Source organism: Bacillus rossius, chromosome 13 (genome assembly GCF_032445375.1).
Source record: "Bacillus rossius redtenbacheri isolate Brsri chromosome 13, Brsri_v3, whole genome shotgun sequence".
NCBI lineage: Eukaryota > Metazoa > Arthropoda > Insecta > Phasmatodea > Bacillidae > Bacillus > Bacillus rossius.
Window position 1 is genome coordinate 28,458,120 of NC_086340.1, and position 288,358 is coordinate 28,746,477.

Consider the following 288,358-nt stretch of genomic DNA (forward strand, 5'->3'; position numbering starts at 1 on the left):
TGGTGAGTATACAACATACAAGCACCAATCCAGCGATGACTTATGTCAGTTAAAACCCTAGTGCTAAACGAATTTCCACGCCCCCCATTCCCCCCGCACCCTTGAGAATCCTACAGATTGGCGCCCTTGATTTCTACACTTGAATGACAGATGCGTTGGTAATAAAACGGCTGGCGCGGGGTCCTGCCATGACAACGGCCCTATAGGTTGCCCAGGCCTGGAGCCACTCCTGTTCATAAGGAACCATTAGGTTCAATGGTTTCGATTATGCCTCTCGTCACGAGTGAAAACACAACTACACCCGCCGTTATTTTGCCGATGAAATTGGTAGGAAAGTAGACTTGAGCACACACCTATCTGCTTAACATTTGTGATATGACTAGGGGCAGGCATTTTTCGCGAATAAATCTGAACGCCTATTAGACTGCAACAAGGTATATACCCGCAACAGCGGTTTCTTCCTTGTGATTGGCGGCCGTCTGCGAGAGACGTCGTTGCCTTGTTTGACCGAGCCACTCAGGACGCGTTTGCTTCCGCACCTAATTACTGTGATTGGTGTTCCAACAGTAGACACGTACCTGAAATAAACTCACCCAATAAAAAAACATAGACGATGCTACAGTGTTTTAACTTATAACCAGTCTCGTTATCGTTTCGCGAAATATGCATGGCCCTAGATATGACCATTGGACTGCAGTACTCTTGACACGCCATTGACGAACCGAGCCAGTTTCACACCAGGAGAGGAAGTGGTTACCCAATCACGTCTAACACGCCGAAGGATAACGTTTCAACCCATTTTTTATTCTTAAATGGTTTGAATATATCGTCGATGTTCCACCAAAAGTTACCAAGTCAAAAAAGAGCGACAACTGAACAATTTGTCTTCATAAATTTTTTTTCAAACCATATTTAAGCTGTAGAAACTTGGTCGGAATAACGACATTTTAAATCCTTTTCTACTGATTAAGATACTGACTTGGACATTATTTTTAGGGATATAGTTCTGCGCTCTATTAGGCAGATAGTAATTTCATTTAATTTTTGCCAAATTTTGACTTGGTTACTTTTGGCAATATACCGACAATATACCTAACTTTATATATATATTTCTTGTGTGCGTGTGTATGTCACTGAACTCCTCCTAGACGGCTGGACCGATTTGGATGAAATTTTTTGTGTGAGTTCACGTGGATTTGAGAACGGTTTAGATTCACAATTGGATATTTTATCTCGATTCTGAGTTAAGAAAAAACTAAAAAAATGTAATGTGTGTCATAGATATACAAACTGTTAGTGTCATTCCTCTATGTCTGCCGAGCAATAGCTTTCAAGCCATTACGTTACGTTTTGCTATTGTAAGGAACTAAGTAGAGAGTAAGAAAAAAAAATCTCTTGACAGTTTGTAGTGTCGCCATATTTGTTTCAATTTTCAATACCGTTTTTGTGTATTACAATTTAAATTGCAGAAAAAAAATCATGTTTCATAGACACATAAATAGTGAGTGTGTCATTTCTCTATGTCCACGAGGTCTCGCCGCGTTATTTTCTCCTTGGGGCGAACCCGTCCGCTTGATTAAATAAACAGGTTTTTATCGTTGAATGATTTCATGATATATTTCATGAAAATCTGCTCTCATAAAAAAGTTAGTTTTATAGACATTCAATAGGTCTCTCTATCTCTCTCTCTCTCTCTGAAGATCAATCTATGAATCGTTACAAATTTATTTCCTTTATTTTTTTTAGTTTGATTTGATACAACATGATTTCACTAAAAATCAATTTCTACCCCTTCCTATTTTCATTTCCACATTACGAAGTTTCACTTCTTCCACGCGGAGGGACTCCACGCAATATTTTTGCATGCAATTAAAAACTATTTTTTAATGATGCCAAAGAAGTATAACTTCACATGCGCGTACCTAAGTACACGCACCCATTTTTTAAATTTAATTTCTTCTATATATATTTTTCCTCCCTACCTAGGGCACTCATAATACTTTAAATTTCACGTGTATGTTTACAATGTCATTCGAGTTGTACAATTTTTTTTTTTGTCAAATTGGTCATTATTTATACTTTGTTTCATTTTGGAAACATACGTATTTTAGGTATTATGACAAATAAAAAAAATTAGTTTAATATTATGTAAGTACATAAATTCTTAAACTTATAAATTTCTTCGAAATTTATTCATAGGTAGGTAGGGCCTACTAATATTTTCTATTTGTCAATATTGGTTTTTTTGTTACATTACTTACTTATTTGCAAGGAGTTTGGTTTAGCGTTTATAATTAGAGACCTGAAAAATTCGCGGGTTCATTAGGTGCTATGCTAAAATTCAAATAATTATACGTTTGTGCTGCTTCTGCCATTGGTCCACTGTTAATCTGGAGGACTGAGGGCCAATTAGAGACCCTCACTCATAGAAGTGTCGAATAACAGGCCACCCAGTCGTGACGAATCACAAGTCAGCAGCCAATGAACAGTTGTAAATTGCCCGAGTGTGGAAAGGATATTGGAGTCTATCCTAAAGGTCATTGAACCCGCGAATTTTTCCGGTCTCTATTTATAATGTATCTGCTGAGCGTCAAGAGTCTTAGGGCTGCTGAGACCGAAGACCAGAAATATTTATCAATTATGTAATATATTGTTGAAAAATTTGAATTTAACTATTTCAGGAAAGTTGATTTTTTTTATTAATTAGAATAGTTACGTGTAATTGCCATCTTCCTTTATTTCATATTAAACATTATGTTTGGTTGAGTGTGAGATAATTTTATTTATGTATGTTTTAATTTCAATTAATTTCTTATATATATATTCTTACCTACCTACTTCTATTAAATTTCAGGCGGATGTTAACATTGTCATTCCAGTTGTATAATTTTTTGTCAAATTAGTTGTTATTTATACTTTTTGTTTCATTTTGGACTATGTTTTTTATACTTAATTCAATGATTTGTGGTGTGTACAGGGAGTGATGTCTCTATTAATTTCTATACTCCTTTGTATAAGCGGAATATTGCCACCACAGTTTTACATATAAAGAAATCCTACAAATGTTTTAAACATTATGACAAATAAATATAGTTTCACAAACATCCTTAGTTTTTTTTTTTGGTGTGTATAGTTTGAAGTTTAATATTATTTATGTACGTAAATTCTTAAACATAGAGTTATTTATTAATTTATTTTCATAATTATTAATAGGTAGGTAATAAGCTTTCTATTTGTCAATATTGTTATTATGGTAGATAGGAGTACAGTAAATGCCTACATTTTTATATTCCTTTATATCTCTTTCGATTTGGAGTGTTTCCGAGCCATTCGGGGTCATCAACGTCAATCCCCCCCCCCTCCCCCAGGTGGTTAAAGCCCCAAAATTTCGAAAGTTTAAAAAATTTGAAAAATATATCTCTTTCGATTTTAAGTGTTTACGAGCCATTCAGGGTCCTCGAACCCTCCGCCCCCTACTGGGAACAAAGCCCCAAAATTTCGACAAATTCAGGAATTTCAAATATCTATTTTTTCGAGATGGAGTGTTCCAAACCATTCGAGGTCCTGAACATCCACTTTCCGCAAAAGTGAAAGCCCTAAAATTTCGAAATATAAGAATATATATAAATCTGATGTTGGCATGTATGTCGTCGATAAACTCTTACACCGTTTGACCGATCGCCATGAAAGTTGGCACATCGAAGTGTTTTTATCATGGAGAAGGTTTTTATGCTAACAATTTTTTTTGTAACTCGCCGCTAGATGGCGCTGTAGCGCATCAACTTCTAAACCTTTCAACCGATCGCCATGGGTAAACAGAAAACCATAGGTCACAGATACACAAACAGTAATTATGTGTCATTTCTTAATGTCCACCACACTGGACATATCGCTATCCATTTTGCTGTAACTCGCGGACAATATATCACCCGGTGTTCAGCCCGGGCAAAGCCGGGTACTGCAGCTAGTATAATATAATATACTAGCTGGAGTATACGTGCATTGCTACGGCAGTCCTTAGGCAGAACACTTTCGCACCACTCTGCGCCACAATCTTTGCAAAGCCTTTGCCATGGAGACGAAGAAAGCATAAAAGAATGCAGTGGTAAAATTTAATAAAATAAATTATAAAATTCTGTTTTAAGGGACGGTTTCCTCGAAATTTCACATTGACAGTGACTTTCCTCGTGTTTAGTAGGTCGATTGTACCAAAATTTTAACTCACTCGAATGAAAGATGCGTGAACGCATAGAAAACACAAAAGAACACACTGTCATATATATATATATATTAGCTGCAGTACCCGGCGTTTCCCGGGCTGAACACAGGGTGATATATTGTCCGCGAGTTAAAGCAAAATGGCGCTGTATGACAGTGTGGTTGACATAGAATAATGATACACAATTGCTATTTGTATGTCTATGACAAATGATTTTCCGTTTACCCATGGCAATCGATTGAACAGTTTATAAGTTGATTCGTAGCAGTGCCATCTAGTGGCGAGTTACAAAAAAATGGAAAGCATAAAAACCTTCTCCTAAAAAAAGCACTTCGATGTGCAAACTTTCATGGAGATCGGTCTTACGGTGTCGAAGTTTATCAAAGTCATTCATACATACATACCAACATCCAATTTTATATATACGGTCTGGAAATATTTCTGGTTTTAATGAACTCATGGATAGATCCTAAAATATTCTTTGGAAATGCTCATTGGCTACACATTGAAATTGTTTTCAATTCATCAGAGTCCTACAGTAGTCCACTCGCATGAGCAGCATGAAAGGTAAATGTGTTTTGATCCTAGCGTATCTCGAAAACGAATTCGCGAAATGTTTCCGGTCTCTACCAATGAGACGTCATCGCATGCCCGTTTAAGCAAATGAAATAACAATCTGTGGATCTGGGAAATCACGTACATAGGTTTGTTAGCATTCAGCGAACAATTCTAGCAAAGCATATGATCAGAAACAATAGACGAGCACGGCTGGTAGGGAGTACACATCGTGTGCCAACGAACTGATTTTCCCGTTCGTTGGGAAGGGGGACGTCGACAGAGAGACAAAACAACAAAACCGGCGACGAAGCGCGTGCGAAACGAGCCAATGAGATAGTCGGAGGTGAGCATCATTATCTTCGCCGTCATTCGCCGCGTTGCTGAAGCGATGCTTGAGCCCCCGGCTTCAAAAGGTAGCCGGTGCCAATCGCGAGAGAGAGAGAGAAAAAGGGGGGGGGGGGGGGCTATTATTCCACGTGGGGTCGTTAGTACGCGCTGTCGCGATATCAAGAGAGAGAGAGAGAGAGAGAGAGAGAGAGGGAGAGAGATACGATAATGCGCTGGTGACTTCGAAGCGGAGTGGGTTTTTTTTTGTTTTCGGGCCTCATCGGAGAAGGGCCGGACCAGAGCCTCCGGAAGGCCGTGAGGGGTGGAAATTGAGGGGTGGATAGGGGTGGATGTGTGCTGGCGGTGAAATGTGGTTTGTCAGGGGCAAGGGAAGGGAGGGTTTGCACAGCTGCAGTAGAGTAAGGACTCTGAGGTATGCGCGGATATGAGGCCATGGTACGGGGTGCTGGTGACGTATTCGCCGCTGAGGGGAGGGAGGAGGGATAGACGTTGATAACGTGTGCGTGCGTGTGCGTGTGCGTGTGTGTCCCGCGCGGGTTTCCATGTTTATTACGGCGTCCATAAACTGTGCCTCAACTCCCCCTCCCTCTTCATCCACTATCCCAACTGCCACGCTTAACTGTTTCAGCCCCGCAATGGTTTGAATTTCTGTCTCAGGTACCTTCACATACTAGGCCTACACAGTGTAACAGTTCCTACCGTTACCCTTTTAGCTAACTGTCACCTGTGCACTAAATCCGTTTAGGTATTTCAATGAACTTTGTGTACATTAACGTATCATACATCACAAAATTTAATCTACTTTAATCATCTTTAAATCTTAATTTTAACAACTAAATACGTCTCTTTTTAAATGTATTTATTCATAAAAACTAAATGCAGAAGATATTTTGTATGTCATTCAGGTAATTTCTATAAATATTACGTGTAGTTTGTACACACGCATTTTTTGAGGGAAAATATTGTCTGTTTGTGTGTCTAGTTGGCTGATTGTTATGTCTGTTACATCTACAATACGACAAAATATCTCGAATAAGAGCGAAAAAAAGACAATAATTAGAACACTGCATGTATAACAGACTGGTTTTCTTAATATTGATACGTTGAAAGGAGTACGTCTTATAATAGATACCATATGCGATACGATTTTAAACGGGTTATAAAACTCGGAAACTGGTTGTTCATTATATTGTTTTAAGATTTTTTGTTGCAGAACGTTTGATTTTAAAGGCATTCAATAAATTGCTGAGAATAATTTTGTTTTTAACAGCGTGATTTACCATGTATTTAATAGTTTAAAAAAAAGATTGTAATGGTAATCAGTAGATGCTCTTTTGTTTGTTACCAAAGAATTGAGATTAGAAAAAGTAAGTATAACGCAGATTTTTGAAACTTGGAAGAAGATTTAAATAAAATTTTTAATTTATGAGTTGGCGAAATCATAAAATCATTCAAATAACAAAATCTTCACCTAAAGCAACATTTCTTAGATATTGTGTGATGATAATATTTTAAAAAATGGGAGTTTCAAAAATCACTGAAGACATTCTGATTAATCAAGTAGGTAAACAACAAACAAAATTCTTAAACCAACATTCACTTATAATTTTTACCACGCTTTTATAAGCTTGACCTGTATGTGTGAATGGACTAGGTAATAAAATATTTCCATTATTTTTTACCCACTTTTCGACGTCCGAATGTGTTGAAATTTTGCATATGTAGGTACTTATAAAGAACCTCTGACAATAAAATATTTTGATAACTCAAGACTTTAGTGTTAAGGGTGAGTTGGGAGTGGGGGATGTTGTCAGAGGATAGAAAAAAACACTAATATCGAGCTACGGTTAATGGCCATAATTTTTGTGTATCCATGAGGTCGGAACATGGTGAGAATTTCCCCCGGGGTTGACTGAGCCTTTTGTGGGGGATGAGGGGGGGGGGGTTAAAGACCCAACATTTTTAAAACTTTATAAATCAATACTTTTTAGTTTTGGAGTGTAAAAAAAAGGTCGGGTTATGTTGGAAAATGTGCCCGGGGTTCGACTTTCTCCATCTCGGAGGGGAGAGAGGTTAATGACCCTAAATTTCGAAAAATTAAACATTTTATTCTCTTTTTATTTGGCGTGTTTCCAATACAATTAGTTCTAGTTATGGTAGAAAATGTGCCGGAGGAGGTGTTAAAGCTCCAAAATATTTAACGCTCCCGCAATCCGCCCCGGAGGCTGATTTTAGGAAAACCATGTCCTTAGTTAATGTGTTATATAAACACACTATAGAAGCACAAGACTAGATTGTTGATGCTACAAGAAATTTAGGTAATAAGAGTGTGGATTATGTGATACACGATTATGTAAATAAAACAGGGGTAGCCTACTTCGGAGATAAAGTAAAGTTAAGGTCATATATTGAGGTGGGAAGAGGTTTTGTAAATGGCAATATGGGTACTATATTATCTGAAATTATCCGACCACTCTTCCGGCGTAATCTAGCGCACATTCCATCAGACCGTGTTGATTTCGGTCCAGGTGATTTACATACAATTAAACCAGTAGCCATATAGTTACCAGCGAAATACAGCTATGATACTGCTAAATGGCAAATGTTACCATTAATACTGATTTGGGCATCTACCATGCATAACTTGCAAGGCTGCACTGTAGATCATGCAGATGTTTATTTTGAATCGCGTCTCTTTGCTGCCGGACAGGCTTATGTAGATCTTAGTCGCGTGAAGTCACTGGATGGTCTCCTTGCAGAAGAACTTGAATGCTCTAAGATAACAAGAAAAGTTCCATGTAATGTTGACGCATTAGCTGAAATGTCTATATTACGTGATTTTAATGACTAATTTTAAGTTAATTGTAACAAATAAAGACTTTAGTCACTCACATTTAGTATTTTTAATTTCTTTAAATTATTCATTTTCAATATTTTTATATTATTTTGAGATTAAAAATAATAAAACAAATATATAGTTGAAAGAAAATTCCGCTTTTATAGTTGAATGAACTAAAAAAAAAATTAAAATTAAATTTTAGTTTTTCATTCAACAGTTAAACAATGCACCAAATCTCTGTATAACTAAAGGTGTGGGGTCTTTATGTCATTAGACTTAAATGTTTTCCCAGTAATAAGAATATGATTTGTAATAGATTTTCTATCACTTTATTTAGGATATAACCAAAACAACATTTTTTGACGTGACAACGTCTAATAAATCGATGAACACCGGCTGCACGCACGAAAAAGTGTCCCGTTACGCTCATTGTACGCTTGCGCCGTATCTATCTCTCTTCCACTCGATTGGAATAACCACAGATTTGACTTTTTCGAGGCACATTAAACTTGAAACACTCCCAATCGTTTCTTACTTTTGCTATCATCGTCCTATCCTTAACAGAATAACACAGATTGGAAGAAGTTAAATAGCAAACATGTATAAAAGTTATAGTTAAAATAATCTCTCCGTTAAAGTAATAAACATATTTTAATTAATGAGTGCATATAAAAGTAAATTAATCAATTAAATTGTAGATTTCATTTCACTCCTTTGTATCCATACAAAATAGTGATAATTTAATAAAAATGATTCAATTTTATTCATAAAAGTATGCAATTATTTCATTAATGATTTGTTATGACGTTGTCACGTTAAACTATCGTCCGTAAACCGACTTTACAGACAACCAATTATTAGGGTATAGTCTTTACAAAAATGACCATGTGACCTTAATAACAATAATGAACTTAAGATTAGAAATGGAGTGCTGGATATGATTTGTCTTAAATTTTTTATCGCTATTTTTAGGATATAGTTATTCGAAAATGAAAGAAGATATCACCCCAGGTTTTTAGTTATACAGAGTTGTGGTGCGTAGTTTGGCTGTTGGACAAAAAACTTAAATTTAAAATTAATTTTTTAATTTTTAGTTTATTCTACGATAAAATCAGGTTTTATCATTATATATATAAAACAGTAACTTAGTTGTTTATAAAAAGTTGAAAATTTATTAATTATTATCCCGTTGGAATAATTTTCTGTGTTATACAGACATTTTTTTAAAAAAAACTGAATACAGTGAACTTTTATTTTAAAATTATTCCTTCCCGTAGTATATAACAATATTTATAACTTAAGTTTGACATAAACGTCAAAATTGGCTGCGTTCCTGGCTAACGCTTATCTAATTATTACATATATAACTAAATACCCAACACGCGGTGCATACGTGCGTTCAAAATATGTTATAACATAATATATTTTATAAATCTTATTTACTTACATATATTGCATACCTCGCAAGTGAAAATGTGATTTCATACAAATTTTCTGCTGTTATTAAGCCATTATAACCACACACTATTAGTCAAATAAATATAAATTTCAAGGCAATATATGAAAAAGATTTATTGGAACTAAACATTGATTTATACATTTAAATTTTAAGTGAAACGTAGAAGAAAACTTTTAGTGTTAAATAATGTGTTTCGGCCAATCTATTGCTAGCTGGTATTTGACAAGCACACAGTTACAGCGAATTGTGGTCCTATCGTCAATTCAATGCTTGCGGTCTAACTGGTGACGAGTGCCTACTAATAAAGAACGTTTATGAAAAAATTTAAAACTTCACAAATTGTTTTATCAAAACGACATTAAGTTTATTTACTGTAATTTAAAATATAAGTATATTTAATAATATTCTCGATGTTACGTAGTAAAATAAAGGCGAAGAATAAAAAAACTGAAACTGTAAGTCGCTCAAACCTATAGAAGTGAAAAATTAATGTTATTTTTATGCGATAGTGTATAATGCAAATATGTATAGACTTGAAAGACCCTTGTTATTGGAAGCGCGATTTGTTGTAGACTACACGCTTTGAAGGATTAGGAGCCAATGACAAACACGTTAATAACGTCTGCCCTAATTACGTGCGACTTGGTGATAATTTTAGGTGTGGCGGCAACCAATGAGAATAAAGGTACGTTGCAGTCTAGCATGACGTCATAAAATAACACGATTTTTTCAGGCCTATACAATCACTTTTTTTATAGCCAGTTAGGCTTTTCGTTTCGTCTAGCAGAACAAAAGTATACGCATAAACAATTGAAAGGTGGTATAAAACATTCCTTTAAGCTTTTCCTCACGCGCCATGAGGAAGTTTTTATTTTCTCGTCATCAATATTATTTAATGGCTAAAACTGAAATTTTAACTCAATGCGCCAGTTAAATTTGGTGTTCTGTCAAAAATATTTTCAAAAGTTATTTGCTTAATGTTGAAATTCGGGCAAGTGGTGATAATAACAAACACCTGCGTGACTTTTTACACCCAAGATATAACACTATGTGAATATCTGTTGACGTTACTTGTGACGGATCAACAAATGCAAAGGATCTGTTGTGTTAAAATTTAAGTTTTAGTACTTAAATAATAGTATTGACTAGAGACCGGAAAAATTCGCGGAATCATTTCACGATAGGATATAATTATATATATGTATATATATATATATATATATATATATATAACTTTGTGCTGATTCTGCAATTGGCTCACAGATCGTCTGAGGATCTTTGGGGCCAATCACAAGCCCTCAACCAAACGATGGACGAATCACAGACTGCACAGTTGACTCGTTCTCACAGGCGAGCAGCCCACGACCACGCGGTATTTGCGCGAGGGTTCAGTGAACCGCGGGTTCCATCCTTGAGGTCAATGAACCCGTGAATTTTTCGAGTCCTTAGTAAAGACAAGATGATAAAAAAAAAAACCTCCGACTCCGTTAACGCGTAGTCCCGCGACCCTCTTCCTTAAGCAGTTGCAAGATGCCTTTTAAATTTTCTTTCTCCTCCCACCCCCATGCACCACGCCGACAATATATATAAAAAAAGAAAACAAAATGCGAACGCTTACGAGCTAAGTGTTCTCGCGGGTCGCGCGCTCCTTCGAAGGGAAGCAACCTCTGTGCAGTGAGCCTTGTGGGGGGAGGGGGGTTGGGGCAATCTCCCCCCCGGGCGCTTGAGTGCCGGGGCGAGTAATGAATTCCGCCCTTCTTTTGTCTCTTGAGCGGCGCCGCGGACGGTCCGCCATTTGTTTGCGCCATTTTTCCCTTTCGCTTTTATATTTTTATTTTGTTTTTATTTTTTCCTGCGTCGCGGGTTTGAGAACTCGCAGGATGAAAACAAACACAATGATAAGATCACGCTGAAGATGTTAGATATCATCTTTTATTTTGCGATGCATATTGCGAAATATTTCTGTATCAATCTATTATTTACTCTCATGTAAAAAAAAAATGTAAAACAGGATTACATTTATGTTTTTTTTACGAAATACAGTCTCTTTGAAATTTTTTTTTTTAGTGTAAGATAACTCACTCTAAATTACGATAACAATATTACTTTAAAAACTAAATGTAGCCAACGGTATATCTATCTGGAGTTATGTAGATTTTATAATGCTCAGAGAAATTTTAGAATTGGTCAATATTGTTTCGAGTCTACCCGTTACAAACACACACACACACACACACACACACACCCTTTATAATATTATTATCGATTAAAAGACACACGCAAATTTGTTGCTAGACTGCAGTCACAGTGTGCCCTTTTTTGGTTACACATGACTTGGAGTTACAGTATTTACAAGTTGTTTATTGATATTGAATTATTCAAGTCGTGCTGCCAAAACAAAAAGAGATTAAATGTTGAAATGTCAGATAACATTGATACGTGTATGTAACAGTTAGTAGTTCTGTAGGTAAGTATATACCCAGAAATTTCGTGAATTTTTTGTGTTATCAGTTAGACTGCAAACGTATTTTACTTTGCATGACAAGGCCTCAATCGTTCCTCCACTCTTCTCATACCAGTTAGCAGTAGAGAGATTTATCCACATCGATTCACTCAAAAGGGAAGTGTATGAGGGTAAAGTAAAAATAGGACTGTGAATTTATGGCTGACACCAAATACATTCGAAAAAACTTCCGGGTCTCTGAAGAAAAGCAATACTCATACACACATAATTTTGTGCTGTTTCTGCCTTTACCTCATAGTTTATCTGGAGGTCTCTGGGATAATCAGAAACCCTCAACCTATAGATCAACAGCTGATACGTTCTTACGTGTGAGTAGCCATTTACAGTGTGGTATTTGCGTGAGTGTGCAGAGAACTGTGGAGTCTATCCTGGAGGTAATTTAAGACGCAATTTTTTTTCAGTCTCTGGTGATTGACCTACGAAGTGTGATGAATTTGTATTGGAGCAACTGCTGACGATAAATATATTTGAAGTAATAATACCGATAGCCTGATCCGTTGAGACAGCCAGTGTCAAGTTTGAACAAGTTGTAACTTGTCAGCCGGCTTCCAGAGCCGGAAGAGTGAGGTCGTGTTTATCGGGTCTGTAGCGCATCATGGTTGGAGACACGGAGTCGTCCGGCCTCAGGGTAGAATTCCAACTAATATGTGTGCTTTACCCATGTTTTCTTTTCCAGTGGTTTATTTCGTAGTGAAAATATAGTCATCCTTGTGAATTGGCACTACTTACTTCTCTCCTAGCTGTGCATCTTTGAATCACTGTCGTAGAAGGGCGTGAGGGCTTGCATCCTTAAATGCGACTTAATGAATGCGAGAAATATCATTTATCTCTAATCATGGATTTAAAACAATGCACTTGCTTGCGAAACGGACACCAGGAACACGGCATCCTCCTCCATCAAACGCGCCGCACCACACCTCGCTTCTGATCCACGTGTTTTGGGCTGAAAAAAATCCACATACAGAAACGCTTCCAATCATGGAGTAAATATTGGGATAAGTGCGCATCGCTAGCCAAGGAGAGAATTTTGATGGACACTAGTTCAAAATTTGATGTAAGCTTATTACTTTGTTCGTAATAAAAAAGTGACTTTTATTTTTATCACACTTCGTACAGCGCTCTCAATACGCCAATGACGATTTCGTAATTAGTTTTAAACAATGAGAAGTGGTTGTTCAAACACGTGTAACATGGCAAAAAATGAGTCCTTGTAATCCACTTATTATTTTTTTAAAGGCTTTATTATATACCTATAAACAAGTTAGGCGTTGCCTGGAGTGGGATGAAGCGAAAATATAGTCGTGACTTTACAAATAAATGAAGTGTCATATGTTTTAACATATAATCTGAACGAACATAAAACACTGGCTTTATTATTTATATTAATAGGACTAGACATGGATAAATGGCATTATTGCTTTTAAGCAGATATAACTGCAAAATTTTACACGTTTCAATATTGTCTGTAATGATCATTTGATCATTCTATTTTGCCGCACGACTTGAATAATTCAATACCAATAAAAAGCTTGTAAATAACGTAACTGCAAGTCATAAGTAACCAAACATAAGGCACAGTTTGATAGCAACCAAGCAACAAATTTGCACGTGTCTTTTGGTCTGTACTAAGATTAAAAGAGAGACAGAGCGTGTGTGTTTATTTGTTTGTTACGTGTAAACTCGAAACCTACTTGACCAATTTTAAAATTTCTCTCACTGTTATAAAGCTAAATATAGACAAAGCCTCTATTTAGTCCTAAAAGTAATTATGTTTTCGTCACTTAGAGCAATATTTTTAGTTTAAAAAATTAGGTTATCCCTTGGCGTACGCTGAATAAATATTACAGATACAAAAATTTTTAACAATTCGCTTTACGGTTGATGGAAAATCTATATCGCCAACAATGAGTACTAGAGACTTTATTTCATTAAACACGTAACCTAAACGTAACTCTTTTCCCCATTTTATTTATATGGCCGTAAATAATAAATAAATACTGGATAACTACGTTAATTAATTTTACGGCAGGTTAGAATAAATGCGCGTTTACCTTCATGCTACTTCTGTGATCTGAAGGACCCTGAGACAATGGATAACCCTCAACAAACGATACATCGAATCACAAGCATCTCAGGTAAAAGCTTTCACGAACCAGTAGCCAATGAGCAGGTAACATTTCCCCGAGTTCGTGCTGTGGTGTGAGGTCTATCCTACTACTTATTTGTCCAGTCCCAAGTATTGGCCCGCTTGCTTGTGCTAAAAACGTTATCGTGGCGCATGGTACAGGGGGGTGTTATAAATGTACTGATACCACGGCAACCATTGTGCGACACACGATGAACCGATAAGTCCTTCGAACAAGATGAGTGTGCCGGAAGATGAAATATATGTTGTTTCTTTTTCTTCTTCTTCCCCCTTACTTTTCCACGAATCAGCGGGACAGCGGGCGTCGTGTAGAAAAGAAGGAAAAATACGTTTGTCGATAGGAACGGCACATCTGACGAATACATAGGGCCTACCCGGTCGGCGAGGTCCTCTTCCGCACAAATTGGCAAGAGAAACAACTGCCTCGCGCGGTACGGAGCGGATACGAAGTAAGAGCCGGGCCCAGCAATGGACCTCTCGAACCGCTACGTTGTTTTCTTTCCTCCTCTGCACCCCCCACCAACAACCATCATTCTTCCACGCCTCTTCTCAGCTTTTGAAGGAAAATATCCCTCGCGTACACTGATAAAAAAAATTCAATCTTAATTTGCAAACAGTAGTGGTTAAAAAATCATCCCACGATCTTCGAGAATTCACGGGTGTTTATGTCTACGCTGTTAGAAATTGCATATAATTAAAGTTTTATTTTTCTACGAAGAATTCACTTTAAATACGCGAAGACTTCTTCGTAATTTCAAATAACTGGTTCTGCTTAGAAAATAGTGCTAAGTTCTGTTCTTCGGTATAGACATGGTAAATTCACACGTGGAAAAGAATAAGTGTGTTTGTGCAGTCGTCTCTGCCAGATATTGAATGTTTTGCCTATATAATTAGACTATTATTGTTGGTCCATTTTCTAAGTAAGTTAACTTCTAACACGTAAATTTAGGAAGATAACGATAAATTTGCGAAGATCCCTGAATAATTCGTAACCAGGGTTTTTTTTCGTAAATTTAAGGTGAAATATTTTACTGTGCAGGAACCTTGCATAGATCGCGTGATATTCTGGTGATGTAGGTAAGAATTGACACACGTGTCCATAATCAAGACGATAGCTGGTGTCCGTTTTTTTTTTTTTTACTTATTTCAGTTCCTCTTCTTGTCGCGCGTGATGTGTAGAGACCCCGAAATTTCGCGGATAAACTTGGTGACAGTCTAAAACTTACAGTGCTCACAACACTGTACCATCATATTTTCCCAATTAGCTGATTTATAATGTAGAACCTCCCCTTCTTTTGAGTGGGTCTATGTGATTAGGCCACTCTATAGCTGGCTGGCAGCTGACTGGTCCTTAGTCGCAGAAGGAAGTGGCAGAACAACTGTGAACCTATCAGTAGGGACCGGAAAAATTCGTGGTTTCGATGGCCTTCATGATAGACTGCACATTCCCCTGTACACTTGGGCAAATAATGCAAGTTCGTTGGCTGCCGACTTGTAAGTCATCTTGGCTGGTTTGTCTGTGATTCGAACCTTCTTTGGTTGAGGGTTTGTAATTGGTTGAGATTCGTCCAGATGAACAGTAAGCCAATAGCAAAATCATCTAAGAGGTATATTTATTTTAATTTTATCCTATCGCCAATGAAACCACGAAGTTTTCTGGTCTCTACCTATCATCAAAGCTAGGCTAAGGTATACATGTTTGCAGTCTAACTAGTGGCAAAAAAAAATTCGTGTAATATTCTCGTCTCTCTAGAAATATGACTTTTTAAAGATTTTTTTAAAATTTCTTTATTGCGTGTAATAATTCCTGTTCTCCAGTGACAAGGATTATATAAACATTGTAAAAGTATTTAGTCTTAGCTGTCACCTATCAATAACGCGAAATTCGCAAGTCTAAATACATCGTACTAAGCTTGCTTGCTTTCAATATTCATTGTCAAAAATTTTCACTTAAAATTTCACGGAGAACGCTGGTTACAAATTCTCCAAGTATTTTCGTAAATTCACAGTTATATTCGTTATTTTACGAAAATTTACTTTCTTTGAATGTGAAAATGTGAACCGACAATACTAATATTATTGCATTAACGTGTTTAAATTAACGCGTTGAGTCTACAGCCAAAAATTTATTTACAAAGATCGTCTTGTTTTGCTTTAAAATAAAAACGGAACGCAGAACATAGAAGTTGGAATTGAGAGCAATAAACACGAATGTAAGGTTATCCGGAACTGTGAAGAATTGTTTATTTGATATGCATCATGAATGATCCGTAAATTTACTGTAATTTTTGTCAATGTACATACGCCTGAACAATGCCACAAATAATTTTTTTTTGTAAGTGCAAAAAAAAACTTCCGCCCTGCTGGCTTTATGGACTCATAACGCAAGGCCGCGGGTGTTATTTTTTATGTGGCGTCTTAAGACGTGCGTGCAACCTCCCTCCCACCCCTTACCGCTCCGAAGATGCCTGAGAACTTCCTCGCTGCACGGACTCCCGAATGGAATATTCATACGACGTGTAGCGTGACCAGTTTTCATCAGCCAGAGAGGATTCTTGGCCCGGCGTACGGTCGACGCATCGATACTGTCTGTCCGTCCGGGAGTCCGGCCCGCCGCGCCGCGGCGAACACGCCAGGGCGAGGCTCCGCGAACACTCCCCGCGGGGTCAGTGACCTCTTAATAGAGACCGGAAAAATTCGCGGAGTCATTTCGCTACATGCTGAAACGCAAACAATTGCACCTTTACGCAACATCTGCTTTTGGTTCGCTGTTAACCTGGAGGACTGTGGGCCAGTCACAGACCCTCAGTCGAAGCAGTATCGAATCACACGAGTCTTCCGATTCAGAAGCCTCACAAGTCAGCAGCCAATGATCAGGTGACGTTTGCCCGAGTGTGCAGAGGATCGTGTAGTCTATCCTGGTGGTCATTGAACCCGCGAATTCTCTCAGTCCCTACCTCTTAAGATTGACGGCACAATCCTCTTTGTACTCGGGAGAACAGCCGAGTCGTCACCCACTACTGACTCTGGTAGACCCTGTAAGCGGGGACGCTTACGGTTCGATACTTCTCTTTTTTGGATGGTTCGTGAAGTCATACTTGTTTAGGCGAGTTATGAAATAAATAAAAATTAAAGCGAATTTTTATATGATGAGCGCGAAACATTCAAATTTTTTATTCACAGGATTAAAAAAAAAGCTAAATGAAAAAAAAATTGTGCTTTTAAATCTAATCATTTAGTAATTTATATTGAATACTGGTCAAATTAGATAAAAAAACATTTATTTATTACGAATATTATTGACAGATATTGTGTTAGAAACTTTTTACAGTATATTTTAATGTGTATTTATGTAAGTGAGATTATTCTATCGTGGGTATAAGTTATTTGCTTTGTAAATTATTATTTATAAATAAATTAAATTAATAAATTAGACTAAAGATTCAACATATTTAATAATTAATTTTCATTATCAATTTAAATTCATCTCGATTATTTTACTAAATTAAATATTTCATTTTATACACGTTGTTTATACAAATATTGAATACCGATACATTTTTTAAATTGATTTAATTTATAATCTATCAGCAATAAGCGATCAGAATGGCTCGCGAAAAATATATTACCATACTGGTGGCAATATGTATACACTATTAATTTATTACAATTTCCTGGACATACGACATTGCAGTTTGGCACTGTTTTTTATGGGAAAAATTCACAAATGTAAAAATAAGAAATAAATATTGGAAAAAAAATTTTAAAAAATTAATTATTAAATTTTAATAAAAAAATGTACCTCTGCCATTTCGAAAATTGATTGCCATCTTAAAAATACTTAATTATTAACCGATTTTGAGGAACATTTAAAGTTAATAAACAAATAATTTGATTTAATTTTAATAAAAAAAAAGGAATAACGACATGGAGACATCGGTTCGAAGCCGACGAAGACAAAATAAAAATTCCTCCACGGAATCCACCGGCAGACTGCCCTTCCGCCACTAATGCCAAGGCAGATATTACGTCAGTCAGTATGACGTAATGGATGCCATATTGGGTCCGTAATCTTGTTTTCGTCTGTTGGCGGTCGCCAACTCGGATCTGACATATTTTTTCGTCCGCTAGAGGGCACTGCTGTCATATAGTTTAATGTTTGTCCTCCATAGTGCAGAGTTTGGTCAAAAATGAAAGAATTTAACGTTTACGTTCAAGCCAGGTCAAAGGTCAAGGTCAAGGTCAAAGATACCCCCAGAGGCTTATTGGAGGCTTTTTCACGGGGGTTTTAATCCTGTTTGGGGACAATTCGAGTTTTTGAATTTTTTCTGGAGTAAAAACGGGAATTTGTTTCATAAAAAAGGGAATTTTTCTCTCGAAATAGGGACATTTCTAGGACTTTTGAGGAAATCTGACACCAAAATGGCCACCGTGATGTCAGAGGTCGGTTGGTCACTGACCCCATCCACAATACACACCCTGGACCCTGTGCCAGAACATACCACTGTATACTACTCACGACGTGTACTTGAAAGCCACAACAAGGCTAGTGAGTGATAAATCGCAGCCCATCTCACCACTACATCCAAACCTTTCCCGATGGTGGTAAAAATTTTGCAGCATTTTAATGAAGGCTTAATGTTATTATGGGTGATGCAATATCAGCTGTTACCACACCTGCTATTTAAACTGTGTGATAAGCCACGTCACATATGGCTACTTCTGAATGCCCATATGCCAGTGTGTTTGTGTTAGTAGTAATGTAACATTTCTAAATAGACGTGTACAAATTTTAACTATATATTTACATTTTCCTTGAAACCTATTCCTGCATCTCCCACTGCTCCAGGCAATACAAAAGTTATTGAATAATAATATTTTCAACAGCTTCATATGACTTGGTAACGACAGAAGTCTTAATATGTATATTAATATTTTTTTAAATAATAATAACGGGTATACTAATATTTATAGATATTTATGAAACAGTTAAAACATGTAAATACAATTTTGAGTGGTCTGTTCAAGATAACAATTTATATTTTTTCATCGCTGTGTTGGAATCGTTCCCGTATTTGAAATTTTAATGTAGACTTCGTGTTAAAAACCGTGAACTAATGCCCAGGATTGGCAGTTTTTTTTAAAATGCACAAAATTATAAAGCTGTGAACAAACCGGTTTAATTTTTTTAAGTAATACTTCTTTAGTTGTGTTAAATATGAAATTATAGTATGAATCGAACTACCAGGGCACCGTGCAAAGAGAATACAAACTCTGCAATTAAGTTTACTTCAGGTTTATAATTAATTTGCTAGCCAAGATAAATTTTTTTAGAACATACGTGACACTAATGATATTTTACACTTGATTTTTTTATAAATATTTTAAATGATAAGCGCTGCGCCATGATACCTATAAACTTTAGTTGAATTTTCAAACCAAAGATTGCTTTCTAAAAGTAACACGTGTTTTGTTATCGCTGGCTAATTATTCGTAATAATAATTGCCCATGTAATATAATTGGTATTATCTTAGTTGCCAGGAAATAAAACAAAGTAAAACAACGTGCACTCGTGTAGCTTACAATATATTTTCGTTTTGTGTTATTTAATCGTGCCAAAGAAATACAAGTGCTAACTGCCATGTTTTATTTCCACGCATATTTACTGTCTAACTGACTGGCAATCTCGTGCAAAGTTACGTTTCCTTTGTAAAATTTCCAAACAATTTTATTATTACTGTTATTAAAAAATTAATGACATCTTAAAAAAATACTAGTATTAACCTGCGCGAAAACTAAATATTCGATACCATATCTACAATACTATTCGAGGGATTGGAAACTTTCAGACAAGCCGCATTACTGTGATGTCATACTGAGACTTAACCTCCGTTTTTACCTATCACTAGGGACCGGTAAAATTCGCGGGTTCAATGACCTTTAGGATGAACTTTGTAGTTCTACGTACACTCGGTCGAATGTCACCCTCTCATTGGCTGCTGTCTTGTGGAGGTGTCCCAACGTAGCGGCCTGTGGTTCGATACAGCTTCGGTGGAGTGTTTCTCACTGGCCCAGAGTCGTCCAGGTGAGTTGTGAGCCAATAGCGGAGGCAGCACTGAGGTATAACTATTTTAATTTCAGGCTGTCGTGAAATGAATCCGCGAATTTTTCCGGTCTCTACCCATCACGGGCTCCGCCCACGCCGGTCAAACGGGGCCGATTCAACAGCACGGCTACAAGCAGGCCGTCGCTCACTGCTAGTCGCGTTGACTAGGAGAGGGGGGTGGAAGATGGGTGGAAAGGCGCACCTGTCGCTAGTACACGGCCCGGCAACATGCCGTGAACTCCCTTCCGCCAACAACAACCACCCTTGTCGTCAACCCTCCAAGCCCCTGCCCCCCCACCCACACCCCCGGGGACTATTACACCGGCCCGCCGCAGCTGCGGCCTCCGACGGCAAACACCAACACCAACACCAACTCGAGAGCTTCCGGCGTTAACTTACCCGCCTCCCCTCCCTTCACCACGCACTAGAGCCCAAACACCGCGCCAGCACCATGTTAACTACCCCCTGTAAACCTGAAACCAGTGCCGGCGGGCTAGCGCCCCCGATCACATTCATTAGCACGCGCAAACACGGATTCGTCTTGAGGGAGAGCCACATAGATGTATACACGGCGCACATTTCACTGTCGGGGCCTCTGGTTCCCTTTGTGTCGGCACCGGAACCCACGCGTGATCATTAGTAGAGACAGGAAAAAATTCGCGAATTCATTTCGCGATAGGCTAAAATACAAATGGTTATGCCTCAGTGCTGCCTCTGCTATTGGCTCACAACTCACCTGGATGACTCTGGGCCAATGAGAAACACCCAACCGAAGCTGTATCGAATCACAGGCTGCTACGTTGGAACGTCTCACAAGACAGCAGCCAATGAGTGGGTGACATTTGACCGAGTGTACGTAGAACTATGGAGTTCATCCTACAGGTCATTGAACCTGCGAATTTTTCCGGTCCCTAATCATCAGACGCCCGGTGTCAGCATGAAATCCACACTCCTTAAGTAAGTAGTACACATTTACGGTTTCTGCAGCAATCTAAGAATTACAAGAAATTTCATGTATTTGAGTTTGATCTTTCCGAATTTTTAACCAATTCTAAAGTGCTTCTTTTACACCCCTTCCCAGTTTTTGGCATCCAATTTCAAACTAATTTAATAAACGTTCAATAAAATTTCACGAATCCAACGAAATTTGTTGAATTTTCACTCAGAAATTCAGATTTTATTCACCCCCAATATATTTACCAAAAGTGGCAAAAATGACTGAAAAATCAAGAACCTCAAGAAATTTATCAAAGGAAGTATAAGGTCAACGCATTCATCAAAAGTGAACTGGCGAGTTAATTTTTTTTTGAAAGTAAATTTACTTGAGTACTATTCAACTCATGAAAATCACCAGTAAGCATTTTAAAATATATATGATTCATTCCATAATATCAACCAACACAACAATATAAAACATAGACACATTCTTCAAAATTTTTACTCAATCCTAAATCATTTTATTTGAATTGAGAACAATTTAAAATGAACAATATTTTCACTTTTGTTCTTTTTTTATGACTGAGAGTTTTTGATTTTATAATTACATAGTCTCTATGTTTCTTAATTCTTAAAGTTATAAAGTTTTCTCAATTTTTTTACATTACAAAAATTTAATTTAAAAATGAAATAGTAACACAAATAATATTATGATTGATATAACAGTAAGAAAATAAATATTCAAAATTAAAAACACTTAGACTTGGATTCCACATAATGTTTAGCTATCTTATTTTAGACACCAAGTTCTCAATTTAATCAAATTAAGAAAGTTATTAATTTTATGTAATTATACATATTCCTATTGCATTCATCAACTCATCATTATAACTAGATAGATTATTTTTTAGGTTTTTAAAAGATGAAATATTGCCTGTGTTAACATAAAAAGGCTTACTATAATCTAATTTTTTTAGCATCGAAAATATCATTTAAATTATCATCAGGTAAAATTGTATTATCTGTAATTATATCATACATAAATATAAAGAAAATTAAGCTTTTATCGAAGTTAAATGTATTATTACATTTTAACCACAGTGCTAGTAAATGAATTATATGAATTTTTTTATTGCATACAATTCATTAAGTTCAAATTAACCATTGTTTAATAATAATTCAATTTTTTTTTGTTTTAGTAGGATTCGATGAAATGTCTAAATTAACAATACCGCTTTCACTATCATTCATTATATTTGGTAATTCATTAAAAATATAAAACCTATAAAAACTTAATTTATATATTTTACATAATTTGCGATTTCATTTTTTCGGCCTTCCTCTCTTAGCGAGTAACCACCATCTGAATCAGGCTTTTCACTGCATTAAGGTATACATTCTATTGTTAAATTATATCATTTTTGTTCTTCTGATTTTTTTTTTGATTTTTAAAATTTTTTTTTTGCGAATAAATTTTAAATAGCTGTTGTTTCCATAAACTAAAGCACTAACAGATCCAAGAAGAGGTATTAATAATGGCAAAAAAAAAACCTCCATCATGAGCATATAAACCACTTCAATCGTCAAATATTTTTTGAGAATTTTATTTGAGTAAATTAAAAATAATATTAATCGAAATTCCTTCCCTCCTATCAGTTTTATATTTTTTTTTCTCTCGAGTAGTTTTTCTGTTTACAATTTATAAATATATAATATTGTGAGTTCATTTAAGGGCCCATCAAAAGTTATGTTTTTTATCTTCATTAATGTAGAATAAAAATAATAACTAAAAATATGTATACCCTATAGTGATTTTCATAAAATGTTGACACGGCTGCAGCAGAATACTTTTTACCAAAAAATTTACCAATTTTATCTAATATAATTTTATTAGGTTCTATTTATAAAATTGTATAATCACCGTGTCAAGATTCTAAATATTTATGGTCTTTTTATGCAATGTTATGAACTTTTTATCATTAATAACATTCATTAATTCATTAATGAACCATTATAATTTTTAGTTCAAATTTGTAAATTTACCACAATAATTATAACTCGGCAAATGTAATTCGGTCATATTTAAATTGTATCAAACCAAATTATCAATCATTTACCATGATATTAAGAATTCCAAAATGATTCTAGAATAACATTTAAATGTCGTGTACGATATGATAGATATTCCTTTCGGATCGTTCACAACAAATTCAGTAAACATACTGTTTCACTTATTCATATTTGTGATACGTATTTGTGATCCAATCATCAGAGCAATGCAAAAATATAAAGTTTTGCAGTCTAACTGATGACTTGAACAATCCGAAAAATTTCCTGTTTTCTAGCTAGAGATGCAATTATTGCGGCGTTAATTTTATTCCAAACTACTATGAAAAATCATGCCTTTTTATAGCAATCATTCGTATAGAGGCTGATCACATCATTTGGTGTGTTACACGTATTTAAGTACCCAATTATTCTTGTTGTTAATCAGGGTTGTAATGAGCGTGTCAAAATCTATTTAATCCAATAATCAAACTGAAGAGAATGTATATGTAGGGACCGGAAAAATTCGCGAGTTCAATGACCGCTAGGATGAACTCCACAGCTCTATGTATACTCGGTCAAATGTCACCCACTCATTGGCTGCTGTCGTGTGAGACGCCCCAACGTAGTAGCCTGTGATTCGTTACAGATTTGGTTGAGTGTTTCCTATTGGCCTAGAGTCCTGAAGATGAGTTGTGAGCCAATGGCAGAAGCAGCATTGGTGTATAACTGTTTGAATTTTAGCATATCGCGAATTGAATCCGCGATTTTTTCAGGTCTCTACGTATACGTTTTTAAAGTTTTGAATTTATAAAAAATTCGTGGCTCTATTGATGATGCTTGAAGATGGCCACAAAAACGTCGGGCACATAGATATTTCAACAGACTTCAAACCAATCCAAAAGAATAGAATTGTTTCAAAATAAAATTGTAATTTTGTTTATTGTGGGTAAGGTTAGTTTGATCAGCAAACTCACAATTTTTTGCAAGCTGTCTTCACGTGCCTGCTGTTGGTAAAAAAAAAAACATTCTGCATAATCAACTGCTACAGTGCGCCACTTTCCCTTAGGCGTAGTTTCACAAAAACAAATGTGGTGTGTTGTAGTTGTTTACTGTTAGCATATCGTGCCTTGCCCTGTACGTGCATTTCACCGCTCGTCTATTTACCCCCTCCCCCCATAACCCACAACTTTCCCAACCACCCCGAAACCCAGGCTGCTGCATGTATAACATTTGCATATCTGCGACGTTCTTGGGGATGAGAAATGCTCCATAACGCCGATTTACATCCTGCTACCCACACTGACATAAACTCAACTGGTCGGCGCTCACTACGATTACGTAACGCAAGCGTATCCCGGATGTAAAATGGGTCACACTGCCCGCATCAAACTGGACTTGGTTCTCCAACGTTTGGCGGTACGTTATGCCACTAGGCCCAACTTCACCATTCTTTACTCTGCCAAACATTCCCGCTAATGTTACTTAACTTAGGAACTAATAAGTAGGAACATTAATAATTATCACCATTGATGGAGAGTTGAAAAATTCACGGATTCTTTTATGATTAGCTAAATATTAAAAAATTAAGTTCATGTATTTTTCGAGAAAATATTTTGATAATTACTCAGAGTTAAATCAGTGTAACATTAACTGTGTTTCATATTTGGGTGAGTTCAAGTCTACCGTTAGAACACCAATCACAGATAATTGCGGAAGCCAACGCATCCTGACTCGGTCAAATAAAGCAGTGGGCATGTATTGTAGACGGCCGCCAATTACGTGGAAGAAACAGCTGGTGCGGGCATAATATGTTGCAGTCTATTGTGTGTTAAGATTTTTTTTTCGTGCAAAATTCCTGCTTCTATAAATACTAAAAGCTTGGTTATCTGTCTGCTATTGGCTTAGAATTTTGATAGGGAACTTGGAGATATGCCCAAGCTAAAAAAATAATAATGTAACAAACCACAGGCTACCCAGGTAAGACGTCTCACAAGTCATAAATCAATCAAAAGGTCACTTTTGCTCGATTATGCAGAGGACTCTTGATTATAGACTAGAGGTCATTGATCCTGCCAGTTTTATTCTATTCTACAAATAATTTGCAACAAACTAAACTGCAAACATTTACATATTTTAGTACCCTCTGTGATTAGTTATTGGAAAATTTAACACTTCTTGAAGGACTAGAGGCCAATAACAAACCAAATGTTGTCTAATCACGATAGCAGGTACGAGAGGGCAGAATTCAATCACACATGCCTGATATTGCAAAAGGATGTGGAATTCACGCTGATGGTGTAAAATAACGCAGAATTTGAAGTTATCGCTAAAGGACCGGAAATTTCAAGGATGCATTTGGTGTCAGGCTAAAATTAACAGTCCTGTGTATAATGTACTTTCATGTGCTTCTCCACTGGCTTATTTTTTAGTGTAGAACCTCGCCTACTTTTGAGTGGATCTATGTGATTCGGCCACTCTACTGCTAGCTGGTAGTTGAACAGCCCACAGTCGTATAGGGAGTGTTCAAGAAATTGTGATCCCATCATCAGAGCTATGCAAAGATAGAGATTATTACAGTCTGACTGGTGAACAAAATAATCCGCATATTTCCAAGTATATAAATAGAGCTAATATTATTTTGAGAATTAATTTCACTTCAAGCTAAAATTCGCTGACGAAAATGAAGCCTTTTTAGAATACTCGACAGTCAAAAACAAGGTCATATCCTTTGACGGGTTACACAGTATCGGGTGACCACTTCTTCTTGTTTATAACTGGCTCAGGGTCTTCAAAATCACTGCCGTCTAACTACCAACGCGAAGCATGTGTTCATGTGTCTACTTTGATACCCACTGAATTTGTGAAATAATAGTGTCCGATAGGTTGGTGTTACTGCAGAATTGGCAGTCCTTATCTTCTGCACGTGGCTACGGCCGATTGAGATCTCAAGGTTGCCCTCAGCGACGCAGAGTGAATTAAAACATAATCTGTGGCAGAAGTAAAAGATAACAGTGGTGGTTGATGTCCAAATGGATCGTGCACCCATTACGAAATTACATACTGTGTATATATTTTCCACGTGATTATATAGTTCTGGGTACTAAGATAACCTTAGCATAAACTACTCGTTTTTTTTTATTTCGTGCCATTTATTTATAATTCATAACTTACGTTTTGCTCCAGTTTTTGGAAAATCAAATAGTCTTTTTCAATCCATCTAAATATTAGGGTGCTAAACGTACTTTTACGTTGACACACAATTTATTTTTGTTTCGCAATAAAAATGTGTTTGGAAAAATATTTTTCTTTAATGAACCATGACATAAACGAATCGGTTATGTGCCACATAAGACCCTTAGCAAAAAAATATATAATTGTAAAAAATATTATTTTCAATTATAAATTAATGACGTTGCTCTTCAGTGTATAATTTTTACAAAAATGTTGAAAAAACAATTTTTTTTTCATAGATTAGATAACAACAAAGTTTTAATAAAATAGCTACTAACATAAAATATTAAACTAAAAAATCCTTCTTGTTTAGTTTAAGCTACGTTTAATTAAATTTATATATAGAAATAAAAACAACATAAAAAATATATATGTACTGTTTTTCTCGTGTGCTTTTAGTAGGAACCGGAACAATTTGGGTATTTATTTTACGATAGGTTGGAATGCAAACAGTTTACCTTTTTTATGCTATTTTAACTAAGCCACAGTTAATTTGAAGGACTCCGAGTCAATTAATAACTCTCAACAAAATATGTAACAAATTGCAGCCATCCCATTAAATATATCTAAAAAGTAAGTATCCAATAAGCAGATGAAGATTTTCCTAGTAGGTAGAGGATTTTGGAGACCATCCTAGAGGTTATTGAAACAGGATTTTTTTTTCCAGTTCCTAATTAATATGATTCAGAACAAAAACCGTATTAAAATAATCTTGTTATTAATTAGCATTTTATGCCTTGAATTTCACGTGTTATTATAAAAAATTACTTATTACTTTATTGTACGCTTATTTAAAAAAAACTCTCTTATACACAGAGTTATTATATTTATAAATTTGTATGCTTGAATAGAATAAAACATGACATACATATGAGAGATTAATTAATCATGTAAGGTGTACGGTAATAAACGTGACATTTCATAATAAATAAATTGAAGTTGATTTATTGGATGAAATTTGTTTGCTTTACGTTAGTAATATTTAAATTAAATGAGCGTGCTGTTTCATCTGCTGATAGCACATTTCACGCTCTGGTTATCAAAGTGATCAACGGTTCCTGAAAATTATCATCGGATTGGCTTGGTTAGCATTCCAAAAATCTCATTTTCACAAACAAACAAAAAAACCGCAAAACCATTATATTATGTAGTATTTCCATTAAAGAATTTTTTGAAGCATACATTTTTGAACCTGATAACTCATCGTATTGGCACACGATTGTAATTTTTTTTTATTCAACCGTGTAAAAATATTTGCGTGTGACCGAAAAATAAACAGTGTAATAAGGCTGATGCTTTGAGGTACACTGCTAAATCGACTTAGCGAATTGATAACAGGTACTACTACGAAATGATTTTGGAAACATGGAGTTAACGAATGTGGCTGAATCCTCGAGCTACTGCAGTTACTGTATTTCCATATTTCTTGTTTACTCTAGTGACAGCTATCTCACTCTATCTTGTTGTCATGCATGTATGTAATATGTTTGCCCCTATCCCTCTCTTTATATTCTTTTGACATATTGTGGTATTTAAGGACATGTACTTTTCACGAAAAGATTTAGAGATAAGCTGAGAGCGAAAACACTGTAGCATCGTCCGAGTTTCGTAATTGGTAGAGATCGGAAAAAAAAAATTCGCTGTTTCATTTTGCGATAGTCTAGAATACAAATGCATTTCACTTTTTCCTGATTCATTATTGGACTAAAGTTTATCTGAAGGACTCTGAACCAATGAAAATCCCTCAAAAAAAGAAGTGCAGATAGAGGCATTTATTTTTCGTGGAAAGATTTCGAGGTTAGCTGAAAGTTAATACATTGTAGCATCGTCTGTTTTGTGATTGGGTGAGTTTCTTTCATGTGCATGTCTACTGTTAGCACACCAATCGCAGTAACCCAGCGTGGAAGCAAACGCGTCCCTAGTGGCTCGCTCAAATATGGCACTAGACTTCTCTTGCAGACGGCCGCCAATCACAAGGAAGAAACCGCTGGCGTGGGCATACCATATTGCATTCTAATTGGATTTCATATTTATTTGGGAGGTAGCCTACCTCTAGTGATATTATTTCTTGGTCATGGCGTAAGGGAATAGTGGAATTGTTTATAGTTCTTTATGTACAGCATTTTCATTTAAACACCATGCTTTTGTTATTATAATAACTTTCTTAAAATCGTTCTAAACGATATAATTACAGAAAGATTTGATAGGCTCTGAAGGTGAATAAAGTACTAACAACGTTGCCAGTAGATGAAGAAAGCATTAACAATGCAAAAGCCGTTGTCAAGAGAAAATGTGATTGGAAAATGTAAAAAAAAAAATATTAATTTAAATTTTGAAAATATTTGTTAAATTTCATACGACTTCCCCTAGGATATTCTATACATTTAACGATTCTAAGCTTTTATGTCTTCGCGCTGCGTGAACGAGAGACGGATAGACAAACTCTCTATTTTAATATTCTACATTTTATACGAAGTTTGATTTTGACACACAAAAATCGATTAGCAACGAATATTAACATTATTAATCATAACCATGAAATATTCCAATTAGAATGCTCGTCCTTTTTGAAAGTCGTGCTTTGCATTGCATTTACCGTGCACATTTCATTAAAACATTTTCAAAACAAAATGTTGCAGTGCTTATATTTTCCCGCGTGTCGGAAAAAAAATAGATTTTATAAAAATTTTCATCGTTCAGCGTGAAGCGAGCTTGACACGACGATATACGACGGGACTAATTTTTACTCGCATTTGGCAGCACATCTCTCAGTTACCTTTCACCGCGTTTTAATAGGCTGACACGACGTTTGAATTGTTGCGCCGTTAACACAGTTACAGGCGCCGCCTTCAACGCTAGTATGTTTTACTCATCAGAGTTTTTTTATTTCCCATGTTGGCAGCTCAATGTTTACACGCTTTTCTGACAGTTTTATTTGACAGGAGATATTTCTGGGTGAAAAAAAAAACCGCTTTTCGTCACAGGACAGCATGGTGGGGAGTAGATGCGTAAAGCCTCGTTTGTAAACGTGTGTTGTTTAGCGGGAATTTTCTCTTTAAATTTTTTTTAAATATGTCACATAAACTTACACTTTTAATATTTAACTTATAATAAGGCATTTATTATCATTAAAACTATTTTTTGGAACATTAGGCTACACAGTTTTTCAGCTGCTGACATTTTCTTTTAATTGATTTTTTAAATTTATATATATATAATATTCTTTACCTAAGCGTTTATCATGACCAAACAATGTCTTGAAAAATTATCGGGTGGTGAACACAGTACAAAATTGCTTTGTATTTCATAAAGCAAACTGGTCTTCCTTCGTGCCAGTTGTTGTAATATTTCCGATCCAATCACAATCTGACTGAATATTAGCAAAAAAATATGCATTACTCTGATAAAGGAACAGTGATAAGGTTCTGGACATGCCTAGCCAATTAAAATCAACTATACTTAAAAATATATGATATAGTGTATTTGGATATTTTTAAGAAATTATGCTGACAATATTTATGGCATATTTGTTTCATTAAGATTTTGTTAGTTATATATTTAAACATGTTCTGCAGTAATACTTTTAATCTTCAGTGTTAGATAAAGTTAATTTTTTACTTTTTTTGGAATACAATAAGTTTCTGAGTTTCACCGTATCTATATAAATAAATCTGCGTAGAATTTGTCACACGCTGTACAGTGGTAACGCAGCAATGAGAGATATTTTAAAAATTTGGCATATTACTTAAAAATTAAAATAAGTAACATTAAAAATTTGTGTTATTCAAATGTGCTCTTCACTACACACTGTACAGTTATGATAATGCAAGAAGAAATTATTATTCAGTGGAGAGAAAAAAAACTTTTAAAATTAGTCTAAGCGGATATAAACAAAATTAATTTAAAGTAAGTTTTTTTTGCTAGTTAAACCATTTTATTGAAAAATAACAATATGTAAGATATCCTCTGTTTTAAGTTACCAAATGCTTTTAACAACAGCAAATTATTGGACCTTTTCAATCAATAATGCAATTCAAATAAACGAAAAAATACTTCACTGTTCTATGTTACTATATTTTCGTAGAAGTTACCCTGGGTTACAACTTCCGAGGTAAACATACACGTTGAAGAAGGGCGTAATTGCCGCAGACTCAAAAACGTGATTGAATTTTGTTTCATATAACAAGATAATTATACTAATTTGACTTTCAGAACCGAGTTGCGTCACAAAAATACTGTTTTCCAACGTTTCGCTCTGAAATAAGCTTCACAAAAACCATTCTTGTAAATGAAAATTATAGAAGGAAGAGAACCTTGTGTCTGAAATTTTTTGAAGATACTGGATTACCAATAACTAGGTGGCAGGCATTTTTCGCGAATAAATCCGAACGCCTATTAAACTCCAACAAAGTATACCCTAACCAGCGGTTTATTCCTTGTTATTGGCGGCCGTCTGCGAGACAAATCATCGCCTAATTTGAACGAGCCACTCCTTGCTGAATTACTTAGATTGGTGCAGTAACAATCGACATGTACCTGGAAGAAACTCACCCAATCACGAAACACAGACGATGCTAGAGTGTTTTAACTTTCATCTAGTCTTGGAATCTTTTCGCGAAATATGCATTTTAACGACAGTGACATTGTGCTAATGGATAGTATAATTACAGTACTAGTCATTTACTAAACAATTATTTTTCTAATATCGAGTGACGTCATAGGGAGAACAATTTTTTAGTTGCCAGTCACTATTTACATCATTATACTATGCTATAAAAAGCAAAAAAATTGAAAATTAAAAACGTTGAAAATTGATATGACCTATAGCTAGAGACAGGAATAATTCGCAGGTTCAGTGACCTCCAGGATAGACTCCACGGTCCTGTATACACTAACGCAAATATCACACGCTCATTGGCTACTCACACGCGAGAACGTATCAACTGGGTAACTTGTGACTTGTCAATCTACTGTTCGAGGGAAACTGATTGGCACAGAGACTCCCAAACTAATCGCAGGAGCAGCACAAAGTCATATAGGTTTGTATTACAGCCTATCGCGAAATGAATTAATTTTTTCGGTCTCCGGACTATTTTTTTTAACTAAGATGGCGTCTTTTGGCTCCCATCTCTCCCCCTTGAGTACGTAACCGTGGCGCCTAACTGCCACGATCAATGGGCAGGGTATTTATAGCTCTAATTGGCCTTCTGCTTCCGCCAACCAGGGAACAATAGCAAATCCCGTAATGAAGTCGACGTGCGCCGTTGGTCCTGTGAATACTGAGTGAGATAACACCGCTCCCTGCTGCTAACCTTCTTTTCCTTTTTTTTGTTCCTTCTATCCACTCTGTTTCCTTCTTCCCTTGGTTCCTTCCTTGGTTCCCCAAGCGTTTGATTCCCTTCCTTTGGAAGCAATCCAACTGCCGCCCTGCCCTAGCTTCCGTGCGGCACGGAGATTGATGTAGAGAGAATACAATTAACCTTACACTGTTAAAATACACGGGCTTTTCAACAAGGCTTCCTTCTTAGTTCCTGATACTTTATCTTCGCAGTGCTTTATCTTCGTATTGTATTTTTCGCGTAAAGATTTCGAGGTAGGCTAAAAGTTAAAAACACTGAAGCAGTGAGTGTGTTTCGTGATTGGGTGAGTTTCTTTAAGGAATGTGTCTACTGTCCGCACACCAATCACAGTAATCCAGCGCGGTAGCTTCTCTTGCAGTCGGCCCGCCAAACACAAGGGAGAAACCGCTGGTGCGTGAATACCGCATTGCAGTCTAGCGATCGTTCAGACCTTTTCGCGAAAAATACCTGCCCCTAACTATAAGCAAGATTTCGAATTCTAAACTGCGTTTAAGAAAGAACATTTTTGTTGTAGACTAAACCAGGTTTTAATAAAATATTTTATTTTAACAGTGTGCCATAATTAGTTTGTGATGATATTCAGTCATTATAAATACACATATATAATTTCTAACTAGGGGTTTTTCGTAAAATTAAGGTTATAAATTTTAACACTCTAGCATAGAATGCCTAACCGAGCAAAAATGTAATGTGAATTTTGATTCTTGGCGTTCAGTAATACATAAAGCCAAAAACGTTATAAGAATTACCTGCTATAGTAGACCAATTTAGATTAGCTTTGACAAAAAAAGTGTAATTTACTTAAAAAATTAATTTTAGTATTTCTTATACAACCTTAAAATTTTTAATACCTTCCTCCGAAAAAAATATAAAATATATGTATATAATTATTTTCTACATTTGACTTAATTACAAATGTTTGAATAAGGAGAATTCACCATCTTTCAAAACAAAACAAAATCTTATAATTTTATTGATAATGTGTAATTAACATAGTCTTAACATTTTATAGGCGTTTTTGCGTAAAGATTGAATGTAAAATACGTTTCGATTTATAGATTTCAAAAAAATAAATTGAAAAAGTTACTAAACTATTTTCTAGACTTTCATATTTAAAAGGTTTTATATAATCACAAAATACTAATAATTTAACGGAAATATTTGCTAATTTATTCTGCGGTAGGTTAGAATACAAATTTATTTACCTACGTGATGCTCCAGTGATTGGACTACAATTTATCTGAAGGACTCTGAGGCAATGAAAAACTTTCAACAAAAGAAATAAGGTAGGGCACACACACACAAACACACACACTTATCTCAGTTAACGGGACACACGAGTCAGTAGCAAATGAGAAGGTAGCATATACTGTAGTTTATAGAGGATTGTGGAGTGTATCCTAGAACTCAATGATGCAGAATTTTTTTTATTCCTTATGGATAGTGAGTTAATTATTTAAGAATAAAATATTTATTCCTATTTTGTAAATAATTTTACCGAGTTTGGAAACGCATGTTTTATTTTAAAAATGCCTGAAAATATAATTAATTAATTAAATAATTCCAATCAAACGAACTTCAATACTATAAAATATTTTTGTTGAAATGAAAAATCAAACCCAGAAGATAATTGAGCTTTAATTCCGCAATGTTTTAGCTGTTTTTTTTTTGTTTAAACCAACAGTGATATTTTTAATACGCTTCTGGATAATAAACCGCACAAATATGGTGGCCTTCACACACAGATTTCGATTTCAGGAGCTGGTAGTAATACAATTAGCAAGCCTTTGAAACGACACGATTAGAGTGTTTTTGTGGTCGATTTAGTGCCCATAGGGTGGTTTATTTACGCGGTGTATTGGGGCTTAGTACGCCAGCCGCCGTAATAATTTGTGCTCCCCTTCTGTCCCCTGTGTTGATTGGTCCATGAATAGTAGGGACTATCGTAAAAATCTTCAATTGCTTTGGAAATGACAGCAATGCTGCATTGTCGGGATTAAATTTGAATGCACGAATGAATTAGGTCTTTAACGTCTCGTCCACGTTGGGGAGTTCATTAATGACGATGAGTAGGCACCCGTATATTTCACGTTTAATTTGGCGTTAATATAAAATTCACAGTCCTATGTACACTCTGACTTTACACGCTTCCCTATAGGCTGATTTCTAGGGGCATGCATAGAGACCTGCAAAATTTGCGGATTCATTCGGTGATAGGCTAGAATTCAAACACATATACCTCTTAGATAATTTTGAGATTGGCTTACTGTTCATCTGGACGAATCTCAACCAGTTATAAACCCTCAACCAAAGAAGGATCGAATCACAGACCAACCAGCTGAGACAACATACAAGTCGGCAGCCAATGAACTTGCGTTATTGGCCCAAGTGTACAGGGGTATGTGCAGTCTATCCTGAAGACCATCGAAACCGCGAATTTTGCAGGTCTCTAGGCATGAATGATTCCGAGACTAACTGAAAGTCAAAACACTGTAGCATCGTCTGTGTTTCGTGGTTTCGTGATTGGGTGAGTTTCTTTCAGTTACATGTCAATTGTTACAACACCAATCACAGCGATTCAGTGCGGAAGCAAACGCGTCCTGAGTGGTTCGGTAAAATAAGGCAACGACTTCCCTCGCAGAAGGCCACCAATTACAAGGAAGAAACCGCTGCTGCAGGTATACCTTGGTACAGTATAATAGCGGCTCAGAGTGAGTTATTCGCGAAAAATGCCAGCCCCTACTGATTTCTTACCGTGGTTACTACTTTCTGTTGAATAGGTCTCTTTATTGATAGCAAGGGACTGGAAAATATTCGCGTTTTCAATTACATATAGGATAGACTCCACAGATCTATACGTACGTGGGTAAATATCACCTGCTCATCGGCTGCTAACTCATGACACCTGTTAACCCGGATGCTTGTGATTCGATACTTAGTTTTTTGAGGGTTTTTCGTAGTCTCATAGTCCTTCGGGTAAATTTTGGCCCAATCAAAAAAGGAGCATGAATGTCAAAGAGTTTGAATTCTAGCCTATCGCGAAATGAATCCTGTCTCAACTTATACTGGATGGTTTTCTTGCCTACAGCTGAAGAGGGGAGAGGTGGAGAAAGTGTGAACTTACCATCAAAGCAACGCAGATTTTGCAGTCTAACTGGTGACCAAAATAATCCGTGAAATTTCCGGATCTCTAATGATGAAGAATGATGAGGTGAAACTGGAGCGTTAGAAGAACGGCTGATTGATAGAGACCGGAAAAATTCGCGGTTTCATTTTGCGATAGGCTATACTCCAAATGCGTTTAACATTTTGCTGCTTCAAAATTTTACCATCATTTACCTGAAGGACTCTTGGGCCAATGAATAACCGTCGACGAAAGACGTTTCAAATCACAAGCCTTCTAGTTGATAGTTCTCACGCGTCAGTAGCAAATGAGCAGGTGTGATTTTTCCGACTACGTATAGGATCGGGGAGTCTATCCTGAAGGTCATTGAAACAGCGAATTTTTCCAGTCCCTACTGATTGAAGACTAATTAAAAAAATAACACCAGCTCACGGCAACGTCCGACACGTTCTCCAGTTGCGGAATAATATAAATATATGGGGTTAGACCTGTCAAGAATCTAACCCGTATCATATTAATGGGAGGCGAGGGATGGCACTACTCATTCTTAGAGAACAGGAAAAATTCGGGTTTTCATTTCGCGATAGGTTAGAATCCAAACTCGTTCACATTCATTCTGCTTTAGTGATTTGGCCAAAATTCACCAAAAGGACTTTGAGCCAGTGAAAAACTCCTGGGCAAAAAAAGAATCAAATCAAAACAGTTCCTGTTAACAGGTGTCATGTTTTAGTAGCCAAGGAGTATGTGTTATTTATCCAAGTACGTATAGGACCATGGAATCATCGAAAACGTGAATTTTTCCAGTTCCTACTCACTTGCAGTTAATTATACCCAAAGTTTACGCTAAAAAGTGATTGTAATTAAAAATATCTGATGTTTTAACTATAAATTATAATTATTGGGCAAAAGGTTTAAATTATTCTTTCACGTCAGTATACGAAATCGGTGTTTGGAGGATAAAAAGTAAAAAATTACCGTGTAATTTAATTCACAGGTAGATGATGAGTCTGAGCTAGTAAGGATACCTTCTACCAGAAGAACTGTTTTGAATCTATGTGATTTAAGACTGATTGCGACACGTACCCGCTAATTTCTCCGGTCTCTATCTATGACCAGTGTGACTTGAACTGTCTTTTTTTTTTAAATAACCATGTTAGAGAGTCTTTTAGCAGTCGTCAGAGTTGTGTAAGTATCCAACCTTGGTTACGAAAAAATTTTGAACACAAAATATAATGTAGGATATCTTTAAAATCATTCCGAACGTGATATATATACGTCATCTAAATTTCTTGACGTAGTTTCCGCACACGTCGCTAGAATTCGTTGTCGGAGCAGCATTCTGTTTGCAGAGCGAAAAAAAAAAAACCTTGAAATAATACCGAATCCCGGATTTGGATCTGATTTTCAACAAGAAGTTCATCGAACAGTTAAAAATATATAGTTTGTGTTCGGGTTTGTGGACTCTGGTCCCGAGGTTCCCACGAGATTGCTCCTGCATGTGTACATGTGCGCGTGTGTGTGTGTGTTCCCGCCAGCCGGTCGGCATCTACGCCAAGAAGTACGAGTGGGCGGGCCGCCGGGAGCTGGGCGACTGCGGGCTGTGGGTGCGCGCCGCCACGCTCGACTTCGACGACGGCGAGTGGGAGTGCCAGGTGACGGCGTCCGAGTTCACGACCCAGGACGCGCTCACCTCCAGCCCGGCGCGGCTCGTCGTGCGCGGTGAGTGGACGACCCCTCTCCTACCCCTCCCTTACCCCTCTCCAACCCCTCCCTTATCCCTCCCGTACCCCTCCCGTACCCCTCCCTTACCCCTCTCCTACCACTCCCTTACCCCTTCCTTACCCCTCTCCTACCCCTTTCCTACCCCTCTCCTACCCCTCCCTTACCCCTCCATTACCCCTCTCCTACCCCTCCCTTTCCCCTCTCGTACCCCTCTCGTACCCCTCCCTTACCACTCTCCTACCCCTCCCTTATCCCTCCAGTACCCCTCCCTTACCCCTCTCCTACCACTCCCTTACCCCTTCCTTACCCCTCTCCTACCCCTCTCCTACCCCTCCCCTTCCCCTCCCCTACCCCTCTCCTACCCCCCTACCCCTCTCGTCCCCCTCTCCTACCCCTCCCTTACCCCTCCCTTACCCCTCCCTTACCACTCCTCCAACCAACAACCACAAGAACCCCTGACCCGAACAATCCACCCACACACGAGATGTGATCGAAAAACATGGTGAATGAATCTTCACAGCAGCAACTGACTGCCCACGCTACACCTGCAGGAGTGTCTTTAAAAGAACGTCCCAGTTTCAATGGTATATTATAAACAGTTTAATTTAGACTAATATAAAACTAATCATAAATTAAATTGAAAGTTAACCAAAATAAATTTCCTTTAAAACAAGTTTAATATGTGCTTCGTTAGTTATTCGGCATGCATCCAACCTTAAGCTACATTCACCCCCACACTATGGTCAACGTGTCCGGAGTAATGGAAGCAATCGCCTCTTCAATTCTGTGTCTCATCTCCGGGTCCGCCTGAACGTAAAGCTTTAAAGTAAGAAAAAAAATTCATCGCATGGCGTTATGTCAGGTGAACGTGGAGACCAGATGAAAAGAATGATCTCTGTCGTCTCGAATTGCCTATGCCATAGGCGAATGTGTTTTTTTTTCTACATGGGAGATCTGAATTAAACTTTAAAATAAACGCACGTAAAATTGAAATTACGGATTCTTCTTATCAAATTGTGGAGAACAAAACTCTTTACGTTCAGGGCCGCCATTTTGTGTAGGCGGTGCTGTAAACGATAAACAAACACAGCAGTATTCGCGCATGCACTTATCTAAATCTGCCTGAATTAAACTTTAATTGTGCCTTTGAACCAACACTCTACAACGCTAACATTTGATACTGTTAAAATTTATGACTGGGACAGTCTTTTATGGACATGCTGTATTTGAAGTAATAAGCCCGATAGCCTGATCGATCCAGATAGTCAGTGTAAGGTTTGAACCAGTTGTAACTTGTCCTTTGGCTCCCAGAGCCGGAAGAGTGAGGTCTTGTTTTCTGTGTCTTTTCTTGGAAAGTGTTAACATGTGTCTTGTTATAAACATTGAATTTTCAAAATCTTGAAAACTCCAGGAAATTTAGTATCTAAGAAGGTAAACTCTCACAAAGACAGAAAAGTTTTTTTTGTACAAAATGTTTCTAACTCGTAAAAGTGTTTACCGATGCCTTTTCTCCGTCTCATGTGGTGGTATATATATATATATTTTTATAAATATATGTTTTGTCCTGACTGTAGCCAGAGTCAAATGAATACTTCATTGGTTTTTTTTTGTTTGAAAGTGCTGAGCACTTCTGGCTGTGTACCCTTACTTTTATTTTAATACTTCACGAACCTGCGACTTCACGTGAAGTGAAAAATGTCAAATTTAAAAATATAAAATTCGAAACATTACATTATCAGAAAAAAAAAACATTCATTATACAGCATGCGAACGGATAGTAGTAGAAAGCTGCGATTTTCACTGTTACATTTTTCTCATTGCAATTTTCTCTTTCACTGTAAGTGATTGTATAGAGGTCCATTGTTTCTGTACGTTCTTAACACGTTTTGTTACCACGATAAATTTTGGTGCCGTTCTGTGAAATGTTGCTATATCAAGAATATCCTTGCAGATCGTTGCTAACAACTGCGCTGGTTATAATGCTTGCAGCACACATGTTAAGGTTAAAACATTTTGTACCATTTCCACTCAACACTATCCCAGAACGAACGAGTGGACCTCTTAATACGTCATCTGAAATTCAAATGAGCTCGAGTGAGTTTCAAAAACACGCTGTATCTATCTTTTCCCGGTTGGAGCGTGTTGTCACTCGCAGAGACACAGAAAATAAACCTAATGACATATGTTGGAGTGCCTTGATGTCCATTGAAAATGTTAATTTGGTTCTGGAATATTTTAAACTTGTTGACAAGTTGAATCCTGCTCTACACAAATAAAGGTCATCTAAAACAAGTGAGTAGTATAACATAGCCGGTCCGGAAACAGGCCTCAGGCGGTGGATTGAGATTGTCGGTCCGCCATCTTGGATTTGTGACGTCACGGCGGCAAAAATTCCTCAAAATTCCTCAAAAATGACTCAAAATGACTCAAAAATTCCCGTTTTAAGAAAAAATTTCCCTTTTTCGAGGGAAAAATTCCCGTTTCGAGGGAAAATTTCCCGATTTAGTCCTTAAAAATCCCAACGGCTAGAAATGTCCTGATAGAGGCTTAAGCATCCTTAACTCAAGCCTCAGTTAAGCCTCTATCAGGATGTGACCTTGACCTTTGACCTTGACCCCTACGGTCATCTTGGATCCACCATCTTGGATGACGTCATTTCGTTTTCTCGAACATTCCGGCATTGTGTTATCGGCCATTTTGAATTATGACGTCACCGTTGCAATTTCCGTTACGGCCGCCATCTTTAAATTTATTATCCGATTTTAATGAAAAAAATTAAAAAATTATAAAAAAAATTAAATAATAAAAAATTTAATAAAATATTTAAAAAACAAACATTTACGACACGGAGCTCGGAGTCCGCGGTTCAAACCCGACGAGCGCAAAAAAAATAAAAATGGTGACCGATCCTTCCCCCGCGGTGGCTGCAGGCATACTGACTCCCTCCACTTTTTTTTCAAAGCATATATATATATCGTCAGGTAGTATGACGTCATGGCCGCCATCTTGTCCTCGTCTGCTGGAAGCCATCATCAGTGTATCGTCGGCGAGAGTGCGCTGACGCCATGTTGGTTTAATTCTTATCCGCTAGAGTCCAGTAATCATTTATTATTGCTGTGACACTCGACATCTTGTCATTTGGCCGCCATCTTGAAAATCCATAATTATTTAGCTAGAAATTCGGGAAAAATTCCAAAATTCATTAAATAAATTTGATATCTATATACTGCTCGATTAGGTCGACTAAGGTCCTTGGTACGATCTAGGACGATGCAAAAAAATTAAATATAACATCAATTTAACACAATAGTAACAGGTTCGAGGAATTAAACACCACAATTTCTTTTACAAACATAATATTTATTACATAATTTCTATTCTACTACAGGATCACTTACGAAAGCCAGCAATCTTATAATCATTTAGTTCCGCAGCGGTGTGAAATGACTAATTCTTAGCTCCAATCGGTTTATACTAGACAGAGTCCAGCCAGAATCTTTACAGACATAGTCCACCTCTTCTTGACAGAGTTTCTGGATACCGTTTTTAACAGTTTGCTTCACATCGTTAGAACTGTAAATTACTGCAGCCGATGTCTTGAATGCACACTTCTTCACTTTGTCATCGAACGGATATGGCTTTCCATATATACAGTCCAACCACAAGTTATATTTCAAAGGTCCGTTTGTTGCTACATCATCAGTAAGCTGATTGATTATCTTCTGTCTGATATCGTCAAGAAAATTACAAATGTCCTTCGACTCACCGAACGTATTTAGATAATAGTAGTCTTTCAATGTTCCACGAAATGCAGACTGCGTCAAGTAGAAGCCATTATCGTTCACTTGTAATGCGCCGAACACAGTCTTAGGTTTATTTTCCTGTTCAGACGTCATACCAATCGGTTGCTGCACATCGGTTTTCTTGCTTGTACGCTCACGAGCCTTCAACCTAAACCGAGGAGTCGAAATTTCTGCAGGTAGTTCAGCAGTAGGCACACGGACTTCACCTTTACAGTTTTTCGCATGTCGTCGCAAATTATCAATTCTAGTAAACCATTCATGACACTCATCACATCGAAACTTCATGCGAGATGGATTCTTCATGCATTTGCTCCGCTCATGTCTTCGTGCATCATGAGCAAATGCGAACGACGTATCACAGTAGCTGCAAGGATACCGTGGTGATGAAGACGAACCTTTCAGACCCGATCCAGATACTGACGTTGCCGCAGTTGCACCATCTCCAGGCATACTCTTATGAACATCAATGCATCGTTGTTGCGCCGAAACCTTTACTTTCTGCCGAACAGCAGGACCTTTGCATGCCTTCATGTGCGTTTTCATATTATTTTTTCTAGCAAACTGCTTATGACATTTCTCACAAACAAACATTTTACGATATAGGTTCTTGGCACATTCTCTATTCTCATGTCGTCGAGCATTGCTGTTGTTTGAGAAAATCTTGTCGCAGTAACAGCACCGATGTTCGTTAGTTGTTGTCGATTCGGCATCCATTAAAGTCTCTATTGATGGCGAACCAGCGTTCGCCGAGTTTCCCTGTGCAGCCAGCACTAGAGGCATTAAAGTCTCTTCAGCTGGCATTACCACGTCTGTTGAATTCTCCTCCAGTGTTGACATCGACGTTGCCAACGGGATCTGCTCCACCATCGTCGACGCTGACGTCAAGGTTCCCGCAGTCGATGGTACAACCTCCATCGAGTTCGTCGTTAAAGTCGATAAAGATCCCATCTAGTTCGCAAGAACAGGTAATTACGTGATTAATGCACCAGAAGAAACAAACTAGGTGATCCTTACACCGACGACGTCAGTAACAAACTAAGCATCCTGTTGTCTAGAGCTCGCTTATATACATGCACCGTATGGAATAATACGCTAGTCAAATCAAGAACCATTTTCAATAATACTAGAGTCAAAACAACATTAAAAATAGAAGGACTATCAACGAAAAGGCAGCACATTTGGAAGCACCGACAACAAAAAGGCAGCACATTTGGAAGCACCGACAACGAAAAGGCAGCACATTTGGAAGCACCGACAACGAAAAGTCAGCACATTTGGAAGCACCGACAACGAAAAGGCAGCACATTTGGAAGCACCGACAACGAAAAGGCAGCACATTTGGAAGCACCGACAACGAAAAGACAGCACATTTGGAAATACCGACAACGAAAAGGCAGCACATTTGGAAGCACCGACAACGAAAAGGCAGCACATTTGGAAGCACCGACAACGAAAAGGCAGCACATTTGGAAGCACCGCCAACGAAAAGGCAGCACATTTTGGATGCACCATCGAATAAGGAAGCACCGACAACGAAAAGGCAGCACATTTGGAAGCACCGACAACGTAAAGGCAGCACATTTGGAAGCACCGACAACGTAAAGACAGCACATTTGGAAGCACCGACAACGTAAAGGCAGCACATTTGGAAGCACAGACAACGAAAAGGCAGCACATTTGGAAGCACCGACAACGAAAAGGCAGCACATTTGGAAGCACCGACAACGAAAAGGCAGCACATTTGGAAGCACCGACAACGAAAAGGCAGCACATTTGGAAGCACCGACAACGAAAAGACAGCACATTTGGAAGCACCGACAACGAAAAGGCAGCACATTTGGAAGCACCGACAACGAAAAGGCAGCACATTTGGAAGCACCGACAACGAAAAGGCAGCACATTTGGAAGCACCGCCAACGAAAAGGCAGCACATTTAGGATGCACCATCGAATAAGGAAGCACCGACAACGAAAAGGCAGCACATTTGGAAGCACCGACAACGTAAAGGCAGCACATTTGGAAGCACCGACAACGTAAAGACAGCACATTTGGAAGCACCGACAACGTAAAGGCAGCACATTTGGAAGCACCGACAACGAAAAGGCAGCACATTTGGAAGCACCGACAACGAAAAGGCAGCACATTTGGAAGCACCGACAACGAAAAGGCAGCACATCTGGAAGCACCGACAACGTAAAGGCAACACATTTGGAAGCACCGCCAACGAAAAGGCAGCACATTTTGGATGCATCATCGAATAAGGAAGCACATTTGGAAGCACCGCCAACGAAAAGGCAGCACATTTTGGATGCACCATCGAATAAGGAAGCACCGACAACGAAAAGGCAGCACATTTGGAAGCACCGACAACGAAAAGGCAGCACATTTGGAAGCACCGACAACATAAAGGCAGCACATTTGGAAGCACCGACAACGTAAAGGCAGCACATTTGGAAGCACCGACAACGTAAAGGCAGCACATTTGGAAGCACCGACAACGAAAGGCAGCACATTTGGAAGCACCGCCAACGAAAAGCCAGCACATTTTGGATGCATCATCGAATAAGGAAGCACATTTGGAAGCTCCATCAACTAAAAAAGGCAAAAAGGAAGCACAAGTTACAAGATCTAAGTCTTAGTAAGAAATCATAATACAAGAAATAAAAACATTACATTCTTATAATTTAAATTATTTATTTTATTGCTTTACATTATACAAATGCAAGTAAAACAAGTCATTATTGTATGTAGCCAGCATTCCTCAGTTCCTTGAGTATGAAGGATATTTCTTTGATGCACGAATAGTTTCCTGCACAAAGCGAACCATGTAGAAGTCTTAGCCGGTCAACCAATATGTTTGGATCTTTCCATGATGTGTAATCATTCTCTTCTACCACCATCTTCCTTGCACCTTTATAATAAATATTATGATCTCTGGTGTCTTCCGTTTTACCACCAACCTCAGGGTAACTTTCATGTTTGAGACGGTGATCATCACAAGCTTGATCAGATTTATTTAATATATCACGTCGTTTCCATCGTTTCGGTCTCAGGACACCGCCACATTCTTCGATCTTGGCAGCTTTAGGTGCTTCATCATAGTCTATGTCTTTGTCAACAGCCTCAGAGTCACTGTAACAATCACCGTAGAAGGAATCGTCTTCACCCAATTTACCGTAATAATTCGATGTTGATGATGTTGAGGTGTCTTCATCGTCTTCATGCTTCCTTTTTAGGAGTCCATAATTTTTACAAAGTAGGAAAGATCTACTTGAATTCGGCTGGAATATATTCTCACTTTTCACGTTAAGGATTCTTCCATTGTCTTCATTCTTCCGTAAATCATCAACCTTCTTCAATTTAAGTTCTTTGTCGAGATCAGAAGATCCAAGAAAATTATTGTTGTAATGCAGATCACTCTTCCTTAGGCTAGTAGATTCATCGTTGTCCTCTAGCTTGTACGCAGGCTTGGCACTACAAGTTCTGCCATGTCTTTTTAGGCTCTCTCTCCGTGTAAACGACTTGCTACATCGAACACAACTTATCATATTGCGCAGTGGATTTTTAACACAGTCATTCTTCTCGTGTTGTCTTTTATTCTTTCTCAAGATAAACTCTTTACTGCAAAACTTACACCTATGTTCTTTCGATACAGCGTCAGATCCCAAATCGGAATTCATATTAGTTACTGAGACTAATGCCAGATACCAATTGAGTGTTTTAAATTAGATTCAATACTTAAATAGAAATTTTTTCATATTTCATCAGCGAGAATTAATATATCTCATGCATAAATACTTTAAGCATGTAGTTCTGCTTTTAAACAACAGATGTCGCCACATGTTGCTTGCAGGTAAATAATATTTAGTTCTTTTATGCGGGATGCGGGATGCTCACTAACGATCGCAAAAGAAGGATGGCTTCGCTAGACTCCAAGGAAAAAGAAGTTCGTCTTGCATGTTGGTGCTCCACAGATGTCTCATGGCGTAATATTAATTTGACTGAGTAATGATATTTGTTAATTCCACCTGATAAAAATATTGCAAGTTTTGTTTTAGTAGCAAAAATTATCGAATTAAATGTAACTACAAATAAAATGACATGTCTCATTAGACCAAAAAAAATCCATGCAGAGAGCGGTTTCTCAGAATAGTCAGAAACACTTGAAGAAACCACAGGAATGATTGCAAGAACACGGGAAAAACCATCAAAATATTGTCAAGAATAATCAGGAGCACACTGAGAAAACCACCATAATATTAACAATTATAATCAGAAGCACACGGAGAAAACCATCATAATATTGACCAGATTAATCGGAAGCACACAGAGAAAACCACCACATGTTTTCTTTGATATCATAAAATTACAAGAAAAAATATTTAAATATAAAAATAAATTAATAAAAATAAAAAATAAAAAAAAAGCATAAATTTCTGGCTTGTACAAGAGCTCTATCTTTGCTCAACAATGATAAGTTTACAAGCTAGCAGAAACTGTTTATGCATTTTTTTTAATTTTTTTATTTTTTTATTAATTTTTTTTATATTTAAATATTTTTTCTTGTAATTATATGATATCAAAGAAAACATGTGGTGGTTTTCTCTGTGTGCTTCCGATTAATCTGGTCAATATTATGATGGTTTTCTCCGTGTGCTTCCGATTATAATTGTTAATATTATGGTGGTTTTCTCAATGTGCTCCTGATTATTCTTGACAATATTTTGATGGTTTTTCCCGTGTTCTTGCAATCATTCCTGTGGTTTCTTCAAGTGTTTCTGACTATTCTGAGAAACCGCTCTCTGCATGGATTTTTTTTGGTCTAATGAGACATGTCATTTTATTTGGAATTACATTTAATTCGATAATTTCTGCTACTAAAACAAAACTTGCAATATTTTTATCAGGTGGAATTAACAAATATCATTACTCAGTCAAATTAATATTACGCCATGAGACATCTGTGGAGCACCAACAGGCAAGACGAACTTCCTTTTCCTTGGAGTCTAGCGAAGCCATCCTTCTTTTGCGATCGTTAGTGAGCATCCCGCATCTTGCATAAAAGAACTAAATATTATTTACCTGCAAGCAACATGTGGCGACATCTGTTGTTGAAAAGCAGAACTACATGCTTAAAGTACTTTTGCATGAGATATATTAATTCTCGCTGATGAAATATGAAAAAATTTCTATTTAAGTATTGAATCTAATTTAAAACACTCAATTGGTATCTGGCATTAGTCTCAATAACTAATATGAATTCCGATTTGGGATCTGACGCTGTATCGAAAGAACATAGGTGTAAGTTTTGCAGTAAAGAGTTTATCTTGAGAAAGAATAAAAGACAACACGAGAAGAATGACTGTGTTAAAAATCCACTGTGCAATATGATAAGTTGTGTTCGATGTAGCAAGTCGTTTACACGGAGAGAGAGCCTAAAAAGACATGGCAGAACTTGTAGCGCCAAGCCTGCGTACAAGCTAGAGGACAACGATGAATCTACTAGCCTAAGGAAGAGTGATCTGCATTACAACAATAATTTTCTTGGATCTTCTGATCTCGACAAAGAACTTAAATTGAAGAAGGTTGATGATTTACGGAAGAATGAAGACAATGGAAGAATCCTTAACGTGAAAAGTGAGAATATATTCCAGCCGAATTCAAGTAGATCTTTCCTACTTTGTAAAAATTATGGACTCCTAAAAAGGAAGCATGAAGACGATGAAGACACTTCAACATCATCAACATCGAATTATTACGGTAAATTGGGTGAAGACGATTCCTTCTACGGTGATTGTTACAGTGACTCTGAGGCTGTTGACAAAGACATAGACTATGATGAAGCACCTAAAGCTGCCAAGATCGAAGAATGTGGCGGTGTCCTGAGACCGAAACGATGGAAACGACGTGATATATTAAATAAATCTGATCAAGCTTGTGATGATCACCGTCTCAAACATGAAAGTTACCCTGAGGTTGGTGGTAAAACGGAAGACACCAGAGATCGTAATATTTATTATAAAGGTGCAAGGAAGATGGTGGTAGAAGAGAATGATTACACATCATGGAAAGATCCAAACATATTGGTTGACCGGCTAAGACTTCTACATGGTTCGCTTTGTGCAGGAAACTATTCGTGCATCAAAGAAATATCCTTCATACTCAAGGAACTGAGGAATGCTGGCTACATACAATAATGACTTGTTTTACTTGCATTTGTATAATGTAAAGCAATAAAATAAATAATTTAAATTATAAGAATGTAATGTTTTTATTTCTTGTATTATGATTTCTTACTAAGACTTAGGTCTTGTAACTTGTGCTTCCTTTTTGCCTTTTTTAGTTGATGGAGCTTCCAAATGTGCTTCCTTATTCGATGATGCATCCAAAATGTGCTGGCTTTTCGTTGGCGGTGCTTCCAAATGTGCTGCCTTTCGTTGTCGGTGCTTCCAAATGTGCTGCCTTTACGTTGTCGGTGCTTCCAAATGTGCTGCCTTTACGTTGTCGGTGCTTCCAAATGTGCTGCCTTTACGTTGTCGGTGCTTCCAAATGTGCTGCCTTTTCGTTGTCGGTGCTTCCAAATGTGCTGCCTTTTCGTTGTCGGTGCTTCCTTATTCGATGGTGCATGCAAAATGTGCTGCCTTTTCGTTGGCGGTGCTTCCAAATGTGTTGCCTTTACGTTGTCGGTGCTTTCAGATGTGCTGCCTTTTCGTTGTCGGTGCTTCCAAATGTGCTGCCTTTTCGTTGTCGGTGCTTCCAAATGTGCTGCCTTTTCGTTGTCGGTGCTTCCAAATGTGCTGCCTTTACGTTGTCGGTGCTTCCAAATGTGCTGTCTTTACGTTGTCGGTGCTTCCAAATGTGCTGCCTTTACGTTGTCGGTGCTTCCAAATGTGCTGCCTTTTCGTTGTCGGTGCTTCCTTATTCGATGGTGCATCCAAAATGTGCTGCCTTTTCGTTGGCGGTGCTTCCAAATGTGCTGCCTTTTCGTTGTCGGTGCTTCCAAATGTGCTGCCTTTTCGTTGTCGGTACTTCCAAATGTGCTGCCTTTTCGTTGTCGGTGCTTCCAAATGTGCTGTCTTTTCGTTGTCGGTGCTTCCAAATGTGCTGCCTTTTCGTTGTCGGTGCTTCCAAATGTGCTGCCTTTTCGTTGTCGGTGCTTCCAAATGTGCTGCCTTTTCGTTGTCGGTGCTTCCAAATGTGCTGCCTTTTCGTTGTCGGTGCTTCCAAATGTGCTGCCTTTTCGTTGTCGGTGCTTCCAAATGTGCTGCCTTTTCGTTGTCGGTGCTTCCAAATGTGCTGCCTTTTCGTTGATGGTCCTTCTATTTTTAATGTTGTTTTGACTCTAGTATTATTGTAAATGGTTCTTGATTTGACTAGCGTATTATTCCATACGGTGCATGTATATAAGTGTGTCCTAGACAGCAGGTCGCTCAGTTTGTTACTGACGTCGTTGGTGTAAGGATCACCTAGTTTGTTTCTTCTGGTGCATTAATCACGTAATTAACTGTTCTTGCGAACTCGATGGCATCTTTATCGACTTTAACGACGAACTCGATGGAGGTTGTACCATCGACTGCGGGAACCTTGACGTCAGCGTCGACGATGGTGGAGCAGATCCCGTTGGCAACGTCGATGTCAACACTGGAGGAGACTTCAACAGACGTGGTACCGCCAGCTGAAGAGACTTTAATGCTTCTAGTGCTGGCTGCACAGGGAAACTCGGCGAACGCTGGTTCGCCATCAATGGAGACTTCAATGGATGCCGAATCGACAACAACTAACGAACATCGGTGCTGTTACTGCGACAAGATTTTCTCAAACAACAGCAATGCTCGACGACATGAGAATAGAGAATGTGCCAAGAACCTATATCGTAAAATGTTTGTTTGTGAGAAATGTCATAAGCAGTTTGCTAGAAAAGATAATATGAAAACGCACATGAAGGCATGCAAAGGTCCTGCTGTTCGGCAGAAAGTAAAGGTTTTGGCGCAACAACGATGCATTGATGTTCATAAGAGTATGCCTGGAGATGGTGCAACTGCGGCAACGTCAGTATCTGGATCGGGTCTGAAAGGTTCGTCTTCATCACCACGGTATCCTTGCAGCTACTGTGATACGTCGTTCGAATTTGCTAATGATGCACGAAGACATGAGCGGAGCAAATGCATGAAGAATCCATCTCGCATGAAGTTTCGATGTGATGAGTGTCATGAATGGTTTACTAGAATTGATAATTTGCGACGACATGCGAAAAACTGTAAAGGTGAAGTCCGTGTGCCTACTGCTGAACTACCTGCAGAAATTTCGACTCCTCGGTTTAGGTTGAAGGCTCGTGAGCGTACAAGCAAGAAAACCGATGTGCAGCAACCGATTGGTATGACGTCTGAACAGGAAAATAAACCTAAGACTGTGTTCGGCGCATTACAAGTGAACGATAATGGCTTCTACTTGACGCAGTCTGCATTTCGTGGAACATTGAAAGACTACTATTATCTAAATACGTTCGGTGAGTCGAAGGACATTTGTAATTTTCTTGACGATATCAGACAGAAGATAATCAATCAGCTTACTGATGATGTAGCAACAAACGGACCTTTGAAATATAACTTGTGGTTGGACTGTATATATGGAAAGCCATATCCGTTCGATGACAAAGTGAAGAAGTGTGCATTCAAGACATCGGCTGCAGTAATTTACAGTTCTAACGATGTGAAGCAAACTGTTAAAAACGGTATCCAGAAACTCTGTCAAGAAGAGGTGGACTATGTCTGTAAAGGTTCTGGCTGGACTCTGTCTAGTATAAACCGATTGGAGCTAAGAATTAGTCATTTCACAACGCTGCGGAACTAAATGATTATAAGATTGCTGGCTTTCGCAAATGATCCTGTAGTAGAATAGAAATTATGTAATAAATATTATGTTTGTAAAAGAACTTGTGGTGTTTAATTCCTCGAACCTGTTACTATTGTGTTAAATTGATGTTATATTTAATTTTTTTGCATCGTCATAGATCGTACCAAGGACCTTAGTCGACCTAATCGAGCAGTATATAGATATCAAATTTATTTAATGAATTTTGGAATTTTTCCCGAATTTCTAGCTAAATAATTATGGATTTTCAAGATGGCGGCCAAATGACAAGATGTCGGGTGTCACAACAATAATAAATGATTACTGCACTCTAGCGGATAATAATTAAACTAACATGGCGTCAGCGCACTCTCGCCGACGATACACTGATGATGGCTTCCAGCAGACGAGGACAAGATGGCGGCCATGACGTCATACTACCTGACGATATATATATATGCTTTGAAAAAAAAGTGGAGGGAGTCAGTATGCCTGCAGCCACCGCGGGGGAAGGATCGGTCACCATTTCTATTTTTTTTGCACTCGTCTGGTTTGAACCGCGGACTCCGAGCTCCGTGTCGTAAATGTTTGTTTTTTAAATATTTTATTAAATTTTTTATTATTTAATTTTTTTATAATTTTTAAATTTTTTTCATTAAAATCGGATAATAAATTTAAAGATGGCGGCCGTAACGGAAATTGCAACGGTGACGTCATAATTCAAAATGGCCGATAACACAATGCCGGAATGTTCGAGAAAACAAAATGACGTCATCCAAGATGGTGGATCCAAGATGACCGTAGGGGTCAAGGTCAAAGGTCAAGGTCACATCCTGATAGAGGCTTAACTGAGGCTTGAGTTAAGGATGCTTAAGCCTCTATCAGGACATTTCTAGCCGTTGGGATTTTTAAGGACTAAATCGGGAAATTTTCCCTCGAAACGGGAATTTTTCCCTCGAAAAAGGGAAATTTTTTCTTAAAACGGGAATTTTTGAGTCATTTTGAGTCATTTTTGAGGAATTTTGAGGAATTTTTGCCGCCGTGACGTCACAAATCCAAGATGGCGGACCGACAATCTCAATCCACCGCCTGAGTCCTGTTTCCGGACCGGCTATGTTATACTACTCAAGTGCTCAATGTCTAGGGACTGGAAAAATTCGCAATTTTGACATACTGCAGGACAGACTTCAAAATACTCTATATACTTGGACAAATGCCACTTGCGTATTGCCTATTGACTTGTGAGACCTACCCACAAGGATGCTAGTGATTCGATAATTATTTTATTGAGGGTTCTTTATTGACTCAGATGAGTCCTTCAGATAAACTGTTTTCCAATCACTGAAGCAGTTTGATGGTAAACACGTTTTGATTTTAGCCTATCACAAAATGAATCCTCGAATTTTTCTGGTCTCTATCAATGTCATCCTTGCACACACACGAGCTACAGTGATACACGTTTTCTATTTTTTTAATGAATCTTTCACGTCAGTATACGAGAATATTGTTACACGAATTGGCTTATCTTCATGTCACAGATTTCATTTGCTTCTCCTACTTTATAATCTGAAGATCCATGACACAAACCCTCATTGAGTATACCACTTGTCAAGTTAGAGGTAATTATGAGTAGCCTTAGCTCATTTAAAACAGCTATTAATTGTATTGCTGTGTCTCGTTCACACGCCGCATTTACCTTATTGATATTTATCGTGCAGAAATTAAACTCGCAAAAGGATTTTACCAGCATCGAATTCTAGGTAAATTAGACCAACCAGACCATGTAGAAAATGGTCGACACATGGCACCACAAACAGCACCAAGTTCGTAAATTAAATTTACTAACCAGCATTGGCTAATTTATACTTGCAGAGTCATTGATTAGTATAAATGTTCGTTGAAATACATTTATCTTTAGCTGGATGAATCTGTATATGGTATATCATCGCCATCTACTCATTGTAGAATGACTCGAATGGCAAAAACTTACAGTTTTCGTTGCATCGGTGAAATAAAAAAAAATTGTGGCAAGCAATTTTACGAGAATAACTCGCCAGTTGAAAAAAAAAAAACTTGTTACAACAAACAGTAACTGGGAACCATGTCACAGCAGACCAGGAACAGTATGGGAAAACTAGTTTCTTCGTCACCAGTAACTTTCCCATTCGACATGGGGATCAGTGAAGGAATCTCACTGAATTGCTCCAAGATGACATAAAAATATTTGTGCCAGAGAAGTTTCGCCGATATCACTCGTAGATAACTGGATGACGATTTGTAGCCACCCACAATACATCGTAGTATTTCGCTGCATTGCTCAACTGCCTTGTTTCACTACTGCACATTTCCCTCGCGCTACATTTACGAGCAACGACTTTTTGAAATTGAAACTTTCAAAGCACTTTCTTTCGTTCTCTCATGCCCGCAGTTCATCGACGACTCTCTCACAACACCAAGAATCAACCTCCCTCAGTTGTTATCACACGAGCACCACTACCAACCTCCTAACATCACAAGATCGCAAAACCCGAGCCTGGCCGAAGTGAGCCGAACACGCCCGACCATGCTCACAGACCCACGCGCTGTCAACACAGAGCGGCGCCAGGCAGACCACACACAACTAAATAAACTACCGACAGATAGCGCGCATGCGCAGCATCCACGCTGGCCCGACATGGCGCATCCAAAATCCACAAAAAAATGTGGCACTCACAATAGGAGTATCACACTATGATAATTGAATCTACAATAACGGGCCAGTCAACTTGCAGCTAGCAGAAGAGAGACCGAATCACATCGACCTACTCAGAAAATTGGAACACATATTATGGTACAGTATACACCACACGACTTTCAATGTAAGCCTGACGCCGAATGATTCGTAAAAATTCCGGGTATCTAACATATGTTGGATGATGGCTTCGTTAAGCTTGCTTAAAATTGCTTTAGAGGTTGTTTAAATAATCATTTTACTTTTATATTTTGTTTTTACAAATAGTGTAATCAATAAAATAGATGTTTTAAATAGGTATGAAAAACTTAGATTTTGTTTTCCAAAAGCCCAAAATTTTTTATTGAATTTAGAATAATATTTTTGTGAAAAAGAAACATTAAAAACTAAAGAAATTTTGTGGCAAAGGATGCATACGAATGGTTTATTGAAAACAGTAAGCCTCACAATTACTTGTTATAAGTTCATGCATGAATTGAAAACTTAATTAATTTTTAAATATTTTTTTTCATCGAAACGATGAAAACACACTTCTTGAATTATTGAAGCCGTTCATAAATATTTGACCTGAACGATATTTTGAATTTATAACACACTAGCTGATGCACCCACGCTTCTCTTCGGAAGTCTACTGGCAGAACACTCTCGCGCCGCTCATTATATAAACATGCTCCTCCTCTTGGGTACGCCACTGCCAAGCCTCAAATGGAAGAATGTCAAACAATGCAATGCCCGTTGTCATGGATACGCAGAAGGCATCAACAATGCAAAAACCCGTTGCCACGAATACAAATATAGCTTTTATACATATATATATAATTATAATTATTATTCTATAACTCTCGCACCACCTATTTTACGTTGACGCTACTTCGACAGAAACTTTCGCGAAAGTGCCAACGACATCTCCACAAAGTTTCAACTCAGTCGGTTGAACGATCTGCGAATGCATAGAAGACGAACACACAAACGCACGAACAATAATTTTTATATTTACATGTAATGAGATAAATACAGTACAAAACCGAAATAAATTTGGTAACAACCTCTTTAATAAACACTACGATGACAAATAACTTGGCTAAGCTCGCTCTAGCTTTGTTCGTTAACGTTCCGGCAATTTGTTCTTTTTCCCCTCGCTACATATTTTACTTTCTCCTATCAAAGCTCCCATATCTTTAGCACGAGAGGGCTATGCAAATCCTTGTTCAAATTCTTATGCGGGACAGTATTTCAGCAATACTTTTCTGGAAGGACAAAGTCGTTATTTTGAAATCTTAAAATTACCACACAGAGAGAAAAAAAAGGGGTTGTCTGTAAAGTCGGTTTACGGACGATAATTTTACGTTATTACGTCATAAGAAAACATTGATGAAAAAATGGATAATTTTTAATTTTCAAATATTATTTATATTTTTGCAAATTTAATTTAAATAATTTGTTTAAATATAAACACAAACAATTCGTTATAGAAATAAACTGAAATCAAATCAATGTCAATAAATTGTTAATTTGAAATGACGAAATTATTATAAATCAAATTTTTTAAATTGCTGCTTTTAAAAAGCCCGCCTTAACCTGTTTGATATTATAGAAGATTTTTTTGCATTGTGGTTGGCCGGTTCTTGCACGCTTGGCTCAGGCGGAACGTGAATGAGTCATGCTTTTTCGTGCGTGCAGCCGGCGTTCATCGATTTATAAGACGTTATCACGTCAAAAAAGTCAGTCCTTTTAAAAAAGATTTCTGTGGAAACCAGTTGCCAAGAAACAGTTTGTAATACCACAATAAATTATTGTAAATTTTTACAACAAATGGCTATAGTTGGGTCAGGCATTTTTCGCGAAAAAAAAAATCTTTTCACCTACTAGACTGCAACAAGGTATATCCGCACCAGAGTCTTCTTCCTTGTCATTGGCGGCCATCTGCGAGAGACTTCGTTGCCTTGTTTGACCGAGCCACTCAGGACGCGTTCGCTTCCGCACTGAATTACTGTGATTGGTGTTCTAACAATCGACATGTAACTCACCCAATCACGAAACACAGACGATGACACAGTATTTTAACTCTCAGATGGTCTTGGAATCATTTCGCGAAACATGTATGCCCTTAGCTATGGTTATTTCAGCATATATGAAATACGTTTTTCGAGATGAAGTCTTCTGAAAATTGACGCATAATTTTATTTTTTTATCGATGTTTTAATTCAAGCAATTTTTTTAAAAAGAAAAGATATTTCAATATTTTTTTAAAAAAATTTACTTTATTTTGTTAGTTTTCGAAAGCTATTTAGGGAACTTTTACAAATTTATTTTACTGGACCAACACAAACCATCAATTTCAGGGTAAGAATTGAAACCCGGTATTATTGCGAACACAATTTTGTGGTGATACAGTGGTTTTCATGTAAATGTAAACATTTACTAATATATTTAATTTTACATGAATTTTTCTGTCCCATTTAAAAAAAAATCACAGAGCAGACATATGTATATTTTTCATTTTTTTTCCATTATCAGAGTGGAAATTATATTCGTGTACAGTTTCAGGACAATGCCACTTTCCGATTGGCCACTATCACATCGTACCCTTATCGTGAATTGGGCAACAAATTTTTGCCTGTTTTGTATTGGCCTTTAGTCATTAAGGGAGTTTCAAATAACCTTTGATATAAAGACTGATCTAGATAAAATGTATGGGACATTATAGTCCAATATGTTGCCAAATTATAAAAAAAACGTGAATTTGGAAGTTCTCAGCATTGGCCGTTTAAAATACGTTAAACTGGGTATTTGTATTTGCGTCACAAGATGAGTTACCACCTACGTAATAAAATGATTGCTCATTACATAAATTTGATTTGGAGGTGTTGGATATTTTGTAAGTTGGCGGATGTTACTGCTTCGTAAATTAAGACCTCACAAAAAAATGTACTACTCTTAAGTCATGTATTCGATACTTTCAAAAGAAGTTAAAATTATTTCCTAAAAACATAATAAATAATTAAGCATATCAAAGTCATTTGTGAATCACTGTCAAATATAATTGTATCCGGTTAAAACACATATATTTTAGCCGAATAAACTTTTATCAATTTTCATAGACAAGTCAGCATTTCTATTTAAAAATAATTTTTTTTACATAAAAAATTTCTACCTGCGCATGTTATTTTATTCGCTAAATACTTCAGTTGTATGTTAACTGGGGTATAAAGGGAATTTAGCTAATTCTTAATATATAAAATTATCTCGTTAACGAAATAATATTCTGGAACATTTTATGTTAAATTCTAATTTTCAATAAAAAAACACCAATAAAAATACCCATAAAATCTTTAGGGAATTTATCAGCACTGCAATGGCTAATTTATTTTATGACCTGCTGGTGTCAACAAAAGTAATTAATTGTCTGATTTGAAAGAAAGTTTAAATAAAACCCATAACTGTCTGCACCAGTATAATATAGTTCACATTTCTACGAAATCAAACTGTCAAAACAACAAAATTATCTGTCAGCTTGTATTGAGAATGTTTTACTTTTATTTTCAATTACACTAGCTCAAATTTTATATTAAAAAAATTAAAATGGCTTAGGAGATTAATTTGCTAAATGAAATTTTTCTCCTGAATAAATTTATGCTACCTTTCTGGAAACATTCGTTTCATTTCAGAAAAATAATAATGATTTATGACATTTTTTTTTTAAATCAAGAAAGAATATGTAGGGTATTCACAGGATATTTTCGATTCAAAATGAATTTCGTCATGTGAATAGGTTTGTAAGGGTTTTTGATTTTGTTTCAAGACATTAAATAATGTATTTCCGCATGAACGTGAGAAATAGGCATTGGCGAATTTCCGGTGTACATGTCACGTAATCCCGAGGATGTAACATGTCGTTGCGAGCCATTTGCTTGGAAGATGCTCAGACGGAACGTTATTGAAAGTGTTTGGTGATGGACGACCGAGTTGAAAAGGACTGCTGGGGGTTTTTCGTAACAGCGGGTCGAAGGGTCGGTTTTGGCAGTTGATTGAAACTTCTCGCATTTCGGGAACCCATTTAGCTGTCTCTCTCTCTCTCTCTCTTTCTCTCCTCTCTCCGCAGCACGGAGTAAAGTGCTACTTTATGGCGGATAACGCAGAGCTGTTTGTCGGATGATATACTGCTTGCCGAGGGTAAATATTTGTGTCCCGAGAGCGATTAGTTATAGTTCGTCGGTCGTCCGAGCGCTCTGGTCGTCGGGGGAATTTATCGCCCACGCATCTCGCGACAGGGCCAAACGTCTCTCCGTGCTTCACTTCATCAAATCTCATTTTTTTTCCCCTCTCCGTCGATGATGTACTCGTGCGTATTAGGCTTTGATTCAGTGGAATGGAATCAAACGTCCGAACAGTTCCGCACAATTCTTAAAGTTACACCACTCGCTCATGCAATTTGGCGGTCGTAAATTAAAAAAAAAATTATTTTGCAAGAATTATATACTTTTTTTTACGATCCAAGAATATTTTAAAATCCAACATTAGCATTTAGTTAAGAAATCCTAAGATACACGAACGCAAATTATTTGAGCGTTTGACTCCATTTATGTGAATCATATGTTTCTCTATTAAGGTCCAGAACTAAACAATATTGAAAAGAAAAACTTTTTCACAAATACTTTGAGCTTGCAACTTCAAAGATATCATACTCACCTAACATTTATAGAATTCTTAAATTTTAATGTGAGTTAGTTTTAATTACATGCAAACAATAAAACTGTATCGATGAGATACCAAAATAAGACGTCATGTGGCCATATGCGGAAACAGCAGGCTGAAGAGAGAAAGCCACTAGTTGAGATTACAATATAATAGCTTGGTGGTTACGTTGAATCACATTAAAAACGAGAAGCTTAAATAAAGAAGAGCTGTTTAAGAAAGCAGTTTTTTATTTCCGAATAAATTAAAAAATATATATATATACAATTTTTTATTGCAATGTTCTGAGGGCCTATAAAAATTAAATAATAATATTTTTTTTCGTAAACATTGTAACTTTATAGGTTTGCGAGCATATATTATAAAACTTTAAGTGAAAGTGAACATTTTTGTTTGTTGTGCAATTAATCAACATTATTGGAATGAACAAGATTTAAAATAGTGTTCAAAGAATAGTTGAGATTCTTTGCGGAATAAATATAAATCTTATTTTCCAAATAATCTAGAGCATATAACGCACATAATTTGTTTTACCAACTTTATAGTATTGAATGGAAATATAATGGAATTAATTTTTAACTTTGAATATTATATTAATTCATTGAAAATTATAGTAAAGTAATTACAAAATAAAATTAGTCAATTCAGACCTCACGCAATAATTTTGTGGTGAAATATAGTTTTGTGATTTCCTCGATGTGACATATTTATGACATAAAAATATTTCTGTCACTAAAAAGGATTTGTAAGGACTTCAAAGTTATTCCGTTTTCACTGCTAAATTTTAAGTGTAGTGTTTGCAATTTAAGTATAGGTTCTGTATTTTAAGTATAGGGTCTGTATTTTTAAGTGACTACCAAACGTTTTTTTTTTAGTAAGAACCCTTTTGGCTTAGTTCCACCCTAATGATCATGATTGAATTCTCATGTTTTTTTTTAATTCCTACAGAATTCTTTTTGCTGTATAAGATTACAATTTGCTATTCATCGTTAATATTTGTTATATACGTATTTGTTATATACGTTATCTATTTTTTTTCCGGCTGATATTTATCAAACAAAATATTTGTTAACTAAAAGCTTTGTGTTCGCGAACTAAATGTTCATTTTCTGAGTTTCCATTGCTAGGAAAAACCTAATTGGGAGTAACACCTTCATTTTTAAATTATTTTTTTTTGACGTGTGCAACCCCCAATTATTTAATGAAATAATTTTGATAGAGTTATAAAATTCGCTGTGACTGTAGAACTGCATTCCGTTAAACATAATCCAGGTGAAAAGTATTATACCTGAAATACCTTCCTTTTCCTTATTATTTACAATTAAAATTTTGTTCATCCCCAACTTCAAAGACGTACACCAGCCCTGGGACTCACTCTAGACCATACGTCATACATATATTTTTAATTAATCTTGTTGAGATGAACCAGCAGCCGAAGTTTTTGGATTGAATTCAGACTCATTCTGTATCCATAAAATTCAAACATGGTGTGTGATGCGGAGCGTCCTAACTCAAAATGGTGCCTCCTCTCACTTCGCACACACACACTCTCTCTCTGGTTCACTCTAGTTCACTATCCAGTGTGTTCGGACGTACAACTACGGCTGTGCCCTGGCGCATTGGACGTTAACGCATTCTGGCGTATTTCACGGGAAGCACTACGACTAGAGGAGCAAGGTTTTAACGAATTCATTCGGAAGCAAAATGATTGATTCAGATTCAGTAAAATGATTGGACCATTTTTTTTTGACGCGCCTGGACTATCCCGGACGAATAACAAACTGGGGTATACTTTAATAATTAATCGTCCATAGTTAAACTGCAAACATCAGTAACTTAGCATTGCTTTGATAATAGGTTCACGACTGTGTGTCCGACAACTACCAGCTCACAGTCTAGAGACGAAACGAGAAGGGAGGTTCTACATAAGAAATCAGCCAATAGTGTTCGCAATAATACTGGGTTCAGATTCTTACTTGAAGATTTGTGCTTTACGTTGTCTGAGTACCTTCAAAAGTTGAAGTTATTTGTAGGACCTTTCCCTGATTATCTTTCTAGTATAAGATGCGCACATTAATAAATATAATGACACAAAATACAACACTAATATATAATATTCTATTATATTTTCCAATAGGGTAGACAGGGGCAATCCCGATCACTTTAAATTGTGTTGTGAAAATAAATTGTTGAAAATAAGATTAGGTTAATGAAAATACATGAGCATAAACTTCAATATGTATACTTAATATACCTTGAATGAAAAAGGTAATTAATGGCACATATAAATTTACCAAAAAAATATTCTTTTAAAGGTGATATCACAGGATTCACAAAACAAGTTGGGTAATTGCGATCACACACGGGGTAAATCCGATCATAGTGGGGCAATCATGATCACACACATTTACCGCATCTGAATTGTTTCTTTCCTTTGGCACCCACACAGATTTCATGATACCAGCTTCTACATTTCTGGTACTTGATCCAGTCCCCTCTGTTGGCAGACTGGCTCCATCTTCTGTTGCAAAATCCACATGGTGCGTCACTCGAATTTTTCATGATGAGGATTTATTCTCCACTAGAGTTCATTTAATTTTCTGCAAACAGTCTTCGTCTCTTCACTATGCAATCTATCTGTTTCTTTTTTAATGTGGCAATTTTAACTTTTTCTGCTGTTGCCTTGATGTTTCCATCCGATGTCAGATGTCGAGATTTCTGCTTTCTGGTTTGTTTCGGTGCATTCCTATTTGTAGATGATTTGTTTGGGGTTGGAATGACGTCATTAAATCCAATGAGTTTCTGTTCACTGGGAGACTTGGACGTAGAAGCTGATATGGACATGGTGGATGAAGCTTGGGAACTGGAGCAAACTGTGTGTATGGACGGGGAATGTTGGCTGTGTGACTTATTTTGAACATGATAAAGAGAAACATCAGATGAAGGACCTGAAGTTTGCATGGTGGATGATTTTGTTGATGTAGAAGGAGATTCAGCTCGGAAAGCTACAGATGGTAGAAATTTATCCATCGAGATAGCCTTAGGGTTAAATGGGTAGAGACCAGTACACTGAAACCCTTTAGTAGCATTCCCATGGGATGCAGCTTTGTTCCACGCAGCTGTGAAAATCTTTCCAAAGTCAGACTTGGTGATCGATTGTGTTGGGTTGTTGTGAAAGAATGTGGTTGCTTCTTGATGGTAGAAAGTTTTTAATGGTTTGAATAGTGTGCGATCTAGAGGCTGAAGGACATGAGTGGTATGAGGTGGTAAACAGAGAAGTTCAATTTCATTTTCTCTGCAGTACCTAGTTCAGGCATTTAAGCGAACAATGTGATGCGTGTCCATCCAAAATAAGAAGGCATTTCCCTGGGAGTCTGTGCTTTTGAAAATGTTGCAACCATCTGAGAAATAGGTCCTCATTTATATATACAGATTCAGACATTGCTGCTACAGATCCAGATGGCAAATTAGCACAGTATTACTCTCGATACCGCACACCCTTGAAAATCATGAATGGTGGTATGTACACCCCACTAGCACTGAAACAAGCTACTACTGACACATTTTCCCCACGTTCTACACTTGTCAATTTAATTACTTCTCTTTGGCCTTTTTCACAAATGATTTTTGATGGCTAATTGTTTAAAGGAAATCCAGACTCATCAACATTATAAATTCTCTCTGGCTTCTCCCTGAGTTCTAATTCATTCGTCAAATCACCAAAGAGGTCATAAAAGTCATTAAATTCTTTTTCATCCATGGAAGCTGCCCTCATTTTTGACAAACCTTCCGGTTTCCTCAAAGAGAGTTGAGGATGTCTGGCCATGAACTTGCCAAGCCAATCTTTACCAGCCAATTTTTCGGTATTGCTCCATTGAATTTTTAGATCCTTCTTTTCAGAATACATGTATGCTGCATTTCTTACCTGAATTGTGGTCAAACCAAAGCCTCTTTTCGACAGGTTGAGCAGTCTGTCACACAGTTCATCTTCCTCCTCAGCATTTAGTACAGGTGGGTGACCAACTTTATGTTTGCACTCTTTCCCTTTGTCTCCTAATAACTGCTGTAGTTTTATTTTTTGTATCCTGTTCTGAAGTGTGGTGAATGGCACCTGATGTAAGTTAGCAGCTGCTCTGATGGTTGTTTCTCCATGGAGGACACTGCTGATAGCATTTGACATAGACTCCTCGGACCACTGAAGAGTGGTGTTCTTTCTTTTGTAGTTTCTGACCATCTGAAATTCACAACCATAGTACATATTAGTGTTGATTTACATTTGAGATGTTTTAAATGCATGTAACACTTCAGTAAAATACATAAAAATGTTTATCTCGGTTATAACTTGGGTAGTGTGGAATTCTGTTATCGTCTCGTATTTCAGAAAGGATTTGGAGATTAAATAAATTATTAATAACAATATTAGATTTCAGTATCAAGATGTTTAAGAAAATCCGTAATTAACTAAACTTTGTTGCGAGAAATCTTATGCTGCTATGGTCCCCGAAGACCCATTTCGAAAGTTGTTAGATTTCAGCACACAGCGGCTGGTACTAAGAACCAGTAAAATTTGTGGATGGCAAACACTCTGACAGTATTTAAACAATGGTCATATTTCAAGGTACAAATTTGACACTTTTTCGTTTTATATATGTCAAGTTGGTAATGCCTTTATTTTATGGCATCGAGATGAAAAAATGTGTGCGAGTTATTTAAAGTGTGGCCAACACGGAGTGCGACCAGCCAACTCTTTCTTGAGTAATATAGGGTGTGACCCGCCAAGCATCGGCAGTGAAACCAATCACCGCAACGGAATGTGCGGTAGTCGAAAAGATAAACATCAGTATCTACAAACTGGCGACAGCTAGGTCTCTAACTGTCCCCTCAGCTATCCTTGAAAATTAAGATAATACTTTTTTCTGTCAGCTACGTGCACCGTGACAATAGAGCAGTGTCGAGTAATCGGTTTTAAGATTAGTTGATAAATACGATACTTTCTGTGCTGTATTCTCTAGAGCAATAAATTATTTCCTGTGATCGAAATAGCCCCAATAGCGTGATCGGAATTGCCCCATTTTGTCGACTTTTACCTTTGCCGTCCAAACTGTAAGAGGAAACTGGTTTTTATCAGAACTGATACAAGGATATTGTTTTCCAGTAAATATGCTACGTGAAGAAACCAAAGTACTAAAAGATATCTCGTTTCTGTAATTGTAGCTTCTTATTTTGGAACGTTAGGTTTTATATAGAGTGATAAAAATGCATGGCGTGACTTACCTTGGTGTTGAATCGCTTCCTTACACACAGCAAAGTTTTGAATAACAACGGAAATTTTTTTACCACGTGAACACCAACACTCCCAGCTTGCGACTGATGGGATGATATTGTTTCCTTTCGGCTTATGACTTGCTGTGTTGCCAATTCTCTTATTATGATCGGATTTACCCCGTGATCAGAATAGCCCCGCTCTACCCTATTTAAAAATAATGTTGTTACGAACGCGAGAGACCAGACCACGATGCCAGGTTCAGAGCTGGCTGGCGGCCCCGCACGGTCACTGACGTCATGCGCCTTGTCACGTGCAGTTCACTGACGCATGTCACGCACTCCTGGCCGGATTACAAGGGTCGTGGCCACCCCCTCCCCCCATCTCTCTCCACTACACCGCACTGTTATATATCGCTGAGCGGCCGTAGGAATTTCGCGGGCCACCGCGTGGAGTGACGTGAATCAGCGCCACCTTTCTGGACTTTTCGAACTTTGGGGCCGGCCTGGGAGGACCCGACACGCCATAGCCGCTCTCGTCGGTTCTGGAAAGACGACCCACTAGTACTTAAGCAGCGACGCCGGCCTCCGTGGAAGTTCCGGGTGAGTTCCGAGAGTTCCGAGAGTTCCGCGATTGAAGGGAAGTGCGACATCGGCGAAGAGGGTGAGAGACCCCCCTCGAGAGTGGCACGACGCGGAGCGACGGAATCGAGAGAGTGCGACTGAGTGGCGCGAGACTGTGTGTGTGGACAGGTGCCTGGTAAGGGAGAGCCTGGCTCCGGTGAGGAGTGCGAACTGTGGAACTTGACAGACATTGAGTGAATTGCGAATAAACATTTTTAGGTTCCAGTGACTGGTGATTGGACATGTTTAAAGTAATATTGTTTATTAGTAATGTAAATATTAATACTTAATAAAACTTAGTTGGGCTATCCCTTATGAACCCAGTTCTCCCCAAATTAGTTCGTAACAATAAGCTTGGATGAAACATCAATTAATATATTAAATTATACGCCACTTTTTTGTAAAAAAATACTCAGTATTATAATGAAAAACAAATTTCATACCTGCAAAAATTACCATAGCTATGTGATGAAAAAAGTTACAATATCTTTATTGAATTATTAGAAAATATTTCTTGGCAACTGGTTTCCAAAGGACTCTTTTGTAAATGTACATAATATGTGCGTATGGCTGAGAATTCCATTCCATCACAAAAGGAATCCGCGTACGTGGTGGGCTTTCATTTATTTGCCTCGCTCTGAAGGAAAAAACTCAAATGTAAAACAACATGTGACTAACTCATGCACGACCCAAAGAGAAGGTAAAATATGGACGCAGTGTACTGTAACAGTGGTACAGAGTGCTGAAACTATCCCTTTAAACATTTATTTACGTTTTTATTGTTGTTGCTACGATACCTGACGTAACTATATGAGTTGTTTACATGTTTGAAAATTATATTGTGAGGCCCAACGTTGGGCGCCATTCTTTAGTAGAATCGATTTATTTGTAAAACGATTTTTTCTCTCTCTGTCTCTGCTACTTTATCCAAACACTTGGCTATGTGTACACAGATTCAAAAAGTGATGTTAAATAAATAAAATACTATACGTACCTACACTTTTGTAATGGTAGTAGTGAAAAAACAAAATATTTCATTCTTTCTTTACTCTCTCTGTAAAGACTGTACAGGATAGCTTACACAATTAAAACACACATAAAAATGAATAAAAATGGCTAAATATATTACTAAAAATACTATTAAGGCAGACAATAGACCACTGCAACACTATTTCGAAATAAAACCGAATGTTTAAACATTATTATAAAAAGTTGCCACATATATTGGATACAATCCCTACAAATTTAAATATTTTTTTTCAAAAATATGGTAAAGATATATTAAACTTTTTTTTAGTTCTCAGAGAACATTTAAAATTGTATTTCGGCAAAATATTGTTGATAAAGCGATTAAATTATGTTACGAAGAACCTTTTAACGTGGTTATGTCATTATGACTGCATATTTTTGCGTTATAATTGAACCATGAAAAACAGTTAAAAGGTTTGTAATTTAGGAGTTTCATTTCTAGGTCTCACACTAACATATTTTTCACACAAATACTGCGGTAAATAATACATGAAAACTGCGTGGCGTCTGTTAATTATGACCTAACGACTTTCCAATATGGCCTACCTGGTTGCAGCATACCTGGACGGTTTTCTGTTTCACACGCAATTTGTTTATTAGCGCGAATCACGTGAAACCTATACGTGCACTTTGTTAACGACACTGTTCAGCGCCGACACAAATATTTGCCCGCACACGCAAAATTACTATTGTTTTAGGGCTTCCGTAAGGAGATACCAAAGGAAAACTACTTTCACAAGCGCCTGAACAAAACTTTCTTTTTTCCATTACCCAGCATCCCTCGCGCCTGGCGCTCAGCTTGAGGCGCCGCCAAAACCTCGCCCAACCACAGGGCGCTGTCCAGGAAATAATTAAAAAAAAAAAAATAACGACATTAAACGACCTGAAAAATTAAATAAATAGTTGATTAAATAAAAAGTAAATTGGAAACGTCTGGAAATGAGCCTGAAATAGTGTTCAAATCACAAAACTGTTTTAGGAAAGAATGTTTTCATACATGTAAACAAATCAAACAATTACGTTAGGTATCGCAGCAACGGCTATAAAAACGTAAATAACTTTTTAAAGGCACAGTTTCAGCGCTCTATACTATTGTTATAGTACAGCGACAATGCTGTTAAAATTTTCCTCTTACATTTACGAAGAATACTGGTTACAAATTATCCATGGATCTTTATAAATTTATCGTTATCTTTGTGAATTTACTGATACAAAGTTCAATTACTTTGAACATGAACCGACAAGATTTAAAAAAAATGTTCAAATCTGAGACACATGCAAAAAAAAACATCTTTTTCTTTTCCGCACGTGTGTTTACCCTATTTGTACTAAAAAAAAAAGGTTTTGGAATTTGAAATACGCCGTAGTTACTTTGAAGATTCAGTAATCTGAAATTACGAAGAGCTTTTATTTTATTTGATGTGAATTCTTCGTTCAAATGTCCCTAAATTTGCTGTTTTTTCTAACTGTTATCTAAACAAATTATCTCTGCTATATCACACGTGTTGGGAGTCTAACCGGGCAATGGAAAATAACGTGAGTTGTGGAGGTCTCCAAATGCTAGACTGCATTGCACTTGACACGCACTTGAACACTCCACCCAGTTATAAACCAGCGGAAGAAGTGGTCAGCCAGTCACGTTTAACCCACCAAAATGTATGTTGAGATCGTTATCGTCAAAAGAGTTACAAACATGTGTTTCATAAAAATACATTTCGAAATTAGCTTTTGTTTAAACACACTAGAATCTTCTGTGCTGGTTAATTTTCTCGAGTTTATTCGCGTTGCACGTGAATCTCAGAAATTCTGTGCGGAAGCAAACGCGTCCTGAATGGCTCAGCCAAAAAAAAAAAAAAAAAGGCAATGTCTTCTCCAGCAGGATGTCACCAATTACAGCAAAGAAACCGCTGGGCAGTTATGCCTTGTTTCAGTCCCGCCAAGTATACATCCCCGTCCCAATTATCTTTCTAAGAAATGGCTGGATGATTATTTATTGTGAATTTGAGCCTAGATTGGAGTGAAATAAATTTGCCCAATATTCTTGTCTATAGTTAGATGTTTGAAAATTTCGTAGAATCATTTGGTCGCAAGCTAAAATGAAAAAAAAATTCTTCATCTTGCGGTGTGTTAATTATTAGACATGCCCTTCTACGACAGTACATGCCCAGCTAGGAGAGAAGTAAGCGAATCAGATAGTGCTAATAAACAAGACCAAAATGTTTCTCGCGTAGAAATAAACTAATGGTAATGCAAACTTTGGTAGGGCAAACATAAGGCGTTTAATTTTGCCCCACGCATAATCAAATAACGAAATTTCTGGGTCTCTAGATATAAACTATTAGATTTTACAGTAGCTTTACGTACTTTTAAACGAAGAATTCACCCCAAATGAACACGGAGTTCTTCGTAATTTATATAACTGAATCTTCGTAAAAGCTAGGCTGTATTTTGACTTTAAATTTCTGTTTTTAGAATAAACACACTGGTAGAAGAAATAAAAGTTTATTTTAAGCAGGAGTCTTTGCCAGTTTCTGAGTGTTTTGACAGTTTATCAAAATTATGTTCATGGATTCATCTTCAAAGCCAACTAACTTAGTACCGGAAAACTGACGAAGATAATGGTAAATTTACGAAGATTTCTGTATTATTTGTAACCAGCATCACATAAGGTGAAAAATTTTAACAGTGTATAGTTAGGGACAGGAATTTTTCACGAATAAATCCGAACTCCTATTAAACTGCAACAAAGTATATACGCTCACCAGTGGTTTCTTCCACGTGATTTGCGGCCGTCTGCGAGAGAAGTCGTCACCTTGTTTGACCGAGCCACTCAGGACGCGTTTGCTTCCGCACTGAATTACAGTGATTGGTCCAGTGACAATCGACATGCACCTGGAAGAAACTCACCCAGTCACGTAATACAGACGATGCTAGAGCGTTTTTAACTTTCAGCTAGTCTCGGAATCTTTTCGCGAAATATGCATGCCCCTTATGTAAGGACACCTGTATTTCGCGAATACATTTCGTGTCAAGGTATTTCATAAAATACTGTAGCTTTTCTCCTGTGGTTATTGGCCGAGGTCGATGAGAGGTGTCGTCCCGCTCTTGTCGGGGCTAATGAGAATGTGGTCACCGTACTGCTGCACCCTCACAATTTGCCGTGACTCTTAGAAAAAGCTACAGTGTTTTTGAAATACCTTGACATGAAATGAAATCGCGAAATAGAGGTGTTCCTACCCATATGTAGAGACCGGAAAACATTTGTGTTTTCATTTCGCGATATGCTAGAATACAAAAGTGCTTAACGTTTTGCTGCTTCAATATTGGACTCTGAGCCAATGAATAACCGTCAACGAAGGAAGTTTCAAATCACAAGCCTTTCAGTTGACAGTTCTCACGCGTCAGTAGCCAATGAGCAGATTTGATTTTTTCGAGTATATGTAGGATCGTGGAGTCTATCCTAGAGGTCATTCAAACTGCGAATTTTTCCAGTCCCTACCCATATGTATAGGGACACGAAAAATTCGCGGGTTCACCGACCTCTAGGATCGACTCAAAAGTCCTTCACATATTCGGGACAATGACAACTGTTCATTGGCTGCTGACTCGTGAGACGTCTCAACTAGGTTGTCCGTAATTCGGCACTTTCTTGGTTGGGGGTTTCCCATTGGCTCACAGTTCCCCAGATAAAAGGTGGGCCGATCGCAGAAGCGGTACCTAGGTATACTTTCTAGGATGTTGGCTTATCTCGTAATGAATCCGAGAATTTTTCCGTTCTCTACATGTGTATGGTCAGTGCATGAAAGCTGCCGGCATCGCCATCGGCGAAACTGCAGTTCCTACAGCGCGGTATTTCCGCGCTGCGGTCAGAGTTTCTCAGACGTCTGCTGAGTGACTCCTAAGTTTTACCGCCGCTCGCGACGACTCCTAATTGTTTCCCCCGGCTTAAAGGGGCACTTCCTCGCGCCCCATAAACACGCCCTTTGAGAGCCCCGGGGCGCGAGCTGAGTAATTGGATCTCGCAATCTCCGAGAGATGAAAGAGAAGAAGAAAACAGGCGACGTGTCGAGCAAAGCGTCGGTGGAAGAAGCTGTAGCTAGAGACAGGAATAAAAAGAAATCGTGGTTTCATTTCGTAATAAAGTAGATAACAACTGCTTTTAACATTTTTTTTTCCTGCTTCAATGATTGGGCCACAGTATGTCTGAAGGACTCTGAGAAAAATAATAACCCTAAACGTAAAAAGTATCGAATTACAAACATCGCAAATTAACAGGTCTCTCGAGTCAGTAGCCAATGAACAGATGTGATTTTCCTTAGTACGTATACAGGATTGTGCAGTCCATCCTAAAGGTCCCTGAAACAATGAATTTTTACAGTCCCTTTTATTAAAAGAACAGGAAATTTTGCAGATCAATTTTATATCAAGATAAAATTCACAGTCCTATTTATACTCTCCCCTCGTATGCTTTCACATTGGCTGATTAATTAATTTTAAACCTCACCTTATTTTGAGTTGGTTTACGTAATTATACAGCTATATGATTTTTGACTGGCCCCATAGTCGTAGAGGGGAGGGGTAGATAAATTGTGAACAAACCATCAAGGCAATGTAAAGTTATAAAAGTTTGCAGTCTACCTTACGACCAAAATATCCACGAAACATTCCGAGGTATCTGCTGATTAACAAAATCAGAGAAAAAACAAATAACAAACGTTGACTTCTTATACGTTTGATATAAGAAGTAGGATTATGTATGTGGGTGTATAGGGTTTTTAGTCCGAACAAAGTATTTGAATCAGTAAGCGTTGATTCAAACTCAAGCCACATTGTGACATGACAATGCCACCCAATACAGAAAAAAAAAATGTCCGTACTTTTAGAAAAGATTTCTTTGTAAAGCAGTTGCCGAGAAATAGTTTGTATTACTACAAGAAAGATATTGTAACCTTGAACAACAAATGACTATGGTTATTTTTGCATATATGAAATAAGGTTTTCGAGATAAGACTATTTCCTGCGAAAATTGGTCATATTTTACATTTTAATTGATTAGTTTTCTAACCTTGGAAAAGATAATCGAATATTTAATAATTTGAATTAATTTTGTTTTATCATGCTAATTAATGTGTGCAGTTAATACTGGAATGTTATTTAGGGATTGGTTTACAATAATTTCAACCGTGTAAGAATCCGAACCCAGTATTACTGCGAACACTATTTTGTAGTGGTAGAGTTGTTTTCCTGTAAATATTCAAATGTATAAATATCGGTAATTTTGCATGAATATTTCAGTTACATTTACAAAAATAATTTACATTGTAAGAACATAAGTATCTACCAGGGTCGGGAATACGTACTGAGATAGAAATCGGATTGGTTAAGTTAGCCAAAAAATCCTCCCACCCCCCACCATCGCATAGCGTTAAAATATTTTATCTAAATTTACTGAGAACAATAGTTAAAACATATCTGGTCATCATAGCAAATTTACTTAAATCTTTGTGAAATAAGATTTATTGTTTTGGCTTTCATTGATCAATTATTTTCAAAAATAATATCACAGTATTATTAATAACCCTTTAAAAACTTTACTGCATGTATAGTTAACGCACTATCACCATTATTATTATCTTCCACGAGCATATGTTAATATCGCAAAACAGAACTCGGAAGTTAATATCAAGCGTAGCTTTTACGAAGAACAGTTACATGTTACTACTACGGAATATCAGTTTATTTTATGTGAATTATACTTTGAAACTTCCATTAATTAACTGTTATTTATAGCAGTGTTGCTTACACCACCAATTAATGATGTATTACATTATCTTGTAAAAGTGTGTGCTACAACGTCAATCTTTCTTCAGCATTAACAGATTTATGAATGTAGAACAGTATGTACGTGGATGAATAAACACCGTAATGTTAAAATGAATGAGTAATGATTAGGGCCATGCATATTTCGCTTAAATATAACGAGACTAGTTATAAGTTAAAACACTGCAGCATCGTCTATTTTTCGTGATTGGGTGAGTTTACTTCAGGTACACGTCGATTGTTAGCACACCAATCACATTGATTGAGTGCGGAAGCAAACGCGTCCTGAGTGGCTCGCTCAAACAAGGCAGCGACATCTCTAGCAGACGTCCGCCAATCACAAGAAAGAAACCGCTGGTGCGGGTATACCTTGTTTCAGTCTAATAGGCGTTCAGATTTATTCGCGAAAGTTGCCTGCTCCTAGTAATGATTGTTTATTATAATTTAATCTTTGTTATTAATATGTGTTAACGGTTTTATTTTTATTTGTGAATTCCTTTAGTTTATTCGCATGATTGCAGTTCGTTGTTTTATCGGAGATGTACAAGAAGCTTACTTACTGATGAATACTGACCCAACCACTTTGTAGTATATTTGACCGCCAGACTGCCTTTCAGACATCTGCGGCGTTTATTACCCTTGAGTGATAGGACCGTTGTTATTTTGGCAAGCCCTAAAACTCCTCGAACCAGTCGTAAACACTTAGAGGCCCTTATATTTCGTGGGTTCATTTGGTCTCACACTAATATTCACAATCATATGTAGAGACCTGCAAAATTCGCGGTTTCGATGGCCTTCAGGATAGACTGCACATACCCCTGTACACTCGGGCAAATAACGCAAGTTCATTGGCTGCCGACTTGTAAGTCATCTCAGCTGGTTTGTCTATGATTCGATCCTTATTTGGTTGAGGGTTTATAACTGGTTAAGATTCGTCCAGATGAACAGTAAGACAATAGCAAAATTATCTAAGAGCTATGTGTGTTTGAAGTTTAGCCTATCACCGAATGAATCCGTGAATTTTGCAGTTCTCTAGTCATATGTACACTGCGCCACTATAAGCTTCCCTTATTGTCTGGTTTCCCACTGTAGATCCTTCCCTTATATCGAAACGACTACGTGATTCTGTCTCTCTACTGCTGGCAGGTAGCTGACTGGCCAACAGTACACAATCGTAGAGGGGATTGGCGAAAATATTGTGAAAATATAGTAAAAAAAATTCCCAAGGCAGAGATGATTGAAGTCTGGCAGATGACCAATGTTTTAGAGCAAGCTAGTGAAACTTTATGAACACCATTTCATATCTTTTTAGTACAAGCCTATACGGTCTCGCTAGCTATATCGGCAAAATTTATATTTACATTTAAACCGGCAAATACACTTTATTGTTTTCCACTTATATTCTTTAAAATGTAAAAAAAATCTTTTGTAAACAATTTTTTTGAACATTTTTATTTTTTCAAAATGTTTTTACCCAACCTAATATAGGCCTACTGGGAGAAAATGATACTGAAATAAGCCAAATTATTTAGTATTTCCAAAGTTATTGATACTTAAAAATGCATCTTTTAATAATCATTATCGAAAATTAAAAAAAAAAATTATATCTTGAAAACGAAATGCCTTATCGTAATGATCTGCACTATTCACAAAATATTCATGAAATTGTACCTAAAGAAATAAAAACTAGGATCATTTTATTTTAAATAAGCCTGTGTTCTTAATCTTTCGTTAGGCTCTGTATAAAGCAAATGCTTTAACATGCTTACAGATTGGAAGAATTCGTGGTGCCATTTTCGTGATAGGCTAGAATACAAATGCGTTTAAAATTTGCTGCTTCAGTATTGGACCACAGTTTACCTGAGGGACTCTGAGCCAATTGATAACCCGCAACGGAAGTATTATCGAATCACAGGCCTATCAGTGAACAGTTCTCACGAATCAGTAACCAATGAGCAGGTGTAATTTTCCCAAATACAAATAGATCCGTGCAGTTTATCGTAGAGGCCTTGAAAGCGAATTTTTTTTTCAGTCTCTAAACGTACGGCCATTAGTGTATACAGATTCTCTTTAATACACGTGTGCCAGAGCAATGAATTTAATAAAAATTTAATGATCATTGTGTTCGTAAACATATTATAAAATATTTTAGAGATTAATTTTCTTACAATAATCTTTAAAGTATGCGAACAATAATTTTACCAAGGTGCCAGTATAGCTATCCTTCTAAAAAATTGGTTGTCTGTAAAGTCGGTTTACGGACGATAGTTTAACGTGACAACGCCATAACAAAACATTGATGAAATTATTGCATACTTTTATGAATAAAATTCAATAATTTTTATTGAACTATCACTATTTTTTATGGATACAAAGAAGGAGTGAAATGAAATCAACAATTTAATTGATAAATTTACTTTTATTTGCACTCATTAATTCAAATATGTTTATTACTTTAACGAAGATATTATTTTAACTATAACTTTTATACATGTTTGCTATTTAACTTCTTCCAATCTGTGTTATTCTGTTAAGGATAGGACGGTGATAGGAAAAGTAGGAAACGAATGGGAGTGTTTCAAGTTTAATGTGCCTCGAAAAAGTCAAATCGATGGTTGTTCCAATCGAGTGGAAGAGAGATCGATGCGACGCAAGCGTACAATGAGCGTAACGGACACAGCGTAACGGGAGACAGCGTAACGGGAGACAGCGTAACGGGACACTTTTTCGTGCGTGCAGCCGGCGTTCATCGATTTATTAGACGTTGTCACGTCAAAAAAAATTCTGACACGTATTTCAGTAAGGTCGCGCATGCGAAACGATGGAAATAGAAGATCGCTCTAATCGTAAAATCTGTTGCGTCCGCAAATTTGGCTGCGCTAACGGCACATTTTTCGAAAATGGTTGATTATAAAAGAACATTATATTCGTATCGCGTCCATTGCCTCAGGCAAGCACGCCACGAGGGATTGCGACAGCCAATGAAATTTGACTCTTCTTCGATAATGCGAGGGTTAGTGAAGTGTAGCTTGGAGGCCACATATGCGGCGAAATAATATACTGTCAAAATTATTATTTTTTTCTAATTTTTTTTACAAGAAACAACCTTTTAAAATCAGTGGCCAACGATAAAACTTGTAAAACTGCAAGGCAGAGCTTTGTAAAATTGAAAATGGTACAAAACTCTGCTTTGCAATTTCAAAAGTTATATCCCAAGGCCCATCGTAGTAAAAGTACAAAAACATTTATACAGTGTAGAGTATTCTGATTAAATAGTTAGTAAGAAGTCGTTGCCTGAATTTTCAAGCGGTAACTAAGCTGAAAACATTTTATTTCTGTATTCTACGTTATTTGAGATAATAATTTACATATAGTGAAGATGATATTCCATCTCAATATGCTTTTTATGGTGGAGTAATTTTAGGGATAATCAATGATAATTAGTATTGCAGTATGTCTTATACGAATAAAAGGGGGGGGGGGGGGGGGGAGGTGGCCAAAAGGGACATCTGCCCGATTCCTTTAAAAAAAAAAACGAAACAAGGAGCAAGGTCCTGTAGTTAGAGATAATTTGTAACTTATCCCTAGCGGCATATATTTTTCACAAAATAATTATATTTATTTCTTCATTTGTGCAAATAAGCCATTGTTCTTTTGGCCGGGCCATCCAGGACTGGTTTGCTGCCGCAGTGGATGGCTGTGATTGTTTTGCTAACAGTAAACACGTCCCTAAAATAAACCCAGCCAACCACAATACATGGAAAATGCTTCAAAGTTTTAACACACAGCTGGTCTGGAAATATTTTTTTTTGCGAAAAGTTTATAGCCCTACTCATTCCCATAAACCATTTATTATTATTTGTTATTTTATGGTTTCATGGAATTTCCTCTTCCATAAATGAGGTGAAATTCAAGAAAATCCTTCCGTAACCCTTCCTTCTTGGGTTTTGAGCCAGAATTTCCCTTTCATTATGTGTTTCCTTATTGGCTGAGTAAATGCCGGACGAGCTTCTTTAGCATATAAGAGCCAATTAGAACACAAAATTTGCGAAAACGGACGTTGTGCATCGAAGCCTATCAAAAAGTCTAATCATTCCTCAATAAATCACCGTTTATTTGTATTTCTAAAATTTGCACACAAACAAAATTGCCAGCAGTTAAAAATCTAGAATATGACAAAATTATTCGTTTTTTGGTAGGCATATGTTATTTTATTCTTCCATCGATCAGGTAACATAGAAGAAAGCATATTTAAAGTAAAAATAAAATCCATCTATATCATTTACTGAAATCAAATAAAACCATAAAATTTATGTGCTGTTAAATATACTAAAAGCTTCTGCATCTTCTTTATTCATGTTACCGTTCTGTGAGGCTCTTTTATTCAGGTGCATTAATAGGATTTTTAAAAAATTCTCAATGGCTGAGTCATGTAGCTTTGCTGTCCCATTTATTTGTGAGTGAATAATTATTCGCAAGATAAAACACTTCTAAGAAATTATTTTTGATCATATGCTAGAAGCATAGGGAAGAATTGTCTGTAATGAAAAGCGCACTTTAGAGTTCAAGTTTTTTAAGCTGTTCATTATTTAAAAAATAGTGTATATGTTTTATATGTACACACATAATACAAAGTTAGTTTATTATGTATTTTACACATTTCAAAATTGAAACATGTCCTCTGACTTTTTATGCCTGAAATTAAATCCACATATTTTACCCTTATAAGAAATGTTGGCAAATTTATATATTGATAAAAAAACTGACTGAATGATGAACGTATTTTGTGAAAATATGGTCTTTTATTTAAATTATTTTACACCATAAATTCTGAATGCAATTTTTTTCTTACCTGCACTGTATTTTTAACCTTTTGTAGCAATAAATACTTACGAGTTGCTAGACACAAACGTAATTAAGGTTAAAAAAATACTCAATTTTAAGGTTGTAACATTTCTTTTGTATTCATGAATTTTATTTAATAATTAAAATATCGAAGTGAAACTACATAAATCCACAGCAAGCACACGCGGTAAGTTCATTTTCTTAGTAAATGGACAAGAAATATTAATGTAATGTAACAGATATTATAAATTTGTACATTTAAATTCAAACAACTCTGTCACTACAAAATAGTGTTCGCAGTAATACTGACTTCGGATTCATACTCGGGCAATTTACGATTTGTGTTGTTCCAGTACCTCCAATAGCTAAAGTTATATGAAAACAGTTCTCGGAATAGTTTTCCAGTATTAACTGCTCACATTGTTAAGCATGAAAAAACCAAAAGAAGGCCAATTATTAAATATTCTATTGTCTTTCCTAATTTTTGAAAAAAAAATATATGCTTGAATAAAACATCAATTAAAATATAAAATTATGCACTAATTTTCGTAAGAAATACTCAGTATTATCTAGAAAAAAAACCTATTTTATATATGCCAAAATAACCACAGCAATGTGGTTAACAAAGTTACAATATCTTTGTTGTAGTATCACAAAATATTTCTTGGCTACTGGTTTCCAAATACATCTTTTATAAACGTACGGATTATTTTTTTTTTCTGTGCTGTCATCTGCGTAAAGCTGCCTTTTCGATAAAAAAATTATACATTTGGTATCGCCTTAGAGACGTAGTTTCATTTCCCACATAAAGACCACAAGTGTTGAATCTCGTCACTCGGAGAAACTGTTGCAAAATCCATCCGTGAAAACGCGGGAAGGCAATTTTATTCACAGTTAACGATTTTGCCCCCGTCTCTGGAAGACGCCGCAGAATACAATCTTGTTTGCGAGGGGGTTGGGTGAGGGGTCGGGGGGCAGTCATTTGAATGTGGAAGAAAACTTCCACCGTTAATGAATAAGCTTACCGCCTTCTCCAGCAGAAGCCGAGAAAAGAAAAGAAGAAAAAAAAAAGACTAGGTGGAGGGAAAGGGGTCGTTAGCTGTCGCTTCATTCGGAACCACCGCGTCGCGCGTTCAGTACGGCGGAACATTTTCCGGAAGTTGGATTGTGGGCGAAGACTTCTCCGAACGTAAAAAAGGGGGCTTGTCTGTAAAGTCGATTTACGGACGATAATTTTACGTGATAACGTCATAAGAAAACATTCATGAAAAATTGCGTACTTTTTAATTTTCAAATATCTATTATTTACAGTTTTTGCAAATTTAATTTAAATAATTTGTTTAGTATAATCACGAACAATTAGTTATAGAAATAAACTAAAATCAAATCAATTTCAATAAATTGTTAATTTGAAATGACGAAATTGGATAAATAAATCAAGTTTTTTTAAATTGCTGCTTTAAAAAAGCCCGCCTTAACCTGTTTGATATTATAGAAGATTTTCTCGCACGGTGGTTGGCCGGTTCTTGCACGCTCGGTTCAGGCGGAACGTGATAATGAGTCATGCTTTTTCGTGCGTGCAGCCGGCGTTCATCGATTTTTAAGACGTTATCACATCAAAAAATTACAGTAGTTACCTCGGATTCCGTTATAAAATTGCGTATAAATTATAGTAACGCGTTAAGGATTGGGCGTGGCGATGTTAATAATTGAAGTCTATATGAGAACGATCTCCAAACTCTTTTCCATATGAGTAGAAATCATTTATTTAAGTTATAATAAAGTTTAGCGCTCACAACTTGCAGACGTGTCATTACAGTTTTTTTCAACAATTCCTTACTTCATATCATTTTAAAATTTTTTTACTAACGAGTTATTTCAAGCCACTAGTCCTAAGAGCCCAATATACGTGAGCACACATTTAGAAAAAAACTTTGCAATTAAAAAAAAATGCTCAAGATATCCGAGTGGTGTCTGTTAAGAAAATCGTTTAAAAATACACTCAAGCCGGTTGAGTACTTCAATTTCCGTATATCGTTTCTAAACCACAGTTTTAGAAGAGTGGAACTAGTTAAAACGAGTGCTTACAGAATAATTGTTTGTGGCACAAACATTCGGTACAGACGCTTGAACGCATTAAAGGGATTTGCAAGAGAACTTTATCTTAATTTTCTCCCCCATGTTTAATGTTAAGTTTACCTCTCAAATATCGTGGTTGTCCTATGCATGACGAGAAGACTGCGCGCCAGTTCAGAGACTTGTGCTTAGAGGCGACACCGCGCTAGAAGGACCGGCGAGCGTCGCCCTTATTATCCCGCTTCACCGACACAAATACACCACTGACAAGGCGGGCCCCATAAGCAAAGTTCTAGCCATTAATTTGTACAGCTGTTTGTTTTGCTATCCAATAGATAGTCAGAGTGACTTTAACTTTAGGCCAGTTACTCTCTCCGTAGGAACATCCATGGGCACAGCTTCGTCACTGGCGCCTCTGGTGTCGAGTGTCGGAATTTTGTGATTCCTGAAGGTCTGGTGTCCAAGGTTCTAAGACAACGATCCGTTGGTTTAGGCTGTTAGCTTACTTCATAATTTGGCAGATTTTGTTGTATACAAGTTTTAAATGTTTTACTGGTGAGCTGAACTGAGACGAAAAAAAAAGTCAGTTAAGAGTTCATAAATTGTTTAATTTTTTTAAATAACGCTATTTAATGGTTTTCAGAATATTAAATTACCAAATTATATAGCAATTCTAGTATGTGTTTCGAATAAATCGTTGTATGGTATAATTTTTTCACTAAACACTTAATTTTATAATTCTATTTACAAATAAATTAAAACTTAGGTTTCCCTAAAACCTTTAAAAATATCTTATTTTTTGTTGTAATTTTTTTATTTTGATTTATGAATTATATCCTAATAATAAAAGAATTAAAATTACGGCCACATTGAAAATTTTTATTCAATACTTTTTAACACACGATTACATGTTCTATGTTTACGCAAAGATTAAAAATTATTGATATTTCAAAAATATAAAATTATTACTTATTAACTTGACGAGAAATTATAAAAGATTTCCTAAAGTTATATTATTATTTAAAATTAAAATAATGAGTAAAAATATAATTAATATAAGCATAAATTATTGTAGATAATACCGCCCTTAAACGAAGGTACCGAGTAGCCACCAGTGAATTGCAGTTCTGCAACTATGTGCGTTTGTTTATTAAAGATCAAATAATCGTCAACCATCCACTCGTTTAGCCATTTTATTTTCAAAATGGTCACCGCACACGCTTCCAAACACTTCACTTTTGTTTTTACCAGTTATTTCTCCTATGTTTAGTATGTTTAGAGAACGGAATAATTCACGCAGTAATTTTTGTGATGGGCTGAGATCTATGAAAAAGTACACCTGTGTACCACTTCTGTGGTTGTTCACCTGGAGAACTGTGAGACAATGGGAATACCTAAACCATGAAAGTTTCGAATTACGAACAAACCAGTTAAAACTTCCCTCAAGTCAGCAGCCAATGAGCAGGTGACATATCTGCCACAGCATGCAGATGACTAGGGAGTCTATCCTAGAAATCAATGTACCATGGAAATTTTCCGGTCTCTACCTATGTGTTGAGATTGGAAAAATTTAAAGATTTTTACGACCTCTTAAATAAACTTCAAAATCCTTTATATACTATGAAAAATGACACCTGCTCATTGCCTACTAACTTGTGAGATCTGTCAACAAGGATGCAAGTGATTCGGTACTTCTTTTGTTGAGGGTTCTTCATGGGCTCAGAATCCTCCCGGTAAACTTTGGTCCAATTACTGAAGCCGTACGAAGGTAAACATGTTTTTATTCTAGCATATCGCGAAATGAATACGCGAATTTTTCCGGTTTCTACCTATGTGATGTTCTTTTGTCATGCTTTCCCGTATCATGCTGAAATCATAATAGCACAACGGTTGCGATGCGGCAGAAAACATTTCACGTTGTCGTGAACATGCTGTTTGTTCCACGCAAGCGACAAACCAAGATAAACGATCACGTATTAAAAGTTTTTGTCCATTTTATAGGTACGCACCACTTACACCAGAGCCTTCACTGTTTAAAATATTTTTAATAGACATGCGAGAGAAATATTTTTCATTCAAATTAAACTTTTATTCGTAAAAAAAATCTTTGTCCATGAATACATTTTCTATATCCCAGAGATGAATTAAGTAAACAATATATTAAAAAAATACACAAACGATAATTGCATTACTTATGCATCTGTCTAACCTTCGTTGAATGAAATATTCCGAGACTTATTTTAGAAACTTTGCAACCACGACGCGGTAAAATAGAAAACGTTTCCAAACGGGGAAAGGATGTTGCTTAAGCGAAATTTGTCACACTGGCGTCCAGCATTGAATACCACACTTCTGCACTTGATTAGAATACATTTTTATTTTTATTTATTTGGTTGCCTTAAAGATTTGGTCTTACCCAACAAACTTTCGCAATCATGATCAGAGACCCTGAAATTTTATGGATTCATTTGGTGCCGGGATAAAATTACCTTTCCTACGTACACTGTACCTTCTTGTGCTTCCCCATTGGCTGATTTCTTGTGAACAACCTCACCTTTTTTTCTGAGTGGGTCGATGCAATTTGGTCTCTCTACTTCTGGCTGCCCCACAGTCATAGAGTCGAAAGCCCTAACAATTTTGAACCTTCCGTAACAGCAATGCTAAGATGCATGTGTTTGCAGTCTAACTGGTGATCAAAAGAATCCTCAAAATTTCCGGGTCTCTACTCATGACTTCAGCACGTGAATGGTTGGTACTTCAGGAATCAGACGGTTGACCCGCTAGGTTGTCTGTGCTTTAAATGAAGTGGCATTAACACTTGATGATCTTGAATGAGACATGGTTTTCCTACCCGTCCGTACGTCAGCAGAAAATTTCAGGATGGTGTCATTTGTCGATTGGTTGCCGACACTTCGTAGCTTCTATCGTGATTGGCCACTAATTGATTTGCCTGCTTGTTGTTAGCCTCTAGTCCTTTAATGAGTTCTTTGAATAATTCTTGCCATGGAGAATATTGAATTTAAAAGTTTTATTTTTGGCCCATACGCCATAGCTGGTAGCACTGCATGAGGTTTCTCTATGGCATATATAGCGTGTGTAAAAAACATTAATTTTTTAAAGAGTTTCAATAACTCCCGAATTCATGACATACGTTATTGAAATTTCAATTGATTCTAGTATCGTTTGCTGCAACATTGTAATGATGTAATGTGCGCCAAAAAAACGGAAGTTTTGCAGGTTTCTCGTCACTAATTTCTTTATATTTGCCTACTTTACTACAAAATGAATTCGTGAAAAAAATTAGGTTGCGTAAATTAAGTTCGTTTGTTACGTCATTTCTATCAGAGTAATTTTTAAATCGAAGAAAAGTAATTATGTAGGTTTACAAATATTTATAAATATGTACATTTACACGAAAACCAACTGTATCAATACAAACAAAAAAAGTGTTCGCAGTAATAATGGGTTAGGATTCTTCGTGTTGCCCCAGTAGGTACCTCCAATGGTTATAGTAATATGTAAACTGTTACCTGAATAGCTTTCCAGTATTAACTGCGCACATTAATACGCATAATAAAACAAAACGAAGTCATATTATCGAATATTATATTTTCAGTTCCATGGTGTAAAAAAGAATAATATTTAGAATGATTAAATCAAATATAACGTACAATCATTCTGTAATTTTTGTTAAGAAATCCTGAGTGTTGTTACGATAAACGTATTTTCATGCAGCAAAAATGACGACAGCCATGTCTTGTACAAAGGTACGGTATCTTTCTTGTGGTGTTAGAGCTACTTGTCGGCGACTGGATCCCGAAGGTATCGGGGTCCAGGCGCGGGTCAGGGATCGAGGGCCGCTGAAACGCTGTGGAGAGATATGCGTGGGGGTGGGTGCAGATGAGCGAGCATGCCGTGGGGTGAAACACACCCCTCTCCGACGAGATGAAGCCCGGGTGAGATACGGCCGCCCGTAAAAACTCCCGGGTGATTCACGCCGGTCGTGGAGGCGCTCGGACGAGGCCTCTGCTTCCGGTCGTGGTCTGGCTTCCGTAACAAAACAAAAGAGAGAGAGAGAAAAAAAAAATTGTGAGCCAGTCTTTCAACACTCGCCATCCAACCTCGGCATGTGTTCTCGTGCTGCAAATAAACTTACGATACGTAACCTAGGACACCGAACTTAAAGTAGAATTTTTTTTAAAATAATGCCGTGCGTGAAAAATACACGAAAGTTTTGTTTTCAAATGAATTTCTAGACGCGAATCACACGTAGTTTCCGCACCCGCCCCTAGATTTCATTTTTGTAGCTACGTCGACTGCTGCATCATTTGATTAGCTGACCGAAACGCGAGAAAGCCTAAAACAATAATACTAACCTGAGGATTTGGACATGATGTTCGACAAGGCATTCATTAAAGAGTTCATAATATAATGTTTCCCTTTGGCTTTGTGAACTTTGATTCGCACCATCCGCCACATATGGCAGCACCGTGGTTACAAACTCCGTTCCATTAAGGAAATTACTCCCATCAAATGCCTTATACCGAGAGCTAAGATGTTAGCAAATTAAAAAAAATGAACTTTCGTGTAACGCAATTCGAAGAGGAACGTCCACATTAGGGTAGTTGGGCGGCACGAAAAATAATTGTTTTGGTTAACCTCGTTACAAAAAAAAACTATATCGCATATATTTTTAAGGGGTCTACATGGTGAGAGGTGTATTTTTTGTTGGTGAGGTGGGATGATAGGGGCGACGCTCGCTGGTTCTCCTAACGTGGTGTCGCCTCTAGGCACAAGGCTGTGGTCTGGCACGCAGTTTTTTCATCGTGCATACGCCAACCCTCGAGATCTGAGCGGCAAACATAACATTATGAGGCGGAGAAATGAAGATAAATGTGTATTGAAGGTCCTTTTAGTGTTTTCAAACATTTTTACGGGCTGTCCACGAATCAAAATTATTTTGAAAACTCGCATTTTAGCCATTTCTCCTCCCCTATAAAAACAGTTTCAAAAATGAAATACGGAAACAAAACTACTCATCCCGCCTTCAGAGCATTCTAAAATGATTTTCGTAAACCGGCCTTTACTTGTATACCACGATCAGTTATTTAATCACGTGGTTTTATTTCTGAAGCTCTGTACACCGTATGTGTGCCCAGGCAGGCGTAACACGCCGCATTATCTCAATTCTGGGACCGCCTGCCTGGCACACGATGGTCAGAAGAAAGATAATCAAGATTCATTGCCACACCGCCTCTTCTGATACCGAGTCATAAATCACTCACTAACGTGATGCATCAATTTTTTTTTCTGCGTGTGCACACAATGCGCCGTAAACGCACGTGTGGACATGTATCGGAACAATTACTTAAAATACGGGCTTGGTTTTATTTTTTTACGCTGTTAAAAGCACACTGTTAAAAATAATTTTCACAGCAAGATTATTCGGAAATACAATCAAAAGAATAAATTTGGCTTATTAACTAAACAAAATTACCAGTGAAATGTTATCTGATGTATTTTCTTCAAAGATTCTGCTATCTTGAACAAGGAATAACTTATAGGTACACTGTTCTAAATTGTGACCGTACATTTACGAAGATAACTGGTTACAAATTATTCAGGGATCTTCGTGGATTTACGGATTTCTTCGTAAATTTACGAGTATATATGTTACTTACTGTGCTTTGAATATGAACCACAAGAATAATAATGGTAAATGAACCAAACATTAAAAAACTTCTTATAACTCTAATCTTCATTCCACGTGGCTAATTACCCTGAGTATAATTAAACCCGAAACTACGAAATACCAGTTATTTGAAATTACGAAGTACTCATCATTTTAGTAAATTTTCGAAGCCGTTATGTGGTGCAATTTCTGGAAATTTTTTATATATTTTTTTTAGTTTCATGGTCCATAGACCCCAAACACATAAACTCGAAAGTGTGTGTATATATATATATATATATATATATATATATATATATATATATAAATATATATCACAATTTTGTAAACACAACTACCCCAATTTTTCACAAAACTCTTCCAAATTGATACATAAAATCTCGGTCGAGTTCGTTAATGGGCGATTTCCGACAAAAGGGGTAGAAATGAGGAAGGGTTTTTTGTAAAAAAAGAAAAATCGCTGTAACTCCCATAATATGGAAAACATCACATCAGTATTATCAGTCGTAGAAGTAACACGAACAAGTTTTGTCTAAAAATATTTTTGATGCGACCAAACATAACTGCAAGGGGTGGCAAATAAACATGGATTGGAGAACAAGAAAATCATAACTTAGTTCGTAGGAGCACTATGAAATTGGTTCAAAGTGTTTGTAAATCTTATAACTTTTATATAAAACTTTTGTCTGAAACAATTTTTGAGAAGACAAACCATTGCTGCAAGGGGTTGAAATAAAAAATTGTTTTAAATAACATAAAATTCATTAAAATCCGTACCTTTTACACTATTAAATTAATTTATTTTCATTATTAAACATAAAAATATTATCTACAATTTTAGTGAGAAAATATATTTTTTAATGAAAACCATTACTTCAAGGGGTTGAAAATAACCTGTTGAAAGAGAAAAAAAATCATAGCTATTTAAATATGCACACTATTAAATCCGTTAGAATTATTTTCATACCATAAAAATATTATCTATTTAGAAACAATTTTTCATATGATCAACCATAATTACAAGGGGTGGAAAAAACAACGTTTGGAAGACAAAAAAAAATCTTTACACCGTTAGAAAGGACACAATCTAATCTAAATATGAATATGCATGCACACAGAAAACATACTTAAATCAACAGATGTCCAAAAATCTAAAACACTTACAGCACAGAAAATACCATGGAAGTAATTAGTAAAAAATAAAATAAACTTAACTGTACAGACGGACATGCTGGGCTAACAACGTCGACACAGTTGCAACAAGGACAGTAAAAATAGACAAAAAAACGACTTTGGAGAAAATAGCGACAAACAGACGACCCCAAATTTGAAAATTAACAGAAAATGTGGACGAAACAACGACGACAGCATTCACGAATAGAGTCGGCTTCCTAAGACAACATTTGCGACGTTTCGTGAAGTGAGATCTGTTCCGTCCTCAGGGGAAAACCGACAAAATGTATCGGAGACTGAATAGAGGCCTGAAATTTCTTGAGTTCATTGGTATCAGGTTTTATTTAACATTCTTATGTTGTATACTGTGCCATTATATACAAGTATATGCTTCTCGTGTAGAGTTTCCCCTTATTTTTGAGTGTGTCTACGTGAACCTATCATAAAACCAGTTCTAAGTTATGGATTCTTACAGTCTAATTGGTGACCAAATTAATAAACGAAGTGAACGTTTTTTATAAATTTATTATTTAGTGAAATTTTTCTGTGATATCACTGTCTCTAAGATGGCACAAAAATTTCAAATATCCAAAGCTTGTGTTCTTTAAATAAAAATTGTGAACTCTATCTTTCTTGGTTGGTATATTAAACTTAAATTTTCGGGAAACGTGGTCAGACTATTAGAAATGTTATTAGGTTCAAACAACGATTTTCTTGGGGCGCCGACTGTACCAATCTGGAATTTGTAGAGCGTTTTCCTTCCTGGGCACCTAATACACTGTGGAATGTGGGGCTTTATTCAGAGCTGTAATTACTTCTAAACGTGTTCTTGGGCCGACGCTGGCGCAACTTTACTCGTAAATTTAAATTATTTTTCCCATCTCTCTGCGAAGCAAATAGAAGGGGAAATTAAGTTAAGACTGATTTGAAAAGGGCGAATATTCATTGAGTGTTTCTTCCGCTGAATGTTAAAAAAAAAATTACTTTTTGCTAGATAAATAAATCACTTCGTACACAAGCAAAATAAAATCTTGAAATAGGAATTTGAATTTTGTAGGCACATAAAATTTTGTTTGTATAATACATAAGTATTTTCTTAGTTATACTTCTAAACAACTTTAAATAAGCTTATTTAAATTGTTTTGCTATTTGGTTATCCGAATTCACTTTAAAACGCGTTTAATTTTTCTTCAAACATATATATATGTATATATAAACTAATTTCAACACAGTCATTAAAATATTAATTTAAAGCTGGGTTTATTTGTTGCCATTTTAGTTTTTTTTATATTATCCTTTCATATTCTTAATTTTGTACGAGATTTTCGTGTACATAAAAGATACTTTTTAGATGTATCGGTTTTGTGTAAATGTGTACAATTTCTTAAATCAACATTTTTTTCACTCTATTCGCATTAAAAGAAGTTAAATAATTGTTTTAACAAATTTTTGTAGTTGCTGTCGAGAGTTCTCGCTTAATATTGCATTTTTTATGTGATAGGAACGAGTAAAGATAATTAAAATTAAAATTACGAAACAAAATATTTTTTTTTTTATATTTAATAAGATACGTTTTAAAACTGCGAGATTCCTCTTATACTGTCTTAACAAAAACTGCTTGCTTGAGAAAAGTAATTTTGTGGGTTTGAATGCTATTTATCTCGCGTCGCGACTATCTCACTATTTTGATTCCCACTTTGAATATCGTTCTCACATGCCGTGTTGGTTATAACATTTTCTTATCATTACTGATATTTCAGGGAATTTCCTATAAGTCTATTCCTATAACTCTCTTGCATTTGTCGTTGGTTCAACAGTTTCCTTAACATATTTTATTAAAAATTATTTTCAAGTTGTAAAATATTACACAATAGTTCATAGTTATGAAAGTTTTGTGACATTTTACTGCTATCAGATATTATTTGTTAAACATCTGATGAGATAATTTGATACAAAACATAAAATGCATGAAAAGCAATAGGAATAAATCTACTAAAAATCTCTTAAAAATCATAAAATGAAGTTACCACTCGCCTTGTGATACCAAACTTGTTTATTTTCCTCAGTGGTAAGAGGTCGCGGAGTTGCAGATGTGGACGAAGACTTCAAAGAACATAAAACAAATTTTAACGTATTAGTTAAAGTTTCGATGAACTGCAAGAATTAGTCCACTATGATGATGACATAAAATGAAATTACTAAATTACTCATGTTCCCTACATAGTAACTCAAACTTTATCTTTGCTTGTTTCTCAACATAAGACAGCTGTATAAGGAAAATAATTTCACCGTAGCCACAGTAAGGATCTGGAAGTATATTTTTGAGTTAATTAGACTTGCGATGTTTATTAAAACAATGTTCAGGCACTTACTTAACTCCCATGAATGCAAGAGAATAATTATCATAGAATGCGTTATAGGCCTACCTCTTAGAGTAATTATGTCTTCATTGATTTGTAAAACTTACTTTGACAAAACATATTTAATCAATGTTAAGATTACATGATTACGTAGGTTTTAAACTTTTCTTTAAGAAAATGTCACAATAATCTTTAACGATATTATTTTTAAACCAATTTTTTAAATATTAGGGCAATAAAAGTTATGACAGCTTTTTTTTAACATGCTAGTTATGTTTTATTTTATTCGTATATAAATGTTGTCACTTAAAGAGTTTTCGTTTTCTTGGTAATTGTTATATTTTTGTCAGGTTATCAATAAACGTCTGTGTTTTGATGTGTAAAATATTAGCTCCCCATGTACGGAATTTGGTAGGCGTAATTTCGTGAATAGAATGAAAGTCGCATGGAACGGAAATGTGTAACCGCGGTGCTGTTATCTGTAGCGGATGGGGCGAACCAAGATTTACAAAGACAAAGAGAAAATTTATTGTAATAACTGTTTAGTGAATTTTAACAAAACATGCAGGTTTTCATAAAAATTTCTGTCGAAAGTTAGGTCCAAAGGCGAGGTTTAGTATATTTTCAAGGCACTATTTTGTTTTTATAGGACCCGAAGACACGAAGTTTGATCTTTCGCTCTGCAAAATGGAATGATTCGATAGTCAACGTAGCTGCTCCAGCAGTGGATTCTAGCGGTCGGTGCGGAACCTGCGTGTGATCACGTTCAGAAATGAAGCTAAAAAAACACAACTTTCGTTATATTTATGACGGTCGGCATTATTTGAAATTTCGTGTCCGAGTTTCGTACCATAAATGTATTTGCAACATGAGAATTTGCTAGTCACCCAGGTTAGATATTACGCATCACAGGTGAGTTCTGAAAAACCAGCTCACATATTTTTCAGACGATAGTTTAACGTGACAACGTCATAACAAAACATTGATGAAATGAATGCATACTTTTATGAATAAAATTGAATCATTTTTATTGAATTATCACTATTTTGTATGGATACAAAAAAGGAGTGAAATGAAATCTACAATCTCATTGATAAATTTACTTTTATTTGCACTCATTATTTCAAATATGTTTATTACTTTAAGGAAGATATTATTTTAACTATAACTTTTATACATGTTTGCTATTTAACTTCTTCCAATCTGTGATATTCTGTTAAGGATAGGTCGATGATAGGAAAAGTAGGAAAGGAATGTGAGTGTTTCAAGTTTAATTTGCCTCGAAAAAGTCAAATCGATAGTTGTTCCAAACGAGTGGAAGAGAGATAGATGCGGCGCAAGCGTACAGTGATCTTAACGGGAAAGAGCGTAACGGGACAATGTGCGTCACGGGAAAATGCGCGTTACGGGACAATGCGCGTTACGGGACACTTTTTCGTGCGTGCAGCCGGCGTTCATCGATTTATTAGACGTTGTCACGTCAAAAATATATATATATATATTTTTTGAAAGGAAAACCTAACAAGATAAAAGAATTCAATTTTTTTTTATTTTTTATTTTTTATTCTCGTGTTTTCATCCGCGAAGTCTCCTGCGCGGCACGTACCACGGATACTACTCGCTCTCGGCTGGTCGTCTGCCTCGGCAACAACCCTAGTCGAGGCGTCTCGAAGGGCCCCGCTCTTGCGAAGGGCGATGCACATACACCACCCCTCCCACACTCCCTCCCCCGCCATTGTCCTCGTCTGGGGACCAGCGGCGGTGTTCCTCCTCCTCCGGAGCTGAGACGACGACCGCACCGCACTTCTTGCTCTGCGGCGCCCACCAGTTTATACGTCCATCTGCAGCGTTTGTCGACTCGCGGGTGACCTCTCCCTACCCCCCTTACCCCCCCCCCCCACCCGGCAGGTCCCCGGAGCCCGATGCTCGATGTGCGGGCGTCCCCAGGGTGTCAAGGGGGAGGGGGGAGAAGGATCGCGTGCGTTAGGGCGCTCGACGAAGGGCCGCGCGGCCCCCGATGAGAGAGAGACTGCAGAAGAAGGGTTCGCGTTGGAGAGAGAGAAAGAGAGAGAGAAAGAGAGATACAGAGAGACGAAAGGGAAAAAAAACTGAAGTCGTGGAAAAGGGGAAAAAGGGGGTCGGTGGTGGGAGGTTGACTGAAACGAGACATGCATGCGCGAAACATCCTCGCCGAAATGGCGGGCGAATCCTCCGGCACCCTCCATCTCTTGGGCTACCGATCTTCTTCTTCTTCGCCCTTCTTCTTGGGCGGGGAGAGAGGGTTTGGAAAAGGATTGAGAGGGCGTGATTCTGGCAAAAAAAAAATAAAGGAACGTCTGGATGGCGGGAGGGCGTAAGGGATGCAGCTCAGTGTCGGCACCCCTGTTTTCCTGGGGAATACTGGCTTCCACCCTCGTCGGAATTGGGTTGGCGCCGCTACCAAAGGAAGGAAAAGGAAGGATTGGAAGAAGGGGGGAGAGGTTTCGATGTTCTGATCCTTTCGTTCAGAAAGGGTTGGAGCCGCTGGAAATAAGGTTTTGTGTTGTTTGTTGATCATGGCGGGGGGAAGGGGGGCATGGGGACGTATGCTTATATCCCTACACCACCCCGTGCCCTGGACTGGTCTCGGGCACGCCCTAACCTTGTAATCATATCGGGATCGGCCCTTGAGCCCGCGGCTTGTCGACAGTAGGGAATCCCTGAGGCCTATCTGGTTGGTTATGCAAGGATTCTCTCCGGGAGGTAGTAGGAGATATTCGATATGTGCAGGGCGTAGACCCTGAGGCTGGGAATCCTCCATATTTGATTGTGACGTCACTTCTGCCCTTCTTTGATGACCTTGAAGTTTGGTCCCCCCCAGTCGCCATTTCGGACCATTCCCTTAGTTACTGTAAGTACTTGGAAAGAAATTCCTTAGTTAGTAAGTGTTCAAGATTTGCTTGTGGAATTTAATAAAGCATTGTGAATGTATGTACTTAATTCCTGTGCTTTCGTTCAGCTATGTTATGGATGATGTGTGATTAAATAAGCGTTACCGTGTCTGAATGATTCTTAGAAATTGCGTTAAAACGTTTAAGGAACGTATGTCTTTGTAAACATGTAAAGTTTCCGGTGACATATCATACTTAACTTAAGTTAAGATGATATGATAACGTAGGTTTAAAATATTTTTTTTTCTAATTTAAGCTTAAAATAATCAGTAAAGGTATGTAAAAGTTTTTAAATTTCTAATAGGTGAATTTATTTGATACGTATTAATTAAACATTCACAGGCAAAAAATTCATTTTACTTGCTTTTCTCGATGTAACAATTTCAAAATTACATACTTATACCATACGATTTCATTTAATTCCTTTCATAACTTGCGGTTTTGTTATTATTGTGGCGATGTGTACGTCACAAGTGCCCGACCTATCTGGACGATGGTCAATCTCCGCGGCATAATTGGACACAAGGTGCTTTTTTTGTGTTCGGGGGTTTCTAGTTCGAGTCCCGCGTGAGGCTTAGAACCTAGCAAATCTGTCTCGATCATAGGCTTCCGTGGCTTCGGGGTTGATGCCGAGTCCGTGGAAACGACGAACTGCCTGAAGTTTCGCATGCCTTGCTGCAAATATCTTAACACAACCAATCGCAAACAAAAAAACAAAAAAAAAAAAAATTCTTTACTTTTACAGAAGATTCCTTTTTAAACCGATTGCCAAGAATTAGTTTGTAATGCTACAAAAAAAAGTATATCTTAACTTTGTACAGCACATGGCTACTGTTATTTGTGCACATACAAAATATTTTTCGAGATAGCATTGAGTATTTCTTACAAAAATTATTGTGTGGCGTTATGTTTTAAATTATATTTAATTAAAGCATAATTTTTTAAACCATGAAAAGATAATCGAATATTCAATAATTGTACTTTATTTTGTCTGTATCATGCTTATCATGTGCGTAGTTAATACTGGAAGTATTCAGGGAACGCTTTAGAAATAACATTAACTAGTAGAGGTACTGGGACAGCACGAAGCATAAGTGTCAGAATAAGACTCTGACCCCACTAATTTCTAGTGTGACAGTTGTTTTCAAGTAAATCTACAAAGTTACTACTATCCTTAATTTTACATTAAAAATTATTTTCCATTTACCAAAAAAATTACTGTGTAGCTTTGAACAATATGTTGCTTTAATATGACATAATGGAAGGTACCAACTCCCATACAGACAAATATTTTTAACATTCAAACAGTGTAAACCCATTCATTAATGAATACCTACAGTTATGTTTTCGTACATTTGTTTGTATGGACACAATCTTTTGCTTTTAATTTTTACGTCTGTTTAAGTTTTAAATTACGAAAATATTGTTAGTAATAAAATGTTTAAGTCTTATCACTAGCTTTGTATTCATTTATACAATGTTACAGTCTGTTGTCGTATAAATTTACCGTTCTCTCCACTTAAGTTTGAGTCGTGAATTTGATGTTTTCCTCCGCTTGGAAACATTAGTCATTTATTTTGTAAACAACCGCAAGTTGAAAAGAAAGTTAAAATTTTTGGGTACTTTTAACTTAACGTTTCATTAACTAAGTGCTTGCTTCCACTTTTCTTTTGTCTCGTAAACACCCCACTTTCCAGGACGGTTTTTTAGAGAAGAAGAATATTTATGGCAACACTTAGAATAATGAAAAATCTGCAGTTTTTCAAATATTAAAGTCTTGGGAAGAAAAATGTTTTAATAAAATTTAATTAGATGGATAAATATATTCAGGTGATAAAATTTTTGGCCTGAAAGCCATGGCGGTGTTTATTGTATTTTGTCATAATATTCAGGCAATGATTTGAAGAGTTTGTTCAAAAAAATGTTCTACGCAGCTCGTAAATAAAAGTTAACTTACACTAAGATAATGGTAGAAATATACTAGCTATGCAAAAGCTTGGAAAACAAGAAATCTCGTTTTTAATAAAGGCAAGATATTTTATATTAATCGAAAAAAATATATATATATATTTTTTTAAGATCTTGAACTTTTGTAGCAGTTGGATTTAAAATGCAAGACTTGACTGTAGTATTCTTTGCCACTGTGTGATAATGAATTCAAGGCGTTGCGTGTAAGAAAATTTTTATATTTTCAGGGCTTAGACTTAGTGGTTAAAACTAAGGGAGGCAAAGCCAGAACAACTTTAAATGCTATGAAGAATAATACCGGACAGCTGCTCTAAAATATTTTTATGGCAAAACTTTTCAAATTTGTCAAAACATGTCTAAAGATGTGTCTGAGTTAATATTTTATTTATTAAAATTTACTATACCAACATCATGACAGTAAAAACAATTCTTTACTCTTAGAAAAACCTTTTTTTATCGTTATACAAATGAATGATAAAGATATTCCTCCGTTTCTTAAAACTCCCTATAAGAAGCAAACTATTTTTGTCACCAAATAATAATATAAATAAATTATTTAGCTATAAAATTATTTAAAAAAAGGTTCTGTTGTATTAACTGTTCTCACTATATTATTTTTTATGCGCTTTCCTGTGATCAAAGGAAACATTTGTCTGTATTAGTCTCTAGAATATTTGATAACTTTATTGTTGTGTATCTTCTGCAGCAACGATCTCCATTCCACAACGTGATTGAAAGCGATGTCATGAAACGTAGCTAAATTGTTTATGAAAATATTTAAGGTATAAAACCTGATATTAAAGATCGGCTTGGCCTCCATTGGGGAGAGATAAAATACAAATGTCATCATCTTAATATAAAATATTTCTTGGTCGTAACTTTTTTCTATGATTTAATTTTCACAATTGGTACTACTTTAAAGCATAACAAATAATGAAATAAAATGATTAAATGTAAAAGTACCTGGTAACTGCAAATAGTTTCCAAAAAAATGTTTAAATCTATCTTCCCCATAGCGATATCATTCACAGAAAATAGTAATAGTTTGGTATTCATTTCCAGGCTTTAACACATACTGTCAATGGGAAATGACTGTTCTTTACACGGGTGACTTAAAAAAAACAACATAAAAGTTAAATATTGTGTAATGTAACTTTGACTGAGTTTGACAGTTATGAATAGTAATACCCGTGGTACCCATCTGCCATTCAGTCACTTGCGAAGAAACACACGATGTTTTTAATGTGTAAACATTTATAACGTAAAACATGTGACAGGAGCAATTTCGTGAATGGAACGGAAGTTGCGTGGAACGGAAATCTGTAACCACAGTGCTGACACCTGTGGCAGATGGCGGCACTTATGTTTTACTATTCACGCTCGTCATTATTTTAAAGAAGTCTTCTTTGAATATCGTTAACCGAGAGTAGTATAGGAATGTATTTCCTGGGACACGGGTCCGGGGCGAGGAGCGAGGCGCCGGGTCAATGACCGATTGCTCTGACGTCACGGCGGCCATCTTGGATGACTCTAACGGGACACATCATAACGGGACAAGTTTGACCTTGACCTTTGACCTTTACCTTGAATTTTATCATCAAAAATCGCCAAAATCCGCCAAAATCGGGCAAAATTTGCCCAAAATTCCTCAAAATTCGCCAAAATTTCCATTTCTGTGGAAAAAAGTTCCACCAAAAAATCTCAAAAAATTCCACAAATTTAAAATTTCTCTTTTCGAGGGAAAAATTTCCCGTTTCGAGGGAAAAATTCCCGTTTTTAGTCCTTAAAAATCCCAGCGGCTGAAAATTCCTAAAACTGGCTTAAGCATCCTTAACTCAAGCCTCAGTTAAGCCATTTCTAGGAATAAGGATACCATGACCGCCATCTTGGATGATGACGTCACCGTTGCAATTTTCGTTACGGTCGCCATCTTTAACTTTTTTATTTATTATCCGATTTTAATAAAAAATCTAAAATTTATAAAAAAAATTCAAATAATAAAAATTTAATAAAAATATATAAAAAGCATACTTTTTCGATACGGAGCTCGGAGTCCTCAGTTCGAACCCGACGAGTGCAAAAAAATTAAAAATGACGACCGATCCTTCCCTCGTGGTGGGTGCTGGCAGACTGACTCCCACCACTTTTTTTCAAAGCATATATATCGTCAGCTGGTATGACGTCATGACCGCCATCTTGTCTTCGATGCTGGAAGCCATTTTCATTGTATCGTCGGCTAGAGTGCACCGACGCCATGTTATTTTAATTCGTATCCGCTAGAGTGCAGTAATCAATTATTATTGCTGTGACACCCGCCATCTTGTCCTTTGGCCGCCATCTTGAAATCATGTAATAATGTAGCTAGAAATTCGGGAAAAGTTCCAAAATAAATTAAATAAATCACTCATTAATTTACATATTGATTCCATCGATTCCCGTCCTCGGTTCAATACCCGATCGTTGCAATAATGTTTAATTTTATGTAAAAAAATAATTTCAATAAACCATGTTCATCATTCGTAAAGAGACTCTAAATCCTCTACGACCACCATCCTATCAGACATCAAGACCACCATCTTGGAAAATTCGTAATTATTTTGCTAGAGATCCGGGAAAATCTTCAGAAATCATTAAATAAATTTCCGATCAATATAAGAATTAATTAGATCGACTAAGGTCCATCGTACGATCTAGGACGATGCAAAAAAAATTAAATATAACATCAATTTAACATAATAGTAACAGGTTCGAGGAATTAAACACCACAAGTTCTTTTACAAACATAATAATTATTACATAATTTCTATTCTACTACAGGATCACTTACGAAAGCCAGCAATCTTATAATCATTTAGTTCCGCAGCAGTGTGAAATGACTAATTCTTAGCTCCAATCGGTTTATACTAGACACAGTCCAGCCTTAACCTTTACAGACATAGTCCACCTCTTCTTGACAGAGTTTCTGGATACCGTTTTTAACATTTTGCTTCACATCGTTAGAACTGTAAATTACTGCAGCCGATGTCTTGAATGCACACTTCTTCACTTTGTCATCGAATGGATATGGCTTTCCATATATACAGTCCAACCACAAGTTATATTTCAAAGGTCCGTTTGTTGCTACATCATCAGTAAGCTGATTGATTATCTTCTGTCTGATATCGTCAAGAAAATTACAAATGTCCTTCGACTCACCGAACGTATTTAGATAATAGTAGTCTTTCAACGTTCCACGAAATGCAGACTGCGCCAAGTAGAAGCCATTATTGTTCAATTGTAATGCTCCGAACACAGTCTTAGGTTTAGTTCCATGTTCAGACGTCATAACAATCGGTTGCTGGACATCTGTTTTTTTTGGTTGTACGCTATCGTGTCTCCAATCTAAAGCGAGGAGTCGAAATGTCGGCAGGTAGTTCAGCAGTAGGAGCACAGACTCCACCTTTACATTTTTTCGCATGATGTCGCAAACTGTCCATTTGAGTAAACCATTTAAGGCACTCATCACATCGAAACTTTATGCGAGAAGGATTCTTCGTGCATTTGCTCCGCTCATGTCTTCGTGCATCATGGGAAAATGCGAACGACGTATCACAGTAGCTGCAAGGATACCGTGGTGATGAAGACGATCCTTTCAGACCCGATCCAGATACAGGCGTTGCAACAGTAGTACCATTTCCAGGCATACTCTTATGCACATCGATGCATCGTTGTTGCGCCGAAACCTTTACTTTCTGCCGCACAGCAGGACCTCTGCATGCCTTCATGTGCGTTTTCATATTATCTTTTCTGGCAAACTGCTTATGACATTTCTCACAAACAAACATTTTACGATATAGGTTCTTGGCACATTCGCTCCTCTCGTGTCGCCGAGCATTGCTGTTGTTTGAGAAAATCTTGTCGCAGTAACAGCACCGATGTTCGCTAGTTGTCAAATCAGCATCCATTGAAGTCTCCATCGAGGTCGTATTGTCGATCGTCGTGGACAAAAATACATAAACAGATTCTGCTAGCTTGTGAACTTCTCATTGTTGAGCAAAGTTAGAGTTCTAGTACAAGCCAGAATTTTATGTAGTTTTGTATTTTTTACATTTAAATTTTTTATTATTTATTAAATATTTTTTCCCCTGTAATTTTATGATATCAAAGAAAACGTGTGGTGGTTTTCTCTGTGTGCTCCCGATTATTCTTGTTATTATGTTTGCTCATGAATATTCTTTTCAATATGTGTATGGTTTTCTCCATGTGCTCCCAATTGTTCTTATTAATGATTTGATGTTTTTCTCCAAGAGCTTCTGGTTATTCCTGGCTAGACATCTAATAATTTTCTCCGAGTGCTGCTGATTATTTGTGTGAAATCTATCTCTGCATGAAGTATATTTACTTAATGAGCCATGTCATTTTATTCAGAGTTACATTTAATTAGTGAATTTCTGCTAATAAATTGACACTTGCAATAATTTTACCAGGTGGAATTAAAGAAATAAACACCCATTACTCAGTCAAATAATATGCCATGAGACATCAACGAAGCATTAACATGTAAGACGAACTTCCTTCTCCTTGGTGTCTAGCGAGCCCTCCTTCTTTTGCGATCGTTAGTGAGCATCCCGCATCCCACATAAAATAACTAATTAATATTTACCTGCAAGCAACACGTGGCTACATCTGTTGATGACAGCCAGAACTACTTGTATCAATTTGCTTTGCATTAGATAACCTAACTCTCACCACTGAGTGGTGCTATTGTAATCAGTTAGAGTCATGTAGTCTCGTAGCCATGTAGCCTCGTGTCCTGGAAGCTTCGTAGTCGTGTAGTCTCGCAGTCTCGTAACCTTGTGTTCTGGAAGATTCGTAAACATTATGCATTGGAACCTCGTAGACCTGTAGCTACGTAACAAAGTATCCATGGAATCATATAACATAATGCTGATGGAGCAGTGGGAGCAAAAGAGAAAATGCCGACGAAGACAGATGCGATAATTGGAGCCTTTTGAAGCATTTGGAGCTGTGTTAAGCATTTGGAGCCTTTTTTTTGGAGCTGTTGGAGCTGATGGAGCCATTTGGAGCTGTTGGAGCTAAGATGTAGTCAAGTACTCGTGTAGACTTGTAGTCCTGTATTCTCGCAGTCTCGTAAACTTATGTTCTAGAAGCTTCGTAGATCCATGGAACTGAGGAAAGCTGGCTACATACAATAATGGTTTGTTTTACTTGCATTTGTATAATGTAAAGAAACAAAATAAATAATTTAAATTATAAGAATTTAATGTTTTTATTTCTTGTATTCTGATTTCTAACTAAGACTTAGATCTCGTAACTTGTACTTCCTTTTTGCCTTTTTTTTTGTTGATGGAGCTTCCAAATGTGCTGCCTTTTCGTTGTCGGTGCTTCCAAATGTGCTGCCTTTTCGTTGTTGGTGCTTCCAAATGTGTTGCCTTTTCGTTGTCGGTGCGTCCAAAATGTGCTGCCTTTTCGTTGTCGGTGCTTCCAAATGTGCTGCCTTTTCGTTGTCGGTGCTTCCAAATGTGCTGCCTTTTCGTTGTCGGTGCTTCCAAATCTGCTGCCTTTTCGTTGTCGGTGCTTCCAAATGTGCTGCCTTTTCGCTGTCGGTGCTTCCAAATGTGTTGCCTTTTCGTTGTCGGTGCTTCCAAATGTGCTGCCTTTTCGTTGTCGGTGCTTCCAAATGTGCTGCCTTTTCGTTGTCGGTGCTTCTAAATGTGCTGCTTTTGCGTTGTCGGTGCTTACAAATGTGGTGCCTTTTTTTTGATGGTGCTTCTATTTTTAATGTTGTTTTGACTCTAGTATTATAGTAAATTGTTCTTGATTTGACTTGCGTATTATTCCATCCGGTGCATGTATATAAGTAAGTCCTAGACAGCAGGTCGCTCAGTTTGTTACTGTCGTCGACGGTGTAAGGATCACCTAGATTATTTCATCTGGTGCATAAGTCGCGTAATTACCTGCTCTTGAGAACTCGATGGCATCTTTACCGACTTTAACGTCGAACTCTATGGACGTTGTACCATCGTCTACGGGAACCTTGACGTCAGCGACGACAATGGTGCAGCAGATTACGTTGACAACGACGATGACGTCAACATTGGAGGAGATTTCAGCAGATGTGATACCACCAGCAGAAGATAGCTTAATGACTACAGAGCTGGATGTGCAGGAAACCACGACGATCGACGATACGACCTCGATGGAGACTTCAATGGATGCTGATTTGACAACTAGCGAACATCGGTGCTGTTACTGCGACAAGATTTTCTCAAACAACAGCAATGCTCGGCGACACGAGAGGAGCGAATGTGCCAAGAACCTATATCGTAAAATGTTTGTTTGTGAGAAATGTCATAAGCAGTTTGCCAGAAAAGATAATATGAAAACGCACATGAAGGCATGCAGAGGTCCTGCTGTGCGGCAGAAAGTAAAGGTTTCGGCGCAACAACGATGCATCGATGTGCATAAGAGTATGCCTGGAAATGGTACTACTGTTGCAACGCCTGTATCTGGATCGGGTCTGAAAGGATCGTCTTCATCACCACGGTATCCTTGCAGCTACTGTGATACGTCGTTCGCATTTTCCCATGATGCACGAAGACATGAGCGGAGCAAATGCACGAAGAATCCTTCGCGCATAAAGTTTCGATGTGATGAGTGCCTTAAATGGTTTACTCAAATTGACAGTTTGCGATATCATGCGAAAAAATGTAAAGGTGGAGTCTGTGCTCCTACTGCTGAACTACCTGCCGACATTTCGACTCCTCGCTTTAGATTGGAGACACGAAAGCGTACAACTAAAAAAACAGATGCCCAGCAACCGATTGTTATGACGTCTGAACATGGAACTAAACCTAAGACTGTGTTCGGAGCATTACAAGTGAACGATAATGGCTTCTACTTGGCGCAGTCTGCATTTCGTGGAACGTTGAAAGACTACTATTATCTAAATACGTTTGGTGAGTCGAAGGACATTTGTAATTTTCTTGACGATATCAGACAGAAGATAATCAATCAGCTAACTGATGATGTAGCAACAAACGGACCTTTGAAATATAACTTGTGGTTGGACTGTATATATGGAAAGCCATATCCATTCGATGACAAAGTGAAGAAGTGTGCATTCAAGACATCGGCTGCAGTAATTTACAGTTCTAACGATGTGAAGCAAACTGTTAAAAACAGTATCCAGAAACTCTGTCAAGAAGAGGTGGACTATGTCTGTAAAGGTTCTGGCTGGACTCAGTCTAGTATAAACCGATTGGAGCTAAGAATTAGACATTTCACACCGCTGCGGAACTAAATGATTATAAGATTGCTGGCTTTCGTAAGTGATCCTGTAGTAGAATAGAAATTATGTAATAATTATTATGTTTGTAAAAGAACTTGCGGTGTTTAATTCCTCGAACCTGTTACAATTATGTTAAATTGATGTTATATTTAATTTTTTTTTGCATCATCCTAGATCGTACCATGGACCTTAGTCGATCTAATTAATCAGTATATTGATCGGAAATTTATTTAATGATTTCTGAACTTTTTCCCGGATCTCTAGCAATATAATTACGAATTTTCCAAGATGGTGGTCTTGATGTCTGATAGGATGGTGGTCGTAGAGGATTTAGAGTCTCTTTACGAATGATGAACATGGTTTATTGAAATTATTTTTTTACATAAAATTAAACATTATTGCAACGATCGGGTATCGAACCGAGGACGGGAATCGATGGAATCAATATGTAAATTAATGAGTGATTTATTCAATGAATTTTGGAACTTTTCCCGAATTTCTAGCTAAATAATTACAGATTTTCAAGATGGCGGCCAAATTTCAAGATGGCAGGTTTCACAGCAATAAAAATAAATGATTACTGCACTCTAGCGGATAAGAATTAAACTAACATGTCATCGGCGCACTCTCGCCGACGATACAATGATGATGACTTCCAGCATCGAAGACAAGATGGCGGTCATGATGTCATACTAGGTGACGATATATATGCTTTGAAAAAAAGTGGTGGGAGTCAGTCTGCCTGCAACCACCATTGAGGAAGGAGCCTGTCGCCAGTTTTAATTTTTTTTTTTGCACTCGTCGGGTTCTAACCGAGGACTCCGAACTCCGTGTCGAAAAAGTATGCTTTTGATATATTTTAATTAAATTTTTATTAATTGAATTTTTTTTATAAATTTTAGATTTTTTTATTAAAATCGGATAATAAATAAAAAAGTTAAAGATGGCGACCGTAACGAAAATTGCAACGGTGACGTCATCATCCAAGATGGCGGTCATGGTATCCTTATTCCTAGAAATGGCTTAACTGAGGCTTGAGTTAAGGATGCTTAAGCCAGTTTTAGGAATTTTCAGCCGCTGGGATTTTTAAGGACTAAAAACGGGAATTTTTCCCTCGAAACGGGAAATTTTTCCCTCGAAAAGAGAAATTTTAAATTTGTGGAATTTTTTGAGATTTTTTGGTGGAACGTTTTTCCACAGAAATGGAAATTTTGGCGAATTTTGAGGAATTTTGGGCAAATTTTGCCCAATTTTGGTGGATTTTGGCGATTTTTGAGGATCAAATTCAAGGTCAAGGTCAAAGGTCAAGGTCAAACTTGTCCCGTTATGCTGTGTCCCGTTACACTTATCCAAAATGGCCGCCGTGACGTCAGAGCAATCGGTCATTGACCCGGCGCCTCGCTCCTCGCCCCGGACCCGTGTCCCAGGAAATACATTCCTATACTACTACCGAGTTTCGTATTATAAGTGTATTTTGCAGCGTGAGAACACGTGTATTTGCTCGCTATCAAGGTTAGATGTTTACACTTCACTGAAAGAATCACAACCACAGAGTTGTATTGAAACTCGGTTTGACAGAACAACGACATGCAGAAGAATACGTGTTTTTTTTTTTTGTGCTACCCTTTTGAGAAATATTTTGCCACAGACTGTACACTAATTTACAAAGGCCAAGAACTAATATTAAAATTATATAGGTATATGCACTATTGTGTGAATGGGAACCGGTGGTTTTAGCTACCTCTAGGATAGAGTTTACAGTCATCTGTATTATTGAGCGAATAGCCAAAGCCCATTGGCTGATGACTCGAGAGTTGTGTATACTTGGTGGCCCGTGATTAGTCGTTTATTTGGCCGAGGGTCTCTCATTGGTAGAGACCGGAAAAATTCGCGGTTTCATTTCGCTATGGGCTAGAGTCCAAATGCGTTTAACATTTTGCTGCTTCAATATTGGACCATCATTTACCTGAAGGACTCTTGAGCCAATGAATAACCGCCGACGAAAGAAGATTCAAATCACAAGCCTTCCAGTTGACAGTTCTCACGCGTCAGTTGCAAAAAGCAGATGTGATTTTTCCTACTACATATAGGATCGTGGAGTCTATCCTAGAGGTCATTGAAACCGCGAATTTTTCCAGTCGCTACTCATTGGTCAGGAGCCTTCCAGATAGACCGTGAGCCGAAAAGGTCGGCAAGACAGAATTGTGGTTCATCGCGATATTAATTCGCGGATATTTTTACGCTCTGTAAGTATGATTCCCCTTAAGCGGGTTTGGCAGCGCTGCCTGCCGGACCTTCCAAGCACCTGGTTCCCGCCACTCAACTCCAGAGGGTACTCTGAACAGCCTGTGCCCTGCGGAGAGCACAGACGGTCCTGTGAGCCCTGTCTGTGGTCGGCCGATCGCGTCGACCGTTACGCAACTAAGACCTTCCAGGGGCCGCATTAAATCGAGCGTGCTGCCTAGGGATCGCAGCCCAGCGTCGAATACAACAATGCTGCGTGTCTGTTACAAGCATGCAGTGAAGTGGCTAGGGAGCAGGTGTGTGCAAATCCTTGCCGCGTTAATATTTGAAAGTAAAAACCATGGCATGCCCCACCCCCACTTTCCGATCAGCATAGCGAAATAATTTTTGGTTTTAATGAAGTTTAACGCCAATATCTGGCAGATGCTTTGGTATGATAATCAATTAGCAATATGATGGAAACATAACTTTATTCCTGGCGAGATATATTGAAGCTATTAAACGAATCAATACTCTTTTAGTAGGGGCAGGCATTTTTCGCGAAAAAAAAATTGAACGCATGTTAGACTGCAACAAGGTATACCCGCACCAGCGGCTTCTTCCTCGTGATTGGCGGCCGTCTGCGAGAAAAGTCGTTGCCTTGTTTGACCGAGCCACTCAGGACGAGTTTGCTTCCGCGCTGAATTACTGTGATTGGTGTTCCACCAGTAGACATGCACCTGAAGAAAACTCACCCAATCACGAAACACAAACGATGCTACAATGTTTTGACTTTCAGCTAGTCTCGGAATCTTTTCGCGAAATATGCATGCCCCTTTCTATTAGCCTCCATAGTTCATACAGCTACGATTTGCTAACCAATTGCTATACAGTTGTCTCCAACTTCAGAACAGACAACCTCTCCATAGACTAGTACCGCAATTGTTACATCTTGACTTTTAAAAATGAATAACCAACCAAATAAGTTGGTAGAGGACCCGTTATTGGATAAAGTTTTGTACTGGGTACTTTAGAAAGGTAAAAAATTTAAGTTCTGGCCACTGAAATAATGTGAAACGTTATAAATATTTATGTATAAATTAATAATTTTTATATTATTAGAACATTAAAATTATTTTTGAATTAAAATTTAGTTAAAAATTTTAAAAACAAAAATAAAATGTTTTTCATTTTGGTAGTGCACCAGTGATTACGTAAATAAACTACCTGGATTTTGTCAAAAATATATTTTTTGATGTGTAAATTCTCATTCTAGATTATTCTAAAATCTTATGTTTTTTCCTACTTTTTAAAAATTAGTTTAGCTCTCGGTATACGGCATTTGGAAGGAGTAATTTCATGAATGGAACGGAAGTCGCATGGAACGGAAATGTGTAACCACGGTGCTGCCATCTGTGACGGATAGCCATAACATAAGTTCAAAAAGACAAAGGTAAACTGTAAAGTATTTACTGTTTAATGAAATTTAACAAGATTTGAAATATTTAAAAATTTTTTGTAAAAAATAAGGTACAAAGCAGGATTTTAGTATTTAAAAGTTGTTTTATTTTATTTATTTTTTTTGCTTTTATCGGAGTCATTTCATTATGTAGATTAAATATTTGGGTCTTCAAATAGAATGAGTCGATAGTCAATGTAACTGCCCCGGCAGCGAATTCTAGTGGCGGGCGTGGAAACTACGTGTGATTCACGTCCAGAACTTGATTTAAGCTTTTGGACATACGCCATTGCTAAGCACATGTATGTCTGTAGAAGAAAACTACAAAAAAACACAAAAGGGTTCAATATTCTTGGGCTGTCATCATCTGTGAGGGGTTTTTTGTTCTGTTAGTCCATTTTTCTTTGTTTTTCTTTGTTTGTTGACCATATTCCTGTTATGGAACATTATGCGGTGTTTATATCCTGTTGACGACAGCAATTTTTTGCTTGATTTGTGTTTGTCTTTTGTGTTTTTTTTGTAGTTTTCTTCTACAGACATACATGTGCTTAGAAATGGCGTAGGTCCAAAAGCTTAAATCAAGCCATGCACTCCCATTGCACAAATCTTTCAAAGATAATATCGCGTCCAGAAATTTGGTTGAAAACAAATTTTGCGTTCGACACTATTTGAAATAATTCCACGTTTAACTTCGTGTACGAGAATCATATTGTAAGTGTATTTTCAAAAAGATAACACATGAATTTGCTCGTTACCGCGGTTACTTGTTGCACATCTCTGGCGAGTACTGAAACACTCGCTCACCTTTTTTACTTGATGGCGTATATTTGTTTATTATCAAATTATAAAACTTAATAATTAACATATGGTACAAGTTACAATGTCATTGGTATTCAAAATTGTTCCTATGCCCTGGAACAATTCTGTTTGAAAAATATATGACACAATATTTTGATGCTTATGTATAATAAATTAAGAACAATTATCCAACCTCAACATCAAAATGTATTTTTGAAAAGATAAATTTTTCTTTTACTTTCAGCCAGTTAGTAGATAAAACACAAATAAGTAATAAATTTTAAAATTTTGTTAATGGGTTCCACATGTATTGGACGCATAAAAGTTTCTTTTCCGGTGTAATAACTAAACATATATATTTAATCCCAGCAAAAACAGTCAATTTAATTTTAATGCCCACACCAGTAAACTGCTATGGATATTAAACAGAGGTCACTCGTGTATTAGTGAGAATTCTAACTGAGATTAATTCCTCAGAACTATTAGTTGAATTGTCTTATGCCATGAACGCTAGAGTGAGTACATATGTTTTAATTTTGTAACAAATTTTTTTAATGAACTACAGTAAATTATTTGTACATCTAAAAGTTTTGTTATGTAACTATTAATAATTTTACTGATATGTAAATAATTTTTTTTAACTTACAGTTATTAATATGGGCATAGTATTTTTTACAATAATCCATTATATACTAACCAGAAACTCCATAAGAAGTATTATAATATTTGAATTGTAAAAATAATTTATATAATACGTGGCTTAATAGAATAATGTAAAATATTGTAACATCTTTCTGAAGGGAAAACACCTTCAGTAGCATTACGAGTGCATGAGTACATAAAAAGATTGTATTTTAAGAATTAAAAGAGAATTTACTAATCATTTTTAATAAAGAGAAACTATCGCCACCTTTTGCATTTAGTCAGAAGCAGTGAAAAGTCTGTAAAATTATTTCTTTCATTATGTGAATAAGAATAAAAACCTCGTACACAAAAAAAAGTCTGTACTTTTACAAAATATTCCTTTTGGAAACCAGTTCACCAACAAATAGTTTGAAATATTACAAGAAATATATTGTAACTTTATACAAGACATGGCAAAGGTTATTTTTATGAAATTTTCCCCCCAGGTAATTATGAATATGACAAAAATTGGCCAATAGTTTTATAATTTATTTAATATTTCGTTCAATTATAATTTTTAAAAACCATGGAAAGATATTCGAATATTCAACAATTTAACTTTATTTGGTTCTATCCAATTTATTATGTGCGCAGTTAACATTTGAAAGCTATTCAGGGAACGGTTTACAAATAACTTTAACTATTGTAGATACTGGGACAACACAAAGCATATATTACTGCGAACAACATTTGGTAGTGATGCAGTTGTTTTCACTTAAATTTACAAATTTACAAATGTTCGTATGTAAATTTTACATGAATATTTTTGTTTCACTTACAAAAAAAACTATTCAGTGTATATAACCTCTTAGCTAAGAAAGCTGATCAGCTAGAGTCCGTGTGAAGTAACTTGTCTGGAATTCGACATTTTTTTTTAAAATAGAGCAGTCACACCCATTTTTCAACTGTTGCTTGTAAAAAAAACACGAATATTTTCTCACGAAATCTGACGATCTCATTGAGTTGTTTAACACTGCTGACAGAACAACAGTGAAGGACTTATACGTAGACCTTTGATGCTAGTTTTGCGTCAAATGACGTGGCACAGACTGTAGGAGACTTCGCGTCAATGACGATGGAAAAAAAACCGTAACCACGTGGCTTGTGTTTCGCTGTGCCCAGCCAGATAATCCGGATTCTGGAAGTTTCGAGTCGACCTCATACAGGATCGGATTGTTTGGGAGAGGAGGGTTTTATATTTTTTTTTGGTCCGTGGGGGAATTTTTTTGTTACAGCGATCGAAGGTCGCCATAAGGCGGATATTTCGTGGGACGGGCAGAGGATATTGGAGATAGAATGGAAAGTGCTAGCCGAAGCACGGCTTGCTTCCTGGCAATGATATCGCCCTGCGCACTGACGTAATGTGGTTCGGATCTTAAGGGGATGCCTCTAGTTTCAGGTCATTATTTTATATTTACATTAATCACGCATAAACTGAACTTTTCCGTATTTTGCGGAATGAGAAATATTTACATCGCGTACTTTTTGGGTAATTAGCTGAAAATTTTACATTTTTTTGTTTTCGTGATGTGCAAATAATAAGGATTCAATGGATCACACTTTTTAGGTTTAACAAAAATGACATGGCTACTTCATGATAAGATTTGTTTTTCGATTTAAAAAAAAATTTTTGCTTGGTCATCAAAAATCCTCACAAATTTTAGAAATTCAAACGTCAAGTAAAAATAAATAACATTTTCTGAAAGGAATTCCATCCATTTTATAAAGTTTCCAATTACATCCAACGCGTTTAAAGTTCACCTTCGTAAACTAACTATGCAAGAATTACGTCATATATTACTTTTTTATTTTTTTAAATGAAGCATTTAAATAATCTACATGTTTCAAGTATTTATCTTAAATACAATAAATTACCTAAAATGGGATACACCCCCTTAAGCAGGATGCTCAGCAAAACCAACCAAAAATAATTCCACTAATTTTTCTTCACTCCCCCAGATATTACATTATTTTTAACTCACTAAAAACAACAATTAGTATGATTTCTGTGATTATTCCATACACTGCAACAGTCAAAACGTACTTAAAGATTATCTATTGTCGAAACAATAAAACTTTTCCACAGTAATGAAAATCCTGTAACCTGACCTCAAAGTGGTGTTTCTTACATCACACTCTTGAGGGACCACCACAGTTGGAATTCATTCCCCTTAGCCCAAAAGTACCTAACAGGTACAAATTTTCTCAAAAGTCACTTGTCACATCAACATCGCAGCAAACAAAAATCGAACCCAAACTACAATCTACTTGACACCGTTAATGAATTAGCGATACAGCATAGGCATTCGCCTAACGATTTCATTTCTATTTCCTATGCCAATAAGTATTTCCTTAACAATTACTTGAAAACAAATCTCGTCTCTACGTAAGGAATATCCTTACTTCAACAGAAATACCCTGAAGCTGACCGATCAAATTCAAAGTTTTATGATCGAGCATAGCTTATAAAGTTTAGAAAATCTATCACGTGCTCACTGTAATTTCAGGTGTTTTTTTTCCCTAAGGTCAAGAACAAGGTCGTTGTTCCGAAGCCATCCTTGTAACACGTGATGTATTAAAAAAAAAATGGAGAAAAAGGTCATGTAAGTGTAAGCCTGTGGAGTAGGTGTCTGTTTGAAAGTTGAAGTCAATCTAGTAAGCAAATGGTTAGCAAAACCAAATGTTGCTGCATAAAGGTTAACGGTAGATGTTTGTAGCTTGAAAGGAACTCGTCAGGAAGAATCATAAATTCCAACACGAAGTGATTTTTGTTCAGCAAAAATGTGAATACAACAAAAAGAAATCAGTTTTTAACTTAAATTTTAAAAAAATTGTGAGGTGTGGCCACCATGGATTAAATTAGGCCTTAAAGATATAAAAATTAAATAAGTTTTTGTGTATGCAAATATTTAAATAATATGTAACTATGCGTTGAAAATAAATATTTATTCAATAGTGGAATCACTAAATTTTTAATACATTTTTTTACGATTGTTAAAATATGGTACATAACATTAGGCTTCTGGAAAATGTTCACAACGCTGACAGAATTTAAAAGAATTTTTTAAAGAGCAAATAAATAAGTTTTCTTTCCCATCTTATCTCAAAATAAGCCACTGTATCGTCGCTTCACTAACGCTTACCCAAGAGTGAGTAGTGTTGTGTTCGGTATTCCCTTTCTTTCTCTCGCCATCGCGCGCCCCAGTCCTAGGCCATATCCTTCAAGCTATTCTCTGATGAAGCATCTCATCGACTTGCCCTCGCAGCTTTGTGGGAGTTGCACTTCTGTTAGAAGAATCAATGTTGCATACGCGTCTCCCCGGCGAATGAACGCCTTAAAGGAACACGCAATAGGGCTTAGTGCAGTGCGGTCCCTCACATCTTCACAGACCCTCCTACATTACCTTGACAACTCCCCTTACCTCAACCTTCGCATTCTTTCACGCCCCCTCACACACAATTTTACCAACCTAAACATACCTTACAATTTCTTGCCACTCCCAACACCGTTTCACACATCATACAGCCCCTTAACAAACCATTTTACCCCTAAAACTACAAACAATCATCTTACGTCACCTTGCGCCTCTTTAAATTCCATACCATCCCCTTTAACTCACTTGAACGCCCTGTCAACCCTGTACATCCTCTTAAACCCTCAACACCCACATAGAAAAAAAATGTTTGTTACCAAGAAATATGCTTCAATAGTACAAGAAAGATATCGCATATGTGAAAACCGTTTTCGAAATAAAACTAAGTATTTCTTACGAAAATTGGCGCATAATAGTAACTTTTTATTCATAATTAATTCAAGCATATTTTTTAAATCCATGGTAAAGATAACAGAATTTTTAATAATTGGACTTAATTTTTTGTATCGCGTTTATTATGTGCATAACTAATACTGGAAAGCTAATCAGGTTATAAATATATTTAAATAATGGAGGTCATGGAATAACAGAAAGCATAAATGACCAGGTAAAAATCAGAACCCAGTATTACTGCGAGAATTTTCAGTAGTTTAATCAGTAATCTATAAATTTACATAAATTTTTCTGTTTTATTTACAAAAGAAAACTTACAGTGCTTTTACTTTCTCTTACACCCTCGCACATCTCCCACGTATCCGATTGCAATTGTGAAAGTGCATAAGTATGCGCATGTTGACTATAATGCAAACTTGCTATCTAGTGCCTGACTCTTGATCATTACACTTTGAGAACTTAACAATTTTCATTGTTTAGGCTCTTAGTTAATAGATTTTTGTTATTCATTTTCACTAACGCTAAGACAACGTTATTGCTTCGCATTTCCATACTGGCTGTACATACGTTTCACTCAGTAAACTAAAACCCATCCGTTCCTTGTCTCCACGCATGTTAGAAATGAAACTATGGAATAATAATATCATACATAGTTTTAGGGGCATATATTATTCGCGAAAAATTAATCAGTAAATCCATCAGACTGAAATATGGTATGCCTGCGCCAGTTGTTTCTTCCTTGTGATTGGTGGCCGTCTGCGAGAGACGGCATTGCCTTTTTTGACCATGGCCATTCAGGACGCGTTTCCTTCCGCACCGAATCGCTGTTATTGCTGTGCTGACAGTAGGCATATACCTAAAAGAAACACATCCAATCACGTAACACACACAATGTTACAGAGATTTAACTCCCAGCTAGTCACGAAATATTTCAGCAAAAAATACATACCGCTACACATTTTCTTTACGTTTGATGTCCATGTGTAGCGTACAAGTATTTAATTTTCAAAACATAAAAAATAATGTTTGTTAATGTCTCTCTTTTGAGTGACTCTGAGACAATATACGATAGGCTGTGGGAATAAAGTCTACTGCGGCAAGCGTAACATATTTTTGATGACTGTTTTTTTCGAATTTTACCAATCATGAGAATATTTCATTGAATTCTTTGTCAAAAGAATTTAGAATGGTGAAGTCTCGTATTTTTCTGTATGGAGTTTTGCTAAAATTTATAACCTAAAACATTTCCATTAAAAATCCCTTGCTTATTTTTCCCCCAAGTATCCATTTAGTGTCTTGCAATCAAAACATTTAAATAAAATATATTTCCGTCCCTCGAATTTGATTAAATATTTTGTATTAATTTATAAAAGTAGTGTTTCTGCATTGCTAGCTGCACTGTAAGAAATGTTCACCTTAAATTTATGAAGAAAACTTCTTACAAATTATCTAAGGATCTTCGAAAGTTTACGTCTATCTTCGTACATTCATGGGATTTTAATTAACTTAATCTGAACATGATTCAATAATAAAATTATAAAGGTAAGGAAAAGTTAAAAACTCTTTACGTTCAAGCAAAAACCTTTTTATTTCTCTCCCGAGTATGTGGTTACCTTGTTAACAACGTAATACATAACTCGGAAGTCGCAAATCGGCGTAGTTTCTACGAAAATACAATCATCTGAGATTACGAAGTACTCTTCGTTTATTTCAGTTTAGTTCTTCGTTAAAAAATTCCGTAAATTTACTGTTATTTCTAACAGTGTTTAAAATATAGTGGTGATTACTTTATAATCCAAGGATGATACTTGCAAGCAAATATATCAATTTGAATAATGTCTATCGTAACAGCTTATACTGAATTGTATTTAGTCTAAAAGTGATTTTATTGCTTCCCTAGTTAAAAACAAATCGTAGTATTCCCAAATCTATTATTTTTGAATTGTATTGGCTGATTAATCTGAAGAAACAGATTCTTTTTTTATTTTCATGGTCGGTCTACCCCCGCGCATTGTCAGATAATTTGTTCCGTTACCTAATATGTTCGTCATCTAAAAAATGTTTAAGTACTCTTCGTTCATTTTTATGGCGTAACTGCTCAGACTTATTTTACCCTTATGGATATAAATGAGTTTCGCTTGAAAAAAAATTTTTTTTTGCTGTTCAGATAGAAAATGCGGGGTCGTACTTGTTTTGACTTCAATAACTAAAATTGAATTTATTACACACACTCTTCCCCAAAAATTTTTACCTCCATGAACGAAGCGAGCCCGGTGCGCTACGCAAGATAAGCCTACATTTCACAGCGGGTCAACACATAAAAAGAGAAGGAAAAAAAACTTTATCTCAACATTTAGAAGACGACTGATTCTTTCACCAGTGATCGGCAGGGGCTGGCATTTTTCGCGAATAAATTTGAACGTCTACTAGACTGCAACAAGGTATACGCGCACCGTCGGTTTCTTCCTTGTGATTGGCGGTCGTCTGCGAGAGAAGTAGTTGCCTTATTTGGCTGAGCCACTCAGGATGCAGTTGGTTCCGCAATGAATTACTGTGATTGGTGTTTTAATAATCGTCATGTACCTGAAACTCACCTAATCACGAAACACAGACGATGCGACAGTTTTTTAACTTTCAGCTAGTCTCGGAATCTTGTCGCGAAATATGCATGGCCCTAGTGATCGGCTATCTTCGGAGAGCTTCGGAACTGTTCGGGCGTTGCTCAGTTCCGAAGCTCTCCGAAGATAGCCGATCACTAGGGCCATGCATATTTCGCGACAAGATTCCGAGACTAGCTGAAAGTTAAAAAACTGTCGCATCGTCTGTGTTTCGTGATTAGGTGAGTTTCAGGTACATGACGATTATTAAAACACCAATCACAGTAATTCATTGCGGAACCAACTGCGTCCTGAGTGGCTCAGCCAAATAAGGCAACTACTTCTCTCGCAGACGACCGCCAATCACAAGGAAGAAACCGACGGTGCGCGTATACCTTGTTGCAGTCTAGTAGACGTTCAAATTTATTCGCGAAAAATGCCAGCCCCTGCCGATCACTGGTGAAAGAATCAGTCGTCTTCTAAATGTTGAGATAAAGTTTTTTTTCCTTCTCTTTTTATGTGTTGACCCGCTGCAAGGTAAACCGAAACGGTGTTGCAGAAACGTGTTTTTTTTTTTTTCGGGCGCAGCGCAGAATGGAGAGGAGGCAAAACAAGACTTATTGGAAGTGAGAGGGGTGTTGCTTCGGTTTCCCGCGCGACATGCCAGTCGTGCGGGAAGTATATGTGCGCCTGCCTGGCGTTATTACTGTTTTCATTCGGCCAGAAGCAGGGAAGTGATAAGGCAACCCCATCCCTTCTTCCAACCATGGGCACACGTACCTTGTACAGAGCTTCAGATAAAACTGCTGTTAACGAAGATTATTTAAGAATACGCCGAGGACCGACTCTTGAAAGAACTCAAATGACTTTCATTACACCACTTTATCTTCATTTCTGCGCCATAAAATGTTACGGTCAAACTTCAAATGTCGCATTTCTCCATTGCGCGCCAGTTCAGAGTCGACGCCGCGCTAGAAGCACCAGCGAGCGTCGCAGTCATCATCCTGCCACTAGTACACACATACACCAGTGACCAGACGGGCCTCTTAAGGGATCCGCCTGCCCGGGCACACACGGTGTGCAGAGTTTCAGGAAAAACAACATGATTCCATACTATTCAAGATATCCGAGTGGGGTCTACTTACGAAAAGCATTTAAGAGTTCGCTGAGGGCCGAAAAGTACTTTTGATTTCGGATGAAGTTTTTAAACTGTATTTTTATAAGAGTTACAATGGCTAAAGCGTATGTTTTCAGAGTAATTTTTAGGCGTAAAACAACCGGTACAGATTCTTGAAAGCACTTAAGAAACTTGCATTACACCTTTATCTTCATTTCTCGGCCATATATTGTTACGGTCACCGCTCAAATTTCACAGTTATCCTGTGACGACGAGAAGACTGCGCGCCAGTCCAGAGGCGACACCGCGCTAGAAGCACCAGCTAGCGTCGCACTCATCATCCCGCCTCACTAACACACATACAACAGTGACCAGGCGGGCCTCTTAAGGGCGACACCACCACGAGCGTCAAAAGACCAGTCACCTCTATGTGAGAGGCAGCAAGCGGACGTGCAATATTCTAGCCAGACGCGAGCACCTACGAGTGAACTTATAATTATAATTATAGATAACTCTACGATTAACTACATGGAGCCAAGCGTTAGTGCATTCTGGCTTAATTTTTATTTTTGCTTATTTAACACTTACGTTTATGTTAGTTTAGGTGTGTTATATTAATAATATATTCGCAAGAATTCGTTCTTAATTTTTTTAGAGAATGCAGTTTTCCGTTTATCGTGTAAGTTTTGGAAAAGGTTTTATTTTTCCGACCACGAAGTGGCACAAGCGAACGGAGAAGCTAAGATATGTTCAGAACTATTCGGTCCATGACTACGTTTCAGTGGCGATAATTTTACATTGGAAAACTGTGTAACAAATGACAATAAAATACTTTAGAGAACAATACCGGACAGTTTTGTGCTAATGGCATAGGCAAGAGTGTGAAAGAGAAACCCAAGGTTATAATAAGTGCATTTTGAAAATTACGTTAAATTTGAACGATAAATAGTGTACAGAGGTATTAATTAATAAATTTCTTTCATGGAAATACGTTTTCTTTTTCAATTAATTTGTTACTTTATTTATTTGCAAATCTTTGAAAATTTTATTTTAAAGGACTTAAGATTCTCTAGGTACCTACTCTGTTAACTAAATACAAAATTGCAATATTTTGATTATTTTATACCATTGCCGTGTTTGAAAAGAAAAGGTTTTTGACACTTAAAACCCTTTTAATTTTTGTGAATTAATTAAAAAAAACATTTTGAAGTATCTAACCCCTACTTTTTAAAAGTAACATATTTTGGTTATTTGAGTCGTCGTCATGGAAACGATTTCGTTTTTAATTTTTGCACTGTATTATATTTTTATTTCTTCCTACAAAATGAATAATATTATCTTCTACCCAATTCTGATTGATTCAAAAAGCTTTAACTGCGGCGTTTTTTATTTCACTCGGCTAGATTTTCCCTTGTTCCTGAGCATCGTAAATATTAGCTATTAACGTACACATTGGGAAGCTGAAGTGTTCACATTTAATGGTCTTAATTCCCAAAAAGTTATTGACATTTAAGCTTACATATGCATTTTAATGTTAGTGATCGCTATTTTACTAAATAACTTAAAATTTTGGTGTTTAAGTCAAAAAGTACAATTATTTTACTGACGCCAGGTTGTAGAGCAACATTTATTACGTGAGTACATTTAATAGCAAATAAGACTTAAACCACCGTATCTGCTTTACCATTATTTATTGGACTGCAGTGTTCTTTACACGCCCTTGAAGACCCTGAACCAGTTATAAACAAGAAGGAGAAGTGGTTACCTAATCAGGTGTAAGCCGCCACAGGAGGGGACATTTTTATCGACCAATAAGCATTTTGGACATCCATGATATTGAATATATGAATATTCAGTCAGTCTTTAATGATTTATAATTAGATTTAGAGGCAATTTAGATCCACCATGAAGTGAAATCAATCTACCAAAACAGCGTGTTTCTACCGATGCTTAATTTTCTGTCAGTAAGTAACTACAAGCAACTACGTTGGATAGTAATTTTTTTTAAACATAAAGATATTAAATTTGAAAGAATCTCTTTAAAACTTTCATGCTGGTAGACTTTAGAAAATCTTCAGACTTTATTTCTCTCAGATCTATTGGTCTCAGTATTTAAGTCTTATTATCTCTCTGAATTAAGCAAAACTTTACTCATAAATTTATATTGATAGATTAATATTAAATTGTTAAATTACTTTGAGTAAACTTAAATGATAAACCGACTCATGCTTTTATATTCCAGACTTGTTATTTTATGTGTAGCTCAAAACATTTTTATATTCAAAAGTTTTGATTTGATAAAACATTGATTCGCACGTGTTAATACTGTGATACTGTGCCAAAAATTCCCTCGGATTAGCATTTCCAAAACATTTGCTTCAATTTAAATTTACTTTGTTTCTCGTAAATATTTTTCATATTTAAACTTTTCCCTTCTAAGGCTCACTCCCATTCAAACTTTGCCAAGCTGCTGGCAGTCCTTTCCCAGGCTCCCTCAGCACAGGATAACTGCGTCCAGCCGACTCTGCTGGACAGGCTTTAGTTCCCACCGTCCAGAATACGCCCTGGCGTGTTATCTAGTACCTCCTGATCCATTCTGTCACGAACTCGCGTTTTGTTCTGTGCTTTGGCAAGCTTCTCAGGGTCGGCTTCCGATCTGAAACTCAGCTGCGGTAGGCGAGTTAGGTCAGGCCTCTCGGCCCAAGTTACACCCCAGCCAGGCACGTAGCCTCGGGCCGGATCCCCGTTTTCCCACTGACTGTGCATTAACCCCCCCCCCCCCTTTTTAAATCACCATCCCTGTCCCGAGAAGTGCTCCTACCAAGGTCTTCCTTTTCGCAGCCATACTGCAAACGGTACCTCTCGGTGGTATCGTGAACTAAAGTTTAAATCTCAATTCCCTCTTTACCCGCCTGAGCGCGGCACATTCGCGCTCCCTGCGACCTATGTCTCGACCACGAGCCCGTCTAGTTCCCCAGCCTCTCGTCCCGGAGCGCCAGTGTCGCCCCTTTGGTCCTAGCTTATGTGCAGTGCTTCCACCGCGATCTCTCGTGGCGGCCTGGGCAACCAACTGCACTTAGTTCCGTAACTCGCCACGAGAGTCTAGTTCCCCAGCCTCTCGTCCCGGAGCGCCAGTGTCGCCCCTTTGGTCCTAGCTTATGTGCAGTGCTTCCACCGCGATCTCTCGTGGCGGCCTGGGCAACCAACTGCACTTAGTTCCGTAACTCGCCACGAGAGTCTAGTTCCCCAGCCTCTCGTCCCGGAGCGCCAGTGTCGCCCCTTTGGTCCTAGCTTATGTGCAGTGCTTCCACCGCGATCTCTCGTGGCGGCCTCGGCAACCAACTGCACTTAGTTCCGTAACTCGCCACGAGAGTCTAGTTCCCCAGCCTCTCGTCCCGGAGCGCCAGTGTCGCCCCTTTGGTCCTAGCTTATGTGCCGTGCCTCCACCACGATCTCTCGTGGCGGCCTCGGCAACCAACTGCACTTAGTTCCGTAACTCGCCACGAGAGTCTAGTTCCCCAGCCTCTCGTCCCGGAGCGCCAGTGTCGCCCCTTTGGTCCTAGCTTATGTGCAGTGCTTCCACCGCGATCTCTCGTGGCGGCCTCGACAACCAACTGCACTTAGTTCCGTAACTCGCCACGAGAGTCTAGTTCCCCAGCCTCTCGTCCCGGAGCGCCAGTGTCGCCCCTTTGGTCCTAGCTTATGTGCCGTGCCTCCACCACGATCTCTCGTGGCGGCCTCGGCAACCAACTGCACTTAGTTCCGTAACTCGCCACGAGAGTCTAGTTCCCCAGCCTCTCGTCCCGGAGCGCCAGTGTCGCCCCTTTGGTCCTAGCTTATGTGCCGTGCCTCCACCACGATCTCTCGTGGCGGCCTCGGCAACCAACTGCACTTAGTTCCGTAACTCGCCACGAGAGTCTAGATCCCCAGCCTCTCGTCCCGGAGCGCCAGTGTCGCCCCTTTGGTCCTAGCTTATGTGCCGTGCCTCCACCACGATCTCTCGTGGCGGCCTGGGCAACCAACTGCACTTAGTTCCGTAACTCGCCACGAGAGTCTAGTTCCCCAGCCTCTCGTCCCGGAGCGCCAGTGTCGCCCCTTTGGTCCTAGCTTATGTGCCGTGCTTCCACCGCGATCTCTCGTGGCGGCCTGGGCAACCAACTGCACTTAGTTCCGTAACTCGCCACGAGAGTCTAGATCCCCAGCCTCTCGTCCCGGAGCGCCAGTGTCGCCCCTTTGGTCCTAGCTTATGTGCCGTGCCTCCACCACGATCTCTCGTGGCGGCCTGGGCAACCAACTGCACTTAGTTCCGTAACTCGCCACGAGAGTCTAGTTCCCCAGCCTCTCGTCCCGGAGCGCCAGTGTCGCCCCTTTGGTCCTAGCTTATGTGCCGTGCCTCCACCACGATCTCTCGTGGCGGCCTGGGCAACCAACTGCACTTAGTTCCGTAACTCGCCACGAGAGTCTAGATCCCCAGCCTCTCGTCCCGGAGCGCCAGTGTCGCCCCTTTGGTCCTAGCTTATGTGCCGTGCCTCCACCACGATCTCTCGTGGCGGCCTCGGCAACCAACTGCACTTAGTTCCGTAACTCGCCACGAGAGTCTAGATCCCCAGCCTCTCGTCCCGGAGCGCCAGTGTCGCCCCTTTGGTCCTAGCTTATGTGCCGTGCCTCCACCACGATCTCTCGTGGCGGCCTCGGCAACCAACTGCACTTAGTTCCGTAACTCGCCACGAGAGTCTAGATCCCCAGCCTCTCGTCCCGGAGCGCCAGTGTCGCCCCTTTGGTCCTAGCTTATGTGCCGTGCCTCCACCACGATCTCTCGTGGCGGCCTCGGCAACCAACTGCACTTAGTTCCGTAACTCGCCACGAGAGTCTAGATCCCCAGCCTCTCGTCCCGGAGCGCCAGTGTCGCCCCTTTGGTCCTAGCTTATGTGCCGTGCCTCCACCACGATCTCTCGTGGCGGCCTCGGCAACCAACTGCACTTAGTTCCGTAACTCGCCACGAGAGTCTAGATCCCCAGCCTCTCGTCCCGGAGCGCCAGTGTCGCCCCTTTGGTCCTAGCTTATGTGCCGTGCTTCCACCGCGATCTCTCGTGGCGGCCTCGACAACCAACTGCACTTAGTTCCGTAACTCGCCACGAGAGTCTAGTTCCCCAGCCTCTCGTCCCGGAGCGCCAGTGTCGCCCCTTTGGTCCTAGCTTATGTGCCGTGCCTCCACCACGATCTCTCGTGGCGGCCTCGGCAACCAACTGCACTTAGTTCCGTAACTCGCCACGAGAGTCTAGATCCCCAGCCTCTCGTCCCGGAGCGCCAGTGTCGCCCCTTTGGTCCTAGCTTATGTGCCGTGCCTCCACCACGATCTCTCGTGGCGGCCTGGGCAACCAACTGCACTTAGTTCCGTAACTCGCCACGAGAGTCTAGTTCCCCAGCCTCTCGTCCCGGAGCGCCAGTGTCGCCCCTTTGGTCCTAGCTTATGTGCAGTGCTTCCACCGCGATCTCTCGTGGCGGCCTGGGCAACCAACTGCACTTAGTTCCGTAACTCGCCACGAGAGTCTAGTTCCCCAGCCTCTCGTCCCGGAGCGCCAGTGTCGCCCCTTTGGTCCTAGCTTATGTGCAGTGCTTCCACCGCGATCTCTCGTGGCGGCCTCGGCAACCAACTGCACTTAGTTCCGTAACTCGCCACGAGAGTCTAGTTCCCCAGCCTCTCGTCCCGGAGCGCCAGTGTCGCCCCTTTGGTCCTAGCTTATGTGCAGTGCTTCCACCGCGATCTCTCGTGGCGGCCTCGGCAACCAACTGCACTTAGTTCCGTAACTCGCCACGAGAGTCTAGTTCCCCAGCCTCTCGTCCCGGAGCGCCAGTGTCGCCCCTTTGGTCCTAGCTTATGTGCAGTGCTTCCACCACGATCTCTCGTGGCGGCCTCGGCAACCAACTGCATTTAGTTCCGTAACTCGCCACGAGAGTCTAGTTCCCCAGCCTCTCGTCCCGGAGCGCCAGTGTCCCCCCTTTGGTCCTAGCTTATGTGCCGTGCCTCCACCACGATCTCTCGTGGCGGCCTGGGCAACCAACTGCACTTAGTTCCGTAACTCGCCACGAGAGTCTAGTTCCCCAGCCTCTCGTCCCGGAGCGCCAGTGTCGCCCCTTTGGTCCTAGCTTATGTGCAGTGCTTCCACCGCGATCTCTCGTGGCGGCCTCGACAACCAACTGCACTTAGTTCCGTAACTCGCCACGAGAGTCTAGTTCCCCAGCCTCTCGTCCCGGAGCGCCAGTGTCGCCCCTTTGGTCCTAGCTTATGTGCCGTGCCTCCACCACGATCTCTCGTGGCGGCCTCGGCAACCAACTGCACTTAGTTCCGTAACTCGCCACGAGAGTCTAGTTCCCCAGCCTCTCGTCCCGGAGCGCCAGTGTCGCCCCTTTGGTCCTAGCTTATGTGCAGTGCTTCCACCGCGATCTCTCGTGGCGGCCTCGACAACCAACTGCACTTAGTTCCGTAACTCGCCACGAGAGTCTAGTTCCCCAGCCTCTCGTCCCGGAGCGCCAGTGTCGCCCCTTTGGTCCTAGCTTATGTGCCGTGCCTCCACCACGATCTCTCGTGGCGGCCTCGGCAACCAACTGCACTTAGTTCCGTAACTCGCCACGAGAGTCTAGTTCCCCAGCCTCTCGTCCCGGAGCGCCAGTGTCGCCCCTTTGGTCCTAGCTTATGTGCAGTGCTTCCACCGCGATCTCTCGTGGCGGCCTCGACAACCAACTGCACTTAGTTCCGTAACTCGCCACGAGAGTCTAGTTCCCCAGCCTCTCGTCCCGGAGCGCCAGTGTCGCCCCTTTGGTCCTAGCTTATGTGCCGTGCCTCCACCACGATCTCTCGTGGCGGCCTCGGCAACCAACTGCACTTAGTTCCGTAACTCGCCACGAGAGTCTAGTTCCCCAGCCTCTCGTCCCGGAGCGCCAGTGTCGCCCCTTTGGTCCTAGCTTATGTGCCGTGCCTCCACCGCGATCTCTCGTGGCGGCCTCGGCAACCAACTGCACTTAGTTCCGTAACTCGCCACGAGAGTCTAGTTCCCCAGCCTCTCGTCCCGGAGCGCCAGTGTCGCCCCTTTGGTCCTAGCTTATGTGCCGTGCCTCCACCGCGATCTCTCGTGGCGGCCTCGGCAACCAACTGCACTTAGTTCCGTAACTCGCCACGAGAGTCTAGTTCCCCAGCCTCTCGTCCCGGAGCGCCAGTGTCGCCCCTTTGGTCCTAGCTTATGTGCCGTGCCTCCACCGCGATCTCTCGTGGCGGCCTCGGCAACCAACTGCACTTAGTTCCGTAACTCGCCACGAGAGTCTAGTTCCCCAGCCTCTCGTCCCGGAGCGCCAGTGTCGCCCCTTTGGTCCTAGCTTATGTGCCGTGCCTCCACCGCGATCTCTCGTGGCGGCCTCGGCAACCAACTGCACTTAGTTCCGTAACTCGCCACGAGAGTCTAGTTCCCCAGCCTCTCGTCCCGGAGCGCCAGTGTCGCCCCTTTGGTCCTAGCTTATGTGCCGTGCCTCCACCGCGATCTCTCGTGGCGGCCTCGGCAACCAACTGCACTTAGTTCCGTAACTCGCCACGAGAGTCTAGTTCCCCAGCCTCTCGTCCCGGAGCGCCAGTGTCGCCCCTTTGGTCCTAGCTTATGTGCCGTGCCTCCACCACGATCTCTCGTGGCGGCCTCGGCAACCAACTGCACTTAGTTCCGTAACTCGCCACGAGAGTCTAGTTCCCCAGCCTCTCGTCCCGGAGCGCCAGTGTCGCCCCTTTGGTCCTAGCTTATGTGCCGTGCCTCCACCGCGATCTCTCGTGGCGGCCTCGGCAACCAACTGCACTTAGTTCCGTAACTCGCCACGAGAGTCTAGTTCCCCAGCCTCTCGTCCCGGAGCGCCAGTGTCACCCCTTTGGTCCTAGCTTATGTGCAGTGCTTCCACCGCGATCTCTCGTGGCGGCCTCGACAACCAACTGCACTTAGTTCCGTAACTCGCCACGAGAGTCTAGTTCCCCAGCCTCTCGTCCCGGAGCGCCAGTGTCGCCCCTTTGGTCCTAGCTTATGTGCCGTGCCTCCACCGCGATCTCTCGTGGCGGCCTCGGCAACCAACTGCACTTAGTTCCGTAACTCGCCACGAGAGTCTAGTTCCCCAGCCTCTCGTCCCGGAGCGCCAGTGTCGCCCCTTTGGTCCTAGCTTATGTGCAGTGCCTCCACCACGATCTCTCGTGGCGGCCTCGGCAACCAACTGCACTTAGTTCCGTAACTCGCCACGAGAGTCTAGTTCCCCAGCCTCTCGTCCCGGAGCGCCAGTGTCGCCCCTTTGGTCCTAGCTTATGTGCAGTGCTTCCACCGCGATCTCTCGTGGCGGCCTCGGCAACCAACTGCACTTAGTTCCGTAACTCGCCACGAGAGTCTAGTTCCCCAGCCTCTCGTCCCGGAGCGCCAGTGTCGCCCCTTTGGTCCTAGCTTATGTGCCGTGCCTCCACCACGATCTCTCGTGGCGGCCTCGGCAACCAACTGCACTTAGTTCCGTAACTCGCCACGAGAGTCTAGTTCCCCAGCCTCTCGTCCCGGAGCGCCAGTGTCGCCCCTTTGGTCCTAGCTTATGTGCCGTGCCTCCACCACGATCTCTCGTGGCGGCCTCGGCAACCAACTGCACTTAGTTCCGTAACTCGCCACGAGAGTCTAGTTCCCCAGCCTCTCGTCCCGGAGCGCCAGTGTCGCCCCTTTGGTCCTAGCTTATGTGCCGTGCCTCCACCACGATCTCTCGTGGCGGCCTCGGCAACCAACTGCACTTAGTTCCGTAACTCGCCACGAGAGTCTAGTTCCCCAGCCTCTCGTCCCGGAGCGCCAGTGTCGCCCCTTTGGTCCTAGCTTATGTGCCGTGCCTCCACCACGATCTCTCGTGGCGGCCTCGGCAACCAACTGCACTTAGTTCCGTAACTCGCCACGAGAGTCTAGTTCCCCAGCCTCTCGTCCCGGAGCGCCAGTGTCGCCCCTTTGGTCCTAGCTTATGTGCAGTGCCTCCACCACGATCTCTCGTGGCGGCCTCGGCAACCAACTGCACTTAGTTCCGTAACTCGCCACGAGAGTGCCCCCCGTCCCAGCCTGTTACACCCCTCTACGAGTTGCCCCTTGACTGCCGTCCACCTGCAATACACACATACCCCCCCTTTCCCCGGTTGATGCATAGGCCCCTAAATGACGGGGTACCAGCCAATCAGAGCCCTGGATCCCCCTCTTCTTTGCCCCCAGGCGCCTTTCGGCATTTTTAATGTACTGCGCTTCCCATGATGAGAGGAAGTCATCCTTCTGTCTGCCCAGATCGTGTCCTGGAACGTCGGCCGCGAATTATTTCGCTAGTTAAATTTTGTTTCGAGTGATCTCTCCAGTTGGCTACTTAGTATGTAGTCGCTTTTGACCCGGGAGTGTTCCCGAAATATTGTATTTGCATTATTGATTTTAAGCAGTATTCGGTAGTGCCGGAAGTGCATCGTAGTTTTGCTCGACACCCGCGGTCGTGTCACATTTCCTGCATGGATTAATCTGCGAGTTGCAACCCACGATGGTGAGTAATAATTTACGCCTCATTCCACAATAGTTAGTCTGACGTTCCCCTTTTGTTTTTATATAGTTGAAAACTTCCAATATCCTAATTTTACACTGTGCTTCTGTGCAGTGGGTTTAAGTACCACCCCGGGCGTCTCCCGAGTACCAAATTCAACTACAGATGCAACCCTTTCTACCAGCGACCCTGCAGCGGGCTTCTCTTTCTTCTCGGCCACCATTGTTCTCCTTCTTGACGACATGCGCCAGCCAACAGGACTATGAAATTAGTCTGTAATCACTGTTAAGGACAATAACATTGTTTTGTTACAACAAAAATTGTAAATGACAGCAGTATCGAAATTGATCTGGTTTAGCATGATTAAATAATAATGTAATTTCAGAAATAATTTAATATAAGGGTACAAGTGGAGTTGGTATGGTTAAAATTCGATATTGTATCCTACTTTTTATAATGTATGTTAACTTCCGTTAAATCCCCGGCCGGGCTAGGATAAGTTGCAACATTTGGTAACTTAACGAGAGAGTAACTTCGTAATCACACGATTTCACTTATATTCAAATGAGGTATAAACAAGTTTAAATTAAGACTGCATTGTAATAATGGAAATTTCTGTGTAACAAAAAGAGGGAGAAATAATTGGATCTAATATATATAATCCTTTGTCAACAATAAAATGAATATGCTTATAAACTAACACCGTAGTCTTTAAGATTTTTTTTGCCTTGTCGATCCTCAAACACTCAACCTGTTCTCCAGTGAGTGCTCTAAATTCATCTTGTTTCCACTCGTGTCACCTCTGGGAGATGCTATGGTATTAGGGCTCGCTCCCAACTTTTTCTCAGTGCTTCCAAGCTATTGCATTTAAGTACTTATAGAAACATGTAAGACACGAGTTGGTTACAATACATACAAGTGCCTACTATGGGTTTGTCCCAGCATTAAATACTATATCCAACTGGAGACCCAATTACAGTATTACTTTTTTTTGCAATTGTAACCTTTAAAATTTTCTTTGATGATTATTGGGTGTTATAAACTTGTCGTAACATATTGATTTACACTTGGAACACATTTGTTTTAGAGGTTGCACGTTTTGTTTTCTTTATATAAACTTTTTTAATATCTGGCAAAGATTAATTACATGGAACTTACTGATTGCTCACACCTTATGTGTATTCGTTATTCTACTATAAATGATTAATTCTGTGTTACTTTACAGAAATTGGCTATATTCGTTCTGAAATTGTTCACTAATCCATTTTCCAACGAGGCCATCGTAAAAGAATTCCACTGTAAATCTGTTTACTCTGTTAATGTAAGTAACTGGGCAAGCATTACTTTATTAAATACCATAAATTATTGATGTTTTATTCAGTTATTCTTCACGTAATGTGTTTTCATGTTATTAAATGAAAACATACATCAGAAAATATTTAATACAATGAGTGTCTGATTTTCATGGAAAAGGTAATGTTAAAACCTATCCCCTTTAATGTTTGTACCATTAATTTACAATAAATGATTCGTTCACGCTGGAAAATTATTTTACTATCTTTTGGACAGGTGTGACAACATTGATATTTTTCTCTTTAAATCATTTGAGCTATCTGGTATTAGTCACTTGTCTATTTTTTTTTTCAATGTTATATGTCAAGGTTTGTTTCGTAGACATTCAGTTAAGAAAGATTTCTAAATAAAGCAGCCTGAAGATATTTTTCCTGCGAAAATTTAACTGTGTAAACATTTAGGACTTTCGATTGTGAACACGTTGACATATCTTCGTTTAAAAATATATAAATGAATCCATAGATTTAGGAAGTTATGAGTATGTGCTGTAATATTTTCCTTAGCTATAATTCAAGTCAAAATGGAAACAACCTTAGACACACAAACACACACACATATTCTGGAGGGCCACTTTTTTTTTGTGTGTAAACAACTAAGCTCTCTGAATATTTCTAGTAATTTCGTAAACATTAGGGTACATTCCCGACGTACTGGTGTGCCAAATAAAACATTATATTAAAACTACCCTAGAATATATTTTGTAAACTAAATTAGTCATAATAAAATCATCTCAAGTTTTAAAATATTTAAGAAAAGTTGCATTACAATGATTATACTACATATTCTCCTTACAATATGTCAACGGGCTCGGTAGCACAGTGGTAGACTGGTAGCTTGTTATCCTCAAGGGAAGTGATTAAATTTTTAGCACTTTTTTTTAACTTTTTTATAATATAATAAAATTATATAATTATACTATATAATATTGTTAAACCTTTTAAAAAAATTATGGTTTGTTTGTGGCAGTTTTTTACACGCTGATAATATTCGTTTAAGCAAAAAAATATACAAACATACACTTCGTGTTGTAATATGGGTTTTCGAATGTTTCACGTTGATATTTTAGTAACGCCATTGAAGTATAACTTCTAAAGTGCGAAAAAACGTTATAGTATCAACTGTTTAGTGAAAAAAATTGGTTGTCTGTAAAGTCGGGTTACGGACGATAGTTTAACGTGACGTCATAACAAAACATTGTTGATATGATTGCATAGTTTTATGAATAAAATTGAATCATTTTTATTCAATATCACTATTTTGTATGGATACAAAGAAGGAGTGAAATGGAATCTACAATTTAATTGATAAATTTACTTTTATTTGCACTCATTAATTCAAATATGTTTATTACTTTAAGGAAGAGATTATTTTAAATATAACTTTTACACATGTTTGCTATTTAACTTCTTCCAATCTGTGTTATTATGTTAAGGATAGGACGATGATAGGAAAAGTAGGAAACGAATGGGAGTGTTTCAAATTTAATGTGCCTCGAAAAAGTCAAATCGATGGTTGTTCCAATCGAGTAGAAGAGAGATGGATGCGGCGCAAGCGTACAATGAGCGTAACGGGACACAACGCAACGGGACAATGTGCGTAACGGGACACTTTTTCGTGCGTGCAGCCGGCGTACATCGATTTATTAGACGTGTCACGTCAAAAAGATGAGTAGTATTATAATAAAACTCCTGGTAAAAAAAATCCGTACTAAAGCTGGTGTTAAGGATATTTCAAGTCTTTTTTCGCTTTCATCGGAGCCCTTTCTAATAGTTTAAAATTTTCGTTTGTTTCTTGGTGCAATCTGCGGGCGATGGTGGAAGGCAACGGTCACGATTCAGGCAGCGAACTCTAGTGGCAGGCGCAGAAAATAATTGATGATTCGCGTCAAGAAATTTTGGTATCTTTTTGGAAAGCGAGTTTTTATTGATCTGTGTGTTTATCACTATTTGCATTGTTTTAAAGAATTCTACTTAAACTTTCATGTCCGAGTTTCGTTTTATACTTGCAACATGAACAAAATGAAAACACATGATTCTGTTCGATTTTGAGTTTAGATATTTACATATCACTGGCGAGTAATTAAAGACGCGATAATTTTTTGTTAAGTAATTTTTAACACTAATAATAACTATACTCACTTGATGATGACATTTTCACACATATTTCAGAGAGTTACTTTCAACATAAATAAACAAAACCTTACTTTATACTGTACTTTATACAGCTACAGTTTGTTATGATAACCAAATTTTAAACAGACATACTTCAACTTAAGAACGTAAACTTGCTCCATAAACTAATACCTCAATGTTTCAAACACCAAACACACAATATCACACCAGTAAGGCTGCTTTTGTTCTCGAAGAGAAATTCCTTTGGAGTTTCCTCTACCGCGGTTATTTTTAACGCGCAACATGGCGAAATATTTCACACATGTGGAGTTGCTGCCAAAGAAACTTTTCCTTGCGCGCAGAAGTTTCACCCCCCGACTGAACTTATTTACACAGGTCAAGTTCCTTTTTTCACCTCCTTTTCTTTTCCCTTGATTCGGGTTTTATTCTTTCTTTTACTCTTTGTCGTTTTGGCGCCAATATTGCAAACCTGCCTTGCGAACAAATCGGAATGCATATTGTTCGGAAACCGATAAAGAAATGTGGTGCCCTGAGACTTTGAATTTTATTTTATGCAATACGCGTTTCACAAAAACTTTTATTGAAACAAGAAATACTAACATGTTGTTTACTATTGAGACTTGCAGAAAGATTCTACTTGCTACTGCTACTTCTTGATATAATAAGATAAGTTTGTGATTTATTGCATAAATTAACTTAATCATTATTTAAACGAAACTATGTACCTCATGATACACACAATATAAAGAAAAAAATATTCTCGCAGTTTGTAATACATTACTTTTTTTTTTTTGCCAAATCTCTTTGCTTGACCCACTAATATGTTTTATTTTAAGTAAACAAAATTGTGTTTGCTTAACTTTCATACTGTATTTTACTTTGCAATATAATATCATTTACCTCATTTTGTAATTTATTTAAGTGTCAGTGTGTTTGGTGCGTGCATTGCATGTTTATTACATGTTCATTGCGTATTCCTTGCATGTCCAGTGTGTGTATTGCGTGTCCATAGCGTGTGCGGTTTGTGCATTGCGTGTAAAATGTGTGTATTGTGTTTTAATTGCGTGGTAATTTCGTGTATTGCGTAACCATTGCGTGTTCATTTCATGTTTCGTTTTTTCATTGCATGTTCATTGCTTGTTCATTGCGTTGATTGTATGTTCATTGCGTTTTCCCTGCGTGTTCATTGCATGTCTAGTATGTGCATTGCCTGTCCATTGCTTGTCCAGTGTGTGCATTGCGTTATAGAGGTATTTGAGAAGCCCTCAATAGAAATGAATTTTATGTTTATTATTTTACTTCTTACCTCTATGACTTTGTCTTAGTCCTGTTATGAATTATATTTACCAGTATTGTATCTCTATGGTCAGGTCAATTTGATTTTACTCTTTAAGTATTTTCATGTTTTATCTAAGTAATAATTTTATGAAATGTCTTTGCAAACATTTGTTAAACGGCGACGAATAGGAAATGAGCGTACACCTTTTAATATTGTTTTTGGGTCATTACTGAGGAAAGAGTATATGTGATTGGACGCTCGACTGCGCATATATTTTATTTAAAGAATTTAGTATTTCCAGTGTGATTTCGGAGAGTGTTCAATAGAGAAAGCTTTGACTGTTTGAAACAAATTGGAACTGGAGTTTCTGTTCTACTATCAGGGGAGAAGGATTAGAGAGAAAGAGCTCCGTGATTTAGTCATAAATGAATGTAAGAATATCACGTAAAACATTGGTACGACGACTGAATAGCTAGAATCTACGTGAAATTGATGATTTTATAATAAATACCGGAACTACACAATAAAGAAGAGGTAGTTACCGATGTTCGAAGCTCTACTAAAGAATCTACGACGACGATAAGTTTTGACTAACAGCATAAATATAACTGGATCAACGACGAATTAAGAAGAAAAGAAGACAAGGACTATCAATCTTCGAGATGGAAGGAGTTCGACAGCGGTAGACGGCATCGTAGACGGTGTACCGGAGGACATCATCCTTCTAGACGACTCCAGGTGACCGACGCCAGTCCTGCTGGAGTACCAGCAGCACGAGAGGAGGTGCATCGAGACGGAGACCCAACCAGCGACATCGGAGGAGAGTGAGATCTAACCAGCAACATCGGAGGAGAGACAGGGGTTCGGAGAGGTTTTCCACAGCCTCTTGGTATTGTAACGACGCGACGAGGTTTGTTTGCCCCATCCCCGAATTAACAAGAACAGCGAGAAGTTACCTGTCCTATTTTAATGGCAAGATATCTTAAACTATGATGTTTACGATCAAGACCTAATTTGAAACTCGCAAAAACAACTTAATACTACTTAACTACGTAAAGACTTGTAGCTTGTACATACTGGACCTGGTTAACTGACATTGATCAGTAATATGTACGATATCAAAGTTAAAATCTGTTAAAGTCATTAATTGTCTTGAATGTTTAAAGAATAGCCCCAGGTCCAGAAGTCTTGAGACAGTTTGATCTACCGAAAGAGACTGAGCTAGTAAAAACAAAGAAAAGACTAATTTGCCAGTTAAAATGTGTTTCAATAATATTTAAAATATTGACTGATAACCAAACTATTATTCAGTGATACAATTACGTAAAACGTAATTAGTTCTGAAAGACATTTAAGTATAACGGATATTGAAATTTTGTTTAATGAAAAACCTATTTAAACATGAATAATTGTCTCAAAGGTATTTGTATGTTGCTTGCTAATCATTGACTCTGTCACTTTTCATGTTACAGTTGGATATGTTGCAAAAGAGTATTGTCACCCATACAACCATGATTTTGACCCTAGTAAAAAGTTAAATTTTCATTATATTTTATTTTTCCGATTGATAACCATACTTACATATCATGTGTATGTTAAACCAGATAGACAGAAATATTTAGCTTGGATTGTCTTGAAAGAATAATTAGTTTTTATTACACTGAGATCAGCAGTCATAGAGAATTTAATGCTTTTAAACCCACTACTTATATTTGTTGATTTTAAGGTCAGAATACTTACACCCAAAGAGAAGGAGACATACTGCTAAGGAATTATACGACATTTTATTGTTTGGTATTCACACTGAGTCAAACTACACCAGTACATACAACTTGAGAATAATTTATTTTCACTATCAACATAACAAGACATATTTTAGTTAATATTCTGTAGAGATTAGTAGTTGTGCTACATACACAATCACAGCAATAGTACTTTATAGAGTTTTCACGGCGCCCAACTAGACCACATTTTACATTATAGATATTGGCATTTTAGGAAATATACTCCATAGAGTAATTCAGAAAACACTTTAGAATTTTTGGCGCACAACGTGTAAGCCAACGTTAGGGACTATTTTATGATCTTTTTTTGAACAACTCAAGACACTTTGAAAAATACAGACAGTAATTTTGTTTTGTCAAGATGACAGACACAGGTAGGAAGTCATATTTTTTGAGAGGTAGCAATGACACTTCTGACTCTAGTCCTGAACGAGAACCTAGAGAAGTAGTACCAGAACAGCACATCGAGACTACTGGTATGGAGTCACAGCAGGAAATGGAGTTGGGTCATTCGCCGCCGACACCAACTGTTACCCTAGATGCACTGTTCCAGTTCATGAATAAGGAGAAACTAGAACGGGAACGGGAGAAACAAGAACGGGAGCGTAAAGAACAGGAGGAGAAACTAGAACGGGAACGGGAGAAACAAGAACGGGAGCGTATAGAACAGGAGGAGAAGTTAGAAAGGGAACAAAAGGAGCGAGAAAACGCCGAAAGACTAGACAATTTAGTGCAAGTCTTAAATAACACTTTAGGCAGGATTGCAGATGAAACAGCAGAAATCAGGCATGACTTAACTGAAACACAGCACGAGATGCAACAGAAGTTTTCCAGTGTACACACTCGTATTGAAGGTGTAGAAATATTCAGTAAACGCACTGACGATAAAGTAGTACACTTAAGCGAGCGTCTAACAGGAAGGTTAGATATGGTAGAGGCGAAAATAGGGGAAATAGAAAGAGAATCCAGACACATCGCAACATTCTCGCCCCAACTAACGACTCACCACACTAGCGAATGTAATACCGACAAGGAAGACACGCCGGTAAACAAATCGATAACGATAGAAGCCGAGCGAAATCCCGCGAATATTAGTACTGCAATTATGTCAGCAGATCCGGTACTTACACTACACCACCCTTCTAAGAAATGGTTGGATGACGTTCCAACATATTCAGGGAAAAGTAATGAAAACCCTCGAAGATTCTTAAATCAGTTTGGAGAATATTGCCACACATTTAAGTTAACAGACGCAGAAAAATTGAAATGCGTTAGCCACTGCTTGAAAAACACGGCATATTATTGGTGGGAGTTGGCGAAAGATTCGGTACACGCATACGAATCGTTTCAGAAAGCTTTCATATCCCAATTTTGGAATACTCGTATCCAAAGCAATTTGCGAATACAGTTGCATTCTGAAAAGTTCGAAAATCGTAAATTTCAAAATTTAGAGGCGCATATCAGCGATATGTACGAGAGAACTCGTTATCTTGATTGCCGTATGGAAGACGAAGAGTTTATTGCCATGATAATTTCGCAATTACCACTCAATTATCAATTACAACTTAGTGGACGGCAATACAGTAATATTGTAGATTTCAAGGAACAACTGTTAACGTATGAACGACTCGTTAAGCTCGATAAAACGGTAACGCACAAAGAAACTAACGAGCGCAAGAACACGAACCAACAGACACCGTTATACAATAACTGGCGTAACCGAAATGAAGGGCAGAACAGCGGACACAAACAACCTCAAATTCACACACTGAACGTTGAAAACTGCGGAAGTAATTGGTATCACAATAGATATCGAGGTCAGCGATATGGTAACGGATTTTATAAACCACAGTACTATCGTCGTAGAAACGAGAAGCGACCAGACAGACGCGAAAATGAATCACAGTGGGAGAATAAACGTCCGGAGGGGACAGTTAATTTCAGAGAGAATTCAGGCGAAAATCGAACAACGAAAGAACGATCGGCAAATTACAATAATCATTCCGGAGGTCAGTACAGCATAAATGCACAAACGTTTGTACCGTCTGAAAAAGGGAACAGCTTTAGCACCACCATTCACGACGCGCGACAAAGAGAAAGAAATTCATATTCTATAGCGCCAAGTCACGAGCAAAGCAACACGGAATGGCCGCGCATGCAATCTAGCAGAAGCTCAGATACAAACCAAGGAGGTAATAACACATTTTTGATTTCACCGAATGCAAATAATGGATTTGCTAATTTGTCACAAGAGCAAATTAGAGGATTTAAGGACAGTGCGGTAAACTAATTAGGGATGGCGAAAACCCGCTCCGCACGTCAGTCCCTAATTGTAAGTTAGACGGGGCTAGTATAAAATTGGATCCCGACGCAAATGACAAGAATAATTGTCGAAGCATACACACCATTATGTTCAAAGAAAACGAGCGTGAATTTTTACTCAGCGAGCCCACAGAAACCGAAGTTCAAGCGAAACAAGCACTATGTCCGGAGATATCGTTAACTTTAAACGGAGTTAAAGTGCCTGTACTATTAGACAGCGGCGCAGAGATATCCTGCATCAGCGAAGACTGCGTAGCCATGATAGAGAGCACCGGAATATCATTACCGAGAATGCCAGTACCGAGTTTAAAGATTCTAGGGGTTACATCAAGGGCTAGTCCCATCATTAATCGTCAGACCTTATTGGAAGTAGAAGGTTTAGGTAGCACCAAGTACATTAATGTATTAATCGTAAAAGGATTGGCTAAACCAGTAATTTTCGGTGTAGACTTTCTAACTAGCCATAAAATAATTTTGAATTTTGCAGGTTGGATGGTAACTGCTATGGATGACACAGAAAATACGAAAACTACTGAAAATTGGGAAGTTTCGGAAAAATGCATTGCAATCATTTATAAGGAAACTGAAGAGTTGGTCGCAGCCAAGTTGACATCCACGGCGGATCTTCGGAGAAAATACCAGAAAGATTCCAGCAAGATGAGTTTTAATTGTGGAGATTTAGTACTCAAGAGAACGAATCCAGTAAGCCAATTTTGGAAGTACGTTACTAAGAAGCTATTTCTACTCTTCGATGGACCATATATGATCACGAAGATTATTAGAAGTAACTGTTACGAACTGTCTGACATTAAAACGAAACAAGTAATAGGACACTATAATATAACGCAGTTGAGGAAATATTACACTCCTGTAGAATAGTATACACTGTTACACATATGTCCGTTTGAAGACATATATCGGTGACAATACTCTATGTTTGCAAGTAAGTATGTAAATAAGGTCAATAATATGAAATGTAAATTTTCTGCAAATAATTAGAATATAGATGAGATGTTTGTATGATGAGAAATGGTCCTAAGACCTATATCAGAGTATAGTTCGTTAGTCACATTTCTGAAGGGGACTATTCTATAGAGGTATTTGAGAAGCCCTCAATAGAAATGAATTTTATGTTTATTATTTTACTTCTTACCTCTATGACTTTGTCTTAGTCCTGTTATGAATTATATTTACCAGTATTGTATCTCTATGGTCAGGTCAATTTGATTTTACTCTTTAAGTATTTTCATGTTTTATCTAAGTAATAATTTTATGAAATGTCTTTGCAAACATTTGTTAAACGGCGACGAATAGGAAATGAGCGTACACCTTTTAATATTGTTTTTGGGTCATTACTGAGGAAAGAGTATATGTGATTGGACGCTCGACTGCGCATATATTTTATTTAAAGAATTTAGTATTTCCAGTGTGATTTCGGAGAGTGTTCAATAGAGAAAGCTTTGACTGTTTGAAACAAATTGGAACTGGAGTTTCTGTTCTACTATCAGGGGAGAAGGATTAGAGAGAAAGAGCTCCGTGATTTAGTCATAAATGAATGTAAGAATATCACGTAAAACATTGGTACGACGACTGAATAGCTAGAATCTACGTGAAATTGATGATTTTATAATAAATACCGGAACTACACAATAAAGAAGAGGTAGTTACCGATGTTCGAAGCTCTACTAAAGAATCTACGACGACGATAAGTTTTGACTAACAGCATAAATATAACTGGATCAACGACGAATTAAGAAGAAAAGAAGACAAGGACTATCAATCTTCGAGATGGAAGGAGTTCGACAGCGGTAGACGGCATCGTAGACGGTGTACCGGAGGACATCATCCTTCTAGACGACTCCAGGTGACCGACGCCAGTCCTGCTGGAGTACCAGCAGCACGAGAGGAGGTGCATCGAGACGGAGACCCAACCAGCGACATCGGAGGAGAGTGAGATCTAACCAGCAACATCGGAGGAGAGACAGGGGTTCGGAGAGGTTTTCCACAGCCTCTTGGTATTGTAACGACGCGACGAGGTTTGTTTGCCCCATCCCCGAATTAACAAGAACAGCGAGAAGTTACCTGTCCTATTTTAATGGCAAGATATCTTAAACTATGATGTTTACGATCAAGACCTAATTTGAAACTCGCAAAAACAACTTAATACTACTTAACTACGTAAAGACTTGTAGCTTGTACATACTGGACCTGGTTAACTGACATTGATCAGTAATATGTACGATATCAAAGTTAAAATCTGTTAAAGTCATTAATTGTCTTGAATGTTTAAAGAATAGCCCCAGGTCCAGAAGTCTTGAGACAGTTTGATCTACCGAAAGAGACTGAGCTAGTAAAAACAAAGAAAAGACTAATTTGCCAGTTAAAATGTGTTTCAATAATATTTAAAATATTGACTGATAACCAAACTATTATTCAGTGATACAATTACGTAAAACGTAATTAGTTCTGAAAGACATTTAAGTATAACGGATATTGAAATTTTGTTTAATGAAAAACCTATTTAAACATGAATAATTGTCTCAAAGGTATTTGTATGTTGCTTGCTAATCATTGACTCTGTCACTTTTCATGTTACAGTTGGATATGTTGCAAAAGAGTATTGTCACCCATACAACCATGATTTTGACCCTAGTAAAAAGTTAAATTTTCATTATATTTTATTTTTCCGATTGATAACCATACTTACATATCATGTGTATGTTAAACCAGATAGACAGAAATATTTAGCTTGGATTGTCTTGAAAGAATAATTAGTTTTTATTACACTGAGATCAGCAGTCATAGAGAATTTAATGCTTTTAAACCCACTACTTATATTTGTTGATTTTAAGGTCAGAATACTTACACCCAAAGAGAAGGAGACATACTGCTAAGGAATTATACGACATTTTATTGTTTGGTATTCACACTGAGTCAAACTACACCAGTACATACAACTTGAGAATAATTTATTTTCACTATCAACATAACAAGACATATTTTAGTTAATATTCTGTAGAGATTAGTAGTTGTGCTACATACACAATCACAGCACTAGTACTTTATAGAGTTTTCACGGCGCCCAACTAGACCACATTTTACATTATAGATATTGGCATTTTAGGAAATATACTCCATAGAGTAATTCAGAAAACACTTTAGCGTGTTCATTGCAGTTATTGCTTTTTTTGTTTTTTAATATGTGTCGTTTCGTTAAATGTGTGTTCTTTTATTTTCATGTGTATCGTTTCGTTAAATGTGTGTTGTCAAGACTTTAGTCAGGTGGAGATTAACCTCATGGTTCGGAGATGCCTGGTCTATTGGCCTGATATTTAACATGACCTATTAAAAATATTCGTTAATATCTTCGAAAAATACCTCTTGGTTCAGATAATGCTTAACCTATGCGCATGACTTTGTACATTACCTATTTAAAACATACGTCGAGTATTAAAAAAAAAGAGGGTCTCGTGGTTCCGATTAACTTGGCCTGTATAAAGAGTTGTTGTTTCTTATTATTTGTGGTGACGTCTTTTTGTGGCATATATGGCCTGGGTGGACTCCGTATGTGCACAACAATTTTTTTTTTTTCCCACGGCGCAAATGTTTCTTTGGTAGGCTCGTTTTCTACTCTCGTTCCAAAACCTTGAGACGATTCCAACAAGTGGTTTCCATGTACCGGGTTATGAATTCAACGACGTTTTATACGTGTTGGCGACACGGCCAGGGACTGAGGCCAGGTGGTTAGTCACCTGACACTTCTGCAGGCTTGCGGATATCTCCCCGCGCGCCGGCAGACCATTCTCGTCCGGGCGGCCTCTGCCTCGTGAATACTTTTTAAAACATTTTTTGTTAACAACCTTATATTTAGGTACTCTGACTAGTCGCACGTGGATACTTTAAACTTCGTGTGGATTGGCATGCAAAGTTCTCGGGTGATTTTCGTACACTTGGTCATTACCGCATGAGTGGCTATCACTTGGTGTGAGCTACCCGACTAGCTGTTTCATGGAATATTGATTATTTTTTATTGTTTATCCCAGACATCAGACTGTTTAATATATAATTAAATAAATAAATATACTCTGTACTGCCTTGTATCGAATGGTGGACGAACATCTATCAAGTCAATCTTACATTAAGATACGATATTTTTATGAATTTTGGAATATTTACGAATATATAGCTTAAAAATTAAAGCTTTTGAGATGGCGAACAATTTTTTAATTGGAAGATGTTCTTTTTATTAAATTACTTAATTTATTTTTTATATTATATCAAATATTTCTCGAATTTGTAGCTTAAAAATTACGTGTTTTCAAGATGGCGGCCGTAACTAAAAGTGCAACGTTGCTGCTGAGGTCAAGGTCGATGTAAAAGCTTTCCTTCAAAGACTTATTCGAGGCTTGATGAAGTGTAACCTAATCCTTGATGGGGAATTTTCAATGCTCTGGTTTTTGTTTGAGGACTAAAACGGGAAATTTCCCTCACATCAGGAATATTTACCTCGAAATAGGTATATTTCAATTTTCTCGTTTTTGATATTTCTGGCGGTATATTTTTTCTAGTAACTGGTATTTTTGGCGAAATTTTAACTATTTTTGCCAATTTGTATTCAATATTCTGAAAATTTTGAAATTCAATGTCTTTCAAGATGGCCGCCATGAAGTCATAATTCAAGATGGTGATTGGCTTGTCCTGCTCCTCCTTATGATACCTGCCACAGGAGGAACATTTATAACTACTTATATTAATACCAAAATTTATATACTAAATAAATACAGTGAATATAAATTTATATGTCTCATTCAGGAAAAAATTGTTTTGAAATAAAACGAAACTACAATAACGCAAAAGACCAACAGTGCATTAATGCAACATGACGGCCAAGTTCTAACTGCTGGATTGGTGCCGGATTACAAAAACCTGCCGAACCGGAGAATGCCAGGTAAGTGACCTCTCACCGCGTTCCTGCATGTGCGCCCGGCGTTAACCATCGGGTCGGTCGTGAAACAAAGTGACGCTCCTCTCTCGCCCACCCCAGGAGACGTTTGTTTCATTAGCGCGCTGTGGTCAAAGCCACGTCAGCAACAGCGAATATATATATTTTTTTTTTATTTTTTCAGGGGAAGGGAGTTTTTGGCTGATGAGGAGGGGAGGAGTAAAGTGACACTCACAATGTAACATGGCGCGTCGCTTCTGTAGTGTCGACAGCGCACCCCCTCACCCCTGTCACCCCTTTACCAACCATCCCCTCGTGGGATAGCGAGTCCACTCGCCTGGGGCGTCCTAAATGTCCAGTGGCACATCGGCCGAGCAAAAAACAACATATTCTATATTTTCACTAAATATTCCTTTGGAAACCTGTGGCCAAGAAATAACACGAATATCATTATTTTTGCATTTATGAAATACGTTTTTTCGAGATAATACTGAGTTTTTCTTACGAAAATTGGTGCATAATTTTATATTTTATTTCACGTTTCTTTCAACCATAATTTTTTTAAAACCATGAAAAAATATAATCCAGTATTCAATCATTTGACTTTTATTTTGTTATATTATGCGTATTATGTTCACATTTAATAATGGAAAGCTATTCAGGAAAAGGTTTACACATATCTTTAACGTTCGGAGGTACTGGAACAACACAAAGGATACATTCCCGGGTAATAATCCGAACCAAGTATTACTGGAAACACTATTTTGTAGTGATACAGTAATTTTAGTGTAAATATAAAAATATATTAATATCTGTATTTTACATAAATACTATTGTCTGACTTACAAAAAAATTACAGGTTATAAAAATCCGACGTTAGGCTGGGCTACTTTTGCAGCAGCACTCGCACAGCATAGACGCACGGAAGTTGAATGCACACGAACAGACAGCAGCTGCCACAGTGGGAAATAGCACACGCACAGCATAACCGCACGTGCACGGTGCACAGAAAGTTGTCGAACTTATAACTTCTCTCTGTGCTGTGTGGCGATCTCTGTTTGCAGCCAATCAGCGGACACCACGTCAGCGGCAAAGACTAACTGACGGTTGTTTCGAAATGTGCATTTCAACGATAAAGAGTGAAACTAGTGCCATTATCTTTTTTATTTATTATTCCTAAATATTTAAAAAAAACTGTGAAATTAAATCCTTGGATTAAGATAAAAATTTGCTTATGTAAATAATAGCTGAAAAAATTTTAAACAATTAATCCTAAAAAATTTTGACAAAAGTAAATGAGCAAAATATCTTTTGAAATGATTCCCACTGCTGTGTCGTGTGTAGCTTTGACTTCTGTGTTGTGCGTGTGCAACTGTGCATGTGGTGTTTGCGTGCTATCACGGATGTATTCTCTGCTTTAAAAACACGCTACTTTGCCCACAGCTACCCGGATTTTTGAAATACTTCATTGGGATATGGTTATCTCAGGAACTGTTTGAGCGCATTCAAAATATATTCCTTTCGTGGTTATTTGTTATCAGAGTTAACAATTTTTTCCACGTAGGACTTCTGAACAACTTAACTTGTATGTATGCATGCTTGTGATTGGCTAGTTCAACGTCAACAAACCGTAGCTTTTTTTTTTTTAAAAAAAAGGCCGAAGCGAGTCTTAAAGCTGCAGAAAATATCAATAGGTAGTCAAAATATACCAAATTATTTGTCTTGTGTGACTAAATAGCAATACATTATAACGTTATGGTATGATAACTTTAATTATTCAATTAGTTGGAGATCCATTCTTTTAAACACTGAAACATAAACATAAATTGTGCAATCAATTCCAACTACAAACAATTTATTCCCGTGTAACCTGCGAAGCACTTCCCTCTTGATCAAGTAACCATATTCAAATGTAGCTAAATAAACATTTTCTTGTGAACAGGTGCCGTGTTACCTTGGTCTGAGAAACAAATGGCTTAAATATTTACAGCAGCTAAAATCCTGCAAATTTGAAGCACACAACATAGAAACACACATCGCATGACTTAGCAACACAGCAGATACAAGTATATAAGTTATGTGGTTTCATTAGGTAGACTTCCTTGGTAGTGCATTTATAAACTGAGATATTTATAATTTGTGTGTCGGTACTGTAGTAATGTTTCGTTTCAGATTAGTGTTGTTCGATTATGATAGATGAAAGCAAGAATTTGTTTTTTAAGTTATGCCCGTTATCAATTATAGCAGTGATTGGTTGTGCGACTTTTGGTTTCGTCATTAATTTCAATGCCATGATTTCTAATTGAAGCTTAGATAGTTTTTAAAGTAGTGTTACGGGATATTTTCTAAACTTTAGTATATTGCCGCAAATAGAAACTAAGAAAGAATTATCACAACTTTATGGTATGATAATTTAATAAAACACAAAACCTCAGAAATAATACAAGTATAGCATGCCATGAATAGAAAAGTTTTTGAACCACTGGAGTCTAATCACTTGAGCCAAACACACTAGAGACTTATCCTGGTCAGCTCTATTACATCAAGTTACGGGGGAATATGAAATCAAACACCAGTGGCAAGAGGTGTGACTACAAAATGTTTTATATATAAATTGTGTATTAAATTATCTTGTGTAATCATGATAAACTACATTTTAAAGAATTAGATGCACTGGAGGTTAATTTTCCCCCATAAACCCGCACAGTGATTAACAAAATAATGTTTTTTTCGACACAAAAATAAAGTTATTTTCGTTGTCTTTGTTTCGGTGCCATATGTATTGAACTGATGCATTGTTCATACCATGGAGGTAAGCGGTAGTAAGAATACACTAATAATCCATTGTTCATAATGGGCATACCGTCTGCCATCTATCGGACAGACGTGACAACAACGCACGTTTTCCACACAAAAACCCTAGAGCTGTCCGGAATTAGTCTCTAGTGTGTTTGCTTGAAAGTGTCTGTCCAACATCGTGTCTGTGGGTGTGGAATCCATCTTCCACCACCTGAGTGGCGTCCGACACCCCAAACCGGCTACTGCTTGGAGTAATAATGGAATATCGATAAGCGAAAGATGTCTGCAAGGCGGGATCTAGGGGAGTGGACAAGGGTTGCAAGATAAGATAGTGCAATTTTTGTATATTTTAAAAAAAAAGTATGAATTAAAAGTTGAATATAAAAACTAAATAAAAATATATCTACTAATACTTTAGTGTGTATATGTCCTTATTACACAAACATGTCATAATGTTTCAATAATATATTTATAAATAGTAACCACATTAAATCTATATACCTTTTATCTTTGTGTTTTCAAAGTTGGAAACCCTATATTATTTGTGTAAATAAATTACGCGAGATAAAATTACACTTAAAAATTAGTGAGTACACGGGGTTTCATAAGAATTAATTTTATATTTTACATATAACGTACAGGGATGCTAAATACGTGATACGTTTATTGCTATTTGATTTAAGGGGGGAAACTAATTAAAATTTATGCTCCGTGTGAACGAAAGCCTATATCCGTCCGTGGCTGCGATACTTTTGAAGCTGGCCCTCGCATCCAAGGAATGTCATGGGGCGCTAAGGTTTGGACAGTATTTACCACGTGCTAAGAAATGGTCCGAATGTAGGCTTTGCTATCTTCCGGTGACATGTTAGCCATTTCGGAAGCCATATTAAAAAACTCTATCTGCCTAAAAAAATCTGGAAAAAAATTCTTAAAATCATTAGAAATGTTACGAGATAATTTATAATCGATCCGATCGATTCATGTCCTCGATTCGATACTTGTCGATGCTTAAAAATACTTATTTAGTTAAATATGAATATCAATAAATTGGCGGAACTGTCTTAATTCATAGTCATCTGGTAAGAGGGTTGACTACAGTAAAGCCGCATTCGGTGTAAGTTCGTAAACCGAACTTCGTTGTTTAGGAGAATCCCGCGATTGCAATGATTAAAATGTTGAAAGAAACACCAGGTTTTCGTCTTGTACTCATCAAAAGGGTCCAGAATCTGTACCCGGCCGGAGAAAATAGCTGATGGTGTTGCGCAGGTGACTCTCAGCGTCACTGTAAACACCAGTCGAAATCTCTGATCTCTGTGAACTGGGGCTTAAATCTGTAGGATTGGCGCGAGCCGAGAGTTTTTGTGCGTGTGTTTTAACCGACAAAACTCATCGCTGGTTGGAATGCTTGTATGTTGTACACCGCCCATATGTTGGCCTTTATCCATGAAATAAGCAGAAAACTTTAAAATATACAGAAAGTTCTCCATAAAACACAGTATCGACGTTTACGTTTATCAACCCCGTTTCACAAACACGGTTTTGGAAGCGCAAGCGGACCGAATCAGTGAGGGTATTCTTAATTCCCGGGGTAACGTGCCCCTGCCCCCACCCCCCTCGGGATCTACGCCCATGTCTACGACAGTCCCTGTCAACGTCCTACACCACGTCGAATCAAAATACTCGGCAGGAAAGACGCTGCGGCTTAACGTATGAGATAGCCAAGATTACGGAGGATTTATTCCACCCTTTAAGGTATAAAGAAGTCTTGAACTTAAAATAGCAAAAATAATACACTCTTCTTCGCTAACTCATCAGAAAATGGTCAATCCTCACATTTATACTTATCTGAGGCAACCTGTTTTTAATGCTCTCAATTGAAAAATAGTTATGTACTGTGTATGGCGCTGAAAACACGAGACAGTTAAATAAGATAGTTGCGTGTTTGGCCTCGCTGTAATGACTGTTCCGGTGTTACGGGAGTCATTTGACGAGAAATAAACTAATAATTATTCTGTAGGTCATTAAGCTTTATGAGGTATGTATGCAGCTAAAATTATGCGGTGTAGACAATTATGCCCTCCATAAGACTGTATGTAGTGTCTTCTGCGTGTTTGCCTAGAATTGTAAAACATCAAGGGAGTCTTATTAAAAAAATTTACATTTTACATCATAAGCGCACTGGTGTTTTCCACCCAAAAGCTTGTTTAGTATTGAGATGAAAAATTAAAATGTTAGGTTTGCACATTTAGTTGTTATGAATAGAGATATAAGGGAACATTATACATTCAGTTCAATAACGAATGCACTTGTATTACAGCTTGAGGTAATATTCATTCAAAAAATGATCTCAAAAATGCTACGTTTAGAAAAAAACCTGTGTCAATAGACTGCGCAAATTAGTGAGGATAAAAAAATAAGTTAGCACAACTATTGAGCCTGACGAACACTTGTGAATCATATCGAGCAGCGCGGAGCAAGCGCATAAAGGAAATAATGGTAGCTGAGTTGTAAATACGCGTGAGTTTTAGGGTAGTGAACAAATTGATACTTACTGTATTAAAAAAATCAATGAAATGAATGTACCTATATCAGGTTTTCTGACATTTTTCTCAGATATCTCAAGTGCCTGGACAATTTCGTAATTTCAATCACCTCCATGATAAGCTCTACAGTCCTCTGCATATGAAACCTGCCTATTGTCGTCTCACTTGTGAGCCTTCTCAACTGGGCAGTTTGAGATTCGTGACTTAGAGTTTAAATATTTGCAACGTTATAATTAAAGTCAAAATGAAGACGACCTACCAAATCCATTTTCAATCTTTATAGAAGAACTTTTAATTTATAGTTATAATTAATTTAATCGTAAAATTTATTTTTTGACAACAAGTCGCTTCATAATGGCTTTTGTAAGAGTTTTCCTAGCGTGTTCCTATAAAGCTATTAAAGACATTTATAATATATGACCTTGTAGCTGTATGGCTGGTTTTGCTAACCATTTTCTAACCAGAGTGACTTCAAATTAAAAACAGAGTCCTCCAAATAAACTGTGAGCAAATATAAGAACCAGCACAAATTTTAAAGTATCTGATTTTCAGTCAATCTTGAATCCACGAATTTTCCCTTTCCATTATTACCACTTGGTTCGAGTAAAGTAGCTGGATAAGAAGCGTTTGTATCATGCAAATACTATAACTTAAGCGTACTTTATTGAACAAACCTTTTGCAGCATAAAAGTGATTTTTATTCACGTAACTTAATAGCAGTTACGTCTGCACGGAGTTTCTGAATGGTATGGTTGAAAAAATAACCTTGCTGAGCGATATAGGTGTTTATAAACGCAAGCTTAACGTGAAATAACAGGGGGTTTTCCTTGTGGGAATAACAAACGGATAGATGTGCTGCGAAAGTGGTTGTTAGAGGTTTCGGGGAGATGGGTTATTTTTATCTTGCCCTGTTTTGCATTTTATGGAGGTCTGAGCGTAATAAAATACCCTGGACATCAGTGGACTTGTGTTTTATGTCGGGCCTAGCCTTGGGAAAGAAAGGAAGAAAAAGTGCGCTCGTTAAACATAAATATAAGGAACGCGAAGGAAAAATAATTCACGGGCGAGACGACGAAGCGGCTGTACGCTTTCACGAAAGAGAGACGAGTTCTCGCGGTGCTCATCCCAGTGGAAAACAGCTCATTAATTAACATCAATTAAGGAGCGATGATTGCATAGGTACAACAAACGGAATGGCAACTAGGGAAAGTAAGAAATATAGCGCCAGTATCCTCGTAAGGACAGTTGGGAAAGTACAGTATGTCCATAAAATTATGTCCCAGATATAAATTTTCGTAGTATGAACTGTAAGCGTTGTAGGGTGTTGGTTCAAGGTCACAATTAAAGAGTATCTCAAACAGTTTAAGATAAGCGCATGTGCGAGTACTGCTATGTTGTTTTCCTCACATGCAGCGCCACCTACGCTAAATGGCGACTCCTGAGCGTAAAGTGTTTTGTGTTCTGCAATTTTCTAAGAGTGAATCTGTAATTTTGGTTCAAAGTGCGTTTCTTTTAAAGTATAATTGTGATCCCCCATGTGGAAAAAATATCCACCAATGGTATATACAATTCGAAACGACCGGAAGTGTTTATAAAAGGAAAAGCACTGAGGACGACCAAAATTGTCTGTAAATGATATTGACTGTGTCAGAGCATCTTACCTACATCTTTCATTCGGGGCTTTATAAAAGATCGTGCCTTCTTTCCGCCGCTACCTAATGATTTTCCAGAGCTGAGACACAGAATTCAAGAGGCTATTGCTTCAATTAATATGGATTTGTTAACTGAATTCTGGGAATAATTGGACTTCATGTTGTATGTGTGACATATACCTAAAGGTGCACACATTGAAGATTTGTGATAAAATATAGGTTAGTTTACCTACGACTTTTACACAGTCTAAATTACACTGTTATAATAACGATTGAAACCGGAACATTCTTTTGTGTACATCCAGTACCTACTTGGGATAGTGCTAGTGCTATTGCATGGGAGACGAGTGGGGTAGCACATGTGGGTTGTAGCTCACCTACTCTGCTTCTCCCACCATTGCATTTCTCACTACATGACTCACCAGCCCAAGTACCTTATCTGTGTGAATCGGTGCAGTCTTGTAGAGGAAATATGGCGAGCTAGTTCGTAAAATAATTCTTACTCCGTTTGCTAGGGTCAAAAACAGAAGCTGTTCAATTTTTTGACTTCTACCGCGAAAATCAATGTGTGTGGAACATTAACCATGTTCATTACATATTACTGGGACATGGAATAATGATATTATTCTCTCTATTATACGATTGTTTTAATTATTCCAGTACCTCTTGCAACATTGCAATTGAACGATTTCTCAAGCATTTTCTTGGAGCACGAACACGTTTGCCCATTGTATGCTGTAATGAGATACCCCGTTTGGAAATATTGTGCTTGTGGACAGCTAATCCACCATGCGTAGGATAGTAAAAGTAGCGAGGAAGGTTCACTTTCCCTAGTTGGTGTGCCTAGGGCCATGCACTTTCCACGAAACTACTATCAGAGCGGTTGGCTGAGTTTTATTTCAGGTACATTCCCAACGTCGGCGCCCATCGCGGGGGCAAACGCCTCTCTAACTGGCCCGGTCAAACAGGGCAATGGCCTTCTCTTGCAGACGGCCGCCAGTGACGAGGATACAATCGCCAGCACGAGCATGCCTCATTGCTAGGGGCAGGAATTTTTCGCGAATAAATCTGAACGCATTTTAGACTGCAACAAGGTATACCCGCACCACCGTCTTCTTCCTTGTGATGGCGGCCGTCTGTGAAAAAAGTCGTAGCCTTATTTGACTGGGCCACTAAGAACGCATTTGCTTCCGCACTCAACTACTGTTATTGGTGTTGTAACAATCGAGGTGGAACTGAAATAAAGTCCCCCAACCACGAAACACAAATGATGCTACAGTGTTTTAACTTTCAGCTAGTCGCGTAATCTTTTCGCAAAATATGCATGTCCCTACTCATTGCTAAAGACAGGAACAATTCGTGGATTCATTACGAGATAAGCCAACATCCTAAAAAGTATGCCTAGGTACCGCCTCTGCGATTAGCCCACCTTTTATCTGGGGAACTGTGAGCCAATGGGAAACCCCAAAACCAAGAAGGTGCCGAATTACGGACAACCTAGTTGAGACGTCTCACGAGTCAGCAGCCAATGAACAGTTTTCATTGTCCCGAGTACGTAAAGGACTTTGGAATCTATCCTAGAGTTCGATGAACCCTCGAATGTTTCGTGTTCCTACTCATTGCAGTCTGTTGTGCGATCGGTAGGGACCGGAAAAATTCGCGGGTTCAATGACCTGTAGGATGAACTCCATAGTTCTACGTACACTCGGTCAAATGTCACCCACTCATTGGCTGATGTCTTGTGAGACGTTAAAACGTAGCATCCTGTGATTCGATAAATCTATGGTTGGGTGTTTCTCATTGGCCCAGAGTCATCCAGGTGAGTTGTAAGCCAATAGCAGAGGCAGCACTGAGTTATAACTATTTGTATTTTAGTCTATCGCGAAATGAATTCGCGAATTTTTCTGGTCTCTAACGATCGGGTTATTTCGCGAAATGTCCAAGGTCCCAGCTCTGCCCGTGAGATCGCCGACTCGCGGGCGCTCCGGCGCAGACGCCCCGCCATTGGCCGGGCCACGCGACGAGAAGGCGAGGACGCGACAGCGACAATGCGGTCGCGCCGGTGGACGACTTGACGCGATATGACACAGGATGCTGCGACAGGCGTCGGAGTATCGAAGGGGAGGATGAATGGGCCGAGCGACATGGATTGTGAGGAGGCGAGGGGATCTATATGTGTGTATAGGCAAACACGTGTGGTTATGAGTCCGGAGACTGTTTTGATCCGACACAAGCGCAGGAGTCAGTACGCGTTGTTCCAAGCCCTGTTGTGACAGAACAATAACGCCCGACCACTCGAAGAACAACGTAACATTACTTGAGCATTTTCAAACGTATCTTCATGTCCTTGTTTTTTTATCAAAGTTGAAATTTACCACACTTTTAAATTATATAATACTGTATTTTACAAACAAGAAAACACCATCCTTCATTTTTACACGATTACACTGGTCTGCGATTTTTTTTTAAAGTTTTTTTGTTAAATTATAAAAAATAGTTTTAATTGTCTTAAAAGTAATATAAAACGGTTTTCATATGATATAAACCACGTCACATTTATCAGAATAAGCTGATATAGTATTCGAATACGTAAAAGAACCAAACAAAAATTTAATAAAATGAATGGGAATAATTTTAGAATATTTTATTAAGATTTATTGAGTCTATATCTATTAAAATACAACATTAAGGTATACATGAGAAAACAATTAATAATTAAGTTTTCTTTTTGAAAAAAAGATGCGTTTTGTTGGTTTTCGTTTACGATTTTTTATTTCATCTCTGTGTATCATCCAGCAATAGTCCGCCATCATATTAACGTACCAACGGCCTTGATATCTTCTTTCCAACTCTTTTATGTCCTGATGAAACCGTTCATCTTGTTCTCCACTGTAGTCGCCTAGATTTTTTGGGAAACAATCAATGTGAGACTTCAAAAAATGAATTTTCAGACTCATATTACAGCCTCAATTTTTATAGGCGTTTAACATTTCCTGGACAATATTTTTATACGCAGGATCTTTTGTGTTGCCTAGAAACTTACGACATTTTTAAAGCCATGCCAGGCATTTCGTTTCAAGGTTGTCATCACTTTTTCAAATTCTGTATCCCTAATCAGTTTCCTGATATCAGGTCCCTTAAATATTCCCTCTTTCAACATCGCGTCAGATAAGCTAGGGAAACATGAACAAAGATACTTGAAATGTTTCCATTTTGCGGTAATGCCTTTACGAAGTTTTTGATCAAAGCAAGTTTGATGTGAAGTGGTGGAAGTAAAATTTTTTTCGGGATCCATCAAGCTCTGATTGATGACATTTTTTACTCCAACTTTCAATTCCATTCTAATTTTCCAATCAGTTTTTTTCCAATGTAAATTTCTTGCTCTACTGTCCCATTCACATATATGTATAACAGGGGAATTTTGTGTAGCCTTGCTGTTGACCAAGAAACATGCATATGATATTTAAGACACCGCAAACTAACCATTTGTGTTCGGTGTATTTTATTTTCTCCAAAACATTTTTCAAGTTTTCGTAAGTTTCTTTAAGATAAACTGAATGAGCTACATGTATCGATGCAAATTTATTGTTGATGTGCAAAAGGACAGCTTTTAAGCTTTTTATTGAAGAATCTATAAAGAGTCGCCGTTCTTGTGTATTGTATTCGATATTGAATTTTTGTATTAAACCGCCAATATCACAGCAAAATACTACGTTATTCTCTTTCTTAAAATACTCCACAAATTCTTGTTCTCTGCTTCGATACCAGTAAATTGTAGTTGAAGCATCTTATAAATTGTTTTCTTTTAGTCGAGAACCGAGAAGTTCTGCAACGTCCTTAGGTAATCCCAGATCCCGTACCAAATCATTCAGTTCTTGCTGTTTTAAAGGTCGAGGGTCATTTGTAGGGTGCAAAATTTCACCACTGCTTTGCAGATGATCAATTTGCTCTGATTTTTGTGATAAAGGCGTTTCGAAGCTGTTAGTGTTAGTAGGAACTGGCTTTGTTACAGACGAAACATCAGGATACACAATTTTGGCGCGGTTTTTAGAATTATATCCTGTTACATTGGCCAAACAAAAATAACAATCATCTGTATGATGTTTTTGTTCCCGCCACAATATAGGAATACCGAATGTCAATGATTTTGATTTACCATTAGTCCACTGTCTTAACACTTCAACACATAGCCGGCATACTGTATGCGGAACCCACTGTTTCTCTTGGTAACATAACCTCATTCCGAAGTAAGCATAATAACCTTTTTTTACGAAGTCTGTTATTTCTAATCTTTGCTTAAATATTGTATATTGTCCGCAAATATAGCAAAATACACTTGGATTGTTTTTGCAACTCCGAGGAGCCATAGTTACAGATTTAATAAAACAATCTTTTATTACATTTTTTTTGCAGTTTAAACCACTATAATTATTCATAGACTACATAAAACTTTTTTTTGATACTTTTTCTCACAGGGGAAAGGCAGGTTAATAACAATAGACAATAGGATGGTCGGTCATAGAGTATAGAATAGAAATATATATCATGGAATCAATTTTGTAAAGAAAAAGAACTTACTAATCTAACGAACTATTATATATTTATCCATATGCAAAAATAATGTGACGTGATAGGTTAAAACAAAGTTTATATTTTCTGTATACAGACCAACATCTACATGTTTGTGATAAATTCATTTAAAAACTTTTCATCGCAGACCTGTGTTATCATTGATACGGGAAAAAAATACGTAACTTTTGTTTTCCAACATTTTTGCCGAACATCGATACCATCGATTGACAGTGGATTAGACAAAAAAAAACAACCTAAGCGAGTTTTTCAGTACTCGCCACATATGTGTACACATCTAACCTGACTTACGAGAAAATTCATGTGTTCTCGTATTTTTCATGTTGAAAATAAAATTATAATACGAAAATTGGACATGGAATTTAAAGTATAATAATTTAAAACAAGGCCGAGCGTGATAAACATAGTGATCAATAAAATATACGCTTTCCAAGTACATACCAAAATTTTAAGACGCGTATGACACGTAGTATATACTTTCAGCGACCGCTACTAGAATTCGCTGCCTGGATCGTAATCGTCGTTTGACACAATTAGGCACTTACAGATAGCAGCACAAACCTGATTTACGACAAAGATTTTATGCTGTACTAAACATTTAATCGCCTACTATAAAATTTCTGCACACGATAGAAGTTAATCTTCTAATGCATTACTAATATAATAACCTGAAACATTTTAAATTACATATTATAACACTAAGTATATTTTTGTATATTTTTTAAACGACTGAAATCAACCTTTAAATACTTCATACAGACAACTGTAACCTCATTGAGCTGATTCAACATTACTTTTATATAATATTGTTATATTATAATGATAAAAAAAATGTTTACAGTGTCGATTTTGAACTACGTCCCTTGAACTTTACAAGTGCTGCTCTACCACTTTTAAGCCAAATGAGAATTTAGAAGAAGAATATGTTTTATAAATATTGTGATGTCAGTTTTCTTTCTATTGTAAACTTGAGATTACTTTTTGCTGTGACTATTTTAGTTTACCAAATATAGTCCGAGTTAGTTTCACTATCACAATGTTTAATTTGGCACACCAATACGTGAGGTATATAAACTAATGTTAACAAAAGTGACTATATACGGGTGTATGTTTGCTGCACGTGGGTCCGCCATCTTTTTGTCACTTTTCGGTTCATCGACTTCTGTTCCATTTTCACGAAATTACTCCTACCAAATGCCGTATACCAAGAGCTAAGATGATTCTTTACACATAAAAAACCTACACAAGGGACATAAATATAATTTTTTTTTGTACTGTGTCACGGATTTATTATGTATGCCGAGTCTTTCAGTCTAATAACTAGCATCGATTTAGAACATTTTTCAAAATAAATACCTGTATATTCTTTTTCCGTGAAACCGCATCGTGTAAAGTAAACCGTACTTAAATGATAACTGCGTAAGTAGCGATAAACGCAAGGATTAACCTTATGGTTTTTGCAAAATTGTGTCTACTCAATTATTTGCTCTTTGGGTATGTCAAATAAATATCGAGTTTTAAGAAATATACTATAGGGTTTCATATTATCGCGTACAATTCAATCGGCTTTCGAGCCGAGCGAATCTTAAGCTGCAAGCTTGACTCGAGTTTAAGTGTATTGATACGTAATTATAAATACTAAAATATAAAGTAACCATCTATGTATTTAATTGTGGAAAAATTACTTCAAAAATATAACAAACATACAAAATCCATCTCAATATAATGGTAATGTGAATGAGGATATGATTTCAATCAAATACACAAAATTAACTTTTTTAGCTACCATAAAAATAACTACCCACTGACAACTGCTTAGCTACTAGTTAACAAGAGTATTTCAATAACTATGTCCAGTTATTTCTGTTTTTTTATTCAACTAGGTTTTGTAGTTACATTAAAATCATTGAAGGGTTTTAAGTTTTAATTATATTTAGTATTTATTTCATGCAAATCGAATAAAATAATAAGAAATGAACATCACTTTTGTTTTGTATTTTGGTGTTACGTAATTTAATACCAAAATGATAATACCTTTATTTTTAATCGGATTACATTCCAACAATTTCACTTTCAGAAAATCATTTGCATTCGTACATTTTGTGGGGCCGATGGAATTTTTTACTGTCCCATTCAAAATACTCTATACGTGTACTCTAAAAATATTAGAAACGTCCTTAAAAGTAACAAAAAATCTATTTGTATAAAATTTTTGAGTGGTTTAACATTATTCTTTTGTTTACCTTCTTCAGTTTTATCCTATTCTTAAGTATATTTTATCTATAGTAATACAGGTTTATAATTTGCATGTTTACGAACATTAACAAAATTTCTTACAATTATAATAGGAAATTACCCAGAAGAGTCTGTGACTATTTTACTAAGGTTTTAAGAGGGAGGAGTAGGAGTAAAAATATATCATAAAATAATGGTTTCAACTGACATAACTGTTTGTATGTGTAGTTAATTTTTTTTTTGGTTCATCAAAGCAAAGAATATAATTTAATATCATATCTAAAGTTAATATTTGCTGACTGCTACTAATGGTTTGCCATGTAAAACTAGTGGCACTTATGTAAATGTGTATTGAATTCATTCTTTTCGGAATGATCACTGTCAACCTACACTTACTTTTTTAGTATTTAAAGATTTTTTACTGTATCATCACTGTCTTAATAAAAGCAAATTAATAATTAAAAACGTTTCAAAATTGTTGTAGAGTGAAAACTGTTGACATTAATATGGCTTCCTTTGGCTGTTATCCCATCTCCTTAAGGCCCTTACCTACCCGGCCTTACATACGGTGTGCAGAGCTTCGGAATAAACCATGCAATTTGAAAACTGATCAAGATATCCGAGTGGTGTCTGTTTACGAAAAGCATTTAATAGGCTGAGGGCGGATGTGAAGTTTTGTTTTCGTTTTTTTTAAGTATATTTTTAGGAGAGTGAAATTTCTAAAACGCGTGTTTTCAAAGAAATATTTAGACATGAAACGCCCATTACATATTTTTGAAAGCAGTCAAGGGAAATCTTAATTTCTGCGCCATCTGATGTTACGGTTACCAATAGAATCTCATATTTTCCGTACGCACGACGAGAAGACTGCGCGCCAGTCCAGAGGCGACACCGCGCTAGAAGCACCAGCGATCGTCGCGCTTATCATCCCGCCTCACTGACACAGATACACTCTTGACCAAGGAAGCGTTGGTCCACTAGAAGCTTCCGTCGCTGTTGGGAACTTCACGGACGTGTGATGGATTCCACGTCGATTACAATTAACGTTAAACCTCTTTCACGGCGCGAAACCCCATGCCGGAATACATGAAATTCGTTGGTCTCTACACCGCCGATTATCCACCCTTGTCTGCGCGGAACTTATTCCCTTACGGCTTCTCACTATGGCCGCTTTCACCCCAATTATCATATCCCTCCTCTCACCAACCTTCTCTCACCCCTCACAATCAATTACTCTCTGTGAGATATCGTTGAGAGGCCTCCGTCACAGAGAAACTGCGCAGATGACTGATTGCGAAAGACTTTGAAAGAGTTTGGGGGTGACCCCGAAAACAATACTCGCTGATGCAGCAGTACATTCGAATTCTTTCAACTAAAATAAAATTTGATTGAAACATCTCATTCCTGATTACTCGGGTCATCAAGGTGGGAAAAGGGGGAGAAAAAAAATTACAACTAATGTTCTATGGAATTATTGGTTTAAAATTCTCAGTGAAATCGAGCGCACCAAATTGAAAGTAACTAAAAGTAATGACATATTTAGGAGGAACATTAATTATACATATTAGACTTTCATCGATGCACTTGGCCCCATATCCACCACACTCTTATTTTCTTATTGGCTCTGAAAAATTAAAATAAGTTCCCGCCACACTTGACTCAGCCAATGAGGAAACACTTCGATGAAGAACACTCGTGATCTCACAGTTGCTCTGTGCACGACGAAGACACGCTCGCCAGTCCGCAGCCTTGCGCTTAGAGGCGATACCACGCTAGAAGGACCAGCGAGCGTCGCACTTATCGTCCCGCCTCTGTGTCGCAGGTGCACTTCCTGATCAGTCTTGCGGTTCTTAAGTCTTGGTTTCACATGCCATGTTTATTATTTTTTGGTATTATCGTAATTTTCGTTATGTGTTAACTTTTATTTTCATACCTTCTTTGCGTTTATTGTATGATACAGATATTTTCACGAAATATTCACTCAATTTAATGTAATGGGTGAAAGAAAAATAGCTCATTTTCAAGCCATTTGCACTCTCCTGAAAATAGAGTTTGAAAACAATATACGGAAACAGAGCTACAAGTCCGCCCTCAGAGTAATCTTAAATTATTTTCGTAAACGGGCAACACTCTGCTATATCTTGAGCAGTTTTCTCATCGCGTGGTTGTTTCTGAAGCCTGCACATCGTACGTGTGCCCGCACTGTTAGAAATTACACTAAATATACGGGCTTTTCAACCAATAATTTAACTCAAATAAACGAAGAGTTCTTAATTTCAAATAACTTACATACAACTTAGTAGAAACTACGCTGTATTTAAACTCGCCCGTTGTATATTTCGTTCTAAACAAAGGTAAACTCACACGTGGACACAAGAAGTGTGATATTTCTGTAGACTTAACCAGCTTCTTAAAATTTTGTTAATATACCAAGAATATTCTTTTGAATTTATTTTCAAAGTAAGTGAACACGGTGTAGGTAGATAAATTTACGAGGATCGCTGAATAATTCGTAACCAGAGTTCGTCGTAAACTGAATTCGAAAATTTTTAACAGTGAAGATAGTCGAGAGCCTTAAAGGGAAGCACAGCATATTCAATTTTTTTTTGTAAATAGAACATAAATTTTCATGTAAAATAACAGATATTTGTACATTTGTATATTTAAATGAAAACAACTTTATCAATACAAAAGAATGTTCGCGGTAATCCTGTTTTTGAATTCTTAATCCGACATTCATAATTTGTGTTGTCCCAGTATGCACCTCCAATAGTTAAAGTTATTTGTAAACCGTTTCCTAAATAGCTTTCTAATATTAACTGCACACATGAGTGAACAAATATTTAAAAAAAATTGTTGAATATTATATTATCTATTCCATGATTTAAAAGATATTATTCTTGAATAAAAAATCAATTAAAATGTGAAATTATGAAAATATTTTTCATACATGAAAAAAAAACATAGCCATGTGTTGTACAAAATGTTATTGTAGTATAACAATAGAATAATTTGTAAAAGTACACAATTTTTTTCTCTCTCTGAGGGATAGGAGCTGAAATACGCCATATTGATTTTAACAGATTTAATGCCATAAAAAATTTTTTTTATCGTTTAAAATTTATTAATTTAACTTTTTTTAAGGCTTTTTTTTAAATAAACAACACTAAAAAATTAAAATTGGATATGTATCGGAGGACGAATTCCGTCTAGCATTTATTATCCTTTTTCCAGTGAGTTAATGTAGAGGTTGAAGTTTTTCAAACAAACGCGGTACCCTGCACCTGTGAACGATGTTGAAAAAATAAACTATAATAAAAAAATAGTGGCAGGGAAGCTGCATGAATTGTTGCTTTGTTTGGAGGCGAACCACCGTGTCGGCAGCGGTTGTTGGCTGCGCTCGTAAACAGCGCGCTGTCAGGAGCGCGCGCGACGGGGTTAAGGGCGGCACTGCATGCCGGGAAGAAGTGTGTGTGTGTGTGTGTTCGTGTGTACAGGTGGTTGCTCTCGGAACAACCCTTCAGCGCACGGCTGCTCCCCGCCCCTCCACTCCCTCGCAAGCACCCCACTACACCTCGCAAAGCACGCGGAGAAAATAAATTTCCGTTAAAAAAAAAAAAAAACCTAGCAAAGTCTGCTGAGGGAAATAAATAATAATAAAAAAACAACGGCTCCATGGTGGTTAAGTGCTCACATTACTCGTCTCCCACAGAAAAATAAATTAACCTAATTGGATCCCCAACGGATGATTCGCTGGTGGAAAACGTGGCAGACGTTGCCGTGATCTGTTTTTTTTTCTCCTCCGGGTTCTCCCGTTTTCCCCACGGGAAGCGGCTGGGAAATGGTAGGGATGATAATTCCTCCCGAACCATTATTTTTTTTTTCATGGTAATGTTTAAATCTACTTTAAAACTTAAATTTATGTTTTACACTCACGTTTCATCAGTAGTTGCATGAAACAGTTAAAGTTTTTTAGTTGAGACCATCAATTATTTTTAATGTCTCAAGGCCAATCTCTGACTTATTTAATGTCATTTGTAACATTCTATCTATTGGTATACGGCATTTGGTAAGACTTATTTCGTGAATTTAACGGAAGTCGCATGGAACGGAAATGTAAAACCACGGTGCTGCCATCTGTGGCGGATGGCGCGAACCAAAGTTCCCAAAGACAAATAGAAATTTTATAAGTATTAACTGTATAATGAATTTTAACAAGATGAACAGCATTTTAGTAAAATTCTTTGTCGGTCGAAAATCTGGTATCCAAAGCCGTGTTTAGTTATTTTGTTCAAGTATTTTTTTTTCTCTTTTATCGGATCCGTTTCATTATATCATTAAAAAAAAAATATTTTTGCAAATTGAATGATTTAATTGTCTACGTTACTGCTCGGGCAACGAAATCTAGCGGCGGGTTTGGAAACTACGTGTAATCTCGCGCCTAGAAATTTATTTAAAATCACATTTGCGTGTGTATTTGTCACGCTCGGCATTATTTTAAAGAATTCTACGTTAAATAACGAGTTCTATTTTTTTCAACTGTATATTTTCTTAGTACGATATCCTCTACCAAAGAGTCTTCTTGGAAAAGTCTGTCTGCGCAAGAGGAGTCTGAAGGTTGGCACGACTGCCCTCGCCACGCGCTATCGGTGTTCACTCCGCCACGGGAAGAGTGGAGGGGGTTCGGGAATGTTCCACGCGCGCCGCGTCAGGCTCGCAGTTCCCTAGCCGCCCTCCAGGTTCGCTGGAGCGCGGGTCGGTCCAAAGAGCGTGGTCGGCGGAGGGGCGCGGGTATTCGGTAGCTGCCCAGGGAGTGCGATTGCGGCGCGGATCGCAAGAGGGAGCAGAGTTCCTGGCCAGCGGCCGCCGGCCATTTTGGTCTCGATGCGCGATGCGCTGCTGTTCCCTACCCCCCCCCCCCCCTTTTCCTCCTTTTCCCGCGCACCCTGCGGTTAGCAGTCGCGGGGAAACTCGGGCGCCTGTTTCGGATACGAAACAATGTTGCCAAGCCGCAGAGAGGTTCGGCAACCGCTCCGCAAAGCTGTTATCGCCCGTTACATTGGTATACATGTGACGGCGGGTTAAAAAAAAAAAATAAATAACACCGGAAATTATCACCTTGAATTTACGAAGGAGGTGACTGAAACCGCGAGTTTTTTTTTTTTTTTTACCCCAATTCCTACAAATTCAGTTTCATTGTTTGCGAACGAGAGATCATGAGTGAAGGAAGTAAGGAATGTACGATAATTAGAGACCGGAAAAATTCGCGAATTCATTTCGCGATAGGCTAAAATGCAAATCGTTATACCTCAGTGAGGCTTCTTCTGTTGGTTCACAACTCACCTGGATGACTCTGGGCCAATGAGAAACACCCAAACACAACTTTATCGAATCACAGGCTGCTACGCTGGAACGTCTCACAAGACAGCAGCCAATGAGTGGGTGGCATTTGACCGAGTGTACGTAGAACTATGGAGTTCATCCTACAGGTCATTGAACCCGCGAATTTTTCCGGTCCCTAACGATAATCCAGTTCAGACACATCATTAACCAAGATCCAGTGAAGAAAGAACATCTGCCTCAGTGTGCATAGGACTGTGGAGTGTATCCTGGTGGTCGCTGAACCCGCAAATTTTTCCAGTTTCTAGTTATAACTTTCAGATGGACTCAAAATCTTTTCACGAAAAATATACGTCTTTACCTATTGGATGATTTATTACTGCGGAACCTCACTCTTTATTTTAAGTGGGTCAGTGTGATTCGGTCTCTCTACTGCTAGCTGGTAGTTTAATAGCCCATAGTTTTACAGGAGGGTGTCCTAAAAAATTATCTAATCATCAAAGTACGCTAAAGCGTATTTATTGCAGTAAAACTGTTAAACAAAAGAATCCGCAAAATTTCCTGGTTTCAATGATTAACCAAAGACTTCAAAAATTCACAGGTTCAACGACATTCCGGATAGACTCCACAGTCATCTGCACACTGAGGCAAATGTCACTTTTTTATTGGATCCTGGTTCATGATATGTCAGTACTGGATTGTCGTGTTTTCATTACTTCTTTCACTGATAATTTCTCATAGGTTCACAATCCTTAGGTAAAATGTACGCCAATCGCAGTAGCAGCATAAATGTAAAGTTGGAATTCTAACCGATAGCGAAGTGAACACGAGAATATTTCCTGTCAATATGAATAAGGCTTGCAAAAGCACAGAACCGTCGATTCTAGCCTAAGAGCCATTGAAAGACCTGCACTAAGTTAGCGTTTTTTTCTGGTGTTAGGTTAGACTATGGGTACACAAACGTGATGATGATGACGTCTATGTCACGTGTTCATTAGGTGCTGCCACGCTCTCCGTGTCACGTAAGTTGCCGTTGGATTTTTTTTTTTTGTGTGTTTGTCATAGGCTTGAAATACTTCGGTGTGTGTCACACGACTCTTGATACGATTGAAACGTAATTGAAATGTAAAAAAAAAATATATTCCGTGGAGTCCCTCCGCGCGGAAGAAGTGAAACTTCACTGTTTACTTCGCTGCATAGCAAGAATACCACGCGCATGTGCTTGGGATCTACCGACTCACTCTCTTTCTCTCTCCTACTTTCTTCCTTTGTGTATCTTTCTTTCTCTCTCCCTCTTGCGTTGGAATATTGGACGCCTACTCGTTGCTAACGCTCGCGCTGGCCTGTAACAGGTATACTACGCGCATGCGTTCGAGTGCCACGCATTCACTCTCGCTCTGTCTCTTTCTATTCCCCCTCCCCAGGAGCGTTGAACGTTTTGTACCGGAAATTAGGCATTTCGTCACCTTTTTTAAATTTTTGTTCTATAATTTTAAAATTTTGGGATTTCTTATTTTTTTAAATTTATCTGGTTGTTAATGGGGGTGATTTACTTTTTGTTAGGCCGGTGTACGCCACGGATTTAAACTTTGTGCCAGTGGACCGAAGCCCCTTCCCAGGGGGCCAATCTGATATTTTGCTGTCTAATGTGGACATGGTCAGTCCGGTTGAAATTTCTCTCGCCTGCAGTCACGTCCCGAGTTTGTAATTTTAATTCCCTGCATGACCAAAACTGCATAGAGCAGCTTCTGGGCTGCAAGCGGCTACTTCTCAGAGAGCTGCTGAGAGAAGTAAGTCTGGTCACGAATACGTATTAGATTCTCTCCTCGAAAAGCACGTCATGTACGCTTGTTCTCAGCGTCGTTGCACTTTTGCTCCCCCCCTCCTCTTTCGGTTCTAAGAATTCGCCTAAGGCCAATGACAGGTCAGAAACACCAGCAGACAGCGACCGTCTCCAGGGATGCCTTGCATAAAAAAATGTGTGTGCCAAGATGGACCACCCCGCGACACCTAGCGGCAAACTCGCTAACCACCCAGCCAACTTACCCTGTAGGCCGCCAGAGTGTAGCACTAGACTGCGCCCTTTAACCCTTGGTTTAAGCAGACGCCTTGGGCGAGTCGATCCTTTTTTTAAATTTCAGACAGCCCTCAACAGGTAGCGCTAAAGTCGACGCAATGCTACCAGCTTCGAGACTTCAATCAGAGTTTTTTTGTATGGCCCTCACTCGGGGAACTTCGGGACCTTTCGGTCCGGACTCCCAGTCCTCCCCTCCACTTTTGATTCAAGTTTTACTTTTAATTACGAGACGCGTTTCTCCGCGGGACACTTCGCGCCGCGACTGCAGACGGACCGTTTGATTATCGGCGAGTCCACGAGACTCTGCAAGACTTCCATCCGGCCGCAACCGACTATGTAGTCACCTAAATGAGGGATGCTATCCCTATAATCTTTTTCAAGTAGTTTAGTCCGTCTGCGTAGTATAAAATGTAATAGTTATTTTTTGTCTTTTATTTTTTTTTGAAATTAGAAAACGACCGCGCCCAGCCGCGTATTCGCGGGATCCAGTTCCTGGCTGGCGACGCATCTGTAAATAGAAGTCAACTTCCCTGTCTGGTGAGTGATGATCCGGCCTTTTTCTTTCCCCAAATTCCCGTTGTTGGCTTTCGTGCCAACTGTGTATGACTGTCTGGACGCAGGTCTAATTCGTTTTGAATTTGGGCTGTGTTTCAGACAGGGTCGAAGTTACGGAGGGAGAAATTGCCCCCGCATGATCTTCGGGAAATCCACCTGACCCCCCCCCCCCCCCCCCCCTGGTTAGAAGAGTTTGGCCCGCAGTAAGAGGTCATCCTGGAAAGACCCGGGTGATATGAGATATATATATTTTTTTCACTTAAATAGAAGGAACTAAAACAAAGATACCAGCGAGCAGTGCTTTAAGGACGTCATCCTCAAGAATCTGTAAAATCGAGGAAACTCATATATATATGTGTAATTGTTGGGACATTCAAATTTGGTGCAATTTTTAAATTTTTGATTATGTAATAATTTTTTGTTAAGGTGTAATATGTATTATTTTAAATAATCCTGGGGCGCCCCCCTTTAACTTTGTTAATTACTAAGATTTTTATTGTCAGGTTTGAATAATACGAACAAAAAATTCCTTAATAATAAATTAGAGAACCTATAGACCAAGCTACTTGTGTAGTGTTAATTTATTTATGATATACCTTCTTCCCTTAAAAGATCCACCAGCTCCCAAGTTGCTTGTGTCAGGGAGATCCAAATTATCTTGTTCTCCACCTCGTGCCACCTCTGGTCAATAACTTTATTTTTCTTATTTTTCTTACCCAGCAGTTTCCAAGGCTCTTTTTAATTAATTTAAAATAATTTAATTTTGAGGCACGAGGGGCGTTACAATTGGTAGCAGAGCATGGTTTGGTCTATAGGCATACCTAAATCGAGTAGGCATACTTAAAATAAAAAAAAAAATAAATATAGATAAAAAAAATTAATTAAATTTTGTGATACCAAATTTGTAATAATAACATTGTGAACTGATCGCTGGTACACCCGGTAGTTATATTGCCTTTTCTATGTTAAAATTTATTTTGAGTTTTACGTCCCACTGTGATTGTGTTTGCGCGCGGTCAGACACCGCGCGGCCCCGTCGCGTCGGCGCGACGTCCCTCAGGCTGCGTGTCTTATCAGGAGCGCGTGTCATTCTCCCTGTCATCCTCTTCACCACTCCCCTTCGCGCCTCACCGGCTGGAGGAGGCAAGGTCATGCCGTTGACCCCGTGTCCGGCAGCGTAACAATGCGTTGCAATGTAGTTTGTTTCTCACGGCCGACAGTGCCCTGAGTTTTTCTAAATTCCTCCTTTTATCTGTGTTTTTTTTATAACACATCCGCCTGCAAACCAGGCCATCTTTGTGAAAAACCGATAATAGAAGTCCTTTCGGACATCGTGAGTAGTATACAAATGTGTGTCCGAGATCTGGCTTCTGGCTGTGGTGTCTGTGGTGTTTTCCGCCATCTTGGATTTGTGACGTCACGGCGGCCATTTTTGACCCATAATTCCTCAAAATTCCTCAAAAATGACTCAAAATGACTCAAAAATTCCCGTTTTCGAGGGAAAAATTCCCTTTTTCGAGGGAAAATTTCCCTTTTCGAGGGAAAATTTCCTGATTTATTCCGTAAAAATACCAGAGGCTGAAAATTCCTAATACTGGCTTAAGCATCCTTAACTCAAGCCTCAGTTAAGCCATTTCTAGGAATATGGATATCATGGCAGCCATCTTGGATTGTGACGTCACGGTGGCCATCTTGGACGAGTGTAACGTGACAATGTGCGTAACGTGACACTTTTTCGTGCGTGCAGCCGGCGTAACGGGACACAGCGTAACGGGACACAGCGTAACGGGACACAGCGTAACGGGACACAGCGTAACGGGACAAAAAGATCACGGCGGCCATTTATCCACCATTTTTATGACGTCATTGTGTTCTCGAACATTCCGGCATTGTGTTATCCGCCATTTTGAATTATGACGTTACCGTTTCAATTTCCGTTACGGCCGCCATCTTTAAATTTATTATCCGATTTTAATGAAAAAAATTTAAAAATTATAAAAAAATTCAATAATAAAAATTTTAATAAAGTATTTAAAAAACAAACATTTACGACACGGAGCTCGGAGTCCTCGGTTCAAACCCGACGAGTGCAAAAAAATTAAAATGACGACCGATCCTTCCCTCGTGGTGGCTGCAGGCATACTGACTCCCACCACTTTTTCTTTCAAAGCATATATATCGTCAGGTAGTATGACGTCATGTCCGCCATCTTGTCCTCGTCTGCTGGAAGCCATCATCAGTGTATCGTCGACGAGAGTGCGCTGACGACATGTTAGTTTAATTCTTATCCGCTAGAGTGCAGTTATCATTTATTATTGCTGTGGCACCCGACATCTTGTCATTTGGCCGCCATCTTGAAAATCCGTAATTATTTAGCTAGAAATTCGGGAAAAATTCCAAAATTCATTAAATAAATTTGTTATCTATATACTGATTGATTAGGTCGACTAAGGTCCTTGGTACGATCTAGGACGATGCAAAAAAAAATTAAATATAACATCAATTTAACATAATAGTAACAGGTTCGAGGAATTAAACACCACAAGTTCCTTTACAAACATAATATTTATTACATAATTTCTATTCTACTACAGGATCACTTACGAAAGCCAGCAATCTTATAATCATTTAGTTCCGCAGCGGTGTGAAATGACTAATTCTTAGCTCCAATCGGTTTATACTAGACAGAGTCCAGCCAGAACCTTTACAGACATAGTCCACCTCTTCTTGACAGAGTTTCTGGATACCGTTTTTAACAGTTTGCTTGACATCGTTAGAACTGTAAATTACTGCAGCCGATGTCTTGAATGCACACTTCTTCACTTTATCATCGAACGGAAATGGCTTTCCATATATACAGTCCAACCACAAGTTATATTTCAAAGGTCCGTTTGTTGCTACATCATCAGTAAGCTGATTGATTATCTTCTGTCTGATATCGTCAAGAAAATTACAAATGTCCTTCGACTCACCGAACATATTTAGATAATAGTAGTCTTTCAACGTTCCACGAAATGCAGACTGCGCCAAGTAGAAGCCATTATCGTTCACTTGTAATGCTCCGAACACAGTCTTAGGTTTAGTTCCATGTTCAGACGTCATAACAATCGGTTGCTGGACATCTGTTTTTTTGTTGTACGCTTTCGTGTCTCCAATCTAAAGCGAGGAGTCGAAATGTCGGCAGGTAGTTCAGCAGTAGGAGCACGGACTCCACCTTTACATTTTTTTCGCATGATGTCGCAAACTGTCAATTCGAGTAAACCATTTAAGGCACTCATCACATCGAAACTTCATGCGAGAAGGATTCTTCGTGCATTTGCTCCGCTCATGTCTTCGTGCATCATGGGAAAATGCGAACGACGTATCACAGTAGCTGCAAGGATACCGTGGTGATGAAGACGATCCTTTCAGACCCGATCCAGATACAGGCGTTGCAACAGTAGTACCATTTCCAGGCATTCTCTTATACACATCGATGCATCGTTGTTGCGACGAAACCTTTACTTTCTGCCGCACAGCAGGACCTTTGCATGCCTTCATGTGCGTTTTCATATTATCTTTTCTGGCAAACTGCTTACGACATTTCTCACAAACAAACATTTTACGATATAGGTTCTTGACACATTCGCTCCTCTCGTGTCGCCGAGCATTGCTGTTGTTTGAGAAAATCTTGTCGCAGTAACAGCACCGATGTTCGCTAGTTGTCAAATCAGCATCCATTGAAGTCTCCATCGAGGTCGTATCGTCGATCGTCGTGGTTTCCTGCACATCCAGCTCAGCAGTCCTTAAGCTATCTTCTGCTGGTGGTATCACATCTGTTGAAATCTCCTCCAATGTTGACGTCGTCGACGTTGCCAACGGGATCTGCTCCACCATTGTCGTCGCTGACGTCAAGGTTCCCGTAGACGATGGTACAACGTCCATCGAGTTCAGCGTTAAAGCCGGTAAAGATGCCATCGAGTTCTCAAGAACAGGTAATTACGCGACTTATGCACCAGATGAAATAATCTAGGTGATCCTTACACCGTCGACGACAGTAACAAACTGAGCGACCTGCTGTCTAGGACTCGCTTATATACATGCACCGGATGTAATAATACGCAAGTCAAATCAAGAACCATTTACTATAATACTAGAGTCAAAACAACATTAAAAATAGAAGGACCGACAACGAAAAGGCAGCACCGCCAACGAAAAGGCAGCACATTTGGAAGCACCGACAAAGAAAAGGCAGCACATTTGGAAGCACCGACAACGAAAAGGCAGCACCGACAACGAAAAGGCAGCACCGCCAACGAAAAGGCAGCACATTTGGAAGCACCGACAACGAAAAGGAAGCACCATCAACGAAAAGGCCGCACCGCCAACGAAAAGGAAGCACCATCAACGAAAAGGCCGCACCGTCAACGAAAAGGAAGCACATTTGGAAGCACCGACAAAGAAAAGGCAGCACCGCCAACGAAAAGGAAGCACATTTGGAAGCACCGACAACGAAAAGGCAGCACCATCGACGAAAAGGAAGCACATTAATTTGTCATTGACTCCAATATTCATTGGCTCCAATATTCATTGGCTCCAATATTCATTGGCTCCAATATTCATTGGCTCCAATATTCATTGGCTCCAATATTCATTGGCTCCAATATTCATTGGCTCCAATATTCATTGACTCCAAATATCCATGAGCTCCAATATCAATTGGCTCGAATTGCTCCAAAAGGTTCCATCAGCCTTTTGGCTCCAACAGTCTTTTGGCTCCGATACTCATTGGCTCCAATAGTCATTTGCTACAATATTCATTGGCTCCAATAATCATTGACTGCAATATTCATTGGTTCCAATATTCATTGGCTCCAATATTCATTGGCTCCAATATTCAATGGCTCCAATATTCATTGACTCCAATATTCATTGGCTCCATCAGTCATTGACAACTACAGTCTTTTGGTCCCTAAAGTCTTTTGGCTCCAAATATATTAGACTAGAATTATTCGAGTCTAAGAGACTATGAGACCACATGGCTACGAGTCTAAAATGATCTAGCTGGTTACGAGTTATACATGGCTTGCGAGGCTTCAGAGCTACGAAGTTTCTAGTACACAGGTTTACATGACTGCGAGGATACAGGACTACAAGTCTGCAAGAGTACTTGACTACGAAGGTACTCGTCTACATGACTCCAGTTATCGCATCTGTCTTCGATGGAATTTTCTCTTTTGCTACATCTACACCATCAGCATTATGTTATAAGATTACAAAACTACTTGCTTACATAGATTCAAGTCTACGAGGCTCCAATACATCATGACTACGAGACTACGAGCCATGAGGTTACGAGACTATGCGATTGCAAGTCTTCAAGGTTACGTCATCGCGAGGCTATAGGACTACGAAGCTTCCAGAACGCATGGTTACGAGAATGCATGACCAATTAGCCGCATGGCTACGAAACTTTATGTCTCTAACTGACTACAATAGCACTATTCAGTGGTGAGAGTTAATTTATTTCATGCAAAGGTACTTGCTGCAAGCAGTTCCGCTTTTCAACATCAGATGACGTCACGTTTTGCTTGCAGGTAAAATAATATTTATTTATTTTATGCGGGATGCGGGTTGTTCACTATCGATCGCATAAGAAGAATGGCATCGATAGTCTTCAAGGAGAAGGAAGTTCGTCCTTCCTGCTAGTGCTTCTCAGATTTCTCACGGTCCGCCATCTTGGATTGCGACGTCACGGCTGCCATCTTGGATGGATGTGACTTTGACCTTTGACCGAAACCGCAGGAATGATCGCAAGCACACGGATTAACCATCATAATATTGGCAAGAATAATCAGGAGCACACGGAGAAAAACGACACATGGTTTCTTTGATATCATAAAATTACAGATAAAATATTTAAAAATAAAAATAAATTAATAAAAAATTTAAAATAAAAACAAAAAATACATAAACAGATTCTGCTAGCTTGTAAACTTATCATTGTTGAGCAAAGATAGAGTTCTAGTACAAGCCAGAATTTTATGTATTTTTTTTTTTATTTTAAATTTTTTATTAATTTATTTTTATTTTTAAATATTTTTTCTGTAATATTATGATATCAAAGAAACCATGTGTCGTTTTTCTCCGTGTGCTCCTGATTATTCTTGCCAATATTATGATGGTTTTTCCGTGTGCTTGCGATCATTCCTGCGGTTTCGGTCAAAGGTCAAAGTCACATCCATCCAAGATGGCAGCCGTGACGTCGCAATCCAAGATGGCGGACCGTGAGAAATCTGAGAAGCACTAGCAGGAAGGACGAACTTCCTTCTCCTTGAAGACTATCGATGCCATTCTTCTTATGCGATCGATAGTGAACAACCCGCATCCCGCATAAAATAAATAAATATTATTTTACCTGCAAGCAAAACGTGACGTCATCTGATGTTGAAAAGCGGAACTGCTTGCAGCAAGTACCTTTGCATGAAATAAATTAACTCTCACCACTGAAGAGTGCTATTGTAGTCAGTTAGAGACATAAAGTTTCGTAGCCATGCGGCTAATTAGTCATGCATTCTCGTAACCATGCGTTCTGGAAGCTTCGTAGTCCTATAGCCTCGCGATGACGTAACCTTGAAGACTTGCAATCGCATAGTCTCGTAACCTCATGGCTCGTAGTCTCGTAGTCATGATGTATTGGAGCCTCGTAGACTTGAAGCTACGTAAGCAAGTAGTTTTGTAATCTTATAACATAATGCTGATGGTGTAGATGTAGCAAAAGAGAAAATTCCATCGAAGACAGATGCGATAACTGGAGTCATGTAGACGAGTACCTTCGTAGTCAAGTACTCTTGCAGACTTGTAGTCCTGTATCCTCGCAGTCATGTAAACCTGTGTACTAGAAACTTCGTAGCTCTGTAGCCTCGCAAGCCATGTATAACTCGTAACCAGCTAGATCATTTTAGACTCGTAGCCATGTGGTCTCATAGTCTCTTAGACTCGAAGAATTCTAGTCTAATATATTTGGAGCCTAAAGACTTTAGGGACCAAAAGACTGTAGTTGTCAATGACTGATGGAGCCAATGAATATTGGAGTCAATGAATATTGGAGCCATTGAATATTGGAGCCAATGAATATTGGAGCCAATGAATATTGGAACCAATGAATATTGCAGTCAATGATTATTGGAGCCAATGAATATTGTAGCCAATGACTATTGGAGCCAATGACTATCGGAGCCAAAAGACTGTTGGAGCCAAAAGGCTGATGGAACCTTTTGGAGCAATTCGAGCCAATTGATATTGGAGCTCATGGATATTTGGAGTCAATGAATATTGGAGCCAATGAATATTGGAGCCAAAGAATATTGGAGCCAATGAATATTGGAGCCAATGAATATTGGAGCCAATGAATATTGGAGCCAATGAATATTGGAGCCAATGAATATTGGAGCCAATGAATATTGGAGCCAATGAATATTGGAGTCAATGACAAATTAATGTGCTTCCTTTTCGTCGATGGTGCTGCCTTTTCGTTGTCGGTGCTTCCAAATGTGCTTCCTTTTCGTTGGCGGTGCTGCCTTTTCTTTGTCGGTGCTTCCAAATGTGCTTCCTTTTCGTTGACGGTGCGGCCTTTTCGTTGATGGTGCTTCCTTTTCGTTGGCGGTGCGGCCTTTTCGTTGATGGTGCTTCCTTTTCGTTGTCGGTGCTTCCAAATGTGCTGCCTTTTCGTTGGCGGTGCTGCCTTTTCGTTGTCGGTGCTGCCTTTTCGTTGTCGGTGCTTCCAAATGTGCTGCCTTTTCGTTGTCGGTGCTGCCTTTTCGTTGTCGGTGCTTCCAAATGTGCTGCCTTTTCTTTGTCGGTGCTTCCAAATGTGCTGCCTTTTCGTTGGCGGTGCTGCCTTTTCGTTGTCGGTCTTTCTATTTTTAATGTTGTTTTGACTCTAGTATTATAGTAAATGGTTCTTGATTTGACTTGCGTATTATTCCATCCGGTGCATGTATATAAGCGAGTCCTAGACAGCAGGTCACTCAGTTTGTTACTGTCGTCGACGGTGTAAGGATCACCTAGATTATTTCATCTGGTGCATAAGTCGCGTAATTACCTGTTCTTGAGAACTCGATGGCATCTTTACCGGCTTTAACGCTGAACTCGATGGACGTTGTACCATCGTCTACGGGAACCTTGACGTCAGCGACGACAATGGTGGAGCAGATCCCGTTGGCAACGACGACGACGTCAACATTGGAGGAGATTTCAACAGATGTGATACCACCAGCAGAAGATAGCTTAAGGACTGCTGAGCTGGATGTGCAGGAAACCACGACGATCGACGATACGACCTCGATGGAGACTTCAATGGATGCTGATTTGACAACTAGCGAACATCGGTGCTGTTACTGCGACAAGATTTTCTCAAACAACAGCAATGCTCGGCGACACGAGAGGAGCGAATGTGTCAAGAACCTATATCGTAAAATGTTTGTTTGTGAGAAATGTCGTAAGCAGTTTGCCAGAAAAGATAATATGAAAACGCACATGAAGGCATGCAAAGGTCCTGCTGTGCGGCAGAAAGTAAAGGTTTCGTCGCAACAACGATGCATCGATGTGTATAAGAGAATGCCTGGAAATGGTACTACTGTTGCAACGCCTGTATCTGGATCGGGTCTGAAAGGATCGTCTTCATCACCACGGTATCCTTGCAGCTACTGTGATACGTCGTTCGCATTTTCCCATGATGCACGAAGACATGAGCGGAGCAAATGCACGAAGAATCCTTCTCGCATGAAGTTTCGATGTGATGAGTGCCTTAAATGGTTTACTCGAATTGACAGTTTGCGACATCATGCGAAAAAAATGTAAAGGTGGAGTCCGTGCTCCTACTGCTGAACTACCTGCCGACATTTCGACTCCTCGCTTTAGATTGGAGACACGAAAGCGTACAACAAAAAAACAGATGTCCAGCAACCGATTGTTATGACGTCTGAACATGGAACTAAACCTAAGACTGTGTTCGGAGCATTACAAGTGAACGATAATGGCTTCTACTTGGCGCAGTCTGCATTTCGTGGAACGTTGAAAGACTACTATTATCAAAATACGTTCGGTGAGTCGAAGGACATTTGTAATTTTCTTGACGATATCAGACAGAAGATAATCAATCAGCTTACTGATGATGTAGCAACAAACGGACCTTTGAAATATAACTTGTGGTTGGACTGTATATATGGAAAGCCATATCCGTTCGATGATAAAGTGAAGTAGTGTGCATTCTAGACATCGGCTGCAGTAATTTACAGTTCTAACGATGTCAAGCAAACTGTTAAAAACGGTATCCAGAAACTCTGTCAAGAAGAGGTGGACTATGTCTGTAAAGGTTCTGGCTGGACTCTGTCTAGTATAAACCGATTGGAGCTAAGAATTAGTCATTTCACACCGCTGCGGAACTAAATGATTATAAGATTGCTGGCTTTCGTAAGTGATCCTGTAGTAGAATAGAAATTATGTAATAAATATTATGTTTGTAAAGGAACTTGTGGTGTTTAATTCCTCGAACCTGTTACTATTATGTTAAATTGATGTTATATTTAATTTTTTTTGCATCGTCCTTGATTGTACCAAGGACCTTAGTCGACCTAATCAATCAGTATATAGATAACAAATTTATTTAATGAATTTTGGAATTTTTCCCGAATTTCTAGCTAAATAATTACGGATTTTCAAGATGGCGGCCAAATGACAAGATGTCGGGTGCCACAGCAATAATAAATGATAACTGCACTCTAGCGGATAAGAATTAAACTAACATGTCGTCAGCGCACTCTCGTCGACGATACACTGATGATGGCTTCCAGCAGACGAGGACAAGATGGCGGACATGACGTCATACTACCTGACGATATATATGCTTTGAAAGAAAAAGTGGTGGGAGTCAGTATGCCTGCAGCCACCACGAGGGAAGGATCGGTCGTCATTTTAATTTTTTTGCACTCGTCGGGTTTGAACCGAGGACTCCGAGCCCCGTGTCGTAAATGTTTGTTTTTTAAATACTTTATTAAAATTTTTATTATTGAATTTTTTTATAATTTTTAAATTTTTTTCATTAAAATCGGATAATAAATTTAAAGATGGCGGCCGTAACGGAAATTGAAACGGTAACGTCATAATTCAAAATGGCGGATAACACAATGCCGGAATGTTCGAGAACACAATGACGTCATAAAAATGGTGGATAAATGGCCGCCATGATCTTTTTGTCCCGTTACGTTATGTACCGTTACGCTGTGTCCCGTTACGCTGTTTCTCGTTACGCTGTGTCCCGTTATGCTGTGTCCCGTTACGCCGGCTGCACGCACGAAAAAGTGTCACGTTACGCACATTGTCACGTTACGCTCGTCCAAGATGGCCACCGTGATGTCACAATCCAAGATGGCTGCCATGATATCCTTATTCCTAGAAATGGCTTAACTGAGGCTTGAGTTAAGGATGCTTAAGCCAGTATTAGGAATTTTCAGGTTCTGGGATTTTTACGGAATAAATCGGGAAATTTTCCCTCGAAACGGGAAATTTTCCCTCGAAAAAGGGAATTTTTCCCTCGAAAACGGGAATTTTTGAGTCATTTTGAGTCATTTTTGAGGAATTTTGTGGAATTATGGGTCAAAAATGGCCGCCGTGACGTCACAAATCCAAGATGGAGAAAACACCACAGACACCACAGCCAGAAGCCAGATCTCGGACATACATTTGCATACTACTATCGTGGTATTTTTTGTTTTGTCTCTCGGCGCGTTGCGCGCGCCGATATGTTATCTCTCCACATGGTAGGGCCGCCAACCGCGCGGAACTCTTCTCTACTCCACCCATGTACCACGTGTTTTGTAAACAAACTACCCATGCTTTGTATGTCCTAATAATATAATTTTTATGTCACAAAACAAGCACTATAAATAATCTATACTACCTTAATTCTAGCAGCAAAGTATTTTCTTACTAGCTAATGTTAAGAAACTGCCATTGTTTACATTTTCTAAGTATCTTACAATTAACGATTAAGTATTTTAATAATACATAAAATAAATCTAAAAAGGGTCCATTCATTAAGTAATATAAAATAAGAATATGCTCTTAAGTAACATTAACAAGTACTCTAATCCTATTGCATCGTTCACAAGCAACGTGAATATACTTCGACGTACCATTTCATTGTGTTAGTACACACATCCATGTGCCTAGCTTTTGTTTAGATTTATTTCGTGATCACCCAACGAGAGGTGCAATCACTCGTGCCTTTAAGGAAAGGTTACTGAGTTAAATTGTTTATATACACGGGTTGAATCCCGAATACTTTTTACGCTAGCCATGAGGTGAGGAATTTATTGTAAGATAGAGTACTATACTTTTTTTAACGTCGAGTTTTCTATGAGCAAATTACCAATTAATCTAAGAATGCAAGGTAAAGGATAAATAATATTTTTGTAATTATGAAAATTGAGTCAACAATTTATTAACTTTTATATTTTTTTTGGGATCGGTTTTAATTTCTTTTATAAGGTGGTGTACAACTACGTATTTAAAACTGAGTACAGTAGCTCGTGCATCACGGTACACTAAATTTGATTGTTTTCAGTAGTATAGGATAGCCGGAACTGGGACTGGCGCTGGCGCGTGGAGCCTGAGCCGGTGTCCGCCATATTGGATTGTGACGTCACGGCGGCCATCTTGGATGAGTGTAACGGGACATAGCGTAACGGGACAAGTTTGACCTTGACCTTTGACCCTCAAAATTCGCCAAAATTGGGCAAAAATTGCCCAAAATTCCTCAAAATTCGTCAAAATTTACAATTCTGTGAAAAAAATTCCGCCAAAAAATCTCAAAAAATTCCACAATCCAAAAATTAGAATTTCGAAAAATCCTCAAAAGTTGTTTTGCCCTAGAAAGAACCCAAATTCCTAAAAGCGGCTTAAAACTCCTAAGAGCTAGCCGCTCTAAGCCGCCGAGGTCATGACCTTGAAAACTAGGATGCCATGACAGCCATATTGGATGATGACGTCACCGTTGCAATTTACGTTACGGTCGCCATCTTTAAAATCTTTATTTATTATCCGATTTTAATGAAATTTTTTTTAAAATTTATAAAAAAATTCAATTAATAAAAAATATTTAAAAATCATACATTAACGACACGGAGCTCGGAGTCCTCAGTTCGAACCCGACGAGCGCAAAAAAAAAAATAAAAATGGCGACCGATCCTTCCCCCGTGGTGACTTTTGGCAGACTAACTCCCACCACTTTTCTTAAAGCATATATATCGTCACCTAGTATGACGTCATGTCCGCCATCTTGTCTTCGTTGCTGGAGACCACCATCTTGTTTTCGTCGGCGAGAGTGCGCTGACGCTATGTTAGTTTAGTTCTTATCCGCTAGAGTGCAGTAATCATTTATTACTGTGACACCTGCCATCTTGAAATTTGGCCGCCATCTTGGAAATCCGTAATTATTTAGCTAGGAATTCGGGAAAAGTTCCAAAATTCATTAAATAAATCACTCATTAATTTACATATTGATTCGATCGATTCCCGTCCACGGATCGATACCCGAACGATGCAATAATGTTTAATTTTATGTAAAAAATAATAATTGCAATAAACCATGTTCTAAATTCATTAAATAAATTTTTAATCCATATAATGATTGATTGGATCGACTTAGGTCCTTGGTTCGATCCTTGGCCGATACCAAACAACTGTAATACTTTAAAAAAGTACCACAATAGTGTCAGGTTTGAGAAAATAAAAACACCGCAAGTTCCTTTAAAAAAACTTTTATTACATACATACTACACTACTACAAGTACAAAAAAAATACACAGACAAATTACTAAAGTTATGTGGATTTCTCGATTCAACAGTCTTCTTGTTGTATGGTACTACAAATGTGTATTACATAATCCCGTTATTTCAAGTTTTTGATCTTCTCACAGTACGTGCAGTCGGGTGATGGAACACCGCTGGATGCTCCTTCCTTCATCAATGCCACTGGAACTGTTGACAACCATTGTAACACTGCTGACATGTTAACTTCTGAAGCCTTTGAGGTCTGCTCTGCGGAAGATGTTGCACGCGTCGAAATCTCCTGCTGTGCTGAGAGAGTAGGTGTAGCTGTAGACGTCGTTGTCATCGTGCTCTGCACTGATGATGGTAGACCTTCGATCCAGGTTGGTATATATAGTGGTAATGATGCCATCGAGTTCTCAAGAATAGCTAGATACCGGTCTATTATGTTATACAAGTCTAACTATCCGATCCGTTCATTACCGCAGCCAGAGACGGACTGAAGTCCATATCACCAGGGTCTCACTTATATAGACTCATCAGTCGGTACAACACATGAGTCAAAACAAGAACCATGTTCATTATACTCACACTTAACTTTCTCGGAGCATTTTTTATAATGAAGATGTAAGCTATCAAGACGTGAAATTAGTTTTTTGCACTTATTGCACTGAAATTGTATTCTTTTAACATTATTAGAACAACTGCTTCTTTCATGTCTGCGAGCATTTGAGTTGATAGTAAATGATGCGTCACAGTATTTGCACTGACGCAATGTATGCTCTTCATTAGTTGAAGAATCCATTGCTGACGACGAAACTTCGGATGATGGTGGTATCACATCTGTTGAAATCTCCTCCAATGTTGACACCGTCGTTGCCAACGGGATCTGCACCTTCTCCATCGTAGCTGTCGTCAAGGTTCCCGTAGACGATGGTACAACCTCCGAGTTCAACGTTAAAGACGGTAAAGATGCCATCGAGGTCTCAAGAACAGCTAATTGACACGACTTATGCACCAGAAGAAACAAACTAGGTGATCCTTACACCGCCGACGTCAGTAACAAACTGAGCGTCCTGCTGTCTAGGACTCGCTTATATACATGCACCGTATGGAATAATACGCTAATCAAATCAAGAACCATTTACAATAATACTAGAGTCAAATCTACAAATTAAAAAAGAGGATCATTTGATCGAAAAAAAATTCGATCTCTCCAATATACGCCAGGCTCCAAGAGCTACAATTCACGTCATCAGATCCATCTACATTTTGCTCCTATGCATCAATTGACCATTAGCTGCAAGTGATCCAACGGCTCCATCAGCTTCAACACGTAATGTACGCAATGTACGCGCAATACATGCAATATACACGCAATAAATGGAATGATTACACAGTACACACAGGAAACGGAACGTACACACAGTACACACACACACAGAAAACGGAACGTACACACAGTACACACAGGAAATGGAATGTACACACAGTACACACAGGAAACTAAACGGACACACAGTACACACAGGAAACGGAACGTACACACAGTACACACAGGAAACTGATCGTACACACAGTACACACAGGAAACTGATCGTACACACAGTACACACAGGAAACGGAACGTACACACAGTACACACAGGAAACGGAACATACACACAGTACACACAGGAAACGGAACGTACACACAGTACACACAGGAAACGGAACGTACACACAGTACACACAGGAAACGGAACATACACACAGTACACACAGGAAACGGAACGTACACACAGTACACACAGGAAACGGAACGTACACACAGTACACACAGGAAACGGAACATACACACAGTACACACAGGAAACGGAACGTACACACAGTACACACAGGAAACGGAACGTACACACAGTACACACAGGAAACGGAACATACACACAGTACACACAGGAAACGGAACGTACACACAGTACACACAGGAAACTGAACGTACACACAGTACACACAGAAAACGGTACGTACACACAGAAACGGAACGTACACACAGTACACACAGGAAACGTAATGATCGCACACATACAGTAGCGGAAACACACAGAGGCTTAGTTGGAAATCAGAATACAAGAAATAAAAACATTAAATTTTTACTTTCAATATTTTATTACTTCTCAACATTACACAAATACAAGTAAAAGAAGCCATTATTGTATGTAGCCAGCTTTCCTCAGTTCTTTGAGTATGAAGGATATTTCTTTGATGCACGGATAGTTTCCTGCACAAAGCGAGCCATGTAGAAGTCTTAGCCGGTCAACCAATATGTTTGGATCTTTCCATAATGTGTATTCAATCTCTTCTACCACCATCTTACTTGCTTGTTTATTATAAATACTTTTAATATCACAATCGTCCCAGTGATCATAATAAGCATTATCAGATTTATTTATTATAACACGACGTTTCCATCGTTTCGGTCTCAGGACATCGCCACATTCTTCGATCTTGTCAGCTCTAGGTGCTTCATCACAGTCTATGCCTTTGTCAACAGCCTCAGAGTCACTGTAACAATCACTGTAGAAGACATCCTCTTCACCCAGATTACCGTATGAATTCGCTATCGATGATGTCGAAGTGTCTTCATAGTCTTCATGCTTCCTTTTTAGGAGTCCATCATTTTTACAAAGAATGGAGGATCTACTGAATATAGGCTTGAATGTATTCTCACTTTTCACGGTGTTGATACTTCCATTAGTTTCAGTCTTTCCGAAGCCATTAGCATCCTTCAATTTATGTTCTTCCTCACGATCGGGTGAGCTAATACCATCACGCTCAGGACAAGGAAAATTATTGTCATAATGCAGATCACTCTTCTTTAGTCTAGTGGATCCATCGGTGTCCTCTATGCCGTAAGTAGTCTTGACTTTACATGTTCTATCATGTCTTTTTAAGCTGTCAATTCGTGTTAACAACCTGCTACATCGATTACAGCTTAACATGTTGCGTAGTGGGTTTCTAGCACAATCATTCTTCTCATGACGTCTAGCATTCCTTCTCATGACAAAATCCTTGCCACAGTATCTACAGCAGCTTCCTTCCGATTCAGCTATAGATAACAAACCACGATCCATGGTAGCTTCTGTGACTAATGTTAGATACAAACTGTCAGTTTTCTCCAATTGGAACCATTTCTTAAATAGTTCGTCCTTCCTGCTAGTGCTTCTCAGATTTCTCACGGTCCGCCATCTTGGATTACGGCGTCACGGCGGCCATCTTGTATGGGTGTGACCTTGACCTTTGACCGAAACCGCAGGAATGATCGCAAGCACACGGATTAACCATCAAAATATAGATAAGAATAATCAGGAGCACACAGAGAAAACCATCATAATATTGGCAAGAATAATCAGGAGCACACGGAGAAAACCGCCACAAGTTTTCTTTGATATCATTAAAATACAAAAAAAATTAATAAAAAATAAAAACAAAAAAAAAAAATTCAAACATTCTGGCTTGTACTAGAACTCTATCTTTGCTCAACAATGAGAAGTTCACAAGCTAGCATCCAGAACTACTTGCATCAATTTGCTTTGCATTAGATAACTTAACTCTCGCTGATGAAATATTTCAAAAACTCTATTTAAGAAATGGTTCCAATTGGAGAAAACTGACAGTTTGTATCTAACATTAGTCACAGAAGCTACCATGGATCGTGGTTTGTTATCTATAGCTGAATCGGAAGGAAGCTGCTGTAGATACTGTGGCAAGAATTTTGTCATGAGAAGGAATGCTAGACGTCATGAGAAGAATGATTGTGCTAGAAACCCACTACGCAACATGTTAAGCTGTAATCGATGTAGCAGGTTGTTAACACGAATTGACAGCTTAAAAAGACATGGTAGAACATGTAAAGTCAAGACTACTTACGGCATAGAGGACACCGATGGATCCACTAGACTAAAGAAGAGTGATCTGCATTATGACAATAATTTTCCTTGTCCTGAGCGTGATGGTATTAGCTCACCCGATCGTGAGGAATAACATAAATTGAAGGATGCTAATGGCTTCGGAAAGACTGAAACTAATGGAAGTATCAACACCGTGAAAAGTGAGAATACATTCAAGCCTATATTCAGTAGATCCTCCATTCTTTGTAAAAATGATGGACTCCTAAAAAGGAAGCATGAAGACTATGAAGACACTTCGACATCATCGATAGCGAATTCATACGGTAATCTGGGTGCAGAGGATGTCTTCTACAGTGATTGTTACAGTGACTCTGAGGCTGTTGACAAAGGCATAGACTGTGATGAAGCACCTAGAGCTGACAAGATCGAAGAATGTGGCGATGTCCTGAGACCGAAACGATGGAAACGTCGTGTTATAATAAATAAATCTGATAATGCTTATTATGATCACTGGGACGATTGTGATATTAAAAGTATTTATAATAAACAAGCAAGTAAGATGGTGGTAGAAGAGATTGAATACACATTATGGAAAGATCCAAACATATTGGTTGACCGGCTAAGACTTCTACATGGCTCGCTTTGTGCAGGAAACTATCCGTGCATCAAAGAAATATCCTTCATACTCAAAGAACTGAGGAAAGCTGGCTACATACAATAATGGCTTCTTTTACTTGTATTTGTGTAATGTTGAGAAGTAATAAAATATTGAAAGTAAAAATTTAATGTTTTTATTTCTTGTATTCTGATTTCCAACTAAGCCTCTGTGTGTTTCCGCTACTGTATGTGTGCGATCATTACGTTTCCTGTGTGTACTGTGTGTACGTTCCGTTTCTGTGTGTACGTACCGTTTTCTGTGTGTACTGTGTGTACGTTCAGTTTCCTGTGTGTACTGTGTGTACGTTCCGTTTCCTGTGTGTACTGTGTGTATGTTCCGTTTCCTGTGTGTACTGTGTGTACGTTCCGTTTCCTGTGTGTACTGTGTGTACGTTCCGTTTCCTGTGTGTACTGTGTGTATGTTCCGTTTCCTGTGTGTACTGTGTGTACGTTCCGTTTCCTGTGTGTACTGTGTGTACGTTCCGTTTCCTGTGTGTACTGTGTGTATGTTCCGTTTCCTGTGTGTACTGTGTGTACGTTCCGTTTCCTGTGTGTACTGTGTGTACGTTCCGTTTCCTGTGTGTACTGTGTGTATGTTCCGTTTCCTGTGTGTACTGTGTGTACGTTCCGTTTCCTGTGTGTACTGTGTGTACGATCAGTTTCCTGTGTGTACTGTGTGTACGATCAGTTTCCTGTGTGTACTGTGTGTACGTTCCGTTTCCTGTGTGTACTGTGTGTCCGTTTAGTTTCCTGTGTGTACTGTGTGTACATTCCGTTTCCTGTGTGTACTGTGTGTACGTTCCGTTTCCTGTGTGTGTGTGTACTGTGTGTACGTTCCGTTTCCTGTGTGTACTGTGTAATCATTCCATTTATTGCGTGTATATTGCATGTATTGCGCGTACATTGCGTACATTACGTGTTGAAGCTGATGTAGCCGTTGGATCACTTGCAGCTAATGGTCAATTGATGCATAGGAGCAAAATGTAGATGGATCTGATGACGTGAATTGTAGCTCTTGGAGCCTGGCGTATATTGGAGAGATCGAATTTTTTTTCGATCAAATGATCCTCTTTTTTAATTTGTAGATTTGACTCTAGTATTATTGTAAATGGTTCTTGATTTGATTAGCGTATTATTCCATACGGTGCATGTATATAAGCGAGTCCTAGACAGCAGGACGCTCAGTTTGTTACTGACGTCGGCGGTGTAAGGATCACCTAGTTTGTTTCTTCTGGTGCATAAGTCGTGTCAATTAGCTGTTCTTGAGACCTCGATGGCATCTTTACCGTCTTTAACGTTGAACTCGGAGGTTGTACCATCGTCTACGGGAACCTTGACGACAGCTACGATGGAGAAGGTGCAGATCCCGTTGGCAACGACGGTGTCAACATTGGAGGAGATTTCAACAGATGTGATACCACCATCATCCGAAGTTTCGTCGTCAGCAATGGATTCTTCAACTAATGAAGAGCATACATTGCGTCAGTGCAAATACTGTGACGCATCATTTACTATCACCTCAAATGCTCGCAGACATGAAAGAAGCAGTTGTTCTAATAATGTTAAAAGAATACAATTTCAGTGCAATAAGTGCAAAAAACTAATTTCACGTCTTGATAGCTTACATCTTCATTATAAAAAATGCTCCGAGAAAGTTAAGTGTGAGTATAATGAACATGGTTCTTGTTTTGACTCATGTGTTGTACCGACTGATGAGTCTATATAAGTGAGACCCTGGTGATATGGACTTCAGTCCGTCTCTGGCTGCGGTAATGAACGGATCGGATAGTTAGACTTGTATAACATAATAGACCGGTATCTAGCTATTCTTGAGAACTCGATGGCATCATTACCACTATATATACCAACCTGGATCGAAGGTCTACCATCATCAGTGCAGAGCACGATGACAACGATGTCTACAGCTACACCTACTCTCTCAGCACAGCAGGAGATTTCGACGCGTGCAACATCTTCCGCAGAGCAGACCTCAAAGGCTTCAGAAGTTAACATGTCAGCAGTGTTACAATGGTTGTCAACAGTTCCAGTGGCATTGATGAAGGAAGGAGCATCCAGCGGTGTTCCATCACCCGACTGCACGTACTGTGAGAAGATCAAAAACTTGAAATTACGGGATTATGTAATACACATTTGTAGTACCATACAACAAGAAGACTGTTGAATCGAGAAATCCACATAACTTTAGTAATTTGTCTGTGTATTTTTTTTGTACTTGTAGTAGTGTAGTATGTATGTAATAAAAGTTTTTTTAAAGGAACTTGCGGTGTTTTTATTTTCTCAAACCTGACACTATTGTGGTACTTTTTTAAAGTATTACAGTTGTTTGGTATCGGCCAAGGATCGAACCAAGGACCTAAGTCGATCCAATCAATCATTATATGGATTAAAAATTTATTTAATGAATTTAGAACATGGTTTATTGCAATTATTATTTTTTACATAAAATTAAACATTATTGCATCGTTCGGGTATCGATCCGTGGACGGGAATCGATCGAATCAATATGTAAATTAATGAGTGATTTATTTAATGAATTTTGGAACTTTTCCCGAATTCCTAGCTAAATAATTACGGATTTCCAAGATGGCGGCCAAATTTCAAGATGGCAGGTGTCACAGTAATAAATGATTACTGCACTCTAGCGGATAAGAACTAAACTAACATAGCGTCAGCGCACTCTCGCCGACGAAAACAAGATGGTGGTCTCCAGCAACGAAGACAAGATGGCGGACATGACGTCATACTAGGTGACGATATATATGCTTTAAGAAAAGTGGTGGGAGTTAGTCTGCCAAAAGTCACCACGGGGGAAGGATCGGTCGCCATTTTTATTTTTTTTTTGCGCTCGTCGGGTTCGAACTGAGGACTCCGAGCTCCGTGTCGTTAATGTATGATTTTTAAATATTTTTTATTAATTGAATTTTTTTATAAATTTTAAAAAAAATTTCATTAAAATCGGATAATAAATAAAGATTTTAAAGATGGCGACCGTAACGTAAATTGCAACGGTGACGTCATCATCCAATATGGCTGTCATGGCATCCTAGTTTTCAAGGTCATGACCTCGGCGGCTTAGAGCGGCTAGCTCTTAGGAGTTTTAAGCCGCTTTTAGGAATTTGGGTTCTTTCTAGGGCAAAACAACTTTTGAGGATTTTTCGAAATTCTAATTTTTGGATTGTGGAATTTTTTGAGATTTTTTGGCGGAATTTTTTTCACAGAATTGTAAATTTTGACGAATTTTGAGGAATTTTGGGCAATTTTTGCCCAATTTTGGCGAATTTTGAGGGTCAAAGGTCAAGGTCAAACTTGTCCCGTTACGCTATGTCCCGTTACACTCATCCAAGATGGCCGCCGTGACGTCACAATCCAATATGGCGGACACCGGCTCAGGCTCCACGCGCCAGCGCCAGTCCCAGTTCCGGCTATCCTATACTACTGTTTTCTTGCTCTCTAAAATTAGTAGTTTGATGTTCATTATTATTTTGCATTGTTTTGCAATTGTGACTTCCAAGGTGGCATTAAGGTTTAATTTTATGTATTTCTAAAGTCGAGCTAGGTCAATCTAGTCACAGTGCAGCACTAAATTCAGGCGTTAAATCGCGAGAGGTCCTCTGAACAAATGAGCCAAGACCTGGCCCTCTAGGTGAAAAATCCTATGACCATAGAGTGTCCCTGGGTTAGATCCCCAGCACTCACCCTTTGGACGACCTATGTTCAAACCCCCTCTCAGGCAGTGTGAACTTTTGTGCCCGCCATGGAAGATCCGACAGCGAGATTATAATTAATTTAAAATTAGCTTTTTTTTAGGATCATAATATATCGTGTTACGATGTTACTTATAGTTTTTTTATTAAATTTTAGTGCAAGAATTATGATTTATTAAAATTTTATAATAACTACAATATTATATCAGTCAATTTCTTATAATCTAAATTTTCTTTACATAATCAATTTTTCATCCAAATTCGTTGATCTTTCGGGTTTCGAACCCGAACTAACTCAGGGGTGAAATTCCCTCGTAGGTCTCTCTGCTTCAGCCTGATGGTCTGATCAACCGTCGGAGCTTGAACATATTGAGCTTATGTGAGTTAAGAAATGTAGGTATCCGGGACCGAGGTGTACTTCGCTTTTAAGCAAGTATTAAATTCATATCTTTCGTCTGATCCATCGTCAGATTGTGCAGAGCTATGACTCAATGCCTTCGACTTCTTATGGACAGCGAAACAATTATGTACAGGGGTTATATTCCCAAATTTAGTTTGTAAGTTACGGGTTACCATACCCATTTACAGGGGTTGCAGTCCCTATTAGTCACTGAGTGCTCAAGGACGCATTTCCCTTGTTTCGGCCTCAGTACTTTTCGGCCTCCCTTATAGCGCCCATTTTGTGTTCCTACACGATATCCAAAATCTGAGATCAACGGGATGAATTTCATTTCATTAATATATCAACGAAGTAATAATAATAATAAATAGTTGTAAGCATACAGGTAATTTAAATGTAAGCTTTGAATTTAATATTTTTTATATTTATTAAATGATTTTAAGGATTTATTTTGAATAATTAAACCAAGTTTAAATGGACCCTATTTAATTATTAATCTTGTCTTGGACTTATAAAGTGTTACAGTCAAAGGTCATGGAATTAATTCTGCTTTATTACAAGTAGTAGGGCAACAGACATATCTTTTTATCTTTTCTTTTAGCTCAATAATAATATAATCACGCATATAAAAATAAGTTTTCCCAGAAATTAAGCAGCTACGAGGTGACTAGGCTCATTTTAATGTTTAAGGTAATGACCGAGAAGGGTGAAATACTTCTACCCCCAACGAGAGGTCCACTGAATTAATTTGGGTATGTTTGAGCATCCCGTTTCTAGGCTAGCACAAGCTAGGTAATTTAAGATATTTTAATTTTTAATTTTTACATACGTAATTTCGACGTAAATAGTTTTAATGTTTTTTTTTTTACTCAGAAATACCTCTCTGATATTTTTTGAATCTTCATGAATCTTGTTCCACGATTTTATATATTTAATTTCTTATTACGTTCCTTTTTTTTAATATTCAAAATTCGTAAAATTAGCAAGAATAATGTTTGTAGTGTTTTTTTTTGTACTGATTTTCCGCTAATACTTTATAACACCCCTCGTGCCTCTAAATTGAATTATGTTGAATTAATTAAAAGGAGCCTTGGAAACTTGCTGGATACAAAAAAATAAGTTAAATAAATAAATGGATTTACCAGAGGCGGCACGAGTTGGGGAACAAACAAAATTTAGGAACTTCCTGTAACAAGCAAGGAGGAAGTTGGTGTGGATCGATAAAATCAATAAATAAAAACTACACGATTAACTTGATCTATAGTTTCCCTGTTTTATTTGCCCTGAAGAATTATCATGTTTCCATTATTTTAACATACATACAAAAGGTTTTAACAATTTTCCAAGATTAACAAAAGGAAAACGAAATTGGGGCCGGCCCGGCTTACTGAGAATAATTTACATTTTTAGTTTGAAATATAAACATTTGCATTATGAGTTTCACACCCAAAGTTGGATGGGTCCGATGATTACATTGATAATTAGTTCTATTCGTTTTACATTTTCTTGAGAAAAACACTGGTCGCTGGTGGGTTGGTCATCCTCTTATGATAGTTCGTAGCTAGGTAAGGGGGAAATGTTGAATTTACATTACCACCCCGGGATCTTCAAAACGATCATGTCAGGTAGTAGAAATGTTTCTTCTAATGTTTCTTCCCACGGAACAGGGAAGGGGGAGGCCACGAGATGGGGAGCATCAATCTCTCCCTGTCATGGAACCCTGTCTGCAACAGTCCAAATCAAAACTGATTAGAACTGGTATACAGGCAGTCTATAGGGCAGAAAATGCCCGAAAAAAAAAAATTAAAGGGGAAAAAAAATGGGGGGTCGCGAATTATCACTCACCAAAACAGGGAAGTTGCCCAGCACGCTGCCGTCGTGGAGTCAGCCAGGATCTGGAGCTCGCGAATTGCGCGGCAGGACGCGGATGATTTCTTCATAATAGCGATTAAAAGAACAAAAAATTTTGAAGGCAAATAACTAAACTATGCAGACAGACTAATCTATTAGTAATGACTTGAGGGATAGCATCCCTTATACAAGGCGACTACATCGTCGTTAGCGGCCGGGTGAAGTCTTGCAGATTAGCCGATACTCGATGGAGGTCTGTCTGCAGACGCGACGCGAGTTGATCTGTGTCGCGGCAGACCGCGTCTCGTAATTAAAAGTAAAACTTGAATCAAAAGTGGAGGGGAGGACTGGGAGTCCGGACCGAAAGGTCCCGAAGTTCCCTGAGTGAGGGCCATAAAAAAAACTCTGATTGAAGTCTCGAAGCTGGTAGCATTGGGTCGACTTTAGCGCTACCTGTCGAGGGCAGTCTGAAATAAAAAAAGAATCGACTCGCCCAAGGCGTCTGCTTAAACCCAGGGTTAAAGGGCGCAGTCTAGTGCTACACTCTGGCGGCCTACAGGGTAAGCTAGCGGAGGAGTTCGCGACTTGGTCGCTAGGAAGCGCTTGTGATCAGTTTTGGCGCACTCGCTTTTGCGAGAAGACCTTGAGAACGGTCACAGTCACCCAGGGGGTTACAACCGGTCATTGGTCTTACTTGGAACTTAGAAGGGGGGGGGAGGGTAACATGCAACGACGCTGAGAACAAGCGTCCCTTCGTGGCTGCAGAGGAGCGAACACAATACTAAAACGTGATGAAAAACGCGAATCTCAGCTCGTCTCTGCGAACTGGTCGCCTGCAAGCTCCAGGCTTGCCTATGCAGTTAGGGTCACGAAGGGAAATAATATTACAGGCTTGAGGCATGACTGAAGGCGGGGGAAATGGTAAGCTGTCTGCTAGTCAGGGATTAGGCCAGCAGAATATCCGATACGCCGATGGGAAAGGGGCTTCAGGGCACTGAGACAAAGTTTAACTCAGAGGAGTACACCGGACTAACAAATTAAAATTACACTATAGTAGAGCAAATAAAATTTCTACACAAAAATTTAAAATCATAATAAAAATTTAAAATATATCGTGTCGAATTTACTAATTAACGGCACAACTTGTACATGTTTATTTCTTTATTTTCCCTTGCAAGTAAATGTGATGTACAGTGACATACATAGAGTCTGAGCACTGAAGCTGTCACATATAGCCATTTTTCTTTTTTCTTTTGCATTCTACCCCAAAGTGGTATTTCTTTTACATCGTTATCGATGAGATTGTTTATTTAAGTAAGAGCTACGTGACTTCCAGACGGCAAACTGGTTTCTTTTATGTGTTTTTCTAAAATAGCAGCTAGGTCAAGCTAGCCAACGAGCGGCGCAAAAGTTAGGGTCCTCTGAGCCAACGAGCCATGACCAGGTCCTCTGAGTGAAAAATCTCATGACCATTTTCGAGTGTTCTTTGGGTTACATTCCCACCACTCATCTTTGGACGGCCTATGTTCAACCCCCCTCTCAGGCAGTGCGAAGCCTATCAGCAGTCATGGAAAATCTGACCGCTCCATTATAATTTATCCCCGTTTTGATTTATAATTGTTGGTTTATTGCATTTTATATTTCTTTAAATAATTTAAATTTGAGTGCGAAGAGTCGTTAATTTATCGTTTTGTTTGCAGAAATATTTTAAATAATAAATATTAGTTATTAATAATAAACATCAGAGTGGTATGCGCTGAAATTTCTTAATTTATCGAATATGTAATATTTTTTAAATTAATGCTTACCTACGGATTGTTGATCTTTTGGGGTTTTCATCCCCAGACATATAAAATTCCGCCAAGGGAATTCCAACCTTAGGTCCTGTGTCACTCTGGGACTGAGGCTCTGTTTCGCCTTCGAGCAAGCAGCAAATTCGACCGTCTTCTCCATCGCCTGACTGTGCAGGGCTGAGTCCCAATGCCTTCGGCTTCTTATGGAAAGACTATTTTCAGGGGTACATAAATCCCCACCTTTCATAACTGGCACCCGACGGACCAAGTTCTGGTTCCGGCCCAGTGTTTTAGGCCAGCCTCACAGCGCCCATGTTTAGAAATTTTGTCACGTGACAGCATTCCCAACATCTGAGATCAACTTTCCTCGTGACATCATTCACCGTTAAGGGTAATTTAATTAATTATAATACACCTTCGAATTGACCGTAAATTTTTTTTGTAAGTAGTCTTATACAGGCGAACCTGGTACTAGTTTTACTAATAAGTGTACGTTTTTTTTTTCCCTATATGCTCCGCATTCAAGCGGGGGAGTATGTGCCGGAAATTAGGCATTTCGTCACCTTTTTTTAATTTTTGTTCTACAATTTTAAAATTTTGGGATTTCTTATTTTTTTAAATTTATCTGGTTGTTAATGGGGGTGATTTACTTTTTGTTAGGCCGGTGTACGCCACGGATTTAAACTTTGTGCCAGTGGACCGAAGCCCCTTCCCAGGGGGCCAATCTGATATTTTGCTGTCTAATGTGGACATGGTCAGTCCGGTTGAAATTTCTCTCGCCTGCAGTCACATCCCGAGTTTGTAATTTTAATTCCCTGCATGACCAAAACTGCATAGAGCAGCTTCTGGGCTGCAAGCGGCTACTTCTCAGAGAGCTGCTGAGAGAAGTAAGTCTGGTCACGAATACGTATTAGGTTCTCTCCTCGAAAAGCACGTCATGGACGCTTGTTCTCAGCGTCGTTGCACTTTTGCTCCCCCCTCCTCTTTCGGTTCTAAGAATTCGCCTAAGGCCAATGACAGGTCAGAAACCCCAGCAGACAGCGACCGTCTCCCAGGATGCCTTGCATAAAAAAATGTGTGTGCCAAGATGGACCACCCCGCGACACCTAGCGGCAAACTCGCTAACCACCCAGCCAACTTACCCTGTAGGCCGCCAGAGTGTAGCACTAGACTGCGCCCTTTAACCCTTGGTTTAAGCAGACGCCTTGGGCGAGTCGATCCTTTTTTTTTAATTTCAGACAGCCCTCAACAGGTAGCGCTAAAGTCGATGCAATGCTACCAGCTTCGAGACTTCAATCAGAGTTTTTTTGTATGGCCCTCACTCGGGGAACTTCGGGACCTTTCGGTCCGGACTCCCAGTCCTCCCCTCCACTTTTGATTCAAGTTTTACTTTTAATTACAAGACGCGTTTCTCCGCGGGACACTTCGCGCCGCGACTGCAGACGGACCGTTTGATTATCGGCGAGTCGACGAGACTGCAAGACTTCCATCCGGCCGCAACCGACTATGTAGTCACCTAAATGAGGGATGCTTTCCCTATAATCTTTTTCAAGTAGTTTAGTCCGTCTGCGTAGTATAAAATGTAACAGTTATTTTTTGTCTTTTAATTTTTTTTTGAAATTAGAAAACGACCGCGCCCAGCCGCGTATTCGCGGGATCCAGTTCCTGGCTGGCGACGCATCTGTAAATAGAAGTCAACTTCCCTGTCTGGTGAGTGACGATCCGGCCTTTTTCTTTCCCCAAATTCCCGTTGTTGGCTTTCGTGCCAACTGTGTATGACTGTCTGGACGCAGGTCTAATTCGTTTTGAATTTGGGCTGTGTTTCAGACAGGGTCGAAGTAACGGAGGGAGAAATTGCCCCCGCATGATCTTCGGGACCTCCACTTGACCCCCCCCCCCCCCCTGGTTAGAAGAGTTTGGCCCGCAGTCCGAGGTCATCCTGGAAAGACCCGGGTGATATGAGATATATATTTTTTTTTTTCACTTAAATAGAAGGAACTAAAACAAAGATACCAGCGAGCAGTGCTTTAAGGACGTCATCCTCAAGAATCTGTAAAATCGAGGAAACTCATATATATGTGTAATTGTTGGGACATTCAAATTTGGTGCAATTTTTAAATTTTTGATTATGTAATAATTTTTTGTTAAGGTGTAATATGTATTATTTTAAATAATCCTGGGGCGCCCCCCTTTAACTTTGTTAATTACTAAGATTTTTATTGTCAGGTTTGAATAATACGAACAAAAAATTCCTTAATAATAAACCAGGGAAGCTATAGACCAAGCTACTTGTGTAGTGTTAATTTATTTATGATATACCTTATTCCCTTAAAAGATTTACCAGCTCCCAAGTTGCTTGTGTCAGGGAGATCCAAATTATCTTGTTCTCCACCTCGTGCCACCTCTGGTCAATAACTTTATTTTTCTTATTTTTCTTACCCAGCAGTTTCCAAGGCTCTTTTTAATTAATTTAAAATAATTTAATTTTGAGGGACGAGGGGCGTTACAGTTTAAAGCAACAGTGCTTTCATACCCCATACTCCATGGTAGCGTTAAACGTTTAACGCAACCTTGTTGGAAGTCACATTAGAAGTTTCACTTCAAAAAAATTATTTTGAACTGTTGAAAAATAATAACCCGATATTTGCAGACCTTTGCTAACGTTCGGACGCATGATTACACATTCTAATCAAAAAATTTACTTACGCGGACAAATACTTAGTGTGATTTCGGTGAGGCTATTATATAAAATCCACCTTCCAATTTATTTCGTCACCAGTGGTACAACGAAGAATACACAACCTCATAAAATCGGAATGTAGTGGTGTACTCTGCCGTTAATTGGCTGCGCGGGAACAGTAGTAAATCCCCTAGCGAAACTCTTTTGGTCTATCTTCGATGTGCGAATCCCACATTGGTTGGGTTTCTAATTTTTTTTTGAAAATGAAACCGAAAAAATCATGTAAAATTACAGATATTTGTAAATTTGTACATTTACATGAAAACAACTGTATCACTACAAAATAGTGTTAACATAAATAATGGTTTAAGATTCTTACCCAGGAGTTTATGCTTCGTGTTGTCCCAGTACCTCCAGTAGTTAAAGTTATTTGTAAACCTTTCCTTAAATAAATTCCCTGTATTAACTGCACAAATAATGATCATAATACAACAAAATAAAGTCAAAATGTTCAGTATTCGCTTAACTTTTCCATGGAAAAAATAATTATTCTTGAATGAAACATCCATTAAAATATAAAATTATTCGTTAAATTTCATAAGAAACACTAGTATGATATCCGTTTTTTTTTAAAAAAAAAAAAAAACTAAATATTTACGCGTGGGTTCAAAATACATGATTTTAAATACGCAAATTACCCGCATTCTTTGAGTCGCAAGTTAAAAGGCAAACCTTCAATATCTCGCACTGTGTTCGTGATTGGACAGTAGTTATTTGGTCACGCCCCTCCATGACCGTGAGCCAACGATTCCCATCTCAGGTACTGCCAACAAACAAAGATAAAATGTTCTCACTAAGAAATCAATCAATAGGTAGAGACCGGAAAAATTCGCGAATTCATTTCACGACAAGCTAAAATACAAATGGTTATACCTCGGTGCTGCCTCTGCTATTGGCTCACAACTCACCTGGGTGACTCTGGCCCAGTGAGAAACACCCGACCAAAACTTTATCGAATCACAGGCTTCTGCGTTGGGACGTCTCACAAGACCAGCCAATGAGTGGGTGGCATTTGACCGAGTGCACGTAGAAATATGGAGTTCATCCTGGAGGTCATTGAACCCGCGAATTTTTCCGGTCCCTACCAATAGGAAAACAAACATGTGTTGAGCACACCTATGACCTTGAATTCTACCCTGAGGCCAGCGAACCCGCGAAATTTCCGGGTCTCTATCCATGATGCGCGTCAGACACAGTTTTCACGACTTCACTCTTCCGGTTCTGGAAGCCAACTGACAAGTCACAACTTGTTTAAACTTGACACTGACTATCTCAATGAATTAGCCTTTTAGGTTTATTACTTCAAATAGATCTAGCGTCAGCAGAAGCTAATACTAAAATTCATTCACCGTCATTTTTTTTTAGGTAAATAATAATATTTTTCATCAACGCAATTAAATATAATTATTATGTTCATAACATGGAAAAATGTTTGGTTACATACCTCTATATAGCTCGTAATTCAAAACGAGCGGTGGCTTCATAAAGACAAGACCCGAAAGATTGTATTTTAAACAAACATGCGAGCAACAAATCAGCCAGAAATTACCATTTAACTCCATTATTAAAGATTTGGTAATATCGCAGAATTATTTGGCATTAGTTAGACTGCAAGTATCTATACCTTAGTGTTGATAATGGATTCACAATTGTACCACCACATTCCTCTACGACTTTTGGCCGGTCATTGACCATCTAAGAGCAAAGATATCTAATCTTTTTATCCACTAAAAATAAGAGGAGTTTGTACACAGTAAACAACCAAATAGTGAAGCATATGATGACAGAATATACATAGAAATGTGAATTTTAGCCTGGCACCATATGAATCCACGACACTTTTGGGCATCTATTTAAAGAGTTCTAACTTCAGCAAAATATACAATTTAGTAGAAAATTTAATAAGTTAGGATACTCTAAAGTGACTTAGAATAATTTTAGTTTAATTATCTGTCCAGCTTTTTACAACATATAGGCTAAATTATACGTAATTATGAAATAAAAAACATAATATTTTTTTTCTTAGTATATTGGTTTAAAAAATTACTCTTAACATGAAGGGTAATCTCAAAAGGAATCAATATAAAAACTAATGATGCCAAATTATGCAGCTCAAATGCAGGTGAGTAAAATGTTTACCGCAAGGCTTTGTGGAAATGGCTGTAGACGAAGCAATGTGTTTTTTGTAATTCTTTTCTAATTTTATTTTGACATCGAATTATTAAAAAATTAACCCTTAAAACATCTTTATAAACTGTAAATGTGTCTGCGGTGTTTTAATTGAACTCTTCGTTCCAGTTAGTGTAACTTCCTGGAGTCTTAACACTATAGTCATACGCCATAAACTACACCACAAATACTACCTGCAAACCAGTGACGAACGGAAGGAGGGTAGATGGGGAAAATTCTCCCACCACCACCACCACACTGAAGTGAGAAAACAATTTGCGAAATATTAGTGTAGGCAGTATGTTAGTTTGAGTGATGCAAGGTCAGCTGTTCCAACATCAGTAATTTCAACTCTGTTAAAATTCGTGGTGTCTAGCGCTACTTTTGTAGGCCCATATGCCAGTTTGCGTCAGTAATAAGTTAAGTTTTTTAATCAACGTATTCAAATTTCTATTTTTTTTTTTAAATTCAAATTACCCTACCCCCCAAATTCCTGTATCCGCCACTGTCGCCAATACTGTGTTCCCAAACACACCCACCGGCACATTCACCACACTGTGAGGAATCACCGCAAATTTACGTACGTTTCAACGAAGAGAGCATCTCAAGAGAAACTGAAGCAACTTCGGAGTTCAATATAACAGGATCATCGTAGGAAAAAAAGAGACCTATTCCGAATTCCAAGCTCTGTATTCAGTTGTAAACAGGGTAATTATGCGAAGCTGAATTGAGAATGATTTTTCTTTTGTTAGGATGATTGGACGCAGTTATTATTAAAACGCTTTTAATAGCTTCACTTGAAACTAACGAACTATGTAAATTAAATCTTGTAAGTCGATTTTAACCTACTTATAATTGTATCGATTTGAATCTCTGTAAGTATATGTAATCCAGATGGCATTTCAATATTATATAGTGTAATATAAAAATAATTTGTATTAATTTATTATGTATAATTTAGCACGTTATTTACGTATATTATAAATTATAGATAATTTTATTTAAAACACCTTGTTTTAGTTGTTAAATAATAATATGCTATAAGAAACCTAACAAAATCATATTTCTACGTCGGCAGCTATATCCACAAATCTTAGCAAACAAAATATTATACTTACTACTACATTAAAGTCGTATAATTTTGGCATTATTTATTTCTGCAGTGGCTCCTTTCTAATGTTTTGGATATTAATAGGTTATGTTTTACAGGTAGGTAGTTATGATTATTAAGTGAAATATCAAATTTAAAAAATTTATTTATGCCTTATTAATAGAGACCGGAAAAATTCGCGGTTTCATTTCGCAATAGGCTAGAATCCAAATGTGTTTAACCTGTTGCTGCTTCAGTGATTGGACCACAGGTTGTCTGAATGAATCAGAGCCAATGAATAATCCTGAACGAAAGAAGTATCGAATCAAAAGCATTCTAGTTAATAGTTGTCACGAGTCAGTAGCCAATGAGCATATGTAATTTGTCCGAGTGCATAGAGGATCTTGGAGTCTATCATGTAGGTCATTGAATTCGCGAATTTTTCCGGTCCCTACTTATTAAGTTGCGAGAAGGTAGAATATATTACTAAATTAGTATATGCTACCTTTATTTTGCTGTAAAATAACGATTATGATTCATGTAAGTAAATGTTCAAACAAGGGAACTGAATACCAGTGAAATACGAAAGATCCCTGGATAATTTGTAACCATTTCTCCTTCGTAAATTTAAGGTGGAAGGAAAGTTTTTACAGTTCACTTGCCGGTCCTACGCCAGATAAAAAAGGAGAAAAATGCTTACAATAAATTTCTTGCTCTCGGATGAGACGTAAGAGGGCGCTGTTACGCGTGACAGGCAACGAATGCGAGATATGATGCGACAGTCATGTGGGCGCATGCTTTATGTATGCTCTCAGCATATTATTTTTTTTCACTTCTGTGCCTTTTGCCTATGTTTAATCCTTGAGGTGAGGGGATTTAAATTAAAATGGAGAATCTTTTGAATCATTACACTTACTATCCTTTAGCATTTAAAAATGTTTTTCAATAAAGCAGAGATCACATAAAAAAATATTTTTCAAAGGCCATACAAATTGTTTACAGTATTATTACATAATGGCTTTCCAAGGAAAAAAAAAACTATTTGTTGAAGCTCGACATTACTTTTGACTTATATCGTAAAAATGTTAAACACAAAAGGCAGATTTATATTCCTGTTTCTTCCCTTAACTCTCTTTGTAAACATCAAAAACTTTAAACATTACAAGAAAATGCTAAAAATACTTTCAATAATGTAAGAAATATTAAAAATTTGTTTTAATTTTATGTTATTTTTTAACATTCTGTGCACTTATAGCAACCGTTGACCTGTAACATAATTTGCAGAAATATTAATACTTCTTATACTAAAAATTGTTTCAGGCAAAAGTTTGAGATAACATTATGTAGGTTTTTATGTTTATAGATACTTAAAACGGATTTGATTTTGTGACTCATAACAGAGTAATGAATATTATTTATATTTCATTCCCTGTTTTTCCCACGCTTTGCAGTAATGGTGAGTCATATCAAAAATACTTTCAAACAACAGTTTTTGTACAGAGTTACGAGCTGTAATAACTCCAAACGGACGCACTTCTTTCATATTAAGGGAGTTAAAGTGTTTGTTATGGTTTTCAATAAAATTTTCCCATTTCGAATTCGTTGGAACAATTTCACCCTTAAACGAACTCGACCAAAATTTTATATATTTCCATTTTATGTATCATTATGGAAGTAATTTGCGCAAATTACGGCAGTTATCGTGGCCATAAAATGTATCTATAAAAACATGAACTTTTAATTTCAGGATGGTTATGGAGTCTAGGGACCATTCAAGCCAAGCAGACATCTCTAGGAAGTTGCACCATGTTAATTTCTGCAAAATTATTTGTAGTCAAAGAGAGAGAAAGTGTGTGTGGATATATTACACTTACTTATGAACAGGGACGTGCATACTTTACGAAAAGATTCCCAGACTAGCCGAAAGTCAAAATACTGAAGAATCGTCATTTCGTGTGATTAAGTGAGTTTGTTTCAAGTACATTTCGATTGTTACAACGCCAATCACAGTAATTTATTGCTGAAGCAAACGCGTCCTTAATAGCTCGGTCAAAAAAAAGCAATGAAGTCTTTAAGACCTCTGCAAATCACAAGAAAGAAATAACTGGTATGGGTGTACCTTGTTGCAGTCTTGTTAATGTTCAATTTTTTTTTTTTTTTTTTTTTTTTTTTTTTGCAAAATGCCTGTCACTATCTATGAACAGTGCGTAGAATTCTGAGTGTGAATGCGACCACAGTATAAAGTTATTTTTGTACAGGTATTTGTAAATTTGTACATTTACATGTGTATCCCTACAAATAGTGTTACGCAGTAATACTGTCTTTGAATTCTTCCCCATGCATTTATTCTTTGTGTTGTCACAGAAACTTCAATAGTTAAAGTCATATGTATACAGTTCCCTGAATAACGTTCCAGTATTAAACACTAACAGAAAAGTCATTTTTATTGAATATTCGATTATCTTTTTCAAAGTTTAAAAAATTATGCTTGAATTAATCATCAATTGTAATATAGAATTATGCGCCACTTTTCTTACAAAATACCCATTATTATCTCGAAAAATATATTCCTTACATGCAACAATAACCAAAATTTAGTGACGTATGAAGTTACAATATATTTATTTCTAGTATTATCTAACTATTTCCTGGCAACTTGTTTCCAAAGGAATCTTTTGTAAAAATAGAGAAAATTATTATTCTGTGCAATGAGTGTAATAAAGTCAGTAGCAAATGCTAACAACCTGAAAATTGCACGTATAAATTTTATCACAGTTTAAAACACAGTTCTATGTACCAATAAATTACACACATATGCTTTTCCATTGTATTGATTCCTTACTGTAGAATATCCTCTATTTTTGAATGGTTTTATGCGATTCGTTCACTCAACTGTTGGCTGGTAGTTGACTGGTTCACAATCGAAGAGGGGAGTTTCCAAATAAGTGTGATCCAATAATCAAAGAAATTCAATGGTGTACATGTTTGCTGTTTACCCTGTGACTAAAAGAGTCCGTGAATTTTTCAGTTTCTCTAGCAGTTACTGGATAATTCTGGGCCATGGTGCATACATTCACGTCATCGGTATATCCTACATTCAAGAAATACATTTTATGGCACTATTGGACAACGCCAAAAAAAACATCATTCAATAAAATTTGATAAATGTTGCTGTTATTTTAACTCATTCATACGAGGCTTGTCCGGAAAGTAAGTACCCTACCGTTTGTTAATTTAAAAAATATAAACTCATGAAAAAGTTTTTTTAAAATTAAAACACTGTTAAACTCACATAGCCCCATACCCTTAACTTAAAAAAAACTTCACTTTTATGATAATGTTAAATGGTGAATATTACATCCAATTTAAGACATAATTAAAATAAAGCCTTTTTTGTGTTGTTCCCTTTAAAATGCTCGCAATCTGTTCTACCTATTGTAACACTGTGAAAATTATTGATTTTCTCAATTATATATATTTTTAAATTTTGTAAATGTGTATTTCATAAGTTTTTAAGACTTATAAGGTAACATATTATCCATACCTCATACTTTTATTACCATACACTAAAAATTTAAAGTACTTAAGACACCTTGAAGCTGATTAACTGAAACAAATTTTATGTATTTGCTATTATCCCAGCCATGTTCTCAATTATGTACCGCAGAGAAAATCGAGCATAAGACCAAATTTGTCGATTTTGGTATTATTGCAGATAATGAATCAAAATTGCCCTTTAAATAGAAACATAACATCGCAACACGTTCAAACTAAAAAAAAAAAAATTACCGAGAGTTGTAAGAGGCTAAGTCCAAATGTTTAGTAAAATTATAAAAAAAACCTTTGCTCAGTTACAATGTATTTTGCCTGTGCCTTCATTTGGAAGAAATTAAGCATAAGTCCCTTATTGCGGGCCTTGTTCCGGAAAATGCGTTATTATTGAAAGGGGTGTTTCTTTTTCTCTCCTCTAAAATTTTTCCCAAACGTGGCTACGGCTTGTTGATGCTGAAAGACAGAATTTAAAATCACTGATTAAAAAAATTCCGGCGGCGTTCCTGCAGGTAACAAAATACATGTTGAACACAAAAATGCAGCGTGAGCCAGAGAAGTTCTGAAAAAATCCTCTTTTTTTTTTGGCGGGACAGAGTGAAAGTGGGATCTGTTTTTAATACTTCGTTACGCGTGGAATAAAAGCCCTCTTTTCACTTTTTTTTAAATGTATTTCAAAGCGATATTCGAACCCGTCTTCAAAATCAGTTGAGCGAGGTATAAAGGTTCTGCTCGGAAGAAGAATGTTTTGCTGACGTACGAGAATCGGTAATCGATCTGGGGAATTTTTTTCAATTAAGATTCCCTTTTTTTCCCTTCAAAAGGGCTAAGGTGAGGGGGGGGGGATGGGGTTAGGTTGAGGACGGTGGAAGTTAAGAAGGGGGTTGAAATGGGATTTCGTGGGGGTGGAAAGGGGGATAGTTGAAGAGAAGCGGTTTGTTCGTCAGACTTCCGGTTAGGGAAGCGTCGCGGCGACTATCTCTCGTTCGTTTGGCGAGAGGGGAGGGGGGGTAGTCAGAAGGGGTATCAGCGTCTGTTTGATAACTCAGAGATAAATTATCAGCGCGAACCCCATTCCTAGCGCGCGGTAAATACTGCGAGGGTTGATAGGAGAAGGGCGGATGGCGAGAGGGTTGCGAGGGGGTGACCGCGCAGCTCCTAATGAGATTCTGATGAACCATACCCCGCCCTCCCTCATCCTTCCCTACCACTTCCAACCCTCTCAGCCGCCTTCTTTTCCGTCTCCGGGCGCGGGCGTCTCATCTGGAGAAGTGCAGGGACCTCCTGTTTGAAGTGTGGGCTCCCGTCTTGCGCCCCCTTATCGGACCGCGCGGGCTCTCAGCGGCGGAGAGATAGCGGTGGGACGCACCTGAAGCAAACACCCCCTCCACTCCACCACCTACCCCCCTCCCCCTTCCCACTGGCTGCTAGACTTCTCCCCGTGCCCTGTATCCCTGAAGTTGTACTTCTTTAGGCGCAATATGGGAAAAATCGATGAGAGTGGATTTTTTTCGACGCGCGCGCGCGCCATGCAACGAAATTTTCACAGGAAGATGGCGGACCCACGTGTATGAACATAAACTAGCACATAGTCACTTCCACAAAACAATTATGGTACATACCAAACATATTGGTGTGCGAAATGAAACTTCGTGATAGTGAAAATACCTTGTAATATATTTGGTAAACTGAAATTGTCATATTAAAAAGTTATTTCAAGTTTTAAAAAACCTAAGGTTTATGGTATTGCAACAATTATAATACATATTTTTTACAAAATCTTCAGCCTGGATTCGTAGCGCAGTGTTTATGGTACGTGGTTAATAAGCTAAAAAGAATGCGTTTTAGTACTAGGTTTTGTATTTTTCTAAATTTTTTAAAATTAAAGATTACTGGATTTTATAAATAGTGCTTTAAGCAAATATCTATCAATACCTATTATTTGTTTATCGTATTGCTGTAATACTGCTTTATCCACTTGTTTATGTAAATATTCAATACTGAGTACTTATTTAATTTATTTTTGATACAGTAAATATCAAAATAAGTTGTTAAGTGTCCCAAAAAATATATAAAAATAAGTATAACTTCTAACGGGCCTACATAAGTACATACACTTTTTTTGTAAATGAACAGATATAAAAATGTTAAATTACATATACTTCTCAATTTCTAGATAGACATGAAATTGGTGGCTGGTTGGTTAGGCCAACTAGAAGATAGGAAGGTTCTAATTGGCCCACAGCTACATCCAATCGGGAAGAAGAGGCAGGAGGACTTGCAATATATCCTCAGTATGTAACTGCTGCCCTGAAGATGGTGACAGAAACATCAACCGAAACATAGGTCATGTATTCGCTTTTGACTCGGCTACAACCCAGAAACCAAGCAACTCTAGACAGTGGCCGTTATTGCCAGCTATCTTTATTTTTTATTGACTCCTTTCTATAGGTCATAGTCGATTCCTTTCAAGGTATTCCTTGTTGGCGTCATTTTCATGTGTAATGAATATCGTTTATGACGAGGTTCAGACCTAATAATGATTAAAAGAAAAGTGCGTGTAACTCAGTACACGTAATAGAAGTGAAACTTCTTTGGAAATTCGAACCTCGACGTAAGGGGGAAAACGGCAGAGAGAGAGAGACAGAGATAAAATAAACAATTTACTAAAAAAAACCTATATTATAAATACTATTAAAGGGAAGTATTCAAATTATCATAATGAAAACATCATAGCTAAAATATCAGTTCTGTGTGGATTACTGGTTCTTCAAACGATTCTGCCATTTGGGAAACACCAAATCTCTGAACGAAATACATATGCTATTCATAACAGGTTGTGTTATATATGCGGGAAATGCAGGGACTGTCTCATCAGCGCCCTCTACGCTGCTGGTTGAACAAGGAGGAATGCGTGCGCGCTGGTAGCAAATATAACAATCAAGGCATTCAGCTGATTGCATAGGACACATATACCTCTTTTCTGAAACAAGCGTATGCGCATACTCTCTGTCTTATTCTTTTGCTCATGTATCTCTCTCGGTTCTTTTTTTTTTGGGGGGGGGGGGTTAGGGGTTACGAAATATCGCACAAAGAGGAGAAATAAAACGTGGCGCCCAGCACCGTATATAGCACATTGCTATATTTTTGGTCAAGTACCTATTCTTCCTCCTTTTCGCGTCATAAACCTTTTACAACAATGTTTTACGAAAACGTTGCATAAATAGTTGGCCTTCAGATTTTACTTTTATCGTGCCCAAAGAAGTTTCACTTCAATAAAATTCCATCGAATAAAAATTATTTCATCTTGCTGAGGTGACAACCGACTATTTCCGGTACAGTGTCAAGAAAGTACTTACGTGGGAAATAGTTGTAATGGCAAAAACTCGTCAGTTACTTGTCTGAAAATTTACGGTTATCAAAAGTAGTAACTGTGGCATACGTATCCTTTTGCAACTTTTATACTGTCTACATTGTTTCGTAAACAACTTCAGGTTATTGTCTGTGTTCGTGATCAGACATAATGTGAGCATCTTTCGCCATTTTCAAATGGGACAGAGGATTTACTTGACTGTTACGGATGAAGAATTTCAAACATTAAAAAACTTACGATCTGTCCGAGTACTACTATATCTGTTCTATAATTTAAGATATTATTAGTAATAAACTTAGTAGTCTATAAGTATATGAGTTGCATTTACTGACCGTTCAAGGTATTTTTAAGATGACTGACTACACACAGCATTTAAGTGCCTTTGTATATGTAGCTTGGTTTATGGTTTTCATTGACAGAGGAATAGGCTAACACATGTGTTTCTCATGAAAATATCTTGGTATGAAAAATTTGCTGCATAGAATTGTATGTAGTATTTAGGTACGTGTAGGGAGACTTTTTTTTAATATTCCACAATAAAATTATTGGGTCACAAATTAAAATCTCATAAAGGCGAAGAGACAAGTGAATCCTGAGCTAGCACCACTCTTAGAGCGTTTACATCTAGCGCGCCCAGCCAGGTGGTCCAGCTGACTCATGATAATGGCTTACTAACTTAACTGTTATTTATACGTATTTAGATTTACCTAAACCAAAATCGAAAGCTCGATCTATTTTTTTTTTTATGTTTCAGTATGTGTTATACCATCAATAAAGAGTCTTTTTAATTTCAGGTGGTTGGTGATATTTATGATTTGCCATGGTAAAATCAATTAAATTATTCAAATAACTGTGCTTGGTCTTACAAAACCCGGCTTAATTACAAAAAAGTCAATATATAAATCAAAATAAAACCATTTAAATTCAGGAAAAAAAATTATTACAAGATAAATGAATCGAGATAATTTAATATTTTAGTCTTACAGCTATAAAAATTATTATTTTTTGGTATTGTTATGATTTTCACGCAACAAAAACCTGAGTTGTTTTCAGAACCTATTAACTTCAAAAATATTTCTCTCGAAAAAAAAAAAAAACTTAAATCGTTTTGCTTGTGGGTGCGTTTGAAAACCCGAAAATGATGTCAAGCCAAAGGGCAGCGCGCCTAAAATTAATTCTTAATTTTTTTTTTATGCCATGCTGTGGCGAGTACGTTAGTGTCATTCCCGCTGCTTACGGCAGGCGCATACGCGCACCGCCTTGCGAATCACACTCGAGATGTGTAGCGCGTGTTGCGGTGTTGCCAGGTCTGGCGCTTGCTCGTGGACACACGAGGCTTGCAGCTGTGCCACCGCTTTGTCACTGTGTTTCAGGGACTGACGTGTACTGTGCACGGATCCATCCTTGCCTCTCTAGTTACCCTGGATCATAGGTCAGATTAACAGGATGACATAATGACCATTAGTTACGCGGCGTTCTAGTTCAGTGCCGATTGTCAGTGTTGTAGCCTCGGTTAAAATAGAAGTAAAATTACAGGGCCTCGAAACTACTGTTTATAAAATGGCTAAACAGCAGCTTTAAAATCAGCTTATTTTCTGGGAATAATTTTTATTTTTATTTTACATAATTTGATTATTACTTAACATTTAGTTATTAACTTAACAATTGTACCACAAAGCGAAATAATTGTTCCGTAATTTTTTAAAAACGAGTAGATTTATATTTGGCTTCATACGTTGTTATTTAATGAATAAATACATAAAGCTATTTACATACGTTTAGTTCAAAATAGTATTCTGTAAAAATAATATCTGATGTTCTACAACAACTGGATTTTTTATTAACTCTTGGTTGTTTTGACAGCCATAAGAATCAAATTAGCCTTCTGAAGTAAATGTCATTACTTAAGAGGCCACTCCAGTGTTTCAGGGGCACTACGCAACCCGCGTTAACCTCATAAGATTCAATGCTATTTTCATTTTGCTTATAACTAATTAACTAATATAGATTTCGAAATGATGCTTGCTTGATATGTAAGACAACGATGCTCTTATCAAAGCCCCTTTCTTCAAAAACGTGCATAAATTATGGTTTTATACTAATCTTTATTAATATGCATAAGTGTATTGTCTAGGTTTGAACCATAATTTATGCACGTTTTTGAAGAAGGGGCTTTGATAAGAGCATCGTTGTCTCACATATCAAGCAAGCATCATTCCGAAATCTATAATAGTTAATTAGTTATAAGCAAAATGAAAATAGCATTGAATCTTATGAGGTTAACGCGGGTTGCGTAGTGCCCCTGAAACACTGGAGTGGCCTCTTATGTTATGACTGGTTGTCTTGCTTAAAAAGAATTATATTTTTTTTTAAGTTGGTAGAACTAAAAATGTCGAATCCATAATGAAAGCGATATTTTTAGTGCCATACACCATTTTGAATATCATAACGAACGCACACAGGACCACGACGCTGGCCAGGTTCGGAGCTGGCTGGCGGTCCTGCCAGGCCACTGGAGTCACGCTCCGTGTCACGTGCCGTCCACTGACGTTAAGGCATGCCACGCATGCCTGGCTAGATTACAAGGGTCGTCGCTACCCTTCTCCCCCCCCCCCCTGCTTTCAACGGGTTGCTCTGCCTCGGCGCTGTTATCTACCGTGGAGCGGCCTTGGAAATTCCGTGGGCCGCCGCGTGAACGAGCGACGCTATTCTCGACGCTTCGAGGTGTCGGGTCGGCACGGGATGACGCGACTCGTGACAGCTGGTCTCGTCAATTCTAGAAGGGTGCCACATACGACTTAACTAGGGACGCTGGCCTCCGCGAGAGTTTTTGGGGGCGACAGAGTCTAGCGACGGTGAGGACCGGTGAGCGCTGTAGTGAGGTGAGAGTTCCGCGAGGAGTGTGGCGAGAGTTCCGAGTGAATTCCAAGACAGTTCCAGGAGTTCCGAGAGTTCCGCGAGTGAGGGTATCTGCATCAGAAGAGGGTGAGAGACCTCCATCGAGAGTGGCGCGACGCGGAGCGACTGGATCGTGAAAGTGCGGCGACTGAGTGGCGCGAGACTGTGTGTGTGGACAGTTGCGTGGTAAGGGGTGAACCGCTGCTGAGCCTGGCTCCAGTGAGGAGTGCGAACTGCGGAACTTGACAGACATTCAGTGACTTGCGAGTAAATATTTTTAAGTTCCAATGATTGGTGATTGGACATTTTTTAAAATACTATTATTTATTAGTAATGTTAATATTATTAATATTAATAAAACTGTAATAAAACTTAATTGGGCTATCCCTAACGAACCCAGTTCTCCACACATTATAAATCGTAACAATATTATAGAACTAGTGAGTAATTAGTTTTGTTCTTAAAATAATTTTAAAAGATTTATGATTATATGTATGGATTATCTAAAGCAAAAAAAAAATTATTTTACTCAAAATCAGTTATTAGATATTCAATACAGGTTGATTTACGAAAAGCTACCACCAATCACATGGGTTATTTCTTACATCCTTTGGAGCAAAACGTCTCATTGGAGCTGATCCCCAATATTAAAGTATTAAGTCAACAAGCTGCAAATGCCTTGCAATGAACAGCTTATTGAGTGTTAGGATGGCCGAAGGACATTGTTTAACAAAGGACTTCACTCATACGTATCACGCATGACGGTACAGTAATCACATACAGCCGTGTGCAACCACATAGAGCGTGAGAGCCAAGTTTGCGGAAGTATTTGAAAACATTTTTTAAAATCTTTAGTGAGCTCGTTTCAGACAATAAATTGTTATGCTCAAATGTTAGCAATACGGTTTGATAAAACATATCTTTATTAACTTCTGAATGGGTAATTATTGCTTTTAGATATGGACATAAGCTTTTGCTGGTTTACATACAATAATCTCAAGAAACGATAGCAAAGATGAAATTTTTCACATGAAAATTAGTGCGTGAAGGCAGCATTGCTGAATATCCATTAAATTGTTTTAAACCAAATTCAGAGAAAGGATTGTTATCAAAGACCAGGGAAATTAAAGGATTCATTTCGCGACGTCTTTAATTAAAACATGAATGTATTCATGTCGCTTCAGTGAACGGACCACATTTTTATCTGAAGAACTCCGAGGCAATGATAACCTTCAGAAAGAGAAGTACCGAATTACAAACCACCTTATTTGGCAGATTTTAGAAGTCAGTAGCCAATGAACAGAGGTTTATTTGCCCGATTAGGCCTACATAGATAATCGTTGGGTCTCTCCTAAAGGTCAGTGAAAACCGCGAAATTTTCCATTCCGTGCTTATTATTGCTTAAGTAGAGACAATGAAGTCCACCAATTATTTTAGTAACCAATTTCTTTCGTTATGATTGGTTTACGTTCGTTCCGCCACTTCTCTGTACTAGGTACTGTGGGCCAGTCAACTACCAGTTATCAGTAGAGTATCAGAGTGACACAATCACTTCGTACCACTCAAAGGAAATTAGCCAATAGGGAAGAACTTGATGTCACAGTATACATTGGACTGTGCAGTTTAGCCATAAACGAAATGAATCCGCAATGTTTCGTAGGCTTTTATTTTAGGCGTTTTCATTATTTTTTAATAGTTATAACAACTGCAGAAATTTCGGCAATTAGACATGCCATTAAAATAAATATTTTGGATCAAGTGGTGTGAGGAATATGCCCTTTGAGTGGCTTAAAATCCTCGGGAATGATCATGTATGATTACGGTACACTGTTATTTATTTTTGTAAATGGAACAGAAATATTTACGTAAAACTACAGATAATTGTAAATATGTTCATTAACATTTACGAAATAGTTTTAACAGTAATACTGGGTTCTCTTCTATACCCGGACTTTATGCTTTGTGTTTGTTCCAGTACCTTCAAAACTTTAAGTAATTTGTAAACCGTTCCCTGAATGTCTTTCCAGTGTTTACTGCACACATAAATAAGCTCGAAGAAATAAAATAAAGTTAACCTATTTAATATTCGAGTATCTTTTCAACGGTCCAAAAAAATTTGGCTTTAGTGAAACATTAATTAAAATATAAAATAACGTGTCAACTTTTGTTAGTATTTTCCCGAAAAATTATGTAATGTATACAAAAATAATTATAGACATATGTCGTACAAGTACGGTATATTTATTTTAGTGTTAGAAACTATTATACTTGGCAAATGTTTTTCAAAGAAATCGTTTGTTAAAGTACAGAATTTTTTTGACGTGACGTCTAATAAATCGATGAACGCCGGCTGCACGCACGAAGTGTCCCGTTACACAAATTGTCCCGTTACGCTGTGTTAAATTACGCTCATTGTACGCTTGCACCGTATATATCTCTCTTCCACTCGATTGGAACAACCATAGATTTGACTTTTTCGAGGCACATTAAACTTGAAACACTCCCATTAGTTTCCTACTTTTCCTATCATCGTCCTATCCTTAATAGAATAACACAGATTGGAAGAAGTTAAATAGCATACATGTATAAAAGTTAAAGTTAAAATAATCTATTCGTTAAAGTAATAAAAATATTTGAATTAATGAGTGCAAATAAAAGTAAATTTATCAATTAAATTGTAGATTTCATTTCACTCCTTTGTATACATACAAAATAGTGATAATTCAATAAAAATGATTCAATTTTATTCATAAAAGAATGCAATCATTTCATCAATGTTTTGTTATGACGTTGTCACGTTAAACTATCGTCCGTAAACCGACTTTACAGACAACCAAATTTTTTGTAGGATGCCCAGTGTTTATTTACCAGAGTTACATAAAAGATATGCTAGTGGCCGAAGTAGATAGCTGTGGTTTTGGTTTTAAACTGGAGATCCGGGCAGGAAAGTCCAGTCCAGGAGGAATGCCCAGGCATCGCGCAGGCAGTGACGGGGCCGAATTGCTGTTTCCCTTACTCCGCGACGGGCGAAGGGCCGTACATCAATCAGACACGTGGTGCGGGTGGAACAAATGAAGTTTGCTTTCCGCGCGAAGCGATCGAGTCCGTTCTGAAAGCCCCCCTCTGTCCCCATTCCTGTGCGATCGCACACGAACGCCATTGTGGGTTGTAGGTTTGGGTGGGAGTTGGGGGGGGGGGGGGGGCGGTGAGGGGGTGAAATATTGGAGGGGGTAAATTAGCAATTTTTTTTTTCTCCGCCGCTGATCGGATCGCCACCGACGGACGAAAACGGCAATAATCTCGCGCGGTGTCATTTGCAACATTCGCGACACCAACACGCGGATAGTCTGAAATGCCCCGTGTGAATGGCGGTTTTAGCGTCGAATGGGAGGATTGCACCTTTTTTTTTTTTTTTGGAAGAAAAACCGATTATCTCGCGGATCCAAAACCGGTTTGCGAACGAAATTTTAATTATTCGCCGGAAGAGGATTGCAAACGGGACGTTTTACCATAGAAACAAAAATTAGGAATTCTACCCAGCGATGCAGAATATCGCTGGTTCGTGCCAAAGTAGTGAATTTGTGTGACAGTAGAATAACTTAGTGAAAACTTTATTTCTAGCAGTTAAATATACTATTAATTTGCAACTTATAGCGAGAGTTGTTAAAACTCATCAAACAGATGCAAAACCACCGGATTAATCATATTTGTATCTATAGTTACAGTGTAAAATTATTTGGTAAAGTTCTGAAACATGTTATAGAACATGTTTATGTATAATATATATGTTAGTGCCAAAAAAAAAAAAAAATTATAGTGAGTGTTACTCTGGAGGCGTAATATGAAGTAAGAAATTCCATGGAATTTCAAAACTCAACTAAATATGTATACTAGTGCTAGCTTCACATATCTTGGGCCAAATACCTATTCTCTGACCTTTTCGCGTTAGAAACGTTTTACACAAAAAATTATTCACGTAAACGTTGCATTAAGTATCAGCATTTAAATTTTAATCTCACCGCGAAAAAAGAAGTTTAATTTCAAAAGTACACTATATTTGTCATTGATGGTCACCGATTTTCAACTACTGTTTAAAATCAGCTTCAATGCTAGTCAGGAAACAACTGTCTCTAGGAGCACGGGAGCAGTGGTTGCCATGGTTTCCAGACAGCGTCCGTTATTTAGCTCTGTAGTCATCGCTTTAAGTCTTTATTCATGTGTGTTAGTTTTGCGTGTTTGCGATAAATAACGGATGCTATATATATAAATCAAATATTATACAAGTAATATATATAATTTTTATGTTATATTAGACACAAACTTCGAAGTTATAAATTATTTATTGATTACATAATTAACAATAAGTTTATAATAATAAAACGGAAAAAAGCAATTGAGTAGGTATTAATTTCGTGTATAAAACATAATAAGTGGAATTAAACAGAATGTCAGGTAAGTCTGATGGTTTCAGTAAACATATATAATTATTTGTAGTAAATAGAATGTCATGAGTTGTCACAGATAAAATTATTTGCGTTAAATAGAATGTCAGATAAGAGAGTTGTATTCAGTCAGTCATAATTAGTTGTGGTAAACAGAGTGTCAGATAAGTCAGTTGTGTTCAGTCACTTATAGAATTAATTGTGATAAATAAATAGATAATTCAGTTATGATCACTCAAAGATGAAATTAGTTACTGTAAACATAATATTAGATAAGCCAGTTGTGGCCTGGCACAGATATTAATTTTGTTAAAACGACTTTTAGATAGGTAAGTGGTTTTCTGTGATAGACATAATTAGTTGCGGTAATCAGAATGACAGGAAAGCCAGTTGTGTTCAGTCACAGTCATAATTACTTGCGTAAGAATAAACTAAGCTGGTTCATTTGTGCTCAGTCACTGACATAAATAGTTGCGTTACACAGAATGTCAGATAAGGAAGTTGGGTTCTGTCATAGACATTATTAGTTGTAAACAGAATGTCAGATAAGACAGTTTGGTTCAGAAACAGATATAAGTTGTATTAAACAAGTTTTTAAGATAAATTAGATGTGTTCTGTCACAGACATAATTAGTTGTGTTAAACTGAATTGCATGTAAGGAAGTTTAGTTCAGGCACTAACATAATTAGTTGCAGTAAACAGAATTTTAAATTATTAAACTGTGTTCAATCAAACATTTAATTAGCTGTAGTAAAAAGAATGATACCTATGTCAGTTGTGTTCACGTACAGGCATAATTAATTGCAATTAACAGAATTTCAGATAAGCCTGTTGTGCTCTGTCACAGTGAGAATTAGTTGCGATCAAAAAAAATTCAGATAAATCAGTGGTTTTAAGTCACAGAAATAAACATATAAGATAAGTCAGTTGTGTTCAGTTACAAGCATAATTAGGTGCGGTAAAGAAAATGTTAAATATTTTTTTTGTGTTCAGTAACAAACAAAACTAGTGTGTTGAACAGAATTGCAGAAATATCAGTTGTGTTCAGTCACAGACATCATTAATTACGTTAAAATAGAATGTCAGATAATTCAGTTAGGTTCAATCACAGATATTATTTTCAGTGAGAAATGTTTTGGATAATTTATTTGTGTTCAATCACAGACATAATAAATTGCGGTAAACAGAATGTCAGATAACATAGTTTGTTCTGTCACAGGTATAATTTGGTGTGGTAAACTTAAATTCAAATAAGTCAGTTGTGTTATGTCACAGACATAAATATTTGCGTTAAATGGTATTTCAGAAAACACAGTTGTATTTTTTCACAGACGAAATTATTTGCGGTAAAATTTTTTTCAGATAATCCAGTTGTATTCACTTACACAAATAATTAGTTACGTTAAACAGATTCAAATAGAACCGTTTCGAAATACTTGGTTTTAGTAAGTCAGAATTTTCTTACATGGTGCAACTTCAAATATTTTACGTACAGAGTGCATGTGACGTTTAATAGAAAATTCAACACGTAAAAATATAAACTATATGCTTTTCTGAGCGAGTTTTTTTTATCATTACGTCTTGTTAACGGTGAGGTCGTTATGAACGGCGACACAGCGATACGTACTAGGCGTGTTGGGGAAGGTATCATCCAAGGGCTACAGGAAAAACCTCATCATATTCACCTGTAGTTATTTGAGGGGAACCTTGTTAAAACCATACAAAAAATATAACTATATTTCTGTAATTTTACAAAATTTACGTTAGAAACCAGTTGGTAAGATAGTTTATTATACTACAAATAATGTATTGTAACAACACATTGCTATTGTTATTTTCGCATACATGAAACACGTTTTTCGAGATCAAACCATGTATATCTTACTACAATTGGCACATTTCTGTTTTAATTGATATCTCATTCAAGCAATTTTTTAAAACCTGTTGAAGATAATCGAATATTCAATAGCTGGACTTGATTTTGTTTTATTAGGCCTATTAATGTGCGCGGTTATTACTGGAAAGCTGTTCAGGGAATGGTTTACAAATAATTTAAACTATTGGAGGTACTGGGACAAATGAAAGCATAAATGTCCGGGTAAGAATCCGAACACAGTATTACTGCAAACACTATATTCTAATGGTACAGGTGTTCTGATATAAATTTACCAATTTACAAATATATATAGTTTTACTTGAATACTTCAGTTCGATTTGTAAAAACATTTACAGTGTAGGATGGTCGAACCATGATTCGAAATCGGGGCCTCTGCAATACACGTCACTTGAGTTCGATGAAGAGTAATCATATTTAATCTTGCGTAAAAAGATTCAGAATATATTTAATAAATTGTAGATTGTACTGGAGATCTTAGCCAATATTATAGTATTGCTTGAATTACTATTGAGATTAATTATTTTACGCTCTAAAAAGTTTTATTTCTGCTTACTAGTATATGGCGTTAATAATCCGTTTACCAGTTGTTTTCATATGTATATATATATATATATATATATATATGTTTGTATACATATATATACATGCTTCAATATTTATAGAACATGTCAGTAAGTTACTCATTCTATTCTTTTACTATAGAATATAGGTTTAACATTAAAAATCGAGTATGTTTGGATCTATTATTACATCCAGTTACTTAGGGAATGGCTACTGAAACCCATTTACTGAGACGATGCGTTGACAGGCGCTCCAATACCTAGCTTAAACGGAATTATTACCTGTCAACATCCTTATTTTTAGTATAAGTGGTTTCAAAAGATATCAATTTATAGCCACATCATAAAAAAATAGTTAATTTTATGTCATTTTTATCTGTTGGTAAAAAGCTGTACTTAAAATGTCTTGCATTTCATAATTTTTTAAAAAAAATTCTTTTGATCAACGTTACGTGATAATTGTTTTGTTATTTTTATTACTAATGAACAGTTATACTTCTTGTTATTTCAGTATTAAACGAATTTTTTCTTATTTATTTAAATTTTTTATGTTGTCTTTTATATTGTCTTCCGATTTTGGTAAGCATAATTTTACCCCGTTTACAATTAAAATTAGCATTTTTATATTAAAAATATTTTTCTACTGTTAAACGTGCACTACATGAAATATTTCCTAACTCCTTTTTTAAAATATATTAAGTGGTATCATCTATAACTATAAAATCAAAATCACCCCATCTTCACCCCCTTCAGGGTGGAATTTTGAGAAATGGTGACTCAGTATTCATATGTCCTGTATTTATTTTGTATACCTGAAATGTATATATTTCCTGAATTGCTTCAAATACATGATTGTTTACAATTATATAAAGCAAACCTTTCCCCACTCTTAACCACTTAATTCTAAAGAAATAGAAAAAGTTTAGTGATGTAACGATTTCAGTTTAGAAACTTTTCCTAATTTTAATTTGGTTATATAAAGTTGTATAAACGAAACTACACCCAAACAATTTTTATCCCTTTAGATGTGGAATTTTGGGGCATGGTAAATCTTTTTTTATTAATACGTATACTATAATTTTTATTTGAATAGATTAAGATATCAGTTAATTTTTACAAAACTACAGCTAACCTGTTATTCGATCCCGATCGAGATATGAAGAAATTGTTCAGTTGGTACTGTTTGTAACTCATCATATTTCCTCGAGATTCGTTTTCTTTTTAGATATATACTTTTTTTCTGAAAATAAACTTCCCATTTTTACCTCAACAGAGAAGGAGTTTCGTCATGATATAAACCATCGATGTTATTACAGTATATAGGCTATCTTTATTTCAAATCTTGTAAACATTAGTTTAGTAGTAATGATATGATTGAGTAACCAACATACAAAATTTCGCATCCATATTCGTGTAAAGGAATTAATATTAAAGCCTAAAAAAATTAATTTTGACTTAAGGATATTTCAATTCGATGTCGCTATAGTAGATAAGATTTTTTTTTCCACAACTATTTTAAAATGCAATGGCATTTGAGGAACTTCAAAAATATCGCAATGATCCAGGGATATTTTATATAACTTCCAACAGTAATGGGAAGGAAAGCAATTCCACTGCTTCTATGGCCTGGCCCCAGTCACATCAGACAGAAATGGCAATGCGATAAAAATGACGGGCCTAGACGGCCACGCGTTTTGTTATGTCTAAAGTCTGTAGTTGATAGCCTCCGATTAGGTCATATTTCAAAGCGAATGATTCATCAGAGGGTCAGTAATAGCACTTCTCTTCAAACCCAAGTGCCTGATGACTTCGTGCAAGATAAGTACTCTCACTGCTAACCACTGACGAATTAAATGGAAATTTCGATTCTGCGTGAATTCTGACTCGAACACATGGCGTTTTCAGTCTGTTAAGTCAGCAAAAAACCCGAAAACTCAGAGAGAAGTCACAGAAGTTTTAATTGCATAAGAAACGTAAGGGATTTTGTTTGAAATCCTGGTAAAATCATGGAAATTCCTAAGTGATAGTAATTCGAGGGCAAAGTATCACGCTTCAGTCAGTCATCATTTAGACTATGAAGAAATTTTTTATATATTGTGTTTTAGTTTGTAGTCATGTGTACTACAAAATGGCGTAGGCAAGGTTTTGTTATACAAAGCGAGAGTCTAAAAAAAGTCACTTTATCAAAGAATAATACAATTTAGAAAAAAAGCTATTCATAACAATTTCATTCAAAAATTTAAAAATTTTACATAATTTATTATTTTCAAATACCCAACTATCATGAATAATCATAACACATAAATTTTATTCTTAGAATAAGTACCTACACCAATGGGCATCGTTTTCCTTTCGTAGATATTTAAAAAAAAATTGACAATTTTATATTACATTCAATAATTTTTTGTAAGAAAGATGATTTTTCCTGTGATAATTTTTTCTTTATATTATATTTTCTTTGATCATCTCATTTTTTCATTTTGAAAAATATAATAAAAAAATTGCCGTCAATGATTTATGATTTGCCAATTTTATTTCAGATGCATTGTTTTTCTTGGTACGACCATTTTTTACCTGCACGTTAAATGGGTACGTTTTAATTTTGTGAGTATCTCTCACAAAAGGGTTAATTTCTTTCAAAATTACTTCCCGGCTATTTGTTGATTATCTTGCGATCACAATGTATTCAGTAAATAACATAGTCATATTACTGGCCCATTGTAGTATTTAAATCGTCTTAAAATCTTTTCAATTTTTCTTCATTGCTTGTCCTACCTGTCCAGTAATATTTTTCTTTGCATTACTAGCTACTTTCAGAATCTGTTCCTGTGTCCTTATTCATTTCCCTTTTAACATTCTGCGAATTATCATTTTGAAGCCCTGTGGTTCAGTGTGAAAAATTACTTCCTCAAATTTACGAGGAACACAAATTACAGATTATACATATAGTTTAATTACTAAACGCCTAAGGTAATTTTTTATAGTATTTTAATTTATTCCGTGTATCGTAAACACGATAAATTAAAAAGAGTTGTGTTTAATGGGAAAAAAAATTTATCTTCAGCCAATAAATTGCGGGTATTTGAAAATGTTATGTCAACACCTACATTAGGCCTTGCGCAATCACTTATTTTTAATAGCTTATTATTTTTAGAGCGACTATTATGGATTTTTACTATATCATCATATCATGTTATTTTTTGTGACATTGGCTGCCTTATAAACGCCTTACGTAATCTGCTATTTGTTAGAATTCAGGCACGTATCAATAGTAAAAAAAATTATGTGACTAATTCTATCGTAGTAATCCAATGTGAAAAAATAATTGTGTTCTTATGCTTGGAAATGCATATTACTGTTCATTTTTTTCCAACTATTTAATTATCCATCCCCTCCCCACCTTTTTTCAGCTCCTCCTTCACAATGATTTTCTATTGCATTTTCATGTCACTGTTCACTTGTACGTGTGATTTATACTAATGAATCAGTATGTACACATATTAATATAATTTTGTTAAGTTTTGACGTCAGATTATTATAAAACCAATGTTAGACCCTTTTTATGCTCTTAGCTGTCGAATCTATAGAAAATTAAGAGATAAATTATATAACTGTTTCATCATCTTCATTTTAATAACTTGAACTTTGTAAGATTCATTGGTATAAACTTTATTAATTAAATCCTTTTTTACTCCGTATTTACTATTTAGGAGTGGAATTTAGGGCAATATTAAAAAAAACTTAATAAACATGCCCAATACCTTAACAATTTTCTTTGATGTCTTCGGAGGTCTCGTTTGGCATTATAAAACATCATTTTAAAGTCAAGTAATGATGCATTGTAAATCGTTATTGGTTACTTAATTGTGTCATTGTTACTTAATACACATTTTATCCTCCCATTACACATATTTTAAATAAATTCAATTAATCTTTATATTATTTTTAAAAATATCCCTACATACCAATTAAATTTTTTTAAATAAAATCTCACGACTGCGTCGAGTGAAACTCCACAGACATAGTAGTTCCACTTCAGCTCATTATGGCGCTGTAGACCGTACTGTTGCGGCAACTATATTTTCGACAAATAACTTGGAAGCTTGCGACATGATACGTTAATTCGTGATTCTAGGAACTTTAGTGTCAATATTTATACCATATAATCAGTACCGTACAATTAGTACAAGTAAGTTATGTGATTTCTAGTTAAAATAAGCATGAAAATTCAATTTCTAGTTATTTAAAAGAGACTTCAGAATAATGTGTGTATTGGGCAATTGACAAGTCCTCGCAATACCCGATTTCTCGTTGTCGCAATGGAATTTGTAAGTGGATCTTCCTTAACCTTTCATTTTCTGTAACTCTTTGAGCTTTGGACTCATTTGTGATGTGTAAACATCTCGGTGTGCGGCATTTGGTAGGAGTAATTGCGTGAATGCAACGGAAGTCGCATGGAACGGAAATGTGTGACCACGGTGCTACCATGTGTGGCGGATGTCATAATTAACTTTAACAAGATGGCCTGTATTGTATAAAACTTCCTTTTTAAAGTCGAAGTTCAGTATTGTGCCGCAAATAAGTCATCCTTTTTGGCACAGTTGTACCGTATTATTTATTTGTTCAGGCTTTTTACGAGTATTATGAAGCTCACATTTTAATTTTAAATTTTTTTTTTGTATTGTATGGAATCCTTTTAACTCCAGTTCATCTATTTTCTTTTGGGCATTTTTATGTTTTACTTGGGAACTTTTCATTTTAACTTCTCCGTGTCTCTGGGCTGGTAGTTTTCGTTCTTGGCATGGATGCCCGGCTGCCTTCAGGCATCAGTAGGACTTCCTGGCCTGATGCTTGCACAAGCAGCGCGTTCCGATAACGTACGCCCTATCTCTCTGTGCACTGTTTCAGTGCCTGCTCACTTGCGTGCCTTCACGCATGCGGCTCAGGTGCCCTGTGCTTTCAGGCACGCTCGGCGCAGTGCTTACAGTATTCACAAACACCATTTCGCACGGTGCCAGTACTTCTCAGTAAACAATTCCCCCCCCCCCCCCCCCCCCCCCACCTTTCTGACTAGATATCCGTGCTGTGTTTGGACTTTTTGTAGTGTGAGTTTTGGCCACAGGGTGCTACACTTCGCCACTGTCTAGATTCTGACCCCCTGTTTCCCTTCTATCAGGTTCTCCCCCCCCCCCCTCCTTTTTTCTTTAGCCCCGCCGTGGGTGTATGTTTTTACTTCGTGGTCTCCAGCCACCCGTGGCAGTCTCGCTGGTGCGTCATCCTTGTGCGACCCGACTGGTCTACGTCTACGCATTCATACGGGAGTGCGGCTGCGGAAATTTAACGGGCATGTATTTCACATAGTTTAGGGACTTAGTCCCTCGCCAGCCTTCATTTCGGCAGTCATGCAGGTTTTTTTTTTTTTTTTTTGTTTTTAAGTTTTCCAGTTTCGCGACTGCCGTTTTCTCCGAATTTTGCGTTTTGTTTCGACGACTATGGACTAGTTTCCGGATACCCCCACGCCATGCGTGGGTTTCTCCGTCTGGAATCATTCCGCCTCCAAAACTTCTGGTTTCCTACATCTGCCACTTGTCCTGACGAGTCTGTTGGCAAACTCGGCCAGTTTCCCAAATGTTGCGTGACCATGTGCTGACGGAGCCAATCAGTGAGTTTCCCTGGTTAGCGTCCAGCCTCCCTGGACCAACCCCCACCCTCGTCCGGCGAGCAGTACAGCTAGGTCCAGCAGCTGGGAGGCAACTGCTTTATCGTGGTCTATACCTGTTCTTTATGTGAGTAGAACATTTTATTATAGACCCAAGTAGTTCAAAGAGATTCATCTACCAAAAGTTAATAAAATACAACGTAAAATAAACTTTATGAAAGTAAAAAGTGATAAAATAAAACAAACATTAAGTTGAAATGAATCAAGTTAATCAGCGAAATTGTGTTAAATAATTAAGGAAATAATTTAGGAAATTAATTACGAAAGTAATTTTCACTGGCCAGCTTATTTCTGCTATTAACATATTCTCTTTAGAGAAATTAACCTACTGTTATATTCACGTTACTCAACCCAGTTCTCCCACTTATATGAGTCAGTAAATAGAAGCAACCAAACAGACTTCTTAGCTTGTTATTTTATTTCAGACTTCCTGTCATCGATATGTCAACTCCCGATTAACTTAAATGCTAGAAGTGAAAAGGACGTCAGCATACTTAATTATAATGTAATGTCTTATGCTGTTTTCCCTCCAATGCATGACTTCCGTTTTCTCTGGTTATCTAAACGCTGAAGAAATTTTTTTTGTAAATAACTTAGAGGGAGTCAGTATTACAGTATTATTTAAAGTCTTTTTCGCTTTTATCGGAGCCGTTTCATTGTATAGTTTAACCTTTTGCTATGCAAATCGAATGATTCTATAGTCGAAGTAGCGGTTCCGGTAGCGAATTCTAGTTATGGGTGCCGAAACGACGTGTGGTTCGAGTCAGAAATGTAGTTGAAATCACACCATATTCATTCATTTCTCACGCTCAGCATTATTTTAAATTTCGTGTCCGAGTTTCGTATTATAAGATTAAGTATTTGTGACATGAGAACGAAAGAATTTGCTCGTTACCGATGCCAGATGTTTAAAAATCACTGGTGCCTACTGAAAGACTCTTTCGCATTTTTGAAGTGAAACTTCTTTGCTGATGGAGCTACAATTTTCGAGCATTACGAAAATTCCTGTAGCATAAGGGGAATAGTTAGGTACGTGATGGGGAAACGGTATACGAGACAGCAGGGGAGAGGTAAAAAAAAAAAAAACACAGCATAATTGCACACTTGCACACTTACATACTTACACACTCGCATACATTAACACTTGCATACCCGCACATTTGCATACCTGAACATTTACTTACCTCCACGTTTGCATACCTGAACACTTGCATACCTGCACATTTGCATACATGCACACTTGGTTACCTGCATTCTTGCATAACCGTGCACACGCATATCTGCACACTGACATACGTGCACACTCGCATACTTACAAAAGTGCATAATTTTTTACTCGCATACAGGCATATATGCATACTTTCATACATGTGTTTTTACATACTTTTACACTTTTATGCTTCCGAACTTGTATACTTGAGCACTTGCATAATTTAGCGCTCGCATATCGCATAATTTAGCGCTCGCATACTCGCATAATTTTTTTTATCTCTAACCTCAGCCGATGAGAATTAGTTTTCCTATACCTAATAATTAGAGACCTGTAAAATTCGCGGATTCATTTCGCGATAGGATAGAGTCCAAATACTTTTGACATTATTTTGCCTCAGTGATCGGGCCACAGTTTATCTGAAGGACTCTGGGCCAATGAAAAATCTTTAACAGAAGAATTAGCGAATCACGATCATTCCAGTCAACAGGTGTTACGAGTCGGTAACCAATCAGCAGATGTACCTAATTTGCACGAGTGCATGGAGTCTATTCTTTGGGGATTTGAAATCGCGAATTTTGCAGGTCTCTACTAATAACATAACAAACCAGAAGCTTCAGTTCTGTCGCGCGTGGACACCAGGCACACGTGACGGCGCTGTTCAGTGAGTTCCTCGCCGCAAGCCGAGAGGAGGGAAAGAACTCCAAACCGGCGGCTGCAGCCATGAAGGGCGTCAACGCGCGCTCGGAGCGGAATGCCACGCCCGATTGTAGGCGATGTCGCGCGGCCTCTTCCCTTTGATCGCGCTAACATTCTCCCCCACCCTTCCAACCCCTCTCCCCGCATCTGCAGCTGTGTGTGGCACGTGAAAGGTGTTTGCCGACAGCAGTTGGGGGGAAGCGAGTTGGCGGTTGTGTCACCACACCAAGGCCGTAATTAGCGCTCACCGCGGAGGAGGGGAATGGAAGGGGGTCTGACTGTGTACGTCCCCACAGGTCAGTAAACAGTGACCTCTCCCCAAATCCCCTCCCCCGAAACCCCTTTTCTTTCGCGCCAAAATGCAACTCGACCCCGGAACAACAGTTGAGGGAATTCTCCGGCGAGCTTCATCCCAGGTCGCTGTCATCCGAGCGCATTGGCGGCCCTGGGCCCGCGTTCTGAATTACACTCCCGTGTGATGAATTGCTTCTCTTTCACGCAAAGAAGGGCCTCTCTCGCGTGGACCTGGCTTTCGCGGCGAAGTGGGGTGGTCGGGAGAGAGAGAACATACCACCGCAGGCAAACGAGAGGAGGAAGGTAGTAGTAGAATCCGTAGAGAACCAGAATTGCCCCGAAAACTTTTTTTTTTATTATTCTGCCGTCGTTTCGGAGGGGAAAATGGCCTCCCGACCGAAAGGAGAACCGACACGTGCCTTGTGGAATCATCGGCAATTTATTAAAAGTGGGGAATAGCCGCTACGGCTCCTAGCGAGAGGGCGAAGTCATTCCCCCGCCACCGTGGTAAGCCGTGGTTTTTTTTTTGCTTCCACGCTACTCCGTACGATGGAAAAAAAAAAGTTCTGATCTGCTGACTGTTCTGAAAAGCTGATAAGCTAGTGGTTTCTTTCGCTGCGGTAAAAATCAGTTTTTTTTTTCTCTGCTGTATCACGTATTCGGGCATAAATAATAAATATTTACCAAGAAGGATTGATTTTTTTAAGTAATCCCATATTACTGAGTTTTCTTGTGTACAAATTTACAAAGACCTGTAGCTGTACAGATATATTTTTATGTTCAATTTAAGAAAAAAAAATCACAGTGAATGTGTTGTGCAAGTCCCAAAGCAACTGGCAATCGACCTAATGGACCACCCGTTTTCCACAGCGGCCCGCCACGCTGGCAGTTAGGCACGCTACTTTACTGAATGTGCATTGAAATCAAACGGATTGACAAGTTTTATGGGGAAAGGGGAAGGGGCTAGGAGTGTACCACCAGGGACAAAGAAACCTACCAATGGTGGGGGAGGGGGGAGGTGTTGAGTTTTCGTGATTGTTTTAATGAGTGAGTTTACTCTAATAATAGGAATAAAACTGCAGGTCCATTGATAATAGACAGGAACTGAGAAAAAAGTCGCGGATTCAGTGACCTATAGGTAGAGACCGGAAAAATTCGCGTATTAATTTCACGATATGATAGAATCTAAACCACTGTACCTTGATATTGCTTCTCTGATTGGCTTACAGTTTTTCTGAAGGCCTTTGAGCCAATGAAGAACCTTCAACCAAAAGAGTATCGTATCGCAAGCGTCCCATTTGACAGGTGTCACGAGTCAGTAGCCAATGAGCTGGTGGCATTTGCCTGAGTGTGTAGGGGATTGTGGAGTCTATCCTAGAAGTCATCGAAAGTGCGAATTTTTCCAGTCTCTACCTATAGGATAGACTCCACAATCCTATAGGAACTTGGGCAGATGCCACCGGCTCATTTGCTACAGACTTGCGAGACCTTTTTTCTGGGATGTTTGCGAACTGATTTTGTCCAGTGTTATTTCTTTGGCCCAGATTGCTTGCAATAAATCATGGCTCGATCGAAGAAGCAGCGCAGAGGTTTTTATTTTTCAATTATAGCCTATCACAAAATGATTCCACTAATTTTTTACCGATCTTTACTAATAGAATTCATTGAAAATCCTACAACTTATTAAATACGCGCATATAACTTTTATAGTTATAGTCATGATAACACAATCTTTAGATTCTTTGGATAGGCCTATGTAGTTTTTAACTACTGGACTAAAAATTTTGTACATTAAATAATAAAGAGGTGGTTCAACAAAATAATTTGCCTCCATGCCCTTGGCTTCTCTCTGTGGCCTAAAGTCCGGAAATCCACATCTCAACTTGTTAATAATACTTTGAAATTATTACTATTGATAATAATTGTGAGTTACTGGTACGTATTTTCTATTACATTCCACAGTTGCATAACATCAATTTTAAATTTAATTCAAAATATACAATATTTTTACCTAACGCACCAACTGTGGTTAAAAAGTCTCGTTGTAATAGGGGTGTTAAGGACGAAGTGGTGTGATCCGATGGTGACGGAGCAGTGATGTATGGGACTTCCCTAAAAAAAATAGGTTTATGGCAACGTCAACCACGTTTACAACTTGCGAAAAATCCGGGTTGACCTCACTAAGTGGGTGGCAGATATATTAAAGACAATTTTTTGAAACTAAAATGTGTTATGAGTATTAATAAGTCATTTTCGACAAGGTTATTTTTTTTTAATTTTGAAAAATTTGGCTGTCTGTGATTATTGTTGTGACTTCTTTATACAGTTAGAATATACACACCCATGCCTCAACGCGGATTCGAACCCAGAGTGTGGCTGATTGTCCTACGAAGGTCGGCTCTAGCATGTAGCTTCTATAGCGTGTCTCATCCATAGACAGTAGTGTGCTTTCTAATGGGCATTCAATTTCTCTTTCTCATGCACGGTATCTACTATCAGCGCTGTCATTGTATGAGTGTGTTCTGTTGCCAGGTGCACATAAAAAGAACAAAAGTTCGTCACACTACTTTAAATGTAATAATTTTTTTCTTAATAAAAAATATATAATTTTTTTAATGAAAATTTGGAACTACAATTTTGGAACTACATTATCTTGTTTTCTAACAGGATAGTAATAAATTTGTACTATAAAAAAGTGACTGCAAGAATCCACCGTTTTTGCAATCAAATGTTTGAATATTATTAACGGAAAGTCTTGTTATTATTTGTGACCGAATGCTACAAATATTTTCTTCTAAGAATTTTTATTAGTGTATGGAATTGATTTTTTTACAGAATGTACACAACTGTAAAATTACTGTCAAAAGACACTATATTTTTGGTGTTAGAAAAATCAACAATTTACGTAAAAAAAAGGCACAAAAATATATATTTTAAAACTTATAATTATGTAAAGTATACCAAATAGGAATTATAATGTTAACAAGACGGGTAGTATTAACCTGGCTACACTGGGCGCCATTGATTTTGTAACTGCAATCAAAGCATAGGGCAGATTAGTGGTGTAACGAGTTTCAGTTTTTAAGTTTGGTACGAATATTGTTGTTCGCGCCTGGCGCTCGCCCTAGCGTCACCCGACGAAGCCATCACACATTAATCTCATATTTGCATCATGTTCCGGGAATCGATCGTTTATTTTACCAATTCTAAAATACTTTATTAGTTTTTACCTAGAGTTAAAGTAAAGGCTGATGAAATATATATTTGCAAAGTTTCCTTAATTAACAAAATGAAAATATTAAATAAAAGAAGTAAAAAGAAAATTTTGTAATAAAAATGCTAAGCAATTGATATATTTTGTCTTAAAATTATAATTTTCACATTCAATTTTTTTTCTGATATTCATATTTGCAAAATATTCACATGAATTTTGCGATTGCGAATGCGAGTGTGAATAAATATGGGAATATTCGTCACATCTCCGAGACAGACTGTAGGAGGTGAAACACTCAGTCACCGAGTGTCCCACTTTTGTAACTGAGATCTGTAGTTTGAAGGAGAGGCGCGGTGGTCGGGTTGCTAGAAGACTCGTCTCACACCCAGGCGACCGGGGTTCGATTCCCGCGCGGACGTCACCATGGCCTGTGGGGTTTTCTCGGGGTACTCCCCACCATACCGCCGCTGCTCCACAGCCCATCTCACCTAACTTGGCTCATCGATGAGAAGTTCAACAAGCTACCAGAATCTGTTTATGTATTTTTTTATTTTACATTTTTTATTAAATTATTTTTATATTTATTAAATATTTTTTTTCTGTTATTTTATATCAAAAAGTGAGATGGTTTTCTCCGCGTGTTCCTGATTATTCTTGTCAATACGTTTGCTCCTGATTATTCTTGACAATATGATGACGGGTTTTCTCCGTGTGCTCCTGATTATTCCTGTGGTTTCTTCACGAGAGGTCTGTCCTTCGGTGCAGGGCAGCGCCGGCTCCTACGAGAGCCAGCCTTGCTTGCTCCATCCATGCAGCCGCAGGCAAGGGAAACCACGTGTCGATTTGAGTGTTCCGTTGGACGTTCGGAAGGTTTCAGGGCCGAGTTTTCGAGGAGACGTCCGATCACGAGTGTTCTGTTTTTGTTTGTGTGTTGCACAGTGGCGCCGCAGCGGCCGCGCATCGAGTACAACTCGAGCCAGGTGCTGCCCGAGCACAACGTGACTGGTCGAGCCGGGGAGACGGCCGCCATCAAGTGCGTCAGCCGCTACGGCAATCCTCCGGCGAGGCTCAAGTGGTTCCTGGGTGAGCATCACTCCGCTCTCTCTCTCTCTCACACACACTTTCTGTGTCAACCACAAGTTATGAGGATCTCTCCTCCTTATTGATAACCCAGGCTTCATATCCCGTAAGTAGGGATAGGAAAAATTCGCGTGTTCAATGACCTGCAGGATGAACTCCATAGTTCTACGTACACTCGGTCAAATGCCACCCGCCCATTGGCTGCCGTCTTGTGAGACGTCCCAACGTAGCAGCCTGTGATTCGATAAAGCTTTGGTCGGGCGTTTCTAGTTTGCCCAGAGTCATCCAGGTGAGTTGTGAGCCAATAGCAGAGGCAGCACTGAGGTGTAACTATTTGTATTTTAGCCTGTCGCGAATTGAACCCGCGAATTTTTCCTATCCCTACCTATAAGGATTTCCAGGCTGGGGCCCCCATGGGCACGGATACGGATACGCCGTATACGTGTCGACCGCAGCAGTAGATGGGTTGTGTAAATGATGATGAAGGCGTAGTGCAAGTCCCTTGAGTGCTTTCAAAGAATCTGCACCAGGTGTCTCACGCCAAAACAAAAAAAAATAATTTCAAGAAAACACGAGTTCCATCCATGATCGCTAGGGACACCTGTATTCCGCGATTTCATTTCGTGTCAAGGTATTTCACAAAATACTGTAGCTTTTCTCCTGTGGTTATTGTCTGAGGTCGGTGAGAGGTGTCGTCCCGCTCTTGACGGGGCTAATGAGAATGTGGTCACCGTACTGCTGCACCCTCACAATTTGCCATGGCTCTTAGAAAAAGCTACAGTGTTTTGTGAAATATCTTGACATGAAATGAAATCGCGAAATACAGGTGTCCCTAATTATCGCTATAAAGACCTGCCAAAATTCGCGGATTCGATGACCTCCAGGATGGACTCTGCTACACCCCACACACTCGGGCAAATGCCACCCTGTTCACTGGCTGCTGACTTGTGAGTCGTCTCGACCGAGTTTCTGTGATTCGACACTTCTTTGAGCGAGGGTCTCTGATTGGCCCTCATCACTCCGGATTAACAGTGAACCAATTGCAGAAGCAGCGCTAAGGTATAATTATTTGAATTTTAGCATATCACGAAATGAATCCGCGAATTTCGCACGTCTCTAATTTTCGCTCTTCTAAATTTACAACTTAAAAAATATATACGGAAAAATTAACTATACACACGCTCTCGCTACAAAGGTTTTATCATTTTACTTATTTTTTGTGTGATTTTGAAATAAATTTAACAGTTTCTTTATGTTTCTAAAAAAAAACAACTTGTGCTGCATTCTTTGGTTAAAATTACACGAAGTTTCATATTTTACTACAATAACTTGTTAAAATAAAATTAAAACTTTGTACTGTACAAACAAACAAAAATTGACTTTCAAATATGAGTATTGAAGTTGTTTTCGTTTACTTTTAGTTGAGATTTACAACTGCAATTTAGCTAGCTTCCGCCCGGTATAAAGCATTCCTGACCCTTGTTACACTTCCTCACGCCCGTTTACCTTACACTTCCGATACTTTCGCTTCTGAGCCCGTTCCACTTACTGCCCGATCCGCACCAGCAACGAGTGATTCCTAAAATATTGATCGCTCATCAGATGGCATTGAGGTATCCCCGCGCTAGCAATTGTTTCCTTGTAATTTGGCAGCCGTCTGCAAGAGAAGCTGTATTAGGGCCGGGCCATTCAGGACGTGTTTGCTTCGGCACTGGATGCGGCTGTGATTGGTGCGCTGACAGCAGACTTGTACGTGAAATGAACCCAGCCAACCACGAGAGACAGACAAACCTACAAAGTTTTAATACACATCTGGTCTGGTAATCATTTCGCGTTAAATACATACATTTCCCTAATAAATAAGTTCACAACTGTTCCGCCACTCCCATATAGCGGTTACAAAAGTGATGTCCCCATTACTTAGTTTTTCATTAGTTTTCAAGATTGTCGAGAGATTGAGTCACTTGTCAAGAGACAACTATGAGTATATGTATACCTTAAAGCACAACGTATTGACAAAAAAAAAAGGAACACAAATGTATATCATATTTATTGTATGTGTAATTTCATCTCTACATTTAAGTGTGTTTTTCAACATGTTGTTGTAGTAACGTATTCACTTTCATGTAATATTACTCAAATTGTTGTTTTAGAAATATGTTTATAAATTACATCAACCTTTTTTTTTTCAAAATGACACGTCAAAACTGTCAAATTATAAATCTTTGTAGGCCTATATGTAAATATGCCAATTTTATACGTTTTGTTTTGCTAACACGATTGACTAACTTTAGAACTGACACACGTTTATATTAATACCTAATGATTTACCCACTATTATATCAACTAAAGACGCTGTTGTTGAATATATATAAATTAAATAAATATATATTTATAAATAAATATAAAATAATTAGTATTTACTCCCGGCTGTTATTCCTTGATACTATTTGTTAATATTGTTCAGCAAAAGTATGAAAAATTCAAAAATATAACATACCTTTTCGTGCAAATATTTAAGGTAGATATTTCATAGTAACAATTATATAAAAAAATTTTATGGTGGTTTATGGCATACAGTAATTCACCAAACATTAAGGCGATGGGACCCCTAATATAATTTACAAGTATATTTAAAATAGATTTTCAACAAATTCCTCTCTGCAAATTTATTATCATTACAAAATCTTACATAGAGTTTGGTGACAAGAAGCATTACAAAGACAAAACAACTATTTTCAAACTTTTAGTCTGTCTTTGAGTTTGATAAATCAATACGCTAAAACTGTTCAATTTATTTCAAAGAAATATATAGGCAATAAATATCGGTAACAAACCATTATTAGGAAGTTAATGGTAAGTATTTTTGTATGACAGGAGCTCGTATCTCCAAAGCTTATGAAGCGGGAAAAAATAAATTGAGTTTTTTTATTAAACATACTATAAATGCCATCCATTTTTATAATGTATCCTTAAATTTTAAACGTAAAGAAATCAAACGAGGGAAAATATAGATTTGTTATAAAAACTTAAATAACTTATTTATATATAAGGAATAAGAATACTCACAAATGATTTATTTGTCGTTTGAATTTTGGTATATATATTTTACTTAAGTAAACTTTAGTATTCTAAAAAAAAGTCTTCAAATACTTTTATGACTTTTTTAGTCTTTTTATTTGGCAATGAATATTTGATATCATATGTGAACCAATAACGCATTCTTATTTCCACGTGAACAAAATTCGCACACATATTATTATGAATCCCACAACTGGATGCTTTTTGTCTTGCTTTAGTTTTGGTGAAAATATTTATTTCAAAATAGCAATAGCATTATACATATTGTTACGATTAGGTATTTTAACAATAATCGTCGTGGGAAAACTACTGGGTTTGTAAATGGATGGCCAAATTAAAGATTTTACTACACAGTTTAATTGATTGTGAATATTGGCATAACTAGCAAATAATCTTCTAAAAGTGCCTTATAATCAATAGCACTTAAAAAAATATTTATTCCCTAGTCACTCGATTTTTACACACCCCACACCTCGTTGGGCCGCACCTCTGGCGCAACTCTCGCCGCAGCACCCCTCGTGGTCCTCCGTCGCGGGACTCCGTCGCCGCACTCCGCCGCCGCCGACGCACTTGACTTCGCCGAGATCCCACTCGACGCCTCGCTCGGAACTTCGCTCGGGACTCTCGCCGCACACGCGGCACTATCGCCCAGACACTCGCCCCGGAACTGAACTCCCAACTGCCTCGGAGGCCGGCGTCCTGGGCTTATATAGGCCCAGGCGCCACTTCTAGAAGTCGCGAGCGCGGCTGGAGCCAGTCGCGTCATTTCGCGCCGACCCGACGCCATAAATCTCGAGACACGCGTCGGCGGCTCGCGTGGCGGCCCGCGGAACTCCCCAGCTGTCAGGTGTCAGGTAACGGCACCGAGACAGAGCGCCGCGCGGGGAGTGGTTGGCAGGAGGGAGGGGAAGCGGCGACCCTTGTAATCCACCAGGTGCGCGAGGCACGTCTCACGTTGCGGTGGCCACGTGACGTCAGTGGCCGTGCGGGGCCACCAGCCAGCTCCGGACCTGCGCGCACCGCGGCCCTGCTCACGTACGTAACAATATTATTGTGTTTTCAAATAATACCCTTTCTTTTGCCGAACTGTAGTCGATAATTTTTTCATCCTGCTTACATAATAGAATTATTGGCTTTGTAATATTGCGGGGAAAAATGCATAAATTATAACAATGATTTACCTCCACTTTCCAGTGCACCAAAACCATAAATAAACGTAGAGGAATGAATAGCACAAAGATTTTAAGTACATAGTGTGTTATACGATTAATTAAATTCATCTTTATGATAGTAATAAACAATAATTTAATTGAAACAAGAAGGATTCAGGTACTAAAATTTCCAGTTATTCATCTCAAGTTTTACCTAGAATAGATTTAAGTGTACTTCACCACAGAATGAGCCTTACTTCTTCATAATTAATGTTTAACCACAAAAATTCCTAAATAAAAACCATTTGACTTACAATCAAAACAGTATCTCCATATTTTTACAACAAAATAATTTTCTTTGTGATTTAATAATCCATTAAACCAATGTAATAGGCATTCAATTTATTTTTAGAAACTACAAAATGCAAAAAAAAAAATGCGAGTGAGTCTTTTAGTAGTCGTTTGCAATGTGTAACATTTAAACTCGTTAACGAGCCAACTCATGTGTTCTCATGTTACGAAAACTTATAATAATAAAATCGGACACGAAATTTAAGGTTGAATATTTTTTTAAAGTTATGCCGAGCGTGATAAATATACGCAAACGGTCTTTTCGACTACATTTCTGGACGCGAATCACGCTTAGTTTCCACACCCGCCTCTAGAATTCGCTGCTGAAGCAGCTACGTCGACTATTGAATCATTTGATTAGAAGAGTGAAAAAAACTATATAATGAAACGGCTTCGATAAAAGAGAAAAAGACGTTAAAAATATACCAATTCCCAATATTTGGAAATGATTTTCGACAGTGAATTTCATTAAAATACTGCCCACCTTGTTAAAATTAATTAAACAGAAAATATTATAAAGTATTTCCTTTAGCTTTATGAACTTTCGTTTGCGCCATCCGTCTTAGAAAACAGCACCGTCTGTTACAAATTTCGGTTCCTTTACTTACGTCGCATACAGGAAATTACTCCAATCAAAAACCCTATACCGAGAGCAAAGATGTTACACATACAAAATTAAAAATAATCTATAGTCGGTAAACAAAAATGCTTCAAAGGTTTTTATTTCTGGATATAGTCTACTTGTGGTGAAAAAAAAAACGCATTTGAAACTTGTAATTAACACGTTAGGTGGAGGGTTTTTGCGGTCTTTGTCAAGTTCTTAAATAAAGTCAAGATTACATTGATCTCAATCCCTTTACTTGCCTGATGAGTCTTTGCTTAAAAAAATGCGTAGGCTACTTCGTGCGGGAAATTTTACTTTTCTTCCTAGCACACCCCCTCCTAGGTATTAAACAAAAGACCAGCATTCTGCTGGGTTTATAAACCAAGTAAAGAAATAAACGACACAGCAACGCAACACGCAGCCAAAGCAAGAAAATCACTGTCGTTTATAGAGAACGCGAGTCGAATGACGTCACCAACTTAAAATTGTAAAAAAAAAAAATTCTACCCTGAGCTTCTTTTGATAATTATAATTTCCATGAAAACCCTAATAAATTGTCAATAATTTGATTTATTAAAAAAAAGTGTAATTTTATGTTACCGTTTGAAAGTTCTACAAGAGAAAAATGTGATTTATCGATATAATAAAAAGAACATATTCGTCTTCGTTTTGAAAGTTTTTCCGAACTTCTCTTCAAATGTGGCCGTTGGAAATGAAAGCCAAAACGCAATGAAGTCGGAAGTTGAACAAAAAATAGCGTTGCGTTTGTGTGCCTTGCGTAGTTTATAAACTGGTGCTCTGTAATGTGGTTGCTAAACATTTTGCATCTGACTTTTTTTTACCTTCTTGCGTGGGTTATAAACTAGGCTTTAGCCTTTGTTCAGCTACGGGTTTGTTTTGCTAACGAGAATGAATTCAACTTTAAAACAGACACATGCTCCGCTTGATAGAATATTACTTCCACTTTTTGACAGTTACGAGGTCGAACAAAAACAACGCGCAGTCTCAGATCGAACTTGCAAAGCTGCACGCATACCAACGAGTGCATCAGTCATGGATAGAGACCGGAAAAATTCGCGGTTTCATTTCGCGATAGGCTAGAATCCAAATGCGTTTAACATTTTGCTGCTTCAAAATTGGACCACAATTTACCTGAAGGACTCTTGAGCCAATGAATAACCATCGACGAAAGAAGTTTCAAATCACAAGCCTTACAGTTGACAGTTCTCACGTGTCAGTAGCAAATGAGCAGATGTGATTTTTCCGACTACATATAGGATCGCGGAGTCTATCCTAGAGGTCATTGAAACCGCGAATTTTTCCTGTCCCTATTCATGGAAGGCCTACGAAGCAGGATGACTTCGTATGACTTGGGTGCTCGAACAGTTCCGAATTTTAGCGAAGTTCGACGCTCGTTTGTGCAACTTCGGCAGCACCTATTATATTGTTAGCTATAATAAAAATACTGTGAAGTCATCTGAAATTTTGGTTACGTTATCTACATTAAATAATACTATAAAATAATAAGGGCACATAATTACGGAAAATTATCTACATTTTAGTTTCTAATTTCAAACCAGTGTATTTTTTATCTAATTAACCTAACCTAACCGACCATCGAAACTTTTTAAAACATTTTTTAATGTAGCATTCGTAACCTAACCAACTGTTCAATATTTTAGAAGTATTTTTAATGTAGCGAAGATAACCTAACCGACCATTCTCTTGATTCACAAATTTTTAATCTTTGCATCCAATATAACCACTCGTTTAATAGTAAACTAATAACATTTTTAAATTTTATTATTTTTCCAGAAAAGTGGCTTTGATTCAGTGTTACCAATGTTATAGCCTATTAACAAAAAACCTTCCAACCGTATACAGCACATTTGCTATAGATGTAATTTAAAATTAAAATCATTTACTTTTAAATTGTATGCAAACAAAGTAAGAAACCAATTTTAAGGTCCCTGTCATTGGGTATTGTAGCAAGCTGTCCACAGGCACAATAGGGACGTACAAAAGAACAATTCCCAGGCCACACAAAGGTAGAAAGCCGGGTGCGCCTAAAAGACTGTGTGAAATGTAGGTTTCCCATCAGATTTATCAGTATAGTTAATAACCAGCCACCTGGTGGCACAATAGACGAAACACAGACCCAGACCTCGTGTGTTTACTGCGCAATAGAAAATTTTTAAATATAAAAATGAACGGCTTATTGGCTAGTAAAACTAACATGGCGGACGCGGCTGGTACGTTTTCAAGGTTATACACTTCTCCATCGCTTTGTTCGTGCAAGTTTAAAAGTAATTAATGTTTGAAATATTACTCCATTTTCTCATACGTCTTACGTCAATTTATTACTTTGCAGTCTATAGTTTAAAACAAAATTTTTAAACAAAAGACTTTCAGTGTCCAAATCATCTGATTTTAATATTTATTGTGGCAGATATAAAGCCAATGATAGCCTCATACGCAGTACACAAGAATCAGTATAAATAATTTAGTTGATGGGTGGCATCTGCTTTCATTCACTCTTTAAATCATTTACTCAGACACTTACTTGTTACACTGCCCTCCAACACCAACGCCGTGCTTTTGTTAGTTGATTACCTATCACTAGAGACCTGTAAAATTCGCGGATTCATTCGGTGATAGGCTAGAATTAGAACACATATACCTCTTAGATATTTTGCTATTGGCTTACTGTTCATCTGGACGAATCTCAACCAGTTATAAACCCTCAAACAAAGAAGGATCGAATCAAAGACAAACCAGCTGAGACGACTTACAAGTCGGCAGCCAATGAACTTGCATTATTTGCCCGAGTGTACAGGGGTATGTGCAGTCTATCCTGAAGGTCATCGAAACCGCGAATTTTGCAGGTCTCTACCTATCACGGAACCCAATCAACGAAGGTTTGCAGAGACCAGTGCAGGGCATGTACTTTTCGTGAAAATATTTGGCGGGCAGCTGTGTAGTATCGTCTGTGTTTCGTGATTGATTGAGTTTCTCTCAGGTGACTGTCAACTGTCGGCACAGGATTCGCAGCAACTCTGTGTAGAGGCAGACTCGCCCTGATTTGCCTGGTCGGGGAAAGCGATGGCTCCTCTTGCAAGACGGCTGCCAGTCACAGCAAAGAAACAATTGGCGCGGGTATACTTCATTGCAGTCTAACGAGCACTCAGATTGTTTCGCGAAAATTACACGCTCCTATTTGACACATTCATAATTTAAGCTAGAAGTTTAACATTTCGAATTATTTGAAATAGAAAGATAAATAAATAAATAAGTGTTAATGCGAAAGAAAGAAAATATTTGACATAGTGAACGCATTTATTTACATGCTTCAGAATTTTCAAATAACATACTGAATGCAGGCTTGGTTAAATGAAATTAACATTTTTAACTCTCTCAAAAGAAATTACAGACTACAATTATTTATAACGCATATTTGTACTAGTGTGTACATATAGCCAGTATTTTTATACATCTTTACGTCTATATATACACGTTTTAAATGAATAATATAAAATGTTATTTTATACAAGTAACTAAACACTATAAAAATGAAATAATTAATACTACTGCTAATCAATTGACTGGCTCTGGATAACTGTTGCTACTGATAAATTTTGAATCTGTATGGAGCTATTTTATCAGATTATCAGTGAAATGTTTACTGATAACAGTTGTTTAATAAATGTTGGTACATACATATTCATAAATTAATGTAAAGGCCTAGCCTTATTTCCGTTGCATCTCACGTAAACAATATCGTCCTATTCAGAACGTACGCAGAAGAAAATCCGGTGGTATAAAAGTTTTTTTTTACCACCGACGATAGCCATGTCATGGTTCAGGCATTTAATTCTTAAGCGTTTCTAAAGCATGCGACGTTCAACTACGGGAGGAAAAAGCAATAAAGTGAATGTGGCTGGTGTTGCGCCGCTCAGCATCCATTACAGAAATTAGACGTTCATGATTTATCGCTGTTACAAATCAGAGGACGTCGCGCGCTCTGCACATCTGCCACAGTTTTTTTTAATATGGATCAATACCGCTCTGGAACCTAGGGGTATAAAAATATTAACATCTCATATTTCACACATTGACATTAATCCTCGTGTTTCATGATTTATATGTATAAATATTTACACAAGAGACGTGGGAAAGAAATTTATACAATATACACATTTCTGTTTTGAATATAAATGTTACTGATACAGCAAATTCAGTGAATTTTCACCAAAAAAAATGTAAAATTACCCCGCACAGATTCTAAACACTTCCGTTATCTTTCCCTATTAATATTATATATGCGTAATGTGTTTGTCCGTTTTTTCTTCTTTCACGCAGCAACGGCGCAACGTATATATATTATTTTAGGCATATAGATATTTTACGAGCTGGAGAGCGACATAGACTACATGTAAATAATGAAATTCCATCCCTAAAGGGATAAATTCATTTTCATAATAGAAAATTATAGGAAGCAGGTCATAGGCACACAAACAGTGAGATTGTGTCATTTCTCTATGTCCGCCACACGGTCATACAGTAAGGTCTAGCAACTTTCTATTCTTCTCCTTGGAGAAACCCTTCCGCTTAGTGGAGCTCACGCCTACTAGCGAACTAAAGGCGCTGAAAACAGCGTGGTTTTATGACAGTGGTTTTATATTATATCTCCGGTTACCTTCATCGTAAGGAGATAAAAAATATATAGTAGTTTTCACGTCAAATCATAAGATTTAAAACACAATAAAATTCATAAAAATCGGTACAGTTGTTTTTGCGTCAACCTCGAACAAACAAGCAAACAAACAGACGAACTTCACTTTTATAATAGTACTAGCTGCCCGACCCGGCTACGCACAGCTTTACTAATGGAAAAAAATTAAGCCACATCTCCCATTTACAGTAATGGTAAATAAAAAAAATTCAGTGAAAATTTATTACAATACTGTATAATGTACCGGAGAGAAAATGAATAGCACCGATGGTTTCCCGACTCGTGCACGCAACGTACAACTGATGTACCCGTACTTCGCTACGGCAGTCTACAGGCAGATCACTCTTGCGCCGCTCATTATACATGCCCCTCCTTGTGGGTACGCCACTGCCACGCGATGCCCGTTGCCATGGAGACGCAGAAGGCATGAACAATGCCAAATCCTGTTCTCATACGGATAAAGTACCCACTGTTGCCTGGTTTTAACCTCCCATGGGATCTAATTTTCGGAAAATGTCATACTGCGTAACATAAGGAACATTAGGGGCAGGCATATTTCGCGAAAAAATCTGCTCGGCGTCGGCGGTCCCTCTCCCACCCTCCCCCTACCCCTGCCCACTACCGCCACACCTCCCCCTCCCACTCCCGCCACACCTCCCCTTCCCACTACCACCACACCTTCCCCTCCACCCCCCAATTCCCACAACACCTCCCCCTCCCACTCCCGCCACACCTCCCCTTCCCACTACCACCACACCTCCCCCTCCACCCCCCACTTCCGCCACACCTCCCCCTCCCACTACCACCACACCTCCCCCTCCCAACTACCACTTGCAAAATTTCAACGGTGATGAGGACTGCACTAACAATGAAATAGCCGTTGCCATAGAGACGAATGAAGCATCAACAAAGCAACAGCCGTTGCCATGGTGATTTCCTACCAAAAACTGGAAATAAAAAAAAATTTAGGGGTGGACTACCCATAACATTTAGGGGGATGAAAAATAGATGTTGGCCGATTCTCATAGATACCGGATAAGCACAAAAAATTTCATCAAAATCGGTCAAGCCGTTTCGGAGGAGTATGGCAACGAAAACTGTGACACGAGAATTTTATATATAAGATAGATAAATACCCACACATTATGTTATAAAATTGCGGGACATAAATTCAATAGTAAATTATAAGGCAAACACTTTAAATAAGGGACATATGACAGTAAATGCAACCCTGCAAAGTTACCAGCACGAACGGTAGCACGTAAATTTGAATTTGCGCGCTTCTGTGTGTCACTCCACCGGCTCAGTGATAGACTTGAAAGTGGTGCGTGTCCTTGCTTCATATTTCATTTCTTCATTGGCCTAAGTCAAGGGTAATAAATAACAAATTTGATTAGACCTTTCAGATCTGTTTATGAGGTTTTTGGTTCGGACTAACTTGTGGCGTGTCGTAACAGCTGACGCCGCGACAACAAAAACACGTATTCGTATCCATTGATCATCGCAACTACCCCCCGAATTAGGCTGGTCGGTTAGGCTAAAGAAACATCAACTCAAACACAAACATGAAAGCGGTTTGTTCCTGTTAGCTGTACCTTGTTCCTCACGCCATAAAAGTGTTGCGCAAATATTACTCATGTTGAATTTTTTTTTAAAGAGTCGTGATTTAAGTTTAGTATATATTTGCACTTTTTATAGTTGTGCTTACTCTAATTTAGGTTTCGATTATTTTTCTTTTTGTTATTCAACTCAAAAATAATACCTACATACGTTCTTAATCTATTGAGTTAAGTTTTTAGCTTTCAGTGCTCGTAAATAACTTCACACCTATCGCTATCACGTCTTATGTGGAGACAGGAATAAGGAAGGTAAATATTTAGAAAATAAAATTATCCGTGGAATTAGGACAGGGAAACCGTTTTCAATGCAAAAATTTGGATTCGAACCCAGATCCTTTGGAATGAATGTCATACCTGCAATCTTGCGAACAAACGTTAATTGTAAAATTTAGCTTATCAAATTACTATCTTCAGACAATATGCTGGAATTGTAACGATTGCCTGCCTCTCAAGTTCATAGAAGATGGACTGAAGCACCTCAAAACAATTCCTTCAAAGTCACCCATATTAGTGGCTGTTATCTTCAAATTTAGCTTAAATTTATCTCATTATTGATGTGTAACATATTAGCTTCTCGGTATGCGGCATTTGGTAGGAAGGAGTTATTTCGCGAATGGAACGGAAGTCGCATAGAACGGAAATGTGTAACCACGGTGCTACCATCTGTGACGAATCGTGTGAACCAAATTTCACAAAGCAAAATTGAAACTTTATAGAACCTATTAACTGTTTAATTAATTTTAGTGTGGTTGGCAGTATTTAATAAAAAAATCAATTTCGAAAATCAGGTCCAAGTACAATGTTAAGTAAATTTTTTTAGATTCTTTTTCGTTTTTAACGGAGCCGTTTTATTATATAGGTTGAAATTTCGGTCTGCGAATGAAATAATTCTATAGGCGACATAGCTAAGTGTAAAAACCACGTGTAATTCGCGTCAAGAAATGTAATTGAACACCATTTGCGTATATTAATCAAGCTCGCCATCATTTTAAAAAATTCTACGTTAAATTTTGTATCCGTGTTTTGTATTATAAGTGTACTTATTTGCCACATGAGAAAAATTGAATTGGCACGTTACCAAGGTAACATGTGACATATCTCTGGCGAGTACTGAAAGTCTCGCTCAATTTTTTTTAAAAAATACATATAACTTATTTTTACTTAAATGATCTATTTATTGAATAATTAAGAACAAATCAATACAATTAAAGCTGCCTTTAAATTTTTTACATAAACCATAAACATTGTAACAAAGCTGTAGTGCCTCAAATAATAAAAGACAGACGCATATTTTTTTTATTAATTAAAATTTATCTTATGAAACATAAAAATCGTTTGTTGCATGACCACTGGCCACACTCTAAAGAAACATCGCACACGCAAGGAAATTATGAAACCATGTATCAATTATTACTTATCTTCCCTCACCCTTAGTTGTACCTTTCTTCGGATGTGTACACGAGCAGTTACGACCAGATGTGCAAAACTGTAGTATTCGCAAGTGTTGGCCCACGGAAATTTCTTGAAACACGTGGGGGGGGGGGGGGGGGGCAGCATCCCTACAGTTCTGCGCGTGGGGTTAACCGACAATATTTATATCTGGATACGGTTCTTGTATGTTGTGTACTGCCCTGCCCATGTTTTGTCCTACATGCGCATCCAATAAGCAGAAAACTTAAAAATACACAAAAAAAAGGTTTTCCATAGGGCATCGTTTTATCGTTAAGACATCACGAACGTTTCACTGTCACGCTTTTGTAAAAGCAGGCAGGCTCCCTTCAGTGAAGGACTTACTAATTCCTACCCTCTCCCCCCCCCCCCCCCCAACAAAACACTGTCCACCGTGATAGACCACCATGGTTACGATTGTATTGCTCTCCCAAGCAGTAGAGTCTGCCATGGTGGCAGGTAGCTGACGCACTTCGGGAAACAGTTATGTGCGTCCCATCGTAGTAAGTACTGTTTTGCATCAGACGCATTACGTCAGACTCTTTAGAGGGATCGCACATGTGAGGCTGCAGCGTGCGAGAGACCGGCGACCTGTCACTTGCGAAGCAACGCGTGAAACACTCGAAGTTGTCCACAAAGCCGTTGGCAGACCAACAGAGGCAGGGACAGTCGGTGCTACTTTCTCCAGAAATGCCAGAATTCGAGAGGCAGGTCACACGACGGCAGGGACCATAATATAAAATTTACCATATTTTCAACGAAGAATTTACGTTCAATAGACGAAGAGTTCTTCGTTATGTCAGATAGCTGTTGATTCGTAAATACTAAGTCATGTTTCGACTTCCGAGTTCTGGTTATGAGGTAAACGCACACGTGAAACACACAAGAGTGTTCCTGCATGTAGTTTGTACAAGATTTGAATATTTGCTGATACACCAAGATTATTCTTGTAAGTAAGTGAACATAGTACCTGACAATTTACTAAGATAACGGTAAATTTTACAAAAATTCCTGGAGTAAACGGTAACCAGCATTCTTTTTCGATTTAAAGTGAACCATTTTAACAGTGAACTTAACTCAGTACATGTAAATTTACGAATATAACAGTACATTTTGTAAGTTCATTGGATAATTTGAAGGGACCGGAAAAATTCGCGGATTAATTGACATCTAATATAGTCTCTAGTCATTTACATACTCGGGAAAATAGCACCTGTACATTGGCTGCTGATGCGTGAGACGTTTCAACTAGGTTTTCCGTATTTAGGCACTTTTTTGGTTAAGGATTTTCCATTGGTTCACAGATCTCCAGATAAAATGTGGGCTAAACGCAGAAGCTGTACAAAGGTATACTTGTTTGGGCGTTAGCCTACCGCGGAATGAATCAGTAGATTTTTCAGGTATCTACGAGGATTATTTAATAAGTATGGGAAAATTTGATGTACCTTCAAAACTCTCTATTTAATGAAAACAACATTTTGGCTTTTTTTCAACATATCCCACAACACGCATACATTTGTCCCATGTTCCTTATAAAATATCCTGTCTTCTAGTTTGCATTCGTAGCCACATTTGCACCCGAATCTTGACTTCTTCGTTGGAGAAAGTTTTTGCCTCGTAGAGTCTCCTTAAGGGGCCAAACACATGAAAGTCTGACGTGGTGAGACCTGGACTTTAAGGAGGGTGTGGAAGAATATCCCAGCCCAGTTTAAGAATGCATTCTTGCGTTATCTCGTTATCTGTGCTGTATTCGCCCCTGCATCGTTGTGAAGCAAAATCACGTTTTTTTTTTTTTTTCGTCAGTCCACGGCGGTCGGTGCGAATTGCAGGTTTTACTTTGTTTTCCAGCATATCAGTGTAACAACCACTGATTGTTCGTCAATGCGAGATTCAAGATTAAATTATGCCAACTTAACCTTTTGAATGTTTCGCATTATTGATAGAATAAAACGTTTTCGAGCTACATCGTTTCTTATTGAATGATTGTCGTAATAATTTGAAACCAGCGTCCATGTATAATAAATGATAGTGAATTTTTTGACGTGAATACGTCTTTAAAATTGCTTCCATAGTGGGAAGAAATTCAAAAAACCTATGATAACAAAATCGGAGGATACAGTTTGGTGTTGCAGCTACATATCTATCATCTCCATCCAAAATTTAATTACACCACTGGATAGCTAAAGGATCAACAAATTCGTTACGCTAAGCAAAGACTTTGACATTACATCGCGCGCGGTGGAGGGGGAAGCGCCGCCATTTTGAAGTCATTTTTCTGCGTTTCGAGATTTCCATTTAGTATAACTTTTGACTCAGAGAAGCTATTTCGTCTGTTTTAGTTTAAATCGTCAGCTCTCGTCAAAATCTATCGATTGCATATACCTATGAAACATTGGTGTAAAATAGTTACAGTGAATATATATATATATTGTTAAAATAAATAAAAATTTATCAAAAATATTTATTATTGGCCTATACGCGTCAAAAAGCCAAATACAAATGCAGAGATCGTATATGATTGGAAAGTACTTCCCAGAAGCAATCTAATGATACCAATAAAACACCACATGACCGAGTGAAGCAGTGCCGGGAAAGTAAAGGAATGAATGCGGCCGAGCGGATCAAAGACGGTGCCAGTACATCTGCAGCTGGTGGCGGTTGAAATTACACGAGTGGATAATGAAATCACTTCTATGTCTATTGCCGGACTGAGTAGGCATCGATTGTGTACGATCGTCAATTGTGAAGACACGTTGGGCAGCAGCTAGTGCACGTTTCACTACGACCTTTGTCAACAATCCATTCGTATATAAGTGTGATGTGTGTGATCGTCTGGGGTTTTTGTGCTCATTGAGGCCAACAAAAGAAAAAAAACCGCAGGACTGCTTAATGTTCAAATATGATTATAACATAAAATAGCGAATTTTATATTTTGTATGGAAAATGTTACATGTTACGTACACGTATTCACGTACAACACACGGACGTGTCCGCGACTCAGCCACACGACATTTTTTTGTTGTTGTTAAGGAGTGCGCGTGTTGTTGTCTGCGTAACCCGAAGGACTGCTTAGTGTTCAAACATGATTATAGCTAGGGCCATGCATATTTCGCGAAAAGATTCCGAGACTAGCTGAAAGTTAAAACACTGTAGCATCGTCGGTGTTTCGTGATTGGGTGAGTTTCTTTCAGGTGCGTGTCGATTGATATAACACCGATCACAGTAATTAATTGCGGAATACAACGCGTCCTGAATGGCTCGGTTAAATAAGGCAAAAACTTATCTCGCAGACGGCCGCCAATCACAAGGAAGAAACAGCTGGTGCGCGTATACTTTGTTACAGTCTAGTAGGCGTTCAGATTTATTCGCGAAAAAATGCCTGCCCCTAATTATAACATACATGAAATAGGGAATTTTATATCTTGCATGGAAAATGTTACCCATGTCCATGACTAGAGACCGGAAAAATTCGCGAGTTCAATGACCTGTAGGATATACTCTATGATCCTCTATGCACGCGGGAAAATTACATTTGCTCATTGGCTACCGACTCGTGACACCTGTTAACTGGGACGCTAGTGATTCGATACTTATTTTGTTTAAGGTTCTTAATTGGCCAACTGTCATTCAGATAAACTGTGGCCCAATCACTGATGCAGTCAGAAGGCAAACGTTTTTTTGATTCTAGTCTATCACGAAATGAATCCGCGAATTTTTCCGGTCTCTATCCATGAGCTAGAGATCCGGAAAATTCGCGGGTTCATTTCGTGTTATCTAAAATTTAAATAATTATACCTTAGTGCTGCTTCTGTCATTGGTTCACTGTTAATCTGGAGGACTGAGGGCCAATTAAGAGACCCTCACTCTTAGAAGTGTCGAATCACAGGCCACCCAGTCGAGACGACTCACAAGTCAGCAGCCAATGAACAGTTGGCATTTGCCCGAGTGTGTAGAGGATATTGGAGTCTATCCTGGATGCCATTGAACCCGCAAATTTTCCGGGTCTCTAATTATAACTAGAGCCACGGTATTTTCGCAGATTCATTTAGTCGCGAGCTATAATGCAAACCTACACACTGTCGCACTGTGTTCATGATTGGACAGCAGTTATTTGGATACGCCCCTCTACGACCGTGAGCCAATGATGTCCAGCTAGGAGAGAAGTAAGCGAATCAGGTAGTGCCAAATAACAAGGATAAAAATGTTCTCGCTAAGAAATCAACCAATGGGAAAGTAAACATGGGTCGAGCACACCTATAACTTTGAATTCTATCCTGAGGCCAGAGGAATCCGCGAATTTTCCGGGTCTCTAATTATAACATACATAGAATAGGTAATTGTATATGTTGTATGGAGAATGTTGAGGTTGAGTGTGTTGCCTGCGCAGACGGCGAGGAGCTGGCCGGCGCCAACCAGACCAACAGCCTGGAGGCGGACAACCGGCGCACCTGGGTGGCCAGCTCGCAGCTGCAGCTGCCCCTCGCCAGGCGGCAGCACGGGCGCGCGCTGCGCTGCGTGGCGACTCACGAGTCGCACGATACACGCGCGCAGTCCATCACCGTGCGGCTCGACGTGCTCTGTGAGTGGCGCTCCTTGCAGTGCGGCCAGGGCCCTACCCTGCGGTGTCACTGTTTATTACCTTTTTGACGTGACAACGTCTAATAAATAGAGACCGGAAAAATTCGCGAATTCATTTCGCGACAGGCTAAAATACAAATAGTTATACTTCGGTGCTGCCTCTGCTATTGCTTCATAACTAGAGACCTGCAAAATTCGCGGATTCATTCGGTGATAGGCTAGAATTCAAACACATAAACCTCTTAGATAATTTTGCTATTGGCTTACTGTTCATCTGGACGAATCTCAACCAGTTATAAACCCTCAACCAAAGAAGGATCGAATCACAGACAAACCAGCTGAGACGACTTACAAGTCGGCAGCCAATGAACTTGCGTTATTTGCCCCAGTGTACAGGGGTATGTGCAGTCTATCCTGAAGGCCATCGAAACCGCGAATTTTGCAGGTCTCTATTCATAACTCACCTGGATGACTCTGGGCCAATGAGAAACACCCCAACCAAAGCTTTATCGAATCACAGGCTGCTACGTTTGGACGTCTCACAAGACACAACAGCCCATGAGTGGGTGACATTTGACCGAGTGTACGTAGAACTATGGAGTTCATCCTGCAGGTCATTGAACCCGCGAATTTTTCCGGTCCCTACTAATAAATCGATGAACGCCGGCTGCACGCACGAAAAAGTGTCCCGTTACGTACATAGTTCCGGTACGCTGTGTCCCGTTACGCTCATTGTTCCGTTACGTTGTGTCACGTTACGCTCATTGTACCTACGCTTGCGCCGCATCTATCTCTCTCCCACTCGACTGTTTATAAAGTGAAAAGTTAATGTGGTTTTCATTGCTTATTACAAAAACAATTTCGGCAATAAAAGGTTAATTATTCTTGCATTTTAAAATTCTGATTACTAGTATAATTTCAAGTATTTGTTCCTTTCTTATTAAAATAAAAATGATTCAATTTTATTCATAAAAGTATGCATTATTTCATCAATGTTTTGTTATGACGTTGTCACGTTAAACTATCTGCCGTAAACCGACTTTACAGACAACCAACTTTTTCGTGAGTTCCTTTTCCTTTATAATTTATTCAAAAGAAAATTAATGGTCACTATAAAATCCCAGGGAATACTGGACTTCAGAACACCACTGTTTACACATTTGGCTTGAGAAAAGAAAATGATTTTATTTTTCAATTTTTTTGTCGATAAAACCCCTTATAAATATATAACGTTATTAAATACATGAAACACATGTAAAGTGTGTATGAAATACACGTTTAGATACACGCGTGCGGTATTAGATTAAGACTACTTGAAAACACAATACCTGCATCTTTCGTGATATATGAGGCAAGTCGGCCCATAATAAGAGAGGAAATATATTAAGGTTACAGTTATTGACTCATCCATGATAATATCCCTGTCTCAGGATTTAAATCTTTGAAAAAAAAGGGACGGGGGGAGTGTCCGGAACCCGTGTACCTCCCCCCTGGCTCCGGCCCTGTGTCAGCAAACCTGGCGGCGTGGAGTGTAACTACGCATGTGTACGATGTGGGGACGCACCACAACGCCGAAATACCACAACGCCGAACGTACACTAACGCCGAAAACCATAACGCCGAATGCCAAATTGACTACAACGCCGACAGCTAGAAAACTGCTGTGTACCACAATATGTAGGTAACTGCTCCATGACGATGGCGACTGCAATGTCGACCGAAACGTCGGTGAATTATTCGCCAAGGACGCGGCTACAACCCAGAAGCCAAGGTACTTCACTATTATTTTTGTTCAAATCAGAGCCTATCTTTTTTTTTCAAAGTGTCGTTAATTTTTTATTTTATTTTATCGAACCATAATATCGTAACTCACGCAATGCATGCTCTAAAAAAAATTATTCAAGCTGGATCCAGTTTGTATTCGAATAAATAATAAGTTCCTTCTGGCCGGCTGATTCAGTCGTCTGCAAAGTTGCCCCATCGTGAATATTTGTCTCGTTCGGTTCTGAGGCGCAGATACAGGGCTCAGGTGTATGGATGAACTTCTTCTGGCCACCGGACACAGAGCAGGTCTGTGAAGTAGCTTGGCTTCTGGGTTGTAGCCGCGTCCTCGGCGAATAATTCACCGACGTTTCGGTCGACATTGCAGTCGCCATCATCAGCCTGCGAACATTATTACATGTTTTCCGTAACATGTCCGGCTTTCCGCAACTCCTCCTTCCCTGTACCGGCAACTCAAAGGTAGAATCAGGGAACAGCTGATAGACGTGTTAGAACAGGCCTATCAAAGCTTCGACACAATCTTGTTGCCTATCTTAATGATCCGTGTTGCTTGAAAGCACGCCCCTCCACCTGCCCGGCTGACGCCAGGCAGGATTCTCAGGTTCACGAGGACAATCCTGGTTGTCCACATGCGCTTGCAGACTCTTTGGGCTGGTGTTCTAGCCTTCTAAGCAATCCGCGTATAGGCCGGGGTTGCCACCCGCATTAACCCGGTTAGGGACGAACATTATTACCTTTGAATATATATACTGTATAGAAGTCGCGAGTGGATAGGATTTACTCTACGTTTTTCAGAAGCGTATGATGAGCAGCTTGGGAACTTCACCGCTGCAGTGCGCTGCCGTAACGCCCTGTATCGTCTTATTTGTTATTTACACGTTAGAGCGCAGCACTGTCGCCCGCTGTCATTCCCCGCACCCCCCACCAATCATTAACTGCAGCTCAAGGTCGTTCAACGGTAGGGGGAAGGGGTGTTTGAAGAGTTCGACACTTGTCCGCTAGGGACCACCACAAATCGATGCCCTAGAGATGGTGGCGATTGCGGCGGTGAATTAACCAACTACCTCAAAACCGTATTAGAAATTATAACCTGGGCTGGCGACTTCTATACAGTATATATATTCAAAGTTATTACAGAGGAGGTCCGTGACCGGAGCAAATGGCTGAACTGGAAGCGACACCGACGCCTGGTGTCACGTGACAGCCCCCCCCCCCCCCCCGTGACCGCGCGTTTCGGGCCGGACGCTGCCAATTAGCAGCGGAGCGGCGGCGTCGAGACGTCGCGCGTCATCAGGGGCGAAGCCGCGACCGTTACCGCCGCCCGCTCCGCGGTCGATATCCCCGACCCAAACAACCGACCCCCCCTTCTCCAAGAGGTGGTGAGGCCCGCTCGTTAGTCGTTACGGATCAAGGGGCGGTCGACATACACGCATAGAGCGACCCATATCCCTCCCTCCTTTCCCTCCTTCAACCGTTCCGTTTTCCCCCCTATTCCTCAGCCGTCGCGCATCGCCGGATACCTCCGCACGAGCGCGCTCTATCCATTATTGGGCTTCGCGCCGTCCCTGAAACACTTTCCCCAACCCCCCTCTCTCTCACCCTCTTCGGTTATAAATTGGCAGCTCCAGATTAATTACCTTTCGCGCCGAAATTACTTCCCCCCCTCTTCCGTATTTTTTTTTTGTCCGTCCGTGTGCCATCCCTGCTTTTTCTCCCTACTATGGTCACAAAACCTGGGGACTCCCCCCCGCCCCCCCCCCCCCTCCGGCAAAAGTTCCACGTTAGCGAAACGCGTGCGGAAGCATCAGCCGTGGAAACGTGGATGTGACAAACGAGAACAGTACCTCATTACAAGGTGAAGCCATGGATGCTGGAGTGGTACAATACGGAGAAATTTTATTTTTCACCTCCCCCCCCCCCCCCTCCTTCCCCACCGAAGACCATAGCACCGGAAGAAAATTTAACTGCCACGCCGATTTTATTAGTTCCGTTTCAGTGCCAGCGAGGTAAAAAAAATTTATTGTGATGAGCCAAATCACACGTGTGTACATCCTATGTCGAGTGACTTATTTCCGATTTCGACAATTCTCAAAATTCACCCTTTTTGCATTATAATTGCAAAACTTTTAAAAAATACGTTAAACAACTCATTGTGAAAAGTAGTACTCTTCCTCAGTTTCTTATAACCTGCTTGATCTGCATGCTTCATACTATTAAAAATAACTTCCCCCTTTCCAACTAAAACGGGTCGAATTTAATATGCTGCGTGTGTAATTATTACATTATTCTTCCTCGTTTTATTCAGAGATAAATATTTTTTTTTTAATTACTAAGCCAATATCACCCATTTCCCAAATGTATCACTGGCATTCACATGAGCTTATTACCGCACACTGTTGATAGAAAAAAAGTGACAGATTTTTGCGTACTTTTGAGAACTACATGATTAGAGTTTCGTTACTTACACTTTACTCAAATTCGCGAACTTGAGTAAAGTGTAACGTAACATTACCCACCTTTTTAGTTAGTTTGGGGGGGGGGGGGGGGAGAGAGAGAGAAACGGACAACACAACCTGTCATGTTTATCACTTACCATAATTATGACTTTTAAAGTGAATAACATGTTTTTACTTGAAAGAATGCCTGCTGTCCGTTGAAATTGTCTACATAGAGTCTTAACGAGATATTTTAGCAGCCTTGAAAATTAATAGTAAATATTAATTTAGTTTTAGAGCCACATCTTTACGCTAATGCCCAATAAAGTGAATTCCAATGTAAAATCTATGTTTTTAAAATTTATCATAACTTCAAACCGATACTAGGTAGATAAGTTATGATTTTTTTTATTCAGAAATATGAGTTTATTTAATTTACATTCATCTTAAGGTAAATATTGTAACAGTATGTCCTACCCGGCAGACTTCACCAAAATGTAGCGGGGAGGTCTGGGCCGAGAACATAAACCAAAAAGATTGGTGGTGATGATTAATCAAAACAATAACAAATCTTTGCTTGGGGGGGGGGGGGGGAATCGTAACTCTTAACATACCTTCTACTCGCTTGGCAATTAAACTAACTTTGTAATCAAAACTATTCACCACCCGGGATCTTAAAATTATAGGCTCTGCCCCCTGTACAGGAGGACTGGAGAGAGAAGGAATTACTTCAAAATGAGTTAAAACTTAATTCTAAAGAAAGTACGTTTATTACACGAGATCTTAAAATCATACAAAAGTATTAACTTTCACATTTCAACTAAATAAATAAAATCTAGAACAATCTTAAAATCAGTCTTATTAGTTGCTTTACAGTTAAGAACTTTAACCTGAATGAACTAAAAGGGGATATTTATTTACAAACGCTTTGATCGACGAACAGCTAGAGGTTATCAAAATCTTCTACGACGTTAAAACACATTCTAAGTCCTTAAAGTTAACTTAAACATTATTTTAGATTATCTAAGTTCAAACGTAAAACTATACGTCCAGCATAAAGTCAACAACATCTGTTCAGGTCCGGCCTCTCTTCAAAAACAACTCAGACATTACTTCCGCGACCCCAACCAATTTTACATGAACGTATTGTGGTTCCGGGGCATAGCCTCCGCCTCAAAGAGCCTATCATCCTAACCGACTCGATACCACAGGAGAGAAGCATAGCTTCCCCCCTGAGTGAGCCCCGAGCAACCGCCAGCGGCGGCTTATAAACCCTCTCGGCCCCGCGGACGCTTCCAGAGAACCTCGGCCGCCGCCCCCAAATTTCGCAATCAGGGCCCGAGCCCGCTTAACGAGCACCGCGCTGCGACCCAGTCACGCCGGCAGACCGCCGCTTCGCGAGGGCCGATGACCCACGCGACTCATGAGGAATGTGCAGCGAGGGCAAACGACACGCCGCCGGCCGGTCGCTGACGAAACGAGGCCGCTTCTCGCACGGGCGCAGCGGCCCGCCCGCAGCTCGCGCCATGATAGACAGAAATCTGAACCCGGCCACACCGAGAAATTTCTGGAACGTGACAATATAGACAAAATATTCATTGCAACAATTCTTGCAGTGCACTTGGTCCTATACAACAAAATATTTCGGAAAATGTTTTTTTATTCTTTCTTAAATTTTAGCTAGAATAGGCAAATTAAACACTGACCTTGACGACTGATCTCTACCAGTAAACTCGTACAAACACAACTCTGGCACGTAAGACATCCTACGAAATATATTTGATACTAATTTCACAAGTTAAACTGTGATTCATTCCTTTCAAAGAATATGCTGTTTACGGAGTATGCTAAAATTGACCTTTTTACTATTAAGTCTAGGAGTTACTGGTGGGTCACGTTTATCCCCTAGGGGCCCAATACTGTGGGAAAATAACAATTTTACATTTCAAAAGACTGTAGTGAACAGCTCATGTAAGATTCCTACAACTCTTAATTTTTAAATTATTTTCACACCACGAATTCTTAGTTGTAGCTAGTTTTTGACAAAAATGCCTTATCAAAGTGAGTTTTACAGAGTCCCAGAAATGTTCTGGATTCATTTGGTAGCAGGGTGAATTTCATATTCGTACACTTCCCTATTGTCCATAAACTCCTATTATTTTTAATATACGTGATACGGTCCTTCTAGTGTTAAGTAGTATTTGATTGGCTCACAGTCAAAGAGAGCATTGGCGGTATAATTATGACCCAATCTTCAAAGCAATGCTAAGGCTTGCAATGTTACTAGTGACCAAAATAATACGTGAAATTTCCGGGTATTTAATATTTGAAAATTCTTTGTCTAAAAATAAAGTTCTTTTGTCCGAAATACTGTATTCTATTTTCAGTTTTTTTGTTGTACTTAATAGTATCTGGAATACTATACATTTTCCTTCATCCAAATGCTTCCCGTAGAAACTTAATGGAGGACATTTCGTTTATCAATCGCTATCATTCGTGAGATGTATGGGTTTTGTGGCCGTAATTCGTCATCTGCTTGCCTGAGCGGTGCGCGCGAAGTGTTAGAAGCTCAGCGATACATCACGTCAGGGATAGCGTTATATTGGAGGATCCCGTGGAATTAGCGTGTATTTGTCACGCACGCCTAAGGGTGGGGGAAGGAGGGTAAGCGTGTTAAAGGGGATGGTTTGCAACGAGACACGTGGCGACTGTGGTTCGGGGATTAAAAAAGAGAGGGGAAATATGCACATATAATTTTGTGCTGCTCCTGCAGTTGACTGATATTTCGTTTGAAAGTCCCTGGGCCAATCAGAAATCCTCAACCAACAGATTGGTGTATCACAAGCTACCCAAATCTCACACGTGAGCAACCAAGGAGCATGCGATATTTTCGTAAGTGTACAGAAGACTGTGAAGTCCATCATGGAGGCCATTGAACCCGAGAATTTTTCTAGTCCCCAGGGATGAAGCAATGAAGCTGCGACTCAAGAAACAGCAGCTGGATGAAACCATCGCGCCTCGCTTCTGTGCCCAAAACCGCTAGCTACAGTTAGGCTTCATTCCAACAAAGTGGAACAAGGACAATGTAAGCTAGTAGCAATGTACCATGGAACATAAACACACTTTTTATATAGTACTAGGTACAGAATAATGATCGTATAAACTATTTAGCTTCAAAGGAGAGATATAGAAATCACATCTTCTAAAAAAAGATGATCACATCCCCGTAAAGCCCAGATGATCACATACTCTAAACCTCAGATGATCACATCTCCTAAAGCCCATATTATGCAACAATGTAGTTATCAGCACTCAGGAACATGAAACAGTGTCTTGCATCCCACTGCTTCGAGGACGACGATGCACTTAGCGATTCTGTTACAGAGAGGCTTCATTCTCAGGTGTCAGATTTTTTTTAAAGAATGTATTAAAACATTGGTTAAATCCTGTGAAAGGAGCGTCAATGTGTTTGGTTATTATGGCAAAAAGTAAAGTTTAATTTTAATTTTTAAATACATAAACAATTTTTAAACTACAAGTTCTGTCATTGATCACCAAATTGTTTTTTTCAAGAACTTCTCTTGTACCTTGCTAAACCATTTTTCTCCTTACTAATAGTGAACAATTCATTAAGGGGCCCACCTAGCCAGGTATCCTATGATTACGAGAAGACTGCGCGCCAGTTCAGAACCTTGCGCTTAGAGGCTATACCGCGCTAGAAGCACCAGCGAGCGTCGCGCTTATCATCCCGCCTCACTAACACATACACCCCTGACGAGGCGGCCCCTTAAGGGAATATCATAAGGATAAACAGAATGTTTCTAATTTTAAATATATATTTCTGTTTCATCTGCAAAAAAACCAAATCTGCGGTGTTAGTTGTCTCGGAGCTCTGCACACTTTGTCTGTGACCCGTTAAACTTATTTACCCAGGTGTACAAATAAGCAATCAGTGTGAAAGTAAACACACACTCGCTGAGCATATGGCAGCTATACTGGTTGAGCCTGAATTTGGCGGACAAAATTCGGCTACAGCTTCATCACGACATATATGTAGTTAGTTAGTATTGACAGATTAGCTTCCCTGCTGCCTCGTGAAAATTTAATTAGTACCGTACTTAACGGATTGATATAGAGCTGGGATGTTTATATTTACGTATATTTCGTTGTTTTTTTGTAAAATTTATTTTTATCCACGTGTCGCGTTGCTCAGGAATCACATCGCTAATAGTTGTAGCAGTATATTTTTTTGGGGTTGGGGGGGGGGGGTGTAAAACAAATCAAGCAGAAATGGTAGCCAGCTTTCTAAAATACTTTCCTTACTGTTTCAAGTTTTCCCCAAATATGTAACACGCCTTCCAAGTTGGATCTGAAAAACACTTTTATTTTTAAGAAAGAGATTATGATGGATTTATGTATAATTTTATGAACTTCTACACTCACAGTGAATTTTGTCCCTGTACCAAAATTATTTAATTGAAATAATTGGAAGTGGTAACTCATCACAATAATATGGGGAAAATAATAATTTCAATGAACTTATTTTTCTACAGAAACACGCTCGGTGCTCCATTTTAAAAATTTTCTGAATTTTTTACAATAAAATGTTGTTCAGCTCCAAATTCAAGTCGTATACCAGCCTTGGGAAACACCCTATACCTTAAGTGATATGTTTTTTCAACATATTTTGTCGTGATGAACGTGGAGCAGGAGTATGTGGGTCGAATTCGGACTCATCATATATATTTTCGGCCCAGAAAACTCGCTCGCTCGTTTTATTATTTTTTTTGCAGAAAAAGTATGTGGAAATGGTGAACTGTGCGTCCGAATCGCCAAGTTATTATAAATCATACAACAAATTTAAAGCTATTCATCGAAAAATACTCTAAAAAAAGGACGATTTTTCGTAGATCCTGACAACCGGATCTTTCGAGAAATTTTGCAGGATGCTTTCCTTCCAATTATATGCATCTTTGTAAAACAGAGTGAACAAGCACGTGGAAGGAAGAAGAAATATTTTGCTTAAGATATTATATATATATATTAATCCTTCAAGATTTTTCTTGTAAGTTCCAACTTACGTAGTATAGTTAAACCCAGCACCCGTACATTTACGAAGATTTTCTAAACTAACGTAGATCCTTGGATAATTTTTACTAGTTTTGTTCGTTTGTATAAGGTGAAAATTTTTTACCTCGCACTAGCGCTGAAGATTCTCATTCAAGAGTTAAATAGCCAAAAACCAGAACTGAAAACTGAACTTCACGTACAACAAACGAATTGAATTTAATGGAAGTTCTTTCCTTTGATTGGAAACTTAACAGTAATGCAATCAATTGTACATAACTCAGTCAATTATCCACTGGAATTTTTGGAGGACAAAATACCGGCTCAATTTTTTTTTTGGTTCAGTTAATTTAAGGTTTATTTTCCTCGCTGCCATTGGAGCACACTTTATGTTTAGGAACAAAGCATTTATTCTTCCATTAAATACTAATATTAAATGCTAGTTTGTTTAAATTGAGATAGAAATAATAATTCAGGATTTGTTTTGACACACGGCTTTGCTGTTTTGTCATAAGAGATTCTAATAATGGACAAAAAGTATGACTGTTCTTGTTTGCAACTTTAGTCTATATCAGCCCAATGTGTCCATCTGTGCAGTGATTTTTTTTTTCGATATATTACTTCCACGGAATATTCTGTGATATCTATGGTTTTAAGTTTTAACATCGGCTAATTTTGGATTTTTTCGGTACATTTGCATATTCAACTTTTTTTGTCTGTTTATGCAGTTTCTCATGACATGCAACCAACAATGGTGAATGTCAATAAAAATCTTCTATAAATCTTCCCAGTTGCAAAATCCATTCAAATAAAACCAATTATAATATAATATTTTTCGCAATATAGTAATTTTATGAGTAGCACAAATAACTTTAAAACCAACATTGCTGTAAATAATTTATAATTTGTTCTTCCATCAAACGTATTGTTAAAGATTGAAAAAATGCTGAAAACTAATGCAACAGAAGCTTTACAGATGATAAATTACTTAATTAGTTACAGGTAAACATGAACTTAATGCAATATATGATGACGATGTGATTATTCTGAAGGCTTGTTTGGTCACCAGACATCGTCATGGGGTGTCGACCTATGGTGTGAATACGCCAGACTAGGTGAGATGATTCAGTTGTGGTTCTCGGTTGCCTTCCGTATCGTTGAGATGAAGGGATGACCTACGAAAACTTGTACCGAACCAGGGAAATAGTTCCCGGACCAACTGAGATGTGAACCCGCCAGCCATAGACGCCGACCACCAAGCCAGCAGGACAAAGTCTCAATGTGTTTAGGGCGTACGTTAGATACCGTCTCTTGCATAACACTCTGGGGCACCCGCGCTGCACTAAGGAAGTCTGCGAACAGAACAGTCTCGCACCGCCCGTCGTACACACCACTGCTGCACCTCGAACGGAAAATAAAATAACCAAACCGAATTTTTAAAATACATTAAAAAAATAATAATAACTAAGATAGCCGGAAGAAATTTAAACCGAAAGCGCCATGATAGATTAAACCATTTTAAAGGCCTTTAATTAACTTTTTTTTCAAAATACTGTGCCAATTTGATTGTAAATTAAATTATAACAGAAATATTGCATAATGATCCGAAAGCGAATAGAGCATTAACAATCTTAATAGACATTACCAGAAAAAAAGAAGAATGCTTCTACAATGGAACAGCTGTTGTTAGGAGATGAAGAAAGCCTGAACAATGCAAAATCATTGCCATTGGATCATTGATAAAATGTGATCGATAATCGCTAAAAAAAAATTTCAAAATTAACTGATTATGTAAAAATCTTTTCGAGGTTCAAACGGACCCTCTACTCTCTTGGATAATCCACGTAACCAATTTCTCCGCGCTACGCGAACTTCAGACAGACAAACTCTTTCATCAATGACAGAAAAAAAAATGTTTTTGTAATTTTACAAGAAATTATTTTGAAAACCAGTTACTAAAAATATAATTTGTAACTCAACAAGAAAACCATTGTAAATTTTTACAAACAAATTGCTATAGTTATTTATGCTTGTATGAGATATTTTTTTTGCTTAACCATACTGTGTGTATATATATATATATATATATATATATATATATATATATATATACACACACACATATATATAGTCGTACTTGCAAAAATTGTTAAATATTTATTGATAATTAATACAAAACTAATTTTTAAACCATGAGAATCACAAGCGAAAGTTCAACAACAGGCCTTCATTTTTTATCATGCTTATTTATGTGCACAGTTAACACTTGAAAGCTACTCAGGGAACGGTTTACAAATAACTTTAACTATTGGAGGTACTGGGATAACACAAAGCATAAATGACCGAGCCAAAATCTGAACGCAGTAGTAATGAGAACATTTTTTTCTAGCGATACGGTTGCTTTTAAGTAAATTTACAAATGAACAAATATCTTTGATTAAAAAAAAAATATTGTGTATATTTGTGCAAATTTTCTTTGCATGGCTAGGTGAACAAGTTTTTACTTCAAAGAAGCTAAAGTTAACTGGCGTTTGAATCCAGATCTCATTGTGAAGCATGCCAGTAAAATGTCGTTTCAATACCTTTGGCCAAAAAATAAATAAAAATTCCGAGTGAATGGTCACTTTCTCAAGTCCCCAAAAAGAACACGCCCTCAGTCAGCTATCACACGAATTGAATTCGGGCAGAAATTTTCCATTGAATTTTTGAAGCATTGTGTTGGAGTGAAACGAACGGTGAGGGAGGAATGGTTGGCAGATGAATTGTTCAGAGGGAGTGGGAGTAGGGTGTAAGGGGAGAGATCTGTAGTCCACGGAACAAGGGCCGTTTAAAAGCGTGTTAGCGGGTTCGAACTTCGTGTCGCGCGAATCTAATCAATACAAATTTTCCATTGAATGCTTCCGAGGAGGGGATGAAGTACACGAACGGGTGGAGGGGGGAGAGGGGTTGCCTCTCCGGACATAACAAACCAACCTTCCCACTTCTCACCCCTGTACACCACAGGCTTCCCAACCCCCAACAACCCGCTGTTCCCGCGCGAATAGAATCTAGCAGCATGACGGCTCTTGGAGGCGTTGATTAGTTTGCTTGTTTTAGCGTCCCTCTGGGGGAGACTAATGTCGTAGGGGTGGAGGGTTAAAGGACAAGTGGTGGTCCTCCAATGACCCTCATCGGGCAACGAGGATTGGTGCAGGGGGTCAGAGAGAGAGAGGGCGCGTGCATTTCTCTACAGCCCCCACCCCTCTCACTCACTTCCCTTGTGTGTGGTCGTGTGAAGAGGTGGGACAGGGAGGGGACGGAGGCACACGATTCACTGACCCACCATCTGTCCCCGAATATTTCCGAAGTTAGCCGCACGCTCGTGTAACTTCGCGGCCGGAATAAAAAAAAATATATATAGGCGCTATTTTACCAACCTAACCTAACCAATCTTTCATTTAAGTTACGCTCTCCTAGAAATGAGAAAATCTACTCTTATTAAAACAATTTAAAAAATAATAATATTTGCAAGAATTTTGTTTATGCGAGAGACCTAACCTATACTGTCAAAGGTTTTTTTTTTTTTTAATGGAACTGAAATTACAGATACTTGTATATTAGTGCATTTATTTGAAAGCAACTGTATCGCTACAAAACCATGTTCGCAGCATGCCCGGGCATTTATGCTTTGTGTCGTTCCAGTATCTAAATTATGTAAAGTTATTTTACACCGCTCCATGAATAGCTTCACAGTGTTAAAGGCGCACTTCAATGCTTAATATAACAAAATAAAATCAAAAAGTGAATATTATATGAAATTGTTCTTGATTTAAAAAAATTATATTTGTATAAAATATCGTTCAAATTTCGAAATTATGAGCTAATTTTCGTAAACGCTACAAGAAATGTTGGGTATTGGTTCAAAAAAAGTATTTTATTTATGCAAAAAAAATAATCCATAGCAAATTGTTGTACAAATTGACATTATTTTTTTGCAGTGTTACAAACTATTTCTAGGCAACCAGTTTCCAAAGGAATATTTTGTAAAAGTAAAATTTTATTTCTGAGTAACTTACATATTTTGCTTTTAAAACAGAAAAAGATAAAAACAATTGGAAATGTGGATTATTTGGCGTGTGAATCTGTTCAGTGAATGAAAGGTTTACTTGCATTGCCGCTGAAGAGCTGAGTTTAACATGTTCATCCTATTGGTCGCTTCGCTGAGGCAAGATAGCGAAGCCATGACATCGAAAGTTGGAGCTACGTAGAACGAGGCTATGCATTCGCGAGATTTTAAGGCAATGAATCTACTATGCCTACAACCATGTGCGACATTCGCGTGACCAATCATTATCAAATATTTTCTCACAGAAAAATAAAACTGAGAAAAACGGTGAGGTTTTTGATGTGTAACATTTTAGCTCTCGGTATAAAGCATTTGGTAGGAAGTAATTTCGTAAAAATGGAACAGAATTCGATAAACCGACCTATGGGTAGAATCATAAATCCGTGTATAGTCACTTTCATAAACATTTGGGAACCTACCAAACGTCTGAACTGCGACTACCCTCCTTACTCACCAGAAATAAACACAATTGACTTTTTTATTGTTCCCTAGACTAAAAAGTTGCGCTCGGAGACAGATATTTCAGTTGAATGAGGAGGCCATCACTTTCGTAAATAACTACATTACAGAGACACACGCGTGCGATTAATTAAAAACAAAATCCCTGAAATTTCAGAGAGTGTATTCCTAAGCATGCGCAAACACATTCCCCAATTTTTGTTGACGAGTGCTGCCATCTTCATGTTGAGGTCGGAAACTTTCCGAACAGCCGTCGTATAACGATATGTCCAACTATTGCTTTACAAAGCGGAAAAATATTTAAATTTTATTTCATTTTATTTGATAATATGTGTAAGTAATTATCGGTTGTTTGGCCGTTTGTAAATTTACTCTGACAAATGATTTACGCTCTTACAATGATGTATTTTAAAAAGAAGTTCAATGTGGTATAAAAATAGGACATTAGTTATATTAATACGAACATATTATGTGTTTTTACACATAATTTAAAAGGTGCAATTTAACTGGTTAGTTGTTGTAATTTACTATCTTCAATAGTATGATTTAGTCAAGGCCTGTAAATTGGTTTGGTTTTCTATAAACAATTGTGTCAAAAAACTTGATTAAACTTAAAAAAAATCATTTTCAATATTTTTTAAATTGTATTGAGCACTATTTTCGTTTTGGGACCTAATGTTGTATTGTAAAAAGGATTTTTTTTTCTGTATGCGTGACCTTCCATTTAAGTTTGTCTAATGACTTTGGAATCACTCTGAATACCACTTGTAATCCAGCATCTTCGTCGATGTGTTTGAACATAAAATACAAGGTGTGGCTCCGGACCGATGCTGCTCCCAGCAAACTGCGAGCGTGCCGCGACATGTTTGAACATGACTGTGTCTGATGGTCCTTCCCCCACCTGAGCTCGCAAGACAAGCCAGCAGGTCGCCCAGTTTGACTGTAGCAGTTGATTGAATTAGTCTACGCACTAGTGACGCGCCGGAAAAATGCCAAGTGGTCAGACGGAGCAACGGGTTAACCTCAAGTTTCTTTTTAAACTAGGGAAAACTTCCACAGAAGCTTATGCAACGTTGAAGGAAGTCTACGGGAATGAATGGTTATCCCTCACACAAGTTTTTGAGTGGTTTAAACGGTTTAAAGAAGGGCGTTAAACGTCCGAAGACGATTCGCACCCAGGACGGGCCTCAACGCCAAAAACGGACGGAAACATTGAACCAATTGGTAAATTAATCCGCGCTGATCGTCGTCTGAGCATCCAAGGGCTTGCTGAAATGACAGGAATCGACAAAGAAAGTGTTCGACAGATTTTGCATGAATAATTTAACATGCGGAAGGTTTGCGCAAAAATTGCGCCGAAACGCCTCACTCCTGAGCAAAAGGAATCAAGACAGAGCATTTGTACTGACTTCCCTAAACAATATCGCCACTAATCCAGATTTGTTAGACAAGGTGATTACTTGTGATGAAACGTGGTTTTTTTTTACTTACGATCCCGAAACAAAGAGGCAATCCATGCATTGGAAGAACCCAAGCTCGCCAAGGGAAAAAAAAGCCAGGATGAGCAAATCCAAATTCAAAGCAATAATGATTGTCTTTTTCGACATTAGTGGCATTGTCTACGTTCACTGGGTACCCGAGGGTCGTACGGTCAATAGACATTTCTAAATCGAGGTTCTGACGGCCCTACGTGAGCGTGTGAGTAGACGAAGACCCGATTTGTGTAAGACCAAGTCTTGGATCCTTCACCAAGACAATGCACCAGCACACTCGCCAAATACGGCATCACCGTGTTGGAACATCCACCGTGCTAGCCCGACCTTGCCCCCTGTGACTTTTTTTCTATTTCCCAAGGCCAGGTCTTCGCTGAAGGGGACAAGGTTTGAAAGTGTGGAAGCGATTAAAGCAAAAGTGACGAGGGTTCTCAACGGGGACGCACCACAACGCCGAAATACCATAACGCCGAACGTACAATAACGCCGAATACCATAACGCCGAATGTCAAAATTGACCACAACGCCGACAGATAGAAAACTGTTGTGTACCACAACGCCGAATTACCACAACGCCGAAATACACTAACGTCGAAAAATGTCATTGCAGAACTGCCACAAAGGTAAGGTTATGTTAGACTAGGTTAGGTTAGACTATGTTTAGTTAGGTTAGGTTATATTACGATAGGTTAGATAAGGTTAGTTAAGATTAGGTTTGATTTTGGTATTTCGGCGTTAAGGTACATTCCACACACAAATTCATTCAGTAGTGATTTCGGCGTTGTGGTAATTCGGCGTTGTGGTACACAGGAGTTTCTAGCTGTCGGCGTTGTGGTAACGACCCGTTCTCAACCATCTGACAGAAGAGGACTTCCAGCACTGCTTTCAAGAATGGAAACGTCGTATGGAGCGGTGTAGGGATCGCCAAGGGGAGTACATTGAAGGCGGTAAACATCTGCTGTAATTGGGAAAATAAAAAGTGTTATGACTTCAGTCCGGTTATTTAATAGCCATACCTCGTATAGAACATATTAAATAAACAATATATGGGCTTTTTGTTATCATGATTAACAAACTGCCTGGGCATCTTTCAGTTAAAAAATTACCCTACAAATGGAAGAGAATTTGGTTTCGTTTTATAATAGAAATTTGAAGAAGCGCCTGTTAAAAAATTCATGTAAATGAAATCATAACATTATTAGATTCAGTGTTAATTTTTTGTTCATATAGCAGTTAAAGGACACAATTATGATTCACTTTAAAAAGACATCCATTTAATTTGTCCTACCCTAAGTTTAGTGAGAGTTTATCTAATTTAAAATTTAAATAAAAACAATTATTTATATGTAAACACATTTTACCTCACAAATTGTTTCATAATTACTTCACTTTCTAATTTATATTTTCCGTAATCAAATATTAAAACATTCTATGTTTCATTCTTTTCATATTAGTTCCGTAAATATTTTGCCCGATATTGGCTGGTGTTTTTAATTTAACTAACAAGTAGTTTTGTTTTCACTAGGACATATTTTTAATAAGTGATCCAGCAAATGCAAAAAAAGTATATATATATATATATATATATATATATATATATATATACTCGTAGTGGTGCACAAAAAAAGAAGTTTCAACGTCAAATCGGCGCCGCTGAAGGTAAATCAGTTCCCACGCGAGAGGCGACACAGCTGAAATAAGCGCCGAGTGTACACGCGCAGTGCGAACACAGACTCAAGAGAGCTCGTGCAGTGCAGTTGCTATCTGTTTCCGTAGTGCAGCGGTGAGCGCTATATCCCGGGATTGTGCGCTCCAGTGTCTGTGTGTGTGTGTGTGCGCGTAAGCGAGCTCCACGCACAACTTCCCCGGAAAACTAACTTCATAATGCCAACATAACTCATACAAATTTAATATCAGCAAATTGAGTCGCGGGGGTGTTTGGGGGGTCGCGAGGGGTTGCGGCCGGCAGAAGCGGAATGGAGTTTGAAGGCGGCGGCCCGGGGAAGTGTCAACAAGCGAGGTGGCATCAAATTGGATTACGCACCGAGACACAAGTTTGGCTGAAATAATGTTGGACCCCTCTCCCCTCCCCTCACCAACGTACACACTAACACACCTACCGTTTTCAACTGTTTAGCATGCTAACGACCAATGGGAGGCACCCCTAGTGCTGGCTTGGGTTAAGATATTTAGGTAGACGCCCACACGGAGATTGGGCTGTTCGTGTTCTGCGAGGACTAGAGGTCCTTCTATACCTTTTGGAGGGAGGGGAGCAGGGGGATGGAACGTGAACCCTTCCCCCCCTCCCCAAATCCTCTTCCTTTTATAATCCACTTTGCCCTCGTCGCTGATTGAAACTCATCCATCACAGAAGCAAACTTGCCCTGTCGCGCAAACTGGATTGGAGCGCTGCCCCTCCTTGTCGAAGCTCGTAATGCGTGCTCGTCATCGGGGTGACTGACACGCATACTCAGTTTCTGCGAAGCAATTATGTTTTAGTGGTGGACCGCGTTTAATTAAACAGGTTTAAATAAATGTTCATTAACGCGAATAATTTATTATAATACTACTTGATGCACCCGTGCTTCTCTACGGCAGTCTGCAGGCAGAACAATCTCGCACTGATCATTACACATGCCCCTCCTGGTAGGTACGCCACTGCCATACCTAGAGCGCAAAAAATATATATAGTAATACTATTTTGAAAATAAAGTTTTCAAAAAAAATCGTTATAACTAAGACAAACTGGAAGAAATGCAAACCCAAAGATGTCCTCTTGGATTCAATAAAAACTAAAACTTGCATTTATTTAACCAATACTGCGTCAGTACTCACGGTGAACTCTGATGAACAAGAAATTAAACTCTCAGGAAGTTTTACGTTTGCGGCCAGTGCCGCAAATGACCGATCATTGTCGTCAAGCTCAAGATCAAAAGCGGATACTGCCCGAATATTTCCTATTTCACGCGAAAGGCAAGCCACAAACCATCAAGCCACAAACCTTCTCGCAGACATTTTATTTCGGTATTGGATACTACAATCTAAAAAACATGCTTGAAGATAGAATTAGTTTGGCGTCTATTAAAATTTATTACAAACCTTTTTTTTATCAGTATGTTGCCTTCAACCATATGGACACTGAAATTTCCTAGATAAAGAGACTATCATATATAAAAATTAATTAAGTAAGAACCTTTCTGCACTCTAAAAAGTTTTACGAGTCCAAATAATTCAGACTATATATAGGCCTGTTTTGCTATGTTAAACGATGTTTAAAATATAACATTAAAATAATTATTAAGTTCTGCAACAACAAAAATTGGTAACAAATATAGAGGCTGCGGATAAAATACATCAGATATCTCTATATAGGGGCATAGTTCATGCCTATATAGTAGTATTCTCCTTTATTTAGCCCTGCAGTGGACTATCCACCAGCCCACAGACCCCACTCCAATGATTATCGTGTCTTACATTTTATTCCCTCAGGCTAGTAGTTTCGGTCTGACTCACATGCCACTTGTAATATTGCTATTGATAATTAAATTTGTGTTTGCTAATTACTTCAATGTCCTGGTTAATAAGTGAGGACTGCCCAAAGCTTCAAATTCTGCTGAAGCAGTCACCCGACCAACTTAAGCTTGGGCTGACTTGTTCAATTTCGAACAGGCTTGCTTAAGCTCGTCCATACTGGTTCATTCTCGAACATAATTGTGTAAGTTCGTCAATATTGGTTCAAGTTCGCACTGACTTGTACAAGCTCGCACAGACTGGCTTAATCTCGCACAGATTTGTTCAAAACTCGTATGCCCCGCGTCTTCGTGCCTGCGGACTTAATCCTGCTAGCGAGCTAGACCAAGTCTCTTACACTTACGATACTTATATAATACTACATCTTTCAAAGACCGCGATGGCAGTGTAGTTAGAATAGTCGAGTCATACTCATGAAGTGGGGTTTGTGAGTTAGAATCCATGACAATTTACGTTTTTTTTAATTTGTCTGAAAATAAAAGTAAACCTACATTATGTCTAACTTAAGGCGATTTTAGCATAATAGTGTCCAATATGTCCAATATCGCAATTTAAAAAATGTCGCTGTTGCAAAACAAATGACTCTTGACAGTCCACATCAGTCCACTCTCGCGCACAACACTTGAACTATCAGTCACGGACTGCGGTTGGAGTCGGAGCTAAAGGTAACCGATCACTGACGGAAAACACAATACCGTAAGCTGCGGATACAAACGAATGTTCCCGAAGGTTCACGAGCGGAAATCCACAAACGAGCAAGTCCGAAACTGTAGTCTCAAGCTACTAATTTGCTAGTGAACAGCAATCATAAGTGACAATGAAGTATTTAACTATTAGTGCGTGAAATGAACAACATAAAATTATTTTTTAACATCAAATTGTATTTATATTTCATTATAACGGTTCTTTACAAGCAAATTAAAATATTTATTATAAGTTATACAACTAAGTATTGCTTGAAATAAAGGAAAAAATATTTTCTACATATATTTACAATATAAAATAGTATTTTACACCATAAATACAAAGGGCGTGTCTCATTTTCAGAAGTCAAACTCTAGGAGTCAAATGTATAGTTAAAGAGAACAAAATATCCCATTGCAAAAAAAAGTAATATATTTCGAAAATCTTTACTTCACGAAATATTTCATTTTTGTGTGTTTTTTGTTTAATTTTTAGTACTCAACCGAATTAAATCGCATATAATTACAGCCATGCTGAGTTTATAACCAATGTGAAGGTATTTTTCGAAAGAGCGTTAAAGTTCCTGTTAGTAAATTTTGTTTACAAACTTCGCGTAATTTTAATTGATACGTTTTTAAACATTTAAAAATTTCATTGATGTAATATTTTAAAATATTCTTAAATTTATCTAATTTTAAAAATGCATTTCTACAAATTTAACAAATCTCCTTCATCTAAATGAACAAACATTGGTTTATCCAGGTAGAAAAATGAAGTCATAGTAGGGTTAGAAAACAGACTGAGTATTAGAAACATTTCTGAAGTTAAAATATTTTAAGGAATAAAGGAAGGTTTTGGTTATATTTAAAAGTTTTATGGTTTAATAATCTAGTAAATGCATAAGAAAAATGTTTTTATTTCTGAGTTGTTTACTTTTTTTTTGTAAAGAATCTTAAGTTAAGTATCTGAAATAGATTATCGGCCATGAAATGTACGTATCTTTTGAATTGTAGACTCAATATACCTCTAATTATGAGCGTCTTTTAACAGTAAGGTAATGAAAATTTGTTTACCTGATGTAATATTTCTCATAAAGTAAGGATTATTCAAAAAAATATTTAGCCTACTAAGCTTTAATTGTCGCTTTGAACTGAATAATTTGGTCACTAAGAACTAAGACATCCTAAATAGCCTACTATAGTGAATAATAACAATAAGATGTTATATTGATGCTTCAGTGTGGCACACTGTGCCGTTGATTCGATTTAAAAACTTTCATTTATTTCTAAAAGCCTCTTTATGTTTCCTGAGCCAACGTTTTATATTTCTGGTCACGATTTCCCGTTCTCTCTTGCCTCTCTTAGAAAAGGAAATGTCAACCTCTGTCGGAAGGGAGACTACAAAGTAAGTTAATTGTAGGAGGGAAAGGTTTTAAAATAGCCAGGCTAAGTAAATCCCGCTCTTGAACACATGACAATAAAAAAAGGGGATGTCTGATGCTGATTGCAGCAAATTAAGACTGTCTACAGACTCGGAGGAAACACTGAATGAATTTAAAACACAAGTGTTTACTTTTCTCTATTGAGCCAGAATACGTGACGTCAAAAGGTTTCTAAGCTCTGCCAGTAAGTATTTAAGTAACAAAGTGTGTGTCTTATCACGCAGAGGAAGGAAAAATGACCCTCGGAGTCTCCATAAACTTTTATGTGCGTAGATGGAGACCAAAAGTTATTACCAGAACGTTAAAACTTGTTAAACAGAGAGGAAAATTAATAACGAGCAAGGAGTTACTTTTTTATGACAGGTATCATTTATTTTTATTTCCAAGCCTTAAATTTTTTTTAAGAGGTGTGGTTTCTAGCGTCTAAATATTTTATGGGTCTTGAAAATGATGTTTCTATCTTTTATAAACGGGGTTATTTTTATGTGTTTTGTTTGCGAACAGATTCATTTGCTGAATTTTCTTGGCTTGTGTGATTTATCTTGTGGGATTTATATTTCAGACAAGGGTTTAAAGCGGCAAGAAGACATCTAAAGGCGATATTCCAAGACTTTTGGGTAAGGTTGCGAATAAGCACTCCTTTTTTTTTTTTTTGGATACGACCGTAACCTAAATCGAGGGGCTGCATTCTAGAACGTGTCCGAGTCTAATCCCAGTAAGGAAACAAATCGGCAACTGTTTTAATAAACGGTGCCCTACGCGAGGCTATAAACTTGTTTCAGCGCATTCTAGCAGAAGTTTCGCAGCCACTGACACAATTGTTACGGAAAAAATACTAGAGATACTAGCACAATGGCATGTAAATATAAACACATATCTAATTTTCTTAAGCACTTTTGAGGTTGGGATTATTTTTTGTTATGACCATTAAAATTTATAAAATTAATTTCAGTATAGTTTCGCTGCCATTAAGTTACATTTGGCACACCAAAACTCTTGTACGTTCCCCGATGATCACAAAAGAAACTATATACTATTCAATGGGGCCAGACGCGGGTCCGTCGTCTCGACAAAATCAACGAAAAACTTAGTTTTACGCATGCGCGGAGTTTGGGCAACAAATAGGACACCAAAATCCGTTCCCTAAAAATAAGGAACTAGCCGTGTCCTATCGTGCACTATGAATACGGTTAGGGTACAGGTGTAGCATATTCAGCACCTATACCCTTATTTTTGTGTCTTGGAATACTAGCCTAAGACCAATATAATGCTAGCCTAATGATGTCTTCGACTGCAATGTCCGCCGAAACGTCGGTGAATATTTCGCCTTCGACGTGACTAAATCTCACAATCCAAGAGACTTAAGACAAAGGTTGCAAAATTTTGTGATATTTACTAAGATTCATTGGCTGTAGATTGAAAGGGTTCCTTGAGATAATTAATACTTTTACAGTATGTCAGTAACTGTATTTTATTTATTGTTTGCATTTAAATAAATTTTAAATAGTGCGTGACATAAGGTTTAAATTAACTTACGCATTCTTAATATATTTGCGACAGCACACACATATATATTATTTTGTCAAAATAGATATTTAACATATCTATGTGCAAGATAGTTTTTTATTCAGAAACCGTGATATTTGGGCTATACATAAGTCAGATTAGTAGAGGAAACTAATTAACAGTGTAGTAACAGATTTATAAGGTAGCTTTAACCAATCTTCATTACCAGAAACATAATGGTCCGTATGCTGAACGTTCCAAACACTAGTTTATAGCAGATCTGCACCTTGCATTGTATTTATCAGTGAAGCTTATGTTTGATTAACAATGTGAACCCAAACACTCATCAAAAATAACAGCATCTATAAATAAAACTTTGGAAATAATGATCATTTAATTTTTTACATAAAATATTATAACTATTGAACAAAATTTATGATGGCAAAACGTGATTCCTTAACGAAAATACTAAAGTATATAATACATTTTAATTTTTTTTGTATAAATATTATTGGAGATTTGAACAATAATTCCAATTTTTTTTATTCACTTCAGTTTGTGATTTATAATGAAGCAAACAATGCACTGTAACCTATTAATTGTTAAAAACGTAATTTTAACTTGCTGCTAGTACATTTTTTATTTTGTCCGTGAAGCACTGTACTTTACAAAAGTTGTTCTTATTTTGTTTTATTCTCTTTCTGTACTTTGTAAACTTATGTGTGTTTACGTGATAGAAACTGTATATATATACATATATATATCCATAAAATAAATTTATTGAATGTTACTTCTAACCTAGTTTATTGTTCTCCGTAAAGCATGGGAATGTTGTGTGTAAAACTATACATTTGTCTTAGCATAGCTTGCCTGGACATTCCTTATGCACAAATAAAATCTTAGTGTGTTTTGTATGTACCGCTGAACGCCACGTCTTCTTTTACACTTGGGATGTTCTTTGTTGCTGGGTTTTTGGCCATTTTGAGAGGGTTTTTTTTCCTTAATGCTCGCAAAAATAAACCCTCAATACCCCATTGGCTCACTTGAGCTTCGAAATCTGAGTTAGCCGATTTTATTTCAGAGGCAGAGACATCTTAAAATTGTAATGTGGATCTGTTGGAGAAACATGTTCTCTTTGCGGGTGGACCCTACTGGTCATCATTATTTGCAATCAAATCGAAGGGCTCGTTGAAAAAAAAAAATCTCGTCCACTGTATCAGAGGTTTTCAATATAAAAATTAAAAAACCAAATATTCATTGAACCCGAGACCGGCGTCCGAATAATTCGTGAATCTTCCCATTGTTTATGCTGTTGTAAAATTAAGTTTAACTTAAATTTTTATACATAATTATTTGTTTGTAAAATAATTCGTGCTTTACCTAATTTTTTTAATGGGTATGTTATAGCACGTCTAAGTGTTCGTAAAAAACAATAAAAAAACTGGTTTGGTTTGGTCAGTGACTTATCAAATACTCCAGTATCGTGCGAAAAAGTACGCGATCTGGCCGAATTGTGTTTTTATTATTCGGAAAACGAAGCTGAAAGATCAAGCGGAGAGCTGGGAATTTGTTCGGGACTCTTAGGGTGTCAGTAAATCTTAGGCTTCACGTGGGAAAACTGCTGTTTAATATATCAAATACTTTTTTGGATTGTGTTTATAAATAAGGCATATGTTTGTTTTGCTATGTAAACCCAAAAATCTTACCTTAAAAAACGGCACCTATAGTTAAAAACGTTGGAAACAAATTTGATTTTGATTGTTTTTTAACAAATATATAAGTTATCCATTTTTAATTTATGATTTTAAAACTTTTATTTACGTAAATATTCAATTATTAGATATAGCCAACAATTTTTTCTTATATCAATATATTAGTTATTAAAATGTATCCATTTATATTTCAAAGCAGTTGGTGTTTTATAATAAAGCAAATAATGCATTGTTCCCCGCTAAATCTTAAAAAATTGATTTATTTTTCAACTTGCTGCTAGTAAATTGTTTATTTTGACCGTATAGTACTGTAGTGTTTGAAATGTGTTGTCAATTTGTTTCATTATATTTTTTTTTACGTTGTAAACATTTGTGTTGGCTACGTGGTAGACACAATACATTCCCGTTTAATTAATTTACAATTAAATAAAATTACAGTTTGTCCATGATATATAAAAACCAGCTGCAGTACCCGGAGTTGACCGGGCTGAACACAGAGTGAAGGGGACATTTTTTGAAATCAGATGTAGACAGTAATTGTCTTCTTGATTTGAATGTCAAGTATGTAAAATAATTTCTATCGCTGGCAGAACCTGACAGACGTTGTTCTGCCAATGTATAGTTATTTACTTCTATATATCCAAAAACTGGTGGTCTGTATGTAATCTAAACTCTATAAAGCAGTATAGAAAAAAGCTGAAAAATAAAAGATTATTGATATTGAAAAGATTCCATTATCTAGCTAATGGTCGGCATGCATTGCAATGCCTCATTCAGTCTAGTTTTGAATATTTATGAAGTAGTTACACATATATAAATCATCTATCCATCTCTCTAAATATACATATATATATATATGTATCTCTCTATCTCTATTTATATTTTTATATCTTCATATACACATGTATACCTCCCACTATCTATATCTCTTCTATATACGAATCTCTTTATAGCTATATACATCTATATATCTCTTTATCTAATTCCATTTCATTCTCTATACCACGCTCTATCTCCCTATCTTACTCTATATCTATCACTCTATATCTCTCTGCCTCTCTTTTATATTTAATTCAATTCAATTGTGTTAAGTGTTTGCATTCATATAACGAAAACAGACGAATTGACGCTATACAATATGAAATAAACACATTTATAAATCGACTCTCAGACTACCTGTTGCTTATATCACACACGAACTAAAATGTCTCTGTTTGTATTTCATTCAGCTCAATTCTGTGAATTATCGCTGTTTCTATTTAATTAATTTGAATTCTGTAATGCGTGTGCACTCATACACTGAAAACACATGAACTGCCGATAAACTATTATGAAATAAATACATTTTTAAAACGATTCGTGCTCCAACTATTGCAAAACAGTTGTACCATATCAGAAACCTTCGCGGGCATGCGCATAACAACTCACCAAAATTTCATCGCAATCGGATGAATGGTATAGGAACGCATACGGCACAAACAAACGAAAATTGCAGACATGACAAACGCATCAAACGATGGCGCGTTTAAAATTCAAGGCAACTCTATCTATTGACGAAGTTAAGAACTAAACTGTTATTAGCGCCTTTATTTTGCTAGCCGCTGCGAGCTCCACTAAGCGGGCTGGTCTCACCAAGGAGAAGAATATGAATTTGCCAGACCTTACTATGTGTATGATCGTGTGTCAGACATAGAGAAATGACACTCACTCACTATTTGTATGTCTCTGAACTATGTTTCGTTCTGTTATCAAATTAAATTATCACTTTTTCACTCCCTTAAGGATGGTATTTCATATTAATATGTGGCCTATGTGTTAATCCAGGTTATGAGCTAGCTGTAGGATAAATTTCATTAATTCCATTTAGCCGTTTTTGCGTGATTGAGTAACAAAAATCCAAACATGCAATCAAACTCACGTTCGCATTAACAATATTAGTAAGGATTCTTGTTTTTAACTGAGCCGAGAAAATATTTCAGCTTTAGCAAGTAGGCCTCACAAAATGTTTACATTGGAAATTCTCCTTGGTTTGGTTTTATAATCGAAGCTGGTATCCTCTCTGTCAGGAATCTTGGTCAGGAACCTCGTAAACAACACTTCACCGCAGGTTCTCTTTTCCAGCGTAAAGGGCGTCTTCCCGAGGGAGCAGCGTGCCAGAAATATAGGATATCCCTAAAAGAATGTCTCACTTTCAATGGGTTAATAACAGTTTAGTTTAGACTATTTATAAAATATTATATAAAATATATAAAATATTATATAAAATATAAAATAGACCATTTATAAAATTTTTTTTTTCCAAATCGTCAATATGTGCATCTTTTAGTTATACGGAACACATCCTACGTAAAATCCAAATTTTAGACACGATCTTCTATAAACCCCAAAAGGAAAAAAAATTGCATGGTGGTTTGTCAGGTTAACGTGGAGTCCAGCGAAAAAATATTTCTGTCGTCTCGACCATTATTACCAACCCAACGGTCAGGGACTTGGACGTTCAGTCACTCTCGTACAAAGAGATTCCAATGAGAGGGGCTCCATCCTGTTGCCAAATAAACTTCACAGGTTCACTCTCTGCTATTTGGGGAAAGAGTCATTTTTTTCGTGCTGCAAACGAGAAAAGAACAAAGTATAATTTTCGCGTGCGCTTATAAGAACGGTTTGAGTTACACTCTACAACGCTTACAATATTGATACTCTTAAATTTAATAATTGGGACATTCTTTCATGAACATATTGTATTTAATCGTTGGAACCGTAGTCTTAAAAATTAGTCTGTGTAATATGTCCTGTACTTATGTTTGAAAGTCCTTAAAAGATGTCTCCAACGGTGTACGTCTCCTTCTATAGGCATTGTTTTTCAGTTTTCAAACCATTTCATGCTGTTGTCAGCGCTCGTAAACAAAAATCATGTGATGCTTTGCAAGCAAAAGTTGGTGAATGGGTAACACTGGTACCTCTTTCAGACCGTCAAAAATTTTTTGATTGACATGACAACAGAATATATACGTAGGGATCAGATTTTTCGCGGAATCATTTAAGTTTGTCTAACGTTTACAATTCGATGTATACTGTACTGAATTATACTTTCCTATCGGCTGATTTCTTACTGTAAAACCTCCTCTTCTTTTGAATCTGTCGATGCCATTCCGTCACTCTACTAATAGCTGGTAGTTGCTTGGTCCAGCGTCGTAGAGGGTTGTGACCAAACAATTGTCATACAAAACATCAAAGCAATAGAGAGGTATACATGTTTTCACTTTACCATTTGACCACTATTTTTCAATATTTTTGTTTTGTTTTGTGCACTGTATATGAGTCAGGATATTTATATCGTTAAGGAAAAGATTATATGATGATTTATAGAATTGAGATAACACTGAAGTCAGAGTCAAGACAACACATTAACATTAACAAAACATTAAAAAAATATTAAAATATTGCTCTAATGGCTCTAACTGCCCCAACTGCTCCAATTGCTCCAAATGTTACAAATGCTCCAAATGCTCCAACTGGCTATTCGAACATTGCTCCAAATAGCTGAAACTTATCTAATCTCATTTGGCTCCAACTAGCTCCCATTACATTTGTCTCCAATTAGCTACAACTGGCTACATTTGTCTCCAACTGGTTTGAATTACTACATTTTGCTCTAAATATCACAGATTTCTCTTATTGCTCCAACTAGCTTCAATTGCATTTGGCTCCAGCCAGCTTCACCTGGTACCAATATCTCTTTTTAGCTTTAATGTCTCTATTATCTTCAACTGTTTCCAATGGCTCAGAATGGCTGGTTTCAAGAGGTGCATGCTAGAAGTACAAGTAATTCATTGTATGCAGCCCATGCCCCTTAGTTTATTGAATATGCAAAGTTCATGTTTCTTTGATGATGGATAAATTTTAGACATCTTTTGAAGCAAGATAATGCCTTAACCTGTCGACCAATACGCTTTGATATTTCCACGATGAGTAATCAGTCTCTACCCCTGCTACCTTCTTCCTTACATTTTATTATTAATATTATGAATTTTTTTTTAATTTCCCAAAAAGGTGCAAATTTCTTCTTCCACTGTCTTTTTAATATCATCACCAGCTTTCAATTCCAAATCATTAGTGGTATCTGAATTAGTTTTGTTAGAGTCAGTATTTTCACATCTTACGAGATAATAATATCGGTCTAATATTTTGACTTAATTTCACTTCCTTGTTGTTGTAGACCCGTCTTCGTTATCATTAGTTTCCCTGGTTTTACAGAAATTGCAAAGATTTTTCAAGATATATCTTCTACTGAAGGATTTATGGCACTGGCTGCAACTAAATGATTTTTAGAAAGGACCCTAAATACATTTGGTCCTCTCCTGATGTTAAGCATTTTTTGTCAAGGTAAACCCTGGTGGCAGTGACTACAACGGTGGTCTTTCTATTACACTGCAGACATCAACCTGGAATCCATAATAGCCTCTGTGACTTTTGTCACATTGCATACTAAATGTTTATATTGAAATTAAATGCTCAACATGAGGATTTTAATAATACATCAGTAAGAGTTTTTTTCTTAAATTCATGCCCAAGAAGTTCTGCTTTTTACCAAAGATATCGCATTATGTAATGACCCAGAGAGTGTTCTTGCTTTTAAAATAAATATCTGAATCCAACCAGCATAAGTTACCTTGAATAATATTACAAGTATCAAACATTCATAATTCGTTGCGTTGTATAAGCAGTCGCTGTTTTATGTGGTATGCAGGATGCCCTTTCACGGTCGCAAGAGAAAAAAAATATTTCGCTAAAGAAGAAGGGGAATGCTTGGAATTATAGGGTTTCTCATCTGTACTAAGCATAGTTATCGACTAGATAAGGATGTTTTGGTTTGAGTGCCATCAGATTAAAATTTTAAAGTTCTCATTTGGTAACATGGGTTCGGAAACCAAATGGACATCTCTCAATATATCTCAAGTTGGAAAAAAATATACTCGATGGAGGATTGATGACTCAAGAATAACTTGAAGCAAACTGAGAAAAAACCAGTGATCGTCAAAATCAACATTTACAGAGTGCGCGTATAGTGGCGGAAGCCTGTGATTGGTCAGAGCTGTCCCCCGGCTTCAAGGCGGCGAAACGCGATGATTAACAGCGATGGCTGCGCTGACTTTATGATTGATGTGACGTCACGCGGATCGAAGCGCGAGGGAGGAAATGAGGAGGGAAACTGGACAAGGGAGAGAGAGAGAGAGAGTATTTCGGAAAGAGAGAGGCAGGGAAGGTCTGGCTACTTGGTATGCGAAGCCATTACCCCAGGGGCTATGGAGTTTAAGGGTGCTGGGGTCGGGGGTATAGAGGGGGAGTTGGGGGCTTGTATCCAGTTGCTGCGTTGCTGCGATTAGCAACACAAACAGCAGGCTGCGAAAATGGGCGACTGCCCCGAAAGGCCGTGGGGGCCTCGTCTTGGCGGCAGGATAACCGCCACTTAACTGCCGCGAAGAAACACCGCCATGTCTGTATGCTCCGGTGAATATCATTGCAGCCGAAATACGTTTAAAAAAACATTTGTATTCCCCCCGTGTTAAAACGAATAGCGAATGTTACAAGTTGGTCTGAACTGGTTACTTAATAGTTCAATATTTTATACCCCAGTCGGAATAGTGATTTGTAATAAGTTTATTTTTCTTTTAATCCTAAATAGTGTTATTCATTAACATATAAGCTGCAAAAAAAAAAAAACCGACAACCTTCCAGAAAAATTTTGTATTTTTGGCTAAAACTATCACCAATGAAATATCCATGTCGATAATCGATAACTGGGATTCTCACTCCGTCTTCTAAGCCGATCAACCTTAAATCTCGTTATCATTAACTTTTATACAAACATCAACCTCCTAAACCTTATTTTGTTATTCCCTTTATTCTTATTCTCGTCTTTCTCATTGTCATCAACCTTATATTTCTTCTAATAAACATAAGTATACTCCGTTGTCATCTTTTTCTTCATATTTATCATAATTTTCTTTGTTATTATTATGCTCATTATCATACTTCTCATTATACTCAGAAACATTATTTTTATAATCTTTCTGATTATCTTTATCCTTATAATCTTCATAATACATAGAATTTTCGTTCTCCTTTATTCTTCCACATAATCGTCGTCATCATCTTTCTTGGTAATATCGATTACTTTTTTCCTTTCTTATCATATTTCTTGTAAACCTTGGGCCGAGTTTATAAACTACGTAAGGGACACAACGTAGCAAAAATGTAACACGAACGCAAGATAACCACTGTCGTTTATAAAACATGACAGTCACAAGACGTCACAATAAAATTCGCAATTGTAAAACAGTAGTAGAAAAATATCTTCACCTGAATATTGTTTATTGTTCATATTTATTATGAATACATATACAATTATCAATAATTTTATTTAAAAGTGTCGATTTTTTTTCATTGTGTAAATTTTTTGCGTTTCAAATCATGATGGATATATTTTTAAAAAAAAACATAGTGACCTTCTATGGTGGCCGTATAAAGTCTGTGCCTTTAAACTTTTTGGGAACACTTCACTTAAAACGGATGGCGAAACGCAAGAAGTTGAGATTTGGCTGACGTTTGCGCTGCGTTTTGGCGCGTTGTGCGTAGTTTATTAAAGTGTTTTCGAAAACGAGTATGAACTTCTGTGCGTCATGCGAGTCTTGCGTTCTTGAGTGTCTTGCGTGGTTTTTAAACCTGGCCTTACCATATCTGCTTTAAAAATCACCACAATGTTGTTGGGCTAACTCTAACATTGTAGTTTAATCGAATAATTATGCCTAAAGACTAACATTTTGTTGTCGGGGTCTGCGTTTAAATCCCAAGTCATTTGGTGGAGGCAGCATTGGAATGCATGAATTTATGAAACTCTACCTCTTCTTCATTTCCTTTTAACAAAACGTATTTTTTTTCACCTCATCAACTTTTTACTTTGCCTGTCATCCAACGAAAACTTCTAAGACATGTATGATATTAGATATTATATATTCCTGCACTCATTCGTTGCATTTCGTAGTTCCTTATTACGTAACTTCATAAATTTATAAATAAAATGTTTTTAAATTTTGCTTGTTAAAATTTAATGTATTGTTAAAGGCATGATATGTAGGCACGAACGTATAACGATCCTTGAGATTGAAAAACCTTCTGTAGTTTTATTGTTATTATCCTTTGGACATTATTGTAGAAATGGTGACGACATATTTTAAACACAGACGTAAAAACTAGTTTTTTTTTTACTATCGTTTGTTACAAGATTAATACATTATTTTAAATGAAGAAAACTTAAGATATTTAGTTGACTGTAAAAAAAATACTTGAAAATAAATTGTTAAAGACGAAGTCATGTTTACTTTTAAGAAGACTTATCAAAAACAAGTGTGGTCACAGCATTGAAATTTGTTCAGCTTACTACTGGCCAGATTCACACGGAACTCCGTGAAACCGAAGCAGTATTTAGTATGTTTTACACTTACACCAATATTGACAATAAATATACAGAAAACTTTTGAATTCAATTTAATCTTAACATCTTTCGATGGAAAATATTGAATGGCTCTTGTTGTCTTTGCATGTACGCTACACCGGCATGGCCAAGATAGACGCACCATTAACGTGGTATTTGTATAATATTAGATAAGTGTGTACCATGTACCGTGTACCATGATGAATAACATATGGTATGAAAATGAAGCATAAATAAAAAGCGATGTAAACAAACAGTTTATGAATGGTTGTGGTAAATAATATTGCCGGTAAAATCGTTTTCCAGCGTGTTCGATTTAATTCGTGACAATTATTTTGGTCTCTTCCACGCAAAGATGGTTATTTTGGTTTTTGTTATTACTACACATTAAGGAGCTTTTCTGCTTATTTATTACTGTGGCCGGCAGTTATCTTGGCGTGTCTCAGCGCGTAGTTGCGGGGACAGCGGGACGGGAGAAAGAAGAGGGGGTAAGCAGGCGACACGTAGCCGAAAGCCGTGTAGTGGCTGTTAGGAAAATATCGCCCTTCAGTGTATACCCGAAAATGGAAGGCGAAGGTGGCAGCTCACAGAGGCGCGGTAAAGTGATACATAGCGGAGAGCGGGAAATAATAAAAACCGTGATGCAGTTTTGTGATGAAGAAGCGAAAAATAAATGTCTGCTCGAGCCTTTACAGAGACAGACGGCAAGAGCAGCGAAGTACACGGGTGTGAGTGAACGGTCCATAGTCAGGATTCGTAAAGTCAGCAAAGAACAACCACATGACCCACAGACTACGCCAGGAAAAAACAGATATTTTAAGTATTTAATAAACAATGGAAATATTTCCATACTACGTTACTGTTACGTAGTGTATAGTGGAGTAAAATATTTGGGCAGTTAGGGTGTGTGTGAGTTGGGCGGCTATTAACAAGTACCTAAGGTCTTGATAGCCTATTGTGGAGAAATGATGAGTATGAAGCGTTGACGAAATGACAGAACGGGGAAAACGTAGTACGTAGAGAAAGTAATAAGAATAGTAATAATAGAAATTATTTTAATTTAATTTTGTCTTTCGTCACCTAATACAATCAATTATGGAAAGAGAACTTCATACTTACATTAAACAAATCATATATATGAGGTTTTGAAGGTTATAATATGCATTCTAAAGTGGAAGTACAATGCAAATTGTATTTACATTTATAATAAATAATCGATTATAGGTGCATTAAAATATAAAGCCACACATACACAAGCATTTTTAAAATGCCTTTAACGTTGGTAGTCAGGTGTTTCCTAAACGACTCACATGCAGTTAAAGCAGCAAATATAACATAACAAGCTACATGTTTACTTAAATGTACATCCAGCGCTAAATTGAACGTTTTAGATACGGAAACCGGAGAACGATAAGGGCTAGACTGTCTCCTGCGTCATCAACTGTGAGATAGCTTTCGCGCGGAGAGCTACAATTGCGTAATGTTTTGGTCGTTTCCTTTTTCTTGTAAGACTTTTGTTTTAATTAACTTTGAGAACACAATGTATTGAGAAGCATAGTTTTAAATTTATTTTACATACTAAGTGACCTAGTTTTCCAAAATAAATCGTGTCTGGTTTTCGCTAGTTACTGAGTTAACATTTCAATTAATTTTGGTTAGCATAATAATTAGCAGACGCCGTAAGTATATTTAATGGGACAAAGTAAAACGTTGCAGGTTTAGATAACAGTTTGTTACTTTTCCTGACAGATGAGTACAAATATTCGAGCACAACCACTGCAATTTACACAATTTTACACTTATGTAATACAAGTACAATTCATAGGATTTCTCACTTTTGGTTTGGTAACCCAGCGCTCTTAGCCAAAAGGCCTTACCGCCCTGGGGCCCCCACAGACGTGGATACAGACTTACGTAGTGTAGGAAGTCACGCGCCGAATGTATTCTGTTCTGCTAGTACAAACCTGGCCGTTGACCTTGACAATACGGTATCGCTTCCTCTTCGCCCTCCCCTCCCCACAAGAAAGGACTAGGGAGCTCAGACGCCAAGATATCTGCCGGGCATAGTACTCTTGTTATTTTTTTGTTTCGTCTCTAATGTTTTTGCTGGATATTTACTGTACCCAACGTTATATCCGAGGTAGTATTACGTAAATGCCAGTTGAGAAATATACAAGAGAACTTGATGTAAGATTTTGGACATACGCCATTGCTAAAGCACATGTATGTATGTAGAAGAAAATTACAAAAAACACAAAAGACAAAAACACAAATTAAGCAAAAAATTGCCGTTGTCAACAGGGTATAAACACCACATAATATTCCATAACAGGAATATGGTCAAAAAACAAAGAAAAACAAATAAAATGTACTAACAGAACGGGAAAACCCCCACAAATGATGGCGTATGTCCAAAATCTTACATCAAGTCATGCACTCCCGTTGCACAAATCTTTCAAAGATAATACAAGAGAACTATCAAAAATAATTAACATGAAAATCCCTTCATTGACCGTTATGACTTGAAAATAACGCACGTAGACAACTGGGCGTAAATGAAATAGCCCGTTCAGGCACACACGCAGGCATCTCGAGACCGTCTGTGGTGGTTACGAAGGAGATACACTGGCGCGCCTCGTGAATGTAATCGCTGACGTTGCAAATCTTCAGCCCGTGGACGCGGGCGAAAACCACAGCAGTCGGTGTTGGGGGGGGGGGGGGGGGGGGAGAATTGTAAACCTTTTTTTCCCGCGGAAAACAGGCCGTCCAGGACTTCTCTCGGGCGACGAGAACAACGCAAAGAACTCCGAAAGCAATGGAGCAGCGGAGTACAGGACGAGTTTGTCTCGCCGAGGCGAAGCCATCGGGGAAGAAGTTTTGTGGACAATGCGCCGGCGAAAAGACCAGTCACCCCTTGCGTTTCCAAACCCCTTAATACCCTCCCACCCCTATTCCGGAGTGGTGAGTTGGGTTCCTGGCGGAGCGGGAAAGTGAGGGTGCTCATTTTTCCACCCCTCCTCACACCCGCCTCTTATTTTTCGCGGGGGGGGTGAAGGAAGGGGGGATGAAATAAAACAACGAAGACTCGGCGGGAAGAACGAGGCCCCGAAACTTCCGCTAATAGAAACGGGCGAACAGAGCACTCCGATGTCATCGGCGTGTTTCCCGATGTTTTATACGGCTCCGAGAGTTGATCAGTTTGAAGACTGTTGGAGAGGGGGTGACTTAACAAACTTCGTCTTCGTCTTCTAGAAACTGAAGTTATGAAGACAGCCCAACTTTTCCCCGGCGGTTCATAAAAGGTTTTATGCACACACTCCCCAGAACACGTGCGGAAATACAATTTATACTTTACAACAAAAATTATATTAAGAATACTTAAGACTTCGTCTAACGTAGCTAGTTGGTTATTTCATCTTCTCGCCATTACAACACTGGAGGTGTTTTTATTTAAATGATCAGAAAAATCCATGTAAAATTACAGATATTTTTTTAATATGTACATTACGTGAAAACAAATGCATTCCTACAAAATAGTATTTGCAGTAGTACTTTGTTCGGATTCTTGCCCAGCAATTTATGATTTGTGTTGTCCTAATAACTGCAATAGTTAATGTTATTTGTGAACCGTTCTCTGAAAAGCTTTCCAATATTAAATGCGCACATTACTAAGCTCAATAAAATAAATTCAAATTATTAAAAAAGCAATTATGTTTTCCGTGGTTTTAAAAATTTGTGCTTGAAAGAAACATCTTTAAAATATAAGATAATGCGTCAATTTTTTTAAAATAAATACTCAGTATTATATCGAAAATTGTTTCCTACTTAGCTATACAAAAAAATATATAGCCGCGTCTTGTAGTATTAAAAGGTATTTCTTGGAAACTGGTTTCCAAAGAAATCTTTTGTAAAAGAACAGAAAAAAAATTTTCTATGCAAGTAAATAATGAACTTCCCCGTTAATGTATCAAGAGAAACTTTTGTTGTATTGGGTCAGAAGATTTTTCCACAACATGTTTACTAAGCATTATATAATAACGTTAAAAGTTCATGTGAAATTTCACAAAAAAAAATTTAATCTAATTTTGAAAAAGCGAGCTTTACTTATTGTCATTGGATATTTGAAAACGTTCTGTTATATAATATTTGTAATATTACTTTGAATACCCGATGAATTAGAGCGTGTCTTTTCAGAAACTATGACTTACCGCTCAGATAAAAAAACTCAATAATAAATGCAGGAAAGCTAGCTCAATCCACCCGCTGCGTATTTCAAACTCAGGCTCGAGTCACTATGAATTATGTAATTTCATACACGTTTAACATCAATGAGAAATTGTTCATCAAAATACTGATACATAATTTTGGGCATTTAAAACATTTTATATTTTCGTGAAGTCCCAAATCATAGTGGTGAGTTTTACTCCGTAATTAGTTAGGAGACTAAAATTATGTAATTGTATTCGCTCTGTATGCAGCAAAGACCAATACACGCGTTGTGAAGGACAGCGATAACGTCCAAATACAACATAATATATTGGTAATAATACTGCTGTCCCGTTAACACATACATCTGGCAGCCATGTTGCGCTGCGGGGATTAATGACAACGACTTCCCCCACATTTTTTTTTTAATCTGTCGGTCCGGAGTTTGCTCTGCGTGGCTTTGTGCTCTACGGCGCGGTTAATAACAACTCTACAGCTGCGAGTGTTCAGATAATGCCTATCCAGAAATTGTTTAAAAATGCATAACGCACTCTTTGGTTGATAACACATTTGTCGGTTCGTTTTATCTCTCGCAGTACCATGTTTTACTGATTTTTTTAATGTATATTTTTTTTATTTACACGGAGAACCACAGCAGAGAGCGAACCACTGGCTCGTATTCGCGGAAATTGTGTGAAAAGCCAGCATTTCCGGATCGCAGCAACGTAAACACATCGCCTTTGTTTCCAACTTGTTTGTGTTTCGCCAAAGTTAGAACATATATTTTAAAACCAAAATAGATTTGTTTATATTTTGATACCGTATATTGTTTTAGCGTGTGTTTTCTGTATTATTATTTCAATTATTAAATTAAGATAACAGTCGTTTTAAATTTGAGAGTCTCTAAAATAAATTTTAAGTTCAGTACAAAATAACTATAACCATGTGCTGTACAAAGTTACAATAACTTTATTGTAGTAATACAAACTATTTATTGGCCACAAACATTTTTCCAAAAGAATCTTTTGTAAAAAAGAGAATTTATTCTTACTATGTACGCAATTACACCCCTGGTTGGGCAATAGTTTCCATAATTATTATGTTTCAATAATTTTGTGTTTCTGCTCATAATTTTCAATGGATTAATAAACTAAGATTTATTGTTTATAAATTATACTCTCAATTAAATAACTTATTATCGAATTATTTTAGGAACTTCAATTGACATACACATATTTCGAACTTCGTATGTAGTATGTAATCACGAGGTAGACAATTTTAAATGAACAGTTCGTATGAGGCCTCTCTCGTTCAATTATATCAACTAAAACATTAAAACAAAAATTTGATCATGCCACATCTCGCAAAAATTCACGCATCCAGGATTCAATCAATACTGTAGATGACCTGATTTTGGGCTCTCAGTTCATTTTGGGATTGAAATTTAACTTGATTTTTAAGGAGTCAAACAATTTTAAAGCAATGGTTGAATATATAAAACTAATTACCAACCTTCAGCCTTAGTTTCATTTAGAATTAAACTTAATCTTGGCCAAACACACAGAGCAGCGAATATAAGGAATAAGCGCCGGACTTGCACGCTTCTGAGGCTTGAAAGTATCTTGCACTGCCGCAGGTAAAACATATATAAATTGAACGTGAAATTCAATTTGTGGGATTAGGTGTCTTGTTTGAGGTTGATTGATCAGCGGGTAAACACAAGCCTTAATATTGGAGTAGCTGAAAGTATCAAACCTCCAGTGTCTTGAAAAATAAATGGTTCTTTAAAAAAATGCTACTGAAAATTTTGTATAGTATGACTGATGATACACACCAGAATATGTTGACTGCTGTATTTTTCAAGCAACTGATAGGGGCGAGCAACTTGTAGCATTGGTTTCTGGGATAAAAACACTATGTAATAAATTAAAAAATATATAATCACGTTTTATTTTTATTTTTAACATTTTCTCGGACGTAGATATATAGAGTGACTGTTCGCTCCCGAAAAACGATTTCTAGATAATATAATAAAATTAAACCAATATAAAATAAATTTTAAAATTCAACGCAAAATTAATGGATAAAATTACTATGTTTTATACATTTTATAGCAATGACATTGGACCCATATCAGTTCATATTGAAGTAGTGTTGTTTATTAGGTTAACTATTAAGGAATTTATTTGGAAGATAAATATTTGGGACTCCATTTCAAATGTACGCTTTCAATGTTTTTTCAATGTTAAGAAAACAAGATTTTGATTGACGATGTTATCTGAGAATATACAACACATTGTAACCAAAGGCAGTTTTAAAGGTTATTTAAGGCAACCCTCAGTTTTGCGTTCGATGAACTATATAAAAAATTTTAAAAAATGTAAACTTTGTGAGAACACGATAAAAAGCGATAACTAGGAGTTGTTTCAGTACACATTTTTTAAAATATTTTAACCGTAGCAAAAAAATTGAAAGTAATTTGTAAAATAAAAATAACGAAACCCAATAACACTCAAGCTTACAAATATATTTGGACAAGAGAAAAACTTAACTACGGTGATTTTTAAGTTGTCAGCGTTGCTAAAGCTAAAGCTAAACCATAGTTTATAAAAGTCTTGAGACGATTTTAAAATACTAAATGTTATGTTACCTGATAAAGGTTCATAATTTGTTACTTTAATTATGAAGTTAATAATTCATTTTCTAATATTTCTCTAATGCTCGAAGATAAACATTTTAAGGCTTCCAGTTTTCTTTATTGATGCAATTTTTCAGCTTGTTACACATGCTTTACTTTATAGCAGTTTTATATCAATTCAAAATATGTAAGTTTGTTGCACTTACGTTACAACACTTCAAAACTTTCGTTTAAAGTCAAAACAAAATACAAAAGTATTTTTGCATCAACATTACTCTGCAGTTGTTCAAACTAACAAACCGGGCGAGATTGCCTCTAATTATGAAGAACTCGGGTTCAAATTCTTGTTAATTATTTCTGATTTCAATTTTCCCTTGGTTTCTCGAAATCACAATTAAAAAAATTATATCAACAGGAAGTGGCTATTTATTTCATTAATTCCCTGACTTGAAATGTATTTTTCCGTTCTCATCGATACCATTCAGCACGAGGCCTAAAACCAAATAACAACTATTTATAATTATATAACTGAATGAACTATTTACAACTATAAATAACTATTTTTTTTACAAAACATTATCGATGCTGTAAAAATACTAACAGAGTACGTGGCATTTAAAAATTAAAACAGTAGAGATTATTAGTAAACCAATAAATTATTCATATGGAAGAATTTGTTAATTATACCAGCATCAATTTAAAGTTAGCTGATGGAAAAATAAAAATATTATGATAAATAAGAGTCGAAAATTTAATAATGCACTGTTTTGTGTGGGGAAAATAGGTCAGGAAAATGATTGAATAATTTATAAACTGTAATTTTATTAACTGGTTAGTATTTTCAGTGTTAATTAAAGAAAAAAACAATTTAAATGCCTGTCTACAAGTTCATCACACCTTTGCAAGTCCGTTTGATCTCGGGTCAACAGTGGTTTACTATAATGTTCGTCTGCTACCGCACACCTCGGTCCCCACACACTGATTCGCACTGCTCGCTCGTTCGCCGCGACGCGACACCGTCAACAGACGCACTGATCCTCCGTGATCCGATCATTGCATACAAAGGGCATCACTCGTCACCCTCTATCGCTCGCCAAGGGGTCACTCACCCTCTTCACTTCACTGCCCTAGCAGGTCACCCTTTTAGCTTTGAATATATATACTGTATAGAAGTCGCGAGTGGATAGGATTTACTCTACGTTTTTCATAAGCGTATAATGAGCAGCTTGGGAACTTCACCGCTGCAGTGCGCTGCCGTAGCGCCCTGTATCGTCTTAGTTGTTATTTACCCGTTAGGGCGCAGCACTGTCGCCCGCTGTCATTCCCCGCACCCCTCATCCATCATTCACTGCAGCTCAACGTCGTTCAACAGGAGGGGGAAGGGGTGTTTGAAGAGTACGACACTTGTCCGCTAGGGACCACCACAAGTCGATGCCCCTAGAGATGGTGGCGATTGCGGCGGTGAATTAACCAACTACCTCAAAACCGTATTAGAATTTTTAACCTGGGCTGGCGACTTCTATACAGTATATATATTCAAAGCTTTTAGTTTATAAACCTCTCGGTTCCACCTTTTTAAGTTCTCATAACTCTTATGAGAGACGACATTACACTCGAACAATGGCGTCCTAGTTACGCCACTTCACGCCGGCTGGGCCCTGGGAACGTACCAGACAACAGAAAGACATAGAGAATCTCCGGGGCTCAATGGAGAAGCATTGGGTGAGAGGAATTTTGGATATGTTAGATGCCATGCTAATATATATATATATATATATATATATATATTTAATGGAATAGATATGTTCATTTAAACTTACAGATATTTGTATTTTTTTACATTTACATGAAAACAACAACTGTGTCAATACAAAATATTGTTCGTAGCAATACTGGGTTCGGATTCTTACCCAGGCATTTGTGTTTAGTGTTGTCCCAGTACCTCCAATAGTTAAGTTATTGGTTAATCGTTCCCTGAATAGCTTTCCAGTATTAACTGCGCAAATGATAAGCACGATGCTACAAAATATAGTCAAACTGTTGAACATGCGATTATCTAGTCCACGGTTTAAAAACTTATGCTTGGATGAAACAGCAAATAAAATATAAAATTATGCGCTAATTTTCTCTGAAATATTTAGTATTATCATGAAAAACGTTTTCAATTATGGATATATAACCATAGCCACGTATTGTACAAAGTTACATGTTTATTCTTGTAGTATTTTAAACTATTATTTGGCAACTGGTTTTTGAATGAATCTTGTGTAAAAGTACTGAAAAATGTTTTCTGTGTTTTGTGAACAGAGTCAAAATGTTTTGCATAAGAAGCGTTATACATTGTAATCCGCTCCTGGAATAAACTTATAATCCAATGCAGATTAAAGAGGTATTATAGAGATATTATAATGGTATAATAGACGTATTGTAGTGGTATTATAGAGATATTATAGTGGTTTGTAGTGGTATTATAGATATATTATAGTGGTTTGTAGAGGTATTATAGAGGCATTAAAGGCAAAAATGTGGTCTAAGTTACTTACTGAACACGTTTATACGCTATAACTGTCGGGAGAATGTGAAACTGTTCTTTCAAATTCTTAAGGCCTACGATTTTGATTGTTATAAAATTTTACTTAAAATATTTCCTGCATAATACACATTAAGATGTACGGGAATTTTGCGGATTCGTTTCGTTGTACGCTAGAATGTTAACCTCCATACTCTAGTACAGCTCACTGCTCGACGAATCTCTGAGCTAGGCAGGGGCTGCGCAAACAGTACACGGAAGTCTCTAACACTACGAGAGGGCCCACCTCGTAGGAGACAACCAGCAGGAGCGGCGGGCACACCGACGAGAAGGGATGGCGCAGTCACTGTCGAGGCTTACGTCCATAACACGTAGGAAGCAGGAGCCACCAGAAGAGCGTGACGCAGGCAGTGAAGAGTGGACGTCTCCTCTCTTCGCTGGGTGATGACTGAAGAAGAGCGGCGAAGACGGCTCGCCAACAACAGGATAATGGAGTGGCGGAGAGGAAATTACAAAGAAAAACATACAACACACTGCGCCATTCACAAATACTAAAAAGATACCTTCCCAATCACACAACTTACTTTCCAGTGCACTGGAAAGATTCACATAATTTAGTAGGGAATAAATATACAATAAAATATAAAAGACATTGTAAAAAAAAAATAGCAGCCCACTCAGCCAACAACCTTTTTATAGAGCTGGGCAGCCATACTAGTAGCATACTGTAGACACTTATTCAAAGATTATTAGGAGATAAATAATAAATCAGAATATGGCTATAACTGTTAAAATACAAGTCTTAAACTATCCCTAGAAAATAATTCCAAACATCTATGGGAAAATTTTGACAATAAGGCTAGGCCAGAGCAAAGAGCTCCAGATGAATATTCCTAAATGACATGCGGGTAAAATCAATAAAAATACAACGGGAGAGAAGACCTGATAAAAACTTACTAATAAAACAACTTACACGTTAAGACACATAAACTTTCAGCTGGCTTACATGGCACTTTTTATACCTGGATTTTTTCTTACAATCCTGGAGAAGTACAGTATTACTGCCCAAAAAACGCACAATAGTAAACGGGCCCTCATATGGGGGAAGCAACTTAACATTGATCTGTGCCGCTAAAGAAGGGAGAACATATGAACGCACCAGTACAATATCGCCAACCTTAAAACCATGGGGCTGCCTAGTTTTGTTGTACTGCGTCTCGACAATGTAGCGGGCCTTCTGGAGATTACAAGGAACAAGATCAAGAATTTTCTCGAGGTCAGCCTCAGTTAGGGCGGAGCTTAGAGACGGCAGTCCCCAGAGATTCAGGAGAGGGTGAGTGAGCTAACGGCCCAAAAAAGGAATGGAAGGAGGAAAGCCGGTGGCGGAGTGCACTGCAGAGTTAAGACCCATGTTAATGTAGTCCAGATCGGAATCCCAAAGTGTCTGATCTGAACGATAAAAAGAAGTGAGAACCCCCTTTAGCACCTTATTGACATGCTCTGACTGGTTGCCCTGAGGGAAATATGCCGAGCTATAGATGGGTTTAATTGCCCATTCAAAGCACATATCCTTGTAGATGTTAGACTGTAAGTATCTGGCATTATCAGACACGAGCATGGCAGGGGCTCCAAAGAGCTTCCACACTTGTTCCCGAAGGGCTTTGACAATCGAAACTGCTTTCATGTTTTTTAGAGGTAGAAGTATGACAAATTTAGTGAAAATATCGACCAAGACAAGCAGACACATATTACCCTTACGCGAGCACGTCAATGGTCCAAAGATATCTAGATGGACAACATGCCAGGGTGCCACTGGCGGGTCTGCACAGTACAGGCCCACCCTAGTGTTTTGGGGTGGCTTCGAAATCTGGCAATCATGACAGGATCTGACAAAGGCACGAACGTGGTTGCGAAGATCCGGCCAGTATAAATGCGCAGAAATGCGGCGGAAGGTTTTATCCATACCAAGATGGCCTCCGATCAGGGACGAATGGTAGTATTTAAGTACCATAGGCCTCCACAAATGGGACCACTTTCTTGTCTCGCAAGTCCTTACGGATTTTCTGACAAACGACGTCGTCAAGCTGACGCTCACGAACATTAAGGTAGGACTCCGGGAAAACCTTGCACACACATAGGAGTTCATCGGGACTAGGTGACTCGTTCTCTTCAACCAAAAACTCCTCGGGACAAAACATCCGCGAAAGCGTGTCGGCTACTACATTGTCGGCTCCTCGAACATGATGGATAACAAAGTTAAAACGAGAAAGACGAAGTATCCAACGTCCCAGCTTGCCCAGTTGTTGAGGATGGTTACAGAGCCAGCTCAAAACCTGATTATCTGTAAAAAGATCGAATTCCCTACAGTCGAGATAACATTCGAACATTTCCAAGCCGAACAGGCAGGCAAGAGCCTCCTTCTCGTAAGTACCCAACTTTCGTTCAGACTCCAGTAACGAGCGGCTGGCGAAGGCTATTGGCCGGAGTTTGCCCTCTTCCAGGTGGCCGAGAACTGCTCCTAGAGCAATGGACGAGGCATCAACAAACAGGGCAAAACGCTTGCTGAAATCAGGCAGGACCAGAACGGGAGGAGAGCCCAATTGAGACTTCAGGGTAGCGAACGCCTTTTCCTGTTCCGGGCCCCAAACAAAAGGAACGTCCTTTTTACCAAGGGCATTTAAGGGGGCACAAAGGGCAGCACAATTCTTGATGAAGCGGGAATAATACCCAATCATGCCCAAAAAACGTTGCACACCCTTGATATTCTTAGGTCTGGGGAAGGCGACAATGGGGGCAACCTTATCCGGTTCCATGAGCAAGGTGCCCTCGGAATTAACGTAGCCCAGGAACTTCACGAATTTTTGGCCAAGGAAAATTTTCTTAGGATTGACCGTAAGTTTGGCAGCATGAAGGCGAAGAAAGACCTCCCTAAGGTGGTCAAGGTGCTTCTCAAAAGAATGGCTATATACAATAATGTCGTCGATGTAGTTGAAAACAAAACGAAATTTGAAATCACTTAGCACGTGATCAAGCACGCGGCTCAAGGCCTGGCTGCCAAAACTGATGCCCATATGATTTCTGTTAAACTGGTAATGACCGAAAGGGGTTTAAAAGGCAGTATATTTACGGCAACTTGGGTCCAACAGACATTGGTGGAAACTATGATTAAAGTCGATAACTGAAAATATACGAGCCTTCCCCAAGTTCTGTAGAGCACTCTCCACTGTAGGTAATGGCCATCATGTGTAAAGGTTTTTTTTTTTTTTGTGTGTATGTCTGGCAACAGCGCTAACGGCAGATGTGAGGGAGGGTGGATGTCCACGAGACACGCTGTGGCCGCGGTGTCCGCGGTGGCTGCGTGGTGATTGGGCGACGGAGAGGCCGTCCAGGGGGAGGGGGGTGGTCACCAAACATGCATTAGCGAGTCGCCCTCCTCGGACCGGCCCCTGTCCCGAGCTCCCCAGACGTGATGAAGGGGGCGTCGGTCCCGCGGGTCTGATGCTTCATGCATATGGTGATGGCGTGGTAATGAGCTCCGAGGAGCATGGTTAGGGGAAGGGGGAAGGCTGTGCGTCGTCGCGATACCCGCGCAACTTCCCCCCCCCCTTTACCATCAACTCCTCGACCTTCACACTGACACCACATGTCACGGTTACGGGGCTGAGGCGGCGACCATGCTGGGTTGGTGGCCCCAGCCGCTGGTCATTGCCGAAGCCCTAACACCCTCCCGATAAAACATCAAGGAGTTATCCCTAACAGCTCGGTTTTGAATAAGCTCTTGAATGTATTAAAAAATTGGTTGTCTGTAAAGTCGGTTTAAGGACGATAGTTTAACGTGACGTCATAATAAAAACATTGATGAAATGATTGCATACTTGTATGAATAATATTGAATCATTTTTATTTTAATAATAAAATAATAAATACTTGAAATTATACTAGTAATCAGATTTTTAAAATGCAAGAATAATTAACCTTTATTGCCGAAATTGTTGTTGTAATAAGCAATGAAAACCACATTAACTTTTCACTTCACTTTATAAACAGTCGACGAAACAGTTCACGTGTAGATGACTTGTAATTAATTTTAAAAACTGGCGTTCAGCTTTAAAGTTTAAATATAATTATGAACAAGTTTTCATATAAATAAACTGTAATCAAATATCTTTCATCAATTATATGAATCACCATAATTTTTTTTTACAATTGTAACATAACATATTATTACTGCACTCGCCGACAGCGTAACGGAACACAGCGTAACGGGACACTTTCGTGCGTGCAGCCAGGCGTTCATCGATTTAATAGACGTCACGTCAAAACGAACTCGAATGTTTATCCCACCCCACCCTGATAGGGCGCATGTGTGGGGAGGGGAATGTGAGGATGCCGGCCGTAGGTCGGAATAATCTGCCCCCACATGTTCGGATTCTTACCTGGGCATTCGTGCTTCGTCTTGGCTCAGTACCTGCAGTGCTTAAAGATGTGTGCGAACCTTTCTCTGCACATTAACAGACTCAATAACACAAAAGTAAACTTAATTTTCGACTACATTATGCTTTAATAAAAAAAAATTGGTTGTCTGTAAAGTCGGCTTACGGACAATAGTTTAACGTGACGTCATAACAAAACATTGATTAAATGATTGCATACTTTTATGAATAAAATTGAATCATTTTATTGAATTATCACTATTTTGTATGGATACAAACATGGAGTGAAATGAAATTTAATTGATAATTTTACTTTTATTTGCAGTCATTAATTCAAATATGTTTATTACTTTAACGAAGTGATTATTATAACTATAACTTTTATACATGTTTGCTATTTAACTTCTTCCAATCTGTGTTATTCTGTTAAGGATTAAACGATGATAGGAAAAGTAGGAAACGAATGGGAGTGTTTCAAGTTTAATGTGCCTCGAAAAAGTCAAATCGATGGTTGTTCCAATCGAGTGGAAGAGATATAGATGCGGTGCAAGCGTACAATGAGCGTAACGGGACACGGCGTAACGGGACAATGTGCGTAACGGGACACTTTCGTGCGTGCAGCCAGCGTTCTACGTTTTATTAGACGTTGTCAGGTCAAAAAATTAAAATATAAAATAATGCGCAAATTTTCTTATTTACCACTCAGTGTTATCTCGGTAAACGTGCTTCGTAAACGCAAATATAAAACATAGCCATGTGTTGTAAGGAATCTTTTGTAAAATCTTGTGTGCAATTCTGTAGAATTCGCGTTATCTTCCGGTACCAGAATGAACTAAACACACTTTTACACAGATAATTAATAACTATTAGATGCGATTAATTTTTACCTTCCAGCCGGATTGCACGTGAGCGGGTCGTTTGGAATGTTTTAATGTTGTTTCTGGTTTTTCTTGTACTTCGGTGTCGGGAGTGGACATCGAAACAACATGTCCGGTGCAATGAGGACTCAGATAAAGTTTTTAATTAATGATATGTTGAAAATTATTTTATTTATTAGTTTTAGCACTTGATTATTTAAATATTGATGAATTGAATTTGTTTTAGTACAAACTAATCGAAGTTTTAACTTTTTTAAATTTTCATTATATATGTTTCTTAAAACTTATTAGTTATTTAAGTATTTTATCTCTGTCTGACCAAAGAATCAGTATGTATGTTTATATAATATATTATGTCTACCTCCTGATGGATCATAAATTATTTATTTATACTAAATTTAGATCAAATAAAAAAGTATTTCTAATGTTTATGAATCAGTCATTTTTTTGAAATGTTTATTCATAATTAAATATTTTAAAAATACTTTTAATGAGATGGATTTTCTTAACTATATTAGGTATGATTCCACTGCTGAAACCCACACCAGTGCTGTGTTTGTTACTATCGGTTTAATTAGCGCATTATAAATAATTAGGCCGTTTTAAACAGGCTTCCTGCCCGCTTGGTCATTAATGGGTAAAGGCACATTAGTCGAGTGAAATCTACCATTCCTTTTGTGTCTCTGTGATCGCGCCATAGCAAAACGCTCACTCCTAAATATTTAAATCATTTTAATGGGGAAATTTCTAGGTTAATTGTGGCCTAACATCGAGGGGCGAGCGATGTTTACGAGTCAATAGATTGACTGCTGATTTAGTAGGATTCACACGGTATTTTTTATTTTGTAAAGGGAACAAAAAATGCATGTAAAATTAAAGATATTTGTAAATTTTTACATTTACATGAAATCAACTGCATCACAACAAAATAGTGTTCGCAGTAATACTGTGTTGTACCAGTAGGCCCTACCTCAAATAGTGTAGTTAATTATTGTAAATATTTCCCTGAAAAGCTTTCCAGTATTAACTGCGCACTTTAATAAGAATAGTAAAACAAAACAAAGATCAATTATAAAACATTCTATTATTTTTTACATGATTTGAAAAATTTTGTTTGCATGAAATATCAGTTCAAATAAAATTATACCCCAATTTTAGAAATAAATGTTCAGTATTATCTCAACTAAACGTGTTTCATATAAGCAAAAATAACCATAGCCACGTGATGTACAAAATTACAATAAATATCTTGGCACTTATTTTCCAAAGGAATCTTTTTAAAAGCATAAAAAAAAATTTTCTTTCTGTGTGAGGTTATTTTCAGTATTTCTGTTGCTTGTTCTTCAATACTAGATCTGCTCAACAATGCCGTATCGTCCGCCTGGCAGCCATATCGTGGGTATAAATATTGCAACGGGCCCTGATATGCTGCCTTGCGGGACTCCTGCATTAATAATGTTTTAATCGGGCTCTGGCCCTTCTGCCGTGACTCCGAACAATCATTCGGAAGGTACTAGGGAGGACGATCACGGACGAACGTGGGCGGCAGAGACCCCAAATGTTTCTAACCTAACTAAAACTAAGTGTATTTTGGAGGGGTCGGGGTTAGGGTGGGACCTAGTTGCGTCTCAGGCCGAAGCCTATACGACTAGTCATGCTGGGATTAGCCATGCAGGGAGAGGGTCGCATGCATCGTGTGCTAGGAGGGGATTGGCCAGCCATGGCAACGATTGGCGCCATGACTAACTCCCCTCACTCTTAAATCTAGACTATAACTAGAGATAGGTTGGGCCCAGGTAAAACCTGCATAGACACAGGGAAAACCCTGGGCACATTCATGCTGGATGCAAATTGGCATGCATTACGTGTAGGAATTTACAGGAGACAGAAGATGGTCTGGATGAAGTGTTGAACAGAGTAGAAAATAGTCTACCATGTGGGGGTTGGGCACTTGGACTAACGGACCCCAATTTTTTTTTCTAACCTAACTAAAACTAAGTGTATTTTGGAGGGGTCCGGGTTAGGGAGTGACCTAGGTGCATCTCAGGCCGAAGCCTATACGCCTAGTCATGCTGGGATTAGCCATGCAGGGAGAGGGTCGCATGCATCATTTGCTAGGAGGGGATTGGCCAGCCATGGCAACGATTGGCGCCATGACTAACTCCCCTCACTCTTAAATCTAGACTATAACTAGAGATAGGTTGGGCCCAGGTAAAACCTGCATAGACACAGGGAAAACCCTGGGCACATTCATGCGGGATGCAAATTGGCATGCATTACGTGTAGGAAGTTACAGGAGACAGAGGATGGTCTGGATGAAGTGTTGGTCAGAGTAGAAAAGAGTCTACCATGCGGGGGTTGGGAACTTGGACTCGTGGTCCGCTTTGAATTTTATTTGTATCTGGAATATTTGACCAGGGACGCAAGTACCCCTGGTGATGCAGAGACCCCAACACTAATGTGGTAGAGACATGTACCATGCCAGATGTACAATTTATTTTTTTTTTTCCTAACCTAACTAAAACTAGGTGTATTTTGGAGGGGTCCGGGTTAGGGAGGGACCTAGGTGCAACTCAGGCCGAAGCCTATACGCCTAGTCATGCTGGGATTAGCCATGCAGGGAGAGGGTCGCATGCATCATGTGCTAGGAGGGGATTGGCCAGCCATGGCAACGATTGGCGCCATGACTAACTCCCCTCACTCTTAAATCTAGACTATAACTAGAGATAGGTTGAGCCCAGGTACAACCTGCATAGACACAGGGAAAACCCTGGGCACATTCATACGGGATGCAAATTGGCATGCATTACGTGTAGGAAGTTACAGGAGACAGAGGATGGTCTGGATGAAGTGTTGGTCAGAGTAGAAAAGAGTCTACCATGCGGGGGTTGGGAACTTGGACTCTAGGTCCGCTTTGAATTTTATTTGTATCTGGAATATTTGACCAGGGACGCAAGTACCCCTGGTGATGCAGAGACCCCAACACTAATGTGGTAGAGACATGTACCATGCCAGATGTACAATTTATTTATTTTTTTTTTTTCCTAACCTAACTAAAACTAAGTGTATTTTGGAGGGGTCCGGGTTAGGAAGGGACCTAGGTGCGTCTCAGGCCGAAGCCTATACGCCTAGTCATGCTGGGATTAGCCATGCAGGGAGAGGGTCGCATGCATCATGTGCTAGGAGGGGATTGGCCAGCCATGGCAGCAATTGGCGCCATGAATAACTCCCCTCACTCTTAAATCTAGACTATAACTAGAGATAGGTTGGGCCCAGGTAAAACCTGCATAGACACAGGGAAAACCCTGGGCACATTCATGCGGGATGCAAATTGGCATGCATTACGTGTAGGAATTTACAGGAGACAAAGGATGGTCTGGATGAAGTGTTGGACAGAGTAGAAAAGAGTCTACCATGCGGGGGTTGGGCACTTGGACTCGTGGTCCGCTTTTCCAGTTTTCCAGTACTATTTAGTGACCAGGGACGCAAGCGCCCCTGGTGGTGAGTGATTGCACTGACCACTCACTCCGCCGCCAGTCAGCACCTAAAAAACTAAGAAACTAAAACAGAAAAAAGATAAGTGACTTACAAACTAGGCATTTCGTTACGAAATATGCAAACAGCCAACTCAGGGATGGACGTGCAGTGCTTAAGATAGAACTAAAATAAGAACTAAAAATATATATTTTTTTTAATTTTTTTTAAATTTATTTTTAGATTTTTTATTATTATTTTAGAAATATATATTTTTGATGTCTATTACTAAGTATCTAGGACTTATTACTAATTTACAAATCTCTAATATCTACTACTATACTACTAGTTAAATATAGAGGAACTGTCGGAGTATAAAGTAACAGGTGAATTAAGTGAAGACCTATTCGCATTCTGGCATTTGTTGCAAGCTTGTAATTTAAAATCCCATGTATTTCAGAAACACAACCGGCACTGGAGGTGAAGCCTGCCAGGCGGGCCATGCCCATCGTGCATAGGGAGTCAGCCCTAACACAACAGGCAGTGAGCTCCCGGGAGCCAAACCTACACCTGCATGCTTCGGACCATTTTGAATTAGCTAATTATTCGTTAATGTCTATAATTTAAGTTTCAACTCGCGGGAGACTGATTGGCCGATCGCTCAGCCAGCCACAGCACATTACGGAGGTCTGTGAGCCAAGATTGAATTTGGCATTTTATATTTTCATTGCAACTCTGGATCTTGTTCGCCCAGTGATGAAATATATGGGTTTCTGCTTATGGCACATTTATCATAGAATTTTTGCGCAGTTCGGAAATAATAATGTTTTAAAAGTTCGAGTTTGAGCTCTCTGTGCATAGCCCTTACGGGGCAATACACAGGCGCATCTGTCGCAATACGAATACTCTTATTCTGAATTCTCTGTAGCTTGATTAAGTGAGATTCCGCTGCTGTTGCCCACACCGGCGCTGCATACGTGATTATTGGTTTTATTAGTGCGTTATAAATTATTATTCCGTTTTTAACAGAGCTACCTAAACGTCTGCTCATAACGGGGTAGAGGGCCATGAGCCTAGTGAAAGCTGTTTTACTTTTCGCATCTATGTGATCGCGCCATAGTAGTTTCCTATCCATGTGCACGCCTAAATATTTAACAACATTTTTGTGAGGAATTTGCTCATTGAAAAGTGTTAGTCGTGGTCTATCTTCGAGTGGCGGGAGATGTTTACGCGTCAAAACTATAGCTTCTGATTTAGTAGGGTTTACCTTAATTCGCCATTTTGTGCACCACTGTTCTATTGAATTTAACGCGGTTTTCAATCTGTCTGCTGCGAGTTCTAGAATACTAGATCTGCTAAACAATACCGTATCGTCCGCGTAGCAGCCAAACTGAACTGATCGGTGTGCGGGCTTAGGCATATCATGAATATAAATATTGAATAAAACCGGCCCCAAAATGCTGCCTTGTGGGACTCCTGCTTTAATTATTTTTAAATCGGACTGTGCTCCTTCTGTCGTGACTCTAAACGATCGATTTTCTAAATACGAGGCCAGTAATATAATATAACAATCGGGGAAGCCACTTTTATATAATTTATAAATTAAGCCTTTATGAAGTACTCTATCAAAGGCTTTTTCTATGTCCAAAAACGCTGCGAGATTATAGCTATTCTAATTGAACGCAGTTATTATTTGTTCTGTCAAACGGACCAGTTGATGCGTTGTTGAATGCGCGCTGCGGAAACCAAATTGTTCGTCCGGCAGTACGATATTTTCTTTAATGTGAGCATTTAGTCGCTGCAGAATTATGCATTCGGCTACTTTTAAAAATGTACTCAGCAGACTAATGGGCCTATAATTTTGGGGCAGTGTCTTATCTTTTCCGGATTTATGAAAAACTATAACATTCGCTTCTTTCCACTGCAGTGGAAAATGCTGTAGTTTAAGTATTCCATTTATTAATTGAGCTAGGTATTCCAAAATTTCGTCGGGCAGTTTCTTAAGGACTACTGCCTGAATGCCATCGTTTCCCGGTGCCTTACGTGGTTTCATACACCTGATAGCCTGTTTAACTTCCTGAGATTGAGTTAAGTAAGGTTTTGAAGTTAAAGGCTGATTAAGTTTAATTGTAAGGTCTCTGTATATTCCGGCATTAAATTGCGGGTCACAGGATTCGATATTAGGTTGAAAGGCTAATTCAAGGGTATTCGCGAACGCTTGTGCCTTGTCTGTCGGTGTAAAAGCGAACCCAGTGCGAGTTTGTAGCGGAGGTATTTTATCTATCTTATGAAGGAATCGCTTTGTCATACTCCAGGTGCTACCATCTTGCACCTGTAGCTGAGAGACTTTCGTCTCCCATTGGCTGCTCCTCCATAGAGTTATTTCATCGGAAATTATTTTCTGTAATTCATTAATTCTCGCTTTAATGTCGCGCTGCCTACGTCGAGTATATTCGCGCCTTAATCTATTTTTCTGAGAAATTAAATCCCTAATATACAACGGCAGTACATCTTGCTTAAATCTAACCACCTTTTCTGGGATGCACGAGTTAATTGCAGTTTGAATTTTAACTGTAAGTTCAGTGACTGCTGATTCGATGTTATCTTTCGTTTCGAAGTTGGCAGCATCGGCTGCAGGCAAATTATCGACTAAATACGTCTGAAAGCCTCTCCAGTCGGCTTTCTTGTAGTCTTTAATTTTTCTCGGAGGACTGATGTCAGTGTCCACGTCATCGAATAGTATATGTACTGAAAAAGTGGTCAGACGACATTTCGTGAAAAACTCTGAGTTCGAATCCCGTTTGAACTCTCTTATTTAATGCAATATCTAAAATATCGGGGTTGTGCCTTAGTACTCCGCTATCATGTGTGGGCTCTGAGGGAGCATGTACTTGATAATTTTTGTTAGACTCGTGTCTTTGCAGCAGTAGGCCATTGGCTGTATTGCTCCGACAGTTCCAGTCTTTATGCTTGGCATTAATATCGCCGACTGCTAGAAATGTGGGAGCTGAGCCATGTAAGATGTCCAGCTCGTTTTCAGTTAGTGACCTCCCCGGTGGTGCATGTTTATTGACTTTAAAAGTAATTGCAACAGCTTCTAATTTATTAAATTCAGGTAAATGAAATTCACTATGTTGTATACTTCTGTGGATTAGAAGGGCAACCCCTCCACTTCTGGTATCGCGGTCGCGCCTATAAATAGTGTAATTTAAGATAGTTAGACGATCTGTTGGAATTAAGTGTGTTTCGTTTATCGCCGCTATTCTAATATTATGTTTAATTAAATGATCGGTAAATTCGATTATTTTATTTCTAATTCCTCGTGCATTCCAGTAAAGGATGGTACTTAATCTACTGTCTACGGGGGTAGTATTAATGGCAGAACCTAAATTAAGGGTGTGCGGCATTAAAGCTGGCCGCTAATGCTGTCACGAAGCCCGTGGTGGCTTTTATTTTGTCCTCTATTGACTTGGACGGATTACACCAAATAGCCATTAAAATGCACATTGGTTCCAGGACGTGTGCAAGGTTAGGGTCCTGTGCAATGGCATCCGATTGGCCTACGAGCTTCAGAAATTCACTCGCGCCCATCGCTGGATTCTCCAAGGGTTTTAGCTGCGGTGAAGCAGTTGGCAATTCTGTTGGTGAGTCAGTCTGCACCGGGCTGGCTTGTTTCCCAGGCGCGACTTTCTTGGAATCACTGGGGGGAGGGGTGGAGTTGGGTGGCACCTTAGTACCTGGCTGATCCGTCACCTGACCTTGCACCCGGCCTTTACCGTTTTTGTGCCCGGAATGGTGTTTCTTCGGGGGCCTCTGGGGCAGGGGCTGGCCTCTAGACCTGGGTGGGTTTGCCAAGACAGGGTACTCCAGTTCATGTCTATCGCTCAGCACTGAATATTGATTAGGGCTCTGCCATTGCGGGGGGGCGGGGTAGCTCGGGGCTCGCCACGGCTGCCTTGGGGGCTGGGGGCAGTAGCCTGAGGGGCCGACTTGTTGTGGGGGCGGGCGGACTTGAGCTGCGGCAGCTGCTCGCTTGTTTTCACGCACTGCGCGTTTGGACTGCAGCTCTCTGTCTTTGCGCTCCTGTTGCGGGAGGTGACGCCAGTTCTCCCTCTTGTAGGCCATGCAGCCTCTGTAATTGGCGCAATGCGGGCCTTCACATCGCGCGCACTTTGCCTTCGTCCTGTCACCTCCCTGGGGGCAAACCTCGGTTTTGTGCCCTTGGCTGCACCATCGGCACACAGGGGAGGCTCTGCAGCCTTTTGCGGGGTGGCCAAACCTCTGACAGTTGCCACATTGGAGGGGGCCTTTGGGGTGTCGATAGTCCTCAACACGAATGCTGAGGCCTCCGAATGACTTCAGGTCGTAAATCCTTTCTGGATTTACGGCGTTCGGGAGCTCTACGACTAACTTATTTATAGGCTGCCTGGTCTGCCTGTTGTACAGAAACCAGAAGTTCTGCACTGGAAGCCCCATTGCGGTGAACTCGGCCTGAATGAATTGTTTGTCGGTGCTGCTATGCACTCGACAAAACACAAACTTGTTCGGGATCTCGTCCCGTTACAGCAGCACAGAGTGTTGCACTCTGGCCTGCTCCAGTGCACGCACTGCCCTGTGGTACTCCTCCACAGTGGCAGTGTGAATCATGAGCTGGTCATGGCCGCGACTGACGCACGACCAGCGCTCCTGCAGTGCTGCATCCAGCCTTGTTTAAATGGCCGGGTAGCTGTGGCCAGAATCCACGAATACATACAGGGGTTTCACCTGCATATTCTTTGCCTGAGGGGCAAGGTTTGGCGGGGCAGGGCTCGAACCTGCGAATGTGTTGGCGGCCGTTTGACTGGCCGAGTTGTTTGCCCTTCTGACGGGCTGCTTGCGAAGTCGCTCGGCCTGCTGCCTGGCGATCGCGGGGTTCGTCAGTGGGGGGCGCAGTCTTTCGTCCTTTCCTCCCGTTTTTTGTTTTTTTGAGACGACTGTTGTAAAGCCGTCGTCGCTTGACATTTCAGTTTCGTCGTCGCTCGGCAGGGGCACATCGATGCACTCCTGCATCGCCTGCTCGTCACTTAACTGGTCAGTCATGTCGCTGGTTACACCCTACAACGCACTAACACCCACTGACAACGCACCCGGGATTAAGCCGGGTTGTGGCTAGGCTGTAGGGTTAGCTACATACCGGGTTGTTTTGCACGTTTACACTTCTTAGAAAATCCTGGGAATACCACCTGGCCTGTGTGCGAGTAAACAGGCTGTTCCTGGAATCTCGCAGCTCCGCTTGATGCGTCCGTCCTCG

General features: G+C 38.3%; 1 protein-coding gene across 1 annotated transcript; it reads left to right on the forward strand.

Moving 5' to 3' along the window:
- Positions 1-24,550: 24,550 nt before the first annotated feature.
- On the forward strand, positions 24,551-233,271 carry LOC134538611 (cell adhesion molecule 3-like). The gene is made up of 4 exons (XM_063380041.1): positions 24,551-24,601; positions 36,436-36,619; positions 215,497-215,640; positions 233,012-233,271. The coding sequence occupies exons 1-4, from the start codon at positions 24,551-24,553 to the stop codon at positions 233,269-233,271; spliced, it is 639 nt and encodes a 212-aa protein (XP_063236111.1).
- Positions 233,272-288,358: the final 55,087 nt, after the last annotated feature.

Coding starts and splice junctions, on each gene's coding strand:
- LOC134538611 (XM_063380041.1), top strand. CDS start 24,551: ATGGGTCACACTGCCCGCATCAAACTGGACTTGGTTCTCCAACGTTTG. Junction 24,602..36,435: donor TGGTTCTCCAACGTTTGGCG/GTACGTTATGCC, acceptor TGTTCCCGCCAG/CCGGTCGGCATCTACGCCAA. Junction 36,620..215,496: donor GGCGCGGCTCGTCGTGCGCG/GTGAGTGGACGA, acceptor TGTGTTGCACAG/TGGCGCCGCAGCGGCCGCGC.